The sequence below is a fragment of the Vulpes vulpes genome, chromosome 16 (assembly GCF_048418805.1).
Source record: "Vulpes vulpes isolate BD-2025 chromosome 16, VulVul3, whole genome shotgun sequence".
NCBI lineage: Eukaryota > Metazoa > Chordata > Mammalia > Carnivora > Canidae > Vulpes > Vulpes vulpes.
Window position 1 is genome coordinate 70555932 of NC_132795.1, and position 288358 is coordinate 70844289.

General features: G+C 41.4%; 3 protein-coding genes, 2 long non-coding RNA genes and 1 pseudogene across 26 annotated transcripts; 3 read left to right on the top strand and 3 right to left on the bottom strand.

Moving 5' to 3' along the window:
• Nucleotides 1-3933: 3933 nt before the first annotated feature.
• LOC140596013 (uncharacterized) lies at nucleotides 3934-130477 on the bottom strand. The gene is made up of 6 exons (XR_011998036.1): nucleotides 130357-130477; nucleotides 122885-123027; nucleotides 117081-117246; nucleotides 25635-25780; nucleotides 11517-11672; nucleotides 3934-6343 (listed from the first exon to the last, which is right to left on the bottom strand). It is a non-coding gene; the product is annotated as an uncharacterized lncRNA (long non-coding RNA).
• A 1629-nt stretch (nucleotides 130478-132106) lies between these two features.
• Nucleotides 132107-141781, bottom strand: PDCL3 (phosducin like 3). The gene is made up of 6 exons (XM_025992437.2): nucleotides 141574-141781; nucleotides 139372-139501; nucleotides 137208-137298; nucleotides 136799-136942; nucleotides 135585-135793; nucleotides 132107-132815 (listed from the first exon to the last, which is right to left on the bottom strand). The coding sequence occupies exons 1-6, from the start codon at nucleotides 141577-141579 to the stop codon at nucleotides 132673-132675; spliced, it is 723 nt and encodes a 240-aa protein (XP_025848222.1). The 5' UTR covers nucleotides 141580-141781; the 3' UTR covers nucleotides 132107-132672.
• Nucleotides 141782-178243: 36462 nt separating this feature from the next.
• On the bottom strand, nucleotides 178244-230778 carry NMS (neuromedin S). Of its 9 annotated transcripts, XM_072741522.1 has the most exons (14): nucleotides 229954-230088; nucleotides 229656-229785; nucleotides 210092-210395; nucleotides 198157-198505; nucleotides 191939-192285; nucleotides 189334-189389; nucleotides 188993-189031; nucleotides 185324-185347; nucleotides 185177-185230; nucleotides 183068-183145; nucleotides 181071-181106; nucleotides 180423-180464; nucleotides 179317-179366; nucleotides 178244-178400 (listed from the first exon to the last, which is right to left on the bottom strand). In XM_072741522.1, exons 5-13 carry the CDS (start codon nucleotides 192012-192014, stop codon nucleotides 179328-179330), a joined length of 444 nt encoding a protein of 147 aa, XP_072597623.1. In that variant the 5' UTR covers nucleotides 192015-192285; nucleotides 198157-198505; nucleotides 210092-210395; nucleotides 229656-229785; nucleotides 229954-230088; the 3' UTR covers nucleotides 178244-178400; nucleotides 179317-179327. The 9 variants fall into 9 exon arrangements, 7 of the variants coding, with proteins under 7 accessions (XP_072597623.1, XP_025848223.1, XP_025848228.1 ...); XM_025992438.2 differs by lacking the exons at nucleotides 198157-198505; nucleotides 210092-210395 and having other exon boundaries at nucleotides 229954-230107; XM_025992443.2 differs by lacking the exons at nucleotides 198157-198505; nucleotides 210092-210395; nucleotides 229656-229785 and having other exon boundaries at nucleotides 229954-230107.
• Nucleotides 215582-216168, top strand: LOC112915155 (ADP-ribosylation factor 1 pseudogene; annotated as a pseudogene).
• CHST10 (carbohydrate sulfotransferase 10) lies at nucleotides 230357-260341 on the top strand. Of its 14 annotated transcripts, none has more exons than XM_072741510.1 (9): nucleotides 230357-230495; nucleotides 230792-230830; nucleotides 232484-232569; nucleotides 241152-241250; nucleotides 241798-241925; nucleotides 248717-248808; nucleotides 254282-254501; nucleotides 256934-257039; nucleotides 258517-260341. In XM_072741510.1, the coding sequence occupies exons 4-9, from the start codon at nucleotides 241204-241206 to the stop codon at nucleotides 259052-259054; spliced, it is 1131 nt and encodes a 376-aa protein (XP_072597611.1). In that variant the 5' UTR covers nucleotides 230357-230495; nucleotides 230792-230830; nucleotides 232484-232569; nucleotides 241152-241203; the 3' UTR covers nucleotides 259055-260341. The 14 variants fall into 14 exon arrangements, with proteins under 14 accessions (XP_072597611.1, XP_072597618.1, XP_025848230.1 ...); XM_072741517.1 differs by having other exon boundaries at nucleotides 241152-241246; nucleotides 241794-241929; XM_025992445.2 differs by having other exon boundaries at nucleotides 241152-241246; nucleotides 241794-241925.
• A 78-nt stretch (nucleotides 260342-260419) lies between these two features.
• Nucleotides 260420-266232, top strand: LOC140595880 (uncharacterized). Its single transcript, XR_011997825.1, has 3 exons — nucleotides 260420-260529; nucleotides 263557-263670; nucleotides 266133-266232. It is a non-coding gene; the product is annotated as an uncharacterized lncRNA (long non-coding RNA).
• The last annotated feature ends 22126 nt before the right edge of the window (nucleotides 266233-288358 follow it).

Genomic DNA, 288358 nt, shown 5'->3' on the forward strand with positions numbered 1-288358 from the left:
ATCCTTTTCCATCCTTTTGATCCTCTCTATTTCCACACGTGTGCCCGTGTGTGTGTGCCTGTGTTTTATTTTCGAAGACAGCTCTTGCTTTCCTATTCAGTTTCATAATTTTGCTTTTAATTGTAATATTTAGACCAGCCTTTTCCAATAGATCTTTCTCTGATGGTGCAAATGTTACAAATTATCTGTTTAATATGCTAGCCACTAATTAGGTGGATACTGAGCACTTGAAACATTGCTGGTGTGACTGAAGAGCTAAATAGTTTATTTTAGTAAATTTTAAGCTAATTTGAAGAGCTCCATGTGTCTAGTGGTTAGTGTATTGGACAGTAAGGGTTAGGGCACTTACATTTAAGGTAATTACTGATATCTAAGCTTACCATCTCATTGTTTTCTATATTTTGTTTTTTTTTCATTTCTCCTCTGTTCCTTTTTTTTTCTTTTCCTCCCTATTTTATATTGAATATATTTTATTATTCCTTAGTATCTCCACCATTCACTTATTAGCTATATCTTTTGTTTTAGTGTGTTAGTTTGTTCTGAAATTTATCATATTCATCTCTAATGATCAAAATCTACCTTTAGATGATATCATATTTCCTCACTCATAATAAAAATATAAATATACCTCCATTTTTTTCCTTCCACATTTTGTGCTACTGTTATGTATTTTATTTCGACTCATTTTACAAGTTCTGGTATATATTGTCATTATGTTTGCTTTAAACAATTAACTATCTTTTAAGGAGTTTGTTTTTTAAAATAATAAAAAGTATTTTATAGTTACACAGATATTTGAAAATCTGTTGCTTCTCATTTCTTTGTGTAGATCCAAGTTCCCATCTAGGATCATGCTCCTTCATCATTAAAACTTCTCTCATGGTACAGGTCCGCTTGTGAAGAATTATCTTAGCTTTTATTTATCTGAAAAGACTTCAGCTTTTCTTCCTCTTAATGGTATTTACTGGGTATATAATTCTAGGATGACCCTTTTTATACTTCATCATGTTAGACATTTTGTTCCATGCTTTTTACAATTTCTGACTAGAAATTTATTGCCACTCTTTGTTTCTTTGTACTTAAAGCAACATTTTTAGTCTGGCTCACTCTTTTTATTTAAATTCAATTAACCAACATAAAGTACATATGTAGTTTCAGATGTAGTATGCAATGATTTATGAGTATAACATCCAGGGCTTAAGCCCGTGCACTCTGGCTCTTAAGATGATCTTTTTATGACTTAGGCTCAGGAATTTATTTTTTTAGCTTGTTTTTTTCTTTAATAGCACCTTTATTGAGATCTAATTCACATGCCATAAAATTCACATTCCATAGTTTATAGTATATCCAGAGTTGTGCATCAATCACTATTGGATTCCAGAACAATTTCAATACTCTAAAATGAAATCCCATTCCCATTGGCAGTCATTCCCATTCCCTTATCCCTCTTGACCCTGGAAACCACTCATCAACTGTTTGTTTCTATTGATTTGCACCTATCTGGACATTGCATGTAAATGGCATAATACAATCTGAATTTTATTTTTTATGGACAAATAATATTCCATTGTATAGATATACCACATATTGTTTACCCATTCATCATTTAATGGACACTTGGGTTGCTTTTTTTTTAAATTTTTATTTATTTATGATAGTCACAGAGAGAGAGAGAGAGGCACAGACACAGGCAGAGGGAGAAGCAGGCTCCATGCACCAGGATCCCGACGTGGGATTCGATCCCGGGTCTCCAGGATCGTGCCCCGGTCGAAAGGCAGGCGCCAAACCGCTGCGCCACCCAGGGATCCCCACTTGGGTTGCTTTTACTTGTTGGCTACTATGAATCATGCTACAATGAACATTTGTGTTGAAATTTTCAGTTATCTTAGGTATATACTTTTTTAAAAGATTTATTTATTTATTCATGAGAGACACACACAGAGAGAGGAAGAGACATGGACAGAGGGAGAAGCAGACTCTCCATGGGGAGTCCAATACGGGACTAACTCCTGGATCCTGGGATCACACACTGAGCTGAAGGCAGACGCTCAACTGCTGAGCCACCCAGGAGCCCCTAGGTATGTACTTTGGAATGAAATTGCTGGATCATATGGTAAATCTATTTTATATTTTTGAGAAATTGCTAAACTGTTCATAGCAGCTGAACCATTTCACATTCCTACCAGCAATGTGTAAGGGTTCCAATTTCTCCACATGCTTGTTTATCGTCCATCTTTTCTGTTAAAGCTCAGGAATTTATATATGGTGTGATTTGGTGTGGTTTACTTTGTGCTTATCTTTCTTAGGATTTCTGATTTTCATGGATCTCTGGGTTTATAAATTTTTTATAAAATTTGGAAAAAATTATTCCTATATATGTTTTTTCCCCTCTTCCTCTTCCCCCTTTTCTGGGAGTTCTAATTGCATGTAAGTTAGACTGCCTGATTTGTCCTACAAGTCACTGCTATCTGGTTCACTTTAAAAAAAAAATTTATTTATTTATTCATGATAGAGAGAGAGAGAGACAGAGACAGAGACACAGGCAGAGAGAGAAGCAGGCTCCATGCTGGGAGCCCGACAGAGGACTCGATCCCAGGACTCCAGGATCACGCCCTGGGCCAAAGGCAGGCGCTAAACTGCTGAGCCACCCAGGGATCCCCATCTGGTTCACTTTTTAAAGTCTTTTTAAAGTTCTCTCCTCTCTGTTCTACATTTGGGTAGTTTATTTTGCTATGTCTTCATCTTCCAGTTCATGCATCTTTCTTCTGTAGTGCCTAGTCCATGGCTATTCCTATCTGGTGTAGGGGAGGGGTTGAATAGGCCAGAGATGTAAGGCAGCCAGGGGTGCTTTGGGAACTGCAGGAGTCCAATGTGGTTTTGCCATGCTCACTTCAAGCTCAGCCTATGGAGAAAGGAAGGCCTATGTTTTGGTCCACTGCATGGATCCTTTGCAGGAAACTGAATAAGGATGTAGCTATTTTCCAACTGTGAAATCTCTCCCCAGAGGGTCAAATTCTCCTCCCTTTCATAATGCAAAGGGAGTAGTCATCTTCCCATCTCTCTCGGAGGTGCCTCCTACTCTTGTCTAATTGGAAATATCTCCAGATCCACACAATGCTGCAGCTGGCAGCCCACCAGTTCCCTCTATGCAGCAGAGCTGCTAAACTTGACTGCTGTGAATGATGAAGAAATCTGAGCTATGTGAGAGGAAAATCGGAAATGTCCCTTGCCAAAACTATTGTGCTGAAGTCTTTGGGATTTGAATGAAGTTAACTGAGTTCTGGTAATTTCGATCAATGCACTTTAAATGATAGGATCTAGAATGAGGCAAAAGGCAGTGTTTTTTTTTATTCAATATGCAAATCATCTGAATGTATCTTCAGATGACTCTGTACCTTTAATTAATCATTTGTAATTCTCCTCTAAGAAAATGTGGAATTGATGGAGCTGATGACTTTCCAGAAAAAGTGCCATGCTGCTACCCTGAGACCTTTCAGTACCTATATTAAATGAATGCCTATGTACAGACTTGTGTGGGAAAAATGTGATCCCATGAAGAGTGTTGTTAAAGAGGCAACAGTACCCAAACCCTCATGATTCCTGAATTTTCTGTGCTCACAGCAAACCAACAGGGAAAGAGCAACTCAGCCCAGCCCACATCCACATGGGCTCCCTAAATTAGAACTTAGAGCTAAAGCTAGAAAAGTGTGTTTATTTTATGCAACCAATCTTTTCCAGAAAACAAATTTCAGGGCACCTGGGTGGCTCAGTTGAGCATCTGCCTTTGGCTCAGGGTATGACCCTGGGGTCCTGGGATCGAGTCCCACATCAGGTTCCTTGGAGGGAGCCTGCTTCTCCCTCTGCCTATGTCTTTGTCTCTCTCTATGTTTCTCATGAATAAATAAAATCTTAAAAAATGATAATGAATTTCAATTTTGTTTTTGTAAATAGTATAATTTTCAATTAGGTGTTAGGTGAACAATATATGTTTAAGAAACTCATTCCAATTAGGACTATCAAGAATAAACCATTTTAATACAACAGAAAAGGAAAACAAAATGCAATTTTTATGATCAAGCACTTGGGAAGATTAAACCAATCATGCTGATATCTATAGAAATGAATGAACAGGTGGCAGGACACTGCTGAAGGGAATCTGCCGTATAAAGTGGGACTTGAGAGCACTCTGGAGTAAGGAGACCTGGGCTCCAGACCTATTGGTTACAGGTTCAGGGGTCTTTGCACATCATTCAACATTCTAAATTTGTGGCTTCTGCCTTTGTAATACGGTTATAATAATATCTGTCTCACTAAGTGTTGAAAATATTAATATATGCAATGGTACTTTATAAGTTGTAAAACCCTATCACTACTCATGGGCCAGATTTCAAAAAAAGCAGAGACTCTTATGGGCTGCTGTCACCAGACAGGAGGTTTGTAAGTAGAAAGTCTGAAGGTCGGTTAGACCTTACAGAAGCCATGAAGAATAGAAGAGCAAGTGTTCCAGGCTAGAGGGATAGCATGACCGAGATGAACTCTGCACCACTGGAAAGCAGCTTCCTTCTCCTCTAATAATGTTTCTAGTCCCTCCTCTATCACAGCCATCCAGGGTGATCTAAACTCCAGGGATGGAAGTGACAAATTAGCTCTACAAAGGCACAGCATCTGGACCATTCCTGCCTGGGGGCATGAAGTGGTCTCTGATTTGATTTGAAGATGGAGGTTGTATCTGGAACCAGTGGCTCTGACCACTGGGGGCACTTCTAAATCAGCATGGAACAAGAATGCCTGATCTCCATTATTGAGTTGCACTGAAGCAGACTTTCTGGGAATACAGTGGCTTGGATGGTGCTGTTTTTAAACAAAATCTATAAGTAATTCTGCTGAACAACAAGTTGAGAGCTGCTGTTTAGCTTTTGATCCATGGATAGAGAAATTCTTTCTCAACAGAAACAACCTGCCATCCGTTAGATTGGAAAAATTAACTCTATTTGCTAGTGGCTCCAGGAGAGGGCCAGAAGATCTGAAACCTTACCAGAGACTTCCTGCCCATGTCCTTAGAACTCCAGGCTCATCCTCCTGCCTGACTCTGACAGGTGAAGGCTTCAGCCATTCTCAGCAATGGAGAACACTTCACACAGAGAGCATGGCACCTGCCATGGCCCACAAAATTATGCATTGCATGAGCTCTCCTGTGTAAGTCCTTTAATGTCCTCACTGTCCATACCCACCCTGCACAGCTCTCTGCACAGACCTTGCAGAATTGAGGGAGGAAACTGAAGCCATACATCCTCACACATGCCTGAGCTAATATTAGCCTTATTAACAAAAAGTCACTCTTTCATCAGATCTACTATTATTTTAGAATTTTATTATCTATCTCTTCCACTGAAGGTAAGATACAAGCAAGCAAGGATCTTTTTTGTTACGGCTATTTCCCCAGTGCCTAGAAATGTGCCTGGCATATTATAGGTCCTCAACATGGAGTATATGAATAATCAAATGGCCTCCCATTTCTGAGAACTTATTATGTGCTAGACCCAGTGTTATGCCTTTATGTCTATCATCACATTTAATTCACACAACAATTCCATATGGGAGGTGCTATTATTCATTCCCATTTCAGAGCAGAGGAAACTGAAATTCTGAGAAGTTAAGACACCTGCTCAAAGTTACACACATAAATAAGAAGTGGAACGAGGCCTTGGATCCATGACTTTCCAGTTCCAAAGACCAAGATTCTAAGGATTTTGTACTAATTCCTCATACTCAAGATACTACAGGAACATGTCCTCCACAAGAACTGCTTATGAAACTGGCTTTACTTATGAAACTGGTTTTACTCTGACCCAGAGTAATAGTGTGTTAGTGGAACAATGTCCAGACAATGGTATTTCCTGGGAAGGAGAGTCAGCATTGCAATCTAAGGGGGAGTTCTATCCCTATATCTCACCTCCCAAATCCAGGATTCTTCAAGAAATCTACACAATACCAGATATGCTCATACTCTTTGGAAGATTTCTTTTTTTATTGTTACCCTACCAACATATTGAAAAGGCCAAGGTGAGATCAAAGTGTGTCTCTCTTTGATGATGAGACTGTGGATAACTTTTATTTTGCCCTTTACATTTTTCTACAATGAATATGTGTATTGATTACGGTAAGGATTAAGCTGGTCTAACAAAGAGACTGCAAAATGCATTAGCCTACATAAATTCAAAGTTTCTTTTTCTCTTACCTACCAGTCTGAGATCACCCAGGGTCCCAGCTGGCCCTGCACTGGTCTAAGGTGTCTGCTGCTTCAGTTGTCCTTGTGGTTGAGAGTAGCTCATCAGCACCACCTCTAGGACAAGAGGAAGAAGTAAAAGGAGGTCATAAATGCCTCTATTTCAAGGAGGTACTTCTATCTTGGCAAAATCCAGTTACATGGCTACATCTAGCTGCAAGGGAGGCTAGGAAACCAGTCTTTGGCTGGGCAACCATGTGTCCTCCCAACACTCACACACAGAGAGAATTCCATTATTAAAAGATAGAAAGGAAGAATGGATATTAGGGGGATAATAGTTTCTGCCATAATGTGTATTTATTACTTCTGATTAAAAAATCTGCCCCCCCAAGAAATCTGACTTTTTAAAACTAATATACATCAAGATTGACTTTTTAAAAAATATGGACAGGTCCATGGGTTTAAGCACACCAATGGATTAGGGTAACCTCCACCAGAATCAAGATACAGAACAATTCCGGGGCACCTGGGTGGCTCAGTGGTTGAGCATCTGCCTTTGGCTCAGGTCGTGAGCCCGGGTTCCTGGGATCGAGTCCCACATCAGGCTCCCCAGAGGGAGCCTGCTTCTCCCTCTGTCTTTATCTCTGCCTCTCTCTCTCTAATTAATAAATAACATCTTTAAAAAAATATACAGAACAGCTCCATCACCCAAAAAAGCTCTCTTATACTGCTGTGCCCTAAACACACCCTCTTCCTCACTCTTGACTACTGGTGAACATTTATTTGTTATCTCTCACTATACTTCTTTTTGAGAATCTCATATAAACAGAATCATATAGTATGTAACCTTTCCAGACTGGTTCCTTTCACTCAGCATAAGGCCTTTGAGATTTATCCCATTGTTATGTGTATAATGGTTTCTTGCTAATGTATTGATATCCCACTTTATTTACCCATCTACCCACTGAAAGACATTAGATTGTTTCCAGTTTTTGGTAATTATTCATAGAACAGCTTTAAACATTTGTGGACATGGTTCTGAATGAACATAAATTTTCGTTTTTCCAGAGCAAATACCTAAAAATAGGATTGCTGGATGAGATGACACATGTACATTTATTTTTATAAGAAACTGCCAAACTGCTCTAGAGCGACTGCACCAATTTACATTTCAACTAGCAATGTACATAGGAGTTCCATACTACTGAATCCTCACCAGGTCCTAGCACTGTTAGTATTTTTTTTTAATTTTACCATTCTAATACATATATAGTGATATTTCATTATAGTTTGAATTTACATATCTCTACTGGCTAATGATGTTGGACATCTTTCATGTGCTTATTTGCCATCCATATACTCTCTTCGGTGAAGGGTCTAAGTCTTTTGCCAATTTTTTCACTGGGTTGTTTGTTGAATAAGACAGTTTTTAACATATCTTGGACACAAGCCCTTTGTTAGATATGTGATTTGCAAGTGTTTCCTCCCAGTTTTCAGCTTGTGTTTTGATTCTTCAAGAATATCTTTCACAGAACCAAAGCTTTCAGTTTTGATTAATTCAAAATTATCAATTTTTTTTCTTTTATGAATTGGACTTTTGCTATAATGTCTAAGAACTCTTTGCCTAACCTCAGGTCACAAAGATGCTCTACATTTTCCTTGAAAAGTTTTAGAGTTGCATATTTTCCCTTAGGATCTATGATCCATTTCGAGTTAAGTTTTGTATAAAGTACGAGATTTAGATAGAGGTTCACTTTTTTGTGTGTATGAATGCCAATACCATTTGTTGAAAACACTATCATATCTCCACTGAATTGCCTTTGTATGTTTGGCAAAAATCAACCATTCATATTTGTTTGTGTCTATGTCTGTACTCTCTATTGTGTTCTGCTGATATATGTATCTCTCTCTCTCTCTGCCAATACCATATTGTTTGATTATTTTAAAATAAATCTTAAAATTGAATAGTGGGATTCTTCAAAAGCCAATATTCTTTTGAGTATTCTAGTTTCTTTGCCTTTCATATTGACTTCAGAATCAGCTTGTCAAATATCTATAACAATTCTGCTAGGATTTTGGTTGAAACTGCATTTAATCCATAGGTCAATTCAGAGGAAAACAGCTTTTTTCCTATGTGGAATCTTCCAATCCATGAACATGGTTGGTTCTACATATATTTAGATCTTCTTTGGTTTATTTCATCAGTATTTCAGAGTTTTATCACATAGGCTTTATGTATATTTTGTTAGAATTGTACCTACATATTTCCTTCTAAGGGGAGTTATTTACATGGTACCTTTTAAAAATTATTCAATACTAATATTTAGAAATATGACAGATTTTTGTGTTTTGACTTTGTATCCTAGAATGTGACTAAACTCATTGCTATGGACTGAATTCTCTCCCTTCAAAATTCATATGTTCAAGCCCTAATCCCCCGTGTGAGTGTATTAGGAGACAGGGCCTTTTAGGAGGTAATTAAGGTTAAATGAGATCATAAGAGTGGAGCCCTAAGGCAGTAAGAGTGATGTCCTTATAAGAAGAGGAAGAAAAATGCATACAGGAACCTGCACACAGAGGAAAGGCCATGTGAGGACATAGTGAGAAGGTCGACAATCTGCAAGCCAGAAATCAACCTTGTCAACATCTTGATCTTGGACTTCTAGCCTCCAGAATTTTGAGAAAGTAAATTCTGTTGTATAAGTCACCCAGTCTGTCATATTTTCTTATGAAAGTACTAGTAGACTTATAAATAAGCACTCACTTATTTACAGGAGCTTTTGATAGATTACTTGGGACTTTCTATGTAGATAATCATGTATTCTGCAAATAGGGAAAGCTTTATGTCTTCCTTTCTAATATATGTGTTTTTTACTTTTATTTCTTGTCTTATTGCAGAGCCTAGAACTGCCAGTAGTAGTATTTTGAGTAAGTGTGGTGAAAGAAGACATCATTGGCTTGACCTGTTCCCAGTTTTAGGAGGAAGGCATTCAGTCTTTCCCCATTAACTATGATGTTAGTTGAAAGGTTTTGTTGATGCTCTTTATCAGGTTGAAGTGATTCCCTTCTATTCCTAACCTGTTGAGAGTTTTTATCATGAGTTGGCTTTGGAGTTTGTCAAATGCTTTTCCTATTTCAAATTGCATGATTATATATTTCTTCTTAGCTTATTGATATAGCAGATAAGTTTAAATATTTTTTTGAATGATGAACTAGCTTTTTATACCTAGCTTTTATACCTGTTTGGTCATGGTGTATGATTCCTTTTATATATTCCTAGATCCAATTTGGTGATATTTTGTTGAATATTTCTGCATCTAAATTCATGAGAGATATTCACCTGTAGTTTTAATTTTTTGCACTCTTTGTCTGATTTTGATGTCAGGGTAAAACTGACCTCATAAAACTAGTTGGGACATTTTCCTTCCCTTTCTATGTCCTGGAAGAGTTTGTGCATATTAGTGCATAATATAAACCTATATTTTTATTATAGGTTTGGTAGAATTTGCCAGTGAAACTATCTTGTTTTGGAGATTTCTTTTTTTTTTTAAGATTTTATTTATTTATTCATGAGAGACACACAGAGAGAGAGAGGGAGAGACACAGGCAGAGGGAGAAGCAGGCTCCATGCAGGGAGCCCAACGTGGGACTCGATCCTGGGTCTCCAGGATCAGGCCCTGGATGGAAGGCGGCGCTAAACCGCTGAACCACCTGGGCTGCCCTTGGAGATTTCTTTTGTGGAAAGTTTTTAATTATACATTTAACTGGTTTTATAGTTCCAGGACTATTCAGGTTAACTATTTCATCGTGGGTGAGTTTAGATTCTTTGTGGATTTCAAGGAATTGGCCCATTTCAACTAATTTGTTGGATTTATGTACGTGGAATTTCATAGTATTTCTCTATTATCCTTTCAATGGCTTTGGGGTTTGTGGTTGATTCTTTGTAAAACACATTCCACAAGGAACCATATTCTATCAATTCATATAATTTCTCAATTTGCTAATAATATTCTTTTATGGTCTTTGGATCCTGCACATCTTTAGGGATTATAAAATGGATTTGTAACAGGAATGGCATCTTTAGTTTAGATATAAAATATAAGATGATGATTGGTTTATCTAGTGTGTGGGCTTTTTGCTGCTGTCAGGCCTCCATTCCTCAGCCTTCAACCAGCTAGCTCCTAGGAAAAGATGGATACAAGCTCAATCACCAATTTTTAGTTCTTCCTCCACCCTCTGTTTTAAATCTCCCCCTTCTATGACAGGAAAGAGATGAAAGCACAATACTTCCTTCTTAGAAAATCTTCAACCCTGCCTTAATATTGTTTTCAAGTCCTCATTTAGTAATTTGGAAAGAAGCTTGGAATAAATTAATAACTTGGTCACTATCTGCTATTATTCCCTCTCTGGAGTTGTTTATCAGAACTGTTCTTACAGTGAGGGATTGTCTTCCTGTTACAGATCAAGAAGCTATGTTCCTTTAAAATAAGTATCTTTTATAGAAACTGTACAATATACCAGGATGTTATAGATATTATCTTTATCAGTAATAATATCAGGGTGGGGTTTATTATTTTCATTTCTTAGAAAAGAACAATAAAGCTAAGAGATGTTCAGTTCAAGAATGTTTCATGTTTCTGGTTGGCTGTCTGACCCTGAAAAGATTACTTAATTGGTAATTAAGCCTCAGTTTCTTGATCTATAAAATGGTAATAATAATATTACTTAATTCATAGGATTGGTTGAGAATTAAATGTGTCTGGCACATACTAAGAATTCAGTAAATTTTGTCATTATCCTTGTGTTATTACTATAGAATATACTATTTTCTTTGAAACTTTTACTGAATTTGTACTAAATATTCTTTAAAATTTATAAGCATTAAATTGAAAAAATAAAGTTAATTTGTACTCAGTTAAGGAAATCTTGACTAACCAGACCACACAAATTATTCCTTAAGTTAACTGTTTCTTTTTTTTTTCTGCCCTCAGGTCACGTTCATAAGAAATGAACAGGGTATATTTAAAATAACAGACTCAGTATTCTATGGAAAAACAACCACCTCTGTGCCTTCTTACATTCTTGGTCCTGGAGAGTCCTTGGCTGGTGAGAGCCATCATCATCCCAGATGGCCTTACACAGGTTCATTAGGTTTACCAAGACAGGAAAATGGGCTAATGTTTTGTGCAAAATAGGATTTCTGTTTCCATTTCTCCCCCTCTGACTTCTTTTGCCATGTGACCTTGCATTGCTTCTCAATAGAGTAGATGGAATATACTTCCACACCTACCTGGATTTGGCCATGTGACTTCCTTCAGCCAATAAGTTGTGAGCAAATGTGATGCTAAGCAGAGGCTTTAAATGCCTGTGTAGTTTGGCTTGGATGCTTTGCTTCTGCCATCTGCCATCTGCCATGACAGGAATGTGCCTTGGGGAGCTGCTGGTCCTGCAATGAGAAGGCACGTGGAACAGACGTAAGCTCAAACTGGGGCTTGGGGTCAAGTCCAACTGATTCCTGCAGAGAGCCTGAGGTCAACAAGGAAAAGCAGCATTTGTTGTTACAAGCCACTAAGATCTTGAGTTTGTTATGCAGCAAAAACTGACTAATTACATATGTTTTGGTGAATTTTCAACAATAAGAATTAAAATCTATTGTGTGTGGTGATGATAGGGAGTAGGTATTTCAGACACAGCTTGTTAGGAAATCCATTTAATCAAGTAAAGGCTATAAATTTCCTCCACAGCACTCAGGTGAAAGACACATCAGAGTTCCTTACATTTTGTAAATTCACCAACTCTGCTTTAAGCCATCACCTTTACGGATGGTGGGAAATTACATCTCACTTGTATTTTGAGATCCTCACCCTCTCTTGGGTTGCTTAGAAACATTGGCATTTACAACATTCAGAAAATTGAGGAAAGGCTTATGACTGCTGTTCCTGAATCTCTTGTCCAAGGCCAGTGGGGAGTGTTCTAGTGTTGCAACCCCATTCTCTTCCTTTGTGCTGAGTTTTTCTGGGCATCACGGCTGAGGCTCTCAAGCAGTAGAACCTAGAGAAGTAGTTCTCAAACTCCAGTGTGCATACAGATCATTTGGCAATCCTGCTAAAATATAACTTTAGATCCAGTGGGTCTGTATTTCTGATGAGCTCCCAGGTGATGTTGACATTGCCGGTCATGAACAACACGTTGAGTAGCAGGAACCCAGAGTCCAGCCTTCCAAGAAGCTACCCTTCCTCATGAGCACTCTGAATAACTGTGGTTCTGGTCTTCAGCACATGTAGGCCACCTGCCCTCCCCCCTTATCCCACCTAACTCCCTACCTAATCCCACCCTCCAAGGTTGAACCATTCCCTTTGCCCTCTGTCCTTCATTCACTGGAAATATTTCCTTTTCAGGTAACAAGCTTCACAGCTCTCTGAGACTAAGATTTAGAAATTAAAGTCTGGATCCTTCTCTCCCTTGCCAAGAGCATCAAAGACCTCCAGGACTCAAAGGCCTGGCTGTTCTTCCAAAAAGGGAGTCAAAGGAGAAAATTAACTCAATTGGCACTAACAGTAATAAAACTGAATGAATATCTCAATAAACCATCCAGCTATGTTGGAACAGCCCAATTCCCTGGATTGCCAACTAGAGAATATTGTCCTGGAGACAGGTCTTTGGCTCAACCTGGTAACTACACATGCCTTCTGTCAGCTCAGAATTCTTGGTCACTTCACATTCAGAGGCCTTGGAAATGCTGATTTTTAGAACTGGCAGTCAAGATAATTAGCATGTAAATCACACCAAAGGGTTATAAGCAGGGCTGATAGGAACCCAGCCTTCAGGGCAGCCTTCCCAGTCCTGCAAGTTGATGGCCAGGAAACTGTTCTGATCGGGTTGCTTTATTTGCTAAATGTTTTGAGTTTAACAGGTTACTTGGGGAATAATTTTGCAGGCATGTATTTGCGTGCCTATTCTTATATATCTCATTTTTTTTCCAGTGACCTTACAACACTTCCCAAATTTTGGTTTAAGCATCCAACTCATGCATAAGGTAAAATATCCTTCTATCAAGTCAATCTGTGACTGGTTTGCATGAGAATTCCAAGAAGCCAGCAGCCTTATTTTACCAAAACATTAGGCAGAATTTATCCTGGTGGGATGGTGAGGCTGCTGAGTTCCAGGCCCATGGAGGAGACCCAATGGTGGTCTCTCAAAGAGGGTAGGAGGTGTTATAGAGATGTCAGGTACTACACCAGGCTAACATCAAGACCCTCAAATAGCTAAGGGTGCTTTTGTCTCTTTTCTGGCCATTTCTTTTTCTTTCTTTCTGGCCTTTCCTTTTCTTTCGTCTTCTGTTGGCTCCCCTTGAGAAGCAGTTTTCAAAGACCTGGGGCTGCCTACTGAGGCTCTAGATGGGGGCTGGTGAGCTAAGTGCCACAAATCATCTGAGTAAAAGAAAGCTATTCCAGCAAGATGGACTCTTTAGTCTGGAAAGGGATGGGAAGTGAGGCGTGCAAAGGGGGAGTTGAAGATTATAGGCCCCTGGGGGCATTATGGGAATTCCATGGGCTTTGTGTAACCCCCAGTCTCAATTTGCCTGTGATGAACCCCCAAAAGGTCTTCTTGTGCCTGACAGAATGGGTGACAGGGAAGTGAGGTATTGGGGAAAATGTCTTGCACATATCTAGGCTTGGGGAGAGGCAGAGATCCCAGGGTGTGGTGGAGAAGCTGAGAGAAGGTATGGAGGCCTGGAGCAAGAAGGAGAGGGTCACAGGAAGCTGGCTGGGCCTGACCACGGTTTCTGGGGCTGAGCAGTAGAAAGGCCAGTGTCCCTAACCCACAGTTTCCCAGCCCAGAGTCAGCACTCACAAGAAGTTTTCATGGGCAGAAACTCACCCTCCCTGCTAGCTCTCTGCTAACCCACTTGTTTCATGTTAGTTAAGCCAGGACATGAGTCAGTGTGTTGTGGACACATGGCTGTGGGGCTGGAAGCCATTCTTTAGTACACCTTCAGTTGTGAGGGAAGAAGCCAAAGCCCACTGGTAATTCTCTTCCTTAGCATTCTAGGTACCAGGGTTTTTGAGGTGAATTAGACATGAACTTGGCCACAGAGGGTCCAGTCTAACGGCCTAGTTCATGTGACTTACTCCAAGTCACACAGTAGTTAGTGACAAGGGTTAACCCAGAAGATCTGGTCTCAGTCTCATAACTTTTCCATCCCTTACACTTCTACCTCTAAAGAGTATCTGTTCCATCACTCTAAGTACATTCTCTCTGTTTTAGTAGGGGAAGAAACCCTATGCTTCTCAGAGTTCAGTCTGCATGTGGATTGCATAGAAACTTATAAAAGGGCAAACTCTGATTTGGTAGCTGTGGAGTGAGACTGATGTTCTGCATCACTAAGTGGCTCCAGGGTGATGCCACTGCTGCAGGTCCACCAATCACACTTCGATTATCAATGCCTTAATCAACTGTAATCCATTGGTACAGTTCTTGGCTGAAAAGGATTCAGAACCAGTCCCTTCTCAGCAATGATGGGGGTAGAGAAAAGAGGAGCAAAGGATCTGGGAGGAATTAGTCTGCCTTGCAGAGGTGTGGGAGGGACATGCATGGCAGAGTGCCCTGTGTTTGCCATTCCATAATAAGATGGTCTCTAAGTTCCCTTCCATGTCAAGGATTATAAGAGTGTATCATTCCAGCCAGACCCTAAGGTGGTATGGTGGCTGAATTATTATGCAATTCAAGACTATTAAGTAAAGAGCAGAGCTGACAGCCTATGTAGTATTAACTGAGGAGAACCAAGAATGGTTTCCTTTAATTCCTAATTTTAACCTCCTTTAACTCACCCTCTTATGCCCTACTTGGCTAGTGGTTGACAGTTTCCTTTCTCACTAAAACTTGAGATGCTCCAGGATGGCAGAATTAAGCCACTATCAGTCCCTACACCCAGTGGGAATGGATCAGCTCTTCTCCACATGGAGAAATCTTAGAGACCCTAGGGGTGAGGTCATCTGAGTTCTAATCCTGACCCTGCCACCAACCGGCTGTGCAACCTTATATAGTTTGTATAGTTTCCTTGGGCCTCAGTTTCCTCTCATGTACGATGAAGGGGGTAGGCCAGGTGGGCACTAAGGTCCTCTGGAATTTATTAGCTCAGTATTTTGTCAGAAACAGGAAGAAGGGAATTAATATGGGCCTCTGAGGTAGAGGGAGGTTGGAATCACTAGCTTTCTTTTTTTTTTTTAATTTTAATTAATTTATTTTTTGAATCACTAGCTTTCAAGTGACATCTCCAGACCTGAAAAGTGCGACTCTTAATTCCTAAATGAGACAAGAGCTGTTAAACTGTCAGGAGAGTGCTAGGCAATGGTAAGAGCACAATGACTGTGAGACAGCATCCCCACTTTGCAGGGCCATGGTGAGGATTCAGTGGCTTGCCTGCAGTAGGTCCTCAATGAGTAGGGTATGGGGACACCAAGTGGAAAGGTCAGCTGCAGACAGGGGCTGAGACCAGCTGCCAATTTCTGATGTTGTCCCAGGCCAGCCCTGCTGTCCAGAATTCCCACTCTAGGTTTTTACTCTTTCTTTTCCAATCAAATTTTACCTCAGGTTAGAGCTATTCAAGCAAGTTATTCAGATAACCAAGGCTAAAAATATATGACTTTGGCCAGAAATATCCAGCTAATGATGCCTAGTGCCTCTGTGTTGGCCCCAGTTAAGCAGCCACCTTCACGCTGTCCTGATCACCAGGGCTCTGGATGACGCATCTCCAGCTCATTCTTTCTCCTGTTCTAGAGACCAGAACCGGAATTTACTGCTGCTGTGGGTCAGTAGCTCCCCTCTTCCTCTGTAGTTCTTCTTCCCTCCTCACCCATTCTCTCTCTTCTTCTCCCCAGGCTTGCTGGCAACAAGTCTCCTCCCAAACCCCTGCCTCCTCTACAGTTCCCCACTCGTCTTTGAGTCTTTGTGATGGAAGCCTATTAGAGAGACTTCCTATTTTATGCAGTACTCTAATATTTCCCACAATTTCAAAGTGCTTGACTTGCCTGTTGGACTTGCCTCAGCTCTTCTTCACACTTGGAGGACCAGGGCTCAGGGAGATCAAGTTGGCTGAAGGCACAACTGTCAGAGTATATGGGTACAGATGAATCCAGAACTCTGGTCGCTCTAAGGCCCTTTGTGGTTCTCTTTGGGAGCTGGTGTGTGTGCTCACCCCTGTGTGCTGGTGGTGCTATTGGCAGGATGGGGTGTATGGCACACACAAGTGGGGTCTGGGGCAGGATGTGCTTTATGGAGTAACACTCCTGTCAGCAGAGACACCTCCTCTCATACCTGTAGCAAGAAGCCAGTTTGCTCAAATGCAACTGGAAAGAATCATCTCTTGACCCTGATTCTGACCGGGACCAGAGCAGGGGTACTGTGGCTACACCTCTGTCTTGTTTTTCTCTCATCAGGTGCAGATCAGCAACAAGCCTGTTTGTAAACACGGATCCCCACCCCCATTTCTGGGTACTTCCCTGCCCAGCTGTGATTATTAATTTTATGTGTCAACTTGGCTAGGCCATGGTATTCAGTTTCTGGACAAACATGAAAGTAGATGCTGCTGTGAAGGCATTTTTAGATGAGATTAACACATTCACATCAGTAGACTTTGAGTAAAGCAGATTACCTTTCATAATGGGTGTGGACCTCATCCAGTCCTAGATGTCCTGGAGGTCCTCTAGGGAGAGGGAACTCTGTCAGCTGACTTCCTTCAGATCTAAATGGCAATACCAGCTCTTCCCTGGGTCTCCAGCCAGCCAGCCTGCCCTGCAGAGTTTGGACTTGCCAGCTCCTACAATCATGTGAGCCAATTTCTGAAATCTCTGTCTGTCTCTCTCCTCTACTACCTATCCATCCATCCATCCATCCATCCATCCATCCATCCATCTATCCATCCATCCATTATCTACAGAGAGATAATAATATACACACACCTGTTGGTTCTGTTTGTCTTGAGAACTTGACAGATATGCCATTTGAGGTGACCACAGAGTCCTGAGGAATAACCCAGAGACAACACCAATGGCAAACTGATGAGGATTGATCTCTTTATCTGTCTGAGGTGAGACTGGACACTGGTGGTTAAAATTCTGGACAGGCTGGCACAAGGTGCATCCCCGTTGTCCTAATAACTTTTTGCTGTATCTAAGGGATATAGGGGTGGGACTGTACTTTCATAAATTCGCAGCTGAGTGTATGTCCTAGGTGTCATTTTTTCACATCAAGTTTAAATACTTAATTTATCTTAAAAGTGAGATAATTTCCTACTTTACTCTTTCTTCAGAGGAGACCATCAATATCTGTTCTGGGGTTCTGAAAAATCACACCCAATCAATGCAATTTGGGGATTGCTCTTTGTTAAATGGCAGGAGGAGGCCCAAGAGACAGGATCCAGGTCTAGGAGGTACTTGTAAGTCCTTGTTTCTCTATCTATAAAACGGGCACAGTGATGGCTGCCATCACCATCATCACCATCATCATTGTCACCCACTGGACTACTATGGAGAGAGAGAAATGATCATAGAAATGTCTTCGTTCCTCCTCATTCTTTATCCCTTCTTGCTCTCTTTTCATTGGTTGCTTCTCAAGGGATGAATAACGCTCCCCCAGAACTAAACTGGGAGTTAGCAACCAATACAGTACATCAATCTAAGCTAAAAGGTAAGGCTTTCAGGTCAGTAGGTTTTGATGTTTGTTTCCATTCCCTTCACCTCCAGCTTCTGCAATGCCTGAGCCATTCTAGCCCCTTTACTGGGTATGGAAGGGGCAGAGTGATTTTGCTGATACTGCAGAGGAGACCCAGGATGGCTGACAGGAGGCTCAGGCACTACAGCAAGCCTGAGGTGGGGGTTGTTCTAAGGGGAATGGGGCTCCCTGTACCTCTCAGACCATACCTCATAGGTCAAAGGCCAAGAGACTTGGGTACTAACCCCAGATCTACAATTAATCTTCTGTGTGAACTTGCACAGGCCACTGAACAGAACTAAGGCTTAGAGCCTTAGCTTCCTTTTTGTAAAATAGAGATGATATTACTGCTCTGTGTGCACATACACATACACACACACACATCTTTTGATATCAGCATTAAAAAATCTTTTCCAGTTTTATTGAGAAATAATTGACATATATCACTATATAAACTTAATTAGGGCCTATGGCATGATGGTTTGAGTTAAGTATATTGTCAAATGATTATCATAATAGGTTTAGCTAACACCTATCTTCTCACATAGATTCAATGAAAAGAAAAGAAAGAAGAGAAGAATAAAGGAAAATATTTTTCTATGGTGACGAGAACTCTTAGGATGTATTCTGTTAACAACTTTCCTATATATCGTACAGCAGTGTTCACTATAGCCATCATGTTGTACACTGTATCCCTAGTATTTATTTATCTTATAACTGGAAGCATGTACCTTTTGACCACCTTCTTGCAAGTCCTCCTCCCCCTGATCCTCACCTCTAGTAACCACAAGTCTGATCTCTTTTTCTAGGTGTTTGATTTTTTTGTGTTTGTTGTTTTGTTTTAAAGATTCACATAAAAGTGAGATCATACAGTGTTCGTCTCTGTGTTTGACTTATTTCACTTAGCAAAATGCCCTCTAGGTCCATCCATGTTGTCCCAAATGGTAGGATTTCCTTGTTTGTTATTTTAATGGCTGAATAATATTCCATATTCCATTATATATATATATATATATATATATATATATATATATATATATATATATATAACTTGGGGCACCAGCATTTTTCAAACTGAGATTGTTAGAATCACCTGCACCAAGTCCCCAAGGATCTTGCTAACATGCAGACTCCTGGACCTTATCCTGGTCTTTACTGAATTAGATTTTCTGGGGCCAGGAATCTGCATTTTAACAAGGGCACCAGGTAATTCCCAATGTCATATTTTGTCCCAATTATTCACATTTATGTTATTCCACTGAGAGAATGGAATTCTAATTCTAGTTTTACTAGAGTAATGAACTGTCCACACACAGGCCACGTCTCTTTTTCTTTTTAAATTAAAAAAAAATATGTATCTTTATAACATCCTTGGGGAAAAACATGTTTTAGATAATTTACTCTTTTGAGGAGAACAATGTTGTGGTAGAGGGACTAGGAAAAGTCTCCATTTCTCCACTATTCTTTGTATCCACATCACTTATAATGTGACATTGCCATATCTTCCATCAAAAGGTAGAGTCTATTTCTTTCCCCCATGAATCTGGGCTACTCTGTGTTTTGCTTCAGCTGATAGGATGCAGGGAAAGTGATGCATGTCCTTTCCACTGGAAGTCTGAAAAGGTTCCACCTGCTTCTACTTTCCTGGATTCCTACCACTGCCCTGTGACAAGCTCAGGCTCTCCTGCAGGGAGGTGAGAGACCATGGGAGGGAGAGCCCTGGTGCCTAGACATGGACATCCTAGATGTTTACAGCCCTAAAGCAGATAGCCCCCAAATAAGGCAGCTAAGTGAAGAGCAACAGAGCTGCCTGCTAAACCCACAGATGACCATAGATGCCTGAAATCCAAAAGAGCTGCCTAGCTGACCTGTAGACTGTAGTTTTAAAATATAGGTTTTATTATGGCTCAGGTATGGTAAAACCAAGAGATCAGGAGATGACTGCCATTGAAAAGATAGTTTGTTATTCTTACAGATCCCGAGAGAAGGGTGCACACCATACCACAACACAGAGGGCCTCTTGGGGAAGCACCAGGGTCAATCAGGAGACAAAGGGAGAAGAGAGAAAAGTGAACAGGAGCTTTTATTGTAGTTTCCGTTTGACTGACACAGGGTAAGCATGCTCAGAGAAGGGTTGGTTAAAATTTGGTAATTTCAGCAGGCTCTGGGCTGTCCCTAGGTGTCTGATCCTGGCGCTGGGGTGATTAGGGCTGAAAAGTGAAAAGTGGCTCAAGTGTGAAAGCCAGGGAGGTGAAGAAGGCAGTTAAGGTATGGGCTCTGGAGTAGTCCATGTGAAAGGTGTGACCCTAGCTGAGTCATTTACTCTCTCTAAGAAACAGCTAACCTTGGGATGAGCAGTCTCTCCAAGATATCCAAGTATCAGAAAAGAAAAGGCAAGGTTGGTTCAACTGTGAGTAATAGTAAACAGATATTGTTTTAAGCCATTGGGTTTTGAAGTAGTTAGCGATGCAGCAACAGCTGATTCCTACAAATGCCAATGAGGAACACTGACAATGAAAAGGTGGCTACTAAAATGTTAATATTTGGGCATATTTTCCAAAATTGAAGTTCAGGCAGCAGGAAGCAGTGGGACAGGCTGCAGTGGCCACTGGCCATGGGCAACTTGCTTCTGTTCTAATACAACTAATTTACTAATAATTTTCCAAACTTGATTGTTCCAGTCAATTCAGCCTGGAGCTGTCATGGTTACTTCCCCATGTGGGGTCCTCCTGTCTCCTTACTCTCTTTCTCTCTGCAAAAAGTGGAGTTAGTTTAGACTTAAGTGTTCACAAAACCAATGATAAAAACACTAAGCAGTTTGCTCTCAGGAAGTTATTTTTTAGACCTATGATTGTCTAGAAGGTGGAGTCTACCCACATATTTCACCCCTAATCAGGAACATGTAAGGAGCCACATGCAATACCCCCAAAAAAGCATATTTAACATTACAGAAACATTTAGTGTTATAAAATGAAAAAAAGCTATTAGTGTTTTTACAGTACAGACCACCCAAAACAAAATTCAACAGAAATTTTGTGGGCAAAGGAAATATGTAAAAGATACAGTGATTTTCAGCTGGGAACATTTCCAGATTTGAGGGTGAGGTGGGAACAATGTGAGATTTATGCATTCACAAGAAGGGGCCTGGGTAATAAAACTTGAAACTCTCTTTTAGAAGACTAAATAGTGCACTATAATGGTGCTTTCATAGTAAGGGTTAAGTGGTCTTCTAGTAAGGATATTCAGTGAGATCTTAATAATGGAAATAACCGCTTCATATGTAGCATGTGGTTTCTGTGAACCACAGCTCTTGCCTTATTAATATCCCTGAAATACACTGAAATCCATTAAAAATCCCTTCTGCAGATTCCTAACTAAGAACATTTATTCCAGACAGGATGATTTAAAAAAATTAAAGCAAATACCAAACTTGGTCAAAATTAATCAAGTCCTCTGAACATTACTGGCACATCTCTCTGAAATGAATGCATCATGCAAATGACAAATGCATCTTTAAAGGAAAAACTCAGTTCAGTCTCCTAAGTAGGGAAAAATCCAGTCCTCCACCTCCTTCTGCATTTCTCTTTCCTGTGTGTCCCCTTTACTACTCAAACACTCATAATACTTCTGACACCAGATGTGTGTGGGGTTTCCTGCACATCAAGCGATTCTCTGTGACACAGCTGGGTGTCCTACAATGTAACTGGCACAATTCTAATGCCATTTACATGGAGATAGCATCACATCCCATAGGTTGAGAGCTCAGTCCCACAAGCCTGCTCCCACCCCACTTCAGATGCCAACTGCAAGCAATATGTCCCTAGGTTACCCACAACTTCCATCCTATTTGGCTACAAATTGGGGGTTCCTGTGGCCTCTCCTTAAGGTTCGATAATTAGCCAGAGCAGCCCACTGAGCTCAGGGAAACACTTACTTGTATTTATCAGTTTATCAAAGAATATAGTAAAGTAATATATAAAGAATATAGTAAAGTGTAAATATAGATGTACAGCCAGATGAAGAGATATATAGGTTCGGGTCTGGAAGTGTCCCAAATGCAGGAGCTTCTGTCCCCATGGATATGGGTGTGTCATCCTCCTGGTATGGATGTGTTCATCCACCTGGATGCTTTCTGAACCTCCTACTATTAGGATTTTATAAAGGCTTCTTCATATAGGCATGATCAATATTAACTACATTCTAGCCCCTCACCCCCTATATGAAAGGTTGGGGGTGGGGCTGAAAAGTCCTAGCTTCTAATCATGGCTCGACCTTTCTGGTGACTAGCCCCCATCCAGGAGTCACCCAGAGTCATCTCAGTAAATCAAAAGATACGCCTAACATTCCTATCACTTAGGAATTTACAAAGGTTTTGGGAGCTCTGTGTTGGGAATGAGGGGCAGGACAAATGTATGTTTTCTGTTATCTAGTAGCATCTCACTCGGCTTTGGTGACAGGAGTTAACACTGCTTCCCAAGTTTGTTGCACTGGTGACTGCAGTGGTTTAGCCAGGAAAAAGTTCATCTCTGGTTTTCCAAAACCAGTTGGGAAGCAACTCCCTATACCTGCAGAGTTTCACATGATTTACCAAAGGTTTCAGTTGAAATCCATCCCATGAACCACTTCTGAACAAGCAGCAAGGAGGTGATGAAGATGGTATCAGGGGAGGGGAAAGTAATTGCCTGAGCACAGAAGGAAGTGTAAAGGAGTCAAACTGCTCTCCAGAGGGTGAGAGCTGGGAGGGTAAATATCCCTCCCCTAAAATTCCTGGCAGGTGTTTCCACCAAATGCCAGATGCCTGAGGACGCAGCCATTTTGCTAGATGGGGGAGGGGACGGGGGCAGAGATGGGGCTGCTGAAGGACAGAAGATACACACTTGGCACTTAGGGTTCTTGCATCAATTAGATGATCTTAGGGTAGCAGGGTTCTTGGGGCCTGGCTGTGTTGCTATATTCAGGGGAAAAATCCAATTCCATGGCAATGCCTAGGGACAGAGTAGCTATGTTCCATACCAATGACTCTGGAGCCCCTCTCTTCTTCCTCAGCACTGTGCATGGCAGTGCACAGCACCTCCTTTCCCTGGGCTCCGTCAAACCACACCCTACAGTGCCTACAGTGATGTTCAAGTGGTCTATTTGTAGAAGCTATGCATGAGAATTTGGTCATAAAAAAGCATGTGAAAGTAAAAAACACATGGTGTCATCCGTTCTCAATGTCTTGCCAGGGGTCAGGTGCAGACAACCTCCTTCTTCTAGACAGTTTCCCTATATGATGAACTTACTATAAAAGTGACTTATCTTCCTGAATCCACATTGTTCAGGCTGTTTCAGTATCTGCCTATGTCCCTAGAGTAAACTTGGTATAGTTGTTTTCTAGCAGAGGGAAGAGTTGCGAGTGTTATCTAGTTGCTCCCATTAGCCCTCCCTAAGGTCACTGAGAGCCTTCTGCTGGGTGGCAAAAATGGGGAGAAAAAGTGTATGGAAACTATATGGAAAAAATATGACCTTTTGGGGTCAGCTTTTCAAAGAGTCAATTACAGTTGAAATTAGGAGACGGAAGGAAGTTAAAGACTGGAAGCAATAGCAAGGCATGAGATTCATCCAGCCTCCAGATATATATTGAGCACCAACTTGAGCCAAGCACTATTCTAGGTCTTGAGATTACAGAATCTAAATTGGAATTTGAAACTGGATTCAAATGTACATAAAAACGGGCCAACGTAGATAATTGGTGTAGGGACTGAAGATACTTCTGCAAACTTTGAAGACCCCACCGGCGGTGGCAGAGGAGGTGGAGGTGGGCGTGGCAGTCCTTAATACGGATGTTGCCTTTGTCACCGGGGATGCCCCAAGTGCCCTTGTCCTGAAGTGCCCAGAGAAAGACCTGTGCCATCTATTTTCAGATCACGAGGACATTTGGTGGGCTGCTCTGACGAATTTCCTCTGCTGTAGAAGGAGAGGGGCTGTTTATGGATTTCTGGAGGAGGGACTGTTGCCTGATTCTCTTTGCTTGCCCTACTCAGAAAAATGTTCAGATTTCTTTTTAAGGCGATGCATGCAGGATCATTCTATTGCAAGCTATGCATATGTATCTGTTTAATTTTAACTCAAGCTCTTTACCAAAAAGCAAGTTCATTTACTCAGAGCCTAGACAGAAGGCTTTCCCAGTCCTGACACCTTGCTTATTTGCTACTTAAAGTCTTTTGGAAGAAAAGAACAGATTTTTGCATTTTGTTCCCTTTCTTACTTAAGAAATTAAAAAAAAAACCCACACAACTGTCCTAATTGGAAAGGATTCTTGATCTATTTCATTGCAGTCTGTTTATTTCTGGTAAGTATCCAGAACATTTGGCCCCTACCCCTGCCAAGGCTGCTCTCCAACAACATTTCAACTTTGTTCCAGAGCAGTTGGAGTTTCACAGCAGCCCAGAAATCTCTGTAGAGAGCCCCAGGTGACATGCTGGGGCATAGGTCTCCCCTCTCGGGCCTATCCTCAGCTTCCTTTTAGGCCCACCCAAGCTGCTCAGTCACAATGGCTCTCCTGTCTTCTCCGTTCTGCCCACCTCTCCACATAGAGTTGCCCCACCCAGCTGTTGCCACACTCTGTGTGCAAGCATGGGAACTGGGAGATTGTGGGGATCAAAATCTAATTCTGGAACCAACTAGAGTCCCTGGTGTATTGCAAGAACCCAGGACAATTCCAGCCTGTGCAGAGCTGCATTGGGTTAAGCTGTGGATGGTAAGATTGGAACAGGGCCAACAGTGGAGTTGTAGCATACAGGCTAAAAACAAGGTTTCCTCATAAACACATGACACAGATGAAGTCATCATCAAGAATAGCCTTAGGGATTGGTGGAGGAGTGGAAAGGCCACCAAGATAATAGGCAGTCGTGGTGGGTATCCTTATTATGAGGCATCAAAAAAAGGACCCTAGAGGGCAGCCCTGGTGACACAGCGGTTTAGTGCCACCTGCACTGCAGCCTGGGGTGTGATCCTGGAGACCCAGGATCGAGTCCCATGTCGGGCTCCCAGCATGGAGTCTGCTTCTCCCTCTGTCTGTGTCTCTGCCTCTCTCTCTGTGTGTGTCTCTATGAATAAATAAATAAAATCTTTTTAAAAAAAGGACCTTAGAGATGATCTAGACTGAAGGTGGTGCACTAGGAGCCTGCAGATATATTCTACTTGACCCACGAAGTGTGTGTGTACATGTGCATTTTGCATGTGTGTGTGTGCGCACAAGTACATGTGTGTATGTGTTTTCCCCCAAGTTGACATAGTATGCTTTTAGATAACACATATGCTCTCTACTTTGCTTCACTAATGTATATTACCATATTACCTGCTGGAACAGTCAAGCAGGGGCCAGAGAGGGGGATGCAAATTGATGCAGGAAGAACGTACCTCCATCATGCCTCAAATTGCACTCTGCTGAAAGCCTTTCAAAGGCGAACACAGAAGCTTTGTATTAATTTCTCCAAATGGTCAGACTTGGAAATGAGCATGGTAGTGGTGCTTCCCTCCCCTCATAGAAATCACAGCTTCAAAGAGTTCCATTTGCTATAGACTCTAAAACATGCTTAGGGGCTGTCAGGAGGAGAGACCTTGCAGGAAGAGGTGAAGGAGTGTCTAGGAGCCAGTAGCAGCAGGGCTTAGAAAGTGCAAACAAAATTAAACTTCCTGCAGGTGAGCTGCTTACCTGCCCCCTGTTGCACTGGCTGGTGAAGGACCTAGAGGTTTAAGGGCTGGAAACAGAAGCTCTTGTGGAACCAGTTTGATTCAGAGAAGCCAAGGAGGTAGAGTTCCATAAAGAATCACATAGTATTTTCACGAAGCAGTCTGTCCCTGTGAAAATAGAGAACGAGAGGTCCTTTGGGATCAAGGATTCTAGAAGGCTGCTTTTGCCTCACCCCTACTTACAGCCTCCTGCAGAAAGCTTTATTTAGGAAAGTCCAACTCATATACTCTGTAAGTAATGAAAAAGAAAACAGAATAGCTCCCAAGTAAGCATACTGTAAGACACAAAGAACAGCAAATCATGTCACAGAAGAACATGCACCAGAAAAATGTGACCTGGAAGAAATGAAAATATGATCAAACATCCCTCCACGAATTAGAGACAAAGCACAACCAAAAAAACCTTAGCAAAATAATGTGGTCTCCAGAGGGAAACCGCAAAGCACAAATGCAAGTACTCAAATACAAGATGACAAGGCAATGAGAGGTGATGAGATAGGACTAGAAGACTCAGGAAAGATAGAAAAAATAAAGCCATCATCACACGAGTGAAGACAAAATTGGATGGAGCTAAAAAGCAGTGAAGTCACTGCAGCAAATGCTGTGCAAGAAGCCAAGGGCAGAAATATGAAATGCAAACTACATGAACTAGAGATGGGAGTTTAAAACAATCAAAGGGGACATGACAGTGATAGCAGAAAGTCAAAAGAAAGCCAGCATATGCAAAATTAGGGTCCCTGAAGAAACCAAATAATACAAAGTAACAAATATTTTAAAATATAATACAAAGCATTTCTCAAAATGAAACAAGACTTGAATCTACTTGTTGGATGTTCACACCACTTCCCACAGAAACCTGATCCAGGACAGTCACCATATGAGACATAGTCTAGTCTAATTATTGATGTAAAGAGAGCATCCTTTGGGCAGTAAAGCATAAAAAAATCAAGTCATTTACAAAGAGAAAAAAAAATCAGATTGAACTCAAATTTCACCCGACAGCGTTTAACATTAGAAGAAAATGGAGAGGGGTGCCTGGGGGGCTCAGTCAGTTAAGCATCTGGCTCTTGGTTTTGGCTCAGGTCATGATCTCAGAGTGCTGAGACTGAGCCCCACATCTGGCTCCGTGCTCAGTGAGAAGTCTGCTGGAGATGATCTCCCTCTGCTTCTCCCTTTGCTTGTGAGCTCTCTCTCTCTCTCTAAAATAAATAAATAAAATCTCTATATAAAAAAGAGAGAATGGAGAAACACTTAGACGATATTTAAGGAAAGTGCAAACCAAGAATTTTCTATCATCCAAGCTGTTCGACAATTATAAAGCCTATTGCAAACCATTTAAATATGTAGGAACTCAGAAAGTATTGTTTCCATGAACCTTTCTTGAGGAAACAACCAGAAAATGAACTTCATCCAACTGAGACTCAACTGCAGAAACTTTAGCCAAGAGTGTGACTGTAAGCCTTGATTATATTTAGGTTTGGATCTAAAAGTAAATGTGAAGTGGGGATTGGAGTAACAAAATAGAATATAAGTGTCGTATGCTCTGACAATGTAGAAATAATACAACTGGCAAACACTGGGATGGGAAAGGGTAAAGATGTCAGGAAGCTCAGCAATGGCCTTATCTATAAAATCAGGGACATAGGGGGAAGAATTTAAAGACTCAAATAGCAGAACATATCTTTTTAAGAGTCCAAAGTAAAAACTAATCATATTATTGACTAAAGTAGGAAGTGGACAAGAGATAGAAGAAAGGGAAGAAAATACATATGAATTTTATTATTGCTTAAAACAGTTTAAAAAGCAGATGATTGAGGATTTTTTCTGACAATTATAAAGATAATCATTAAAACAATATTACAATTCCCCTTCAGTATCAGAACTTGTTTCTCTTCTCTTGAAAACTTTTCTCTTCTCTTCCCCTTCCCTCCTTTTCTCTCTCCTCTATTTCTCAGCCTGTACCCCCAACCAAGAAAACAAACAGACCTTATATTGAAAGATTTAAAATACTGTACTCAGAGAACAAAATGCAGATTTTCCAATAAATACTGTTATAATGTCTATATTATCCAAAACAACCCACACATTTAATGCAACCCCTATCAAAATACCAACAGCATTTTTCACAGAGCTAGAACAATCCTAAAATTTGAATGGAACTACAAAAGACACCGAATAGCCAAAGCAATCTTAAAAAAGAAAAACAAAGCTGGAGGCATCACAATATCAGACTTCAAGTTCTATTACAGAATTGTAGTGATCAAAACAGTACAATACTGACACAAAAATAGACACATAAGGGCACGTGGGTGGATCAGTTGGTTAAGCATCTGCCTTCAGCTCAGGTCATGATCCCATAGTCCTGGGGTTGGCCTCCCTGTTCAGTGGGAAGCCTGCTTCTCCCTCTCCCTTTACATGCTGCTCCCTCTGCTTGTGTGCTCACTCTCTCACTCTCTCTTTCTGTCAAATAAAATAAATAAGATCTAAAAAAATTAGACGCATAAATCAATGGGACAGAATTGAAAACCCAAAAATGAACACACAATTATATGGTGAATTAATCTTCAATAAAGCAAAAAAGAATTTTCAATGGCAAAAATAATGTCTCTTCAACAATGGCGTTGGGAAAACTGGACAGCAACATGCAAAAGAATAAAACTGGACCACTTCCTACACTACACATAAAATTAAATAAAAAATAGATTAAAGGATTAAAGACCTAAATGTGAGACCTGAAACTATAAAAATCCTAGAAAAGAACACAGGTAGTAACTTCTTTGACATTGGCAATAGCAACGTCTTTCTTGGTATATCTCTTGAGACATGGGAAACAAAACCAAAAAGTACATAAAATATAAAAAATAAATTAAAAAAACACCTTATTGGAACTACATCAAAATAAAATCTTCTGCACAGTGAAGGGCACAATCAACAAAACTGAAAGGCAATCCACAGAAGATATCTGCAAATGACATATCTGATAAAGGATTAATATCCAAAATATATAAAGAACTTATAAAATACAACAATCCAAAAATGAAAAATCCGATTAAAAAGTGGGCAAAAGACATGAAAAGGCATTTTTCCCAAGAAGACATACAGATGGCCAATGGACACATGAAATGATGTTCAGCATCACTGATTATCAGGGAAATACAAATCAAAATTACAATGGGATATCACCTCATACTTGTCAGAATGGCAAAAATCGACAACAGGTATTGGTCAGGATGTGGAGAAAGAGGAACCCTCTTGCCACTGTTGGTGGGAATGCAAACTGATGCAGCCTTTCTGGAAAATACTATGGAGGTTCTTCAAAAAGTTAAAAATAGAACTACCCTATGATCCAGCAATCTACTACTACATATTTGCCCCCAAAATACAAAACTACTAATTCAAAGGGATATACGCACTCTGTTTATAGCAGCATTATCTATAATAGCCAAATTATGGAAACAGCTCACATGTCCATTGGCTGATAAATGAATAAAGAATAGGTGGGGTGTGTGTGCATGCATGTGTATGTGTGTGTGTGTGTGTGTGTGTGTGTGTGTATATATATATATATATAATATATGATACATATAATGGAATATTACTCAGCCATAAAAAAGAATGAAATCTTGCCATTTGCAACAACATGGACAGAGCTAGAGTATTATGCTAAGTGGAGTAACTCAGTCAGAGAAAGACAAATACTGTATGATTTCACTCATTATGGAATTTAAGAAACAAGACAAACAAGCAAAGGGGGGGGAAGAGAGAGGCAGACCAAGATACAGACTGTTATAGAGAACAAACAGATGGTTACCAGAAGGGAGGTGGGTGGGGGGATGGGTCAAAGAGATGATGGGGATTAAGGAGGGCACTTGTGATGAGCACCTGGTGATGTATGGAAGTGCTGAATCACTACATTGTGTACCTGGAACTAATATTACACTGTATGTTAACTAACTGGAACTTAAATAACTTTAAACAAATACAGATCTTCTTCAACTTACATAGGGCTACATCCCAATAAACCTATCATAAATTGAAAACAATGTAAGTTGAAAATGCATTCAATGCACCCTAACCTCCGGAACATCACAGATTATAGCCCAGCCCACCTTAAACATGCTCAGAACACTTACATTAACCTACAGTTGGGCAAAATCATCTCTCACAAAGCCCATTTTATGAGAAAGTATTGAATATCCCAGTGATTGGAGAATACTATGCTGAAAGTGAAAAGCAAAATGGTTGTATGGGGATAGAGCAGTTATAAATATGTTGGTTATTGATCTTTGTGATCATGTGGCTAAGGCAGGTCTGTGGCTCCGTGCCTCTGCCCAGCACTGAGAGAGGATCAGGCCACAAATCACCAGCCCTGACAAGGTCCAAATTCAAAATCTGAAGCATGGTTTCTACTGAATGTGTATCACTTTTGCAACATCTTAAAGCCAAAAAATCATTAAAGTGTAACCATTGTAGGTCAAAGACCATCTGCAATGTGCCAGATCTAAGATCAAACTCATACTAAGAAACATAAATGGGATTATTAACATAAATGATTTTCACATTGTATCATAAAGCACAGCCAAATCTTATGCTGTTTAAAAGCAACATATCTCAGAAAAAAATTAAAAAATAAAAGCAACATGTCTCAGGTAGTAAATAAATCATTAAGGTTGAAAATGAAAAGGATGGCCAACATGTACCAGACAAGCACAACCGAAAGAAAGCAAGTACTGTCAGTTTACCTTCAAAGAAGAGTAAATTCAGGACAAAAACCATTAAATGAGACAAAGAAGGGGGTATTATAATGTTAGAGAATGCATTGCACAATGAAGACAGAATAATGAATGAATATCTATGGATAAAATCACAGGACAGCAATATTCCCAAGGCAGAAATTACAGAAGATATAAGGAGAAACAGAAACACACTTGTCATAAGGAAACTTTTCCATCCTATTAATTCATGTCAGAATTAATGTCAAATAACAAAAAGAAGTCAAAACTAAGAATGTTGATCTGATTAATATATGTCAAAATCTACATGCTGAAAATGAAGGATCTACCTTCTTTTCAAGGGTCAAGGGAACACCCATGAAAAGTGACCACATGATAGACTACAAGGAACATCTTAATGAATTTCCAAAAGGAGAAACAGTACAGGCAAAATACTCTGATCATAAAATGGTTAGCCTAGACACTAATAACTAAATAGAAACTAACAGAAGAAGATTCTTCTACCTGAAATTTTTAAAAAGATAAACAAATCTCTCCTAAATATCTCTTAGGTCAAAAGAGAAAAATGCATGTCAAATTGCAGAGATTTTAGGAAATGACAATTGAAAAAATGATACAACACAATCTGTGACTTACAGCTGAAGCAGTGCACATCATTAAATGTTTGTGTCAATAAAAATAGAAAGGATAAAACAATTATTTAAACATCTAATTCAAGTTTTAAGACCCTCACTCTTTTTAAACCCAATCATCAACTTTAATGTGTTATATTAAAGTAGACTTACAGAGGCATAATTGATGTACAATCACCTGCACACATATTTAAACCCTATAGTTTGGCAAGTTGTGACATAACATATCCACCTGTGAAACCATCACCACATGAGCATATCCACCCCCCCAAATGTCTGACGTTCTTTTGTAATTCCCACATCATCTCAATCACTGATTTAATTTCTGTAAATATAGATTCATTTGCACCTTCTAGAAGTCAAAAATATAAAATTATAAAGTATTATGTAGCTCCTTTCATTCAGCATAATTATTTTTAGATTTATTGAAATATTTACATGTAATGATATGATGTCTTGGGATATGCCTCAAAACTACCTGGCAGTGGGTAGGGGGAACAGGTAGAGGTGAAATGAACAATAAATGTTATCATTTATCAGCAATAAATGTTAATTACTAAAGCTAAACCAGAAAGTTCATTTTACTATTCTGGCTACTTATATAAATGTTTCAAATTTTCCATAAGAAAAAGTTCTTAAAAATTACTTCTGGGGGATGGGGTAACAAGGTGATGAGCATAAAGGAGGGCACGTGATATAATGAGCACTGGGTGCTATATACAACTGGTGAATGACTGAACTCAACTTCTGAAACTAATAATACACTATATGTTAATTAATTGAATTTAAATAAAATAAAATTAAAAAATATTACTTCTGCTCCACCTTACTATTCTTGTGCTATTTAATGTTACTGCACATCTTAAATTCTTGTCTATTACTGTTATTCAAAATAACTGTCCTTGAATTTACTTTTTGAGGTTTTAAAATCCAAACTTTATATCTTCAGGACTCTAGAACAGTGGACCAATTCTACTTAACAACAGAATGAAACAAATCCTCCACTTGAGTTGAGTTTTTAAAGTGCTGGTTGCTAGACTTCATGAATACTCATGTCCAAGGGAGGGAACATTTGAGCCCACTAGATGTTTTGTGTCTTAAAGACACAGCAGGTGAGATCGGCATCAGATGGCCAAGTTTTCTCTGAGGGAAGACACATTAGCAGAACTGGGGAATTTGCCAACAAACATGGTGGTCTTGTTTCTCAGGGGAAGGAAAGCATGAGTGAAGACTGTGGGCCAGAGATGATGTAATTAGTTATTATCAATCAAATCATATAAACAATGAACCACATAAATGATATAAACAGTCTACCATATGAACAATGTAAATAATGAACCATGATGTGTACACATTATTTGTTCAATTAAAGCATTATCTTTAAAAGTTAGTAAAATGAAAAGGGCAAAAGGAAACAGACTAAAACAGTGCTCCAGCTTCCTCTGGTGTTAATGAGAATTTGCTTGTTAAGGAGAGCTGGCCACTCTTCCTCTTATACTGAATGACTCTACGTCTGCTCCACTTTCCTGTCTGAGAAAAGCAGGCAGCACAACTTGCTTATGGTGTTTAATGTGTGTCAGAGTCAGTTATCTCTAAGTGGGTTGCATTTGTGGAATGACTGGTGTGGTAGACTGTTAAATTTGTAGCTCCCAAGGAGCCCTGCCTTCCAGCACAGTGTCTCTGGGCTTGACCATATGATGGGTTTGGTAAAATGGTCATTAGCAAAAGGGATGCAAGCAGAGGTTTGATCCATGCTTGCAAAGCAGAACTTATCCTCTTGGAATGCTCTCTCTTGGAGGCAGCTGCCATGCTGTCATGAAGCTCAAGCTAGCCACAAGGAAAGATCATGTGGATTGAATGAGTGGGCCCAGCCTTTCAGCCAACTCCAGCCAGGTACCAGTCATATGAGCAAAAAGCCATCCTGGATGTCCGGTCAAACCAATGAATCATGAGAAATAATAAAATGGTTATTTTAGGCCAGCAAATCTGAATGGTTTCTAACACAGCACTAAATAAGTGAAAGAATTAGTATATACATGACTCTCTGTGTTTCTGGAAAGTCAGTGAATATTTGCACAAGTGAGCCACAGGTTAAGAGAATTAGCAATGAAAACAAAATTTCTACAACTACTAAGATAATTACTTGCTTTCAGCACGAAATAAAATTTAGGAAATCCCTCTCACACATACCTTTCCTGGAATATATCTATTGGGTGGTGGTAGCCGACCAAGTAAAAGCATGCCCAGAAATGCCCAGAGAAGGTGATGCTGGAAAGGTCTGTGGATAATGAGCATTACCCCAGGTTAACGTGACTGACCACAGCTCCTTGGCATAATAAAACACCATGGTGGAGTCAGCCTTGCTCTGCTCAGTCCATTTCACAGAGCAACTGTGAGCTGTTTGGGGCAATGCTGCAGAGAAGAAAACCAGGCCCAGATCCAGAAAGGCTGCAGAGGTGGTGGAACCCCTAGTGCTGGAACAAGCCTGCAGCAGCTCTGGAACACACTGGCTTCTAGACACCAGGTTAGGAAATTGAGCCAAGGGCTGATGGGGTGCTTCACATTAGTGGAGGCCACAAACCCCTAACCCATGGACCTGTGCAACAGAAGGAAAAGCCAAAGAGAATGAAATCATTGCATGAGGGCCTTGCCCTTGCCTGCATTGCATTCACTTCCCATATATATTCTGTTACAAAGCGAGTGAAATTGTTCTAGCTCACTGCAGTGGATGAAAACAGACTCCACCCACCATTTCCTGGGTGTGGGTGCTGTGGGCAGATGCCAGGAGGAATTTAAAAGAAGTCATGCTATTTTGGGTATTATAATTTGCCAGAATGCCAAGGCAGTAATACGTCTGCCTGTGTGAAATTCCCACTCTTTAGACACTGAACTTCGTCCCGGCGTTCACATTGTTCTAGCTCACTCCTTTGTGAAGTTACTCTGTGGCCTTTCTCCTTACAATTCTCGTTTCAACACAGGGACTTGTGCTCTGACCTAGGGGCAGCCTCCTGCCTGGCCAGGCTACATTCAAATCTCTAAGTGCTTTTACCTAATGGGCTAATGTGAGGGGTAGACAGGCTAGGGTGGCATCATCAGAGCTGCAGGCAAATCTGAAGTTTGCCAAGAAGGTTCCAGATTGATCAGCTCTATCCCCAGTGGTGACTGGATCGGGAACTAAAAGAGAAAACTCAAGGAGAGTGGCTGAAGGGGTCAGGCCAGGCCAGCACTGCCCTGACCAGTGCAAATCAGGAAAAAGAGGTCATTCAGAAAAGAAGGGAAGGCTATTTTGGGGAAATAAAAGGCAAAATGGATGTCACTAGACGACAGGACAGACCTCCAGTAATAGGTGTGTGTGTGTGTGTGTGTGTGTGTGTGTGTGTATTTCATTTTGGAGAATTTTGAGGAGCTCGGAGGCAGAGCCCTATTTTTAGTGTCTATTGTGTGAGGCTTTGGCAGGGATGTGCATAGCTGCAGTTTTCTTCTGACAATGATTACATTTTAAATAGAGAAAGAAGGTAATGAGGGCAAAAATAATAACTATTTTCAGGCCTCAAAATTCAGGGTATTTGAAACAGGGTTTTCTAAAATGCCAGCCTTGGTAGAAGAACCATTTTTCCTTCTTGCCTTTCATCCAAGGCCTCCTAATAGATGATGCTCCGGGGGGAGGCAAGGCAGCGTTCTTTTCTTCCCTATGTCCCGTTCAGGCCCAGCTGTCTGATTTCCACTATTTAACAAGGGAGGAGGAGAGAGGAAGCAGGGACCCACCCACCATGGAGATTCTTCAACTCTGTGCTCAGAATTGCTGGGGGCTGCCAGAAGTACAGATTCCTGGCCCCAGCTCCAGTAGGGTTTGCTTCCATGGCTCTGGGCGAAGACTAGCAGCAAACAGAATCTGTCCCCCTGAGTGTTTCCAGGGGACTGAGTGTGAACAGTCCTGAACCCCATTTTGAGAAACCTCCCTTTGTATGCATAGGTTCATGAACTTAAAGGAGTCTGAGATGTGCAGAAGAGGGCACTGACTCTAGAATTAGATGGGAATGAGAGATGGTGTGGGCAAGACCATTGTGATATTGTGATTTATAATAAGAAATATGTATTTGGTTTTTGTCCCCATTTCTGAACCAGGCTCCTAAGACACTTGGAATTTCCTGAGAAGAGCCATAAAGATGCCTTTTGTTATATAAGGGGACTTTTAGAAGCATCTCAGAGTTGGGGGCTGGTTGCCAGTGAAACCAAACCTGAGATTAGAGGGTCAGAATTGTCAGTCCCAGCCCTGGACCTCCCAGGAGGAGAGAGGGGTCAGAGATTGAGTTCAATCGTCAATGGCAAATGATGTAATCAATCATGTCTGTGTGATGAAGCCTCTATAAAAAACCAAAAGGACTGTGGACCCCCTCCAGTTATATTGAGTTAGAATCTCTGGGGATGATGGGATCTAGATCTTGTATTGTTTTAAAAGATCTACAGTTGATTCTGGTGCATAATCAGTATTGGCACCCAGTCATGGCATTGTCAGGTGCCCTTACTCACATTCTCCATCTTGAGTAGGAGGAGGTATGCATTTATCCAGGTTAGTGGCAAAAGACAGAAAACCAACTTAAAGTAGCTTATGCCAAAAAGGAGGGACCAGTAGCTGCCATAATTGGAATGCTTCAATGGGTGGTGCTGGTGACTGGATCCCAGGGTTCTAGAGGGGCATTCCAGATATTCTCTATCTTTAACCTCTTGTTTCTCCCTATTATATTTATCCTCAGACCAACTGTTTTTGGGAAGAGGCAGGGATGACTTCTCAATATCATGTTACAGAGGATAATTCCAGAGACATAGACATCACTAAAGAAGGCTCTCATTGGCCTACCTCCCCCATGCCTGTGCTACAGGGTAAGGAATGGGCTGATTGGCTAGGGTGATCAGGTATCAGATCTAGATGGGTAACAGTCATTTACTCAAATGAAAATATCTGCAAAGGAAAAGAAGCAGAGACTGAGAAGTGGTAGTATCTACTGGAGCCCCAAAAGATCATGCTAATAACCAACTTTTTTCTGAGCATCATGCATGTGTATAAGGCACACTGCAATAAGCACTTTACACACTCTGTGCTTTAAAATTTTATCACAAATCTTACAAGAGGTGTCCCTTGTCATTCTCATTTCCTAGAAAAGACAAAGGCCTAGAGAGGTTATGTGCCTACACAGGCTTGCCAAGTTTGTTGGCAGAAACTGAAATTCAACTCAAGACTGTCTGATGCCAGAATCAAGCAGTAACCAGAACGGCTCTCAGCCTCCAGGACCAGCATGAGCACATGGCTTCCCCTCCTCCCCTGGCTCACCTATGGGAACGTGGCTGATCATTACCCCTTTCTTATTCTTTTGGCTTAAATGATGCCCTCTTCCTCATTTTGAAGCATTCTGAAGGGCAATTATTGTGCTACTGACACCTTCTAGCAGTTTATGAATTTGACAAACCAACTTCAGTTCTGCACTGAAGTGTGCTTTGGCTCCTCTCTAGCAGATCCTCATTGTTAGCCAGCTGAGGGCCCTGCACTGGATTGTTCATAGACTTGAAGGTTGTGGAGGGCTGGAGGAACTACCATGTCCACTCACAGATGAAGTATCTCTGGGAAAATTGTTATAGGGGGCTTTTAAAAAATATTTTATTTATTTATTCATGAGAGACACAGAGAGAGAGAGAGAGGCAGAGACACAGGCAGAGGGAAAAGCAGGAGCCCGATGTGGGACTTGATCCCGGGACTCCAGGATCACACTGTGGGCCGAAGGCAGGCATTCAACCACTGAGCCACCCAGGGGCCCCTGTTATAGGGGGCTTAAAACAATTTTTTTTCATTACAAACCCTACTTCACACAAAAAGGAAAGAGGCAGTAGATCAAGTGAGAAATTCAAAGGTCTGCAGATTTAGAGAGAGTTCCTCTATGCCCCAAATCCTTGCTTTTCTCAGTTCTCCCCTCCCTGACCCCTTGCCAGTCCCAGCATCTTTCTTGCCCCCTCTCCTAACCCCTTCTTCTTTCCCTCTGCAGCAGCTCTATTATTTCTAAAGTACATTATGTACTTTTATGATTTGGTCTTCCTGCTGTGACATCAAGAATGAACTTTAATAGGAGTATAAACACCATTTTAAAATTCTTTTGCAGGCTTTCACTTTTTATATTCTACTGCGCGCTTGTCTCTCCATGAATAAACAAATCATGCACCAACAAGTAGGGTGAGAAAATGCATTTCCTTTGTTGTTACAGCAGTTCTTGCTGGAGGCAGTGTGACTTGTAACACAGATATATTTCTACCTTCCTTCCCTCTCTGACATCAACAAGAAAACAAGAGCCAATTCCCAAACATTCCTTTCTTCACAAGGATGCAGAAAAGTAATGTCACCCATACTGAAGGCTCCCCATAATGTGGCTGTGACTGACACTCTGGTTTGTAAACTCCAAATTGAGTAACTGAGTTCTCCTGCGTGTTATCCATCAACAGTATCAGACAGGGAGAGGCCATGTGCCCAAAGGGTTTAGATGGGCAAGTCATTGATGAACATGGAAGAAGAGGGTTGCACAACACAGAGTTGACGTGCAATAGAGACATGTCACCTGATCGGTGCCATCAGTTTTATGATTGGGATGATATTTAGTGGTAATATAACATGTAATTACCTAGAGAAAAGAATGGAATGGTTTGAAAGCCTTTAGCCATGGTAAATTTTTTTCCGTAAAAGTTATGGTCAGGATTCTCATCTCGTTTTGGCTAATCTGCATTGTGGTTCAACTTATCTGTGGTTCTCACTAAATGTACTCATAATCCCAAATTGCTCATTCATTTTGGAGACAGGTTAGGTGGTGTAAGGTTCCTTCTTCTATACCACAATATTTTATTGGAGGGATCTATAAGGACATTTTATTTTCAAACAGGTTGAGTTTAAAGGTGCCTGAAAGATTCCCCGCCCCCAGAGAGACTTGTCCAATGGGTAGTTGGAAATCTGGTGACCAGAGGTAAGCTGCATTTGAGAATGAAGATTCTGATTGTACTTCAAGCCATAATAAAAAGGAAACACTCTCAAGTAGAGGTTGTAGAGAAAGGCGCTAAGTTTTACATGCTATTTGCAGACCAGTCAGAGAAAACAAAAAGCAGTTAAAGAAAGAGAACCAGAATGAGGTGCCTTGGGGGAACAAAGGAGAGCAGAATTGCTAGGAATGGTTGGTCAGATGTTGCCAGTGGCTTGATTATAGTAAGAATCCTGGAGACAACCCTGTATCCAAAATGTTGGAGCTTGCTCTGATTTTGCAGGGTGTTGCAGGGGGTGTGGTGTGGTCTAAGGTCAAATCCAGACTGTTGTGGTTAAAGATGTGGAGTGATGAAGTGCAGAAAATTCTTACAAGAAATGTGCTGGTGAAGAGAAGGAGAAGGATGGTGAATAGTCTGTTGGAAAGAAAATATTGACAGGTGATTGCCCCTGGATGGGAGTGCTTGGACTATGTGTGCAGGAGAGGCAATGTAGTATGGGGTGGAAAAGTCTGGAGGTATAAGAGGAGGTCAATAACTACGGGTGCAGGGCATGTGTGAGGTGTGGTTTATATACATATATGTTGGTATGTGGGTAAATGTGTGTGTGTGTGTGTCTTAAGCATGGGTGAAAGCAAAGTGAGCTGGGTGGAAATGAAGTGACGAAGCCTCTGCAATGCTGGCAGCAGCTGTCTTCCTTTTGGACTCTAGTTTCTGTGGGTGTGTTTGCATCTCTCCAGCTGCTTGGGAGAGCCTTGCCAATACCAAGCCTGCCATTGCCTGCATGAGAATGCAGTGTCAGAGATGACAATAATGTCTCCTGATGCTCCCAGAGTCTCCTGTAACCAGGTGCTAGGAGGACCTGGGGTCTCAGCATAAGGGAATAAGGAGGGAGAATGACCATTTCTCCAAATGCATACCTTACTTTATCTGCTGGCTTGGATCTCTTTGAAAATAATTCTGATACTCGCTGTGAAAAAAATGCACACATTTCTACCTCCTGATAGCAGGAGCCTGTCTGTCACATCCAAATTCCTCCCTGAGAAACTGTGGTCTTCAGAGATGCCTGTTGCTGGCCTCTGAGCCCACCTTTTATCTGCTTACCAGGCTTTACTCTTTTGTTCTTCTCATGAAGGTTTAAATTCTTAGGCCAAAGTCCTAAGGCCAAATTTAAGCTCAAGGCTCTGTGCTCCCTCTTCCTGTAGCAGGGACTATGAAAGTGGAGCCCCCTCCCACCCCAGTGCTGCTTGGGAATGGAAACCCCTGCTGGAAATTATAGTGTCAGAGGGTCTATTCTTTTCCACAGTAATGCCTTTTACCTGATCAGAAGTCTCTGTCCACAGACATACACAGGTTCCCACTCTCACATAAAATGAGACAGCTATGCACTTTCCCTGAGTTAAATAGCAAGGGAGGCTATGTCTTGTGAGAGAGGGGTGTGTCAAGGGTTGAAACAGTAGCTGTGAGGAAGGGGAAAGTAAGACAATTAAGTATGGTATGGGAAATAAAATAAGAAAACCTGTTAAGAGAGCTGAAAGATGGGAGGTCAAGGGATTGGGGTCTGTGGGACACAGAAGAGTAGATTTTGCTTGACTCCACCCTGCAGGTGAGGCCTGCTATGAAGACCAACATGGCTGGGCTAGGCCAAATGGGAAGGCTGGCTAATGAGTGAGATGTGGGGATGAATAAAACCTGAGGGTGCATGAAAAAACCCCACAGAGCAAAGGATCAAGATCAAGACAAAAAAGGAGAATGTATGTGTCTTATTCAAGGTTAAGGGGCAGCCAAGACTAAGGTTGGGGATCAAGTGGACATTAGGATGAACTGGTGGATAAGAAATAATGTCTGGATAGGAAGGTAGGATGCAGATTTGTAAAATGGACCTTAGTGTCTTGAAGCTCCTTCTCCTAAGATGGTTTACCAATATCTAGGAGGACTAAAGGTGGTGAGATAGACAGGTTCAGTGGGACTGGGAGGAAGAATGACAAAGGTATAAGAGAGGAAATGCCAGAAAAGGAGAAGCTCCCAGTGATGAGAGGTCCAGGGTGTGACCATACCTGTGGGAGCTGAAGTCAGCGGAATGAACCTTGGGGTTGAATGTCTCAAGGCACAATCAACTTGGGTGTTGGAGGGACCATGGGTGTGGACATTAACTGTATAAGGAGGAAGCCTTGGAATCAGGGGCCCAAAACCTTAAGGAATATGACAGAGTGACTTAGAGATTGTTCAGTAATGAGAATGAAACTGGGAAGGGACTGGATGCCAAAATTGGGCTGGTTTGAAGAAGAGGCAGTTGAAGAAAAGACAGCAGAGGAGAGACTGCCTGAATGGGGTTACAAGACACCTGGCCATCATTACTTCATTTTATATTTTTTCATTAACCACATAATCACCTTACTGGCATTCTTTAGTGTGTGTGTGTGTGTGTGTGAGAGAGAGAGAGAGAGAGAGAGAGAGAGAGAGAGAGAGAGAGAGAATTTGAATTACTGTATGGCATCACTTGCTTTCAGCCTAAGGAACTTCCTTTAGTATTTATTGTAGCATAGATATGCTAGAAATGAATTTTCTGTTTTTATCTGGGAAATGTCTTTTTTTTAAATGAAGTATTTTTTTTAATTTTTTTTATTTATTTATGATAGTCACAGAGAGGGGGGGGGGGCAGAGACATAGGCAGAGGGAGAAACAGGCTCCATGCACTGGGAGCCCGATGGGGGATTCGATCCTGGGTCTCCAGGATCACGCCCTGGGCCAAAGGCAGGCGCTAAACCGCTGCGCCACCCAGGGATCCCCTCTGGGAAATATCTTAATTTGCCTTCATTGTTGAAAGACAGTTCTGCTGGTTATAAAACTCTTGGTTGACACTTTTCTTTTTCTTTTTTGTATACTACCTTCCAGACCTCAATGGTTTGTGATAAGAAGTCAGATGTTAAGCTTACTGAAGATCCCTTGTATATGATGAGTCATTTCTCTCTTGCTGCTTTGAATATTCTTTATCTTTGGCTTTCAATATATTGACTATCATGTGTCTGGGTGTAAATTTGTGCTTATTCTACTTGGGGTTTGTGGAAGTTTGTGCATATGTAGATTAGCAGTCGTAATTAAATTTGAGATGTTTTTACTATCTGTTGTTCACATTGCATAATTTCTATTAATCTGTTTTGTATTTGCTGAATCTTCTTTCAAGCTCATAATACTACTGGGCGCCCCCACACTGACTTTTTCATTTTAGTTATTATACTTCTCAACTCCAGCATTTCCATAAAAAATAATTTCCATCTCTTTATGATAATCTCTTTTTGGTGAGACATTGTTGCCAAATTCTCCTTTGATATCTTAGACATGATTTCCTTTCTTTCTTAGAACATATTTATGATAGCTAATTAAAAATCTTTGTCTAGTAAGTTGAAATCTGGGTCCCCTCAGTTTTACTGACATAACTTTTTTCAAGCTTCATAATTTTTGTTAAAAACTTGATATTTTATGGGATGCCTGGGTGGCTCAGCGGTTGAGCATCTGCTTTTGGCTCAGGGCATGATTCCAGAATTCTGGGATCAAGTCCCACATTGGGCTCCCTGTAAGGAGCCTGCTTCTCCCTCTGCCTTCTCTCTGTGTCTCTCATGAATAAATAAAATCTTTTTAAAAACTTGATATTGTAGGTAATGTATTGTACTGACTTGGAATACCAACTAGTGTAGCCTCCCCCTTCCTGGGGCTGATGTTGTCACTGTTGTTTGCTTGGTCATTTCTTCATTTGTTTAGGGGCTTGGCTAAATTAATTCTGTGACATCTATTTTCTATGCACTGGGAAGCCTCTAATGTTCCTGCTCTAATTTTTTGCCTTGTTTTTATCTTTTAGTTTACCTATCTACGGGTTGCTCTGGGTCATTACAAAACATTTATTGGTCAAAAGTTGTGCTTAAGTTCTCTTTATCTGTTATATTTTTTAATCCTTTATTATGTTTGTGGCTTGGAAGACTGCTATCACAGTTCAAGGAGTTTGTGATTTTGCCCCTTGTTCAGCCAAAGAGTAGCAGCTTGAATGGTGCCTTCCTAATCATAGCTGAGAGGGCAGAGCATTGGGCATGCATAAAGTCTTCCAGACTGCCAGGGGTGTGTATGGTATTTTGTTATGTCTGGCTTTATAAAAGTTGCCCCTAGATCACAGAAGTTTGCTGTTCAGTCAGTGTTTAGTCAGAGGCTGTGATTAAGTTCCTTGTGATGCTTCTGCACACTGGTTGGTCTCTTGGCCACAGCTAACAGGAATAGAGCTATTGCAAACATGAGACTGGAGGAGATGAGAAATGAGAGTGACCTGCCCTCCTTCCTGCTTAGGGTGAGACTGCAGCCATGGATTGGGGACCTGGGCAGAGAGGGAGCCTCTATATTCTTGGCTGGGCTTGCTTGTATAGAGTATCTAAGAAGTAACTGGAAAGAGGTTGAGGGATGAGCAGGTCATGGCTCAAATGCCATTGGCTCTTAGTTATTCTTGGGATTTAGTAGATTTCTTGAATGAATGTTTTTTTCATTTTCTGTATGTCCTTATGACAGTTTTCAGAGACTTTTAGGTAATTTAATTCCTGCTTTTAAATCTTCTCTTGGGATGCCTGGGTGGCTCAGTGGTTAAGCATCTGCCTTCAGTTCAGGGTGTGATCCTGGAGTCCTAGGATTGAGTCCCTGCATGGAGCCTGCTTCTCTCTCTGCCTATGTCTCGCCTTTCTCTCTCTCTCAACCCCCCCCTCATAAATAAATAAATAAAATCTTTAAAAAAAAAACTTCTCCAATTAAGTGATGGTTTTGTTGGGAAGAGGGCCCACTGAGCTCCTCATTCTGTCATTTTGGAAATTCCCAGCTTATGATTTTTACATTATTTTCTTATTCACACTTTCTTCCCAGTTGGAATATAATCTTGTTCCCATGTAAAGGGTCCTCCCTAGTGTCAGGACTGGGATAAATCAAGTAACTTCTCTGTAAGGGCCATATTAAGTCACATTCTAGAGCTGGCACATATTGTCCTGTCTCCTTACACTTGCTTTGTTAATAAGACAAAAGAAAGATCTGTGTGACTCAGATTTTATAGACAGGTTTCTTATTTATTTTTAAATTCTCAGCATAGTGAGGTGGTTAAGAGCAGCTACTCAAGCCAGTTTGACAGGGTCCAACTCTGGGTTTACCATAGGCTCTATAGGTCTTTATGTCCTTGCTATAAACATGTAAGGAGGGCAGACTTGAATAGGAACTCATGTCTGTTTAATTCTAAAATCCCCCATGTTCAAAAACCTCCCCATAGAAGATTATTTTACAACTTCTTTCCACAATTTCCTTTAATGGCTACAATTCTCTCTTTCTAAGAACCTAGGAGTAATTGTTGGTCAAAGAAAAAAAAATGAAGAGGGTTTTTTTTTTTTTAATCAGAAGCTATGTTTTTTCCTATATTTATGTTTTAACTATACTTCCTAACAACATTTTTCATGATGTAGGGTTTTGAAGAATCAATGGGATTGGAGGCAAAGTAGTTTTACAAGATTTCCTGCCTTGGTCCTAAGCACTTGGATATCTGTAAAGGATCAAATTCTGCTGAAGATCTCCCCTCCCCAACTTAAAGTAATGAGCTCAGGGGACAAATGAAAGAGATGGCTGGTTGATTTTAGTAGGCATGTATAAGCAAAAAGAGACGCTAATGAAATGCTAAGGCTTAAAACAAAGTGCTAGCCCGGTTGGGAAACCGGCTTTTGACAAGACTGAAAGTCTCACAAAGAGTATCCTCAGGGGCTGACACAGGTTACACCCTTCAGTGCTTGGGTAGCCACCTCTGCTCCTCTAAGCTGCTTGCTTCCATAGTGGACTCCATCATGGTAGTGCCTATCAGTAGGCAGCCTCCTGCATTCACACCACCCTCACCACTAACCCACACCCACCCCTTTCCTCAGTAAGCACTCTTACCTAGCACTTCCTTAATTACAGAACGGAGAATAAGGGAGCTGGTAATTCATAACTTCATTGCTGACTTACATTTTAGTGAGATAAGGGGAAAAAATAACATAGCTAGAGGAAGAAAAGGTATTTATAGAACTGCATAGTGATTCAGAGATATTAATAACACCTGGGACTCACCAAGGGCTGTTGCCTCAAAATGCTTTCATAAACAAAACAACTCAGGCTTGCCATGTGCATAGAAAGAGATAGAACAGCATTCTTTAGTTGCCAACCCCCAATTTACAGAATCTAATTGGGGTTGGCTCACATTTATGGAGTATGTCTCCATGCCAGACACAATCCTGAGTTCTGAATATTTGATTATGGTATATCCCTCACAAAGGTGAGTGTTTTTATCCTCTCTATATAGATAAGGAAATGAAGGGATGGATGTGAAGATGCTTGGCATTAGTTTGTACATGGAAGATCTGATTCCAACCCAGGCCTACAAGACCTCAGCCTGCCTGGTACACTTGGCCATCTAGTCTCCGAGAGATCGAAGTACTAGTACAGCACATACCAGGCACAACAGGAGGCTCCCACTGTCTGAACTGCTATGCTCTGATATAAGGTGAAATGTGGTAAGGAGAGATTTGAAAATTAAGGTAGAATCAGGGCTCTGGTCAGAATTATGACACTTGCAGCTTGAGTGACCTTCACTGGGTAGCAACATATGGAGTTTATAAGTCTTTATGCTCCCATCTGTAAAACAGGGACTAGTAGAGGCTTCTAGTTCAGACCATGATGCAATATTGGGAATAAGACTTATTTTCTTCCTCTAAGTCCTATGAAACCTCAAAAAAAATTGAAACAACTGCTTTCAGTCATTGGACAACAGAAACTGCAAGGCTGTGGCTCTTGAGAGAAGAACACATGGAATAAGTTCATATTTATGCCAAAGAACATTCTTTAAGTCATGGTATGGATGTGGAACTGAAATAGAGAGTGGTGCTCTCATTAGATGGAGAAAGAAGATGAGAGTTTGGTATTGATGAGGAAGGTGGAATTTGACAGGCAGGTTACCAAGAAGAGGAAGCTCTGCAGGGAAAACAAAAATCCCAGAAATATGAATAACAGACTTCTTGAACCCATTTGTCCATGAACCCATGGACAAATGCTACATATGCACAGGTCAGACTCCACAAGGTCTGGCACAGGACAACTACTGGAAGCTGGGAACTTAGTGGAAATATCAGAGATGGCGCAATGTTGGTAAATGCTGGAAGTTGCCAAAGGGGAGCAACTGCACTGAATATTCTAGGCATTCAGCTAGGACCCCAGAAAAGCCATGCCCTAAATTAAGAACTACTCTTTCTTATCCTACCAACTCCTAGTTTTTCATACTAAAGCCTAAAACTGAGCCATGTTGTCAATAAATTAACTGCCTGTCAAAAATATGTAACACTCTTTAAAGAAAATATAATTTGGGCCCTTAACATGTTTTATATACTTAGTACACAGCACACAATCAAAACTCACTAGGAAAATAGAGAGAAATATGTCCTAACACTAGGAGAATAACAGTCATTAGAAGCAGACAAAGAGATGACACAGATAATGGAATTAGCAGACAAGAAATATAACTGTTAAATATTTGTTCAAAGTTTTATAAGGAAAATCTGGCTATAATAAGCAAACAGATGGAGCTTTCAACAGAGAAATGACATTTATTTCCAATATGAATAAATATAGACTGAGAAGGAGAGACAAGAGATATTAGTGCCCCCCAAAATGGAAAACATAATATAGAAAACTTTCCAGGTTTGATGAAATATATCAACCCAAAAAGTTCAGATTCAACAAGCTCAACAAATACTGAGTTTTATAAATAAAAAGACTACATCTTGCCATAAGTTAGTAAAACTTCCAAACATCAATGATAGAATATTAAAGCCAAGCAAATGAAAAAAGACTCATTGATATAGAACAGTAAGAATAACTACAGATGGAATGGCACCTTTTTTTTTTCTTTTTTGGAATGGCATCTTTAAAATGCTGAAGAAAAACCACCAACCTAGAATCCCATTTCTAGTAAATATATCCTTTTAAGAAAAGTAAAACTATAATATTTTCAAAGTAAACAGAGACTGAAAGAATTAACACAATGCACTACCATAAATGTTAAATTAAGTTCATCTGACTAAAGGTAAGTGAAAGCAGATGGGAATCCAAAATCTATGCAAAAGAATTAAAAGAAGTGGTAAATATAATTTTTTTGTCTTTTAAATTTCTTTGAAGACAATTGACTTTTTAAGGCAAAAAATATTAAGAATACATTAGGGGGCCTATGACATATTTAAAATTAAAATGTAGTAAAAATAGCACAAGGATGTAATAGAAATAAGGGAATATTATTGTAGGATTTTACATTTTATGTGAAGTCATATAATATTAACAAGATAGACCACAACAAATAAAGAATGCATATTTTAATATCTAGAGTAACCTCCACAAAACCCAAAGTCAATGAAGGAAATATATTGGTACACTAACAATTGTTCAATAATTCAAAAGGAGAGAATAAAGAAAAAATGACCAGGGACTGGATGTGACAAATAGAAATCAAATAGCAAAATTGGTTAAACATTTCAGTTAATAAGTAGAGCTTGTCAAACTAGATACAAAATACAAGATTCAACTATACACTATTTATAGGATGCATACTTTAAAAAGAAAAGACACAGAGAAGCTAAAAGAAAGGGAAAGATATGTAAACAGAAACAATAAGAAAGCTTGAGTTTTTAAGGAATATTACTACAAAGAGGAACATTTCATAATGATTAAAGGGTCAATTCATCAAGAAGATATAACAATGTGTGTGCTTTTAAAGAGCTTCAAAATACATTCAGAGAAAAAGTGACAGAACTAAAGACAGAAATAGATGAATCCATAATTATAATTAGATATGTTAATACTCCCTTTAGCATTGACAGAACAATATCAATCAACTTAATTGACATTTGTAGAACACAATATCCAACACGAATGCACACTCATTTCAGGCACAAATGGAACATTTACCAAGATAGATGATAAAGTACTGAAATCACAGGAGTATCATCTTTGACCACAATGGAATTAAATTAGAAATCAAGAGTAATATTTAGAAATCTCTAAATATTTAGCAATGCACTATATATTTCTAAATATGCTAGAAGCCAAAGAAGAAATCACAAAAGAAATAAATATTTTAAGTGAATGACAATAAAAAATACTACATATTTTAACATTTGTTAAATGGAATCAAAGGAGTGGTTAGAGGGAAATATATAGATTTAACTGATTACATAAGAAAAGAAGAAAGATTTAAAATTAATGATATAAATACCATCCTAAGGAGTTATGAGGGAAAAGAGCAAATTGACAAAGTTGAAAAAAAGAAGGAAAGAAAGATGAAAGAAAATAATGAAAGAGGAAACAAACAATAGAGGAAATCAATGAAATCAAAAGTTATTTTTTAAAAATAATACAATTGATAACTCCATTACCATGCTACTAAAGAAGGGGGGAATTGCAAATCTCAGAAATATAAGTGGAACCATCACCACAACCATCCCTACAAACGTTACAGACAGTAAAAAGATTATAATACAGGAATATCATGAAAATTTTATTTTATTTTATTTTTTTTATAAATTTATTTTTTATTGGTGTTCAATTTGTCAACATATAGAATAACACCCAGTGCTCATCCCATCAAGTGCCCACCTCAGTGCCTGTCACCCAGTCTCCTCCATCCCCTGCCCACCTCCCTTCCACCACTCTTAGTTCGTTTCCCAGATCATGAAAATTTTATACCAATAAATTCAACATCTTGTGTAAGATGAATAAATTCCTTGAAAGACATATATTAAACTGAACCTAGAAGAAATAGAAAATCTAAATTTTCTCTTATTTGCCAAAGAAATTGAACTTAACTAAAAACATTTCCTTAAAGAAAACACTGGTGAACTATATCAAGCATCTGAGAATGCAATAACACCAATCTTACATAATTTTTTTCAGAAAATAAAGAAATAAATACTTCCTGGCTCAAATTATGTAGATACTGAAGCCTGACAAGTATGCTACATGAAAGAAATATCTCAGACAATATTATTTATACACACAGAAACAAAATCCCTAAGAAAATACAGGCAAATAGAATTCAGTGACATGTAAAATAACACATCATGAGTAAGTGGGTTTTAACTTAGAAATTCAAGGTTAATTTAGAATTATCAAGAACATACTTAACCACATTAACATAGTAACACATATATATAGTGCGAGTATGTGTAGCAAATATGATATGTGGAATAACCAGAACATTCATTCATAACTGGTGGGAGTGTAAATGATAAAACCACTCTGGAAAACTTTTTGGCAGTTTCTTATAAAAACTAAACATGTATTTCTCTTATAACCCAGCATATTTCATTCCTAAGTATTATGGCAAGAGAAATAAAAAACATATGTCCACAAAAAATAACTGGACAGAATGTTCATAATAGTTTTATTCATTATAGCTAAACACTAGAAACAATTAGGATATCTATCTAACGGGGAAACAAAGTATAGAATATCCATACAAAGAATATGACTCAGGAATGAAAAGAACAACTTACTAGTTGTTAGCAACAGGCATGAAAGTCAAAAACATTATCCTGAACAAAAGAAGCCAGGCACAAAAGAGTACATCTTGTATGATTCCACTTATATGAAGTTCTACAACTGGCAACATCAATCTGGAATGATAAATGAAGCTCCTTGCTGGTGGGGAAATGCTTGCTGGACTACAAAGAGAAATGCAAGGTTGCTTTCTGGGTGGTATAACGGCTCCCTAACTTAATAGATATATGAGTTATATGCTTCAAGTCATCTGACTGGGCACTTCAGATATGTACATTTCACAGGAGGTGAAATTAAAGTAACACTAATTGAATAAATAAGAGAAAAAAATAGTAATCTTTGTCTACCTCACATGAGAACACACGTGAACATATTTTGTTGTTATTAAGTATGGTATAAATGCATCTCCCTGCAAAGCAATTTTGGTGTCTAGGAAGAGGTTAGTGCTTTCAGAGGATTTTGGAGCTATTTACAGCAATGTAGCATTTAGAGTTATTGGATCTTTCTGAGACTCTTTAACATATCATTCTGGTAGAAGATGAAACAGCAAAAGAGCACTAAGGTCTCAAAGTGATTACATGTGGAGGTGGCCATTTTGATGGCACTTTTAGAAACAACCCTCATCTTACCCTACCAGGTTGGTGACCCTGGCTCCCCACATCACCACCCAACCCCCATTCAATCTGATTTGCCAAGCCTGGGGAGATGGGAAATCATTTTATTGGGACTTTGCAAAGGAAGTGAACTAGAGGGTGCCTGGATTATGTGGCTCTTGCCCTCCAATCAGAAAGCTTATACATCCTGCTCTCCTCAGTGCATGAGGCCCAAATCCTTGGGCATCGCTTAAAGTAAATATTTAATGGTCTCCTCTTTCTAAGACCCTCTCCAATAAATACAGGTATATTGAAGTAATCTCATGTTCCCTTCTATCTTCATATGTTATCACTAGGCAGTAGTGAAACAGAATGAGCAGAAACACAAAAATGGTATGCTTGGGATGAGGATGAGCCTAACAGATGTTAATATTAAAGACTTTAGGACATGCATTCCTAAATGGACCCACTCTTCCTCTCTTCCAAACATTCTATACCCAAACTCCACTTAGACACACTAGCACAGGCAACATATGTGGGGCACTAAATAAAATTCAGTTCTTTTTTGGGAGGGGGTCTAGGTTGACCAAATGTTGTTGATAGCTGGAATAACTTAATCTTCAAGGAGACATCATTCCTGAAAGCCAACCATTTGTTATTTAGTATTTGGAGTAAGCAGGCTCTCTTGTGGAATTCTCTTTTAAGACCCAAATGTTCCTTGTCAACTCTTTGTGACCCAGGGCAAAAATTAACCAATCCCAAGCTCTAGGGCTCAAGAGAGGCTACCCAGGAGAGGCAGTCCACTCCCCTGGACCTAAAGCAAACTATTAAACTCCTTTTGAGTCCCTTTCATAGTTGAGCTCTTGGGGTAAAGCTAAGTCCATTCAGCTGTGCCTCGAGTGACCGATTTCCTGGTTCTAGGGCCAAGGGGCAGCAGCTTGCTGAGCCTCGTTGGCCATTGGCATCTCCATCTACCTTGGGGGAACTAGGAAAATAGCACAGCATAACACCTTCATTACCATGTTAGTCCAAGGCCAAAGTCCTGTTTAGTTCCAATTCAGCTCTTAGATCTGGGTAGCAGCAGGGTGGGATTGGGGGAAAGTGCAAATATGGGACAGTTCTGCATTCATTTCCCATCTTTACCACTTACTATATAGACAAGCTATGTGAGCTCTGAGCTGTATTCCTCTGATTCATAAAATTTGAGGTAATACAACATATTTCAAAGAATTTGTTGTGAAGATGAAAGACAAAAGCTCTGCCTAAGTTTTTTCAAGCTTTTTTGACCACAACCCATATGTTTTTAAACATGTATAGAAAGCATCATAAATACATATATTTGAAGTAAATGTACTATGTGTAGTACACTGGGATTGTTTTCTTTCTCCGCTACATGATTCTATTTTATTTTGTTTGGTTTGGTAAAATGAAGGTTTATATTCATCTTGCAATCCACCAGTGAATTAAGACCCACCATTTGAGAAACCCCAGCCTTGTCAACCCCCAGCTTGTTCAGCAGCCCCACGGGTTCCCAGACCAAGGAGCACAAGAAGAACAGAGTTTTTGCATTCAGATCTGCAATGAAAAAATCTCAGCCACCCTGGCTGATGCTGATCTCTCACTCATCTAAAAGTGCCAATGTATTAATTTCCTAGGGCTGCCATAACAAAGTACCAAAATCTGGTTACTTAAGCCAACAGAAATCTATTCTCTCACAGTTCAGGTGGCCAGAAGTCCACAATAAAGCCAGGGGGAGAATCAGTTCCATGCTTCTCTCCTTGTGTCCAGTGGTTGCAGGCAATCCCTCGTGCTCCTTGGCTTGCATCTTCATTGCTCCAATCCCTACCTCTATAGTCACATGATGTTTTCCCTATAAGCCTTCACATCAGCTTCTCTCTGTGTGTGTATGTGTGTTTATCTCTGTGTCTCTCTCTTCTCCTTATAAGAACACCAGTCATATTGCATTAAAGGACCCTCCAACTCCAGCATGACCTCATCCTAACTAATAACATCAATGATGACATCATCAACAATGAGGTTCTGGAAAGGACAAGAATTCTTGAAGGACATTATTCAATCCAGTATAGCTAATATTTTTGTTTTCCCATTCTGAGTCCATGGCTAATAGGCTAAGCTCCCGGAGAATGCAACCAGTGACAGTGGGCTAATGGAGACTCTGGTCAGGACCAAGGTGTGCTTTTCAAAGTCTCTTCTGAGACTCCCCCTCTCCCCTAGGTGGATTGAGGTTTAAAGTTACAAATGTTGGAAAACTCAGGTCTTGGGAGTTACTTAGAAAAAGGAGTTCTGTGTGCATTCAGGTGGCCATGCACTGAACCTGCTAATCTCAAAGGCGGAGGCAAAGCCCCTTCAGGCTGGAATTTAGCCCAGGAAATGCTGCAAAGTAGGCTTCTGCTGGAGCAGCAAGCACAACAGGTAATCAGTTGCCAGAGGATAAAAGACAGGCTGGAAGGGGCTCACGGGGTACAAGATATAGACTGATGGGGAGGAAGGCACTTGGTATTCTGGGGAAGGAGGGATTCCAGCAAGAAAATCTGACCTGCCAAATAGACCACACGCTCCTCCAGTAATTCTAACAAAATGCACAAGCTCATATCTTCAGGAGAGGCAAATGAGCTGAATGTATCTGCTGGAACAGAGCTCTATAAAATAGGATTTACTCACCTATAACTCACAGAACAGCCAAATGCAAGGGAAGTGGCTAAGAGCTGAGAGCCACTGATGAAGAATTTATTGGAGTGGTTGTAAGATTATCTCAGGATGCATTTATTTTCCAATTTGTAAATCACAAATGTTCTGGGTCAGGTACAAGAGCTAAATCTGATGCTAAGAGCAGCAGTGTGTAAATCATAACAAACTTTGCTGTCAGAAATTTAGAAACAAGTATAAATTCAGTTAATTCCCTATTTCCTCCAACATCAAAGCTCATGTCTTTCATGGCCCTATTACTCTAGGGATAGCCTCTGAGGTGCTACAGACATCCCTGCCAAGACCTGATGGGGTCACTGAGCTCTGAGCTCTAGGTTGTTTCAAAGGTGCACATGTTCTGGCTTCTGTTCTGGGTTTAGAGATACAGGCTACATAGTGTTGTCATTACAGATTCAGAGAAGGCTCAATCTATAGGACTTTTCCTATCCAAGGCTACAAGGCTTGGACCTTCTCAGGTGAAATCCACTGACCACCCCCTGCCCCAGGCTCGGGCTTGAGGGGGTTAATGGCAAGGACAGGGAAAAGTGAAGGTTGGCAGCAGCAACTCCAGCAAAACCATAATAACAAGAAAAACAGTGGCAATAGTAACAATAGCACTTATCAGGTCCTTACTATATACCTGGCCCTCTTCTAAGCACTCCATGTGTGCCAATTCATCTTCAAAGCGACTCTTTGCAAAAGGTATTAATAATGTCTTTTGCTACAGATGAGGAAACCAAAGCACACAGAGGAAAATCCAAAGGAGTCCTCTCATTCATTCTGGGGTCCCTCTCAGAGCCTTGGTCTTTGGGGATTCCTTCTTCATCAGACCCCAGTCCTGAGTCGTTAGGCAACCTCAGAGCCAGGCCAGGAGAGGGAATGGGCCGCATTCAATTGGCTGTCTTGTAAATGCCCGCAGGAGGCACGGCCCTGCCAGATCCCAACACTTCTTTGCTATTCAGCTGCAACAACTATTTGAGAGCCGTTTGCCACTGGTATCTCCTCTGGTGATAGATCCTCCAATAGTTAAAGTAGGTCAGGCCCATGACCAAGCTGGGTGACCCACAACATCTGCTATGGTTTCTCTCTCTCTCTCTCTCTCTCTCTCTCTCTCTCTCTCACACACACACACACACACACACACACACTAGAATACCCTCTGAGAGCCTCCTGAATGGATGCCCAGGCAATAAGCTCTCTGAAGATGCTTTTCAAAGATAAAAATGCAGACAACCTGCCTGCAAGAAATGCACAAATGAGGGAAGTCCTAACCTATAAAGCCCACTCAGGAAAGTGCTAGCTGGGCCTGTTACATCATGTGGAACATCATAAAACCTTTTGCTTTGTGGGAAACACAAAACTCAGACACTTGAGAGTTTTGCCAGGACTGGAATGCAAACCTCACTGGGAGGGACTATTGAGAGAGACTGTCTGTCCAGAGACCCCAGCTGGGCCCAGTCCTCCCTGCCCTCTGCTGAATACATAACCAGTGCCTGGTTCTACCTGCGTGGTGCTGTATGCTTCTCATATCCTGTCCTCCAAGGATCCAGTGCACTCTTCCTTCTGGCCTCCACTCAAACATCCCTACCTCATGGAGGCCTGCCCTGGCCTCCAGCCTCGGAGAGGGTTTCACAGCATCCAACTTTTTCCCTCTCATAACACTCAGCATATTTGTGTCCAGCTTATCTAATGTTAGTGTTCCCCATGTGCCTTTCTAGCTGCTTTCCATGAGAGCAGAGAGCATGTCTGTCCTGACCCTTTCTGAGTCTCCTATGCCTTGATACAGGTCATGATACATAGTAGATGCACCATACATGATTGCTAAATGGACTTCAACTAATCAGATGAGCTTACTCTCATTGGGCACATACTTTATGCCAAACACTACTAAATACTATCCCCATGTCACAGGTGGGGAGTATTGATGCTGAAGGATCTAGGATCCAGAAGGAGTCCCCCAGGACTAGCCAAAGGGGTTCTTGGCTTCATGTAAGATGGAAATCAAATGCGAACCAGCAGGAAGTAAGATAAGCATTTATTGAATATATAGACAGAGCAGATACAGGCAGAGTAGTCTGGGAGACTCGAAAAAGATAGAAGCATGAGTCTGGTCTTTGTTCAGCGTCTGATGTTTTTATTGAGGATGGTGCATGTGTCTCTCAGGCATTCAGGAACCAGTTAGAACACAGACAAGGGTCCAGGTATTATTCCTTGGAGCCAGAGGGCCCTGGCTTTGACATGCCTAGCACCTGCGGTCTGGAATACACATATGATGGCTTCCTCTGGTCATTCTCACCCAGTCTTTCCTTAAATGTTATCTATTTTGGAGAAATAACTAATTCCTTGTCCCTTATAAGGAGGGCATATTCTATTTGCACAGGCACGAGTAAAGTGGGGTGAGGGTGCCAGTCCTAACAAGGATGGAAGCAGGAAAAGGAGCAAAAAGCAGATTCTTCAGTTTCCCTATCTCAGTGTGAGGCACAGAAAGGTCCAACAATTTGTTCAAAATCACAACACTGGAAAGGGTGAAGAGGTGCAAGGAAGATGTGAATTCAGCTGGTCTGACACCAGAATCCAAGTGCTAGACCATGACATTATACACTCTCCTGGACTTCCTTGGCTATTATCCTGCTAACAAGACTCCTAGGCCCTCCCGTTGCCTATAAAAGAAGATCTGTCCTAAGAAGGACCACACATTCCATCAGTCTGTCCTAAGAAAGACCGACCACACATTCCAGCAGTCTGTCCAGATTCAGAGCCCCTTGGGTCTGGGAGACAATTTATTTATTTATTTATTTATTTATTTATTTATTTATTTATTTACTCACTCACTCACTCACTTACTTACCTACTTATTTAAGAGAGAGAACTCGAGCAGGGGTTGAGGCAGAGGGAGAGAATCTTTAAGCAGACTCCCCACGGACCGTGGAGCCGCACACTGGGCTTGATCCCACGACCCATGAGATCATGACCTGAGCCAAAACCAAGAGTCATATGCTTAATTGACTGAGCCGCCCAGGTGCCCCAACAATACTCTTTAATTAATTAATTATTTTTTTAAAAGATTTTATTTATTTATTCAGGAGAAACACAGAACGAGAAAGAGAGAGAGAGAAGCAGAGACATAGGCAGAGGGAGAAGCAGGCTCTTTGCAGGGAGCCCGATGTGGGACTCGATCCCAGAACCCTGGAATCACGCCCTCGGCCGATGACAGATGCTCAACCACTAAGCCACCCATGTGTCCCAACAATGCCTTTTTAAATAAATAATACCACACTTTGCCATCACAGGACCTGACTGCTACCAGCTGTCTCAGGCCAGCTACTTAAACTTCTCGGGCCTCGGGGTCTTCCACACAGGACCAACACCTTCTCAGGGCATCCTTCAGAAGACCCAACCAGAATGATTCTGGCTCCACACAACTGGACTGAAATTCTCCCACACCATATATTAGCTCTGTGACTCTGAGGTAAAATGACATTTTGAGCCTTCATTCAATTAATGACTGAACTTAAAATCTCTAGTGAGGCCCACTTCAAAGTTTCCATGAACTCAAAATGCTGCCTTTAAAATTGCTATTTTTTAAACTAGAGTTGACCAATTTTGTTCTTGATATCTGTGTAAGTTTCCAGAGAGACTGAAAAATAAATACTTTGGAATGAAAGAAACATTTCTGTAATAGGAACAATAGTAACAACAACAAAACAACAGCAACACTAGTAAATAAAGACCCTGCATGAAAAAGACTGACATGAAATCACCCCTGGTCCCTCCACCCCTCAGCCTCAATTCCTCAGGCTGCAGGCCAAGTTCTCTGGTGTCTCTTTTTAAAAGATGGGGTCACTGACAGGTCAATGCATTCTACCTCTGATTTTAAGTTGCTGGCATTTCTTTAAGATAGCTCATATATCTGCTAATTTTCTAACTTAGCAGGGTTTTCTGATTCTTACTGACTGATCTTTTGGGGCCAATGTATATTCTATTTTCTGAGGCAAGGTTCACTCTGTTACACTTTTACATCTTAATTTTTATCAGGTCTTAGATCCAGATTTTAGTTTTATACTTGGAACCAGGGGAAGGGAGCTAATAACTCTTATGGACCTACCCTTTGCCCACACTTCACGTAAGTCATTGGCTGTGTGAGGTTGAAGGTTTTGTTCTCATTGGATGGGTGAGAAAAGTAAGGTCCAGAGAGATTAAATAGCTAACACAAAGCAACAATGGGATGAATATCTGTATTAGAACCTTTTCAGTTCTATGTGTCAGAAACCCAATTCAGACTGGCTTATCAAGGAAGTGGCTTATTGATTCCCACCACTGAGTGACACAGGGTAGATTCAGCTAGGTCCCAAAATGCTGTACTTAGGACTGTCCTGGCTCTGATTCAGGAGCCAACAATCTGGCCCTCACCTTGTGGAATCAAGACGGCTGTCAGCATTTCCTTTCCACCTGATGTTCTCAGCAACCTCAGCAGGAAGAACACTTCTGTTTGTTTGTTTTTTTAACACTTCTGTTTTTAAATTAATCCATCAAAGATCCAGAACTGAATCTCACTGGACTGGCTTGGGTGCCACGCTCACCCCTCGACAAATTCTGTGGCCATGTGTAGGTGAAGTTCTCACTTTCCTGGGCTCAGGAAGGAGGGTGAGAAACACATCTGGCCACATGGCCTGAAGAGGAGAAGTGTATTTTCAAAGTGACGTTTGGGGAGCTATTTTCAATTCAAGGGGAATAGATGCTGGAAAGGCAGCAACACATGTAATGGTGCTCAGCCCAATATCCACAGCTGTCTGCCCCTGGGCCTCCCTGAAGGGGGATGCATGGTCCTGGCTTGGGCAGTCACTCCATTCAGAAGGTGAGAAAGATGGCGCTCTTCAAACAACTTTTCTTTGCCCTAAATCCTTAAGCTTTCTGAGTTATCAGGTAGTAAAAATGGAAAGCAGACTTGTTTTTCCTCCATGCCTAGGGGAGAGCTCCAGAAGTTCTCCCCTTTTTACTCTGAGATGAAGCCCTTGTCCAACTGTTGACCCAGAGGCTCTGAGTTCAGGTCAAGCTCCTCCTCTGAGGAAATGAATTACGTGGTACACAGTCAGATCTCACCAACAGCATTGAGGACCTTTCTTCTAGTCCCTCACATACTCTAGGTCACCACGTTGGCATTGCATATTTCACCTAGGCAAAGTCCTCAGGCTCTGGAGCAGGGTTACCTGAATGAGTGTTGCAAATCCTTCACGTTCTTTGACTGCTCACAGATTACTTAACCTCTCTGTGCCTCAGTTTGCCTTTTCTATAAATGATGTAGGTAAAATGCTTAGCACAGTGCCTAGAGCATACCCAGTGCTAATTAAGCATTATCTCTTATTATAATTATTACCTCATTTGGAGTTGTAAAAAACGAAATGGGTTAACACATAAACAGTGATAGGCACATAGTAAACGCTTAATAGATGTTTGTTGTTACATTACTTAAAGAACAGTAAGACACAGGGACCCTTATTTTGTGGTCAGTCTCACAACCTCAGCTGGCTGTTAAATTTGGAAAGCTTTTAAAATACTCATGTTTGAGATCTGAAAGCCCATTAGGCCTCAGCCTTGCCTGCTCTGAAACCACCTGGAGGAAGGAGCTTTAGTAGCTACAGATGTCTGAGCCCTGCCCCAGAGACTGATGTAAACAGTTTGTAGTCAGTCGCCTTGGCACTGGGACATTTCACAGCTTCCCAGGTGATTTTAATGGGTGGCCAGAGCTGTGAACTTCAAAGGCAGTGGTTCTCAGTTCTAGCCGGGTGATTCTCAGACTGATGGGGTGCAAAAAACTCTGAGAGTCCTGAATATGGTCCCCTCAAGGACCTCTAATGGGTGTCAAGCCAAGAAGCAACTGGTGGTGATCACAAACTCCAATCAAAGGCTCGGCACCCTGAGAGCAGGGCCCTGCTCAGAGGGTTCATGCAAACATTAGTGTTCCAGGGGAAGGAAAAAGGTACTGTTCCAACCAGCTGGCCTGCCTTATTTGGGAATCAAGAAACCCTAGGTCTGACCCTGGCCAAGATCAAAATCTTCAAGTTTACTAGATGTGATTTCCTTTGGTGAGAGCTATGTCCTTCACTCATTGATGTGTGGGCTTCACAGTCTACAGGGGGATGTGGAGATGGAAACAAGAAGGTCCTGTAGAGGTACCTTGTTTACATGGTGTCAATGGTGTTTTCTGAGACAGGGAGCAAAGCCAAATCACAGGTTTGTAGCAGGGTGTGTTTGGGGGTGGGGATGTGAAGTACAGAGTCATTCATCTTTGCATCTAACATAATAGCTGTCATCCTTGGCTACACACGCAAAACCCCTGGGAGCCTTTACAAATATCTGCAGTCCAATCCCTGCCCCAAGACTTGCTGCTTTATGGCTGACCCTTGAACAACAGGGGTTTGAACTGCATGGGGGTCCACTTACATGCAGATTTTTTTCAATACAATCCAGTACTATAAGTGTATTTTCTCTTCTTTATGATTTCCTGAATAACATTTTCTTTTCTCTAGCTCACTTAATCATAAGAATACAGTATATAATACACATAACATGCATCATGTGTTCATTAACTGTTTATGTTATCAGTAAGGCTTCCAGTCAACAATAGGCTGTTAGTAGTTACATTTTAGGGAAGTCAAAGTTAGACATAGATTTTTGACCACCTGTGTGGGGTGGGCGAGTGGGGGAGGATGAGTGTCAATACCCCTAACCCCTAGGTTGTTCAAGGGTCAATTCTATTTGGTCTGAGGGTGAGTCCTCCAGGTGCATCTTGCATGCAGCCAAACTCACAACTGCTCAAATCCTTAGTATAGGACCTGAACAATGGAAGGACTGGGTGTGGCAAGTGACCTAAGAAGGGGTTCTTATTATGGAGAAACCCAGGGGCACAGGGTCAAGCCCCTCTAGCTTCTGGGATGGTTTCTGATGGGCACTGGTCTGTGTTAAGTGCTATGGGGCGGGGGGAGGGGGGAGGAAAGGACACCTAAGGACTGAGTGTGGGGCAGGAGGAAGAGCTCTTATTTTTGTGGCCTTGTCCATTTTGAACATATTTCCTCTGAACTCTTACATAAAACAGGAAAAGAAGGACTAGAATCAGATGATATCCTTCTATTGTGAGCTAGCTCAGCTAGAGTTGCAGATCTAAGGATCCTGCACCAAATGACTCTCCCCTATAAGCTACCCAAGGATCCCCAGAGTGTCCTGACCCTTAGAAATAGGAGGCTGGTGTTGAGAGCCAGGGGAGATCCTGGATGAATAACTACACAAAGGGGCTCAGTCCTGGGGGAAGGCAGGGCTGGGCAGAAGCTACAGGCTGCAGATGTATTATTCCTGAAGCACCTCTCTGAAGACGCAGGCTGTTCCCATGGTAATTTGAGTCAAACCATGGGGGAAGTAGCTCATCACTGCATGGTCAGTTAGGCATAATATGTGATTTTAGATAACTTTCTTTGACTGAATCTGTTATCAAAAATCATTTCCACCTCTGGAGTTTACATTGCTATTTTTTAAAGAGAAAAACTGTGGAAAAGTGCATCCTTATGAAAATATCCCCCACTTTCTATTCTCTCTGTTTCTCCCTCCCTCTCTCCCTCGCTCTCTCTTCTCTCTGCTTTGAAGCCATCAAATTGATTCAGCTCAAGGCTAAATATAGGGATGACTAACAATGATTTCCACAAGAGCCTTAGAAATCGCTTGTAAGCGAGCAAACGGAAAATAGATTATCCAGCAACCACATCAACCAGCGTTTGAGACAACAACCTAAATCCAGCCACTGAAGTGAAATGAAAAGTAATGCTCTTTCCTCAGACGGCCTGTCAGCTGCATCGCCTGAGCAAGAAGAAGGAAATATATGGATGGTGTGTAATGCCCTCAAGACTGGCTCTGGCTGTGGTGGTAATTCCTAGTTGGAGCTGTCACCTGGGAGGGGCTAGGGGGCTAGGGGGCTGGGGTGAGTGTCCATTTCCACGTTGGCATTGCAGTGAGTTTTCTAGAAATTAGGCAGTTTATGAGATGTGGCTATATTTATCAGAAAGAGACTTTCCATACATTTCACATCCCTGCAGAGGCCTGGAATATTGGAAACAGCAGGTCAGAGAGGGCAAAGGGAATAGCTGGGTGATGGTGTGAGTCTGGTCCAGAATTGCGATCAAAATGGCCCTTGTGGACTGTGGAATCTTCCCTGAACCAACCCCCTTATTAACCTGTTCAAAACACTGTGACTGCTTGTGCCTGGCAGCTGTCTGGTACCACCCCGATGCCTGGGCAAGAAGGGCTCCTGCCCTTAGCTCTGTGTCCTTAAGGGCCCTACTCTGTACCCCAGGAGGTAAGAGGCCTGGAGATCAACAGGACATGTAAACCCAAAGGCCCCACCTCATCTTCTATAGAAAACAATGTTCTCTAAAAGACTTAAAACAATGGTTTACAAGCTAAAACTGTGGACCAAGTCACTTGTTTTCATATAACTCATAGGTGAAGGATGGTTTTCATATTTTTAAATGGTTGGAAAAATCAAAAGAAGAATAACATGAAAATCACCTAAGATTCACATTTCAGTGTCCATAGGTAAAGTTTATTGGAATACAGAATGTTCTTTCATCTACACAGTGGTGTGACTGTCCATAACCACAGAGGCAGAGTTAAATAGTTATGATAGAAACCCGCATGATCCACAAAGCCCAAAATGTGTACGATGTGCCCATTTACAGAAAGTTTTCAGACCCTGGGTCTATACCATCCTCAGTTTACCTGGGACTCCACCTTACCTGCCCACAAGGCCCTAAACCCCCTAAACAGGGGCAGGGAGTGGGGTTAGGGCCCTCTCTGGGTTTTCTTCTTGAGGGTGGACCAGGCCTCCTCAGGGTGGCCAAGGGGTGACTTTGCAGGGAGCACAGATAGAGCTTAGCACCATCTGTGCCAGATGCCTTGTTGTGCAAGAAGTGGGCGTGGGAAGATAAAACTGGCAGGTGGAGGGTAGGGACCTCCAACTGGCCCCATCTGGATACAGTATTCCAGGATCCAATATTAAAACTTGTCCTCCTGGGTTTGTCAGGACAGAAAGACTATATTCTGTGTTAGAGTTAGCTTGCTATGCACACTTTAAACAGGGGTCTCCATTTGTGCTAATGCCCTGGGGTTCAATGTCACTTAGGCAACGGTGGGGGTGAGGGTCCCTAGACTACTCCTTTCTGTTCCCACCAGTGGGGGTGCTCTTCACCCAGAGCCACAGGGATTCTTCCCAATTCTACTCTGGCTGGATGTACTTGCTATCACATTTACATAATTTCTTTCAGTACTTACAAATTAATGAAACATGAGTATGAAAATCAAGAGCTTTGTTGTTGGCACAAAAAAGGCAAATTTCTAAAAAAAAAAAACAATGGTATTGAAATAAGTGCAGGCAAGACAAGCGTACATGATTGGGAAAAATTTAAGTATTGAAAGGATTCTGTACTTTGTTTGCTTCTTATATGCATATAAAGCTTTGCTCCATTTTTAGAACCCAAACTGAGAGTGCAGCCATTTATTACACTTGTAATTTATATAAGGGAAAGAATATGAAGGTTCAGTCAAAAGGACAAGACACCAGGCCAGTGCCTTGACCCTACATCAAAACATAGGCAAATCAGCATGCACTGATGTGCTTTACATTAAAGGCTTTAATATCTTTATCACTGCTTGCAATTTCCCACTTAACATTGTTGATTAACACTTCAGTGACCAATTCTACAGAAGATGCCATCTTGTACTATTATATGGGACATGGTACTAAAAGATACTAAAAGCTTTACAGGCTTCATTTCAATTAATTCTCACAAAAGTCGAATACGATAGATGGGAGTATAGCCACAGAAAATGCAATGAAACTCAGGGTGAGGCACTTGCCCAAAGGCATACACAGCTAGTGATGAGAGATTTGAATAAGTCCACCTGACTCGGAGTTCAAGGGCTTAACTTCTATGCCATGCTCCACATGTGTGTGCAGTATGTGCAACACATGAATGAATGATGACCCATAAACCCGAAGCTCCCACTAACTGGATGCTGTGGGGGAGTCAGGGTGCCAGGCAGAAGCACAAAAAAGCCACAGGCAATACCTGGCACAACATCCTAGAGCACTGTTTCTATTTGATGGTAAACAATAGAAAACGTCAAAAAAACACATTAAAGTGAACTTGTAAATATCATGGAATGAGATGCAAAATATTGAACCAAATACAAAACAGACTTCCCAGAACTCTGAAGTTGTAGGCTGCTTTGGCCTATATCCCCACACCCTGCGGGGACCACTGCTCTTACAGGCCCTTAGGTGGAAATGCGGGGAAGCACAGTCCTGTGGAGTATTAGAGAGAATTGCCTCAGGGATGCAGTCTAGAGGGCTTGTGTAAGCCTTGTCTAGTGTGGCCAGGTTTTGTTTTGAAGGGATAGAGGACGCTTCTGGAAGGATGTGCTGAACTGTGCCATGCCAGGCACCAGCATAGGTTCACAGTGAAACCTGGAGGAGTCACGGTGCATAGGAGGCTAGGAGAGCTGGGATGGCCAAAAGCCCACAAGGAGCTAGAGAGAGGAGAAGGATGCCGAGGTATAGACTCTCTGGGGGCTGCTTCATGATTCTGCTGAATGTGAAATGTTATCTGGTGAAGCTAATGCCACCCACTTATAAAAAAGTGAAATTAGGGGAAGGATGACTTGGGAGACATGCGTGCCCAGTGTGAATCTCATTCTGCAAGGGCAGGCCATTAAGTCCAGGGGGCATAGGGCGGACTTCCCCTAAAGCCCTGGTGAGGGGTCAGAGTTCCTGTGCTTCCCTCTAAAGCCCCACATCACCCTGGGCTATGGTGAGGCTCTGAGGCAACTGAAAGTCCTGAAACTGTGCATGGTGATGTGCTGTTCTGGGGAGCCAGGGCATAGGGGCACAAGATTCCCCAACAGGTGAAGAGCCTGAAAGAGGCTTGGGGTGGAAAATCCAGGATTAGGGGTTTTAGGCAAGCCAGAGCAATAGTGAGGGCCCACTGTACCCTGAACGCACTGGGCCTATAGAAGCCTTTCTGGCAAGTTCTTTGATCTTCACATAGCCTCTCCTATTGACAGAAACTGTTGGGTTTATGACTTATGTTAAGTGTCCTGACCTCCATCTCATTTAGTACAGGCCCTGGCAATGCATGTCTAATGAATTGATCAAGGCCCAGGGCACTGAGGAATGAATGCTGAGCTGTTCTTGGAAGTGAGCCAGGAATAGTGATGTCTACTTCTGTGCAGCTGTGGAATGCATTCAATTATTCAGTGAATATGACAACGTTGTGAAGTCTGCAGGAAGAGCCTGGGGCTCTGAGAACTTACCTGTCCTGCTCAAAGTCATAGAACTGATGACCTCAGACTCAAGGCACTTACTGGCTCGGTTAGTAAGCTTGGACAAGTTGGATTGTCTCCAGGACTCAGTTTGCTCATTGACAGAATGGGATTAACAGGGCTGTTAGGAAGATTCTATGACACAGGGTGAAGATTAAATGATACAAGGTGTGTAGAGTGCCTCCAGCATGAACAGGGACACCACTGCCTGATAACTGTTAGCTATTTTAACACAACTTATAGCTGCTCCTGAGAGAGGTGGCTGGGTAAGGAGAAGATACACAGCACTATGAGATACAATCCTACAAGTGGTTTGTAACATGGATCTGACCATACAGAGTGGAGTTACTGACCAAAAGGATAATAATTCTACATAGAGCTGCTTCTGTGCCACCCCTACATGAATTCATGGAATTATTTCTCTTAATATCCCATCCTGTGAAAGAAAGTTGAGACTCAGAGAAATGAAGTAATTTTCTTAAAAACACCTCAGTGTGAAAGAGTGGAAGAATGATCATAACTGCCTCTATAAGCCTCTGGGCTTCACTGTGGAGGCAGAACTGGGCCTGGACAGAAGTGGAGGGCCTGAGGCCACCAAGGACAAGCCAGTGCCTGCCTGCCACCAATAACAACTGGCATTGTGTCAGGTGAGGGCCTCTGGAGAGGGTAAGGATAGAGCTCATGTTGCCAGACTCCATAGTTGAGTCCTCCCACCTCCCTTTTCACCTTAGCTTCCTCTAAAATCACATACCTTGCCAAGATGCAGAACTAGAAAGTTCATAAATCAGAGAATCGCTGAGTGGCAAACAAACTGGTTTCAGAACTGCAAGAAAGGAAGTGACACTTCCTCAAGGGCTGCAAAGATGCTGTTTGTGAGAAAAGTGAGAGGGACCTGGCACCAGGCCCACGAAGAGACAGGTAGGGCTGCAGAAGGGCTTAAGTCCCAGTCCAAGTCTGCAAGCACCTTAATTATCCATGGCTCCAGAAGCCTCTGCTTTGGCTTCCATGTCCACTCCTCACCCGCCGCCTGGCCACATCACATCCTGCTTTTGTCTGCTCACTACCTTCTGTCACACACAGTATGAATTCACATTTTATGACCACTGTCCACTTCTCCTTCCACTTATCCTGCCACTTTTACTAACTGCACTGGCTTCTAACCTGCCTGAGAAACCTCAGGCTTGCTCCTGCCTCAAGACTCTGTACTGGTGTTCCTTCTGTCCATATCCCCATTCCTCTACCTCTTCAAACAGCTGATTCCTCTTGTTGCTCAGGTTTCAATTCAACTATTACCTCTTCAGAGTTTTTCCCTCACCTTCCAATTTAAGTTATACTCTGAGGTTAATCACCATTTTAAGTCTTCTTCATAAAGTCTTAAAAATCACCACCTAGGGGTGCCTGGGTGGCTCAGGTGGTTAAGCGGCTGCCTTCAGCTCACATCCTGGTCTCAGGGTCCTAGGATCCAGCCCTGCATGGGGCTTCCTGTTTAGCGGGGAGCCTGTTTCTCCCTTTCCCTCTGCCCCTTCCCCTGCTCATCATCTCTCTCTCTCTCTCACTTTCTCAAATAAATAAATAAAATCTTTTTTAAAAATCACCACCTAAAATGATTTTGATATTTCTTTCTTTCTCTGAGGCAAAGACCTTGCCCCACCTGTTTACTCTAGGGTTAGAACGGGGCCTGGAGAGTAAGCACTCAATGAATCCTTGCTGAATCTGAAAACAAATCAGCATAGGAATGAAGACTTCTGAAACCAGCAGTGAGCACACCTTGCTGGTAGGTGCTGCCTGGCTCTAGGCAGCCCTCATGGCTGTGGTCCATGCTCAAGGCATCCCCTAGGTTTGCCGCTGGGGGCCATAGGAAGACGGAACAGATGGGTAGGTGAGAGAGGATATCAAAATTCCTTGAACTTTGATTGATTTTTAATTCTGAAAGACTAGCTACCCTCATCTTGAATTAATCTTGTATATCCAGTAGCCCAAATCCTAACCTTAGAATTAGACCAATTAGTCATGTGAGATGAGAAGTGATACAGAATGGAAGGACAGTTGGCTTAAGAGCTAGGAGACCTGGATGTGGGTTCCAGCTCCATTTTTACATGCTGGGTGACTCCAAGTAACCACAGAGCATCTGGATCTCCTCTCTGGAAAATGGCTGAGTGTGTGAATTTGGGAGTCATATAACCTTAGGTCTGAATATGAATTAGGCCAGCTACTAAGTGAGGTATACAGCTTATTTAACCTCTCTTTGTCCCAGTTTCCTTATCTATGACATGGAAATCTTAAAACCATCTCAGAGCGGGGGCATCAAGATTAAGTAAGCTGATGCTTGTCAAATGTACTGTTCTGTGACTGGCACATACTGTCTTCACTGCTGTGACCTCTGGATACCAAGCGGAGGATGTGGCTGTCATCTTCTAAGCTGACAAGTAAACCCTTACCATTTACATAATCCTTTAGCTGGGGTAGTTCTCAAAGGGTAGGCTCTGGAACAGGAGTATCAGTATCACCTGGGAACTTGTTATAAAAGCAAATTCTCAGGCCCCATCCCGACCTAATGAACCAGAAACTCTGGGGGTGGTACCCAGCAATCTAGGTTTTAACAAGCCCTTCCACATGATTCTGATACCCAAGTAAGCTGAAAACCGCAGCTTCAGCCCCAATCTTCTTAACACTAACTTCACATTAGAATCATCTGACGTACTTTAAGATTATGCTACTGCCTGCCCCCAAATGCAGTGATTCCCATTTAGTTGGTCTGTGAAAGGACTCAGGCGTTGGTATTTCTGAAAGCTCCCTCAGTGATTCATAGACAGTTGGGCCTGAACACTCCACCTGTCCCACTGCCTACTGGAGAAATGGATTTGTTTGATCACTCTGTGATCATTTGAAATTCCTTATGATGACAGACATCCAAATCTTAATCAGCAACTGTTTAATTCACATTATGAAAAATTATATGCCCCTCAATTGGACAATACAGAAGACATGGATAAATTCCTGGAAACATAACCTTCCAAAATTGAATCAAGAAGAAATAGAAAATTTGAAGAAACATATTACCAGCAATGAAACTGAATCAGTAATCAAAAAACTCCCAACAAAAAAGGTCTAGAACTGGATAACTTCACAAGTGAAATATACCAATATTTAATAAGAGTTAATATCTATTCTTCTAAAACTATTCCAAAAAATAGAGGAGGAAGGGAAGCTTCCAAATTCATTCTACGAGGCAAGCATTACCCTGATACCAAAGCCAGACAAAGACATCACACAAAAAAATTAGAGGCCACCTATCTCTGATGAACATAGATATAAAAATCCTCATTATTAGAAAACCAAATCCAACAATACATTTAAAAAAATCATTCACCATGATCAAGTAGGATTTTTTCCAGAGATGCAAGCATGGTTCCATATTCACACATCAATCAATGCAATACATCAATAAGAGGAAGGACAAAAGCCACATAATCATTTTAACAGATGCAGAAAAATATGACAACATACAACATCCACAATAAATACTCTCAACAAAGTAGGGTTAGAGGGAATATACTTTAACATGATAAAGGCCATATATGAAAAATCCACAGCTAACATCATATTCAGTGGTGGAAAACTGAGAACGTTTCCTCTAAAATGAAGAACGCAAGGTTGTCTACCCTTGCCACTTTTATTCAACATAGTACTAGAAGTCCTAGCCAAGAGGCATCCAAATGTAAGGAAGAAGTACAACTTTTACTATTTTCAGATGACATGATACTATATAGAGAAAATCCTAAAGACTCTACCAAAAAATTACTAGAACTGATAAATGAATTCAGTAAAGTCACAGGATACAAAATTAATATACAGAAATCTGTTGCACTTATATACACTAATAATGATGTAGCAGAAAGGTTAATAAAACAATCTCATTCACAATTGCATCAAAAACAATAAAATACTTAAGAATAAACTTAACCAAGGAGGTTAAAGACCTGTACTCTGAAAATATAAAATGATGAAAAAAATTGAAGTGACACAAACAAATGCAAAGATACTCCATGCTCGTAGATTAGAAGCATGAACAAATATTATTAAAATGTCCATACTACCCAAGCCAAACTACAGATTTAATGCAATTCTTATCAAAACACCAACAATATTTTTCACAAAACTAGAATAAATAATCCTAAAATTTGTATGGAACTATTTTGGGGGAAAGACTCCAAATAGCCAAAGCAATCTTGAGAATGAAGAACAAAGCTGGAGATATCACAATTCCAGATTTCAAGAAACACTACAAAGCTGTAGTGATCAAAACAGTATGGTCCTGGCACAAAAATAGACATATAGATCAAAAGAAGAGAACAGAAAGCTCAGAAATAAACCCACCATCACAATGTTAATCTGTGACAAAGGAAGAAAGAATATACAATGGGGAAAAGACACTCTCTTCAACAAATGGTAATGGGAAAATTGGACAGCAAAAGAATAAAATTGGACCACTTCCTTATACTATTCACAAAAATAAGTTAAAAATGGATTCAAGACCTAAATGTGAGACCTGAAGCCACAAAACTCCTAGAAGACCACATAAGCAGTAATTTCTTTGACATTGACCATAGAAACATTTTTCTAAATATGTCTTTCCAGTCAAGAGAAACAAAAGCAAAATTAAACTATCAGGATTAGACCAAAGTAAAAAACTTTTGCATAACAAAGGAGACTATCAACAAAACAAAAAGGCAGTCTACTGATCAACAAAATAAAAAGGCAACCTCCTGAATGAGAGAAGATATCTGCAAATGATATATTCAATCAGGGGTTAATCTCCAAAATATAAAAAGAACTTATGCAACTCAACACCAAAAAACCCACAAATAATCCAATTAAAAATAGGTAGAGGATATGAATAGATATTTTTCCAAAGAAGACACACAGCCAACAAACACAGGAGAAGATGCTCAACATCACTAATCATCAGGAAAATGCAAATCAAAACCACAATGATATATCACATTACACCTGTCAGAATGGCTAAAATAAAAAACAAAAAGTAAAAGTGTTGGGGGGAAAGGAACCCTTGTAGACTGTTGGTGGGAATGCAAACTGGTATAGCTACTGTGGAAGACAGTATGGAAGTTTATCAAAAAGTTAAAAATAGAATTAAAATATTATCCAGTAATTCCACTACTGAGTATACACCAAGAAAAACAAAAACACCAATTTGAAAATATACACACACCTCTAAGTTTATTGCCGTGTTACTTATAATAGCCAAGATACAGAAGCAGCCCAAGTGTCCGTCCATAGGTGAATAGATCAAGAAGATGTAGTACACACACACACACACACACACACACACACACACACACACACAATGAAATATTACTCAGCCATAAAAAAGAACGACATCTTGCCATGTGCAACAACATGGATGAACCTAGAGGGCATGGCATTAAGTGAAATAAGTCAGAGAAAAGACATAAACCATTTGATTTCAGTTATATGTAGAATTTAAGAAACAAAACAAATGAATAAAAAAAGAGATAAACAAAAAGCACTCTTAAATACAGAGAACAAACCAATGGTTGCCAGAGGGAAGGTGGGTTGGGGGCAGGGTAAAAAATGGTTAATTCAACTATATTTATGCAGCGCCAGCATTCTCCTGGGTCTTAGAGGCATAGAAGATACTCCCAGTCCTTTTAAGAACTTTGTGATTTAGGTGTTCAATTAAAGAACAAAGAACTAACAGTAAAGAGTGATAATGTTGCCCTTTCTTGTGCCCACAATTAACTGGGTGACTTAAAGCAGGTCACATGAGCTCCCTGGATCTGCACTGGAAACACATTGTACCACTTCTTAGGGAAGGTGAGAGTATAGAATGAGAAAATGTTTGTGAAAAATACAAAGCATGGCATACATATAAGATGATACTATTATTATTTATTGGCTTTGCTTTTCTCTTCATAGTCCTGAACACAGACTGCAGATAGCCAGTTAGAAACTCATGACATTAACTGGGGATTCATCTATATCCCAATCACTTTCTTCTACAGATGAGGAAATGGAAGTTCAGAGGGAGCATTTGCTTTGCCCAAAGAAACATGTGGGTCACAGGGCCAAGCCGTGAAACTCTGGCCAGAAGTCTCCAAGCCTCCAAATATATCACTCCCAAGAGAGACCTATGGGAAGGATATTGATAAACTGAAGACCACCAGGCCCTGAATCCATCTGCCAGCTGGAGAACTGCTGCAGGGGAAGGCTCTGGATACAGAGTTTTCATATTTGAGGAACTGGCCTGAGGAAGAACAGAGATTGTTCTGTAGAATGTCAGAGGGTAGCAGAACAGAGTACATCTTAACATAGAGAAGGCAACAAAAAATAGAACAGCGCTATCTTGGGGGCTAGTGAGTTTCCTGGGACAGGAGGTATTCCTATATGCTAGGCAACAAACTCAGAAAATCTATAACCGGAATCTTTTAAGGCTCATTATAGTGTTGGGGAGAGGTTGGATTCCATTAGTGCTTTTCAATTGTGGCTGTCCATTGAAATCACCTGAGGAGCTTTTCAAACATACAGATGCCCAGGCCCCAATTGTGGTCATTTAAAATCAGAATCTCTGGGGTGGGCAGCAGGCATTGATATTTTTCTCAAGTTCCCCCAGACGATTCTAATGTGCAGCTGGAGTGTGGCACCACTAGACTAGATTGGTCTTTAAAGTAACTTCCAAATTTGAGATTCTATGATTCTAAGAAATTCCCTTTAGGCAGGAAGGGAACAGCAGCCCCCACCCCAACCAACCAATATGTCATTTCCTTCAGTAGCTTTGAGTTAGCTGGTACTAAGAATTCTTTTTTACAGGGGTTGAAAAAGGCCACTTATGTGGACAACCTGAGCTGGAAACGATGGGTTTCACTTCCCAGCATGATGGTGATCATTCTATTCCTAAAGTAGGATATTATGAAAATCCAGGGTCTTTGTTTTTCAGTTTAAACTAAAGTCTGACTTCTCTGGAAATGTTATATGTGAGGGCTTATTGGGATTTCCCAAGGAAACATTTCTGCAGACACGATTTCATCAAACCTAATCCACATCTCCATCCAGATTGCCTGTTAAAGGGTCTTACACTCAACACAGTTAACCAAAAAAAAAAAAAAAAAAAAAAACAAAAAAACACAGTTAACCATAGGCCTTTACTCTCTACATCTAGCCCAGTGACATCAAGACCCACATTCTCACTCACTCCAGGTAACCTCCTCATCATATTCTGTATAATCAGACCAAAACACTCCCCGTTTCCCATGATCTTTGGTCTTTCTGACATTCTCAACTTAGAGAAAGAAGTTTCCAGAGTATTATTTGTCTTGTACTTTTTAGAGTGAGGAAACCCTAAGGGCCATATCAATCTCTTCCTTACTGAAGACAAATGTCTCTGCTTTACAAAAGAAAACTCCCTCATTTCCTAGGGAGAAAATGCCTGCAAAATAAGAGGTCTGTGGATAATGCTGCTGAAGGAGAGAAGGCTTTCTTTCAGGGGAACAAACATGAGGCTGTGCCAGAGGAGGCCTGGGTTTCAAAACAAGAGTACCCACTCTGATCCTGGAACCCTTTCTCATGGTGCTTTGGAGTCTGGGGATGAACAGACTCCAAAGCACTTCTGTGGTTCATAAACTCTTAGGAGATTAAACAGATGTAGGAGATATGTTAAAGTTCTCCAGAGCAACAAAACCAACAGGATATGTGTGTGTATACCATGTATTGCAATATATACATATACATGAATCCCATGACCACATGGGCTTTATTCCAAATTTATTCCACAGCAAGGGTGGGTCAGTATCTGATAATCAATCAATGTAATATATCACATCAACAGTCCAAAGAAGAAAAATATGATTATATCAATTGACACAGGAAAGCATTTGACAAACTTCAACAACCATTCATGAAAAAAACTCTCAGTATATTAGGAATAAAAGGAATTTCTTCAACCTCATAAAAGCATCTACCAAAAACCTAGAGCTTATATCAGACTCAGTGGTGAAAGGCTGAATGCTTTCTCTCTAAGGTTGATAAGAAAGCAAAGATGTCTTCTCTTATCACTCTTACCCATAACAGTACTAGAAGTTCTACCCATTGAAATAAGGCAAGAAAAGGAAATAAAAGACATTGCAAGTAGAAAAAAAGAAAGACAAGTGTCTTTATTTGCAGAAAACATGATTGTCTCCTGAGAAAATCCCAAGGAATCTACAAAAAGAAGATCTTCTAGAACGAATAAGTGAGTTCAGTAAAGATACAAGATATAAGATCAACATAAAACACCGATTGCATTTCTATATACTGATAATGAACACGTGGAAACAAAAATTAAAAAATGCAACACAACTCTTAGTCTGAATAGTTAAAAATCTAATAAAACATGTGTAGGATCACTATACTGAAAATTATAAAGTGATGGTGAAAGAAATCAAGGAAGACCTAAATACCTGGAGAGAAACATTGTGTTCATGGGCTGTAACACTCAACATAGCAAAGATGTCAACTCTCCCTAAATTGATCTCTAGGCTTTATGCAATTGTTACAAAAATCCAAACAAGGTTTTCTAGCAAGGTGGATGAGATATCATGGAAACAATCTTATTCTAAAATTGATATAGTAATGCACAGGGCGTAGAATAGTGAAAAAAAAAAAAAACTTGACAAAGAAGAATAAAGTGGGAAGAGTCGTTCTACCCCTTGTTAAGGCCTGTGTTAACTATAGCAGTCAGGATAGCATGCTAGTGCCAGAGGGCTAGGCATATGGATTAATGGAACAACAGCAAACTCAGAAATAGACCCTAATTAATATGCCAACTAATTTTTGACATGATGCAAAGGCAATTCAATAATATTTTCAACAAATTATATTGAAGCAACTGGACAAATGTAAGTAAAAAAAAAACCATGAGATAAACCTCACACTTTATATAAAATTAATTCAAAACGGATCATGGATGTAAAAATAAAACGCAAAACTGAACTTTTTAAAAAAACTGTAGGAAAAGTCTTCATGAACCAGAACTATGCAAAGAGTTCTTAGACTTGACACCAAAAGAGTGATGCATAGAAAGAAAATTTGACAAGTTGGATTTTATCAAAATTAAAAACCTTTGCTCCATGAAAGCTTGTACAGACTGGGATAAAATATTTGCAAATCAAATTTGACTAAGGATGAGACTCTGGAATATATAACAACTCTCAAAACTCAACAGTCCTGTTATAAAATGGGCAAAAGACATGCACAGACATTTTACTGAAGAGAATATACAGATGGCAAATAAACACATGAAAAAAACATTTAATTTTAAATACATCACCTGGAGAAAGCAATTAAGGTGAAAACCACTAACGAGTGGTGTTCTTGGGAACAGACAAAAGCACACACAGGAAATGGGATAGGTCTCAAGCAGCTCCTTATAAACACAGCTGCCCTTTTTAGCTTTGCAAGGAAACCAGGTCCTAGAGGGCCTCCAAGTAGGAGCACCACGACTCTTCCATCTGACTGTTCTGTTCAAATAAAGAAAGAGGAAACTGAGCAAAGAGAAAGCATGCCATAATAGACTCCACAGCACAGTTAGTCTCAGGTCTTTACTCTCCTGGGTGAATTGGAAGTCTTCCTACAGAGGGGCTGGATGAAGAGGCACAGAACAGTAGCACAATGTCCTTTGGACACTGGCCTCCTCTCCTGCTGCTACTCCTTCCTCATACCCTTCTTGCCACTTTTATAGGGCCTAAAGGGCTCTCTCTAAGCCACACAGCAATCTGAGGATGGTACTAAATTTTGACAAGATGCAAAGGGAATTCAGCAACCTTTTCAACAAACTGGACTTCTAAGCTGCCCTAGAAAGCCAACTAGCATTCCTTTCCCAAACATACCATAGCCTTGCCTGCTTTAAAGGATACTGAGAAGACAAATGAGTTAATAAAGGCAAATAGCTTTGCAACTTGCCTATAGACGACCGTATGTAATCACTAAGTGGCTCATGCTCCCCTTACTGTTATCTATGCTTCATAAGGCCATTTAGGTGATGCCAAGAGTCTAGTATTTCATCTGCAGTTCCTGCTTCATCAGAGCAAAGTCCTAATCACTGTATAGTAATCGGCAGCTGACCAGGCATTACCCAACCCTGTCATTCAAGGGAGAATCATGGTGTCCCTGATCCACTGCCCTCCAGAGCCTGCCTTCCTTGCAGAGGGTGGCTCTGTTTATGCAGAGGACCTACTAGGGACCCATCCCATTTCCTGTGTGTGCTTTTGTCTATTTCCAGAAACACCACTCATTAGTGGTCCTTACTTTAATCACCTTCTCCAGGTGACATATTTAAGACAAATGAGGAATTTGTTCTCATTCAACTAGTTAGTTAGGGTAATAGTCCTATTTTCTCCCATTCAAATGAATCTTGTAGGTAAAATAATGAGAAAACATGTTTCCTCTCCCACCTTGGCCGTACTTTGAATGTTCTTGGCAGATTCAAGCAGAGTTGATATGTAAAAATCAGATCCTCACTGCTAATTAATTAGCCCAAACTAGCCCAGGCAGATGGAGTCTGCTGGTGAAGAGAAGAGATGGGCATGGGGAGGGTGCCTAGGGAGGAGGTAGGTGCTTGTATGTAATGAACATTTGAACAAATAGCTTCCTGTGTTGGATTTCTATGGGTAAGGGGTACCACTGGGTAAGCTGGGCTGTTATTTCCTGAAAATGTGGGCTTTTGAAAAAAAAAAAGAAGTATTTTTCCTCAGTCTCATGGTTTAAAATGATAGGTACTGACTGCTTCTTAGGGTCTGTGTCAGGGGAGATCTCACTCACTGAGGCCGTCAGGAAAGCCTAGGTATGTGTCCCTCACCCACTGCTGGGGCTCCCACAGTGCCCTGCACAGATTGCTCTGGTAGTACCCACACACGGGCTTGCGATGTTTTCTTCATGTGGCTCTGTATCACAAGAGAATATAGGTTCTTTGAAGGCAGAAACTGTATCTTTCTCAGTCTTGTCACATGTGCCTAGTATTATACTTGGCACGTGGCAGATGCTCCATAAAGTTGCTTTGAATGGATCTGATGTGGGTTGGCTATTCAGACATCATGTGATTACATAGACCCTGCTCACACACTAAGCCAGGTGATCCTTGGGACAGGTATCCCCTCTGTGAGAGGGGGGCAGATAAATGAGAGGGCCCTGAACCCTCTTTCTCTGGAGCAGATGTATCCTGACCTGGTTTGGGAGGCCTCTGGACACTTTTGCACTTCTGGTGAACCATGACAGGCTACCTAGTGGGCCTCACTGTCCTCTCTTCTCCCTCCCTCATTCATGCTAACTCCTCCATTCTTTAAGGCTTGGCACTCCATTGGTAGTTAAAGAGTCCATTTTCAAAAAGACTGTCCCAGTCTGGCTGATCTTTCACCTAGTAGGACCTGTGGCTCTTAAGCCACCAGATGGAATACACAGGGGCGAGAGTTACTGTGTCTCACCTTGTCCACCTCACTGATCTGAGAGGTAGATGTACCCAGAGAGGTCAACAAACAAACCTCTGATGGAAGCAAACACTAGCTCCCCACCTTTAAAGGATAGAGAACCACCAATCTAGGCCCAGAGTTGGAGCTGAGCATGAGAGGGAGGAAGGGAATAGTAGTGAGGCTGAAGAAGACCAGTGTGGGAAAGACACAAGCAATGAATCCTTTTAATTCTTGAAATGCATCAGCCACCCCCCTCCACCACCCTATTGCCCTACTTTCAGCACAGGGAAAGCCAATCACATCTTGCTTTTCACAAAAATGAAATAAAGGGCTCTGCTGGTTAAGACAACAGAGAGAAGCCCTCTGAGAAGGGGTGGCCAGATTGAGCAAATAAAATACAGGATACCCAGTTAAGTTTGAATTTCAGATATATGAGGAAATTTTTTAGTATATGTATGTCCTGTGCAGTATTTGGGATACATTTATACTAAAAATCATTGCTCGTTTATCTGAAATTCACATTTAAGTGGGTGTCCTGGCAACTCTGAGAGGTAAAGGCCACTACTGAATGGCCACAGTGTGTTCTGGTGGCATGCAGGTAGTGGCCACTTGGAGGAGGATGTAGAGGTGGTAGGCCGACCCCAGGGGTGACCTGAAAAGGCTACAGAAAGTTAGGAGGGAAAGCCACCTCCATCATAGGAATGATCAAGGAGGGGGATGATCAACCACTACGGAGGAGTGAGAGAGATCAGCAGAACATGACCTAAGCACAGACGTGTTCCTATCCATGATACTGAAAGCTCAGGAACGACATGAATGTTTCACATTAGGAAAATGGTTTTTAAAGGATTATATTTATATGTGGGTATCAGAGAGACACTGGATAACCTGTTTGGAAGCAGATTTTCACAGCTTTGAAGAAAGGCCCATCCTCTCTCATTCTGAAGAGGCCTCAGCTCCCTAGTGCTGGCCTTCCTGACGTGCCTGGGAGCCACATAGCTGAGTGAGGAGGAACCCCTTGGGTCCAAATCTCAGCTTTGCTGCTTCCTATAATAATATAATTGGTGCTTGTAGCAATTGTATTCAAATTTAACAAGTCTCAGATGACACTCATCAGAGATGTCACTGAGAGCCTTTTCTGGCATAGCAACGGTGCGGTCGGGTGGAATACACCAGCACTATCCTGCACAGACTTCTAAAACTCACCCAAAGTTGTACTCCTCATGGTGCCCACCTTCCCTCCACTCCTCACTTCTCCACTCCACCTACCCTCCCCCTACCTTCAAGAATACTGTCTTCTTCCTGAGATTGCTGTGCCCTTTGGTCTGTAGATTCGTGCAACCTGATATTCAGGCCTTCCTGGGTCTCCACTCCACCCTCTCTGTGCAGCACATTAGTGGGGTGAGGTGGGTTGGCAGGATTACACATCATAATAACATTGTTTTCCTGATAAACAACTATGCCATAGGTTGATGTGATGATTAAAGAAACCACAGATGTAAAACCACTAACAATAAGCTAAAGCATGGAGCAAACTCAATAAACGTTAGTTTCCTTCCCCCACCCCCAGACACAAAGATCAAATGGGTTTGAGAGCATTTTCAAAGTAGAGCACACAATAGGAATGTCTTCTGATGAAATCACTGTTCTGATGCTGAGATAAAAGGAGGCAAAGGGTCTAGCCCAGCTGGGTATGGGGAGGTCAAGAAGTCTTTATAAGGGCTGATTCCCATAATGGGATGAGCACCCTCCCCTGGAAGGGGCGGTCCAAAAAAAGGTGGAGATGGTGGGAGTAGCAGGGATGCTTTAAGGCTAAAGGAGTGAAAAATAGGAACTGTGTCTGGGAGGGGGTGGCAGGTAGGGGTTGTGACACTGATCTATGGGTCAAAGAAATCCTTCTAGAAGTGTGGGTTAGCAGAGCATGATCCTTATCTGTGGTTGAAAAACAGCATGGTTGGAGCTCTTGGTTTCTTTGAAGTCTATTAAACACATACATATATGATTCACTCCCTCTTTTTCTAGTGTTTGCCTTAGTGATACAACAGGATGAAGAAGGAATGAAAAAAGGCAGTACTTTCTAGAAGGCCTGGATTCTATCTCCAGGTAGAAAATGAAATCATGGAGCCCCATGGGGTTTCAATCAGTGTTCTTATTATGGGCTGAGTTGTGTCCCCCCAGAATTCACATGGCCATGATGATATCCTGCTCTGCTTGGATGAGACCTGCTGTGCTTGGTGTGCCAGAAGAGAGGCAAAAACTTCATTGGCTTTTCTGATAGTAGAAGCCTGGAAAGCAGTCATTTTCCTTGAACCAGCTGTGACAAGCTGAGGACCACATAAGCCTCACTGCTGTGGACAAGGCAGGAGCCCTGGGTCAGGTAGATACCATGGCACTTCGCAGAGGCTCAGGCCTACAGGACAGGTGTAGGGACATGGGGAGGCTCTATTTCAATGCTTCTCAAGCAAGTAAAATCTGGTTCAGAGGCCCCATCTTGCTGAGCAGGAATAAAATCTGCCTTCAGGGGAACTCCCCACCTCCGTCCCCCCAAGATTACATAAGAACCAGGAACCTGGCAGAGTGCTAGGGAATAGAGGGGAGCCCTCATCCTCTCAGGCCCCAGGACTGCCCCACTGTAAACATTTCCCATGCATGGTCCCTTGGAGGGGGCTCTGCTGCTTAATGGGTAGGATGAGTTAATGCTGGGAGCTGTGGGGTCTGTGGTCAAGCCCCTGCAGGATACCACAGTCTTTCCCCTTAGAAGTCCTGACCTCTTGCGAGAGCATTTCCAGGGAGCAGGACCTGGTCACCACTGATGAGAACCTTGAACTCTTTCCTTCTCACACTTGGGAGTTAGTTCACATACATTCTCCCTCACTCACTCTGTGTTCCCTCCCTCCTGCCTCTCTCTCTCTCTCTCTCTCTCTCTCTGTCTCCCCACCTCCTTCCACCTTCTCTCCCCCTAGGGGAAGCTCAGGATTTCAGAAAAACAAAAGCCAAGAGGATAAGGTAAAGTCAAGCAGGCTGCCTGCTGGAAGGTAGCGTGCAGGTGGGTAGTGGGTAAGAAAGTGGGGACAAAATGCAAATATACACTTAAACAATCATCCCACTGTACCCATTACACACAGCTTTGCTTCCTGGCCCTGGTCTTGAGAGAGCCTCAGGATCCAAGTCAGGCACAGCAGCCTTGCAGCTACACTCAAGGCCACTGAATTGCATCCCCCTCTATGTTGGGACCATGTTTTGCTCATTATGATAGCTGTTGTTTACTCAGGGCATTCCAAGTGCTCAGTGGTTTTTTTTTTTTTTTTTTTTTTATCACTTATCTTGAACCCTAATGGCATTTGCAAGTAGATGTTATATTATCACCTTTTAACAGATGGGGACATTGAGTCACAGGCAGGTGGTATCCCAAAGACTTCATGGCAGAGAGTTGCCAGAATGGATTTGAACCCATGTCTGAGTAGCTCTGCCCCTCTGAGTGCCCAGCCCAAGGCCTGCTTCTGAAAGGTGCTTAGCAGATGCAGCTCCATACATCTCCTCCATGCAGAAAACACTGGGAAGGGCAGGAGTCAGGACCAGCCCCACACAGTGCCTCCCTCGGTCTGCTTAGCTTAACAAACCCTGCTAAGGAAGGAATAAATTGTGTGGGGAGAAGAGAAGCTTATTCACATAATTTTCAAGAATGCCATCTCCTGTTGAATCAACACGTCCTTGCACGTCCTGGTCAAAGGTAGTGGCACATGGTCAAGGCCAGAGCCAGTGGCTACTTTCCCTGCACACAGGCTGGAGGGCACTGTGTGAGCCAAGTGAATACTGTGGAGGCTTCTCTCTTACTCGAAACCTTCTGGGATTCTGCTTTATGGCTCCAAAGATGGGGAAGTATCCTTATTCTCTAGGGATAGATCACATTATGAATGGAATCTGTTTCAGAAGAATATTTCTAGACAATGGCTTATGCTTCACAGCCTGAAGCATTCTCCTTATAGCACCATAAAGCTTGGGTGAGGGTGGTGCGAGGGTCGTGACTGGGTATGTGTGGGAGTGTGTGTGAAATTTGTGTGAGTTCATGCATTTGTATGTCAGCCCCTCTGCCTGGCTCCACCATTAGCCACCTCTGCTATATCCAGACTACTTAACAGGGGCACAGCACAGCTATAGGAATCTGTAGCAGCCAACCTGCCATTCACACGAACACCTTCATTTCTGCCCTGACAACAAAGCTTGTCGAGTTGGAGGGCTCCAGAGCCATTCTCTTTAGGCATTCTTCAACTTTGTTTCCTCTGGTGCTACCTTCTCTGAAGTCGTTATTACTCATTACGTATATTGCACACAGAGAAAAAGTAGGTCAAGGATTAAAAAAAAAAAAAGAAAAAAAATCACCTTCAGGAGAAGCACTCATATTGTGTAAAGCTATTTTGAACTTGCATGAGATTTTTTTAAAGGGGGAAATACTTTGTGTCGGGGTGGCTGCTGTCACAGCTGACTTATGAGTAAGTGCCCATCCAGAGCCTTTTATATGTTAAACACGTGATCTCAGAATTCCAGTTTTAAAAGATAATTCTGCCCAGTGGGATAAGCAACTTCTATGTCTAGGTTCTATACAATACAGGCCACCTTGAGGATCCCCAGCTGAACAGGAACAAGGGAATCCTGAGAACTCCCCATAAATGGACACAAAGAATGAGAAAGAAAAATGTGAGCCTGACCTTCTAGACACATGCCTCCCAGGGTTAGAGCAAGGCCACTGGGCACCCTGTGCTAAGGGGAACCTTAGAAAGTCAGAAGCTTTGGAAGGAAATATCCCATATCATTCTGCTCTAATATACACTCGCTCCATGTTGGAAGCTCTGCTGCTAAAATTAGTATATTTAGGAGGAATAAAAGGTATATTAGGATCAAGGTGACAGGTTGTAAGATGTCTATAATCAAGGCTTCCTGGCTATGATGGTTAATTTTGTTAATTTGATCATTAATTTGGCTGGGCCATGGTGCTTAGTTAGCTATGTAATAAAACATTCTGGTTGGTTCTGTGAGTGTGGTTTTAAATGAGATCAGTGGACTCTGAATAGAGCAGATTGCCCTCCATAATGTAGAGGGGCTTCATCCAATCAATGGAGGGCCTAAATGAAATAGAAACCTAACTTCCCCTGAGGAAAATGGAATTCTACAGACAGATGGCCTTCAGACCTGAACTGCAGCACTGGCTCTTCCCTGGTCCTCCAGCCTGCCAGTCCACCCTGCAGATTTTGGACTTGCCATCCTCTATAACCACATATATAATATAGTAGATATAAATAATCTCTGTGGATAGATAAAAATATATAGATTTCTGGAAAGAGAGAAAGACAGAGGGGGAGAGAGAGAAAGAAACAGACATACAGACATCCTATTGGTTCCATTTTCCTGGAGAATCCTGACTAATACACTGAAGGAAGAGGGCCTTGCCATAGAACTTAGTGGAGGAGGAATGTAGTAGGGAGTGTGGCACAGCTACGGTATCTGGGCTCAAGTATAAGACTTGGTCCTAGGCTGCCCTGGGTAAGGGGGATGTGTGTGCTTCACATGCCCAGACTGCTGTGGCTGCTTGCTGCTCCTGCTTTCCAGGGCATAACCAAGTTGGGCTGCTTTTCCATGGTGGGTTATTATGATGGCGTCCAGGGGTCTATAGGCATTATCTCATGCAATCTTATTTTTCTCTCTTTCATAAAGGAAGTAGGGAGGGAGAGAGGAAGGGAAGGAAGAAGCAAGAGGCTAGACTAGCGTTTAGCTCTGCTAAATAGTTCTTGTTTAGTTATGCTTCCCTGGGAAGAAGCCCACAGTGTCCTGCACATCCTTCATTCTATAACTGGGTGATTTAACTGGGAACACATCACTGTAGTAGGCCATCACTGAACTGGTTGGCTAAGAAAGCAGCATTCCTGCTTTTCTAGAAACTTCCATACAATATAATTCTCTATGGCATTTAACAATTGTGGGTTGTGACTCTGATCAAGAAATAAGCATCTGATAAAACAACAGCATGATGTTAAAGGCAAAAACACCCCCAAATCTTTAATTATTTTAAATAGTGAAAGTGTGTGAGAAGCCTTATAATATTAGAGCTAAAATGTACCATTAGGGAGGATTTAATCTATTTTTTCAAGTGAAGAACAAGATCCAGATAATTATGTGAAATATTTATAGTACTTACAACCCATCTCATTGAGCAGATCTGAGAATAGAACCTACATTTCCAAATAAACACATTCCATTTACCACACTTTAAGAAGATCCTTGAAAAGTGGTAATGGTACACTGTCTCCAAGTTTGTGGTAATGGCTATAACATTTTCTGACTACATAAAATAAAAGTCTACCTTATTCATGTTTTCCCTAAAGTTAATACACTCACTGTAAAATCTGCTAACTAATGGTAAGAACAAAGACTGCTGTTCTTTCTTAGAGTTTACTTGGGCTTTGGGGAAACAATTTGGATAGCCAACATCTCTTAAAATTGCTACCTAGGGGACACCTAATTGGTGATTTTTTTTCCTCTCAAAAAGTTCCTGTAATAGGCAGTGACCTTTAAAGTCATTCTAGAGAGAATTCCTTTCTAAGAGTAGCTATTACATTCTTTTAAACCCTGCATTAACTGATTGGCAAAACGGAAACTTGACAGTTCAGCAAGGGAAGGCAAGCCAGGGCATGAAGTAATATATGATAAAATGGTAAATCCATAGGCAGAGGATTTAAGGGCTGAGGGAATGCTACAAATATGAAGGAGGGGTCGACTCAGAACTGGAGGGTGGAGTCAGGACAGGGCCTCAAAGATGACTATAGAGGACACTGGGGACTGGAGAGCACAAGGATGTTGATTTTAATGCAAATCACTGCAGTCTCTTATCACTCCTCTTTTGTCTGCTACAGTTTCATCACCTCTTCTTTCTATCTTCATGCAAAGAGATACCTTTGATGTCTAGGCATCATTCTCTTCTCACTTTCCATGCTGGAAGCCTTGCATTGCTACTGTGGCAGCCTTAACTAGATAGAATATCAAAATCTTCAAACTGCTTCATTCCAGCCTCCACTTCACCAATCCATCAAAATTGCCCTAGCCAATGATCACCATATAACTATACAGACCAATCCAATGAAAACTTTTCAGTGTTCATTCCATATGACTTTTCAACAGCCTTTGGCATAGCTGGGCCACTCTCTCCTTGAAACACTTTTCTCTCTTGTTTCTGGGATATTGTACTCCTGGCATTTCTATTATTCTGTCCCTCCTTCTGCATTGCCAAAAATTCTCCCACTACACAATGTTACATGTTGGGGTTCCTCAGGGCTTGGTCCTGGGTTATCTTCCCTTTTCCCACTCTCTTACTCTCTAAGAGAATTGCCTCCCCTGGCTAGAAATACCATGGATCTAGGAAGTAGTGGTAGGTAGAACCCTCCCCACTAAAAGAAACCCAACATCCAGACCTGGCAAAAGACTTCCTGCTCCTTCAGGCAGCAACCATAGCTGCAGCAGGGACCTGCTGGAGCCCGACAGCACCAGATAAGACAGGCAGACTGAAGACTAAAAAATTAAACTGTTATTGGAACTAGAGCCTACAAAAGTAAGGCAAGACACACGTACTAAACCCAAACAGGGTATCCAATTACTAATATGAAAGATTATAGGACTTAAGTCTCCTAACATAATAGACAAAGTTTCCAAGGTAGAATTTTTAAAAATCACCTGTCAGACCAAAAACAAAACAAAACAAAATCACATACTGAATGAGGAAAGACAAAAGAACTAGTATTCACACTGAGATGAATCAGGTATCGGAATTTTTGATAAGATTTTTAAAGTAGCCATTATAAAAATGTTTCAATAGTCAATAATAAATTCTCTTGAAATAAATAAAAATCTGAGTAAAGAAATGGAAGTTATAAAAAAAAAGAACCAAATGAAAATTACAGACCTGAAAATACAATGACAGAAATTAGAAAAACCTTACTGGATGGGCTCAATAGTTGCATGGAGATGAATGAGGATAGAATCAGTGGACTTGCAGATAGTCATCCCATTTGAAAAAGAGAGAAAATAGACTGAAAAAAAAATGATCAGAGATTCAGAGAACTGGGAAATGATAAGAAAAGACCCAACATATATATCCTTAGAGTCCCAGAAGGAGGGAAGAAAGAAGGCATTGAAAGAGTATTGGAAGAAACAATGATTGAAAAAATGAAAGAGTATTGGAAGAAACAATGATTCAATGTCTTGAATTTGGCAAAAGACACAAACCTACAGATCCAAGAAACTAAACGAACTCCAAACAGTATAAACCCAAAGCAATCCACATCAAACACACCATAATTAAACTAAAACTAAAGTCATAGAAAAGTCTTGAAATCAGTCGAACACAAGCAATACCTTGTCAATAGGGGGAAAACAATTTGAATTTGATTCTTCATATGAAATCATGGGAGCCAGAAAAAAGTGGCACACTTTTCAAGTGCTGAGAGAGAAGAACTGCCAACTGCACATTCTGTATCTGGCAAAATTCTCCTTCAGGAATGAAGAGGAAATAAAAAAGATCCTCAAACAAAGGAAAACTAAGAGTTTATTGCTACCAGACCTTTAGCAGATTGGCTAAAAGAAGTTCTGTAAACAAAAAGGGAATGATAAAAGAAGGAAAAGAGAATAAGGAAAAGAGCATAAATAAGGATAATATAGGCTATAGTTTTCCTTATAAGCTTTAGAAATCATATTTGATTATTGAAATCAAAGTTATAGCACCATCTGATGTTCAAGAAAATATTTAAAAGTGAGGGAGGTAAAAGGATCAAATGGAACTGAGATTTCCATACCTCAATTGAAGGTAAAATATTGATATCAGTAGACTGTAAGTCACATGTATATACTGTGATACCCAGAGTAACCACTACAAAAAGTATACAAAGAGATATTCTCAAAAATACTATAAATAGAAGTGCCTGGGTGGTGCAGTGTGTCCAACTCTTTGTTTCGGCATAGGTGGTGATCATTCAGGGTCATGAGATGGAGTCCCGTGTCAGGCTCCACTCTCAGCAGGAAATCTGCTTGGGTTACTCTCTCCTTCTCCCTCTGCCTCTCTCTCAAATAAATAAATACATCTTTCTAAAAAACCACTATAAATAATCACTATGGAATCTTAAAATTACTCAAGTAACCTGCAAGAAGTCAAGAAATGTGAAACAGAGGAATGAGAAGCAAAAGAAACAAATAGGAACCAAATAATAAAATGGCAGACTTAAGCAACTAAGATATAAATAATTACCTTAAATATAAATGGTCTAAATACTCCAAATGGAAGACTGGATTTTAAAAAGTAATCCAAATGTTTACACAAAAACTCATCTCAAAATCAGTGACACAGGTAGGTTAAAAGCAAAGTTTGGGAAAAATAGCCATTAAAACAATTTTAAAAATCAGGACTGTTTTTTATTTTAATATTAAATAGAGCAAAGAAAATCACTAGAAATAAAGAGGAACATTACATAAAGATAAAGGCATCAATTCATGAAGATGATGTAACACTCCTAAATGTGAATGCACCAAACAACTTAGTCTCAAAATACATGAAGTAAAAACTGATAGAGCTAACAGGAAAAATAGAAAAATCCACAATTAGTGCTAAAGACTTCAAGACTCTTCTCTCAGCAACTGAAAGAGCTGCTGGTTGGAAAATCAACAATGATACAGAAGATCTAAATAACACAAATAATAAAAACTACTTGGTATATACAGTATACTCTACCAAATAGCAGTAAACTAAGCATTTTCTTTCCAGTGTCCATGGAACATTCACCAAGACTCTATTATGGGCCATAAAACAAACCTCAACAAATGTTAAAGAATTAAAATCATAGTATGGTCTCTGGCCACAATGGAATCAAATAAGAAATCAACAACAGAAAAATAATTAAGCAAGTGGAAATTGAACAACACAATTATAAACAATTCATGACACAAAGGAATCTAAAGGGAAATTAAAAAAAATACATAGAACTGAATGAAAACAATTTTATACAGCAAATCAAAATTCATGGGATGCAGCTAAAGGAATAATATGAAGAAATTTATGGCCCTAAATGCTCACATTAGAGAAGAGGAAGCTCTAAAATCCATAATCTAAGTTCCTACCTTAAAAAACTAAAGAAGAAGAGCAAATAAACCCAAACCAAGCAAAAGAAAGTAGAGATGAATGAAATTTAACATGGGAAAAGAATAGAGAAAACTGATAAGAAAATAAAAGCCAGTTTTTCAAAAATAATCAATAAAATTGATAAATCTCTAATAAGACTGGCAAAAATAAAATGAAAGACAAATCATCAATATTATAAGTGAAATGGGGTATATCACTACAAATCTTGCATCCTTTAAAAAGATAATAAGGGAATATTATGAATAACCTTAAACCCATGTATTTGAAACTTCAAAGAAATGGACTAATTCTTTAAAAAACACAAACTACCACATCAATCACGATGAAGTAGATAACCAGAATGACTCTTAAACTATTAAATAAAATCAGATTAATAACTGAAAAATTTCCACAAAAGAAATCGCTGGCCACCAGAATTCTTCCAAACATTTAAAGAATTATCACCAATCTTATACCATCTCCTCCAGTAAGCAGAACAAAAAGGAACATGTCCCAACTCACTACTTTTATGAAGCCAATATTACCCTAATGCTAAAACCAGGAAAAAAAAAAAAAAAACAGTATAAAGAAAACAACAGGTCAAAAACTCTTGTGAAATTAGATGTTAAAACCCTTGACAAGGGGGAGCCTGGGTAGTGCCACCTTCAGCCCAGAGCCTGATCCTGGGTACCCGGGATCAAGTCCCACATCGGGCTCCCTGCATGGAGCCTGCTTCTCCCTCTGCCTGTGTCTCTGCCTCTGTGTGTGTGTGTGTGTCTCCCATGAATAAATAAATAAAATCTTAAAAAAAAAACCTAGACAAAATATTCACAAACTTCACCCAATAATGTATAAAAAATTATACACCATAAACAAATGGATTTCTTTCAGTCATGCAAGTTTGATTCAACATTCAAAAAATCATTCAATAGTAGGCTTTATATCAATAAGCTAATGTAGAAATATCATATAATCATATCAATTGGCATAAAAAGTATTTGATAAAATCCAACACAATTCATAACAAAAATCTCAGCAAATTGAAGGGAATCACCTCAACTTGACATAACTTCTACAAAAAAATTACAATTAATATTGCACTTACTGAGGAAAGACTGCTTTCCCCAGGAATCTATGAAAAACCTTCTAGAACTATTAAGTGAGCTCAGTAAGCTCACAAGAAACAAAATCAACAAAGAAAATGAACAGCATTTCTATATACAAGCAATGAACATGTGGAAACCAAAATTTAAAAATATAATACCATTTATAATCACTCCAAAGAAAATGAAATAGTTAGGCGTACATTTAACAAAACATGTACAGGATCTCTATGCTGAAAATTATAAAATGTGATGAAAGAAATAAAAAAAGAACTAAATATATGACAAGCCATACTGTGTTCATGGATTGGAATACTCAACATAGTAAAGATGTCAACTGTTCCTGAATTGATCTACAGGTTTAATGCAATTGCTAACAAAATCCGAGCAAAGTTTTCTGTAGACATAGACAATCTTATTCTAAAATTTATATGGTAAAGCACAAGGTAAGAACAGCTACAATAACCCTGACAAAAAAGAATAAAGCAAGAGGAATCATTCTACCCACTATTAAGGCCTGTCAATAACTATAGTAGTCAAAATAGCATGGTAGTAGTGACAGAAGGCTAAACACTTACATCAACGAGAAAATAGCAAACTCTATAAAGAACTTATTAAACTCAACAGCAGGGATCCCTGGGTGGCACAGCCTCTTAGCACCTGCCTTTGGCCCAGGGCGCGATCCTGGAGACCCGGGATCAAATCCCACGTCGGGCTCCCGGTGCATGGAGCCTGCTTCTCCCTCTGCCTGGGTCTCTGCCTCTCTCTCTCTCTATGTCTATCATGAATAAATAAATAAAATCTTTAAAAAAAATAAACTCAACAGCAAAGAAACAAACAATCCAATAATGAAATGGGCAAAAGATATGAACAGAAATTTCAGAGAGGAAGACATAGACATGGCCAACAAGCACATGAGAAAATGCTCCGCATCATTGGCCATCAAGGAAATACAAATCAAAACCACAATGAGATACCACTCCCACCAGTGAGAATGGTGAAAATTAACAAGACAGGAAACAACAAATGTTGGAGAGGATGTGGAGAAAGGAAACCCTCTTGCACTGTTGGTGGGAATGTCAACTGGTGCAGCCACTCTGGAAAACTGTGTGGAGGTTCCTCAAACTGTTAAACATAGATCTGCCCTACGACCCAGCAATTGCACTGCTGGGGATTTACCCCAAAGATACAGATGCAGTGAAACGCCGGGACACCTGCACCCCAATGTTCACGGCAGCAATGTCCACAATAGCCAAACTGTGGAAGAAGCCTCGGTGTCCATTGAAAGATAAATGGATAAAGAAGCTGTGGTCTATATATACAATGGAATATTAGCGATTAGAAACGATGAATGCCCACCATTTGCTTCAACGTGGATGGAACTGGAGGGTATTATGCTGAGTGAAGTAAGTCAATCGGAGAAGGACAAACATTATATGTTCTCATTCATTTGGGGAATATAAAAAATAGTGAAAGGGAATAAAGGGGAAAGGAGAGAAAATGAGTAGGAAATATCAGTGAGGGTGACAGAACAAGAAAGACTCCTAACTCTGGGAAATGAGTGGAAGGGGAGGTGGGTGGGGGGGTTGGGGTGACTGGTGACAGGCACTGAGGGGGGCACTTGACGGGATGAGCACTGGGTGTTATACTATACGTTGGCAAATTGAACTCCAATAAAAAATAAAATTAAAAAAAATAAAAAAGAGAAAATAGCAAACTCAGAAATAGACAAATATGATCAATAATTTTTGACAAGATGCAAAGGCAACTCAGTAGAGGAAGGATAACCTTTTCAATAAATGTTGTTGGAGTGACTGGACATTTGTAGGCCCAAAAAATGAACCATGAGATAAACCTCACACCTTATACAGAATTAATTCAAAATGGATTATGGATTTAGAAGGTAAAATGCAAAACTATAAACTTTTAGAAAAAAAAAACTGTAGGAAAATGTCTTCAGGAACCAGACCTTTGCAAAGAGTTCTTAGACTTGACACCAAAAGCATGATGCATAAAAGGAAAAATTGGCAAGTGGATTCTCATCAAAATTAAATACCTTTACTCTGTGAGAGCTCATATTCAAAGGATTAAAAACCAAATTATAGACTGGAAGAAAATATTTACCGACCACATATCTGACAAAGGACTAGTATCTAGACTATATAAAGAAGGCACAAAACTCAAAAGCAAATACCAAAAAACTCAATTACAAAATGGCAAAAGACATACAGACATTTCACCAAAAAAGATTTACAGATAGTAAACAGGCACGTGGAAAGATGTGCAACATCCCTGGCCATTGGAAAATGCCAATTAAAAACATGATAAGACACCATTACATATGTATCATAATGACTGAAATAAAAAATTGTAAAAAAGGGAGCCTGGGTGCTTCAGTTGGTTAAACATCCGACTCTGGATTTCAGCTCAGGTCATGATCTTGGGGTCATAAGATGGAGCTCTGTGTTGGGCTCCCCACTCAGTGTGAAGTCTGTTGAGATTCTTTCCCTCTGTCCCTCCTGGCCTCCCTATGTGTGCTTTCTCTTTTGCTCTCTCTCTCATTAAAGTAAATTTTTAAAATCTTTAAAAAAAAATAGTGACAATACCAAAAACAGGAAAGGATGAGGAAAAACTGGATCTCTCATTCATTGCTTGTGGTAATATTAAATGGCACAGCAATTCTGGAAAAGTTTTACAAGTTTCTTATAAAATTAAACATGCAGCTTCCATATGACTCAACAATTACTCTCTCATCTTTTATCCCTGAGAAATGAAAACTTATACTTGCACAAAAACCTATGTATAACTGTTCACAGCAACTTTGTTATAGCCCAAACTGAAATTCACCCCCATATCCTTTCATTGGTGAGTGGTTAAACAGACTGGTACGTCCATACCACAGAATACTTACTACTCATTAATATATAGAAATGAAATATTAGTACACTCAATAACTTTTGGTGAATCTCCAGTGAATTATTATGAGTAAAAAGAAGCTAATCTCAAAAGGTGATGTGCTGTGTGGTTTCACTTATATAACATTTTTGAAATGACTAGTGCCTGCCAAAGATTAAGATGGAATCGTGGGTAGATAGAGATGGGTATGATTACAAAAGAACAACAAGAGGGATCCTTAGATGTTGAATAGTTTCAACTATTGACTGTGTTGTGGATACATGAACTCACTCAGGTGATAAAACTGTATAGGTCCTAACACACACACACACACACACACACACACACACACACACACACAAATACAAGGAAAATTTGGGAAATCTGAATATGCCAGTGGATTGGAGCAGTGTCCATATCCCAGTTGTGTTATTATATTATAGTTTTACAAAACGTTACTATTGGGGAAACTGGGAAAAGTATATAAAGGATCTTTTTCCTGGATAGGAGTTCTCAACAGGACTAAAATTTTCTCAGTGTCAAGGATATGTGCTCTGGCTTTTTATTTCTCACACAATACTCACCACCGAGCCTACCACACAGTAGCTTTTCAATGAAGCCTAAGAATTCCCTTATAATTGATTATATCATCTGATGAAATTGGCATCAGGATATTTAACAACAGATCCTTGGAAAAGTTTCAGTTGTGGGTATTTACATTTTCTAAGGACAATCTCTCACGTGAAGGCCACTGGCATATACCTTTAGTACATTCCTCTGCATTTGTTACACATACACATGACATGCACAACTGCAAAAACTACGGTTGGATAGGACTTCCGAGCAGTGGTTCTCATAGCAACCAGCAAAGAGCCACTTCACATGTGTACTTATAAAATCACTGGACATGACTCAGACTTGCAATCCAGCTTCTGCTGGGAGTATGTTTCTTTCTCGGGTTCATGTTTTATTATGCTTATTATGAAGCACATTATTGTTACAAATTTAATACTCAATGTTGTTTTATCTCAAAGGGCTCCATATTGGGTCCCATCTATAACCTTAGATGAGAAGTGAGTACATTCAATTAAGTTAAACAATTGAACATTTTCTATATACAAGGCACTAACCTGAGATCTCTAGGGGCAACACAAATGAATAAACAATAGTTCCTGTTTGTAGGCAGCTGACAGGTTACATGGAGGGTCTCTACCAATGCTGTCAGAGAAGACTGGGTTTGGTATAAGCTGTCAATCAGCACTGATAGGAGGCCCTGGGACCTGGGAAGTGATGACTTCCTGGCCAGTGATGGGTGCCCTGGAGAGAGGCACAGGTTTACTGAAAGAACTGTGGGCTATAATGGTTAGGAGCCTGCTTGCCAAATCAGCCTAATCTGAATCCTCATTTCAACACTTAACAGCGGGTATTATGAGGCCCATTCCCCATCTTTAGAATCAGGAAAATATTAGCAACCACCCAGAGTTGGTGTGAGAAAGAAAAGATAATACATGTGATCTACTTAGCACAGAGCCTGGCATACAGTAGGTGCTTCCTAAATGCTGGCTATTATTATTTAGCTGGGTGGGAGGGGCGAGAAGAAGATGAACAAGACAGAAGTCCTCCTGAGTAGCCTTCTGTCAAATGGTGAGCTAGACATGGATGCAGAGAGATTACAGAGCAATGGGATCCATATCATTACAGACCAGAAGAGATGGATGTGGACCTGACTCAGAAGGCCAGCAGATGCCTCATGATCATCACAGTGCCATTCACAGCTGCCTAAAGCAGGTTTTATTTACACTGCCTCCAGCTTTTGTGCTCACCATTTAGTAAGGACAGACAATGTGGACTGAGCACACTGACTGCCTGCTTACCGTGTTCATCTCCTTGTTGTGGCTCACCATTGCACTTGGCTGTTTGCAAAGCTACACAAGGGGAAGTGTTTTATGTGAGCTGTCCCAACAGATACTGTCTCCTGGATTCCCCAGTACAGATGTGGCCTCAGAGAGAGACCTGCTGAGGACCCATCATTACCACACCCCCTCCAAGCACAGGCACATCCAGCTTGCTTATAGCTCACCACTTTTGGTGTAAGAACAAGACTGATGCAGTTACTGTTTCTTATCTCGAGGAAGGGTCTCCATTTCCTGAGGGGGGTGGTAGGTCAGGGTGGCAGAGAGATTGCATCTTGCAGCTCAAAGCATCTTTTTCCTTCTTGCTCTGAGTCAGCTTTGTGGGGTACTGTGATGCAGAAAGTGCCTTCTATGGACTCACTGTCCTGTGGTCCAAACCAAGATACAAATTCTCTCTCTGCCCAGTAGCCCCATCTTGGACCCTGGAGCTTGGCAGAGCTTGGTGTGTTCACTTTTAGTGCCCACCAGACACTGAGTTGTCATCCTCTGCACAGAGAGCTATATAATCAGTCATAGTTTGCAATCTGAGGTGGGAACTCTTAGAACTGTTAGTTTGAAGTTCTAGTTAATTTTGTCTAAACACAGTGATAAAGAGTTATATTTTAGAATGAATAATAACAGAGTGGAAAGGTGTACCATTTGTTTGCCTTCTTGACTAATATCAGCATATAGGGAGCATGGCAGGATCTGGGGCCTCCACACAGCCCACCTTCCCCCCAGGGGAATGGGCAGTAGCTGCAGGTGAAATAGTTGTAGGGAACTTGCAGCTTAAGACTGGCGAGCTCAATCTAGGAAAAGAGCTGAAAGCAGGCATAAGGAAGAGGATCTTTATTAAAGGAATCTGTGAGATAACCTGCCAAATAAACATTCAGATCAGAATCTGAGTAACCACCGTGGGAGCTGAAGCCCAGAGTATATGGTCCTGTGAGCAAGTCGGGGCACCCCTGCATCCTCACAGCATGTGATGGTGGGGTCAAGCGGATGTAGAGCAGGAACTGTGGGGTTCTCTTCTCTGAGCACGCAGGAGGTGAGCCCATCCCATCCTGCCCCATCTCTCCCCATGGAGAGTATCTTCTCCTGAGGTCTCAGGATTCAAGACCCAGATATTTTCTCCAGGTGTGAAGGCCGACTCCTGGTTTAGAGAGAACAACTTCCTTTGTCCCTTTAGCCAAAGTCCCTAGAGACTCTGGTGCTGATCAAAAAGTGGCCCTGAGATGCATCAAAGCAGAGGTCAAGGCTACAACCTACACAGACGTAAGGTCCCTCTGCCCCTGAACAGCCTCTGAGGTCCAGGGAAGTTCCAGCCCTTCTGTGTCCCTCCACTGGTGTTGGCTCCTGGGAGACCATCCTCCTCTTCTGAACCACAACTCTCTAGCTCCTGGGACTCTGCCAGACTTCCTCAACCTGTCTTGAAGAATCACCAAAACTTCTTACATTGTTTTGATCCAAACCCCATTCTGGAGCTTTAAATGTTCCCAGTTTGTTTTGTAAAATAAAATCCATGCTCCTAGGGTTGGAGAAGTAATAATTAGATAAGGACAATGCTTCTAGGTTCTCTGGATGCATACAAGTCACATGTGGGGAACTGAAAAGAGGCACAGCCAGACCAGAAGGTTACCAGGATGATGATGGTGCCAGAAGCCATGTATAGGAGAAGCCACCAGTGTGGTTGAGCAATGAGAAGACCAAAGAGCATGTGGCAGACAGACTCAGGGTTTGTCAGGTGGGAGAGGAAGGACACTAGTTCTTGTAGCTCTGAGGGCAGAAGCAGGACCAACAGGTGGCCATTTGGAGAGTAGGGGACAGATTCTTCGTCCCTAAGTGGGCCTTGAGCCCTATTGCTGGTTTCCATAGGGGATGTCTGTATGGGAAGGTCAAACACAGAATGTGAGAAAGGAAGGGGACATTCTTCAGTTCAGCCTGAAGCCCCAGCCATTCTACAGGTGGGCAAACCCTGCAGGCTCCACCCCACTTCATCTTCAGCATGATAGACAGCAGTGGAACCCACATACCCCTGAGCACCCATTATTCCTTGGGTTTGGTGGAGCTGGGTGTTCAGGCCTTCTGCTGGGGGTTCTGGGGAATGAATTCCTGCTCTGGGTGGCAGGGTTGAGCTAAATAACCCCCTGATCACCCTTATAGCTCTGCAAGGCTGCATTAAACCATGATTTATCTACTTGTTTTTCAGTAAGCTCCAAGTAATCTAGATCTAGTAGTCTAGATCTGTACAGGAGCAAGCCCTCCAAATTTGGGCACCCTACCCTTCTGGGCACCAAACATATATGGCACTATTTTCCTTTCTGTGCCATGGATGTCTGGCTTCTGTCAGTCCTGTCTTGTGCTCTTTCTGCATCTCTACCTAAACACTAGCTTTACTCTGGTTTTGCCAAGGGTCTCCTTGCTCCCCAGGATGCAGCTGTCTTTACATCCAAACCCCTTGATCCAGGGTTTCCACCAGTTGCTGCCTGGGCTCTGGGAGCACTGGCCTTACAGGGGTCAGGCAAACTTTCCTTCTGTTCAGTTGCACAGGTGACCCACTGACCTACTTTTCTGTCCTGCTTGGCATAACTCAGCATCCTTGCAGTCAAAGTGCCCCTCCTCCACGGATTTGTGATGTTTAGATTCTATGACAGGAAACATGAGGGTAACGGCCCTACAGATAAAAATGTAATGCACTGAGGTGTTCACAGCCGCCAGGCTGTCTCTGTTTAATTGCACAAACATCATTTATCATGAGACATGTGACAAATTCATCTGCATTTTTTTCTAGCTTACAACTCTGCATTCTCTCATGCATGGCCATTAGGTTTGCTTCTCCTACTTACATATTTAAATGAAAACAAATTGGCTCATTTACTCTGAGATGCTCAGCTTGACAGAGATTGAAAGTGTGTGTGTGTGCGTGTGTGCATGTGTGTGTGTGTGTGTTGTATTTGTTTTGCCTCAAAGGGTTGGATGGAATAGATCATTCTAAAAGAAAGAAATTTCCAGAATGTCTTCAATCATCTGCACAAAACAGAGTCTGAAATTGCTCAGGAAAAAGCTCATTGATAAAACCACCACCACAGACAAAACCAAATCAATGTGGCAGTCTGTTGCAAATGTCACAGCATCACATATTATTTATACCTTCACAAAGAACTGCAACCAATTGTGGAATTACTTTTTCCTGCCTGTCTGAACTAGTTTGGAAGAAGACAGCTGCCAGGGGAGTAAGGCCCAATGCAATGCAGAATGGGGATGTGCTGAAAGTACTGGAACAGGGAGTCAGCCCCAGGTCCGAGAGGAGGAGAGGTGGCTGCCTGATGGTGCAGGGCAAGGTTGCCCACAGTGAGATGAAAAGGTGGCGCTGGGCACTGTGAGCCCTCCTTATAAAGGAGATGTAGAAGGCAGGAGGTCCAAGCAGGGAGAGACCCACTCCATGGGAGATATTCCCCCCTTTTAAACTTATTGTTCTTTTTGAATGATGTGAGTGATCAACAGACACCTGATACAAGGGCGTGAAGAGGGCATTCTCTTTACCTCCTCCAATCCCAATCGTTAACCCTTAATGTGTATTTCACTGGAACTCTCCATGAATCTACATGTCTATATATGGATATGGATATATGGCATAATATGGATATGGTTATATGGATATAATCTTATGTAAGTGGCATCAGCAGAATTCTTTACTGTTGGTCACTCCCTCCCTCTTGAGACTCTTTCTGCCCTTGGTTTCCAGGGCTTGACCTCTTTGGGCTCTCCTCCTATCTTGCTGCTTACTATCTGGTCCTTCTCCACCTCTCATTCTGGGTCCTCCTTACATGAGTGACCTCAGAATGAGGGACAGTCCTTGGCTCTGTCTGGGACCATTTCTCTACCTCTTTGGTCTTTCCCAGTCCTATGGCACTGCTTAGCACTTAGGAGATCATGGCTCTCAATATGTTCCTCTGGACTAAAGCCCCTGCCCACCTGACATCTCAGTCAGGAACTCTGACAGGCCCTGTAAACTGGTCCAAGGCAGAACTCTTGATTTTGCCCCTCCTGAACCTGTTCCTGTCCCAGTCTACCCACCAGTTACTGGCCTCAGAACTGAACCAAATGATCCTGTGTGGCTGACCCACCACATCTCTTGGCCCCATTTCCAACCACGGCTCCAGTGGCACAGACTCCAAGGAGAAGGACTTCTGTTTTATTCCTCACTACAGCCCCAGCACATAACAGATTCTCAATATATGTATTTTAGTTAAATGAACTAATTTTTCATTTTCCTTTTCAAACATTATTGTCTTGGGGATTTTTTCATATTGTTATATATAATAACAACCTCTTATTCTGAATTATGACATAATATTCCATCCCATGGATTTGCCCTTACTTAACTATTCTCTTACTGATAAAAATTTGAGTTGATCTATTTTCATAATTATAATTAACAAATAAACTAGGTGGAGAGATTTAGGAGAGGAGTCCCAGTCCTTACATAGGGAACCCATGGATGGGGTTTCAACATGTCTAGGAACTTCCAACGTGCCTAGGTGTGTGAATATGTAAGTCCTTGACTCAGTGGGAATACTGGTTTCTTAACCTCCTAAAACTTATAAATCACTGGATTAGTATGTTTGCTTAAACTAATCCAGGCCATCTACTATGCTGGCCCTGACAACTCTTAGCAGGAAAAACTAACCAATTTAGAAGAACACTGTCATTAGTCCAGAGACCTTGAGGTAGTGTGTTTTGGGTGAAGGGACCAAAATTGGGAAGGGTAAATCTGCTGCTGCTCCCTGATGATCTATGACTGCCTCTTTAAACCTCCTCTGGCCTCCTCTCCTTCTGACCATGGGCCTAATGGAATCTTCCTACTCCAGGTAGCATGTAGGAAATACCTTTATATCTATAAATTGCTATTTTGCTTTTCTGACTTCCAAGCTTCTCCATCTCTTAGTCCTATACAGATGATGGCATACAAAGGTTAAAAAGAGATATATCAAACAAGACCATCATGAGATGAAGTTGATGAGAGCACCATGAGCTCTTTAAGATACAAAGAATCTCTGAAAATTCTGCCGAGGAGAAGAGATGCTCCCAGACCCCTGCCTTGTTCAAGGATGTATTAACTGTGCAGCTTTGGGCTGCTGTCTGTTCTGTGCCCCTCAGCAGTTCCTGCTGTGGCAATCGAGTCACTTACAGCTTCAGGAAGGAGTGCTGCTGGCCAGAGTTGAGGGAGAAGGAGGTGATGTTCTGTACCAAGCCTTGAGCAGCAGGTCCCCTCCCAGCCCTTGAGGAGCAAGCTTTGCCCACTGGCCAGTCTCTCAGGAGACCCTTATCTGTCCACTCCCTACAAGCTCCTTGGGCCTCTGAATGCTGAGTCCTGGCTGTCACTCCAGATTAAAGAGTATGGATGATATGTAGTTCTCTGATCCAATGTCAAATATCTCAATGTACTTTACTGACAAATGAGTGGCTCTGATGCTTTAGGGTAGAAGAATATAGTGAGTGGTCAGATTTGAAAATCTGTATTTTTTGAAAGAATATTTTATTATGAATCTAATACTGTATAATGATTAAAACCATGGACTAAAAGCCAGACAACCTGAGTATAAATTGCAGCTCCACACTGATCATCTATGCTCTCAGAGGAGTTTCTTCATTGTTCTATCCTTCAGTTTCCTCTTCTGTAAAATGTCAACAAGATAGCTCTCCGTGGCAGAAGTCCCCGGCTGCTCTCCCTTCTCTGTGACAGGATTTGTGGAGTGGCAGGTGCTGGTGGGCTCTACCACATTTCCCAGCCTCCCCTGCAGCATGGCCATGTGACTTCATCTCCCACTGAATAAGTGGAAATGACTCGTGTTGTTTCTAGGTTCGGCCTTGGAAGAGCAGGTGTCTGCCTCTACACTCTTATCCTCTGCCTATGATGGCTCGAGTAGCCATGATCAGAGCAACTTTAGAAGGCACATGAAGACAGGAGTAGAGGAGCCATCAGCCTGACCATCTTGCCTTCCAACTTGGAACACAAACGGTCATAAGAGAGAGAAATAATCTTCAATCCGGTTAGAGCTGCTTCGTTTTTGTTTCTCTTTCTTAAAGCGGCTATTGTTATCCTCACTAAAGCCCTACTTCACAAAGGTGTTGGAAGTATTCAATATGTTAATAAATACAAAGGAATTAGGACAGTGCCTGGCACAGAGTCAGTGCTATGTATATGTTGGCTATAGTGCTGATGATGAAAACCATAGTAACACATCATCATGTAGTTAGGAAAGAGGAACATATGTAAAACTCATGTGGTATATTTCAATGCTCTGTATCAATGAGGCATGCCTGATGCAGAGTTTTCTACTGTCCAGCTCGTAGCTCAGCACCATTGCCCAGACTACCCACAACTGGCTGGTAATACAAAATACTAAAAAGCACATGACATTTTGGATTGTGTCTTTGATTACAAAAGTTCTTTATGATAACTAAAATAGTATACCCTTATTAGAAAGTTACAAAGAGTGATTAGAAACTTGTGCCAGGAAGACAGGAACGGAGTGATAATTATCATGATGACTTTCAGCTACTTAGAAATATAAATGGGAAGAAAACTGATACACCACCCTTTTTCTAAATGTGACTGCGGTAGGTACTTCTTTGTGTCTTCTTTCCTGCTTGCCTGCTCTTACATTGACACTTTAGGTGAGTGCATTCAAGAAAATGCAGTGTTCATGACCACTGCAGAGCTCACAGCCCCAACGCATGCTCCCTTGGTTGCTTGGTTACTGGAGGAGAAGAGAGCTGCATAAGAGAGGCGCTGGAGAAGCTTGTCCAGAGGAATAGCAGGTAGACTACAGAACCGTGGGGTTGCCAGGAGCCTTTTGTTCTGGTAAGTGCATGGAGCTGCTGCAGCTTCATTGTGTGATGGCCCAGGCAGAGAGAGCCGCCCCTGCTGTCAGTCCAGGTTAACACACACACAGCACCCACAGGGGGCCAGAGTGTCAACTGTGTTGGTCCCTATTTTGGACAAGAATGAGAAATGCCTGAACTATTTCCAGCTCCCCTGGATGACAGTGTTGACAAGGACCTCCCCAGCCCTAGCCCTGGAACTAACTGGAGATGGACAGCTCCCAGACTGAACCCAAGGCAGTGTGAAAGCTGCCATGCCACTAGCACATTCTACAGCCTAAGACCAGAGTCCTCCTTGCATCACACTAGCATTCTGAATTCGCTCTGGAGGTCCAGGTAGAGCTAGCTAAACAAAGAAAAGGTTCTCAGACTAAGAGCCCAGCCTGTCAAGGGATCCCAGAATTCTCCACTACCTGTGAAGCCCCTATACCTAGCTAAGTGCTTGTGTAATGTAGCTACTCCACACGTGTTTGATATGTCTGAGTGAAAGACTAAGTGAGCACAAGGCAGGTCAGCATGTGGTCACAGGCCCAGGCTCTGGGCACAGACATCTTGGTTATGCCACTCACAGGTGATACAAGCTTGGCCTAAGTCCTTTCCCCTCTCAAGCCTCAGTATTTTGATCCAAACAATGGGAATAGATAGAATTACCTAACAGAGCATTGAATAAATTCAACATAAGGCAGGCAAAGTGCTTAGCATAGAGTCTTTCAAATAGTATTTGCTCAATAAACGAGGTGACAGCCTCAGTTGGATGCATCTGTTGTCCTGGAGTAATTATCAACATCACCCACTTTCACATTTTATTTTTTTAAAGATTTATTTATTTATTTATTCATGAGAGAGAGAGAGAGAAAGAGGCAGAGACACAGGAGGAGGGAGAAGCAGGCTCCACGTCGGGAGCCCGACGCGGGACTCGATCCCAGGACCCCAGGACCACGCCCTGGGCCAAAGGCAGGTGCCAAACTGCTGAGCCACCCAGGGATCCCCCACTTTCACATTTTAAAATGTCCCAGACTGAGTGGTAAATGAAAGGTCCTATCAACAGATGATGATGATGACAACTACTAATTGGGACAGGAGGCTAGTCAGAGACCAGATGGGGTCCTAGCCTACAAGCTTGAGATACATGGCTTTGAGCCAACAACCAAAGCCCCTTTGCTCCTGGCACCATTCAGTCATACCATGCATAAACGAAGGGATGCAGGTCATCACATGTAGTGCAGATCAAATCAGAGACTATGTATGGGATGTTCTGTTTGAAAGGAATCCTGTCCTCAAGGAGCTTCCAGCCCTATTGCATAAGGACTGTGAGAAATAAGTGAGGCAGCCAAGAGCATATGTGAGCAGGACTGTGAGCAGGACAGTGAGCGGAATAGTGCGGCGAGTCCCTGGGAGGGAAGGGAGTGTGCTACGGACAGACATGAGGAAAAGACCCTTAAGAGCTAAGGGTGGGACTGGGCTATGGAAAACCTTCTGAAGAGAATTCCACAACTTTCTTCCTGATATTGGTTTCTCTCACAGACTTCCCTTCGTTTTCTCCTCAGCAAGGAGCTTTGCAGAGACGTCACAGGTGATGACAATGACAAGCATGTGTAGGGCAAAGCTATTTAATAATCCACAAGCAGCAGCTTCAGTTGCAGAGCTGGAATTAAGCACTGTACACATCACCAGTAATTCCTTTACCTCAACCATCAGTAAGGCTAGTGCTATTAGCACCATTTAAAGACAGGGAGGTGGAACTTGGTGAATGAAGCCATTCCTCCAAGGTCTTCCCACTGGAAGGGGTGGGACTGGGATTTGAACTGGGTCTCTCTAGCTCTTGGGCTTCACCGGCTCCTGGGACATCTAGAGTTATGTGCCATGGCACAGTCAGAATGAGAAGGCTTCCTGCAGCCCAGGCTGCTGCCCCCGACAGTCCCCACTACCATGGAATAAGCCAGACAGTCAGATATGAAAAGACCAGGAATGCCCCACGGAGGGAAGTCCTGCTTTCAAAGAACCACCCACAGAGAGACACATAACATGTGGAGCTTTGTGGGAGTGTCAATCTGAGTCTCACCCAAGTCCCCTCTGGGCAGTGGGTATCTACCTTAAGGATAGTAGCAATACTCAACATTACCTGAGCACATATTACATGCCAAGCTCTAGGTTTGATGCCCCACTTGAGTTATTTATTTTAATGTCACAGGAACCCTATGAGGTGGGTATATCTGAAAATGTGTACAAACCTCACCCCCACCCCCAGTCCTGGCTAGTTCCATCTAAGAGGCAGAAACTCAGTGCCCAGAAGCGTCTGGAAATTAGAGCCCAGAAATTCTAACTCAGGGCAACAATTTTAACTCCCTCTGAGTATGAAGTGGAATGAACTCCCACCTGAAGGCCAATGGGCCATAGGTGGTGGCAGGTGTGTCCTGAGCAAGCGTGAACCTTTCTGGTCAGTTGTTTTCTGGCACCATTTCAAATTGTATGTGTGTGTATGTGTGATAAACACTCAATTCTATCAAAGAAAATTACAAAATGTGAAAATTAATTTTTCTCTCTAGCAGGGAAACATCAGGGATTACAAAGTACGTTAATGGTATAATATGCAGAAAGAGGGTCACATTGCTGGCTTTGGCCTTGGAACATAGGAAGGAGCTGTAAGAATAAAGATATGCCCCAATAGGCATACAATAGACTGTGTCAGAACCTCAATGTATTCCTGGGGTGAAAGACAAATGCAGGCCTCAAATGCAGAAGTACAGGAGTGAGCCTCCAATTTCTGGGGCCTGGGGCAGGAGGCATAGGCAACGGCAGGTCCAGGAAAGTCTGGGGCAACAGAGATTGTCCAGGTAGCAGTTCAAGTAAAGGCCCAGTTACCCACTCGGCTGCAAGGTAGGAACTTAGCAGGAGAAAGGCAGGAGCAGCCCAGTTGCTAGGACTGAGCTCCAAGAGAAGAGCAAGGTGAATCAGACACAGAATCCCCTGTTTCTATATGAGGAGCTTCTCCAGTGTCCCCAGACTCAGGCTGGAAGAGCTCAGCAGTGCTGTAGGGACAGGTCATGGAGAGGCATGGGATCAGGGCTGGGAGAAGGGAGACCTGGCAGGTCCCACATGAGATCTCCAAGATTGGTCTGGATACCATGCAGGCAAAACCCAGCAAAGAGTAGGACTGGACATGACTGCTCATGCATTAGTTTTCAGAGGGGCCCCCAAAGTGCCCAGCTTCCAGTATGCTTCTGGCAGCACACTGTGTGAAATCTTTGGAAGCAGTTCCCTGTTTGTACTTCCAACAAGAATTGGTTTCCCCAAAAGTAGGTCAAGAGCTCCTGGGAAACTTATGGATTCTGACTTTGATTTTTCCATCTTGAAGTTCAAAGAGCATGAATAAGTTCACTAGTAGAAAAAAACATTGACTTTTTTGAAATCCAAAACATGTTTGGCATGAAGGGAACTAAAAACTGAAGGAGTTGGGGAAAACCCTAGTTGTGGCCTAGCAAATACTCACCCAGTGTTTGACCTTACTCTGTGGTCATGGCTGTGCCCCACTAGGGACAGGTAGGACAGGTGAAGCTCTGGGTATAGACTATGACTGGATGATCCAGCATGTTCTTGTGCTGCCACCATCTGCCCCTTCCCACTTACAATGATCAGAGTGCACGCGGTCACTAAAACTGCCTTTCTGCATGAGTCACAAGAACAACTTATTATCTCAGTGAACATCTGAAGCCTCCTGTATAATGGACAGGTTTCTTTATCCCTCTTTACTTGAAAGAGGAAATGAGGGGATTCCAGCAAGGGGGAAGGTATCATTTCACCCTTGGCTCATGGCTCATGATACTACTATGAGTATGAGCCATGCAAAGAACCCAGATCTTTAAAAACCAGGACCACATTTGGTTTATTTTGCATCTATAGCAGAATTTAGCTCAGGACCTTGTCCAGAGTCAGTTGTTAATGAATAAATGAGCAAGGAACAAAGCTTGTGTCCTCAGAGTCTAGATAACAGTTTCTGCCTATTGAAGGATGGGGTTAGGAGCAAGGCCGAGGCAACAAGTCCCACTCTGCTTCTTGCCAACTTCAGTGGACTTCTATTGTTTTGGCCTGACCAGCAACCTCTCTACCTTCTTCAGGAAACAGCATCCTGGTTTTCTAGTGATATACCATCTCTTCTTCATTCTTGATTTAACTAATCTGATTTGGGTGAACATGACTACCCTAGGTTCCAGTGGCCATGTGACCTAACCCAGAAAATCACAGAATCAAGTGAGTGACTTATAAATGATTTCAATTATTTGAGGCAAAAACCTCCTACATTAGAAAATGATTTTATCCAAGTAAATCCAGATGGCAATATTCACAATAAACTGCTTTCAATGGCCCTGGTCTCTCGCCTTGAAAATATGAGATGATTATAGCAGTGATACAGGTTACCTTGTCCTCAGGCATCAGAGAACATTTATACAAATGAGTAAGTGGGAACAAATTAGGTTCCATCTCATGTCGATAAAACTTCAAGAGGAACAAGCACCCCCTTGATCTGATTGTTGGAGCCAGCTCGGCTACATGGAGATGTGTTTCAGTTTGTACAGGAATCAGGGTGGAATTTATAATGCATTTTGAAGATCTTATTCTTCAAACACATATATTAATGCAAAACAAAGAAAAGCAGCCTTATCTACATCTTGGGCAACTTGTTGACTTTGGAATTAGGGTCTCCGAAAGTCTGTGATTTCATCACCTGTGATCTTTTCATTTCTGGCCAGGTCCTAAGCTTTTGGTTGGGGTGCTATCAATAGTTCAATTCAGTTCCCTCCCAACTGGATATGGTCTCTGTTGGCTCCATGGCCAGGAAGGGCCTAATCAATGACCACGAGGTGGTGACATCATCTGCAATTGTCTATGGGACTTGCCAACGTTGGCCACTCCTGGGCAGTGAGCCAGACACCAAACCTCAGTTAGGTCTATTAAATGTCACTTTTGTTCCAGGGCAAGTGGCATTTGAGTAGCTCCTTCACTAGGCTGAGTGAGGGGGCAATGGGATCATCTTCTAAAACAACACTTGGTTTCAACAACGGCTTATGTGATTCATTAGGCCAACCCAAAGATCACGTGGGCTCTTCACATAACTACTGTTTTGAGAAGGGCAGCAGCCTGACTCTGGGCCAAGATCCAATATCTCAGCTGTGCAGTCTCAGGCTATGGGCACCTCAGGAGGGACAGGGTCCCTAAAGTGTCTGCCAATGTGGAGCCTCTACAGAGAAGATTCCATACAAAGGGGCTTCTGATAGCAGAAGACATAAACAAAGTCATCCCCATTCCTTGGAAATGTTTAAAAAATGAATATGGAAGCAGAATTAGTTTCTATCCTTCTCATCGGAGAACCAGTCCTTTGGATTCGCCAAACTTCATTTCCAGGTAAAAGGTTGCAAACTTGGGATTCATTACTATTTATCGAAATCAAAAGATAACATAATTGGAGATTTGTCCCAGCATATTTTTTCTTCTTTTATCACTCCTGCATTTGTTTTATTTTATTTTATTTTTTATTTTTTTGCATTTGTTTTAATACTAATGTTAGTCATCTCTAAATTGAAAATGGGGGATAAGGGTGCCAAAGTCACTTTGCTTAATTATCAACAAAGCAAAGAAGCAGAGCTCACAGGAATTTTGACTTCTGAGCCATCCCCACCTCCTGAACACACTACATGTACTCAGCAGAGATTTGAGCACATAGATGATGACAGGACTATCCCCTTTCCAGAGAGAAAAGTATGAATGCTGCATGACTATGGCTGTGGCTCCAGAATTACATCATCCCTCCATTCATCCAAAACATCCTTTCCAAAAGGAATTCCTTCTCTATGAAGCCTTTTTAAGAAGTCCAATGCTCTGCTCAGGAGACCCTACCAGAATTTACTAGCTTGAAACTACAATTTTAGTCGAGGGAATCATAAGAACTAATCAATTCCAGTGTGTGTGTACCCTTCGTTATACTCGTTTCCCCCCTGCTTTATTTTCAGAAAGTATTGATTTTTAAAAATGTCTTTTAAAAGATTTTACTTATTTATTTAAGAAAAAGAGAGAGAGAGAGAAAGAGAACATGCACAGGGAATGGGAGAGACAGAAATGGAGGGACATGGAGATGGAAAGGGAATCTCTAGCAGACTCTGTGTTAAGTGTGGAGCCCGAAGTGGGGCTTGATCTAATGACCCTGAGCTGAATCATGACCTGAGCTGAATCCAAGAGTCAGACACTTAACTGACTGAGCCACCCAGGTACCCCTCCAAAGGTATTTAAAGGAGCTTCCACCATTAGTTCCTTTCTGTCTCACACTCGAATCTATATGGTTTGAGCTCTGCAGTGATCCGTGGCTTGGCACAAACTGCATGTGAGAGCAGGAGCAGGAGAGCAGGCACAGTGTTTGCAGTCTAGGTGTGGATGACCTGACTGGGAACAGTAGAGAGAGACCTGGGTGACCACTCTCCCAGCAGAGGTCAGGAGTGTGTACACATGGTGAGCAAGTCACTAGCTGGTCTCATGGCATCTGCTTGTTTCCATGCTTCTGGATAGGTGCGCACATCCCACCTTGCTTTCTCTGACTCTATGTTCAGAACTGTATGAGGGCTCCTGCCTGCCCCTCCACTTCCCGGGGAGGGAGAACCCCTCAGTGAAGAGGCATGTTACTCTGAAGGTGCTCAGACACTACCCCATACCAAATCCAACAGGGCAGTGACACATCCACCAGCACAGGAAATTTGGTGCCTAGGGCCTACAGTCCTGTGAGGAGCTCACAGAAATATTTTAATTTTAATTTATTTTAAAGTCAGAAAAAAAGTGAGTACAATGATAATGAATATAAGATAATTAATCCAGCCTGGATTATATTTACCTTCATATAATGCAGTCATAAAATATAATTTTTAATATTTCTTCTATATAGGAGAGAGCCCACAAAGGCAAAAGTACTCAGGGCACCTGAAAGCCTGTGGCCTAAACACCTGACATCTTCCGACTACAAGAAGGCTAGGAAACTAGAAAGCCAGAGCACAGAAATGCCTTTTTCCTTCCTTCTTTCAATCATTCAATCCTTTTTTTCTCTCTTCTTTTTTTCTTCTCTCCTTCCTTCCTTCCATGCACCCGAGAGGAAAAAAAAAATGTGTGCCTGAAACAGTGGCCAGGGAGCCTGCTGCATCTGTCAGGGAAGATGTTCAAAGGGAGTCACACTACCCATATCAAGTGAGAAAGAAGCCCATGGGACCCAGTGGAAGATGCCTGGCTTCACACACTGCCCCAGCCCCGAAGAACAGGCCTTCCTCCAGGTCCTCATCCTGGCTCCATCACTCCTCTGGTTGATACTGTTGAGCATCTACTACAAGTCAGACACAAAGATCACAAGGACCTGCCTCTGCCTTCTAGGCCCTCCCTGATGGGAAGGGACATGGAACAAACAGGCAATGACAAAGCAGTGTGACACACATAATGAGTGATGCCATGGTCAGGTGGGTCCAGCTGCAGAGGCAGGACTGTTTTCCAGAGAAGCGCCCCTGGAGCCCAGAGAGGAAAGGTGTGGGGAGGCCAGAGAGTAAGAGCAACATAATGGGGATTGTGTCTCAAAACACTCACCCTCTGGCTATGGAGATCGATTGCAAGAGACAAAACTGGAAGCAGGAGGCATTTAAGGAAATGGAAGTAATCCAAGACAGAAGGATGTGAATCTGAATGAATGTGGAAGCATTGGGATAGAGAGGAACCGAGCAAATGTGAGACAATGAAGTGAGATCTCTAAACTCAGAAATGAGTGAGGTGGCTCAAACCCCCTGGGTCACCAGGAAGATGTGGATCTCCTGGGAATGGCACAGAGAGGAGGTTGGGTGGCTGGGTCTGGAGTGTGTTGATTTTGAGAAGCACCTAGATAGGCTTTGGTGGGCATGTGGAAACCTGGCAGTCTAAACCAGAGATAAGCAGTTTCCTCAAGTGAAGGAAGGCTGTGGTTTAGATAAGCCTACCTGTTCCTGTTATTGCCAGAGGCAACCAGAATGGATACTCCAATGGATGCTCTAGGAGTTGCTCGCTTTTTACCATGTTGAGAAGACTTTGTCCAAAATGCCTTCCTGGAGCCCTTTGACAAAGTCTGTGATTCTGAGGACCACTGGGAAACAGCAGCAGGCTACTGCCCACAGGACAGCAGTCCCTCCCTCTACCTGGCTGTACCTGGCCCCAGCACCTCAGGCCTCAGCTCCCACACCTACTGCCTGCTCTCTGCAGCTATCTGTTCCCAGGCTAAAGTACTGGGCTCTGAGCTCAGTACCCTCAGAAGCAATGGAACATGAGGAGGGTGGGTGAGAAAGGGGAAAGGGGGCAGGGTGGGGGGAGGTGGGAGGCAAGAAAGGGAGCAGATGGGAAGGCAAGGAGATGTGATTACTGGCTAGCCTTGTGTGACCTTGGGCAAGTCCCTTTCTGAAATTCTGTCCTCAACTGTTAGAAGTTAGACTGTTCTACTGATTTCCTCAGTGGCCATATACTACAGTTAGTATATGGCAAGTCTAGGAACTCATGGATCCAGAGAGCCTAGGCCATGGGCACTCACTGGCTCTCACACCTATATCTGAGTCCTCCCATTCATGGCATGGTGTGCTCAGAGCTTCCTGGCTGGGGTGAAAAATTCCTCCCCTAACCACCCTTGCACTTTTTTTAACTAGCTAGTCCAACAGAGAGAGCAGTCTCAACTGCTCTCAGCTTCAGCCAGACCCTCCCTTTGCCTGGTGGGGTGGCCCTGGCTCCCCCCACCCCTAGCACTCTTTCCTGTAGTCCTTGCTGGCCCAGAGAGGGACTCCTAAATGCCTAGATAGTGGGCAAAGCCCTCCCCTTTGCCACCTTTCCTAACCCATTGAGTGTTTCCGTCTTCCAGGAGCTTGTATGAAGCTGACAGGAGCATCCCCTAGACCCTTTGTCCAGACTCATGAGCCTGTATTCCTGTCCAAGCAAGACCCCAAGACTTGGTGAGCCTCAGCTTGGGTTCTCTTCCTTGGGGTGCAGGTGTCACACACAGGGGTGGGCTGTCCACCTCATTCCACATGCAGAGTAACCAGTCCATGATGGTAGGCAGGAGTTACAAAGCCCCCCATGCCAGCGATGGGCAGAGAGGTTGCCATGGAAAGGGGCGTCAGCAAACCAGCTGGTGCTGGAAAAAACTTCAGCATTTAGACAGATGTGATAGTAAGGTTGGTAGAGCGCATAGGACAAAGCTTTGTTCTGCTTCAACAGCATAAGGGAAGAAAGGCTCTTGGATGCTTGAATAGGTTTTACTGTGGCCTTGGCTCCAAGTTCAGTTCTAAGGACTCAGAGAGTTTATTGCTTATTTGTGAACTTAGGAGAGAGAATAAGAAACAAACAAAACCTAGTGCTTGACAACCATACTCTACCATGTGAAATCACTTTCCCAAGCTCCAAGGAAGCAGAGAGGGAAAAGCCAGAGCCCCTCACATCCAGGCATTTGTTACCTGCTTGAGAGACAATGACAAAGAGATTTCAACATCAAGTGGCAGATGAAGACCTAGCAGTTCAGAGAGGGATGAAGAGTCCCAGGCCCTCTTGGTGTGCACACCTGTGGTTTAATTCTCTGTGCAGGGACAGGTTTGAGCTGATATTGCCTTCCCAAACCTCCCAGCAGGTTCTGATTGATAGGGGCCAGACAGCACACCAGCTGACCACCCTACTCTGTTGAACATAACCCATCCCCAGGTCAGCTTATCACTCCCCTTTTCCATCAAGGGAGATGGAAGCTTGGAGAAATCAGGCAACCTCCACAGTTAAGGGGCAGAACCCACATTCACAAGCTGGTTCATCAGATTCCTAAACCCATGAGAGATGGGAGAGAAGAGACTGGCCTAAAAGAGTTGGGCTCTGAGCAGAACTTAGCAGACAACTGGGAGAGGAATATTCCAAGCAAAGGAAACAGAGCAAAGAAAAGATTTAAAGGATTAAATTCAACATGAGAAACATTTTGCCATTTGTTTGAGTCAAGTAATTTATGCTCTAGACTTGCTTCTGCTCAACTCCGTGGAATGCTTAATCTTTCTGAAATTTAATTCCTCTCTTGCAAGATAGGGTATATTGCAGAGTCGTATGGATGCTGTGAATGTAGTGTCAGCCATAAAGGTGCTTTCAGATGGTCAAGGCACCATATAAGTATAGGACACTGTTGTTAAATAAAGTTTACAGGTGACTACCAAGTTAAGCACAAGCAACCTGTGTGAAAAAAGACACAGTATATCAAGATTTGTTAGGAAAGGAGGCAAGTAGAAGCCTCTTGTGATGCTGCTCCCTGCTCTTGCCATTTCCCAAGCTTCTCTGAAGCTCTCCACTGCCCCCGTCTTCTACAGGGCAAGTGGCTATAAGAGGAAACATGGCCACAGAGGGGGCCGGCACAGTTCCCTGGTAGATCACACCCTCACCGGCCACTTCCCTGTGTGACAGCACCACGTGGGATCTGGGCTTTAAGTGCAGAAAATGCACTTGAGAATTGGTCCAAGTTATTTATATTCCCCAAATGAATGAGAACATACACTGTTTGTTCTTCTCCAATTGACTTACTTCACTCAGGGAATATAAGGGAAGGGAGAAGAAAAAGACTCCTAACTCGGGGAAACGAACTAGGGATGGTGGAAGGGGAGGAGGGCAGGCGGTGGGGGTGAATGGGTGATGGGCACTGAGGGGGGCACTTGATGGGATGAGCACTGGGTATTATTCTGTATGTTGGTAAATTGAACACCAATAAAAAATTAATTTATTAAAAAAAAGAGAGAGAATTGGTCCAGGGAAACACGTGGTGGGGTGATCCTGATGTCCTCAAAGCCACTGCTTAATGTCCCTGCTCCTCATGGCCACCTCCAAATCACCTACCCAAGAATCCCCTGTCCACGGACTCCAAGGTCTCTCAAACTCTGCTAGTCCAGCTGCCTTGGCCTCCACAAGAAAAGGCTTTTTTCTTTTTTACTTCTACTTCTATGTATTTACTAAATTTCACTTTATTTCTGTAAAACTATTCAAAAAATAGGAAAAAAAATAGAAAAGTGCAATTACCCCACAGCCCACCACCTAAAAAAACTTAAAAATTGTGTGTGTGTCAAAAGTCCAGGGCCAGATGGTTTCCCAGGGTAATTCTATCAAATGTTTAAAGAAGAAAAACAATACCTATTCTACTAAAGCTGTTCCAAAAGATAGAAAGGGATGGAATACTTCCAAACTCATTTTATGAGGCCAGCATCACCTTAATTCCAAAACCAGACAAGGACCCCACCAAAAAGGAGAATTATAGATCAATATCCCTGATGATCACAGATGCAAAAATTCTCCACAAGATACTAGTCAACAGGATCCAACAGTACACTAAGAAGATTATTCACCATGACCAAGTGGGATTTATCCCCGGGATGCAAGGTTGGTTCAACACTTGTAAAGCAATCAATGTGATTGATCATATCAGCAAGAGAAAAAACAAGAACCATATGATCCTCTCAATAGATGCAGAGAAAGCATTTGACAAAATACAGCATCCATTCCTGATCAAAACTCTTCAGAGTGTAGGGATAGAGGGAACATTCCTCAACATCTTAAAAGCCATCTACGAAAAGCCCACAGAAAATATCATTCTCAATGGGGAAACCCTGGGAGCCTTTCCCCTAAGACCAGGAACATGACAGGAATGTCCACTCTCACCACTGCTATTCAGCATAGTCCTAGAAGTCCTATCCTCAGCAATCAGACAATAAAAGAAATAAAAGGCATTCAAATTGGCAAAGAAGTCAAACTCTCCCTCTTTGCAAATGACATGATGCTGTACATAGAAAACCCAAAAGACTCCACCCCAAGATTGCTAGAACTCATAGAGCAATTTGGCAGTGTGGCAGGATACAAAATCAATGCCCAGAAATCAGTGGCATTTCTATACACTAACAATGAAACTGAAGAAAGAGAAATTAAGGAGTCAATTCCATTTACAATTGCACCCAAAAGCATAAGATACCTAGGAATAAACCTAACCAAAGAGGTAAAGGATCTATACCCTAAAAACTACAGAACACTTCTGAAAGAAATTGAGGAAGACACAAAGAGATGGAAAACTATTCCATGCTCATGGATTGGAAGAATTAATATTGTGAAAATGTCAATGTTACCCAGGGCAATTTCCACGTTTAATGCAGTTCCTATCAAAATACCATGGACTTTCTTCAGAGAGTTAGAACAAATTATTTTAAGATTTGTGTGGAATCAGAAAAGACCCCGAATAGCCAGGGGAATTTTAAAAAAGAAAACCATATCTGGGGGCATCACAATGCCAGATTTCAGGTTGTACTACAAAGCTGTGGTCATCAAGACAGTGTGGTACTGGCACAAAAACAGACACATAGATCAATGGAACAGAATACAGAACCCAGAAATGGGCCCTCAACTCTATGTTCAACTAATATTTGACAAAGCAGGAAAGACTATCCACTGGAAAAAGGACAGTCTCTTCAGTAAATGGTGCTGGGAAAATTGGACAGCCACGTGCAGAAGAATGAAACTAGACCATTCTCTTATACCACACACAAAGGTACACTCAAAATGGATGAAAGATCTAAATGTGAGACAAGAATCTATCAAAATCCTAGAGGACAACACGGGTGACACCCTTTTTGAACTTGGCTACAGCAACTTCTTGCAAGATACATCTATGAAGGGAAACAAAAGCAAAAATGAATTATTGGGACTTAATCAAGATAAAAAGCTTCTGCACAGCAAAAGAAACAGTCAACAAAACTAAAAGACAACCTACAGAATGGGAGAAGATATTAGCAAATGACATATCCGATAAAGGGCTAGTATCCAAGATCTGTAAAGAACTTATTACAGCAATGTCCACAATAGCCAAACTGTGGAAGGAGCCTCGGTGTCCATCGAAAGATGAATGGATAAAGAAGATGTGGTTTATGTATACAATGGAATATTACTCAGCCATTAGAAATGACAAATACCCACATTTGCTTCGATGTGGATGGAACTGGAGGGTATTATGCTGAGTGAAATAAGTCAATCGGAGAAGGACAAACATTATATGGTCTCATTCATAAATAATAGTGAAAGGGAATAGAAGGGAAGGGAGAAGAAATGGGTGGGAAATATCAGAAAGAGAGACAGAACATGAAGACTCCTAACTCTGGGAAACGAACTAGGGATGGTGGAAGGGGAGGAGGGCGGGGGGTGGGGGGTGAATGGGTGATGAGCACTGAGGGGGGCACTTGACGGGATGAGCACTGAGTGTTATACTGTATGTTGGCAAATTGAACACCAATAAAAAATAAATTTATTATTTTAAAAAATTAATTAATTAATTTAAAAAAAGAATGCCAAAATAAGAGGACATGTTTTCCACCCTAAAAAATAAAAATAAAAATATAAATATAAAAAAAGAACTTATTAAACTCAACAGCAAAGAAACAAACAATCCAATCATGAAATGGGCAAAAGACATGAACAGAAATTTCACCAAAGAAGACATAGACGTGGCTAACAAGCACATGAGAAAATGCTTTGCATCACTGGCCATCAGGGAAATACAAATCAAAACCACAGTGAGATACCACTCACACCAGTGGGAATGGGGAAAATTAACAAGACAGGAAACAACAAATATTGGAGAGGATGTGGAGAAAGCAGAACCCTCTTGCACTGTTGGTGAGAATGTGAACTGGTGCAGCCACTCTGGAAAACTGTGTGGAGGTTCCTCAAAGAGTTAAACATAGAGCTACCCTATGACCCAGCAATTGCACTGCTGGGGATTTACCCCCAAAGATAGAGATGCAGTGAAACACTGGGACACCTGCACCCCAATGTTTGTAGCAGCAATATCCGCAATAGCCAAACTATGGAAGGAGCCTCAGTGTCCATCGAAAGATGAATGGATAAAGAAGATGTGGTTTATGTATACAACGGAATATTACTGAGCCATTAGAAATGACAAATACCCACCATTTGCTTCGACGTAGATGGAACTGGAAGGTATTATGCTGAGTGAAGTAAGTCAATCGGAGAAGGACAAACATTATATGGACTCATTCATTTGGGGAATATAAAAAATAGTGAAAGGGAATAAATGAGAAAGGAGAGAAAATGAGTGAAAATATCAGTGAGGATGACAGAACAAGAGAGACTCCTAACTCTGGGAAATGAACAAGGGGTGGTAGAAGGGGAGGTGGGTGGGGGTGGGGGTGGGGGGTTGGGGTGACTGAGTGACAGGCACTGAGGGGGGCACTTGACGGGATGAGCACTGTGTGTTATACTATATGTTGACAATCAAACTCCAATAAAAAAAATATACAAAAAAAAAGTGTGTGTGTGCGTGTGTGTGTGTGTGTGTGTGTGTGTGTGTGAATGTTATACCAGAGGTTACCCAAATCTACATGCAGAAGAACAGATTTCTGGAAATAATCATGTAAAATGGCATTTTAATACATAGCTTTTTAAAAAGCAAAAGCATTAAATTCAGTTTCACTGAATTTATCATGAAAAAATGAAAATGACTAACAAATTCAGTTTCATTGAATTTATCATGAAAGATGAAAATGACTAACAAATTTTCAAAAGAATCTTTCTTTTGTTGTGGCAGATAACTTTGTATTATATTATTGCAAAATCTTACAAACATATGGAAAAGCAGAATGAACAATAAAATGCCCTTACTGTCCACTTTGAACAAATCTAGGCATGTGCCTAGGTTGAAAAGTTTTTCTTTCTTTTTTTCAATGAAAATGTTAATGAAAAAAGAATTCATTGACAGAACTATACCTGGTGCCTTTCCTGGCCACTGCAGAGCACCTGCTTCTGCCTGGCCTTCACCTCGAGTTGCACTTCCCAACCTGGGCTTCCTGTCCTGTGTCCCTTGGTGGGTGCCCTCCAGGAACCAGGGGAAGTAAGTCAATCCAGCCAACAGTACTTGACTGGGACTCTTTCAAGAGTTAGCAGCGAGGTCACTGTGAGTCCCACCCATGACCTGCCAACAGTGTTGATCCAACTGGAGCTTGCTCCTTTCTGTGGCCCCCACCACCCAGGACTTGTCACCACCTTTCCCAGACTCCTCCCCTAGCAAGGCCTCCCTAGGCCTGTCACCTCCCTGCCTTGTCTCCTGGGCCATAGCGACTTTTTTTTCAGTGTCTTTTGCTAAACATGCCCTTTTTGTATAAATAAAAGATAATTTGGAAAAAAAAAAAAGCCTGTTTTCCCAACTAGTCAAATTCCGTTCCTGGATGCTGGACACTGGGCACTCAACACCTACCCACCCACCCCACACCTCCATAGTCAAACCAGACACAATGCCCCACAAGCATTTTACATTCATTGTCTTGTATCCTCACCCTTATCTAGAAAGTTGGCCCTGTTATTATCTCTGCTCTAGGGAAATGAGGACTCAGAAAGCAAAGCAACCAGTTCAGGTAGAAAGGGCAAAGCTAAGATACAAATTCAGATCTGTCAGACATCAGAGCCTGGGTGCTGGAGCTAATTTCTAAAAGGATTTTGGGCTATATGTAAGCTGTCTGGGTACTTATGCTGACAAGGAACAAAAATTTGGATGAAAAAAGGCTTCAAGAGCAGCTGGTGACATCAGAGCTCCTAACCCCAAGCAAAGTGAGAGGAGATTTCTGTCCAAGAGATCATTTCCCTGGGTTTCCTACAAGAAAAGACTATTTGGAAATCCTCTCTCCTCTCTTGACTGTGGCAGGCAGTGAGACTGAGTAGAGCATTGTTCAAATGATGATGAAAACTGAGCATGGCTGGGCCACCCTGGCTAATGCTTCCAGAATTCCACCGACTGACCACAACAATTCAGTGAGTTGTGAATCTCATATATTAGCAACAGATGAGGGTATTTTTAAAAGTTGGAAATTGAAAACAATCATTTTTGGAGGATGATTTTATAGTAGCGACTGAGGTTTAAAACCAACAAACAATAAGCCTGTATTTCTTGAGGCTGAAGCTCAAAGCCAGCCTGATGGTACCAGCTACCAGCTCCAAGGGCACAGAGGCAGTGAGATGAGCCAGTCTGACACCATGTACACTGGGACCCCACATCCACCATCACCAGCTACGGTCTCCCTCCCTTAGTCCTCAGGCACCAAAGAATCCATGTGCGAATTCTATCACTCAGGGTACAAACAGGAGACAGAAAGCACATCAGTAATTTGAACAGGAAAAGTGCAACATAGAAGTGTATTAACTAGTAACAAGAGATTTACTACTGAGAAGGGATAAAAAAGCTCTAAAGAATACTGTAGGGCTAAGCGAGAACTCCAAGCAAGGAGCCAACTTGGCTGGGTCTCAGACCTCAGGGAGATGGTGTTCATGGGGTTTTCTGAGCCACTTCTAGTACACAGCCTGGGCCAAGGCTGGAAAGCAGGATGCCTCCCAGGGTGTGAGGATATCTTGGTGGAAGGTAAGAGCCCCAGGGTGTCACACACGCCACTGGCAACTATGCCATAGGGGCTAGAAAGGAGAAAGCACCTGCAACAAGAGTAGGAGCCTCTTCCTTCTCCAATGTATTTCCAGAACCATCTACTGACAAATGTAACAACAACAAGAAAATGTTTACAGGGTCCAGCTCCAGCATCTCAAAGCAAGGCAGAGATGCGTGGATTTGGAGTTGCGAAGAAATAGATAGGTACCTAGCTGCAGCACTGTTTGCAACAGCTGCAAACTGGAAATAACCTACATGCTCATTGATAAAATAGGATAAGTAAGCAAAATGTGGTAGAAACATACAAATGAATAGGACACTGCAATAAAAATGAGTGAATTCTAACCACACACAATTACACGGCTGAACCTCAGAAACACAAACTTCAGTGGGAAAAGAAGTTGCAATAGACAACATATTTACAAAGCTTAAAAACCAGTAAAACAGTATGATATGTTGTTAAATGATACATATAGACATAGAGCAGCTACTTTTAAATGAGCAAAATAATGAAAAAAAAATACTCAGGCAACTTCTGAGAGTGAAATGGATATAGGACAGGGAAGAAGCACACAGTAGTTTCAAATGTATTGGTAATATTATAGTTCTCGTATTGATGGCAATTTCACGAGCATTCATTTGATTACCATGCCTCAAAGTTTACACAAATGTAACACTTGTTACCTATGTACCTCTGTGCATGTCAGAATTGCTTCATAAAGTACAAGGAATCAAATTTTATGAAGTGGGTTTGGGAGTTACCTGGTCTAACAACTGCTCCTATTCAAAAGGCCTGGATATCTTAATTGATACAGATCCATATGAGCCAGCAGGTGCCAGGCTATTGGCAAAACAAATGCAAACGTTGCAAAAACATAAGCAAAACGCCCAGGACAAAGGAAGCTATAGTCCTCCATCACTCTGTGAGGATCAGATTACATCGAGCTATCTGTCCCCAGTCCTGAGGGACCTTCCAGGAACACAGACCATCTGGAGCACTTTCCAGTAACACACGAATGGCGTTCTTACAGCATGAAGAGCAGATTTAGCCTAGGTAGCTCACAACCTGGAGCAATGGTAGGAGAAGGTGGAGGGTACTGGATCTGGGCTCAGTTAAAAGAACGATTTGCACAACTGAAAATAACAAGTGTTGTGAGGATGTGAAGAAAATGTAATCCTTACTTCTTGCTTTGGGGGGGAATGTGAAATGGTACAGCCGCTGTGGAAAATGGGATGGCATTTACTCCTAAAATTAAATATATAATTATGATATAACCCAGCAGTTCCACTTTTGGGTATATATTCAAAAGAACTGAAAATAGGGATGCCTGGGTGGCTCAGTGGTTGAGCACCTGCCATAGGCTTAGAACATGGTCTTGGAGTCCCTGGATCAAGTCCTGTGTCGGGCTCCCCACAACGGGCCTGCTTCTCCCTCTGCCTGTGTCTCTGCCTCTCTGTGTCTCTCATGAATAAATGAATAAAATCTTTAAAAAAAAAAAAAGAACTGAAAACAGAGACTCAAACAGATATATGTACACCAATATTCATAACAGCATTATTCCCAGTAGCCAAAAGTGAAAGCAACCCAAGTATCTACTGACAAAGGAATGGATAAAGAAAATGTGGTCTATATATACCATGGAATATTATTCAGTCTTAGAAAGCAAGAAATTCTGACCCGTGCTACAATATGGATGAAACTTATGCTAGGTGAAATAAGCCAGGCACAAAAGAACATGTATGATTCTACTCACCTGAGATACTAGAATAGTCACGCCATAAAGACACAAAGCAGAATGGTGGTTGCCAGGGGCTAGGTGGAGGGGGTATGGGGAGGCAGTGTTTAATGAACATAGAATTCCAATTTGGGAAGACAAAAGTTCTGGAGATGGACTGTGGTGATGATTACACAACAATGTGAATGTACTTAATCCACAGATCTGTATACTTAAAAAATAGTAAATGTTATGTTATGTGTATCTTACCACAACTTAAAAAAAGAACATGTGTACTGAATAGAATGGGCTGTCTTGGCAAGTTCCCTGTTACCAAAAAGGTTCACACACAGCCTGGGCAACCATCTTGTTGGGAACAATCTAGATTGGGAGCTCTCATGGCTCTGGCCAAAAGCTCTGCTTGCAGGAACCCAGTGTGGGGTTCAGGTGCTGGGAATGGAATATAAGCAGGCTCCCTCCATCACAAAGGAGTCAGCCTGTATCTAGGAAAGGTAGATGGGTCTCACCAGCAGACTGAGCTATATCCTGTCACAGACACTCAGGCTTGAGATACACCTGGAGGAAGGTGGGATGGTCTGGAGACTTCTCTCTCTCACTGACACAGGGTCCCCAGGAATGAACTTAACTGCTTTGGGGTTTAGGCCTAAGCCCCAGGCCTCAGTGTTACCAAGCACCTTCTGTTTTCATCCAACACAGTGTCAATCTTTGGCAGGACCAAGGCCCTAGATAAGTCCCACTGCAGGTTACCGGGTCCCTGACCGGGATCCTGGCCTAGCCCAGTACTAACACCAGGCCCCAGCCTGAGCCGGCTGACCACACAACTCTCTCCAAACCAGCCAACTTTCACTGTTTCCTGATAATGATTAGGGCCCAATGAGGAGAACTTTCATGTAGTCTTATTGATAGTGTGAAAACTTAGAAATCTTAACTTTGAGCTGCAACATACATCTAGACAGTAAAAAGGAACTAAAAGCATACCTCTGCCAAAAATTTCTGATAAGCTCAAAAGCTCAGTCCTCAACAAGAATAAAACCTGGACCAGCTTTGAGGTCACCCTTCTGCCCTGAATTCCCCAAAAGAAAGTATTTTTGAAATAATGAATTGAACTTCTTACCTGTCCTTATCCTTCAAAACTCATTTTCAAAGCCATCTCTCTCAGAAGCCACTCACCTTACTCAAGCAAAATCAGGCTGTGTGTCTTCACAGGGTTTGGTTTCTACCCCTGTCTCAGCACCTACTGTGGTTTTCTTGCCAACCAGGTCCAGGAGCTCAGTGATGGCATGATTTCCAATACCGCAAAGTGCATGGCATGCAGTAAACACTCAACACATGGTTGCTGAAAAAGTAAATGCATGCATGCATAAGAATGAATACAGGAAAAGCGTAATTTTTAGCTTTGAGCCCAAATTTTTGCTTGACTCATTATGACACCTAGTGGTGACTAGTCTCCATTGCAGACCCAACAGAATCTGCATAATTACCCTAAATACATTTCCTTTTGTTCCAGCAAAGGCCTTCTGAGTGCCAGCTATGTGCCAGGGACCATGTGAGTGCAGGGGACATTTAGAAGCTGGTGAGTACCTACTCTTGAGGGGTTTTAGGCCTGAGGCATCAAGTGCTGCTCACCACCACAGAGAGTCAGTATTGTCATTAATGTTATACCATCCTAGGGAGAAATGAAGGACACTGAAGCTCCAATGGCCATGGACCCAGTGTGGAGAAGAGCAGCTTCTGAGAGAAATGCAAACCCTATTACCTGAGCTACGTTGTAACATCATCCTGTTTATCATTCTCTTTAAAGCTAACTTGGGTTCCAAGTTTCAGGGTATTGTCCCAATATTATTTTTGGCTTCAGCCAACATTCCTGGAAAGTTACTACCTCAAACCACTCTGGCTCCCATTATGCCTCCTCCTACTGGAGGAAGGATGCTAGGGAAGGAGACTGAGAAAGAGAACCCAGTCCTGATTTTTAGTCTCTGTTTCCTTCAGCCATTTTTTTCCTTCTACTTCTCCAATCAAGCTTATATAATATATATATATTATATAATATTATAATAATTATATATATTATATATAATATTTTATATATATATAAACTTGATACCATTTGTCTTTCAATTATGTGAGGGAATAATTTTTAGCTATGGACCAAATTAACACTTGGCTCATTATGACACCTAGTGTCATCACTAAATACATCAGCTATGGTATACTGACCCTATAGAACACCAGTTAGCCACCAGACATCAAGATGTAATGCTATCTTATCACTAAAATATGTCCCGAATAAGCTTTAACAACAGCAACAAAAATGTCAGAACCAGCTCTAAATCCAAACACTGTGACTAGAAAGGATGTTCATTAAAACTTACCTACGTGTTTATAATAGTTTACTTTTTTGTATATTTTTAATATTTATACATGGCAAGAATACATTGTTTTAAAATCAGAAAAACAGGAACTATCTTCATAAGCAAACAAACAATTAAACCCTATATTTCAAATATGTCCAATCCAGCTACTACACTTGACTGCTGAGGCAGGAGATAGACGTACAGAAACACATAGGCATACAGATTGATAGATATATAAAATATAGATACATAGAAACATCACCTTGTGAGAACAATGGGAAACCCACATTCTGAGATTCAAGGTGAACTATATGGTTCTTACTTTCCTTTGAAGTGACGTAGTTCTTTCTAATACCCCTAACAAGGCTAACGGACAGTAAGATCAATCTGTAACTATACACACTATAAAAATTCAAAACATAAAAGCAGTTATCAGCAGAGGCCTTGGGTTTTCCACGTTCCAGGATCTGGTACAGCTTCTCTGCCTAGAATAGACTCTTCCCAAGGCTCACATTTACAGTAAATGTAATTACACTTTAATGGCATTCATCTCATTCTGTCACTTTTTCCATAGCTCCTATTTTTAACCAGCACAATGGGAACATTTGTCCTCTGATTCACTGACGTGTTTTCAGGCCAGGAGTCTGGCTTTTAAAATGACAGTACCCTTAATCCTATTGCTGATTTTTTAAATGAAATAACAGCCTGTAATTAAAACAACGGAGCAGAGGCAACCTCAGTGAAATAAGAATCGCAACTCAGCACTAAATCCAGGTGATGGGATATGCCAGCCACTGTGCTAGAAGGTAGGAAATGGAGAACAAGTTTCTGATCCTGTCTTTGTGGCCTTGAAAGTCACTTGAAAGTCCTGCACCACAATCCCTACCGAAAGGGGCACTGATTCTTAGATTCCGTTCGGTGAGGCCCACCCAGGGGGAGTGATGAAAGTCAACCCGGGGCTTTCGCTCTTCTGGAAGAATCCCAGGTGACAGTTCTGCCCACTTGAGCAATGCACTTGGGTCTACCAAAGCTAATGGGGCTGTTGGGGCTCTCCATCCATGGTCCCATTATGTACCATGAAAAGGTAGAGTCTATATCACCTGCCCCTAATTCTTAGCTGGCTAGTTTCAACCAGTACAATGTAATGAGAGTGAATCCCTGTGATGTCTGGGGTTAGGTTACAAAAAGCTACCTCCCTTCCTTCTAGCTGTCTTCACATGCTGGAACCCACAGAACCAGAACCCAGCTATTAGGATGTACAAAGCTGGGCTATGACCAAGACATGTGTAGGTGCTCCAGCTGAACCCAAACTTCAAGCTATCCCTGTCTGGCCCCAGACATGTGAGCGAAGAAGCTCCAGCCACCTGAGTCCCTCCCAGCATCTTGAGTCTTCCTCATTGACCAACATCATGGAGCAAAGGCAAGCTGTGACCACCACCATGGTATTGATTCACAGAATTTGTGAGCATAATAAAAGGGTGGTTGTTTATGTCACTAGATTTGTGGTAGGTTGGTGGGAAGCAGCAGCAATTGGAACTCCATTATCTGAGGTATGAATTCATATAATAAACACTTACCTAGTACCTACTCTATGTGAGGCCCTGTCCTAAGCAAGATACAAATATTAATTTGTATTATCATATTAACCTTTATAGCAGCCCTGGGAGGCCTATGCTATTATTGTCTGTATTTTACAGTTAAGGAAACTAAAGCTCAGAAAAGTTAAGTAACCCTTCCCAAAGTTGCACAGCTACCACGTACCATTCAAACTGAGGTGATTTAGCTCAGAATGTGTATTTTTAAACCACCTAGTAGGTGCTTAGGTTCTGCATAAATCTTTGGAGACTTGATGCATCAACTCTACCTACACTATAGGCCCCAGCATCCACTGAGTATCCTTTCTTCCCTTATGCCTTACCTTGCTAAGATACCATCAGATGCTCCAGGGAAACCCACTTATTTTGCTCCAGAGAAACCCATCTATTTTGTACACCTCAAGAAAGCACTAATAGATGCTTTGTCTTGAGGAAAGGAGAAGTTCATTATGCATCTTTCAGACCGACCTCACGGTGACTCCTGGTCCTGACCTGATTTTTCTCAGGCCCCAGGCAGGGGCTAATTTACATTGCTGCAGCCACACATGCAGCCAGAGATCACTTCTCCGGCTGCAAGCCTTTGCTCAGCAGTCATTTTATTTGGGTACACATTGAGTTCCTTGAATTCTTGTGCGCTTACTCAGCAGGCCTGCTGTCTCAAAAAGAGGACACTGCATGACAATGGCCTTCAAGAGCCCTTTGGAGCTTTTAGGCAGTGGATTTCTTTGCTTCTGTAAACATTTATACCCACCCGCTAGCAAATTCTGATCAATAAAGGATAATGCTTTGTGGTATTTTAACAGAAACTCTCTTTCCTAAACTCTACTTCTGCCATTTAAGAGTTTTTCCTAAAACCATGGGGTCAAACTGATTGTGGTGCCATTAGCTCATGCAAAAATTCTGTGCAGATGTCTCCTCTGCTCTAGGTATCAATCAAAAATGAACAAAACATTCCCTTTGGTTGAACCTTTTCAAACAAATAAAAGCCCTGGATAAAAGAGGCATAGCTTCCCTTACCCACCTACTGTCCTATTTGCAAACTTAAAAGTAATTGCCAACCAACTTCTCAGGCTCTTCCCTCCTCTCCCCTCCCTGCTATCCCACCCCTCTCCTTTTCCATCTTTCCTTCCCTCCCTCAATCTCTCCCTCTTTACCCTCACTCTTCCTTTTTTCTTTCCTTAAACTATATGCCTACTGGGTTTAAGGTAAGAACTATGGGAGATCACAGATATAAGTGGACACTGGGAAAAGGTGGGAATAGCACCTATGTGACATAAGCCACATATTACAAACTCATTAGAGGCAGATCCTATACAATTTACAATTCATTTTGAAGAGACCCCACCCCTCCCCCTCCACTATTCACTGACAAGCATACAAACATGTCCACTAACACTGTAAGTTCATTCTCCCAAGACCTCTTGCTGCCAGGAATATTAGCATCAAGATCTGCCATGGCAAGCCTGGAGAGATTAAACAAGAAGCCTGGGAGGGAGTTCTCAAGTTCACAGAGCTTTCATTCTGCTTCATGTCCTGCTCCTGTTTGATTCTATTTTCTCTCTCATACTCATTCTAACACAATGAAAAACAGAAAATGTGCCTTGAACCCCAGCAGCAATTGTCCTACTGTCTCTGAAGGTGATCACGTGCTGCTACAAGCTATACATTATTCTAAAAGAATTTTAGAATCCTAAGAGAGAAGAGGAATGGCCCAAATGCTACATAGCCCAATACATGGCCTGATGTGGTTTAAACTCCCTCTTTCCATTTTAATGCCATTCATGTAATTTAGAGGGTATATCCATTAAGAAGGCTGAGAAATTGTCTGAGATAGCCCCATTGACCAATATGTAGTAGAGACTTAAGAGAGACAAAAGTCAATGCAAAGACACAGCATTTAATCCACATGGAGGAGACTGTCTTGGAAAGTGATAAATACCACAATGTAAGTAAGAATATAAAATTCTCCAATGCTTTATACTAAAACTTACTTGCTAGGACTCCAAAAACATAAAGGATAATAGAGAGAGAGAGAGAGAGAGAGAGAGAGAGAGAGAGATGGGTATTTCCTAACATAAGAAAATGTAAAAGAGCACAGGAGAAAAGGAAAAAAGAAGTAGATTATAGAAGGAGAATTATTCAATGGTGGAAATATAAAAGGAAAGAAAATTCTCCAAAATTCCCCAAATAAGAAAGTTAAAAGATATAATTTCAGATTCTTCCCAAACTGTACTGACGAGCTTTACCTTAAGAGTTTCTAGGTCGTTTAAATAATTGCAAGTTATTAGGACCCAGCAACCAATCTCAAGTGAGCAAACTTGTCAGGATGCCAAACCCTCAAAGCTTAACAAAACCCAACAGGATGTTGGTGAGGATGACCATAATGATGTCAATCATGACTACTGTTATTGTTACATCGACAACAAGAAAACATCAGCAAACTGTTCTAGGTACTTTACAAATCTTGGCTTAATGGTAAGATGATAACCATATTACTTGGATCCTTTTTACACACGAGAAAACCCAAAGCACCATGACAAGCCACCAGCTCTGCTGCAGGTGATAGTAAAGAAAAAGATATCTGCTCCATGAAGATCAGATCTTCTGGGGTAATTTGGAGTCACCCCAGGTTTCAGGGTATGGTACTCATCTGATCTGAAGATCAGATCTTCTGGGGTAATTTGGAGTCACCCCAGGTTTCAGGGTATGGTACTCATCGTGATACAGTCAAGAATATCCTTTGTTGAGTTGACCCAAAGGTAATCAAGTGTCAAGGATGGAGCTGAATCAACCAACATGATTTCAGACTTAATTACAAACCAGAGTACCAATTTATTAATTGAGATTCCTAAATTTCCATTGGTTCATGGTTCAGTCATTTTTTCACTGCACCCCTAATAAAGGAAATATCTAATCATTTCTTTTATTCAGTATTTAAGGCCAAACAACTTAATAAGAATTTATGTTCTAAACACTTTAGCTGTTTAGAAAAATATGAGCATTGAATGAAAAATAATATACTTACTTTCTTATTAATGTGATGTGAGTGACTGTTGGGCTCTGCACTTTCTCCAACCTTGAAATTTGATCAGATGCTGTCACCCTCATCCCCTGCTCCATGTTGGTTTTTGAGCTGTACCTGCTTTTATCACAGCAACTGCTAAAACCCTGCTTTGGAAAGATATGACATCATCAAAAGAAATGCAGTACAAGCTAATGCTTCATGTGTACTACCTGGAGCTAGTATTTCCTGCGATGTTCAATAAATTGCAGCACTGCTGTGCTTCCCTTGAAAACAGAATATCCCATTCCTGTGAACTTGCTGTGGGAAACCAGGCGCCTCAGTGCAGTTGGGGAACTGCATTAATTTACACTATGAAAAATAACTGCCAAGCGTACTGTACTTCTCACATTTTTTCCCCAGTAGCATTGGGAAACCAACACAGAATCAGAAAACCTTTGGGACCGAGAGTCAATATGGAGGATGACCTGGGGTTGACCAATCTTTGATTTGGTTACTGCAGTTACAGTATAGTCCAGAACAGTATAGCTTGTGTTAGTGTGTGTGTGTGTGTGTGTGTGTGTGTGCACGCGCACACATACTATACTATTTCACCTGGATACTCAAATCCCAGGATCAAACAAAAACTTGCAAGTTATTTTTTCTTTCATATAACATCTTCTAAAAGGCAAAGGATTGATTTGTTAACTAACTACAACTTTTTATGACATACATATGTATTTTTTAAGATTTTATTTGAGAGAGAGAGAGAGAGAGAAAGCATGAGCAGGGGGAGGCGCAAAGGCAGGGGGACTGACTGTGCTGTGCACAGGGGCTCGATCTCATGACTGGGATCATGACCTGAGTCAAAATCAAGAGTTGGACATTTAACTGACTGAGCCACCCAGAAGCCTTATGAAATATATATGTATTTTTAAATGCTTCTTTAAAATTTTTTCATCTAAGGGAATTCTTAGAGAAAGAATTCTCTAAGAGAAAGATACTCTCAAAAACAGTACTAGTTTTTAATTAAGAAAAATTGTATTTGCTTTAATCAGTGTGTAAGGAATAGTAGCAGCATTTTTCCTATTAGGAAGTTCATATTTTCAGTATTTTAAAAGTCAGAGGCACCTGGGTGACCTGAGCTTAAGCAACTGCTTTCAGCTCAGGTCATGGTCCCTGGGTCCTGTGACCGAGCCCCGTGTTGGGCTCCCTGCTCAGTGGGGAACCTGCTCTTACCTCTCCTTCTGTCCCCTGGCTCATGCTCACTCTCTTCCTCTCAAACAAATAAATAAAATTTTTAAAAAGAGAAAAATGATAAATGTCAATAAAGAGAGTGAGTTAATAATCTGCTCTCAAACCTAAAAGCTAGAAAGGTCAAGTTAAAATAATCTACTGTGAGATATAACGACCTCATCTCACCAATGCCAAGCACATGTTCCCCCTCATTTTTAACATCCCTGGGGGCAGGGTGCATCTTGCAGGTGCTCTTGGCCAGGCAAGTGGCCTCAGTGATCACGCTATTATTGCTCGCCACCTTCTGGCTGGATCAAGAAATGCCAACTCAGACCTGGCGGAATGTCAGAGCTGGACTCAGGCCATTTTAGGAATGCCTTCACCTAAATGCGTTTTGCTTCTATTTCCCTATTCATCTATGTACAAGACTATTATGTGACAAGACTCTATGTCTGAATGTTGAAGGAAGCTCTTTCAAATATATGAAAAAGGACCAACTTCCATGCAAGATCTGATTCATCTTGGACCACCAACATCCCTCCTAAAAGGCACACCACTGTGTTTGTCTGCCCCAGCTTGCCTCCCAGGCACAGACACTTGCTCAGTCCTTGTGCGTGCACACTCAAGAAGTGCAGGGGAGTTAACTCCTCTGGAAGCAGCGTTCAAGGGCAAGCAGGATTGGGAAATAAACAACTCAGGCTCCTGTCAGTGGGTGGACAACTGGATGCTTCTTTGAGGTCCTAAAGGGATTGAGTTTCTACTGCCTACCTGCAGCACTGAACTGATACTCAGTCTTTTACTGGTCTTTCCCCTTCCCTGCCCCTCTCTCTCTCTCTCTCTCAGGTCCCTGCCTCCTGAACCCTGGGATCTCCTCTCAAATTCTGTACTCAAGTCCTTGGCTCAGGTTCTGCATTTGGGTGGATCCAAACTAAGAAACTTGTGCTTTTTATTACAGACATATGACAGTCAAGAACTGAACACGACCTTCCTTCCAGTAGTTTCAATTTCCATTTTGCTGTAATTCATTTGCCACCATATTTTTAAAATAAACTTTATTTTTTGGGTATAGTTTTTAGATTTACAGAGAAATTAAGAATACAGTACAGATTTCCCAAATAACCCATACCCAGTTTCCCCATCACATATTATGTGTGTATGGTACATCTGTTACAATTACCAAATCAATACTGATAATCATTTACAATCATTCATAAAGTCTGTATTTTATTCAGAATTCTTTTGTTTTTAGCTACTATTCTATTTCTGTTCTACAATCCAATCCGGGACACCACATTACATCTAGGAGTCCTGTCTTCTCAGGCACCTCTTGGCTGTCAGTTTTTCAGATTTTTGTCTGTAATGACCTTAATAGTTTTGAAGAATTCTGGTCAGCTATTTTGTAGAATGTTCCTCAGTTGGGATTTGCCAGATTATTTGTAAAGAAGACCAAAGAAGTAAAGTATTATTTTCATGGTATCCTATCCAGAGTCCATAACAATAAATGACTTATCACTGTTGACTTTGACCATGATCACCTACCCGAGATAGTGTTTGTCTCTATAAGGTTGCTCTTCCCACTTGCCTTTCCATATTATAAACTTTGGAAGGAAATCGCTATGTGCAATCCATGCTTAAAGGTAGAATATCTTAAGTCCAGAGTATCTATGTAAATTACTTAGTATTCTGTATGAGAAATGGTCTCTTCTTCCCCATTTATGTATTCAATCATTTATCAGCACGGACTCATGGATTACTTTACACTTTGGGTTATAATCCAATGTTTATTTTGTTGTTCAAAGGGTTCCAGCTTTAGCCATCAGATCTTTTAATTGGCTCCTTCATTCTTTTGACATATTCCTCTGATTGCAGTGCTTGGGTTTTTTTTTTTTTTTTAAGATTTTTTAAGCACTGGGTGATATTCTATATGTTGGCAAATTGAACACCAAAAAAAAATAAATAAATTTACCAAAAAATTTTTTTATTTATTCATTTGAGAAAGGATAGCATAAGAGCACAAACAGGGGGGAAGGTCAGAGGGAGAGGGAGAAGCAGACTTCCCACTGAGTAGGGAACCCAACTCAGGGCTCTATCCCAGGACCCTCTGGGATCATGATCCAAACCCAACTACTTAACTGACTGAGCCACCCAGATGCCCCTTTTTAACACTTACACTTTACTTTCTTTGGTGCTACAAGATGCTCCAGGCTAATCTTACATATTTTCTGTTACAGTTTTAGAATCAGCCATTCTCTGAAGAGCCCTAGTTCTCTTTTGGAGAAAGGTATTAGAAACCAGTAATCTGAGGGTCATATGTGGTCTTTGCTACTGGGATGTCATTGCTTTTATGCCTCTTCAACTGATGAACAATGTAAAAAGTGTATTTACTAGCCTGGGTATGTTCACTACCTAAATATATAATCATCTGTATCTATATTAAGCTAAACAGGAGTTTATACTGATGTCTCCAACTCTAATCCTTTACTCCATGGATCATTTTAACGTCCTCTTCTTGCTATTTATAACCTCACAGGCTAACAGTGAAACCTCGTTCTCACCATCTGCAATCCATGTATTTAATTGTTCAATTTTACATATTCTAGCAGTGTCAGAATTGTTAACCCATACTGCAATGCAAATAACTATCAACTGGAACATGGTGCTTATACACAGATACTTTTGCCTTTCATCTTACAGACTCATTTCCAAGGTTAGGTCAGAATCCTTCCCCAAAACCCATTCCATTAGGTGGTTTCACACATTTGTAATACAGTTAGATTGTTTTGTCACATCCTGCATTCCATCCAGGAATCTCCTCTCTAAATGAATTAATTTTTATGCATACATTAAGACTCACTCTTTGTGCTATAACGGTTTATGGGCTTTGGTAAATGCATGTCATATCGCCACGATTATCATATCATTCAGAATAGCTTCCCTGTCCTAAAAATTCCATGTTCAACCCTCCCACCCTCCCCCAATCCTCTGGCAATCTCTGTTCTTTTTAGTCCTTCCATAATTTCACTTTCTCCAGAATGCCATATAATGGGAATAGTAGAGTATACAGCTTTTTCAGACTGGCTTATTTCACCTAGCATCCATGTTTTTTGCGGCTTGGTAGCTCATTTCTTCTTATTGTTGTACAACATTCCATTCTGTTGATGTATCACAATTTGTTTATCCATTCATCTATTCACAGACATTTTGGTTGTTTTGGTGATTATAAATAAAGCTGCTGCAACATTTGTGTGCAGATGTTTGTGTGGGTATATGTTTCCCATCAGTGGGTTAAACAGCTACATGCATGACTTGTGGATCAGATGGTAAGACTAGTAAGAGTATTATCCACTTAAATGTACTGTGACTACTGTGTTAAGATTTATTTCCAGCATTTTGGACTTCCTATGGCTCTGCCCTTTCCTTTTTATTCTTTATTTTGGTCTTTTAAATTAACTGAGGCCCCTCTCCACCCCAAGCCCCCACTACTTTAAAATTTACATCCTCATTTTCTTTTACTATTACCCTGAAATATTTTTGTGTGCATATCTTTACCAACCTCCCCAATACTTTTTAAGGGCCTAAGAACATTTAAACTACAATTGAGCTTTCTACTTGCACCCTATTTTGTCCTGTTTTTTAGTTCCATCTTGCTCTTAACATCACAAATAAGGCATTATTTGTATTAAGTGTTTGTTCAGATTTACCTACATTTTGGTCACCATCCTTTCTTGGTGAAACCTCTCTGAACTTTCATCAGATCATTATCCTTCACTGGACATCTTCTAAACTTCCTTTAGTGATGGGTCTATTGGTGACAAACTCATTCTGTAGGAAATTTCATATTCATTCCTAAAATACAGTGTTGCTGGGTATTAATTCTTGGTTAATAGTTTGTGCTGTTTTTTCTTTCTGGCTGTCCTTGCTGCTAAGTCAGTTAAGTCCTACTACTACTCTGTTGTGGGTAACAGGACTGTTCTCAATGACTGCTTGTACAAATCTGACATTCTACAGTTTTATACACACACACACACACACACACACAGAGGTGTAGATATATGTAACTCATTTGGGATTTGTATAGCTTTCTGAAGGTTGGTATCTTTCATTCGTCTAGAAAATCTGTCTTTATCTTTTCAAATATTGTCAGTTTCCAATTCCCTCCATCCCAAACTCTAAGACATATGTTAGATCTTCTGTCTCTCCTCCACATCTTTCCTAAGTTTTACATTTCTACCAATTTTCTCTGTGTGTTACCTACTGGGTAATTATTTGGCTCTACTTTCCAGTTCATTTTCTCTTCCACTGGTTATTTGACAAGGGATTAATTTTTATTTAAGCAACTCCTATTTAAGATTTGAGAATGTTGTGTGTGTGTGTGTGTTTTAGAAGAGGGGCAAAGGGAAAGAGAGGAGGGAAGGAGACTCCCCACTAGCAGAGCCCAATTTAAGGGGGCTCATTGCACAACCCTGAGATTGTGACCTGAGTTAAACGAAGAGTCAGAGGCTTAACTGAGCCATCCCAGCACTCCAGAAACTCTTATTCTTTACTTATTACATATTAAATGTATTCATCTTATATTGTATATCTGAAAATTTCACTATCCTAAGTCTTTGCAGGTCTGACTGTATTATCTGTGTTCTGCTGGCTTTCATTCAGGATACCTTATTTGTGGATTTGTGATTTAGGACTACGAACTCACGTTCCTTTGAAGGTTTATCTGTAGTGTGTTTAAGACTAAGTTAAAGTTGTGTTCTTCCAGCAAGAACTTCCATGCAGTTGCTTTAGCAATGAGCTCAGAGGCATTACCATTTTAGGACCACTTTAAGAACTTGGAGAGGTTTTGAAGCCACACGTACCATAATTTAAACTGCTTTTGACCTCTGAGAATGCCTTCCTTTCTTGTCAGCAACAATTTAGAACACTAAAAAATACTTTTATCCAATATCTTGAGTTATTATCACATGAGTTGTTCAGAATATCTAGTCCTTCACACACTGGAAATGCAAAGCTCTAAAGTCTAATTCCTGACATTACTGAAAGACAATGCTGATGAAGTAGAGGTAGGTACTCTAGACTGCTCTTCAGTTTTCTCAAGCCATGTGGAAGTGGTGAGCAGAAAGCTAGAATGGCTGAGGTTCCCTTTGGTGATGGGTAGGTGAGTGACTCTATCAGGAAATGTGTCAGTGGCTACTAAGAGAGACCAGGATGGAAGTCACTTCTTTCCCAGTCACAGAAATCTGGAGAAGGCAGTCCAGAACTGGCTTACAGTGGCTCCACGGTGTCATCAGGAATATTATCCTTACAGCTTTGCCTCTATAAAGATAGCCCTTGGCCCAAGAAGGCTGCATCCTCAACTACACTTCTGTCAGACAGCAGAAGGGGGTTAAGTCCAGAAAGGGCACATGCCATTTGTCTGTCCCTCTGAAGAAGCATCTGTTGTAGCCAACTTCTGCCCACCTCCGTCCATCTGGCAATCCATAGCTCCAGGAAGGCTGGAAGTTTAATCTTTTAGCTGATCCTATTGCTCTTGGGGTAGAATTGGAGAATCCTGGATATATGATAGGCAAGTAGTAGTCTCTGCCACAGAACCTAAATATTCTCACTTGTCTGAGGTTCCCCATCAAGGGAGAGACTAAAATCAAGAGGATAATTTGCTGGAACAAAGTCCTGAAGAATGTGGGAGAGAATAAGGTCAAAAGCACAGAAGGAGAGTTTCAACTTGGGAGAATAGACACATTCTCATTTGAGACCAAATGGAACAGAAGGAGAAGACAGGCCACTCTGTCAGTATGGGATGGTAAGACTGGAAGCCAAGGGGCTTCCTCATAGGGTGCACATGACAAGGTCTGCTATGGAGGTCACAGAGTTGTGGTGGGAGGGGGTCAGCGTGCAGCAGACAGACCATCTGCTGTGTGAATGTAAACAGTACCAAAAATGCATGTTGAAAGCCACCTGTCAAAAAGGTTATACTTATGAGTAAAAACTGGTTTCCATAAACAGGAGAAAATCATTTCATAGAAACATGATTCTAAAGTAGGCAACACCGTCACAACACATTTGGCCTGTCACACTTGAAAAGCACTTTGTCAAAATCTGGTCTCATTACATAAGAAAACTGAATCTAAAGTTGGAGGTAACAAATGGCAAAAAAAAAAAATTTAGGCATCGGTGATAAAGAACACCCTTAACATTCTTTTCATAACTCTCCTAAAGTGCCTTTCATATGCAGTACATCTCTTCTGAAGTATTTCTGAGCCACCCACCTTGGAAGCTCTGTGGTAGATATCTGCTGATGCCATGGTCAGCAACCTTGGAGAGTGAGGATATAAATTCAAGTTTGCAATAAGATAGGAGTATACAACTCATCTACAGCCTTTCCTTCCTCTACAAATAAAGAAAATAAGAAAGAATCAATTTTATTTGATTAGTCTTGTTCTATTTCACTTCTCCCAATTATTATCCCAATTTTCCTGAACCATTTCTTACCAATCACTTAAGAAAGGACTACCTGGGGAACCCTGGGTGGCTCAGCAGTTTAGCACCTGCCTTCATCAGCCCAGGGCGTGATCCTGGAGTCCAGGGATCAAGTCCCACATTGGGCTCCCTGCATGGAGCCTGCTTCTCCCTCTGCCTGTGTCTCTGCCCCTCTCTCTCTCTCTCTCTCTCTCTCTCTCTCTCTCACGAATAAGTAAATACAGTCTTTTTTTTTTTTTTTTTTTTTTAAAAAAAAAGGGCTACCTAGTACTTCCTATAATCCTTTCCTCCGAACACTGGAAGACAGACTCTAGGTATCTTTTTTGTTTGCCTTCCCTGATCACTGTGTGTTTCTGCTGTGGAATTAGATAAGCTCAATGCTTAAGCATCAAATTGTATCACCTGTCACATCACAAATGCTCCACATGAAATAGAAAGTTAGTGGTAAATAACAAAGTCTCCCAAAATTAACTTACAGAAATTTGCCGGTCAGGTTCTAAATCACAATACTGATTTTAGAAGAGAGATGTTTCTATTTAAATCAAGTTCAGCCAGCATGACTAAATAGCTGCCTGGGGCCTGGGTGCCATGTGGCCAGAAAGGGCTCACCAGCCACATCCAGAGGCCCCAGAGCTGGTGTTGAGCTCACACTATAAGCCTTAGCCCAGCAGAGAGGCAGGATGATGAGGCAGTTCTCAAACTTACAGAGATCAAATTGGCACAGTGAACATTTAGAAGTACATCCTGCATGAGCTTCACAGTGGAATAAAGCCTGCTGTTTTCCATCACGGTGGACACTGCCCCCCACCACGCTCAAGCAGTGTTCTCTCAAGAGCTGTATGCATTGCAGCTCTCAGTCAAAAGCAGCACTCTAGATTTTCACCTTTATTCTTCCCACAACATTTCACTTTAATGTCAGCTAACAATAGAAAATCAGAGGAGGCAGCTCTCCCACAAAACCCATGGAACTACCATGCAAGTGAAAGAACTGACCACACTTGTATCAACCTGCAATTAAAATTTCATGAAAGATCCTTCAAAGTAAATGTTAGATGAGTACATTTTTAAAAGCAGCACTGGCTCTCATATGTAGAAAAACAAATATTCACTAATACAAACACTTCTGACAGATAAAAATGGGTCACAGCTGTTTGTTACTCTGAATTATAGCAAAAATAAATTTTGTAATGTAATCTGAAGGAACTCTAGGCCTTCCATACTTCTTAGTTTTAAGATTCAAACCCAGATTAAATACTACATCATTCAACATAAACATTAGAGAACACTTCCCCTAATTTTTCTGTTAATGTTAATTTGGCAAGAAGTGTTAAAGGCTAAGAGGATTCTACTTTAGAAAATACTTTGATGCTTTTTACTGATGAGATATAACTTATCATTTTATGTGCTATTATCACAAAAAAAATTTAAGGTGGTCTTTTACAGTAATTGGGATTAACTGACATCTCACGCTGAGACAAAAATTATTTTAACTAGAAAAAAACATTTAACCAAAAATGGCAAGAAACTGGAATCTTTCAGTTACTCTTTCGAAAAGACAATGTTTTATTTTTTATTTTTTTAAGACAATGTTTTATAAAAATTATTGCCTATTTCTTCTAAATAAGACAAACACTAATAAGATTTTTCCTATCAATTTTTTCTTAGTTAATTTTGTTGCTATCCTTATAAAGCAAAAATAAATGATAATGTAACTATAAAGCTTAGTTTGCAATTTTTCCACTGTATAATTTAGTCACATTATTAAAAAACACTTCACATTCACTCTTATGTAGCTCTATGTGGATAAATGGTGAACAGACAGTTTCATAGCTTAAAATATAAGTAAGGAAAACCTAGACATCTGCCATACCAATAGCTGGGGTTTTGTTTGTTTATTTATTTATGGAAAGGTTATTCATTTAAAAAGAGAGTTCTAAGAAATGTAACACAATTCTCAGCAATAATGATTTTTGAGATCTATGAGATTTGAAACATAATTGTAAAAAAAATTAAAAGCTGAAAAGAATTTCTATTTTTTCCTTTTTAAAAAAATCCAGATGATTTGTCACATCAAGGAAGTCTGGCACATTACCAAGGCCACAGTCTTAGTCATCCTCAGAATCGCTGTCCCTTCTTGTGGGAATGGAGCACCGCACTGAGGATAGCAAAGTGTCTTCAATTGGTTTCTTAGGGTTTTCCTCCAAGTCTGTCTTGATGGCTCCAGACTCTGACAGTTTCCACTCCAACTCTACATGATAAAGAAAAACCAAATTACCTAAGACAGTCAGCACAGGACCCTCACCCTCAAGCCCATCAAGCCAGTTTTTATCTAAGCAGAACTATGCAGCAACATACAACAATTTTAGTGCTGTAATTATAAGGCACCTAGAAAGGAAAAAAATCAGACCTTTAAGAAGGAAAAAAAAATAGTTGTACTTTTTTTAGAAAAGGAGATCAAATGAGATACTATATATATTTGAATCTACGGTAATTAAAATAAAAAAGACTAAACCTGTCTTCTAATGACTAGTTTCTCAACTCACACAATTTTCCAGGAAAGAAGTCAGCAAGAAGCATTTAAAGGAAATACTTTTCACAGTCCTGCTGGCAATCTAATCATTAAATCTAATTTTAGTTAACAAAAGGAAATTCTTAGGCCTCATTCCAGTATCTCAATCTATTAGAGTCAAAGGATAAATGTATGATGACACCCTAGAACTTATATATTTGCTCCAAGTAATAAAAACAATACCAAGAAAATAAAGAACCAGCAACCAAAGCCTCAATTCCTGTATTTCACTCTCTTAGGATCCAATGAAACTCCATATGGGTGTGAGACCTTGTGAAGTGAAATCAAGTGATATATTTTCCACTGCAGAAAAGATCCCAGAGGGATCCCTGGGTGGCGCAGCAGTTTGGCGCCTGCCTTTGGCCAGGGCGCGATCCTGGAGACCTGGGATCAAATCCCACATCGCATTCCTGGTGCATGGAGCCTGCTTCTCCCTCTGCCTGTGTCTCTGCCTCTCTCTCTCTCTCTCCCTGTGTGACTATCATAAATAAATAAAAAATTAAAAAAAAAAAAAAAAAAAAGAACCCAGAGAGAAGTAAGGAACTACATGAGACACTCTACAGCAAACCGCCTGGTTTCAGTGATGCTCTGCTAATTAGACACCTCCATTAAAATGTGACAATCAATTTTATTTAAGTTCTATTAATTAAAATGCTCCATGGAGATCAATAATACCAGTATTTAAAGTCCTCAGTACCTGAGTTGAATGTTATGAAAATTCAGCAAATTTCTTTAGAACAAAAAAAAAAAAAAAGAAAAACCTTGATTCCAATTCTTGACTCAAGAATATATTTAGATACACCTAAACATACATATATATCAGTGTATGTATTAATGTTACTGTTCATTTACACACAGTAATCAGTGTAAGTTCACTAATCTTCAGGTAAGGCTTTTTCTAGAAATATAGACTGACCTACTATCATATTCCCATCTCTTTTCCCCTCATGGTATATCAAAAGACCAGACTAAGATGCAAACATATACTTAATTTGAAATGCAGTATGCCTTTGAACATTAGAATAATGCATAATTGTTGTAACACGCATTGTATATAGATGTGCACAGATGTTAAAACTTATCCCAGTTGAGCACCTTATATGTTTATAAAAAATGGTATATAAAGTCATACCGTAACATGTTTTTAAAGCACAGGTGGACATGTTATTTCAATAATGAGTGACTTAGGAGAAAACCCTCAGGCCTTAAGTTTTATCTTTCATGTTATGAGTATATACATTTTTTTTTTTTTTTGGTTAAAGATTTTATTTATATATTCATGAGAGACAGAGAGGGAGGCAGAGACATAGGCAGAGGGAAAAGCAGGCTCCCTAAGGAAAGCCTGCAGGACCTGATCCCAGGACCCCAGGATCACACTCTGAGCCGAAGGAAGCCACTCAACCACTGAGCCACCCAGACAACCTGAATATATACATATTTTGACACCTCGTATAACAGGTAGAAAGGAATAAAAAAGATACATCCTTCAGGAATAAAAGGATACATCCTTCAGGAGTTAAGAAGTAGAACTCGGGGATCCCTGGGTGGCGCAGCGGTTTGGCCCCTGCCTTTGGCCCAGGGCGCGATCCTGGAGACCCGGGATTGAATCCCACATCGGGCTCCCGGTGCATGGAGCCTGCTTCTCCCTCTGCCTGTGTCTCTGCCTCTCTCTCTCTCTCTCTATCATAAATAAATAAAAATTAAAAAAAAAATTAAAAAAAAAAAGAAGTAGAACTCAATAAAATTTTAACTTAATAATCACTAAGATATTCAACTGAGAAAATATGAATGGGGTGTGTGTGTGTATATGTGTGTGTATTCACACATACATATAACCTATGCACGTACATAACCAATATATGTATACAACTTATGTATATACATATTTAAGCATCTCTCAATAATATATTCATGTGAATTAAACAAAAAATGAATGTTGAGATCTTGATCTATAACTTAAAACATATGCAACTATAGGGACAAACAAAAGATATTAGACATTAATATTAAAACCCAGTGTGCTCTTTTAACAGAATTCTTAGAGAGCTGTTATAACTGCCCCCAATGACTCATCTTCTTTTTTTCCCCCCAAAGATTTTATTTATTTATTTATGAGAGACACAGAGAGAGAGGCAGAGACACAGGCAAAGGAGAAGCAGGCTCCTCACAGGGAGCCTGATGCGGGACTTGATCCCCGGACCAGAGGATCACGCCCTGAGCCAAAGGCAGATGCTCAACCGCTAAGCCACCCAGGCATCCCCCCAATGACTTATCTAATGAGAGAGTAAATCTGCTTCCTCCTTTTTATCACTCACTCACAGGGGGCAAAGGTAACTTTGACAAATCATCACAACACATGTCTTTTCAACAGAAACATCCTCTCATCATTTATAACATGCACTGGTCATCCCTCATATGCCCTGGACCATCTCACAAAGAGGCTCTTACCATCTATTGTCAGATTCATGCCACCAAACACCAGAGGTCCAATAAATTGAGCCTTGATATCACCTTCAAGGTAAACAAATATTGTAGGCAGATTCCTATCAGGATAATTGGGTATGCAGGTTGTTGAAATGGCTTTGATAAATTTGACATCAGGAAACTTCCTGGCAAGTCCACTGAAGTGTTGATTTATGAGGGCACAGAGGGGAATCCTGTAAAAGAGAAATGGGAAACAATGATGAGAGAGGAACTCTATAAAACAGAAATAGAAGCAATTGTAATTCTGCATTTCTATAGGGCAAAGCTCAACTACCCTTCTACCTATGTAAACTCTCATCATAGCTTCATAAGTGATTCTGCTACTCCAGCCTCGATGAATTAACATCTTTTAAAAAAACTTTCTAGTATGTTCGGGGAAAACGAAGGACTCAAAATCCAAAATCCAATTTAATTTGACTCAATAATAAGTGAGAAAAACAGCTTCAATGTTAAAGATAATTGTTTTGCCCATCTGTATGAGAGAACATTCAAGATTTAGAAGGTGTGAAAAAGGTCAGAAAGTATTTCCTGCTTTAAAAAAAAAAAAAACTTTCACACAAGTGCACAGTAGGAGAATACGGCTGGAGGTGAGAAATAGTGGAGGGCCACCACAATACTTGGCCTGGAACAATTATTATAAAGGTCACCTCTGACATCTATGAGAATGACTCACTACATTGGATTCTGAAATGCCAGAGTTTCTCCAGAAGAGTAAATAGGAATTCTTTTTCAATAAAAGCAATCTTCATTGCTACAATGTAACAAAAGCATTCTTTTTAGTCACAAATATTAATTTTAAAGTCTGAAGACGGGACACCTGGGTGGCTCAGAGGTTGAGTGTCTGCTTTCCACCCAGGGTGTGATCCTGGAGACCTGGGATCAAGTCCCACATTGGGCTCTCTGCATGGAGCCTGCTTCTCCCTCTGCCTGTGTCCCTGCCTCTCTCTCTCTCTCTCTCTCTCTGTGTGTCTCTCATGAATAAATAAATAAAATCTTTAAAAAATAAATAAATAAAGTCTGAAGACTTAGACATTAGGTGTGGGCAAATCAGCAACAAAACACACTAGTAAAAAAAAATGACAAAACAAAAACAACAAACCTCCAATGTGGATTAAGCCTGAGATGTCCAAGACATAAATTCAAATTAACATTAAGGACAGTGTGTAAGATCAGCTCACCCTTGTTTGTAAAGGTGCAAGATTACCCACAAGCCCTCACCGGCTTTGGTAACTTCTTGAACATAATCCTTTCCTGAGATCTCCAAAACTTCTCCAAATTTATTCTTCAGTTGTGTTGCTTTCCACTCAGCCAGCCTTTGCTGCCTGCACAGCACAAGGAGAAAGAGCGACATCTTACACATATACACACACCTTTCAGACAGTAACCTTTATAAAGATCCAGATCCTTTTTAAAGATCCTTTATTTGCCATGTGGCAAAAGTCTAAGACCAGTTCACTGAGATCCACAATATTACTACTTAAGTATAGTCCTTCCCAAAAGCTATCTCAGGCAGAAATCTAACTTTTCAAAAGACACACATTTTAGTGCCACACAAAAAACCAAACAGTCCCTCTGGGTGGCACTAACCTGTACATTTCAATAGCACGTTCATCTTCCTCATTAAATTCGTCTTCATTATCCTCCAGCTCTTCCAAAGTCATATCTTCATACGTTTTCACTGAATGTAGTTAAGTTAGCAAAAACCAAAAAATGTAAAAGATGAACAAACCTGCATTTTGTTTTTCCTCCTTTATTTTTCTCCTAAAGATGTGCATGCAACATCAAGCGAAAATAAAACTCATTCACCAAAGCTAAAATAAAAAATACTGAAGGTATTACACTAGTAAATCAGAACCTGAGGGTGTTTTAAAAAGATATAACCATGTTGACAAATGCAGCAGGACTAACTCTCCTACCTCCACACAACAGTAAGTATATGAATGAGAAGTTTCCCAAGTTCATAAAACAAGAGAGTTGTATTTGCCTGAACTCCCCTGGTCTGCTCTTCAAGTACATACACCCATGGACCAGTGTATTAACAATTCTATCTCTGAGGACACGGGACGATACAGTGGGTGTCCCCCGCACACCCTTCCTAGAGTTAAAGGGGTCATCACAGGATGTCTTGGTCTTCAGAGTGATAGGCAGCTCTCTTTTCTTTTAACCAACTGCTATAAAATCTTTATTTCATTTTTACTGCCATAAGCATTCTTGCTTCTTGACATTAAATCAGATTTTTGTTCCCCCACTCCAACTCTATCACTACACACTGTTCTTACCAGGGTCAACAATGACCTCACCTTCCTGACTGATGGGTAGTAGCACTGATCCAACCCACCGCCGCTTCCTCTTTGAAGCTGGTCCTCCTCTGGCTTCCAGGATGCTTTCTCTCCTTCTATGACTGCCCATCCTTTGGACCTTGGCTGATTTGACTCCTTTTACATCCATACCCACTCCCTTGGTGATTGCATCTCATGGCTTTATGCCTCCAGCCCATATGTCTCTGATTTGGAGAAAAACAGCCAACTGCCTACTTGCCATCTCTATTTGACTAATAAAAATCTCAATGTTTCTATGTTCCAAACAGAGCGCCTGATCCTAGCTCCAAACTGCTATTCACCAAGCCTTCCTCATCTCGGTCGGAGGATATGCCATCCTTCAAGCTGCTCAAGCCCAAAGCCTTACAGGCATCCTTCACTTCATTTTTCTCACAGCCCTCACAGGATCCACCAGCAAATCCTACTGGCCCCACCTTCAAACTATTTCCAGATCTGACCACATCTCACCACTTCCACCAACACCAAGTGGACTGGTCTAAGCCAATGGTGCCTCTTGCCTGAATTACTGTAGTTTCCAGACTCATCTCTCTACTTCCTGACTTGCTCCCCATCTTCCATACTTGGAAGGGCAGCAACAGGAGGGTGCTGTCAACATGTCAATCCTCTGTTCACACCTCCATTAACTTCCACCCCACTAGATATAAAAGCCAAAGTCTTGGTTAAAAGATACAAGGTCCTCAGTGGTTTGACCCGACTTGCCTCTCTGAACTTACAACCCTTTCCTAGTCATACTGGCTTCCTGGCTGGTTCTCCAACATGCTCTTCACTCACTTAAGTAGCTCAGTTCAACTCCCTCCCATCTACTTAAATGTCACTCTCAGTAAGGCTCTCTCTGACCCTACCTAGAATTATACTCACCCTTCTTCCAACCCTTTCCAGGCCTTTTCCCTGCCTTATTTTCCCATATTTACTTATGTCTTGTTTATTGTCTCTCTCACTAGAATGTAAGCCCCATAAGGACAGGGATGTTTTGTCTGGTCTGTATACAGCAAAAGCCCCAGTGCTTAGAATAACACCTGGTAGACAGTCATTATTCAATAAACATTCACTGGATAAATGCTTTCTAGTGAATTCATCTCTAAATTAGCTCTAACATGGAAGAAGACAAAAGTATTGGCCCCTGTGATCAATGGGGCATTAAGTCAAGACTCAGAAATATTTTCTTCAGGATTATCAGGTGCTCATCTGATACAGACAAGAAGCTGTGGAAATGTGGAAATTCTACAGCTCAGGAAGCTGAAGGTTAGAGGACAGCCTGTGACACACTTGAGGTCCTAGAAATAGTGTCTATCCCAGCACTCCAATCCCTGGTTCCCAATTCCTGCTCAGAGCATCCTTCTACCAAAGCAGTTAGAGGCTTAGAAAGTTGTTTCTTAATCCACAGAACAAATAAAGAATATAAGCAATCTCACCAACTGACTGCTGAAGGACTCGCTGTTCTTCTTCTTCTGCCTCCTTTTCCAAATCTTTCAAACTTTCCTTTGAGGGCAAGATGCCCTTTTTGCGTAAGATGTCATTCCACTCAGTGTCTGCATTAGGGTCCTGGGGGAAGTGGACCAAAAATACTATGAGTGCAAAGTCCACTACAAAGGGTGCCATGTTGGGGAAAGGGCTGAATGGGAAAGGTGGCGGAAAGAAGAATTCAAACCAAATTGTTCTGTGGCCTATTTCTGAGAAAGTGTCAAAAGATCCAACAGCCCTGTTCTTCTCCTGTCCACTCAACTTCACCCTCACCATGCAAGACACACACCCAGTAAATAGCCTTTGGTAAAAATCAGGATATGATGTGCAAATCAGTATCAATTCTCCCACCAGGGCTCTAACCTGGCTTCTATTTGATATTTTTATTAATGCTTCAGAGTGATTCATTCAATAGATACTAAATGCTTGTGGCAAGTGCAATGATCAACAAGCTGTCGATCTAGAGAGTTATAAGAGGTCTGCATTCCACAGAATGGGTAGGGATATTGTCTCTGAAGTAGATATTTAGCCATCACTGAAAAGTGAGAAGGAAGCAGACGTGAGGAATGAGAACTTAAGAAATTACTTTCCAGGCAGAGGAACCAGGACGTGCAAAGGGCCCAAGAATGGAGATAGGAGTATCGTAAAGTTCTAAGTGGCTCCAGTAGAGTCAGGAGGAGGAGAGCCTGATCCTAGGCTGACAAATTCTCAAATAGCTCAACCTGAGAGGAAGAACGGAGACCCCTTGGAATAGCTCACAATGGCTAACGCCTACTGAGTACCAGGTGCTGGGCATTCTCTGAAGCCCTTTACCTGGACCTACTTAGTAAATCCTCACAAGCCTAGGAAAAGACATGACATTTAGGAAGACACTGTCATACTGGAACAAGTCAAATTTACCAGGATCAAATGTCAGAAGGATACATGTCAAAGTGGGCTCTAGCTCCCAAAACTAGCGAGTCAAACACTGGTTTTGCCTGGCTTGGCTAGAACGCTGCTAATGGTCCTGGTCTGGCATAGGAACTCAAAGAGCACTGTGGAGAGTGCACTGAAACAGCCAGGCTGCAGCCCCAACTCCACGTCACTGTCTTGCTGAGATCTATCAAAAGAAAATGAACAGAATCCTTTCAACCACGTGGTCAGGGAAGGCTTCAAGAAATGACATTTCAACGCAGGGTTCTAAAGGATAGAGAACGCCAAGGAGGCCAGGGCAGCCCTGGAGCTCTCTCTTCCCCACTTACGAGTGTCTGGCTTCTGGCAGACACACTCTATTTGTGGACGCTTATCCTGCCCAGCTCCCAAGCAAACCCACACTAACTCCATTTCCCATGTGCCACTTAGCCCGCGAGGATTTCATCAGGATTCCTAACTACAGGGAGGTCTAGGAAGCAGCAGGATGACCTTTGGCAAAGGGTCCTTCGACAAGGGGCAGAATTTAGTCCGAAACTTTTGCTCATTTCCATGATGTCTTCATTTTCTTTCGCTTTAAGTTTGTCCAATTCCATTAGAAAATTTCTGATACAAAAAAAAAAAAAAAAAAAAAAAAGAGGACAAAACTAGGGGGTTTGGTTTTATCTACTTTCAGACAGACAGTAACTGAGAAGGACCCTAGGGCTGAGCGGGACCCAGGGAATCGGAGAGGGAGCGCACCTCAACCTGAACACCAGCGCGAGGGAGGGAGAGGATGAACAGATCCCTCACCCGGCCCCGGCTGGAGTCGGGGACACAGGCTGCGACACCGATTACGTCATGGGACCTCCAGGCGGGACCCTTCCCTCTTCCGCCTCAGCTTCCACATCCACACAACGGGCCCCTCACACTTGCTCAGGGGCTAAGAGAATTAACAAACAGGAAGTAACCCCGTCAGGTGGGATGCGGCGAGCTGTTCACACACGCCACGTGACGGCCCCAAAAGACTGAGATTTAGGGGCGAGGCTCACGGGGGTGCGGGTGGCGAGCCCGCGGCGCCCGGCGGGACCACGCCCGCCCTCCCGCACTGCGCCTGCGCTCCGCCTAGGCTCGCGTGACCTTTTTTGCGCCGGTGGCGCCCGGCGCTCCCCACGGTCCCAGCCCAGACGGTCTGCCGCTGCCACGGACCCAGCGGGGCAAACGAGCTGCGGCCCCCCCAGGCCTCGGCCCCCCAGGTTCTTTACCTGCATGGTGCCCAAAGTTGGTCACGCCAGGCGGAAGCCGCGTCCCCGCCCCTCAGCTCTCCGCGCATGCGCTCAGCCGCCACCGCCCCCCGCTCTTCCAGCCCGGCCTTGGCCCCGCCCCCTAGCAGAGAGCAGGGCGGAGCCAGGAGTCAGCGAGACGTCTGAGTCTGCGCCCGCTGCTCTAGAAACCGGCGCGGAAGCTGTGCGCATGCGCATGGGGGTCCTGTCAGTGCGGGGGGGGGGGGGTCCGCTGGCGTCACGTGACCCGGCGCCACTTCTCTTTGCTACCTTATTAGGGCAGGCCTCGGTCCTTGGAAAGGTGGGGCCAGGTGGAGGAGGTGCTCGTTGCGAGGTGTCATCTCCCGGCTCAGACCCTACTGTTGTAAAGAGGGCTTGGCTCCAGAAGTCAGAAGTAGAAAGGTGTTTCGGTGCGCCAGTGTTAACAACTGAAAATGATGCGGCGGCGTCCGGAATTCACTCGCTTATCGTTTCAGCGTCAGATAAGGCAGTTAATCCAGACACATACTTACCAAGAGCCTATGGGTACCAGGCACTAGTCTAGGCTCTGCGGATACGGCGGTGATCACAACAGACAAAAAGGTGAAAGTCATTTCGCCTGGCTAAGCCTCAGGCGGCCCATATTTGCAAGTATTCGGCCCTGCCCAGGCACACAGGAGGCACCGAGTAAACCAGCAGAATCTAAATTGTAAAATGCAGGTGCTGGGCTCCAGGCTTCTGGCTACACAGCGCTCCGAATTTGAGTTAAAGTAATATATCACTCCTGGGACAGCTGGGCTGACCTGCGGCCTCAGGAATGAAGCAAACACAGAAAATACACATCCGCACATCTGGGAGTGGGCTCACGACTCCCAACTTCGACCACCTGGGAGCTTTCAAACACTGCAGTTATGCTGGGGCACCATCCCCAGGCAAAAGAGTTGACTGGAACTGGTATTTTCTTGAAGATCCTCAGGTCTTTGCTGCTAACATGCAAAACCAGGGATACAGAGTGAAAATAAAATGATTCCTTGAAGGCAAGGAGCTTTGGTTTTTATAATTTATAAAGATTCTTAATATTTACCTAACTCCTTACCGCAGAATTACAGGTCTCCTGAAACATCTGTTTATTCATTTATCTGCAGCAAACTGTGAATGAATTGTCCCTTGTCTTACTACCAAAATCAAGAACCAGACTAGTTTGGGGTGAGTTTGGCCCTATGCTAAGCTTTGCAACCTTCCACAGCAATAAAGTGGGTGCTCTTATAGCCTTTCTTCATTCCCAGCCCTATTTCCTCAGACCAGGACTCATCCCCACCTGGTGATTCCTCTCTCCAGAGATTGACAAGCCAAAGGCTCAAACTGCACAGCCTCCTCTGTGGAAATGTGTGTCTCCCACTTTTGTCGAAGACTCCTACCTTGCTCTAAGTCACAGTCTCTCCCACCTCCCTAAAGACCCCTGTCCATCATTCCATTCAGCACTCTTGGGTCTGGAAAAAATAATTAGGGCTCAGGAGAAAAAAAAAATTCAGAGCCAAAGGAATTGTAAAAGAAAATAATTGGAAAATAAATTTGTTTGTAGGTCATATGACATAGTAGCATACTTGGAAAACCCAAAGAATCAAGTCTTAAATCCATGCAATATGTGAATTCTATATAGGAGCAAGATATAAAATTAACATACAAAAAAAAAGCCTTTGAATTTACAATGACAAACTAGAAGATACAGATGTTAATTGCAATAACAAAAGAAAAAAGCACTTAGGAATAAACTCAAAAAGTGTACAAAAACCTACATGAGGAAAATTATAAGACATTTCTGAAGATATAAAAGTAGATTTGAACAAATACAAAGAAATCCTTCGTTTTTGGATAGGATGACTCGATATCACAGAGATGTCAGTTTTCTCCAAGTTTACGTGTAAAATTTAACACAATTTTAAAAACCAAGTATTTCCTGAGGCTAGGCAGGTTGATTCTCAAGTTTTTATGATGAAATAAACAGTAAGAATTGCAGACTACGGGGGCAGCCAGCCTCTACCAAATATTAAAACAATGTGGCAATGGTAGACGAACAGACAAATAGATCAATGGAGCAGCATGTTCAGAATTAATCTACATATAGAGCCAAGTACATACAAACGTCACTGTATGCTTAGGAAAACATCTCAATATGCTGGGGGACAGGGTGAAGTTTTTAATAAGTGGTGTTTGGGCAATTGGACAGCCATTTGAAAACAGATGAAAGTGGATATATACCTCATGGTGTATATCAGGTTAAAAAATTGAAAACTAAAAGTACTAGAAGAAAATAATTTCTTTAAAACCCCAAAATAGAAAAAAGTCTTTGATGACTATTACTAAAATCGAGAAAATCAGATGAAAATAATGATAGATTTGATAACTTAAAAAAAATGTCTGCATAAGAAAATGAACACATGCCACCTTCGGTGTAAAATAAAAGGTTAAGTAAAAATACATATGGGGGCGCCTTAGTGGTTTAGTCTGTTAAGCATCTGACTCTTGATTTTGCCTCAAGTCATCGTCTCAGAGTTGTAAGATAGAGCCCCATGTTGGGCTGCACACCGACTATGGAGTCTGCTTGATTCTCTCTCCCTCTGTCCTTGCCCCTTGCTCGTGCTCTCTCTTGAAAAAAAAAAAGAATACATATGTGTATATATTCATATTTGCCTTATTTTACAAAAAGAATCACAGAAAGAGGAAATCAGAAATTAATGAAATGGTTAACTGTGGCAGTGAGGCAGGGTGGGAGTGGAGATGAGGTAGTAGCAACAGAAAAGTAGGAATGAGAATCCTCTGGTAAACTTGATTTTAGGGGAAAGCAAGTTTTGTGGGGCCTGAAACACAGTCTTGGAGGATCTCTTTAAGAATCTGTCACTTATAAATGGAATCTAAAAAAACAAAAACTAAAATTCATAGCAAAAGAGATTATGATCTTTCTTACAAGGAAAAAAGTGTTTTCTTCTTTTTTCTTTTTGTTGTATGAGAAGATGGGTGTTAGCTGAATCTATTGTGGTACGTGTTGTATGCCTTAAACTTATACAGAAAAGTATGTAAATTATTTTTCAATAAAACTACAAAAATATTACAGGGGGAAGAAAAGAGTGTAAAGGGGCCCTGAGATCCTATTTGAGAGATTTTGAAAATTTTTGTTTAGTGATTAAATGAGATATCTCCTAGAATGCCTACACAGAATAGGCATTCAACAAATGTTTTTAAAAATGACATTGACTATGATATGGCAAGAACAGTAAGTTTATTATTTTTTTCTAAGGATTTTATTTATTCATTTGACAGAGAGGAAAAGAGAGAGAGCACAAGCAGGGGAAGTAGTCAGAGGGAGAGGGAGAAGCAGACTTCCTGCTGAGCAGGGGACCCCCCCCCCCCCATGTAGGTAGGGCTCCATCCCAGGAACCTGGGATCATGACCTGAGCTGAAGGCAGATGCTTAACTGACTGAGCCACCCAGGCATCCCAAGAACAGTAAGTTTTTTATGCTATCTTTCCTGTCCTTATAATTTAAATGATACAATATAAACATACAAAAAAATAAGTATACTCTGTGTTGAGTAGAGATTGGCCTATATAAATATTATGATGACATTTGACCAAATAAAAATAGAAAGTTTAAAAAGTACAAAATTATGCATATAAAAGTGGGCATGAAAGTAGAAATTTATTTAGAATGGAGAAATAGTAACAAATTACCAATTATAAAAGCTGATGAATACCATAAACATCACAAAATCCAGAGAAATAACATAATATTTCTATTAATTTATTCTCTAACCCATATAAATGATACATAGATTAACTTCTGACTTGTGCATATTGTTAGAGAGGGAGAAATTTCCTCTGTACCCCATTTCCCAGTGTTATTCTCCCTGGTTTAAGAATTAAATTGACATGAGACAGATCAACAGGAAAAAAGACCAAAGTTGTATTAAGTGTACTTGGAGGCCCAATATTGAAATTGAGACCTAAAGAGATGACCCAAACAGGCAGTTTTTATATATTTTAGACCAACAAAAAATAAATTTGCAAGAAATTGACAGGATAAAGAAAATACAGCGTAAGGAATTCTAAACAGAATTTGGGCTGAGATAGGTGAAATGAAAAGTAGCAAGGTTGGGGTGTCGGGGTGGCTCAGTCAGTTAAGTGTCTGACTCTTAATTTCAGCTCAGGTCATGATCTCAGGGTCATAAGATTGAGCCCCTCATGGAGTCCAGCAACAGGCTCTGCTCTCAGCACAGAGTCTGCTTGAGATTCTCTCCTCTGCCTGTCTACCTGCTTGAGTGAGCTCTCTTTCTCAAATAAATAAATGAATAAACAATCTTATTTAAAAAAGCAACAAGATTTATTTCCACAGTTTTCTCAGCTTTAAAGTCCCCATATCTGATGATAAGGATGTCATTTTACTTCTTAGCGTAGGGAGGGGATTTTTCATATGGGAATTTTATTTCCTGCTTTCAGGGGGACAGAGGAGGGTCCTTGTACTGGCTGTCTCCTAAGTAACTTTTACTTAAAATACTCAATATACCAAGGGGGCACATTTTGGGGTAGCCTGCCCATGGCTCCTGGAATAAAAGACCCTGTTTCTTCTAAAACTACCTAAATACCTCATTCAAAGATAGACTCCATGGATTACTTTTTTTTTAATATTTTTTTTAATTTCTATTTATTTATGATAGTCACAGAGAGAGAGAGAGAGAGAGGCAGAGACACAGGCAGAGGGAGAAGCAGGCTCCATGCACCGGGAGCCTGACGTGGGATTCGATCCCGGGTCTCCAGGATCACGCCCCGGGCCAAAGGCAAATCCCTCCATGGATTACTTTTATATCACATTATTTTCACTGGCCGTGCAACTTCATGTCACCTTACTGGTTGAGAAGCCAGTAGTCTTCCAAGTTATTTGTCCCCTGGATGGACAGCTGTAACTATGGGTGGAAATAACTGCAGGTACATAAATGTATATCAGTAACTATATCCCCTGTTCAACTTTTCCTTAGCCAGATTCCAAAAATATGTGTGACTGCTCTAAACTGTCTGACAAAGAGATGTCACTGTGAATACAACTGGTGCATATATACACTGATACCGTATGTTGCCTTGGTGACTGAAATACTACAGGCAGAGTGAGGATTTTCTAAAATAGTGAACAACTTGGTAAAATTCCAATGAAAACAAAGTACAATCTTCCCTCATTTTAAAAATGATTTGCTGTCCTAGTAAATTTGGTGTATTCCTAGAAAAATTCAGCTAAAACTGGACAAAAATATATGCTTAAATTTAAGTAGGTTTCACAGCTACGTGAAAGTCCCATGCCTCGTAGAACATCTAGCTTTCCTGAACCCTAGACATGTCAGCAGCATTCTTCTCCCTATTCAGTCATTGAGGTGGCCAAAAAATTCTCAGTAATTTCTGAGATGTCCCTTAGGGGCTGTCCCTGCCCTCCTTGAAAATCATTGCCAGACCCAAACTTGTCAGGCTGACATATTTCAAATCAAGTTCACTAATCCTAAGGTCAACAAAGAGTAACCAAATGTAAATGTCATTTTACTTCTTAGTATAGGGAAGGTATTTTTCATATGGGAATTTTATTTCCTGCTTTCAGGGGGACAGAGGAGGGTCTGAATGTCCTTGTACTGGCTTAAATTTCGTAAAATGTAACCAAATGCTAAGAAGGATATGGTATTTTCCAGAGCTCAGGATCTTTATTTCATTGGTATAATTTTCCCCAAAATGAACAGCCTACCCCTTCCATAAGTCCCTTTCTACTATACACAAGGAAATCGTTTTGTGTAGTCTCAACACTATGAAACTACATCCAGGAAGCAATGATCATGGCCTGTATGTAAGAATTCACAAATGGAAAAAGCCAGTTAATCTCTTTTATCAGTTTTCTCAGCTGCAAAATAAAGACAACAACCTTATGGGGTTGTTGTAACGATTCAATGATTTAGTACATGTAAATACTGAGAACAGGATGTTGTTTGGAAAGGATGTGCAAAATGACCTCCAAAGGCCAAAAAAGCCATAAAACTGAAGGAAAAAGACATGCCCAGTTTGATGAGAAAGGTTTCTTAAGGGGACCAATGAAAAGAAGTATGTCTTGGGCAGCTGTAAGACTAGTAGATCTCTATAACATCACCACCTGTAACACCTGCTTTTATAGCCCTAGAAGCTGGGAAATAGTCATGAAAGACTACCGGGAAGAAATGTTCAAAAATCATAGACATGGGGTGCCTGGGTGGTCATTTGAGTGTTTGCCTTTGGCTCAGGGGGTGATCCTGGTGTTCCGAGATCAAGTCCCACATCGCGCTCCCTGCATGGAGCCTGCTTCTCCCTCTGCCTGTGTCTCTGCCTCTCTCTCTGTGTCTCATGAATAAATAAATAAAATCAAGAAAAAAAAGAAAGAAAGAAAGAAAGAAAGAAAGAAAGAAAGAAAGGAAGGAAGGAAGAAAGAAAAAAGAAAAGAGAAAAGAAAAAAGAAAGAAAAGCAAAGAAAGAAAAGAAAAGAAAAGAAAAGAAAAGAAAAAAGAAAAGAAAAGAAAAGAAAAGAAAAAAGAAAAGAAAAGAAAAGAAAAGAAAAGAAAAGAAAAGAAAAGAAAAGAAAAGAAAAGAAAAAATCATAGACGTATCTCCAGAGCAGATCAGGGACAGTATCTTCCCAGGGTGTACTTGAGCGTATGATTAAACAAAAAGAAAGAATGATGGGAGGGATGTATGTTCAAGAACACTTCAGTTCACAGAGTGGTCACCATGGCATCTGTCCAAGATGGCATTAGACAGGTTCACACAAATGCCCAGCATGTGGTAGGTGCTCAGTGTTAACTGATTATAATAAAACAGTTGTAGCCTTGCTACAAGACTTAAAATAAAATAGATTGAATCTTCTTAAACATGAAGTGGAATATCTCGTGGAATGCTCTTGGCTTTATATTGCCTGACAGGATTGAAGGACACATTTAGAGCTTCACCTGCTCCTTGTAAGATGGCCCCCTTCACCCATACCTCACCCCAATCTCAGGCAGGACCTAAGCTGGCCTACAGAGCTCTATCCCTTGAATATCAATACTTATCTTTCCCCTTTGTTAAATAATAAAATTCAACCAAGTAAATTTGACAATCTAATTGGCTTTAATAAACAATTCATGTGGGGCACCTGGATGACTCAGTTGGTTAAGTGTCTGATCTCAGATCATGATCTCAGAGTCCTGGGATTGAGCCCGCATCATCGGGGCTCCCTGCTCAGCAAGGAGTCGCTTCTCCCTCTCCCTTGGCCCGTCCTTACCTCCGCTCATCCTCGCTGTCTCTCTCTCTCAAATAAATAAAAAAAATCTAAACAAAAAACAAAACAATAACAACAACAAAAACCAATTTGTGTATTAATAACATCCCATCTAGCAAGTAGAGGGGAGCTCTGAGGAGGCATACAAAATGGAAGGTCTTTCAAGAAGAAGGATGGAGCAAGAAAGTTATTAGCAGAAGAATTATTCCTGGCAAAGTCACTTTTCTTAAGGGAAAGAATAGAAGATCTTATCAGGCTGATTAGCTTATCTTTCTTTGGAGGATGTAGAGGGCCTGTCAAAAGATTCCTGATCGGGCTGTTAACACTACATTTGTGGGGAGGTTGAAACTGCAATTAGATTATGTACTAAGCCCCAGTTTGGGGACTCAGCCTAAGTGACACTATTTTGGGACTGTGGTTTTCTTTTTAATACTGTGATATCTATACTCCAGCCATTTGGGTCCATTAACTTGTCACCTTTTTGCTGTTTCTCAGGTCTTTTTGCTGTAGGGAGGGAAGTGAAGATTCATGTTTTATCACCCTTCATTCTGATCACTCTAGACTCCCTTGCTCTTTTATCAAACTTGCATATCATCTCTTAGCACTAGTTACATCCCACCTCTTGTCCACTTGGGGCCCAAACATAGCTGTAGAAACACACACAACTAATCCAATTTGCTTTGCTTTATTTTTTTTAAAGATTTTATTTATTTATTCATGATAGACACAGAGAGAAAGAGAGAGAGAGAGAGAGGGAGGCAGAGACACAGGCAGAGGGAGAAGCAGGCTCCATGCAGGGAGCCTGACATGGGACTCAATCCCGGGGCCTCCAGGATCGTGCCCTGGGCCAAAGGCAGGCACTAAACTGCTGAGCCACCCAGGGATCCCCTGCTTTGCTTTATATTTATAACCACACAGCAGTCCCCACCTCCCAAAAATGTAACCTTTAGCCAGTTAGGATGGAATTTCCTGATCAATACTAGGAAATTTACTGATGGACCCCTTCTGCTCTCCTTTGGAGAACAACCTTGACAAAATAATGCATTCCTTGCTAAGAAATTCCTTTCTTCCTTTTTTTGTGCCCTCTGTCTGCCTTCAAAAATCTTTCTTTTATTGGACTCAGAGGAACTCCCCTCCACTTGCTAGTTGGGATGCCGCCCAATTTATAAATCATTTAATAAAGTCAATTAGATCTTCAAGTTTACTTGGTTGAATTTGTTTTTGTTTGTTTTTTTTCTGTTTTGTTTTTCAAAGATTGTATTTATTTATTCATGAGAGACACAGAGAGAGGCAGAGACACAGGCAGAGGAAGAAGCAGGCTCCACACAGGGAGCCCGACATATGGGACTCTCTCCCGGGACTCCAGGATCAGGCCCCAGACTGAAGGTGGCGCTAAACCGCCGAGCCACTGGGGCTGCCCTGAATTTTGTTTTTTAAAGGCCCTGTCCAAAAAAAAATAAAAAATAAAAAATAAAATAAAGGCCCTGTCCTAGAGAACTATTTTATACCTTCCCTTTTTTCAAAATCCCCATTGCCTTGTTCCTTTCCTGAGTCTCAAAAGATGATCTTGAATCTATTACACCTAGATCAAAAAAGAAATCTCCCATGCAGCTCTACCATCTACAAATACTTGAATTCATGGACTCTACTATCCTTCCTTGTGATTGTCTTGTCTGTGCTACTGAAAAGGGGAAGCCCCCCACACCTACCCCTTTGGGCAGTGGAGCCCCTGCCATCTTTTGTCCACAGCTAGACTTTGTTCCAGCAAGTATTCCCCCTCCCACTCCTGTGCCTACAGTGGATTTTATCCTCTCTAGTGGCTCATTACATGAACACATGAGCATGCTGAAATATTTCTAATGTTAAAAACAAAAAACCCTTCCTCGACCCCACATTCCCCTCCAGCTACAGAGCCTCCCAGCAAAGCTCCTTAAAGACTACGTTCATTGTGTCCATCTCCTCCCTCCAATTCTATTCAGCTCACTTCTGTCAGGCTTTTGTTCAGCCATTAAATAGGCTTTTGTTGAGGTCACCCTTGACCTCCGTGTTGGAAAATCCAATAGCTCATTCTCTGTGCACTTCTTCCTCAGGTCCAGTAGATTTGACTCTGTTGCTCACTCTCTCCTTCATGAATCCTATTCTTTGCTTGGCTACTCCAACTCTCTGCTCTCTTGAGTGTCCTACCTCACTGACTATTCGGCTTGCTGGGTCCTCTTTTCTTCCTAAACTCTAAGCTGGGATTTTTACAAGGACTCTGTCCTCAGCTCTCTTCTCTATCTAAAGAGATGGGGGATCTCAACTGGTTAATGGTTATGAATATAAATGCCATCTATATGCTGAAGGCTTCCGAAATGAACTCCCCCCTTGGTCTCTCCCCTGAACCCCAGGTTCATAGACCCATGGCCTACCTGGATGTCTGTTGGGTGTCTCAAATTTAACAAGTCAACCCCAGAATTTGGGATACCCAACCCCCAACTTTCTCCCTCCACTGTTCACATCCTGGTAGCATTAGGCTCAGCCCCAGTGCTTCAATTTCTCTCATAGCCCACGTGTAATCCAGCCTTAAGTTCTGCCATCACACCTCTCACTCTTACCAAGACATTTTCATGCTCTACTGGACACTGCAATGTCCCAATGGATCTCCCTCCTCCTCTCTTCACTCTACTTCCTAGTCCATGGCCAGTTGTCCCCGGAGAAAAAAAGGACCTGTCCTCTTATCAGGTCAGATCATATCACTTTTGTCAACCTTCTCTATATCATAATTAGAATAAAGTCCAGAGCCTCAATATGCTCAGGCCTCTGGCCCTCCCTGACTTCCCTGCCACTCCTCCCATCTTTACGCTCCAGCCACATTGGCCTCTTACTGGTCTGTGTACATGCCAAGCATGATTCTGTCTGGACTTTTGTATTTGCCGTTTCTTCTTCCTGAAAACCTGGCTCCAGATCTCTGTGTGGGTCACTTCCTCATTTCTTTTGGTTCTCTGCTTAGATATCAACGTAGAGAAGACTTCTCTAGGAGTCTTTCTACAATTGCAGCCTCCTCTCTCCCCATCATGCCTGACTCTCTTTTACTCAACTTCATAGAACTTACTGGCCACTATGATTTAGAGTAATTGATCTAATGATTATCTGTGTCACATGTCTGTCTTGTTATGTCTCTGCAGCCTAAAACAATACTTGGCACATCACACTCTGTTGGTAGATGGGGATTCAAAGTGACAGTGGCTTTCAAGCTTGGTTTTTTTGGTTTTGTTTTTTATCAAGCTTGGTTTTAACAATGAAATCCTTTCTTTCCTTTCACATCAAGGCTGTGGATCTGGTTGACTTTTTTTTTTTTTTTTTTTTTTTGTGGTGGCTGGGGGATGGAGTGAGGGTTCCAGTGAACAGGCTAGGGCTTATGTAGTTTGAGCTGCCTGCTGGTACCTAAGACGAGAACACTCAGGTTTTCTCATCAACTTGCAAAGGTGAGAGGCAGAAGTGGAAGAAGAATGGATGTGGCTTAAGTCTCTTAGCAGTCAAACATAAAGAAATGGAGTCATATTCTTTATTATAGGGGATAAGAAATGTTCAAGAGGTAAGACTGGCAATTTTTCCAAATTAAAGATAAGAATCCTTGGATTTCGGAAACACAGGGAGTCCTGAGCAGGAAAAATGAAGATAAATCCACACACAGAGATACTGTAGTAAAATTACACAACACAGATATGCTAAATATTATGTATTCATACTCAGATTGTCCATCTATCCTTTTATGATCTTACCTATACCACTGGGACATTTCACAATTCCCAAACTCCCTTGCTAGCTAGGTTCTAAGGAGATACTCCCAATCTAAAATGGGAGGCATAAAAAATAAAAAAAAATAAATAAAATAAAAAAAATAAAATGGGAGGCATAGAGAAGCTCTTCTGCTTCTGGTAGTGCCTCTCTGTCAGTGTTGGAGGCACTGTTTCCCACTCAGTGATGGCAGCAGTACCTCCAGCAGCATCAGTGAAGGTTGTGTCAGTTGTCTCAGACAAGGCTTTTAAATCAATGGAAATTCATACTTATTGCAAAAATTTACAATAAGCCATGTTCACTGCTTTGCTTTGCAATTCCATTTTACTGAGGAAATTACTTAAATGTTTCCTATTCATTTGTTGTAGCGTTTGTGCAAACTCAATAAGGAAGTGTATTTAGTTGCCTTTGTGAAGGAATAAAACTGCTTGAGCTAATCACATCAAAATTTGAAGCATTTCTCAATATTCTTTTTTTTTTTTTAATTTTTATTTATTTATGATAGTCACAGAGAGAGAGAGAGAGAGAGGCAGAGACATAGGCAGAGGGAGAAGCAGGCTCCATGCACCGGGAGCCTGATGTGGGATTCGATCCCGGGTCTCCAGGATCGCGCCCTGGGCCAAAGGCAAGCGCCAAACCACTGCGCCACCCAGGGATCCCCATTTCTCAATATTCTTAAAGCAAATTTCCATACTACTCAAAATAAAGTTAATCCAACAAAATAAATTTTGTTCATTTTAAAAACAGGAGTTTGTCACTTCTGACTTCTCTTTATTTGAGTGAAATCAGGGGAGTCAGAACCAAGATGTTCATTTTCCTATCTGACTACTGGATTGAGCAGCAGAAGGCCTAATAGAGGCAGGGCAGGGCCTTGAACGGGTATTGAAAATTGTTGCATCAAATCTACCCTGTGGCACAATGGACTGCAGCAGTGCTCTATGGGATGGTGGAGTCTGAGCCAAGGTCAATGAACTTGCGAACTGAAGGAAGCTGATACTAGGGAAAGATCCAGAGATCTGGAAGAAATGGAGGAATGTTCTTCCTGAGTCAAATGCACCAATGACTGCTGCAGATTTTTCTGTGATGTCCCTGGCCAATGACAAGGAACAAGGGTGGCCGAACAGAATAGATAGATATAACCAAATTCACTGGGGGCCATTCTCTTTCAAATTCTGAGTTCTTTTGTAGAAATCAAAACCTGGAAATTTAGGAGAAAGAAAGTGAGCAGTAAGTGCTGTCTTTCATCTTTGTATAATAAATCCCCTCATCAATAGCTAATTGATTAGAATATTTATATGTTCCTTCATTTAGGAACATAATGAATACTTTACTGAACTCAACATTTATCAAGCTTCTACCTACCATGTGCTACAACCAGTAGCAGATGCTAAAAATCCAAAATGAATAAAACACAACCCCTACTTTCAAGGTACTCACTATTGAATTGGCAGTCATGTACATGAATAAGTTTAATCAGGTGTTGTATAGGTTACATCAAAATACCACTACTTGTAAATATGTAATACTATTAGTTCAGGGTTTTTTGTTTTTTGTTTTTTGTTTTTAGTTCAGGTTTTAAAAAACCAAAATCTGATTCATTTAAATCTTGAGACCTGCTCAGAGTTTGGGATCACATTGACATTTAGAATAAAAATATGAGCCACAATGTCCTTCGACAGATGAATGGATAAAGAAGGTGTGGTCTATATAAACAATGGAATATTACTCAGCCATCAGAAAGGACAAATACCCACCATTTGCTTCGATGTGGATGGAACTGGAGGGTATTATGCTGAGTGAAGTAAGTCAATCCGAGAAGAGCAATCATCATACGGTTTCACTCATATGTGGAATATAAGAAATAGTGAAAGGGATTATAAGGGAAAGGAAGGGAATTGAGTAGGAAAAATTAGAGAGGAAGACAAACCATGAGAGTCTGCTAACTCTGGGAAACAAACCACCTAATTGGAGGTGGTTGGGGAGTTGGGGTAACAGGGTGATGGGCACTGAGGAGGGCACTTGATGGGATGAGCACTGGGTGTTATACTATATGTCAGCAAATCTAACTTAAAAATAAATGTAAAAAATAAAATAAAACAAAAATAAAAATAAATAAAACTAAAATTATGGCCTCAGCTTTTCACCTGTTTAATACCTTTCTGTGGTTTCTTGGTACTGAATCAGATCATCCATTACATCCTTCAGACCCACCTCTGACTCAGGAAGGGACTGTTTGGGAATGAAGGGTATGTAGGAGGGGTCTGGGAGACTAGATGGGAGGAACAGGGAAGTAAGGGTCTCATGCCTCATGGTGCACATGCCTCTAAATCCAAGCACCTCCAAGTATCTCATCAGTTAAACTGCCCTTCTTCCTCACCCTCTGTCTTCTAAGGCCAAGTTCTATTCTCTTTAGCAGGGCTTCTCAAGCTTTAAAGTGCATGTAAACCACTGGGGATCATGTTCAGAGACAGATTTTGATTAACAGGTCAGGGGTGGAGCTTAAAACTGCATTTCCAACCAGCTCTCAGATGAGATATGCTTCTGGCCTCCAGATCACACTTTGAGTGGCAAGGTCAGTACTTCTCAACATTGGCTGCCTGTGAGAATCACCTGGAAAGACTGAACATATGCAATGGCTGGCATCTACCCCAAAGGATTCTTCTAATTGGCTTAGACAAGGACAGGGAGGGGGTAGTGACAGAGACTGGCATTATTTTTAAAACTTTGGTGGCAGGAGGGATTAATATGCAGCCAGGTAGGGAGCCACTGTCTCAGAGCCCATCATCCTCCTATAGCATAACAGGATTCTCTTCCGCAATCATGCTGCTTGAAAAGACTCATGCCAAAAGGCACAGGAACCTATTTCTGGAATGCTGGCCTTCTTTCAGGTAGATCAGCAATGGAGTAGCAAAGCATAAAGGAAAATATATTACTATTATGTGAAATAAAAACAAGGAAGATGTCATTTTGGTGTGTTATTGTAGTCACTGTGATGAACCGAACAATTGCTTGTGCATACCTGGATGTGTGGTGTGATGGAAAACAGGCAGAACTGGAAGACAAGAGATCTTTCCCACTTTCTGGATTCAAGCTGCTTCATGGTAAAAATTATACGATAATTTAAGGACTTTGTAAGCCTCAGAAGGCCAAGTATCCCTGGGTCATTGACAATTGTCTGATACAGGATGTATGACCATTTTTCGGTTTTGTATGTATGGAATTTGACTTTTAAAGCTTTTTCAATAAATTGTAAATATGAAAAAATTGTAAATATGATCTGAAATATCATCATAGAACCATGTAAAATAGTAGGTATTGTCATTTTATTGGGTTACTGGTCAATGTCTCTCAGCTGAGGACAAAAGATAGGGAGAGGGGAGAGACACATAATATCAAGGTCTTCCAAAACTAAATCCAGGGCTCTTCTCACCATGTGATTCTGTCACTAAAGTTCCCTGTGAAATTTGTTATTGGCTCAAATTTATACGAGAACAGTGGCAGGGCTTGTCTGTTTTGTTTGTTTGTTTGTTTGTTTTTGAGAATCTAGAATCCATTTTATAATAATGAACACAAGCTCCTTTGTTGTGTCAAATGATTCTCAAAGCCTCACAAGTGCTTAGTATTCCATTACTGAACCCTGGGAATTGAGTGTAAAGGCTTTGTTGTAACTTAAAATATCAAGATGAGTCATGGCAGGATAGACAGAAGGAAGGCAGAGAATCAGAGATTATTACTGTAAGTCAGTCTTAAAATATAGTTCAGCTCTTATCATATTGAACTCATCCCCAGCACTGATCCCTTGTTAACCACTTCTCTAGACTCCCCAGAAGACTTCCTCAGAGCAAGGATAAGCCATGCTAGATTCTGACTTTTCCCCTGGAAGTGATGGTTTCAGTGCAAGGAGAAGTGGAGTGGGACTTTTCCTGATATCTAGAGATTGCTGCTTGAAGTCCAGACAAAGGCCAGAGGGAAATAAATTCCTCTTGGTTTAAAGAGCTGATAAGTTGGATCCAGATACCTCCCTTGGACTTTCTAAGGTGTTGGTTACCTGCCTTTGCATTTTATTAACTAGCTAGATGTCTCCTGACACTGTGGACAAGCATGTTTGCCCCTGTGCCATTCTGAGCAGGGAATTAGAGAAGCCCTTGTTGCTAAGGAAACAGAAGTTTCTGGGAGTATGGAAATAGCTGTACTTAAATCCCTGTGCTTGATGCAAAGACGGCTGCGTGTATGGTGAGGAATCTCTGGAACTTAAGAGGTGCTGAGGCTTCTGCTGGGGTCAAGAGTCCAGTAGGGATAGAATTTGAACCAGCTCTCAGCCAGTTGTTCAGAAAGGCTGCTCACCATAGACCTCTAAGGAGCTCTTGTGGGTGCCAGAGAAATCGGCAGGAAAAGCAGCAGAGGACACCAACTGCTGGTTGTTAGGTAAAAAGATGTTTACCCTTCCCCCATTATCATTCCCAAACCCCAATGCCAGAAGTAGTTAGGTGCTAGTAATGAGGAAGATGTAGTGTCCCAGATTCAGATCACCTTCTCCCCTTTCTCAAGGCACCTCCTCATACCTGCACTTGGAAAAGAAAGAAAGGTTTTGTAGACTGCTCTGTGCCCTTGAGAGAGGGCTCAGATGTCTACCCTGGACTAGTTCAAGTGTCATAGGTGTGAGGAGAGAGGACCAGCAGAACAATGTCTAGAGTCCTTGGATGGTTCCCTGCTTTTTCTCTTGTCTGCTTTGAGGGCTGACCCTGGCCACGAAAGCGCCTGAGTCTTCGGGCAAGGGGTCTGCAGGTAGGTGAGGAAGCAGCTGTCACCTATCCCCATCATCAGCTCACACAACTGCATCACACAGAGAAAGGGCTCTGAGCCCTAAAATAAACTACCCATGTTACTGTGTGAGCACCAATCCCCCAAATAGGTTACACCTTGACTACTATCTTGTAAGGTACTGACTTTATCCTTGACTTTCTTGGTGCTGATGACGACAGATATATGATGCCCTTTGTAGAGATGATCATTTTGTGGGAAAACCACAAGAGGTTTTTTAATTTTATTTTTTAATTGAAGTATAGTTGACACACAGTATTACATTAGTTTCAGGAGTACAACATAGTGATTTGACAAATCTATTCACTGTGCTAGAGAAAACCACAGCTTTTTGCAACATAATCAGACCTGTATGTACGTGTGTGTGTGTGTGTGTGTGTGTGTGTGTGTGTGTGTAAACTGCATACTGTTCTCTGAGCCTCTGAGATCTGTCATTAATTTTTTGGAAAATCCTGTTTCATTTTGGATAGTTTCCCTCCCTGTGTCTTTAGATATCTAATCTTTTATTCTGCAATGCTGATCTATTAACCTCATTCACTGCATTTTTCTTCTTAGATATCGTAGTTTTCATCTCCAGAAATTTGACTTCAGTCTTTTTATCCCTTCTAGGTCACTCTATTTCTCTACAGATGATGCTCAATCTTTCCTCTTTCCTTGTAGTTTATTCCCATTTATTAGTCCCTTACCAGCACAGTACTTAGTGGAAGTGGCACTAAGCACACATGTTCACATTGCCATGTTTACCAAAAGTCCAGACTTTCTGAATTTGAACTAGGAGGCAACTTATTGATTAGCTGGTTTCTCAGCCAACAGTAGAACAAAGAGAGGAGGTGGCTGCCACTGCTGCAAAAGTGACTGAGTGGAGAGAGAAGATTCTTTCCTCCTTCATGTAACTAAGAGTGACACTGTCAAGACTAGCTTTCTGTCCCGCATCCCACTACTTCAATAGTAAAATCATTTGGTCTTAGTCACATGATTTCATTGCAATTTTTATAAAGTCATCACCCAAATGGTCCAGTGTTGGAGGAGTGTCAAAATCCAAGAAACAGAGTCCATATACCGAAAAGAAGATCCAAAATGACTTTGCCCTTTCTTGTATTTCTCACATACTAGACAGGAACTTGTTGACCACAGGAAGACTTATAACAACCCCATTTTCTACTCCATGAACTGCTATACTTTTGTAGCTGCCCATACAAGACTCTTTTTCAAAGTAGCATGGGAAACACCCCCACCCAACCTCACTTTTAAGCTTTTTATCATTTTCATTCTGATTTCATTCTAATTCTGTATCTCAAAAACCAAGAGAATAAGTTGAGCAAGGCAGGACCCTCTTTAAGCTGGTTAACTCGGAATCTTCTTTACGGTAATGACTGGCTGGAAGACCAGGGAATCAGACATAATTATGTTTTCCCCAGCCACGTAATTATTTGCAGTGGAATGAGTTTACTTCCTCTAATTCTGGTACTTTGGAATGTCCTTTCAGTCCCTTCATGATGACCTTTCTCCCAGGGCCTTCATGTTTTCATATTTGCACGCCTGCCCCAAATAAAATCCCTCTTACTAAGTTATATGTGGAGGATAAGGCTAATTATCTTCCAAAGGCATTTACATTTTTAGGGGCAAAGCTTTAATCCAAGATCCCCTCTGCCCCCAGCAAGCCTAGGAATGGGATTGAGATATCATCCATCTCTAGAAGAAATTAGACCATAGAAATATCCATCCACCAAGAGGCACATGGAGAACTCTGCCTGAGGTGCCCCAGGGATACATAAACTGGAGTTAGAAAATCATGTTAAAGGAGCAACGGTTGAGCTCCTTCTGCTCCTTCTCCAGAGAAATAAAACTCATGAACTCAAAAGAGCATGACATAACTTGGAAAGGGCTGCTCAGCATTATGCTTGGAAAGACAGCTTCTGCAAGTTGCTCAATGACTGGTCAAATTCACATGTCCCTTATTTTCATCTTCCTCCCATCCTACAGACTTATTGAGCCATTTTATTCTCTAAAATGAATGAGGGATGAAGATTCATTTTGTCTTAATGTACAGAGAACCTGGGTATAAACCTTCTAGGAATTAATATAAAGCAACTTATTTATTGTTGAAGACACCATAGAGAATTAGATGCAGCTACGGGTAAAATAAAAATTCAGAGCTCATATCTTAAAAACACAGGAGTGAGCAGGAGGCAGAGCTATTTCACAAGGAATTAAATATGTTACATACTTCGGGATGCAATCCTAATTTAGGAATGAGCTGCTCCTTAAAATTTAAGAATGAATATCTGCAAGTATCATTCTATACATTTTACAAATATCTTTAAACCATCAAAGTTATTGTACAAAAACAGATGATCTTATCCTTCCTTTGCCTATGAAGAAACTGAGACCCAGAGAGGTAAAAAAAAAAAAAACACCCTAGGTCACACCATGGCTGAGCATATCTGTGAACAGTCAATGTTTTTTGTGGCTAAAACAGGGGTTCATTTCTCCCATTTCATTAATCCCACTTAATGAAATCACTATCTGAAAGAGATATCTATCCCCTCATATTCTTTGCAGCATTATTCACAATTGCCAAGACGTGGAAACAACCTACGTGCTCATCAACAAATGAATGGCTAGAGGAAATGTGATACATATAATGGAGTATTATTCAGAATCCTGCCATTGGCAACAATATGGATGGACTTTGAGGGCATTATGCTAAGTGTAATAAGTCTGACAAGGAAAGACAAATACTATATGATGTCACTTATATGTGGAATCTAAAAGCATACTGATAGAAGCAGAGTAGAATGGTGGTTGCCGGGGGCTGTGGGGTGGGAAGAAAAGGGAGATGCTGGTCAAAGGGTATAAACTTTTAGCTTTAAGATGAGTATGTTCCAGGAACTTAATGTACTGCATGGTGACTATAGCTAACAATATGGTGTTGTATGTCTTAAAGTTGCTTTTAAAGTTGTTTTAATGTTCTCACTATAATAAAAACAAAATAACAATCCTATCAGGTGAAGGATGTTACTACCTAACCTTATTGTGGTAAACATTTCACAATATATACGTGTATGAAATTATCACATCGAACACCTTAAACTTACACAGTGTTGTATGTCAATTATATCTCAATAAAGCTGGGAATATAAAACAAAAAATATGGGCCCTTGACATCCTACCATCTTACCTTTACTTCAGTACCTAAACATTCTAGGAGCCCAGAAATATGTTAATTTAATTCATATTTGTCATAAAGGACTTCTCATCACCTCTAATACATTTAAAATGATAGATTACAGGATCTGGGGCCATGATTGTCTATGTTTTATTTCTGTTTTTGCAGCACATATACTCAGATCTACATTGTGTCTAGCAACTTCTCAGATTGTGGTAAGAACTGTAATTCTATTAACATCACACAGAAAGAATATGATTTTTCAAGAAGCGACTTGGCCTTTCTGTGGAAGAGTTTCTCCTTCTTAAGAAGACTGGTAAAAACACAGGGCCAGTGATTACCATTTAACATCAGAAAAGATGAAATAAATGTATTAACTCTGCCTTGACTACCCCAGCAGGCATATTTCATTGCTCAGCATTTCCTGAAGTTGTAGAAGCACTTTTTATCCTGCTAGGACTTACTTTATTAATGGAGGCACCTTGATTCAACTCAAGTACATGGCCCTGAAAAATGATACTCTTGTTCCTAACCGCTGAAATGAGACCTTCTCCCCAGCGTTAACCACAGAAGTGGTCTGAACTCAGCTCTGAGGCTGCATTAATCTGTGAGTGGAGGAGGGGAAAAATCTATCATGGGACCCAAGAAAACTGCAAAATCACCGGGGACCCTGTGATTATTTCTTGATAGTTACGACCCAGAAAAAAGATAGGGGCAATAAAAGATAATGCAATGCTGGGGCACTATCTCTCGACTTCCAGCCTTTCCTTAAAAATGTGTATGTGTGTGGGAGCTGTAAATGATTTATCAGAACTGAATGATTCTGTATGCACTCTGTTCTATTCTTCATCTCCACACTGGGCTCAGTTTGACCCTTCTATCAGGAATCCCTTCCTCAGCTCCCATACCCCCTGCTACTCACCTTCCCCACCTTTGATTGGCCAATTCCTATCCAACTGGTCCATTCTTCCAGAAGCTTCTACTGAAATTGATACTGTGGTTCTCTTTGAGTGCACATCATTTCTGCATCATTGTAATATAGTATGTATCTATCTCCCACACTGAAATGTGAATTAATTTGGGACAAGACTGGGCTTCTGTTTATTCTTCAAACACAAAACATAGAGCTTGGCATGGAATAGGTGTTCAGTAAATATTTTGAATAATTGACTAAATAGATGAGTAAGTCTATTCCAAAGCTAATCATCAAAGCTAATTCAAAAATGTCAATCAGGAAGGAAGCAACACAGGCAGATTGACCTGTTGTCTTCTGCTGCTCTGCAGCAGACATTGTGTCCCCTTGCACATCCTGGCCCCCAGCTCCCTTAAATACATAGAACTCAGGAAACAAATAAGTATAGGGCACCAGGGATGACTGGGAGTAATAGCTGGAGATTCATGTTGCTCAATGACCTTGATCCCAACTGTGCAATTTTTCCCAACAGGCCAATAATTGACACTATGTCTATCATCCAGAATGATATTAAAAATCAGAGATAACTGTCATCCTACCTCGATCCGAAACTTTAATAATAGAAATTCTTAATGGCGTGCTGATATTCCCCTTCAGAGAAACATCATAGAAATGAAGTGAATGCAGAAGCAGGAAACAAGCTGACAATATAAGCATATTGTCAAGCCACATTTTCAAAGCATATTCCAGAATGCACTGGTCGCTTGAGGTGCTGTATTAAAAAAAATCCCAAGTCAAATACATTTAGAACCCTATAGACCAATTCCTTTTCTGACTATTCAAAATGTATTTCAGTCCTTTAAAGGGGCCAAGCCCTTCTTTAATAAAAGAAACCACTCTTGTTCTGTGCAGTGCATACCAAATGATTTAGCCATGGAAACTTGATTTCACATAAAAATCTATTAGGACCTCAAAAGCTACGCTTGGAGAAAGGATGCATCACAGAGACTCATCTCTTCACACTGTGATAATGACTACAACTACACCTCACAGTTAAAATCATGGACCCTGAGGCAAGTACATCTGGGTTCAGGTCAGATTCAGCTGCTTAATAGCAGTGTGTCCTCAGGAGTCAATAAATGTAGAGTGCCTGGCATGATTCTAGTGCATAGTTAATACAAATAAATGACAGCAGCTTTCACTAAAACTGCATGATGTTAAGACAGATATTTATACATCAGAAATCAAAGGAATAGAGAGAAGCTAGGTGTGCTCATCAAATCCACATCACATCCTAATCCTGAGCTCCCAGAGACAAGTTTTTGGATAATCAACCAGCAAGTTAGGGAGCACTCTCCACAATGGGCTTGTGCAATGGGGGATACAGAAGTTTCAGAAGGTGTGTCCCTACTCTGGGAGATTTTACTGAAGGAAAAATCAAACAGTGAGTGATAAATAATGGCGCAAAGGGACTGATATGGTTCTCAGAGTGAAAACTTGCTATGTGGGTTTAAAGTAGAAGGAAATCAATGAACTGGAGCTGAGTTTTCAGAGACAGGGAAGGTGTGAGAAGAGGCTTTTGAGAGAAGAGGCTGTCCAAGGGAAGAGAAGTGTAAGTGGAATGGGTTTAAAGTGAGGATGAGCTTAGTGAGTGAGAATGCAGAGCAGAGGGGCTTGGAGGGGGGCAGGAGTCAGATGCGGGATTAAGACAGATGATGGAGAGATTTGCAGGGGCAGGCAAAACTGAGATGTGAAGAACTGAAAACAGGGAGCCACTGAAGGTGTTTGAGAAGGGAGAGCAGTATTATTGAAACAAGATTTAAGGCAAATGAGGCTAACAGCAGGGTGCAGAGTGGATAGGAAGAGGAGAGATCACGGGCTCTAGACTACAGGCTAAAATAGAGTAAAACCATCAATAATGAACTAGTGAGCATGATAATCCTGAGAGATGGCTGAGGCACAAAATAACTTCTGAAGGGTTTGGTTATAAAGTTGAAATTTCAGATCCACAGTAGGTTGTTTCAGAAATCGGTCCCTTGGATTCACACCATCAGTATCCCCCCTCTGAACACAGAATTGCAAATGCTAAGATGATTATTTTTACCTCCATCTTCTTAACTTCTGTGTCTTTCTCTCTTTTGGTTCAGACTTTATGAGGGAAATGGAGAAATACATGTTGATCCATGCTCCCTCAACAGGAAGCATCATGCTCTTGACCATTCTGTAGGCCTAGGTCTGGCCTCCAGCAATAAAAGCCCACTGTGGTCCCCAATCTTAGGAACCTTCCTATGACGATGCCCCAAGGGCAGAGAGGAGGGGTGTCACATTGAAAGACTCTACAGACCTTCCATTTCATGGCTTCAGGCTGGTAAGGGCGGCTACATCACTGCCTCAGCAACTTCTATAATGTACTATATGGCTTTGCTGAGTATTGGGATCATGGAGGAAGGAAAAAAATTTGGTGGTTGAAAGTAACTAGCATTCATCTCATTCTGCTACATAGAGGAAAGAGGATTATGAAATAGGATTTCCAGATAAAAATATAGAATGCTGACTTAAATTTGATTTTCAGCTAACTAATAAATATTTTTTGGAGTATGTCTCAAATATTGCATGTAACATATACTAAAAATTATTCTTTAAAATTAAATTTTAATTAGGTGTCCTGTATTTTATCTGGTTTGGAATAAAAAATCCTGGTTCTCAGAATAAACTTACCACGGACTTAGATGTATGGACTTGAATAACCAGGTAACTTCTTTAAGCCTGTTATTGCAAGGACCATATATACATAAAGGCATCTTGTAGGTTTAAAGTTCTGCAAATGTACTTGTTGTTGTGCTTTATTTGGCCCTTCTACTCTGCAAGATTTTTAAAAATTTATTTATTCATGAGATAGAGGCAAAGACACAGGTAGAGGGAGAAGCAGGCTCCCTGCAGAGAGCCCAACACAGGACTCGATCCCAGGTCTCTAGGACCAGGCCCTGGACTGAAGGCAGTGCTATAAACCTCTGAGCCACCCGGGCTGCCCTACTCTGCAAGATTTGAGAGAAAGACCACATATTATTTAGCTCTGACTCCTCAAAGCACCCCAGGAGGGCCTTGACCTGTGGAAGGAGGTATCACGTGTTTATTGAGACAATAACAGCATTATTCTCACCTGAAGTCTATCATCTGGTCAAGTCTCAGCCCAAAAGCCATAAAGATGCAGACAGTCTCTCTGGCAAAGCGGGATGGGGGCTGTCGTCCTCAGGTAGCAAGACTTTGGAAGTCATGCTTATGTGAACCCGGGGAAGAGCTGGAGACAAGACTGTGGAAAGAGTTGGAGATGCAGCTGTAGGTTTCAGACAGGAAGATCACGCAGAAGTGTTTTATGTTAGCACTTCTCACAGTTAAATGGTCATGAGACTCACCTGGGGATCGTACTAAAATGTGGGTCCTGATTATAGAGCCAATCTCCACTCCTTCAGGAGTGGAGGATCTAACACAAAGTGACCATGGCAACCAGTGTGGGCTATTCACTGCAATGTATCACCAAATGAATGATGACATTAATCACAGGGGAGTCAAAACCAGTGATTCTCAGAATGGCTGCACCTTGAAGGCACCCCAGAGCATTGAAAATCCATCTTTGCTCAGGCTCATCCCCAACCAATTTACTCAGCCTCCGGGAGTGGGACCTGGGCATCCTTTTTTTGTTCCTGTTTTTAAATCTCCTCCTCTTCTAAGCTGTTTTTTCTCAGGCATTGATTTGGACACAGGTAAGATTCCATTCTGGTCCATGAGATACAAAGAGCTGGGTGATTCAGAGTAGGATTTTGGTGTTGACAACAACTCAACACTGTTCTATCTGCTTTTGATGCTGTCTTATAAAAGGTAAGTCTCATACTGAGGATGGAAGAACCCAAAGATCCTGGGTCCTTGTCTCCTTTAGGACTCCTCCTCTGTGAGACAACAAATGTCCTTGTTTTGGGTTTTCTGCTATTTGACAGCTAAAAATGTTGATCTGTCAAGCACCAGACTGTATACATTGTACACATAATTTAAGCCTCACAATAGTCCTTCAAGATAAGTATGATTATCTCCATTTTACAGCAAGGAAATGGAGGCCCACAGAGAAATGAGTTATAAGCATATCTCAGATCTAACTGGTGTCATGGTCATGAAGAAGGCTTGGTATTTTAGTTAGGATGGAGCTGTTGGATATACAGAGTTTTTTCTGTACCCCCTCTCCTCTCTCATCAGCCTGAGGAGTCAACAGAAGCTGAACTAAACTCCTTTACTGTGGTTTTTCAACCCCAGGTGCACATTGACTCCCCTGGGAAATTTTGAAAAATTCAAATTCCCAGGTAGAATTTTTTTCAATAACTCTAGAAGTTCATCAAAGGCAATGATTTTTTTTAAAAAAGAGCCAGCTTTTTGTTTCATTAATTTTCTCTATTTTCCTATCTTAGTTCCATGATACCTATCATTTATTATTTTCTTCTTTCTGCTTAACTTGGGCTTATTTTTCTCTTTTTTCACTATTTTTCTTGTTTCTTGAAGTAGAAACCTAAATTATTGATTTGAGGCTTTTTTTCTCTTCTAAGCCAAGTACTTAGTGCTATGAATTTTCTGTTAGCTTTGCTTAAATGCATCTTAAGAAATTCTGATATGTTGTTTTTATTGTCATTCAGTTCTATTCACTTTTTTGTTTCTTTTGAGACTTCCTCTTTGACCCATTGATGATTTTTTTTTAAGTAGGCTCCATGCCCAACATGCGACCTGAATTCATGACACTGAAATCAATAGTTGCATGCTGCACCAACCGAGCCAACCAAAAACCCCACCCATTGATGATTAAGAAGTGTTGAATTGGGACCCTTGGTTTCTGGAACTGTTTTGAAAGCATATGCAAAACTATGGTTGTATTAGTTGCATTATTAACTTAGCTCCATATTCTGCTTTGTTCCCTACTTACTTATTTTCTGTGCACTTTTTAACCTCATGCTTGATCAATTATTACTCCTATTCATTTACCCAGTGGTTGCAGAAACCTAATAGGAACAGGATGGTATCATTTGTTTTGACATATCTGATCATACCAGGTCCTAAATAGTATCTCATTTTCCAAAAGAATGCTTACCTCCAGACTATTTTAAACTGTCCACCCTTACCCCCCATTTCAAGGAATCTCTTACCTTTCTCTCATGTATATAAGCTGTCCAGAGGCTCAACAGGGCAAGGCAGCTTTGGGAATGATTCCCTGCCTTTTCATTGGGCTGCTTTTCTTTTCTTTTTTTTTTGGGGGGGGGGCTTCTTTTCTGATAATAAATCTTTCTTTGCTTCAAAATCAGTACCTCAGACATTGCCTTACTATGCATCAGGTGCACAGACAAGTTTGAGTTTGGTAAATATGTGCTGTTAATTTTCCAAGTGTTTGGAGATTTTCAAGTGCCTTTTTTTAAAAGATTATATTTATTCATGAAATACAGAAAGAGAGAGAGAGAGAGAGAGAGAGAGAGAATGAGAGAGAGAGAGAGGCAGAGACATAGGCAAAGGGAGAAGCAGGCTCCATGCAGGGAGCCTGACATGGGACTCAATCCCAGGACTCCAGGATTACGCCCTGGGCCAACACTGAACTGCTGAGCCACCCAGGGATTCCCTCAAGTGGGGAATATATAATATAGCCTCAAGTGGCTTTTTATTATATATCTTTAGCTTGATTCCACTATGGATGGAATGGACTCTGTATAATTTCAAATTTTTGAAATTTGTTAAGGTTCATTTTAAGATCCAGAATATGGCCAGTCTTGGTGCATGTTCTCTGGGCACTTAAAAAAGGTGTTTCCAGTCTTGCAATTGGGGAACTCTCTCTTGACTGCCTGCTCCACCCGGATCCTCCTTATGGAGCAGGAGCTGTGTGTACTGACAGTGGGGAGTGGAAAGTGGTCCCATACTAGGCTGCTGCCACTCCTGAGTTTATCCCCACTATGGATCATCTGCAACACAGGTCCAAAGAGGATAAGATCTTAAATTTACTGGTTGCCAAATCTACCCAGAATACATTTTCAGCGCTGGGGAGCTAAAGAAGAAGGGAGCTGTCATTTATCTTCTGAGCCCAGGAAAGTATCTCTTCTGAGACATAGAGCTGTGTTGAAAAGGTGGGTTTTACTCTTCAATAGCTTCCCTTCCAGGATCTTCTTTACATAGTGGAGGTTGTGAGTAAGGAAATAAATGCCATCTAACTGCCACCACTCACTTGCTATAGGCCTTCTACAGCACAGAAATATAGAAAATGAAACCTATTCATGTTGACTGTCTGCTAAAAGCATCGGGAATAGCTATTCCAGCCCATAGAGCTGGGAGAGACATGAACTGCCACGTGGTTGTTGAGCTCATTGGAACAGTTCTTCCATAAGGCAGAGCTGTGGGAAGATAGGCTTGACTACCATGGATCTCTACTCTTTCTGCTAAGTTTCCACAGATTTTGTTCAATTAATGTTTCTCCATTTATTGCAAACCCTTCAATCTCCAGAGATTTTGAACAATTGTCTGTATTAATTTTGACCAGCTTCCTAAGGGTCTTTGTTGGGGAAGGTTGCCTGAACACCTCACATTCCCATTCCAAGAGGTCCTCCTTGGAGTCTTTGGTCCTGCAGTAATAAATAACTAACAACAATGAACAAGAAGGAGGTATAACAAACCAAGACAGCAATCAGTTGGTGGAAAGCAGGGAAGGCATTTCAAGCAGGAAGAACAGAAAGTGCAGGAAGTACAGAAAGTACTAAGGAAGCTCCAGGCAAGAGGAGTGGTTCTCAACTGTGGTCTCTGCACCAGCACCATCAGCATCATCTGGGAACCTGTTAACTATGTGAATTCTTGGGCCCTACTGAATCAGCATATCCACAATCTTGGTTTCAGCAAGCCCACAGGTGTTTCTGAATCACATTAAAGTCTGAGGACCACTGAGTGTGAGTTGTTTTTTTATCAGCCACAATAGCTGGGCTCCTCATGTGTCCAGATTCTAAGTGGTTTTCCTTTATTCTTTTTTTTTAAGAAGTGAGAGATAATAAGCTAATAAGCACTTTTTCTTATTGAATGCTTTAGGGCCTTATTAGAGATAACAGTTCCCTGACACCAGTCGTAGGAAGTTGGTCATGCAACAGCAAGCAGATAGCTCACTCCATTTTTGCTGGGAATAAGTCACCTCTGATTTGAGCCTGAGTTTTATTTGACTCCAATTGTTTTTAATGAACCATCCTGCAGTTACCCTGCACATGGCCACATCCGGCTTGGCAGGGCCTTTGATCCTGAGTGTGCTTGGTGGTCATCACGGCAGAAGGAAATGTGGGTATCTGGCTTTAGCATGATTTTTTAAAGGAATATTTAAATTGGCAAAAGCCAATTAACTGAAAGAGTTAAAACTTATCCAGGCCTAAAAGAATGAAAATGAGCTCAGACTGAAAAAAAGTAAAAACAGCCCTGCTGTTTACCAAGCTGGCAGAACAGATCCAGATAAAGCCAAATGCAAAGTTCACATAAAACCACATTTCTTCTGGCTGTGGTTGTAAAATGCCGTAACAACCCCTGCTTTGAATAGCCACTGCTTTCTTACCAGCAATTCCCCTAGATCTGCTTTACTACACCCATCTTTTACTAGGGATATCCAGATGCTGAGCCATCCTTACCATGGTATCCAACCCCTGGTTAATTCTACTTTCTCCTAATTCTGCCTCAGAAGCTGCAACCATCACAGATATGCTCCCCACTACCTTTAGACTCTCCTAAGAACCTTCAGTAGGAGCCTTGACCTTACAAAGCTCATCCCTCCTATTGAGCAGATTTCACAGCTCCTTTGAAGTGCCTTCTTCACTGCCTCATGTCGATAAATCCAATTTTGTTGGTTTGTCCCTGGAGGTCTTCATGATGGAGCTTTAATAGAAGGAAAATGGTCCCTTGGTCCTGTATTTGGGGGAGGGGGTGGTGGTGATGTTTGTTGTTGTTGGTTGGTTTTATTTGACTTTATTACCAATTTTAGATCCCAGGTTACAGAAAGGAAGCCAGGGGACTGAAATTGTCAATGATGACTTGTCATCACATTTTAGATGAGACCTTACATCTGTCTCCCTTTATCATTAGGTATTTTTCTTGTAATAGCCTCACACAAAGATCTAATATTATCAGCTCTGTGGATAAGGGTATCAAGAAATCCAAGTCTGGAGTGTCAGACAGATGTTTGCAGGGCTTTGAGGCCAATCAGGATGACACAGGACAAGAGGTGGGGAAGGAGACCATGAACAAATTCCAGTATTCCTTGAGGGAAGAGAGAAACGCAGCCAAGATGTCTGTAGATGACAAAATTGAGGAGGGGAGGGCTGACTGAGCTGAGAAGAAATGAGCTGCCAAGAAGTCCTGAGTTTTAGAGGAAGATGGAGGACAACTGGTCTGGAATTCTTTTTTATTTTTTTAATCTTATTTATTTATTTATTTATTTATTTATTTATTATTATTTTTGGTCTGGAATTCTTAAGGTAGTGAAGAGCACCTCCCCTGGAGGCATCCTGGAAAACCTGGTGCTGGACACTGAGCAGTCTCTCCCATCCCACCCCCCGCCCAGGAAGCCTCAGGGAAGAGAAACGAAGTGGAGGTACAGAATTCCGGGAAGAGATTGGATAAAGAGGGCTTTTTATCCTGGTGTAAGGGTCCAAGATCCCAGAGGGAGCAGTGGCCCTGGGAACAGAGCGGCAATGTGAGGATGGCTGGGAGAAAATTCTAGGGCAGTGTGATGCTTGTCTCCTCTTCTGTGAAGTTGTAGCTGCTGGCAGCATGTGCAGTGACCATGTGTGTGGGTAATGAATGGGTCCATTGGGTTGGGCTGTTTTGAGGGACCCTGATGACTGATGCAGTCATGAGCAGCTAACGGTGACTGGCCTGGGCAGGTGCTCAAGGCCTCCGTAGATCAGATACCCTGTCCAAGGTCCTGAGGTTGATGCAGGCAGATGCCAGAGGTGGCTCTGAATCCCTGGGAGTGATCTCAACTGCATTAAACTGCAGTCCCTCCATTTGTATTGTTACAAGCCTTTCCCCTGTTTGGTAACACACCATAAGGTCTCGAAGAAATTCAATTCTTGAGCACTTACTGTGTGTTGAGCTTTTATTAGGAACTCTAGGTATAGATACATTGAGTCAGGATTATGAGTAATGAGTGGTTCAAGGGTGAAGCACAACTTACTAGAGGAGAATGTCAAGGAAAATCTGCCTTGTGTGGGCCAACAGAGTCCCTGTCGAGAACCTTCTCACTAAGCTGGAGAAGCATAGCCCTGCAAATGTTCCTCCCACCCCTAACACAGTAGAAGAGAGTAGATTGGTCCATCCCTAAACAAGCTACTCAGGATCCAGAAGGATTTCTCTTTGTTAGGATTTTATTTATTTATTCATGAGAGACACATAGAGAGAGGCAGAGACATAGGCAGAGGGAGAAGCAGGCTCCCTGCAGGGAGCCCAATGTAAGACTCAACCCTAGGACCCTGGGATCATGACCTGAGCCAAAGGCAGAGGCTCAACTGCTGAGCTACTCAGGCATCCCAGGATCAAGAAGGATTTCAAACAGTTTTTCACTTCAGGTTCCAGTCATGCCTTCTCATCCTTTGAGAGAATATTCACAGGAATGTTGGGGAATAGTCTCCTTACCATCCAGCTTACTTTCTCTCATCAGGTATCTCTTCATCAAACACAGCCTTCACTTTGCTTCTGGGGCAGCTACATACATCCAGCCCTTCTTGTAGCCACTGGGTCACTGACCCTTCCCCTTTACATCCTCTCTCTTTCCTCTATTGGGTGGTCTGGTCTGCAGAATCCCATGTATTCTCCTTGACCTCCAATTTTGGTAGACAATTGTCAAGTTCATCAAATTCCACTCAGATGAGGTGGAGAAGAGAGCACATTGGATCCTGCTGGTAGATGTTCTACCAGCCCATGACAGGCTTTTGTACTATTGACATCCTCCTCCCCATCACATATCACAGCATTAGTACTTTGCTGAAAGAATTGCTTCTTCTTCCTCAACATTGAGTCCTGTGTTAGTCTGTAGTGACCCACCAGGCACCTTTCTTCTCTTCTTCTAAGGCAGCAGGGCTGTAGTGGAACATGGCCACCCAGGTACAGATTACATCCCCCAAGTGTGGCCCTGTTGTTGATTTATCTCCAAGGGAGGGAAGTGGCCTTAACACCTCACCAAGCTGGAGCACAGACTGGTGGCAACTCAGCTCTGACAATGCACAGTATAGTGGGGCAGTGATTTTCGGGCCCTGTATCTCTGAATGGCTCATGGCACAGAGCTGCTCCACAGATCTGGGTCATCCACATTGGGACTGTTAGCTGGGAAGAAACCTTACTTGTTCTTTAAATCACAATATTGTTGGGTCTTTCACTCTAAGTAATATAAGTCTCAATACCCAAAGATCTCTTTGTTTTCTAGTTCAGTGGGAGTGGTCCTTATCCCCTGATTTTAAAAAAAAAAAAGTAAATTTTACAGGGCTATCCATTGCTTAAGCACCAATCAAGCATCAAATCTACTCTCCTGGGACTTTTCTTCCCACAAATGTTCCTCACACTTCTTCCACTGCTTGATGTCAATGGTGAGTTTTCCCTGGGAACTGGTAACAAGTGGTAATGCTTCCCTTTGACCACCTCTCTTTCTGGGTCTGCAGCCATATAGTCTGCTGCCGACTGCCCAGTGCTCCAGCATCCCTGTAGCTGCGTTGCATGGAAAGCCTCTTCTTCTGGGCTCTGCTTTATTACAGCAATTTCATAAGTTCCATTTTGCCAATGTCTGGAAGACAAAGACTAAGAACATAAATAATGTAAGTCCTATTACCTTCTCCTTCAAGGTTTCTATTGATTGTGACTTAATCTCTTGAGGCAAATTGATGGCTTTAATATTAAACTGAAATGCCAAGAGTCAGCAAAGAGATCAGAGAATTGAACAAAAAATAAAATTGTCCAGAAGTGGAATTTTTCCAACTCTCTGAAGGGATTTGTTTGGACCAGGCACATCTGTTTCTTACAGGGACTGAGATACACAAGAAAAATACTTTAAAAAGCCAGAGTGTCTAAACATCTTGAATTAGGAAAGAACTTGAGAGCCCAAGCAGAGGTAGGGAGGTCCCTGCTCAACCTCACCCAGTTCATCCAGATCCCTCCCTCAGCCCCTAATCAGACATGGCCCTGGAATTACTTGGCTGCAGTGAACTCTTGCTTCACTCCATTCTTGCACTAGGCACATCATCTCTACCTAGCAAGTCAAGGGCTGAGGTAGCAGTGATTATAGCTTGTAACTTCATGTACAACTCAACACTCTAACCTAAAGCCATCCACTCCTGCACCCAGCCAAGGGCTAATGCTGGGGGACAGAGAGGCAATGGTGAGTCAGCCAGCAACGGTGAGTCATGAGCTATAGATATTGAAGCCAGTTACACCTGGGTTTGAATTCTGATTCTGCCATTTAATGAAAGATCTTGGGCAAGTATTTAATATCTGAGTATCAGTTTTCTCATGCCTTAAAGATAATGCTTTTACTATAGCAGAAACTAACCAGCTGTTTGCCAAATCTGCCACTCCTTCTTCTAGGCCACTAAGCTAGGTTACATTTCCAGTCTCCTTTCCAGTCAGGCATGATCATATGACAGAGTTCTACTAAAAGGAGTGGTCTGGTCCATAAAAATCCTCCCTCCTGAGAGCCTCTTATCTTTCCCCATCCACCCACTGAATAGGCCTGGAGACCCTTCCGCTCATTCTAGACAGCACCTATCATGGGAGAGAAACCTGAAGAGTCCAATAATAAGGAACATTTGCAGTGCACTATCTAAGAGTTGTAAATGAAATTCTACTGGATTAAGCCAGCAAGAATATAAGATTTTTCTGAGGCAGTAACTAGCATTTCACTAATACACTACTTTTTAGGACTGTGAAGATTAATGTAAAATATCCACCATAAAGCCCAAAAGAGTACAGATTCAGGAAATGTAACTAACTCAGGTCTCCATAAATGGAAACTCATTGCACAGTACCTATGATATAACATTGGTATGTAGATATGTGTTTGTAAATTGTGTGTGCACCACACTTACTGAGACCTTACATTCATTCTTATGCTTAATCATAACACTATTATATAGTAGATTCTATTATTTGTCCCACTTTACAGATGAATAAACTAAGGCTTTGAGAAGTTAAATAAATTATCCAAGATTGTAAGAAGACATTACACAGGGAATAGCCAATGACAGAGCTGAGCCCTTAACTGAGTTCAGTTATAATATATATTTTTTTAATTCAGAAAGGAGAAATCTATAGGATACGCAAAGGCTAATCACTAATTTAATGTAGGAGAGAGAGAGAGGTTTTAGAGCCCAGTCAGGGTGACTTCCCTGGCATCAGGCCTCAGACAATCTCCTTTACTCATGCTGTAATAACAATGAAAATAACAAATACCAATAGAATTCCTATAAGATATCAAGCACTGTTCTAAATTCTTTACAAGTATTAACTCATTTAATACTCAGAACAACAACAACAACAACAACAACAAAAAACTCAGAACAACCATACAGGATAGGTTCTATTATTGTGATCACATTAATGTAAGGAAACAGGCACAGAATGGTGAGATAATGGGCCAAGATTACACAAAAAGTGAGAGGCAAAAGTGGAATTTGAACCCAGGCAGTCTGGCTGTCAGGCCATACACACCACCCATATAACTCAACTATGGCTTGTCATAGTACCTCAACATGAGCCATAGCCTGATCTCCCAGTTGCTTGAAATCTCACTTCACCCTAGTTTCAGCAAGTGATATCTAGCTTAACAGGAAGGTCATACATGTGTGTGGGGGCTGGGATGCCAAAGCAGGAAGATACCATCCTGCTACTTGTGGTCCCTTGAACATGTCCTGAATCTTCTCACTTTCCCATCTTTATTTGTTATTCTTTCTATCAGGGATGCTCTTTTCCATTGCCATCTATAAAAATCCTACAGATGCTTCAAGAACCAATTCAAGAACCACCTCTCTCTTTGATTTTCCTGGACCCAAACAATCCCTTCCTTCTCTGTGCTTCCACATAAATTCATTTACTGATTATTACCTTTTACAATATTAATACCTAACATAAAGATTACCAATGCAATAGAAGCCCACTGTGGCCCTCCTGGTTTGTGCCAGTCTTCCTACCCTCAGGAATCACTGGTCTTCTAAATTTGGTATTTGTTCTCACCATAGTATTCAACTTACATAAATGTTGTCTTGTTATAAAAAGCATCTTGCTTATTTCACTCATCATCATGATTTTAAGACTCTTCTAACTTTATGCAAGTGATTCATTCATTTTTGTTGCTATCTAAATGTCATCTATATGAATATTATAATTTTTATTTTTTCTCCTGTTAATGGACATCTGGGTTCTTTCCAACTCTTTTGCTTTAAGAAACCACATGAACACTCATATCTGTGTCCTCTCGGACTTTGAAGACTTTCTCTGGTAAGTGGGTATCAGGGAAGATAATGTGGCAGTTAAGAATTAAAAGGTCAAGATCTGATTAAGGTGTAAACGCAGAAAGATCAAATAAGCCTTGGGGGCTAGTGTATTTCTTATATGAGTTGCTGAAGGTTTCAGAAGGGCAGCTTTGAAACTGAAAAACTGGGCAGCAGTCTTTGTCATCCTTTAAGGACCAGGGGACAAAAACTGGAGTCTTGAGTGTACAATGGGGGAGCTCATGAAAAACTCTCAGCTATTTCATTAGGGCCCCAAAGAACTAAGAGGTAGGGTGAATAATAAGCAAAAATTGAGATAAATAACAAACAGTGAAATAGACATCAAGGGAATCTAAGTAATTTACTCATCAGAAAGACCCTAAAAATATCTATACTTACTATGTTAAAGGAGAAAAATGGTAAGATTGAGAATTTCATTAGAAAGCTAGAAAATAATGAAATTAGCAAATAGAAATTCTGGAGGTGAAAAACATAATAACCAAAATTAGGAACTCAGCTGGTCATTTTAATAACATAAGAGACACAGCTGAATAGAGATTTAGCAAACTGGAAGGTGGTAGTCAGAAGAAAACATCCATAATGCATACCAGACAGACAAAATAATATGGGAGATATATAGATTGCAGTGGAAAGAAGTAATGTAAATGTGATTGGAGAAAAAAGAGTAAGGAAGTGTGTGTCAATATCAGTGTTTAAAGAGTATCTTTGAAAGAGAATAGAAAGGCACTAGACAAAGAGGAGAGGCCACATGAGGACAGAGGTAGAGAATTGAGTGATGCTGTACAACCAGGAGAAATATCTGGAGCCAACCAGAGGAGAGAAGAGGTGGGGAAGGATTCTCCACTAAGGTCTTCAGAGGGAGCATGGCCCTAATGATACCATTATTCTGGACTTTGGCCTCCAGAACTATAAGAGAATACATTTATTTTAAATATTTTATTTATTTATTTATTTATTTATTTATTTATTTATTTATTTATTTATTATTTATGAGAGAGAGAGAGCACCAGTAGGAGGGATGGGCAGAGGGGAGATGAAGAAGCAGGCTCCCCAATGAGCAGGGAGACTGATGTAGGGCTTGATCCCAGGACCCAAGATCATGACCTGAGCTGAAGGCAGATGCTTAACCTACTGAGCCACCCAAGCACCCCAAGAATACATTTCTGTTGCTTGAAGTCAATAAGCTTGAGAAAATTTGTTACGGCGATCCTAGAAAACTGATACGAGATAATAAAGTTAGGGTGAAAAAAGCAATTAGGCTTTAATTGAAAGATGTGAGTTCTGTTCTGGACATGCTTGCCAGTAGCCTTGTGGCCATGAGAAAGTCACTTGGCTTCTGTGGGCTGCTTTCCTCTGAAGCCCACAAGAAGGTGGGGGTGAATGATCAGCAAGGCCTCTGCCCCCTTTAAGGTTCTGAGAGTTTCTTTCAAGTTCTGTTCTGCTAGCCTCAGACCTCTGACCTTCCTGAGGCCCCCAGCGGCCTGGGCAATGGCCTGAGGCATGGCCTCTTCCTATAAAGTGACCACGAGGGTTATGAAGGCAGGCAGCCTCCCTCTAGAGACCAACATTGGGCCTAGGACTCGGACTTATTTGATGTGACACCTGGTTAGAGTGATAATGTAAGGCTCCTTCTCATAGGACACCAGGCTAAAAATAGCCCAGCACTGTACGTAGGGAGAACCAGGTGTCACAGTGTGGAAGCTGAAGCTGTAAATCATAGTCTGCTTTCCTCTCTGAATTTATTGGCACTGGTGGCGCATCACTGGTCATTGCTGTATGGGAAAGGAGTGAGGTGATGTCTGAGATTTCAGAGTCTGTCTCTACCTCCCCATCATCAGAGACTGGCTTGGCAAAGGAAGAGCTTTTAGCTCAAATAGTGTTCCTTAGAAGCAGTGGCCCTCTTTGCCCACCCCTCACTCTCATAACCATTGTCCTGCAGACTGGCCTGCTGCAGGTCCACGCCAAGTGTATGATCCTCCATTAGAGTGGAAATGATAATCACTGGTTTAACGAAGAGGATTCCAGGACTTTGGGGTGGAAACAGTCATCCTTGGTCACTTCAAAATGTTGAGACTGTTCCTACAGACTTGTACTGGAACATTGTTCATGAACACTGTGCTCTGCCCACCCTGTCACAGAGCTGTGAGGTCAAGTCCACACTCCCTGTGCTCCCAGGACCTGGGATATACACCAGGAGGCCAAACCTGCCCTGTTTCCTACCTACTGCAGGGTCTCAGACCAGTGCCTTGATCCCTCTGCAGCCTGTGCTCAGCAAAATGTCATGTGGAGTCAGGTTTGCTTGACTTATCTCTGTGTGGTAAGATCTACTGAGGGGTCTTAAAATATCTTATTTGAGAGAATAGGCTTGAGACTTATTACAAGAGCTTATAAATGCTAAAAATAAAAACTAATCCTAAAATGTGACATCTACATTATATTTTAAAAGGAGGACTTTTAAATTTCATGAGAAGCTTAAAAGGAGAGTGTTTCAATGCAGCTTAGATTCGCTGCATGTATCACTAGGGTCCCTCCTTGTGTCACTGCCCATCTTCTGCATCATCTACTCCTTTGAATGATCTTGGGAGGTCTGGAAGTCAAATACTGTTTACAGAGGAGGAGCCTGAGAAAGTAAAATGCCTAAGCCTCATGGTTTCCTGAGAAGTCTGGAATTGTTATATGTTAACTTAGTGCTGTAACCTCAAGTCCCTGGTCAGCAAGATAGAAGAAGCTGTCTAGGGCAAGTCGTTCTGGTACTATTTGTGTCATGAGAATCATCTTTGAGGTGTAATTAGAGCCAACACCTATTGCATGCTCTCTAGGTACCACCATGCTAAGCCTTTACGTAGGTGGTCTCTGCAGTCCTCACAAAAATTGTGTGAAGGTACTATTATTACCAATCCCATTTTACTGTGGAGGAGAATAAGGCACAGGGATGGGAAGTGACCAGCCCACAGTGCCCCAGCTAAAAGATGAGCCAGAACAGGAAGACAGTCTATCCCTAGCCCCAAGCTCTCAATTCTTGATAATAACAAGATATTTGGGGTATGCTTAAACAATCCCAAACACAGAACATTAAAAAAAAATAGAGAGTATTATTTTTAAAATACATCTAATCCCTCCGCTAAAGCTTCCCAATAAGAAATGAAAATATTGTGTCCATGCTCCTTTATTTTTTATACAATTGCATATTCTAGTGAGTATAGAGCAAGAGAATTATCTTTTATTGTTCACAGAAAGAAAGTTGACATTTGTTCAAGATAATTGCTCGATTTCTTTATCTGATCCAGTTTCTCTTTGCCACAGAACTCTGAAAAAGAGAAGAAAAATGCACTGCTTGGATCAAATCATTACCAGAATCAAGACGAGGCCTATGGGCATGTTATTGTACAGCATATTTTTAAATTACTCCTCAATTTGATAAGTCACAAATGCCCCCAAATCGGTACTTATTCATTTTTGCAGCATCTAATTAGACCATTCGGTCTGTGTCAGTGCTGTGGCCTCAGGGAACCTCTTCCTCTCCTTTCACCTGGGGAGTCCTGTTTCACAGCATCTGGACAGCTTTCTCAGGCACCCTTGGCCTGCCCAGGCCCTGGCAGGTCAGATCAGGCTCCAGGAGGGAGGCTGGGACACCTCCAAAGGACAGCCACCTCAATGACCCCAGGACCACACCATCATGAGAGACAGAGGAGGCCCAGAGCTGCCCTCGTACGTGGACTTCACTTCCATGGGCCCGAAGACCAAGGAATCTCCTGAGATTTAAACTCTGGGTCTCAGCTCACTGTTGAATGGAGGGAGTAGCCTTGCCTGGCTACGTCTGCTGTACTCAGAGATGTTCCCACTATAAGGTACCCCCCTTCCCCTGCCAAGCCTGCTAGGGCGGCTTCACCTTCCTTCGAAGGGTCAGGTGAGAAGTCCCGAGGATCAGCTGGGCCACATGTGGCCCTCACTGCCTCGCAGGTCCTGCTAGAGACAACATACCTGCAAAGGGCCAGCACGGAGGCGAAGGCTGCCTTGTGTGCTTGGGACAGCCTGTTTCTACCAGGCTGCAGTGGGGTCTCTGTGGTGTGGAGAGTAGGGAAGGGAGGGAGGGGGTGGAGGACCCTCAGAGGTTCTACGTGGCTCCCCTCTTTTTTGAACTGCCACCCCTCTGGCTGCCTCTCACCACCCCCCAAGTCAGACACAACATTTACTTGGAGGAGAACAGTAGCAATGGGGCTGACCTTGGACTTCCCTACAGGGTGTTATCTTCAGTGTTTCTTCCATTCCTTGGCTGGGGGAGAAAAAAAAAAAAGGAGCAGCTTACAGATACTGAGACAAAACTGCCTAGAACCTGTTTCCAGGCCTTGGATCCTTCCTCAACTGACCCTAAGACTTCGTTTTCCTAACTGAAATGTCAGCAGCCTCCCTGGGAGTTCACCTGGTCAGCCCTAGCCCAGGGCTACCAGGCCAGTGCTCCAGGACCCTTGCTGCTCCTACAGCCCTGACACTGTCCTCTACCCCACTGCTCCCCCACTCCAGGCTCTATTTATGTAGCAGAATGGTCTTCAAACCATTTATCACAGGACTTCTCACCCTAAAGACATTGTGGAGACCCATTGTTCCTCAAAGTACCTTCTAGAGAATGACCACCAATAGGTCATACAGGGCCTCTATGGTCAAACAAGTTGGGAACTATATAAGAAAGCTGAGAAAAACAGGTTGTTTCCTGCAGGGCATGCTGATATGTGCTGTAAACTTTTGAGAGTGTTGGGTGCAGTGTTTTCCCATCTTGTCTGATCTTTGCAGAGTAACCTCTTGGCACCAGTGACCCACAGAGTACAGTTTGAGGGGCATGAATCTGTCTGATTCAGAGTCCGATTTTTTTGATGCAAACACTTGAGGATCTAGGGGAAGAAGCAGAGCTAGTGAGTGGCAGACCACAAACTAAGACAGTTTCTGACTCTGTGACCTTCGCAAGGGGCTCTGGGACCCCAGGGAAGGAGAGAACAGTGCCTATGCTATTTGGGAGCACGGAACCCGGACACAGGGACACAGACCCCAATTCTGGTTGGCTCCCATGTCTGTCCATCAGCAGCACTCCCACCTCCTACCCATGCTCCCGGAGCCCTGGTTCTCTCAGCCTATGTCTTTCTGTACCTTTTCTTTTCTAAACATCAAGTTTATAGGAGGAGACTTTGAAGGTCTCTCCTAAGGAAAGGGTGAGAGAGTCCCCATAATTATTCACTAGCTTGCCATAGGGTGCTGGGCTGTGCTCATTCTGCAGGAATCCATAATTGGGTGGCAGGAGGGAGTCCGAGTTAAAAACAGAGAAAAAGAAATGCTATACCCTGAAAAGGAAAAATGGTCGTCCCCAGGTGGCAGTGTGATCCTGCAACATAAAAACACAAACCATTACGCAACCACTTTGTGCCTAAGGTCTTCTGAAAATGTCTATGACAACAGTTTTCAAAGTGTGGTCCCCAGACCAAAAGCATCAATGACACCTGAAACTTTGTTAGAAATGGAAATCCTCAGGTCTCTACCAGCTATCTGGAGCTGGGGCCCAGCCATCTGAATTTTAACCAAGTCCCCAGGTATCTATGATTCATGGTCAACATGGAGAAGAACTGGTATATGGATGGGGTTGTGCCACTTGCAGTTTACCTCTCCCCAAGTTTGTACAACTGGCATGCAGGCCCCTGAGCCACATAAAGCAAATCCTCAGGAACAGATGGTTCCAGGTGACTCATCTACAAGACTGGAGATGAAATATAGTCAGCCAGCAGCATTGCCCCATGATTCCTTTCTGCCTCGGAACAAGCTCAGAAAAACCTGAAATTAAACTCTCGGCCTCCGATTTTCAGGGGCAATATTGTGGGACCAGTTCTTTCCAGAAGTGATCTAGAGGGGCTACAAGATTGCCCAGCTCCAAGCACTTCCTAGGCTTCTCCTACAGATCTTCAGGAGGTGTGGGTTCTCGAAAGGGCTTATACACCTTCTTGGTGAAATCCACTGCAGCAGTCCTCGAATCCTGTGAGAGAATGAGGTGCAGGTTATTTAACAGGAACCACACCCCCCAGGGTTGCAGTCATTAGGCTGTGACCCTGTACCTCCTTGGCTCTGTTGTGCCCAAGATTGAGAATCCGAGAAACCACAAAGGAGTCGACACCGATGCAAGTACATGAGGGGTTATTTACAAGCTTGAGCTTGGGTCCAAGTATACTCCACACAGAAGAGCAGGGGCTTGGACCCCCAAGTGGGTTACAGCTCGGTTTTTTATGGGCTGGTCTAGGGGATTTTCAGAAGAGGTAGAGGAATTTTTTTTCTCATTCCAATATGGGGGAAAGGGTGGGGGGCTTTCTTAAGATCTGATATGGGATTCCCTGTCAAGGACATTCTGCAGTTTTTCCTATAAAGTTCAGCTCTTATTCACAGGGGCCTAAGATGGCTGTACTTGTGCTAATGCTAAACTTGAGGTGGAATGGCCTTACTTTTTTCAGCCTCCACAGCTCCATCCTCAGGTAGCCAGAAATCGGGAGCAAAAAAGTAGTTCAGGGGAAGGGCTAACCACGTAGCCGATTATAATCTCCTGTTCAGGAAGGCAGCCGTGTTTTCTTGATTGAGGTACCATTTATGTCCAAGACAAGGTTAAATCGGCTTGTTCTTCCCAACAGTATCACCTTGAAATTGACCCCCATCCAAGGATAAGCCATGGCAGCTTCTCCAGCTTGTCTTTGCTTATGAGTCTAGCATAACAACAGATCGGACTCAATCCGGAAGGCTGTGCAGTGAATCAGACAAGACAAACTGCTGTCTACACTTACGACGACCCACCTGCTTTCTAGGAACTGAGCAGCTTCCTGAGGGGTCTTGGGATTTTTCAGAGCTAAAACCAGGAAAGTCCGGGGCAAACTGGGATGAGTTTCAGTATTCAAAAGGAATATTCTTTTTATTTTATTTTTTTATTTTGGCTACCATGTAATTGTGGAGGCTGAGAGAATTTAAGGCCATTCCACCCTCAAGTTTAGCATTAGCACAAGTACAGCCATCTTAGGGCCCTGGGAATAAGAGCTGAACTTTACAGGAAAAACTGCAGAATGAAAAAAAAAAAAAAAAGAAAGAAAAAAAAAAAAAAGAAAAACTGCAGAATGTCCTCGGCAGGGAATCCCATATCAGAAAGACAACAAGAGCCCATGCCCATGGTAGAAAGTCCCATATTAGAATGAGAACAGAGCTCAATGCCCTTGAAAGCCCCATATCAGAATAGTAAACAGAACTTGAGAAATTCCTCCACCTCTTCTGAAAATCCCCTAGACCAGCCCATTAAAAAACCCAGCTGTAACCCACTTCAGGGTCCAAGTCCCTGCTCCTCTGTGTCAGGTATACTTGGACCCAAACTCCAGCTTGCAAATAAACCCTCGTGCGCTTGCACCGGTGTCGGCTCCTTGGTGGTTTCTCGGATTCGCAATCTTGGGCACAACATTATTCTTTTATTTTGGCTACCATGTAATAAAACTTCAATTAGGATTTTGAACAACTATACCTATTACTGAAGCTGGTAATTTCAAAGCTTCAAACCAAACCAAACCAACCAACCAACCAACCAAACAAACAAAAAAAGCTATTTTTAAAGAAATAAAGTTCTGAGATAGGACAAAAGGCCAGGCGGAGCCACAAGGGGAAGCCCAGGGGGTCACCAAGGCCAATGTCCATCGGAAGAGGAAGGGTCAGGGAAAGTGGCAGGAAACTGGGAAGATGAGAGTGGAAGAGAAGAGGCCATCTCTGCCCTAAGGGGGCTCCCCGGGCCCTGCAGCCATTCTGTGGGGTTCAGGGTAGGGGACTGTGGCATAAGGTAAGGCCTGCTCTCCTTCCCAAGGTGGAGGCTGAGATTCAAAGAGAGCCTGCAAGTCAGCCCTCCCTTTCCCGCTCCCCTGCTCCCTGCCCCCCAGAGACCACCCGCAGTCACCGCAGTTAAGGGAGGAGAACACTTACCAGCGGTTGCAGAAATCTTCTCATCCTGCGGTTGGCGAGCTGCGCGGCCAGGCGCATCAAGGGGTGCACAGGAGGGAACTGCAACAGATGGGGGGGGGGGGTTGGAGGCTGGCCTCGCCAGGACGCAGCCCAGGCTACCTGTCCTCTCCCGCCCTCCCTTACAGATGGGTTTAGTACCCCGGATAAAATTCACATCCACACCTAGGCTTGAAATTTTGTGTTTTCAATAAAGAACTGCTTGCCCTTACAGCAGGTTAAAATTTCCTACACAACACTTACAAATATTCCCTTAGGGTAAATCAGACTTTTATGTGCACTGTCCCAAAGAAGCAAGGAGTGCACTGTCCCAAAGAAGCAAGCCCACGCAGATCCTTTTGCGCCCCAAGTGTGCTCTCCTAGTCTTGGGGGGGGGGTGGAAGGACAGCACCTTAATCCCCCCTTCCTAGTGTATTTGATATTCCTGCAAGTGCTAACACCTGAAAATTTGATATTCCCCCAAGTGCTAACACCTGAAAATCAGCACAACCGGCCCCTCCCCCAGAAGACCAGCTAGACGGACCAGTTCCAGGGGAAGTCAAGGGACTTAAAGTATACAGAAACAGAAGATACTCCCCGTGTTTTTTTTTTTTTTTTTTTGCTTTTTGATTTCTGTTTGCTTTCCCCACCCCCCCTTTTTCCCTTTCTTTCTTTTTCTTTCTCTTTTTCTTCTTTTTTTTCTTTTTTTCTTCCTTTTTTCTTTTTTCTTTTTCTCTTTTCTTCTTTCTCTTCTCTCTTTTTCTCATTTTCCCAATACAACTTGTTTTTGGCCACTCTGCACTGAGCAAAAGGACTAGAAGGAAAACCTCACCTCAAAAGAAAGAATCAGAAACAGTCCTCTCTCCCACAGAGTTACAAAATCTGGATTACAATTCAATGTCAGAAAGCCAATTCAGAAGCACTATTATACAGCTACTGGTGGCTCTAGAAAAAAGCATAAAGGACTCAAGAGACTTCATGACTGCAGAATTTGGATCTAATCAGGCAGAAATCAAAAATCAATTGAATGAGATGCAATCCAAACTAGAAGTCCTAACGATGAGGGTTAATAAGGTGGAAGAACAAGTGAGTGACATAGAAGACAAGTTGATGCCAAAAAGGGAAACTGAGGAAAAAAGAGACAAACAATTAAAAGCCCCTTGCCTTCCTGATACTATCAATCCCTATCCTCACCTGATCCTCATTCCTAAATCTATGCTACTGATGAGTCTTTACCTCTTAGGGAAAAAAACACTTCACTATTTTTTCTTTAAAAGGATGTTCTTGAAGACTTGAAAAGCCTTGATTATATAAATGACTTACTAATGGTAGAATTTCAGTTACTGTAACAGAGCCACTGAATTAAAAATTTTATACTCTGACCTTCCTAATATTCCTCCAATCATACCCTGCAGAAATTCACTTATACAACCTGCTTCTGAGGGTATTTCAAGTTTAAAATAACAAAGTTAGGGGTGATGCATGTTATCTCCTTAGCACATATACATAGTGATGGTTATAGAAGGTGCTCCTCTATGGATCACTACTAAGGACACAGCACTTTATGTTTCACAAAACCCTTCTTAAAATAAAAAAGGAGGGATGCCTGGGTGGCTCAGTGGTTAAACATCTGCCTTCAGCTCAGAGTGTGATCCTGGGTCTAGGGAGGAGCCTGCTTCTCCCTCTGCCTGTGTCTCTGACTCTCTCTCTGTGTTTCTCATGAATAAATAAAATCTTTTAAAAATTAAATTTAATTTAAAAAGATAGTATAATAAATGTAAATTGAGCTCAGTTTTATCAGGTCTTTTTCAAACATCGGTTAAAGGGCATAATAAAAAACTCTCCTCACTTATTTTTTCCTTTTCTATAATATACTATCTAACCTTTTCGATCTCTCAGCCTCCCACCAGCCATAGCCCAGACAGGGAAAGAAGAATCTCTGAAGCTCCAGGAAAAAGCCCTTAGAAAGCTAATACACAGACAACGTCTGCAAGCCCCGTGCTTTTCTACTTATCTACACATACTAATTTGGATAAGATAAAAGGCAAGCAGAGAGTCACTTTTACAGAAAGATGAGAATGGTAAAGTACTGACCCCACTTTTAACTGGATGTGTCGGCTCCTGAGTTCTGGAGTAGTGAAATAAAAACTGAATAATAAAAAAAGTTTATTTTAGTACAAGTGTCACTTGCTATAAACATGAAAGTTGCATGCCTGTGTTACCACGCTAGGCAGTACTCACCCTTTTGTATATGTCTTGATTATCCTAGAAAGAGAATTGTGAGGGTAAGATACATGGAATTTAATTGGAGCAGGCAACTATAGTTGATGAAGGGTCTTACAAAAAAAAAAAAAACAAGTTCCCAGTAATACATAATTATTTTAAGGTTGACTCTCGTTTCACCTTTCCAATCTTAGGGAGAAAAACATATTCTGTAGTACATAGAAGCAATACCCTAATCCATTCCGAGATAACCATCTAAGACTTGGAATAAAATTAATGATTGCAATTTTTAATTTGTTGCTGAATATACTCTAGAATTCAGTTTTTTAGAGTTGATTCAAATTGACCAAACTCGTTTTCCCCCAAAAGCTTTCTACATAAATCTCCACTCTTTTTGCAGAAAGTCCAACTTTTCATTTCTAAATCCTTGCATGAATGACAGGCTTAGTTGTATACTAAGCATATTCTACTCCGATATCTTGCTGTGAAGAAGATGTCTTACAAAACAATAAATCAGGTTTCTATGTGTGCATTTTGTATTGCTTAAGATGATTACTGTGAATATTTTAAATATGCTGATCTGGCTAAGATTGATCATTCTCATCTCAATCACCTTGAAACCTCTTTGAATCGGCTCACACTTCAATCGAGACAGAAATGAAAGTTGTTAATAACACTTATAATTTGTTGCTGTTGACACAATTACATCATCCTACCAACTGTGAAGGGTTTCTGCATGGGAAGCCACCCATACTTATGTATTCTACATACACACACATGTACACATACCCCACTCGTTATGTATGTGTGATTATGATTATGTATGTGTGTTTTCTGGACACTAATTAGTCAAATAATTGTTTTTGTGTACCACAAAAACAATTATCAGCTTAATGCTGTTAGGTTTCAAGCCAAAAAACAACAAGAAATATGAAGATGCTTTTCCTGGTGCTCAAACACCACTCTCAACATTTCATCTGCACCTTCCTTGCTTCAATTTTTTCTTTTTACAGAAAAAAAAATGTATTTCCAAATGCACTTAACTGTCTAATTTATTATTTATGTCCCCAACTAGAACTTTTTACAGAAAAAAAATGTATTTCAAAATGTTCTTGACTATCTAATTTATTATTTATGTCCCCAACTAGAACTTCAGTTTCATGAGAGCAAGTAGTTTTCTCTGTTTTGATCACCATTGCACATTTAGCACCTAACACGTGGTGTGCTCTCAGTAGATATATTTGTTTGAAGGGATGAATAGTAGAACTGTGTTCCCAAGAATTCATTGTCCCCTTTCCTGTCTGAACTTCTGATCCCACCAGAAGCACAAAACAAGAAGACTTTCTGCAGGAGTCATTATTTGTAGGATGTAACTCTGCTTTCTGAAATGCTTAAAGACGAAGGTCCCGCAGAGACCCAGATCTGGCTTTTCTGGAGACCAGAACTGGAAGAGGACTTAGAACCCAGGTAGATCATCTGGACATGAGATAGTTGAGGGAACCAGAGCCCCAGGAGAGGGAGTGACATGCCAAAGGTCTTTTATTAATGCAGCAGCAAGACCAGGAAGAGCTACAGTGTCTCTATTAATAGATTTAAGATATTGAGAGTTTTGTTCACTGAATAATCTCTTGCTGTTCTACGACTGGAAATGATGAAAGGATCAGCTTTGGGAAAATGGAGGAAGTGGATGGAAATTCATTCCAGGTGGGCCCTTGCACTTGGGGAAGCCCACAACCCAATTTAAGGCTATAGGTAGCACATGTGACAGCCACACTTCCACTTCTGCCTATGTAGGGGACATCCCTACAGCCTTTATGTGAGGGATAGAGAAGCCCATTCTGTGTGAAGTGAAGAAACAGTGGCAAGGAAATGGAAAACTTTGGATTTTCACCCTGAATTTTTGCTCTGGATAGCAAGGCTGTAAAGATTAGTTCTAAAGATAAGAAATGGCAATTGTCTTCAAACATGTGCATAAGGATAAACTGAAAATAAGGAGAAATAGGCATGATATATTTATGAAGTTTAAGAGAGAAAGCAGTGGCACCTGTACGGCTCAGTCTGTTAAGGGTCTACCTTTGACTCAGGTCATGATCCCAGGGTCCTGAGATTGAACCCCATATTGGGCTTCCCACTCAGCAGGCAGGCAGTGTGCTTCTCCCTTTTCCTCTGCCACTCCCCTGCTTGTGCTCTCTTGCTCTCTCTCAAATAAATTTTAAAAAATAAAAGAGAGAAAGTAATGTTTGAGTTTTCAATAATGGCCATTAGTTGCATCAGGGACAATGCTAGCAGGTGGCACTTAGGTGCTGTCATTTACTGTGTTCTAGACACTGTTGAAAACCCTTCAAAGATTCAAGCACTCAATCTTCACAACAACATTATGAGGCTAGTATAACTATTATTCCCATATTACAGATGAGGAAACAGACATAGAGAGATTAATAATTTTGCCAAAGTTAAGTAGATTAGGTTTTGAACCCAGGTTTTAGAATCTGAGCTGCAAAGGCATTTTTGGCTGAGGAAAAACCTGTGCAGATATAAGAGTCTAGGGTATTAGGGGAATAATAAGAAGTTCACCAAGATGAGGTATGCTGTGGCTTGGGGGAGGGGAAGGAGGAAGAAAAGATATGGTTCAAGGTGAAAACATTCAGTTTATGCTTTAGAATCATGGGCTCCACCCTAACACCACCATCCTGCACTTTTGATTGAATCAATATTTACTTTGTATCCACTGAAACCTATCCGTTGTGGTTACTATCACTGTTAGGTTCTTCACCTGAGATCTATTGTTTTGAAGAATTATCATATCATACTATATCAATGTGTAACATATGTCATGATATCTCATAACATACATAATTAATGTAATTATAATTACATATATATAATACATATATATTATTATAATTGTAAGAATATACATGAATGACCAATATTCCATGGTATTTTATTTTGAGAGATTCACTTGTTATTTCCTACCACTACCTTCTTACCATGTGCTTAACCATATACACAGATTTCTCCTGCAGGTGGCAAAAAAGTGTGCTTGTTACAGATATCAATTATGGTATAAGCATGTGCATTGTTACAATTAAAAGAATTCTTATATGGGGGTGCCTGGGTGGCTCAGTCAGTTAAGTGCCCCACTCTTTTTTTCCCCTTTTTTAAATTTAAATTCAGGGATCCCTGGGTGGCGCAGCGGTTTGGCCCCTGCCTTTGGCCCAGGGCGCGATCCTGGAGACCCGGGATCGAATCCCACGTTGGGCTCCCAGTGCATGGAGCCTGCTTCTCCCTCTGCCTGTGTCTCTGCCTCTCTCTCTCTCTCTCTGTGACTATCATAAATAAATAAAAATTAAAAAAAAATTAAATTTAAATTCAATTTGCTAACATATAACACTCAGTGCTCATCCCCATCAAGTGCCCTCCTTAGTGCCTGTCACCCAGTCACCCCATGTCCCCACACTCCTTCCCTTCTGCAACCAAGTGCCCCACTCTTGATTTCAGTTCAAGTCATGATCCTAGAATCATGATATTGAGCTGCATGTCAGACTCAGCCAGGAGTCTACTTGAGATTTCTCCCTCTGCCCCTCCCCCTGCTGTGCTTACTCCTCTCTCTCTCTCAAATAAATAAATAAATCTTTAAAAAAATAAAAATAAATGAATTATTATATGTATATATTTTTTTTTTACCTTAGGTTGCTTAGAAAGAGTGGCCCAATATGCCAGTCGCTAAAGAAAAATATGAACAATGAATCAAAGATCGGTACAAATCAGTCAATAGCAATCTATTAAAACATATGTAAAATACTAAAGTTGTCCCATTTATGAACCTTCCATTATCTTCTCACACAGTGGCAGTGAATTTCAACACAACTCTCGTGATGCTTTAAATGAGGCCATGAAAATGGCAACATGAGTTCCTGCTGCAGCCAAGAATCTGATCTTAAAATAGTTTCAAGTGAACACTATCCACATGATATTTTCAAGGCCAAGACTAAATAAAAATCTCACATTACTGAACAGCAGCGTACCTCAAGCTGCGTGATATCCAAGCCATCTGGGGGATCAGCTAGAGGTCGAGGAGATCCTATTGTGAGAAATCATAAAAATATTAATTAGAGGGGAAATAGAGGTCATAGCATTGACTTTTAAATCTTTACCATGAAAAACATACAAAGATTCTAGAAATACAGTTTCTTTAAAAAGGATTTACAAAGAAAACACACTTCTGCCTACTAACAGTAAATGTGAGATTTGTACCAAAATTAATTAAAAACAGAGTGTTTCTTTATTCTGGAGTGACCATTATAAGAGTAACTAAGAAAGAGGGAAAAGATATCTAGGTGATGACATAATGTGTATTTTGATGGAACTTATGAAAATAGAATATCAGGAAATGTTGTCAAGAAAGTATGTACATCAGAATCACTCTTGGAACTTTTGAGCAATACAGATGCTCGTCTCTATAGGAGTAGGTTCTGGGCAAGGTTGTCGCCAGCACGCAGATGCACCCTATGCCAATCAACCTTTATCTGGTCTAAATGAAATCTGCATCTCATTTGTGTGTGATACAACACTTGGGAGGATAGCTAATATGGCAATTGAAGGAATCAATTGGATAGATGAAGTTAAATGGGATTAATGTAAAACCCTGAACTTAGATTTTTTATTTTATTTTATTTTTAAGATTTTATTTATGTATTCATGAGAGACACAGAGACAGAGACATAGGCAGAGGGAGAAGCAAGCTCCTCCCAGGGAGCCCGATGTGGGACTCAATCCCCAGACCCCAGGATCACGCCCTAGCCAAAGGCAGACAGTCAACTGCTGAGCCACCCAGGCATCCCTGAACTTAGATTTTTAAAATGTGGGACAGGGAATATCTGGCTCAAAAGTAATATATATATATATTTAAAACATTGAGTGATATTTTGCTTCCTGTAGCCTCTGTATGAACCGAGAAAAGCTAGGGCAATCTTGTGCTTTATAGAAATAATAGTGTCCAAGCCCTGAGTAGTAATCCTACTAGAATGATAGAATATGTGGTAGAGTTAGAGAAACAGAATAGTTTTCTTTGGCAAAAAGGAAAATTAAGAAGTGTATGCTAACTGCCTTCAATTATTTTGGGAACTATCATAAGAGATATTAATCTTATTCTGTATTCCCAAAGGATAGGACTAGGGCTAATGGTTAGAAGGCACATGTGATCAGATTTTAATTTAGTGTAAAGAAATTTTTGCTGATTGGAGACACTCAAAGATGCAAAGTAATTTAAACTAATCCTATAAGGATTTCTCTAGAGATTCTGTGTTAACAATACAATGATAGGGCAGCCCGGGGACTCAGCGGTTTAGCGCTGCCTTCAGCCCAGGGCGTGATCCTGGGGACCCAAGATCCGGTCCCACCCCGGGCTCCCTGCATGGAGCCCGCTTCTCCCTCTGCCTGTGTCTCTGCCTCTGTGTGTGTGTGTGTGTGTGTGTGTGTGTGATGAATAAATAAATAAAATCTTTAAAAAACAAAACAATACAATAAAGAGCATAGGGACCCACCCTCAGGAAACATAAAATCAAATAGGAAATAGGGAGGTGTATATAAATATACAGACGGATAAGAAATAATAATAAATTCCCCAAAACGTAATACAAACAGATTCTATTGGAGCCCAGAAGAGGAAGCTACTGGCTCCCTTAGGCTGATAGTGAGTTGGGTGTCACTGAAAGTAATTAGAGAAATCATAGATTCCCTACTCTCCATAAAAGATTAAACTAGATGACTTCCAAGGTTCCCTGCAATGCCTAGGTTTTGTGATTACACTATGGAACATAGCGAAACAAACATACTGTTTGAAATATATTTTCTGTTTGAATATACTTTCAAATATTTTCTATACTCCCTAAATCAAAATTCTAATGGAAAAATCTGAAATTTTGAAATAGTCCCTGTTTTCAATCAGAGTTTCCACCACATGCTTCCTTGCATAATTTGGTGAATTACCTTGAAATGGGTAATGCATTCTGACTACTGATCCCATACCCCACCCCTGGTTCCCTGCAAAGACACTGGTTCTCAGAAGTTAGGAAAGCAACAACCCCATCCAGTCAGCACCTCGGACAGCACCCAAGCCCAAAAGATTGGGGCATCCACAGGTTTGTCTGGGATCCTGCCTCCTGGGAGACTACAGAAAAGCTATGAAAATATTCCTTTTTTTCCTTTGTGTGCTCCCTCTCCAACTGCCCCTCAATCCTCAGTCTTTGGGTCTGTAAAACCCAGTTTTACCACCTCTGTTCTCCTCTCTGCAGAATTCCTGGAGTACAGATTACTAAGACATTGGGGTCCCCAACTCATCCCTCACAGTTTTAGAAGCACATCTTTAGGACAGCCCTGAGTCAGCAGCTGTTTAAAGAGAGTTCCACATGGGAAAGTTGCCTCCTTTGGTGAAAGGCTATGGCATCTGGTTCTGTCCACCCTCTCAAGGTTAGAGACAAATGGGAAGCCATTTCAAAAGGGTAAATGGGGTAGGTGAGGGGATATAGCTTGACTCCCTCCAGAAACCAGAACCACCGTGAAGGATCAAGGTCTGTCTCAGTCTTCCTTAGAGCTCAGGCTAGTTGGGATCTGATGAAGGGGTCCCCTTACCTGAAGAGGGAATCTGTAGCATGCAGAAGCAATAGATGGCCAAGATGGAAGGGAATTGAGGAAGAAGGTGTTTCATCTTCAAAGCTGGTTTCACTTAGCTGGCCACAGATGTATTTTGCTAGGACAGGAGTTGAGCATTTCCTAAAGTTCCACAGGCAGAAGCAACACACTATCCTGCATCTGAACGGGCCCGGTGGAGAAGGTGGTTTTATTTGCAATGCCCTGGAGCCCATTGGCTGAGCACCAATCAGTTTTGCACAGAAGGACCCTGGCTTTCTCATAAATGTCACGCTGGGCCCTTATTTGTAGAATAATATCCTCCTGGTGCAGGCATTGTAGACAGTCATCTTTTTCAATCCAGCAATAAAAATGAAAAGTAGAGAGTCATAATGGTTATTCTATAGTGGTTTGAGAAACGTTTCTAACTCTAGAAAGGTTTTTCTCTTTTTTTTAATCAAAGAACTGGACATAAATCTATATACTCTTGCATGACGAAGTTTTATTTCCTAAGAAGCTGTTTATTTTCCACCATTAACAAAAGATGTTTTATAGCCTTTGGTGCATCTAAGAACAAAATTTGGAGTCCTGAATATAATATTACAAGAAACTCAAAAGTTCAAGTAGATTTTTTAAAAATCATGGTTGGAAATTAGACTCCTTAAGTTTTCTCCAGACTCATTTCTATGAACAAGTATTTCAAATTAAATCAGAATGCAAGAAAATATGACAATGTTTAATAATAATAATTATGATAATAATGTTTCATCTACTGAGATCCTACTTAGAATTTCACATAGATTATTTCATGTAGTTCTCATAGAAAACCCATAAGGAATGTATTATTATCCCAATTTAATGAACGGGAAAATCAAGGATGAGAGAGAATAAGGAACTTGCCAAGGTCACCAAGCCATAAAGAATACAGAGCAGGGATTTAGACTCAAGGGTATCTGAGCCCATTCATGTCTGTAAAAGTGTGGAATTTTAGTCAATGTGTTCATTTTTTTTTTATAAAAATATCCTCCTTTTTTGGTATTTTTTTTATTGGAGTTCCATTTGCCAACATATAGTATAACACCAGTGCTCATCCCACCAATAAAAAGATCCTCCTTGATAGGAAAGTCAGTCAATCTGTAGACCACTTTGCATAGTATTGATATTTTAACAATAAGGTATCATGCTAAGTGAAATAAGTCAGACAAAGACAAATAACATATGATTTCACTTATTCGTGAAATCTATAAAACAAAAAAGCAAACAAACAACAACAGCCACAACAAAACCCAGAAACAGACAGATTCATAAATACAGAGAACAAACTGGTGGTTGCCACAAGGGAGGAGGGTGAAGGAATGGTAGAAACAGGTAAAGAGAATTAATCTTACAATACAAACTTCCAATTATAACATAAATAAGTCACAGGATGAAAAGTATAGCATAAGGAATATAGTGAATAATATTGTAATGTCATATGATGACAGATGGTACCATGGTGAACATGGTGTAAGGTATAAAGTTGTCAAATCACTATGTTATACACCTGACACTAATATAATAGTATGTCAACTATACTGCAATAATAAAAAAATTTTAAAGAGCCTACTTGAGATTGGATATGGGATAGAAGGAAGGAGAAAGAATGAAGTTTGCTGTCTTGCAGAAAGTGTAACCTATATAAAGCATATAGCAAATAAGTATCTTTTTTCATTATGCATATCTTTAATTTTTGCTCTTAAGGGTTAGCAGGTAACTAACAATTTTTGAATGTTTATAATGTGCTTAAAACAGGTTAATCCTTTATCTAAGTCATCTTATATCATTGTTTTCAATGAATGAAAGTTTTAAGAATAATTTTGGGTGGGTGTGGGTCAGAATGGACTATTTATGACTTAAAATGTGGTATTTTGCTAAAAAATTCTAAGTCATAAGACGGTGGGAATTATAAGCTACTGTATAGCCATAATATTTTGTCTACTTCTGTGAGATAGCAAGAAATAGAGATTTCTATTTGTTACAGTATTTACCACTTTAGTACAAGAAGAATAATCTAAGGTCTTCAGGCAGCAGGAAGAGATGATGCCTTTTTATTGAAATGCACCCATTGTCCAGCTCCAAGTCTTTATGGAACGACTAGGAAAAAATGAATGATTGCTTTTTGAACATAAATCATCTATCTATATGGTATTAAACATCCTTATTTATGGACATTTTAAACACAACGCACATATAATAGCAAAGGTTTGTGGCAGTTCTACTGTCAATCAATAGGTATTTTTTAAAGAGTTGGTTTCTCTCTACCATGAACTAGGTACTCTAAGTACAAACATATTTTTCAAGTAAACCTATGTGATAACTCTGATTTCTACCAAATTGATTTTGCTTCTTCTGTACATTGTACACTCATTATTTCTCAGATATTCAGAACAGAAAATAAAACATTTTTGAAACCATTATTTTTTTCAACAATTTTATTTCTAAGTGACCTTTACATCCAACGTGGGGCTTAACTCACAACCCCAAGATCAAGTTACATGCCTTACTAACTTAGCCAGCCAGTTGCCCCTAAAATAATAGTTTTTAATGCTAATGCAGAAATGCGATTATGTTGATATCCCAGAAATGAAATATGTTGAAGCCCTGATCCCCTGTGTAACTATATTTGGAGATTTGGCCTTTAAGGAGATAATTAAGGTTAAATGAAGCATAAAGATAGAGGCCTAATCTTTGAGGGCCGGTAGCTTTAGAAGAAAAGGAAGTGACACCAGAACTCTCTCTCTTAGTGCACACAAAGAAAGGGCCAGGAGAGGACACAGTGAGAAGTCACTGCCTGCAAGTTGACGAATGAGGTCCCATTGGAAATGATCTTTTTGGCACCTTCATCTTGGACTTCCAGACTCCAAACTGTGAGAAAATACATTTTTGTTGTTTAAGCCACCCAGACTGTAGTCTTCAGTTATGATAGCCTGAGCTGACGAATACGAACACACAGGGGGTTTTAGCCAATTCAGTACCAGGAAAAAAAAAAAAAAGAAGAAGAAGAAGTAAAATAATGAAATTAAAGGTAAAATAAAAGTTAGAAAGTCTCATGGTTTTTTTTTTTTGTTTTTAAGATTTTATTTATTTATTCTTGAGAGACACAGAGAGAGAGAGGCAGAGACATAGACAGAAGGAGAAATATGTTCCCCCCTGAGTACGGAACCTGATGTGGTACTCAACCCTGGTACCTCTAGGATTACCACCTGAGCCAAAGGCAGGTGCTCAACCACTGAGCCACCAAGGAGCCCCAAAACTCTCATGGTTTTAAATGATATGATTATCTACCCAGAAAATCCAAAGGAATCAAATGACAAATTATTATAATTCAGCTTACCAAAATGCTAAAATTTAAAGAAAATTTTCAGGAATAATTTTCTCAAACATGAGCAAAAATAAAATTTAAAATGTATTTTAAAATGTAAATGGCTTTAAAAAATGTCATTCTGAGGACTAAACCAAATAATAAGTATGCAATATATTAAAAAAGAAAACTATAAAACATTACTGAAGGACATAAGAAATATATGAATAAGGGAAAAGGCATATCATGGGGTGCCTGGGTGGCTCAGTCAGTTAAGTGTCTGCCTTCAGCTCAGGTCATGATCTCAAAGTCCTGAGACTGAGCCCCGTGTTGGGCTCCCTGCTCAGCAGGGAGTCTGCTTCACCTTCTCCCTCTGCCTCTCCTCCTTCTTGTGCTCCCTCTCAGTCTGTCTCTCTCAAATAAATAAATTAAATCTTTAAAAAAAACAGGAAAGGCATATCATGATCACTGACAACAGGAGTCAGCGTTTGTTAAAAGTTCAATGGATGGCAGATTATAAAGTTAATGTCAGCCTTATTAAAATTCTGAAATGACTTTTTTCATGGAATTTTAAAGCTGATTCTGAAATTATTTTGAGAGAATATTGAAGAATATTCAAGACATTTTTGAAAAAAAGAAAGATATTTTGCCAATGTCAAAACTACTAGAAGGCAGCAGTAATTGTTACATTGTAGTAGTAATTTTGCTACTGATCTGGCAACAGGCAAATAAATAGATTAATGGAATAGAGTCTTGAAGCAGATTATTTACATACAACGTAAAGGTGGTATTTCAAATCAATGCAAAATGATGAACTACTCTAAATGGCGTTTAGAACAATTGGCTATCCAGTTGACAAAAAAATCCCCTATTTCACACTATAAATTCAAATGAATTTCAGAAGATTCATGAATTAAGCCTAACACACCCACATATACACATAGACACTCACATAAAATTCTGTATTAGAAAGAAATAGAGTATATATTTGATTGGAAAATTGCTCTTGAGCAAAATTTAGAGTAGGGAGGCCATTAAGAAAAAGACTGATACATTTTATTATATTTTTAAAAATGTCTATGAAAAAGATAACCAATATTAGCAGAGAAAAGGCAGAGTAAGGTAAGTATAAAACAACTATAGAGATGCTTAAAATATAGAAAAAAATGGGGGGACAGATAGAAGGAAGGAGGTAGGCAGGCACAACCTAAATGTCTGACTGAGAAAATATTAAACTGTAGATTATCCATAATATAGAAATGTATACAACTCTTAAAAAGAAGAAGATGGATCTTTATGTATTGACAAGTCAAATTCTTTGTAACGTAAAGAAAAAAAGTTATAGAATTACGTACTATATGGTCTAGTATCAGTTTGCTTCTGCTCATAATAAAACCCATCCTCACACTTAATTGTTTAAAAACAACCATTTATTTAACTTAAAATGCAGGTCAGTAATTCAGGCTGGACTCAACTGGGTGATTCTTATGGTTTGGGCTGGGCTCAACTAATCACTTACACATTTACATTCATCTGGTAAATAGACTGGGGTGCCTGGGACCTCTTTCCATGTGGTCTCAGTCTCCAGATGGCTAGTCCAGAATTGTTCCCATGCTGGTTTCAAAGTTCCAGGGCAGTGAGAGTAAAAGCGATGAGGCCTCTAGGTTTGGGACTGGCACAACATCCCTTCTGCATTAGAACAGTCAAAGCAAGTCACAAGGCAAGCTGGAATCAAGGGGTGGGAAAATAAACTCCCTCTTTCAATAAAAGTAGCTGAAAAGTATACAGCCAATTTTGCAATCTACAGATTTCCACTTCAGGATAATTTTTTTCAAAATAGCAGACGCAATTCTATGAGTGCATATGTAGGTAATGCAAAGAAAAAGGGTTGGGATATGACACAAACACACAAATAGCAGTGGTTCTAGAGAAACAAGATTGTGAGGGGGTCATAAAAACCTTTTACGTTATCTATACTTTTTAATGATCCCATTGGCTGATTGTAAATTACCTGTATAAGTAAAATTAAATCTTAAAAATGTAATAAACTCCAAACACTATCGTGAGTATATGGGTTCATATTTAAACATCTGAACTTACATATATGAAAAAGCAACTTCTTTCTTTATTTCATTACATTTATTTTTCCAAAGTGTTTCCTTTGTTAGACATTATTGAGGAGGTTGTGACCAGTGGATTTGTCAGTGCCAAGCCAATTTAATGAGATATCTTTTTAAAAAATATATGAACTCACCATGTGGAGCTCCCACACCATCTGAAGCAGAAGCGAATGCTGAGAATTACACTAAAAATTCCTCCCCCTTTCCACATCAACTTAGCTCCCACTTTGTAAATGGTTATTATGAAAAAACTCAGCAGGCTTTTAAGGAACTGGACTTTAATCTATAGGATATAAAAAATGTAATTCCAAAATTGATTATATGTTCCTGTGTTCAAAGCATAACTTTCTGAGTTCTTCAGTGGCATCCAGAGGGTCCTTCAAGAGCCCTCTGAGTCTACAGCAAATTGAGATGCAGGTACAAGGATTAATGTTTGAGGGCTTCTATTCCTAGCAGGATTTCACAGAAAGTAGTGACAGGTTTATTTGAGAGGCTGGCTATTAAACCCCCAAAAAGCTGTTTGGTGACAGAAAAGGCCATCCTCCCACATCTACTAACACTGTCTCCACTCACCTGAATACACCCTCTCTTTTCTTCCCACCTTCTGTGCTTGTAGCCTGTACTTTTCTCTTGGCCTTTACATCTGCACTTATGGTGAGCTACTTAGTGGAGGCAGGGGATGGGAGAGCGTGTAACCTCAGGGGAACCAGCATATGCTAATAGACAAAATCCATGGCAGTAAGAACTGTGGCTTTACTTACTATGTATTTTCCTTTGCCAAGAGTGATATATTAGACAGTTGGGCTAGTTACTTGTCCATTGGCCTTCAGCTCCATAAATGCCTTTCCTTATTCCCCTCTGATCATGAAGAGCTAGAAAGCTACAAAGTCAACACTCTTCTCAGCCAGCTTCCTATTAGCTTCTGTCAATAGGAGAGGAGGATGGGAAGAGTTTGGAAGATGGAAAGGAGAGCCATTTTTTCTTTTCTGCTTTTGGTGATGCCTCCAGCAGAGGCAGCTCTCCTGGGCTCCACGGGCACTCCACAAGCAGCAGCACTTACACATGACTTCACACTCCCCAGGTGTAATGAGAATGTGTGCTCCTGGCTTCCTGGAGAGAAGTAGAGGTGGTAGTTGAAAGAGCAGTTTTAGTAGAGACCCCATTAGTCTTAGTGGCCAAGGAACATGGGCTCTGGGAATACCATTTTTCCTTATGTTCCTCCAATCCTAGAGGTAGACAGGGGCTTTATGCAGTTGCTAATCTCTGGGTAATGTCACCACTTTCCAATTCCAGACTCCTTTTGAGATTATTTGTTTACAGCTTTGTTGAGATATATCAAATGTATTTAAACTACATAATCTGATAAACTTTAATATAAGTATATGCTGTGATACCATCATCACAGTAAAAATAACTTGTTATTTCCCATGCTCCAAAAGTTTCTCATACTCTTTTGTAATCTCTCCCTCTTCTTCCCCCACCACAGATCTGCTTTCTGTCATCATAGCTTGCATTTTCTAGTATTTTATATAAATAGAATCATACAGTATGTATTTCCTTTTCCTTAATTTAAATTCTTTTAATTAGCATAATTAAACTGACCCATGTTGCATATTTTAATCATTCATTCCTTTTTTGTTGCTGAAGAATATTCTATTGTATATATGTATCACAGTTTGTGTTTTCATTCACCAATTTTTTTTTTTTTTACCAATTTTTTTTTTAAACAGAGAACGAGTACATATGTGCAGAAAGGGGGTCAGAGGGAGAGAGAAAATCTTAATCAGGCTCCATGCTCAGCACAGAGCCCACCTGGACCTTGATCTCATGACCCTGGGATCATGACCTGAGACGAAATCAAGAGTTGGACACTCAACAGACTGAGCCACCAAGGCGCCCCTTCATTCACCTTTTGATGGACATTTGTTTCCAGTTTTGAGCTGTTACAAATAAAGCTGCTAGGTCACTTGTGTGCAAGTCTGTGTATGAAATCTGCTTTCATTTCTCTTGGGGAAATACCTAATCTGGGAATGACTGGATTATAGGGTAGTTTTACATTCTCACCAGCAGTACATGAGAATTCCAGTTGCTCCACATTCTTGTCAACACTTGAGATGGTTTGTTTTTAACTTTAGCCATTCTACTCCTTCCAGTACTTTTGTAACCAAGTCACTAAATTAAATTTCTGTTTAAGATAACTAGAGTGATTTCCTTTTTTTTCTCTCTCTAGTTGGGTGCTAATTCCATACAAAAATTATGTGACTCAACACTCAATATGTATTGGATGAATAAATGGAGAGGAAAGCTCTCACGGCTTGAAAGGATGAAAGATCAAGAATCACGTCTAGGCAGGCAGAAACTAGGATGAAATGAGAATATAATAGCTCTATTTGAAGTGTAGGCACAGGAGCGAAGCAAGAAAGGATCTCTAGCACACACATAGGTGAAGGTTCAGAGGTATGAGATGGGAAACATTTAACAGAGAAGAGTAAATTGCCAGTGTTTGGAAATAGAGACTAATGGAAGAGTATAGATGAAAATCATATTTTGAGCAAAGTAAATTGAGCAAGCAATAAAGAGCAAAGTAAATTGAGCAAGCAATAAAGAGTAGATAGGAATGGCAATCAATAGAAAAGACAATGGCTTATGTCCAGTGGAGTTCTATATAAGGACAAATTTCAAAAAGAAGGAGGAGTTTCATGGCAGCCAATTAAAATAAATGAACACAAGAAAATATAAACAAACAGCTCACCCACCCCAGGACAGCCTCAGGAGATCAGACCAGATCTGATACTGACTAGGTACTGACTCTAGTGCCTTCGGGACAGGTGACTGGGGTGGGTGGGTGCGATGAGTCAGTTTGCCGTGGGCAGGCACACAAGTCCTTCTAGCCTGATGATTCAGGAGCTGAAGGAGAGGGGAGGATGACCAGAGCAGGAAAGAAAGGATGACTCTTGCTTGGAACATGGAGCAACTGGAAACAGTGTCTCCTCCTCCCAACCTCACCATTTATTAGTTAATTCCACTGCCCTGTCTGCCCATGGCACCTGGAACAATGGTAGTCATTCACTCGTTCACTCATTCATTTCTTTATACATTTGGGGAACTCCAACTAGATGCCAGGCACCAAGGATAGGAAGATGAGTAAGAAACTCAAGGAGGTCCCAGTGTAGCAGGAAAGGCAAACGCATCAATAATTCTCTATGAGAGCATGAAAGAAGGGCATCCATTGCAGGGGAAGCAGGGAAGACTCTACAGTGGAGCTGGCTTCAACAGGGGTTTTGAAGACCAAGTGAGTTTGGCAGGCAGTGGAGGTGGATTAGCCATATGAAAGATACATTGGTGGGAAAACATCTGGCAAATGTGAGGTTTGGTGTTTCCAGAGGCTTTGACAAAAGCGTGGCTAATAGTTGGAATGGGAGGAAAGATAGTTGTGGCATCTTTTGGAAGGTTCCTTTGACAATGACAAAGATGTTAAGGGAAACAGAAAGATGAGTGAAATGGAAACAGGTTGTCAGCCTGCAGACTTGGAGAGAGTGTAGGAAATGAATGGTGTCGTTTTTATAAGCTCACTCTCCCCATCTGCAAAGGGAGTGCCTGCCACCAGCTGGGTACCTCTGATGTTAGAACTTGGCCTCACTTCTGATAGGGAAGGGAAGCGAGAGGGAGAGGATCACACTGGTTAGAGACATGGAAATGCTGTACTGGAGAGCCCGATATGCCATTTCAGGTGTGGGATGTATTGTGTTTCAGGAAGTCATGAAAGATTAAAAGCAGGGGGTGTTGGGATCTCCCCCAGCTGTGGCTATAGAGAGAAGCTTAGGCGAGAGGTGAGACCTAAAATGGAAATCTATCAGGAAGCATCTGCAAGTGAAAAATAGTGAGGACCAGTCCCAAGGTAGTGTCAGCAGGAACGGAAAGGAGGGGGTGGACTCAGACATTTTAACTGGAGAATCCACAAGAATTGGGGATGATTATCTGGAGGCTAAAGGAAAGGAAGGAGCAGGAGAGGCCTCCAAGGGGTTAGGCCTATGACGCCAGAACAGAGAGTGGCCGTCTTCACGGAGACTGGGAATGGAGAGAAAACAGTGGGTTGATGTGTGGGACATATGCCTGTGGAGGACGCAAATGGAGGTGTCCAGGACGTAGCTGGAGATGAGTGGCTCATGCTTAAGAAGGAAACTGAAGTCATGTGTGTAGATTTAATCATCAGGAGCACGTGTGTGGTGGCTGATGTCACCAGATAAAACGCGATCGCTCTGGGAATATGAAGGGAGTGAAGGAACATGAGACCCTGGCAAACATCAGGGCTTGAGCAGAAGCCAAGAAGCCATCATCAGGGAAAGCGCCCTGCAGGAGGGGAGCAGTTAGGGTGTCACTGGTGAGCAGTGTCAATAGGGGCTGGGCTGAGGGTGTGCAGAGGAAGCAGATACAGACCAGCCTTTCAGGAGGGACAGGAGGTGGAGGGCTTGAGAACCAGGGAGGTTTTATAATAAATGAAGGGTGAGGGAGACGTGAGCATGCAGACAGGCAGAGGAGAGGAAGTAGGGGAGACCGGGAAGCGAAAGGAAACTGAGGAGTCAAAGTCATGGAATAATCGAGAGGGAAATAATCATAACCCAAGAGGAGAGATGAGTCTTCTACCCCTGAAACAGGGGGGAGGAAGGCAAAGACACAGAGAGATCTGGAGGTGGTAGGAAGGAATTTGACCAGGTCACATGATGGGGAACCTCTGCTTTCTGTGTAAAGACGAGGCCATGTTACCTAGGTGGAGCCTGGTGGGAAGAAGCAGTGAGCTAGAAAGGGTAAGCTAGCTGCTAGACCTCACACTCCACTTGTCAAATTCTCTTTTTGCTTTTTCCTGCTCTATCGTTTTTTAAATATAACAACAAAGCAGGTTTGCATTATTTTTCATAGTGCTAAGTAAAGAAAATCAAAGTCTTGAAATAACAGATCCTTCTAACTGCAGGTGAGAGAAATCTCAGCTAGTCAAGAAGAAAATAGATCTTCTACATGAAACAAAACAAAAACACAAAGAAATATTCTTTGACGTCTTTACCTATGCTCGTTAATGTTATTTCTAACTCAGGAGTAATAAAACATCTGAATTTTGGAGATTGTTGCTACGGCTTGTGGATGTAACCATAGCTTCCACAAAGGTGGTAATGCTCATTGGTCTTGTTTAAAAACATGTGGCAGGAATCCCTGGGTGGCTTAGTGGTTTGGTGCCCACCTTCAGCCCAGGGCATGATCCTGGAGACCCAGGATGGAGTCCCACATCGGGCTTCCTGCATGGAGCCTGCTTCTTCCTCTGCCTGTGTCTCTGCCTCTCTCTCTCTCTCAATCTGTGTCTCTCATGAATAAATAAATAAAATCTTTAAAAAATAAAAACATGTGGCTCGAGTCATGTTCCATTTGAGACATGGTTTCCTGAAAGGCATACATATTGGTGAGACTCCTAAGTCAGGAGAGGGTTATGGACACTTCTCTCATCTCTCATTCATGCAAAAGTAAGAACATAATAATAATAAAATTAAACTCTATGAATCTTTTATCTTGTTTAAATAGACTTTGAAAGAATAATTCATGCAAATTAATAGTAATAAATGCTTGAGAAGTCATGTGGTAAATGGAAAAAAATATCCAAGGGCAGAGTTAAGGTTAGCATGGTCAATATGGATGCCCTGTGTTACTGTTACTGTTCTTCAGCCCACCGTGAGAGGAAGGTTCTGGAAGCTCAAGGAGCTGTGGAGGGGGCTCTGGAACAGAGCCAGAGGACTAGAAAGACCTTCTAATCAGACCTTTGACTCTAAGGGTCCTTTCTCAGGCCTTGACTGAGGAAAACCAGCACCTGGGGGAACTCCATGCTCCTCAGGCTATCTTTGGGAGCCATTAGCAAGACTGTTTGGTGCACAGAATTGCACTGCTATCTTTGTTTGCAGAGACAAGCTGCTTATCCATCTCAGTAGGATGTCTCTCTGAGCACTTTCCCAATAGTGACAACAGAGTCACAGAGACCCGGCCATTCTCTCTGACCAGAACTCTGTTAGGCCAAGTATGTTCATAATTCTGAGATGCTAGATGGGTCTGGGTGAGTTATCTGAGGTTGGAGGTGGAGAGAAGTTAAATACCTTCTGTAGAAATAGAGATCTGATCATTAGCTTCGTGGAAACTGTATGCTGTCACGGTTTGTAACTTCTGAGGGGACATGGATCCTTCTGAATATGTGAGGAAAGGTATGGATTTTCATCTTTGAAAAATGCCCAGGCACATATGAATGCTCATATGAATGTTTTGGGGGTTCAGGAGCATGACTCTTTTCCATAGTCCTTTTTCATGAATCCCCACCACAAACAATTACCCACCAGCAGTAAAGGGTTTCCTCTGAATATAGTCCCCAGACCACACATTTCAGAAATACCTGGGGTGCACAGGTTTGTGGGTCCCATTCCAGACTCTGAATCTGAATCACTGGTTGTGGGGCATAGGAATCTGCATTGCAAACAAACTGGATTTTAAACAAATCCGGAGGATTCTGCACCAGTCTGAGTTTGAGAACAATTGCCTATGGGTTCAGACTCTAGGTTGAGAATCTCAGTTCAGCAGAACTAGGCATTTTCTCTTTTTTGCTCAAGTGCTCATTCTCAGCCCATTTTGGGCTCTTTCTGCCTTCTATCTCTAGCCGGCATGATCCTGGACTCTCCATTCTCCAACACCATAGAAATGCTCAGGACATGCAAAGTTATATGTATATTGGTTCTTGAAAAACTCTTACAAAAATAAATCTTATGCCCAAAATAAGTAATAGAGAATTCCCCAGAAGCCATGTGGAATGTCTTGGGTGATCCGTGCCACAGCCCGGTCCCATCACAGCTGCTGGCGCCCATATGATCTGTGCACGGCCATCTGTACATGTAAAAATATCATTTGTGCACTTGCCTAAGCAGCCCTGGTGAATGGAAAGTTTTGAGAAGCCTTTGATGACTGCAATTTGTCATTTAGGGAAGCAGTATGCAAACACCCGAGTATTGCTGGCTGCTCTGCTCAGTGGGCATCCTGGCCTTTTCATTTTATGACCCACTATGAATGATTCTCACTATGCTCCATCTCCCTATTAGTCAGATGTCACAAGCTTATTTTTTTCATACCAGAGCCATATTTTAATACCATGTAGCAATATTCTTCCTCAGGATTCTGTGTTTTTAATATCCATCATGACACCATAGCAGCATGCTTCCCAGAAGGCATTGAGGCACATATACTGACTGCTACCAAGGAAGCAATCAGTTCACAGGAAATTAAACTGGACTATACCCACACATTTATTCCTGCACTTCTCATGCTAATAATTTTCTTTGTGGAGAGTTTGCTGACCAATTCATGGGCTGACTTAGTCCCCTACTGTGGATTATTGCAATTATAATTACCCAGCTATATCTGATACCACTGTATTTATCAGAAGGCACAACTCCAAGTCCCAAGCCCATGCCATACCATTAGGCATCTGTATAAAAGGCTCTGGATTGTGTTATGAATCTTTAAAAACTGGAACGTGTCATCCAAAGGAAAATGAGGATTTCGTTTTCTTTCACTTCAGCTCTGAAGCATTTAGACTTTGGACATTTAGAATCCACAAACCAAAATCAAGATGCTAACATTTGAAGTTGTCTGTTTTACATAAATGATTATATTAGCTATTGTATTCACAGAGAAACACTGGCTTTTAGGGGTATTTGATGTGGGAGATGTTACCAATCATGGGGAAGGAGTGGTCAGTAAATGGAGTTGTGTGTTGTCTCATGGCACTGAAATCTCAAGGAGGCCCAATTAGAATAGAAGATATGAGTTGTACCAATATCTTCATGAGATCACAGGGTCGTCCTTAAGTGTTGATGTGACATTCCCTCCCAACAAAGCCCTTTCAACCTCCGAGATGATATAAAAGGCAGGCCACCTTGATTCTGCAGCCTCTGGGACTTTTCTCACCCCACAGGCTACTGAGACCCTCCAATATTCAGACACTAGACAAAGGAGATTTTGGAGAGCTGTTTCTTCAAAAGCATGCCCTTAACCTCCTATGATCCTTTGTCCCGGTCATTGACTGGCTCAGTAGCAAATAAGAGAGAAAGTAACCCAAGCTAAGTGAGGTCACCATTCTCACCAGTCCTCTTATTTATACCAGCACTTGTGATCTGGTCTCAGTCAGCTTTCTACATGGAAATAAATTAGATGTATACTTCCTGACACCATATAAACATAAACACCAGAAAGATTAAATATCTAAATGTGAAATTAAAAATTTTAAAACAACTAGAAGAAAGTATGTTATAATATTTTATTATTTAAGAGAAAGATGATTTCTTTATAAAAATAGCAGATGAAGTGTCTGGGTGGCTCATTCAGTTGACCATCTGACTTTTGGTTTTGACTCAGGTCAGGATTTCCTGGTCAGGAGATAGAGCCCCACTTTGGGCTCTCTGCTCAGTGGAAAGCCTGCTTTCCCTCTCTCTCTGCCCCTCCTGCCATGCACACTCTCTCTCTTTCTCTCTCTAAAATGAATGAATAAATCTTTATAAGAAAGCATAAATCATTAGAGAAAGTATTTATGTTATGAAAATGTTAAACTCCTATATGATAATATATATTATAAATTAAGTTTAAAGACAAGCCAGATTAGAGAGAACATATTTATAACAGAACAGATGAGAATTAATATCTAAATACAAATTAACATATATATTATGAATTAATAATAGTTAACATGTATGAGTGCACTTTATCCTAATACCCTACATTTATAAAGTAATCTTATTATACATTTTTCTTTCTACAGATAAGGAAATTCGGATGCAAAGAATTTAAATAATTTGTTCCATATTACCTACCTGGTAATGACCTGAGCCAGGACTTGACAAAGGATATGAACATGCAATTCAAAGAAGAAAGCTAATGATCAGTAGACCAGTATTAGAAAAGTACAAGTTAAAACAATTAAATACTATTTCACACACGTCAGATTGGCAAAAACCAAAAAGTATAACAATACTAAGTGTGGCAAAGAAATGGCAAATGAGTAAATTAGTACTGCTTTGCAAGCAATTTGTGACTATTTAGTAAAGCTGAAATGTACACACCTATGTCTCAGTAATACTACATGTAGGTATACACTCCAGAGAAACTCACGTGTGCACAAGAAGACCTGTTTAAGGATATTCAATGAAGCTCTGTTACAGCAAAATGTTGGAAACAACATAAATGTCCATCATTGGGGGAATAGGTAAATAAACTGAAATTTAGTTGTATAGTGGAATACTATACAGGAATTAATTAGGTAAATGAATTCATTCTCAGTGTGTTATTATAAGTAAATCTAAAAAGCACAATGTCAGGGTACCTGGGTGGCTCTTGATTTTGGCTCAGGTCATGATCTCATGATTTTGAGATTGAGCCCCATGAGGGTCTCTGTGCTGGGCGGGAACCCTGCTTAAGATTCTCTTTCTCCCTCTCCCTCTGCATCTCCTTCCTCATGATCTCTCTCTAATAGATAGATAAATAAATAACATAATGTTGAGTGGAAAAAAAGGGAAGTTACACCTTCTTATTTGAGAGAGATGAAGCAGAGTTACTTTTTCCTATTCTTCCCACTAGTACAACTAAAAACAATGAACATTATATGCAAAATATATAAGATTTTAAAAGCTGGAGAGAAAAAGACAGACTGAGGGAGGACCTCAGGACCCAAGGGACAACATGGCAATGAGTTGTCTGGGTTTTCTTTTTGCCTCAAATATTCTGGACTGGGTGCTGGAGAAGCCAGCAACCCAGAAATGCCAATAAGTGCAGACCAAAAATGCTCCAACAAAAACCTGCTCTCTATATCCAAGAAATGAGAGGGCATCAGCCTAGCAAGACTAAACTTTTGGAAAATATCCACCCTGTTGCAGCAGAATACCACAGGAAAATACTATTGCCCCATCCTCACCCTTGCAAGCAAAGTCTATATGGGGAGTCTAGAGTTTCACCCTTGCCAGGCTGTAACAAGATGTCCAACACTACTGCCATAGTGATGTCAGAAAAGACTGAGTAGAGAGCTATAGCACTCATCTCCATTGGGTGGTAACAACAGTGTCAGTAGTGTCAGTGGAGACTGTGGTGTCAGTGGAGACTGTGGTGTCAGTGGAGACTATGTGAGGAGCTTGGACTTCCACTCCACCTGGCAGGAATGAGCTTTCTTCCCATTCCCCACTAGACTGATGTCAGAGGAGGCTTAGAAGAGAGTCAGCACTGCCCCATCTTGTGGTGTCAGTGAAGCAACATGTGGAGAAGTAACAAAATATTCCTAATTCACCCAGCCAGGGAAGCATCAGTGAAGGACCAGTAGAGGACCGTAACTCCCACACCTGTCCAGCAGAAATGAGGAGCCACCCCCACTGGTACATCAATGAAGTCCAGGGAAGAAAACTGGACTTCTCCTCCCATCTGGTAGCAACAGGTGGTGCTCCTGCTTTTCCTACTAAAGCAATGTAGGAAAAAAAAAAAAACAGGTCAAATGAAAAGTTTAAAAGATTCAGAGATTTGTAACGTACTATACAAAATATCTGGGTTTCAATTGAAAACCGTATCATTCTAAGAACCAGGAAGACCTCACTGAATGAAAAGAAAAGGCAACAGATCCTAATACCAAGATGACAAAGGTGTTAAGATGATCATACAAAGATTTTAAAGCAGCTATCATAAAAATGCTTCAACAAGCAGTTACAAACACATCTGAAATAAATAAATAAAACCAAAACAGAGTCTCAAGGAAGAAACAGAAAGCCTCAAAAAAAGAAATAAAGGATATATATAAAAGGCAAATAGAAATTTCAGAACTGAAAAACGTGATAACCAAAATTGAAAACTCACTGGATGCAGGGGAAAAAGGAATCAGTGAACTGAAAAAATACAATGATAGAAATTACCCAATCAGAACAACAGAAAGAAAATAGACTTAAAAAAAAAAAGAAAAAAAAAGAGCAGAGCCTCAGGGATCTATGAGACTCTAACAAAATATCTAACATATATATAGAACACTCAAAACTCAACAATAAAAAATATCCTGTTAGAAAATGGACAAAAGATTTGAAGAGTCATTTCAATGAAGAGAGTATACAGATCCAGTTAAGCATATGAAAGGCTTGGGGTTTTTAGAAAAAGATTTTATTTATGTGACAGAGAGAGGGCACAGCAGAAGTAGGCAGAGCGACAGGCAGAGGGAGATGCAGGCTCCCTGCTGAACAGGGAGCCTGATGTGGGGCTCCATCCCAGGATCATGATCTGAGCTGATGGCAGACACTTAACCAACTGAGCCACCCAGGTGTCCCACAGGTGAAAGGAGTTTAACATCATCAGCCAGGAAGGAAGGAAAGAAGTTTATTTATTGAGGGCTGATGTCGCAGATATTGTATGAGGCATTTGTGGGGATGCTTAGATCTTAAGACAAGGATCCTTCTTTCAGGGTATATACAGTCTAACAGGGCAGGGAAAGTCTCAGATAAATATTATGTGGAGATGGAAAGTGTAAGTGTCCCACTAGAGAGAAAATAAACACTTTAGGGTTTGGAGTTTCTTTTCCTTTATTATTATTTTTTTATTCATGAGAGACAGAGAGGCAGAGACACAGGCAGAGGGAAAAAGCAGCTCCCTGCAGGGAGCCCAATGCAGGACTCAATCCAGACCCCCAGGATCACAACCTGACCCAGGTGCCTCAGGTTTAGAGTTTCTAGCTAACATGTACCAAGAAAGATGTGTGTCATGGCTGACATTGGGCATGAAGAATGAGTAGGTTTTGGGCAAGAGGAAACATAAGAGAGAAGACATTTCAGGTGGAAAGAGAATCAGAAGCAAGCCTTGGAATTAGTACAAAGTAGAGGGTTCCCCTGGTGCAGCCAGGATGAAAAGGAAATGCTAAACTAAGGAAGTGAGGCTAGAAAGGGGAGATGGAGGCAGAGCCTGGAGGATTGTACAGATACTAGTTAGAAATGTGCTCTTTGTATTAAAGTTGGTTATATGTGAAAATAACTTCATTTGGTGACTATCCCACAGTAGCAAACTAAATGGACCTTCTACTCTTAGGCTACTCTTAAACTTTGAGAAGAGAAGTGCCAATCTCTGATCCTATTGCTCTAATGGCACTAAAATGTGGAGCCTGGAGCTAAAAGAGGAAAGCTAAGGACACAAAGAATATGTTTCCATCTTCTCAAAAAATATATGCTGCAGCAAATTATCAACTGTTATAGATTCATTTGATTCCCAAGCTCCTCTTTTAAAATGCAAACACCCTCAGGAGTTTGGGATTGGAGGGGTGGTGGGTTAAATAATTTCTTGAGTTGTGCTTTATCTTCTTTGATGAATTCTTTTTCTATAGTGGTCTGTTCCATTTGCAAGTTCTTAGATAATCCATCATATTAACAGATAAGAAGAAGAACACAGACACCTCCCTAAAAGGAAATTCAATCACCATGTTGCTTATGTCCGTGGAACCTTCAATCATGTAACCTCAACATAAATTTGTGGGATAGGGATGCTACTCTGAGCACACAGGGGAAATAGAAGCTGTTCTGAAAGCTTAGGTTAATCACTGAAAATCAACCAGGCCACTTTCCTATCAAGCCTAGCAAATAATGAGTTTCAACACTGAATATAAAATTATCTGACCTCCCAACACCATTTTGTGGAGAATAGTACTGTATGCATAACAGTGCTTCTCAAACTTTAACACGAAGGCAGATTACTTGCTGATCTTGTTAAACTAGATTTTGATCCAGTAGATCTGGGTAGGACCCAAGATTCCAATAGCTTGCAGATGCTGGTGCTGCCGGTGTGTGGACCACACTTGAGTCCTGAAGATAAAGGCAAAGTTTGGGCATCATACAGAACTGTCCAAATTCCAGCTACACAACTTTGGAGTTTTGTAGCCTTGGGGAAATTACCTAACTTCTTTGAGGCTTCATCATCTCATCTGTAAAATAGAAATATGAATATTTATCTTGCAGAGTTAGAGAGAAACCTAAATACTATGTATTAAAGGTATTTGGCCAGGGCATGATACACAGTAGTGACTCAACACATAACAATGTAGTTTTTAGGCTTAGTGGGTAGCATTACTATAAAAGGCAAACTTAACTACTAATAGCCAGGATGCCTGGGTGCTTCAGTGGTTGAGTGATCCCATGGTCCTGGGATTGAGTCCCACATCAGGCTCCCTGCATGGAGCCTGCTTCTCCCTCTGCCTGTGTCTCTGCCTTTCTTTCTGTCTTTCATAAATAAATAAATAAAATCTTTTTTAAAAAACTACTAATAACCTGCTGTTGACCAGAAGCTCAGTGGAAGAGAGAGTTGTAAATTATTGTTTTAGTACGCAGATAAGAGACATACTATCATTGTTTTCCTATCAATGAGGATAAAACCTCAAGGTGTTCCATTGAGGATAAAACCTCAAGGTGTTCATTTGCTTGTTAGGAATATCAACATACTCTTATGAGTTATTCTTGGCTTATACACATTAGCTTCTTTCTATCAAATCTAAATATTTTATATATTTTATATATTTTAACAGTTGCCTTAACAGTAAGCGGTACATCTATAGGAAGGTCTATGTTAGAAAGCAATGAACATAAAACTTAAAATGATGATACCAAATTAATCCTAACATTCACACAATAATTTTAGGTCTAGTCTTTCTAATCTTTACCCCTATAGATACAAAGCAAAAAGGAGGCTAGTGCTGTTTCTTTTATTATATTAGAGAGGTTTGGAGAGCCATATAGGATGGTGGAACAACTCATGCTGTTCAAGGGTCAACTGTGTATCTCTACCTGGTTTGTAAGAGTCTGGTGTGGTTGCAGACCATGACTGACACTGCAGATTCCCCCTGACTGGTGTGAGGCAGCAGCCAGACCCACAGCTCTTCCAACCGTAGCTGCATTCCTCCCTAGGCTTCTGGGCTTTCTATCGCCTGCCAGGGGCACACTAGCTTTGTGACAATGGGCACAAGATTCTTCTTCAGGTCGTCAGTGAAGTCAGAAGAATGAAGGCAAAAAAAAAAAGAAGAAGAAGAAGAAGAAGAAGAAGAAGAAGAAGAAGAAGAAGAAGAAGAAGAAGAAGAAGAAGAAGAAGAACGAAGGCAGTAAGGGACTGATATGGATTTTAGTTCATCCTTGCAGGTTCCAGCTTGTCCTTGCTCTCATCTCATGCACTTTCTTTCCTGACTGCCTTCCCTAGTGACATCAGGCCCAGCTCCAGATACAGAGGCAACCTCTGTGTGTAAGCTGTTTAATTAGCTCCCACAATTGTGTAAGGCCAAATCCCTGTAGTAAAACCCATATTCTCTATCACTCCTACTGGTGTGCTTCTCTGATTGAACTCTGATGGGAATATCCAGATTTTTCCACCTTCCATAACCATAGTCTTGGTTAACATTCCATCAAACACCTTCCCATCTATGCCTACGGACAAGGTAATTCAAAAAGAATTAAACACTTGGGGTGCCTAAGTGGCTTAGTCACTTAAGTGCCTGACTCGTGATTTCGGCTCAGGTCATGATCTCAGGTCATTAGACTGAGCTCTGTATCAGGCTCCATGCTCAGTGCAGAGTCTGCTTGTCCTCTGTCTGCTCCTCACCCTTGCTTGTGTGCTTTCTCTCTCTCTCTCTCTCTCTCAAAGAAAAAAAGAAAAAAAGAAACACTTTTTAAAATGTCACTCAATGTCAGGTATCTGGAAATTCTCACAGCAAGAGTCCATATTCATTCATTTCTCAATTGCTCTAAAGCAATAGCTTCTATTTTTCTATATTACAAACATGAAGCATGGACTTTTCTTTAGAAGCTATTTTAAACTGCAGAGAAGCCAAAAGAAAATATAATCACCTATAATCCCCACTCCAAGAGGTAACCACTGTCAACATCACATATCTCTTCTGGTATTTTATCAATGCATACAGTATATAATATACCATGTGCCCTTTTAAAAAAAAATGAATTACATCATATATAATATTTTTCTTTTTAAAATATACTATACTATGAATGTTTTCTATATCATGATATATTTATCAGAAGCATCATTTTTAGCTTTATCATATTCCAATATAGTAAACTTCTATTACCTAATTGAGAATATCTAGGCTTATTTGCAGTTTTTATAGAATTCTAAGCAACATTATGATGGACATCCTTATAGTTAAATCTTCACACATATAAATAGTTATTTCCTTAGACCAAATTCCTAGATATGGAATTGCTGAATCAAGGGACTGCAAAATGTTGTCTTCTGAAGCCAATTTTCTGACTTCCAACAACCAAGACCAAGTCCTGTTCCTTCCTAAAAACTTTGTACTGCAATTAACTGGACCAGTTTTTATCCCATTGGTGCCATGAGTCAAGTACGTCTATGTTTCAGGATTTCCATTAGTGCCCATGGCTCTTGGTCATACTGTTCGAAGAATGAAGAGGTAGACCAGACAGTGGCCAGTAATGCAAAGTTTATTGAGTGATAGCAGAAAGTTCCATAGGTTCCCATATGTCTTCGCTCTCTCCCACAACTACAGCCCCCCACCACTGCTTTCTGGCTGACAGTCTCGGCTATCCTGTCCACTGTTCCCTTGCAGTGGATTCAATAAAATTTTATCTCCTTTGTTCTGCCTTGGGTGAATCCTTTCACTACCTGTGTTAGTGGCCTCCACCCGATTGGGTTACTCCACTCTCCTGATCAAAGCCATTTCATAAGATTAAATACCAAAAGATGTTTTGTTAGATATATTTTAAGTAAAAAATGATTTGGGAAATTGTGTGAATATTGTTCTGATGGTCACAGAATTATGCTGACACACTCCCCAAGATGAAAGAAATTAAACAGAACAAATCGAACTGAACAAGCATTGGGTTATTGACGCCAGCAGGCCAGGTCCAGGGACCCAGATGGGGTCCTGCAGGACCAGCCAAGAGGGTCCTTGGCTTCACAAAGGGTGGAAATCAAACTTGAGCCAAACAGGAAGTGAGAGTAGAGTTTTTTTGAACATATATAGAGAAGGCAGATATAGATGGAGTATCCAGAAGACTCAGAAAGGAAAAGAGCATGAGTCTGATCTTTGTTTGGGATCTGGGGCTTTTTATTGGGGATTGTAGTCTGGTGTACATGTCCTCTCAGGAATCCAGGAACTTGTTAGAACAAATACAGAGGCCCAAGTGTTACTTCTTGGAGACAGGAGGCCTTGGTGTTGAGATGTCTAGAACCTGGTGATCTAGAATCCACATATGATGGCCTTGTCCACTCATTCTCACCTGATCCTTCCTTAAATGTTATCTTTTCCATAGAAATCATTAACTCTTTGTCCCTTAAAAGAAGACATACACTATTTGCAAGATGAGGTATGTGCAAAGTGCGGATACAGGTCCTAGCAAGAATAGACGCAGTAAAAAGTAGGTTTTTATGGAGTTCTTCAATCTCCCTGTCTCATTATGACCTGGAATATTTACATGTCAAACCTTATAGAATGTAATCAAAGCCATACTTACAGAGATATTAACAGCTTTAAATGTAAATATTTTTTTTTTAAAAGAGAAAGGTTGAAAATAAATAATCTAAGCTTCTATCTTAAAAGGAACAGCAAACAGGGATCCCTGGGTGGCTCAGTGGTTTAGCTCCTGCCTTCAGCCTGGGGTGTGATTCTGGAGTCCCGGGATCAAGTCCCACATCAGGCTCCCTGCATGGAGCCTGTTTCTCCCTCTGCCTCTTTCTCTCTCTCTCTCTCTCTCTCTGTGTGTGTGTGTGTGTGTGTCTCTCATGAATAAATAAATAAAATCTTTAAAAAAAAAAAAGGAACAGCAAACAAATAAAAAGATAAGAAAAAAGATAAAAGCAGAAATCAATAAAATAGAAAGTAGACTGCAACAGAGGAAATCAATAAGATCAAATAAATTAGTTTCAATATATTTTTAGAAATTAGTAATAAATTGTAAACATTAGTAAGACTGGGCAAGAAAAGAGAAAAATACAAATGATCAGTATCAGGAATGAAAAGGGAGACATTAATGTAGATTCCACAGATATCAAAACAAGATAAGATACTATGAATAACTTCATGCAAATAAATTTGAAAACTTAGATGAAATGGAAAATTTCTGCCCAAAACACAACTAACCAAAAGACAACTAACCAACTTACATAAAAGAAAATCAAAATTCTGAATAGCCTTATATCTGTTTAAAAAATCGAATCCAGGGATCCCTGGGTGGTGCAGCTGTTTGGCACCTGCCTTTGGCCCAGGGCGCGATCCTGGAGACCCGGGATCGAATCCCACATCGGGCTCCCAGTGCATGGAGCCTGCTTCTCCCTCTGCCTGTGTCTCTGCCTCTCTCTCTCTCTGTGTCTATCATAAATAAAAAATAAAAATAAAAAAAAATCGAATCCATAATTAATGCATATTAATGCTCCTGGGAATAATGTTCTAGATCAGTGGCTTTAAAACTGTTTTGAGCAAAACAATAGGAAATACATTTTATATTGTGCATAGATGTATGGATGCATATGTATATGAAATAAAAGTTTTATGAAGCAATTCTTACTGTTGTTGGGGAGGAAGAATTTCCTCTGCCCTTCAAGACCCTTCTACCTGGACTAAGAATCAAGTTGACTTGACACAGATTAACGGGAAAAAATCAAATTTGATAGTGTACACATGAGGAAATCAAATAGCGACATGGAAATTCCAAAGACAATGAGGCAACAGGAAACATACATCAGCTGAATAAAGGAGTAGGGGTCCCAGGACACAAAGGGAGAACACCATTAGCAGGAAGAGTAAGGAGACGTTTGGAAAACACAGGCGCCCTATTATGCAGATAGGTTTCTTAGGTAAAGAAGAATCTCTGTTAAAAGCTCTTTTCCTTGTACTAGCAGGCAGCAGATGGGGAGATAAAGAGCTTTTCCTGAATCTGCTGAGTTTTGATTGCTTTTAACTCAAAATAATGTTCATGCCAAAATGGCCCATCTTGGGACAGCTGGCCCTAAGCCCTACAATCTTAATATGAGGGAACTACTCCATTATTTCAATTCTCCTCTGTTCTTTTAAATGATGGTTGTGAGGTGGGAGCAAAACCAACGCCTGGCTCAGAGCAGTAGCCTCGCGGGCCGCCAAGGATTTCTCTGGCTAGTGTTGCTCCCACCAGTCTACAGCATGGGAAATATCTTCGCAAACCTCTTTAAGGGCCTTTTTGGCAAAAAAGAAATGCGCATTCTCATGGTGGGTCTGGATGCTGCAGGGAAGACCACCATCCTGTACAAACTAAAGCTGGGTGAGATCGTGACCACCATTCCCACCATAGGCTTCCACATGGAGACCGTGGAGTACAAGAACACCAGCTTCACCGTGTGGGATGTGGGTGGCCAGGACAAGATCCGGCCTCTGTGGCGCCACTACCTCCAGAATACACGAGGTCTCATCTTTGTGGTTGACAGCAATGACCTGGAGCGTGTGAACAAGGCCCGTGAGGAGCTCATGAGGATGCTGGCGGAGGATGAGCTCAGGGATGCCGTCCTGCTGGTGTTTGCCAAAAGCAGGACCTCCTGAACACCATGAATGCTGCTGAGATCAGGGACAAGCTGGGGCTGCACTCCCTGCGCTACAGGAACTGGTGCATTCAGGCCACCTGTGCCACCAGCGGGGATGGGCTCTATGAGGGACTGGCCTGGCTGTCCAATCAGCTCCGGAACCAGAAGTGAGCCGCCGCCCCCCCCCCGCCGCCCCCCCCCCCGCCGCCCCCCCCCCCCCAGCCCTCACTCCCTCCTTCCACCCTGCTTTGCTCTCCTGTGGTGTGAGTGCCAGAAGCTGTCTCCACGGCCGGTCACAGTGTGCTTCACCACGCTGGAAATGTGCAGACGCAGCCTGCAGCCGGGTTTTTATTTAATGTAAATAGTTTTGTGTTCCCAACAAGGCAGTTTCTGGTACTCCTATGCAATATTACTCAGCTTTTTTTATTGTACAAAGAGAATCAACCAACCCACCGTTCAATACTGAGAAGGAATTTAGGCACACGGGGCCTCCGGGAGTCGCTGTGTGGGACCAGCCTGGCACGCCTCCTCGGGGCATTAGGTCTATATTGAGATCCATTTTGGTGGTTGGTTTTTAACCCAAACTCAGTGCATTTTTAAAATCGTTACAAATAACAAGAAAAGGAGAACACTTGAACACACAGAAGGGAGATATGTGCCTAGTGTAGGTTTTGCAGGGGCAGCCAGAGTCCAGTCCACCAGTGGGCCACTTCCCGTCGGGAACGTGAGACTGGGGCAGAACCAGCCACGATCCATTCTGCATGGTCACAATAGGGTCCCTGTGATCACTCTTGTCTCGGGTCATCCTGTATCCCCTAGTGTTTGTGCTCATACTTGTGCTTACACGGCCGTCCAGGAGATGGGCTGGGGGGCTGCATTACTGCTCATAGACCCCTCAGAGGGACCCCGGCCTCCCTGGGGGCAGTGTGGGCACTCTGGCTTCCTCTGGGCCACCTGGGGTCTCACCAGCAGGAGTGCGGGCGGGCAGGCCAGTCATATCAGCGCCTCAGCCCCAAGCCCCAGGAGCCCCTGTCTACATGTGCTTTCACTCCCTCAGCCTGCAAGGGTCAGATTTGCCATCAAAAGGACAACCTCTATTGTTTTCTTTTGTATAAAGTATATTGATAAACACTGAAGAAGCTGGAGCTGTTCAACTTTATCTTGGGGAAGTTCTCAGAACTGGTTTATTTGGTGTCGTGGAACCTCTTACTACTTTCAATACACGATTAGTAATCAACTGTTTTGTATACTTGTTTTCAGTTTTCATTTCGACAAACAAGCACTGTAATTATAGCTACTAGAATAAAATCTCTTAACTATTAAAAAAAATAAATGATGGTTGTGAAACACTAAATTGATTTTGTGACCCACTAATAGGTTGTTATGTGCAGTTTGAAGAACAGTGCTTCCATAGGGTAGTCACTATATAAATGTTTGCTATTATTACTATTATTATTCATCTAAGGATCTCCAACACTTGTGCAATATCTGGCACACAGTAAGCATCTGAAAAATGTCTGTAAATGAATTATTTGTGGCCTTTAAGAGAGTGGTCTCAGTAGAGAGTTGGGAGTAGTATCCCCCTCTTGAGACATTCTTCTCCTTAACTTTTACTAGGAACTAGGGTATCACCTACACCCATGTCTACCTCTTATAACTAATAACAAAAGAAATTTGCCAGTCACCAGAATAAAAAAGAGGTGGTCATGTAGTTGTCATTAGCTGTACATGTATAAACTGTCTCACACAGGCAAGGCATCTCTTCACTGCATTTTTTTTTTTTAAAGATTTATTTTTATTTATTTATGATAGTCACAGAGAGAGAGAGGCAGAGACACAGGCAGAGGAAGAAGCAGGCCCCATGCACTGGGAGCCGGACGTGGGACTCGATCCCGGGTCTCCAGGATCGTGCCCTGGGCCAAAGGCAGGCGCCAAACCGCTGCGCCACCCAGGGATCCCCTCTTCACTGCATTTTCATCTCAATTACTTTGGTGGCCCCAAATGTGGCTGAATTTTTTTTTTTTTAATTTATGATAGTCACACAGAGAGAGAGAGAGAGAGAGAGAGAGGCAGAGACACAGGCAGAGGGAGAAGCAGGCTCCATGCACCGGGAGCCCGATGTGGGATTCGATCCCGGGTCTCCAGGATCGCGCCCTGGGCCAAAGGCAGGCGCTAAACCTCTGCGCCACCCAGGGATCCCATGTGGCTGAATTTTAACTTGAATTTGGGTTACTAATTTTCATTAACAAAGAAAAGGCTTACCACCATGATGCAGTATTGAAACTGGGTCTTTGGATATACAAAACAAGTCAATTCAAGGCAGAGGAAAATATTAAACCTTTCAAATCACAGAATTTCCAAAGCTACATAAGGTCATTATAACCAACACATACACTGGAATAGTCTATTCCAATGCATTGAACTACTCAAAAGCCTCTGACCAACTTTGAAGAAGAACTTTTGAACATCCAGTCATGCGTGATTCAATTAAGGGGAGAGGAAACAAAAAAGATTTTGACCAAATGTAAAATACAAGTCAAACACTAGTATTCTTCAATGTGTTTCGAAGCACTCAATCCTAAGAGTTTTCAATCCTAAGAGTTTTCAAGCAATTAAGAATATGAGCATAGGTTAATAATGGCAGCTTGTTTCCACACTGCTGTGCATCACTGTCAGGGAATCAATGGCCTCTGAAAACTGGAAACAGGATGTAGGCTAAAACTTTGAATGTGGTGCTGTAAAAGGAAAGGTATGTAATTGTATGGATGCATGATTACTATTTTCACTTTGTAAAGAGTTTTAGTACAATTAATGTAGTGTTTCTGTTCTGTCCCCAAATTAAATAGAAATTAACATAGTGCAGCTGGGGCATAAGGGCACAGTAGCACCTGACTCCCAAACAGACCAAGTTGGGCCCACTCACCACTGACAAAATCCAAAGGCAGAGAGATGACTGGCAGCGAAACAAGGAAGGAATATATCGCCAACACTGGGAAGACATTGGACTAACATCTCAGACTGTTTCCAAAGTGCTGAAAATACTTGTACGTTCACATAAGGAAAATGTGGGACAAAGCGGTGGGCAAAATGTGGTACATGCAGGTGCGCAATAAAAGTCAGGTCGATCGCTGTCTTGGAGTCAAATACAGGGGGTCTTGCTAGCAAGAGGCAGTTCCTATTGCTAGAGGGGGAGTTTTCGTTTCCATCACAGGATTCTTTGCCTTCAGGGTCCTCACAACACAGGATGCTTTGCCTGTAGGGTCTTTTGCCTGAATTAAGAGATAAGCTGGAAAGAAGAACTTAATCAATTGGTAAATACCGACTGAGGTCAAAATGGAGATAGCTGAAGTCCTCTTTCAAGAGTGTTTTATAGTCAGTGGCATCTTAGTACTAAGGACTAAGTTGACTGCTCACAACTTTGGGAATACTTGTCTAATCAAGGCTCTGAAGAGCTTTTAAAAATTAGGGTCTCCAGGCTTTACCTGGACCTATTGAGTATGAATCTCTAGGAACAGAGCCACTGATCTGCATTATCTTTACAGATTTCCCTGATGATCAGCCAGGTCTGAGAATCAATAGTAGATGGGAACCAAGTAGTACTCTCATGGTCTGAAGAATCAATGCACCTGCACAATTATTTGGGTGGTGACAAAAATAAAGCATATGTGTGGTGAATTTCCAACATTCCACCTGATGTAGAGCTTTTCTGATAACGATCCTAAAAAGAATCTTTAGTAATAAGACCTCAGGAGTTTGTTACTTCTTAGTCTACTCATGCTTTATTATTAACACATCTTATCTGGGAAGGATACTTTTTCCCATGCTTTATGAACACAATGTCAGAAGTGAGGGCCAATTTTTCAAAGTGCCACCCTAGCACTATGTAACTTACTTACCATGCTGCATTCTGGATAACATTTTTTTTTAAAGATTTTATTTATTTATTTCATGAGACAGAGAGTGAGAGGGGCAGAGACACAAGCAGAGGGAAAGCAGGCTCCACGCAGGGAGCCTGACTTGGGACTCGATCCTGGGTCTGCAGGATCAGGCCCTGGGCTGAAGGCAGCACTAAACCGCTGAGCCACCCAGGCTGCCCAACCATGCTGCATTCTGAACAGCACTGCTTGTATGAAAAAATATAATAGTAACTTTATTTTAATTGGCAGTTTCCTTATCATAAGTAAGAGATGTAAAAGTAAGTCCCATCTTGCCATGATTGGAAAGAAAGTAGTAATTATATTTTCAACCAACTGGATAAGTAGTTAATTATGTAACCGTATGTCACACACACACAAAATTCACTTACTTTTTTTCTTTCTCTCTCCTTATTTCTCCGTATTATTTTCTTCTTAGATGAACGTTTCTGACATTTTTCCTTCCACACTTCGCTATTTTCGTTACAGGACTTAAACCCAGATATAAATGTACATCCCCCACAACAACTCTGCACAGATTCAGATCTAGTTCCCATAGAATAATTGGCTATTAGTGCTGGAGAGGAACACAGTAGTCATTCAAAATATCATATTTGACTTCATATTAGAAAATTGGGACTCAGAAGTTAAGTGATTTACCAGATTCTACACAAAAGCCAGATTGGGAATCACATCTCCTATTAGCAGAGCATTTTTCCACCTTCCCTTCCATTCAACAGATACATATAATGAAGTGAACCACAATATATATGAAGGTATTTTTCTAAAATCACTACATCTGCCCATTTTTAATCAAAATTTTTTATAGAGATATAATTCACATACCCTAAAACTCATCCTTTTAAAGTTCAAGGTCTTTTAGTATGTTCAGAGTTGTGCAGCAGCAATTACCACAATTTGATTTCAGAATATTTTCCATCACCTATATCTACGAATAGTCACTCCCAATTCCTAATCTTGTCTCCAGTCCCAGGCAATCACTATTTTACTTTCTGTCACTACAGATTTGCTTATTTTGAACATTTCATATAAATGGAATCATAGGGTATGTGGCTCTTTGTATCTGGCTTCTTTCAATTAGCATAATGTTTTCAAAGTTCATTGATGTCATTCCTTTTTTTTCCCAAGTCATATTCTACTGTATGGATATGCCACATTTTGTTTATTCATTCATCACTACAAATAGTGATGTGAACATTTACATACAAGTTTTTGGATACACTTATGTCTTCATTTCTCTCAGGTACACACCTCAGAGTGAAATTAATAGGTTATATGGTAACACTATGTTTAATGTTTAAGGAACTACCAAGGAGTCTTCTAAAGCAACAGCACCATTTTACATTCTTACCAGCAATGTATGAGTGTTGCATTTCTCCACAACTCCTTGTTTTTGTCTTTTTTGATCCTAGCCATTCTAGTTGGTATAAAGTGGTATCTCCTTGTGACTTTGATTTTTATTTCCCTAATGATTAATGATGTGGAGCATCTTTTCATGTGCTTACTGGCTATTTGCATATCTCTTTCGGAGAAATATCTATTCAGATCCGTTGCCCATTTTTATTGAGTTTTTTTTTTTGTCTTTTTGTTTTAGAATTGTAGAAGTTCTATATATATTCTAGATACCAGTCCCTTATCAGAAACATGATTTGCAAAAGTTTTCTCCCATTCTATGGATTGTCTTTTCATTTTTATAATAGTGTCCTTTGAAGCACAAAATTTTTTAATTTTGATGAAATGCAACTTATATATTTTTTGAATTTGTGCAGTGGTGTCATACATATCTAAGAAACCATTGTCTCGAGGTTGCAAAAATTTATGCCTATTTTTCTGCTTGTTTTTTAGTTTTAGCTCTTGCAATTAGGTCTATGGTCCATTTTGAGTTAATTTTTTAATATGATATGACAGAGGTGTTTTTGTTTTTTTTTTTTTTGGACAGAGGTGTTTAAATCCATTATTTTGCATGTGGATATCCAGTCATCCTGACACCATTTGTGTAGAAAAGACAATTCTGATTTCATTAATGGTCTTAGCAATCTTGTCACAAACCTATTGTCCATAATATGAAGGTTTATTTCTGGACACTCAATTCTACTCCATTGATCTTTCTATCTCTTCTTATGCCAGTTCGACACTCTCTCGATTACTGTAGCTTTGTAGTAAGTTTTAAGTTTGAGAAGTATGATTCCTCTGACTTTGATATTATTTTTCAAGATTGTTTTGGCTACTCTGAGTTTCTTGAATTTCCATCAAATTTTAGGGTCATGTTGGCAATTTCTCCAAAGAAGCCAGCTGGAATTTTGATGAGGATTGCAATGAATCCGTAGGTCAATTTAAAGAGTATTGCCATCTTAACAGTATTAAATCTGATACAGAAACATGAGATGTCTCTACACTTGTTTAGGTGTTCTTTAATTCCTTTCAGAAATGTTCATAGCTTTCAGAGTATAAGTTTTATACCCTTTTTGTTAAATTTATCCCTAAGAATTATATTACTTTAAATGCTATTATAAACAGTATTGTTTTCTTCATTTCATTTTTGGATTGTTCATTGCTAGTCTATAAAAATACAATTGATTTTCATAGGTTGGTCTTGTACACTGTTACTTTGTTCACCTCATTTATTGGTTCTAATAGTTTAATAGAATCCTTAGGATTTTCTGTATGCAAGACCATGTCACCTAAAATAGAAATAGCTTTGTTTATTGCTTTCCCATATGGATACTTCTGTCTTGTTCTTGCCTAACTGTTCTACCTAAAACCTTCAGTAAAATGTTGAGTAGAAACAATAAAAGTGGACATCTTGTCTTGTTCCTGATCTCAGGGGAAAGCTTTTAGTCTTTCACCATTAAGTATGATACTATCTGTGGGGTTTTGTAGATGCCACTTATCAGGTAAAGGAAATTCCTTCCTATTCCTAATTTATTTCATGCATTTCTAATAAATGGGACTTGAATTTTGTCAAATGCTTTCTTCTGCTTCTAGTTAGTCATGTGATTTGTCTTTACTGACATGTGTATTACATTAGTTGACTTTCAGATGTTAAGGTGATCTTGCATTGTGAGATATATCCCACTTGTTCATGGTGTATAATCCTTTGTATATGTTGCTGAATTCAGTTTGCTTGTATTTTGTGGAGGATTTGTGTGTCTGTAGTTATAAGACATATTGGTCTATAGTTTTCTTGTGATGTCTATGTCTAGTTTTGGTATCAGGGTAATACTAGCCTAACAAAATAAGTTGAGATGTATTCCATCCTCTTCAATTTTTTGGAAGAAGTTATGAAGGATTGATATTAATTCTTCTTTAAATGTAGAATTCAACAGTAAAATTACTGGGGCTTGGATTTTTCCCTGTAGGAAGTTTTAAAACTAATAATTCAATCTCTTGCTTGTCATAGGTCCACTCAGATTTTCTTCTTGAGTCAATTTTAGGTAGTTTGTGTCTCTCTACGAATCTGTCCATTATGTTAAGTTATCCAATTTGTTGATATAAAATTGTTCAAGTATTCACGTATAAGACTTTTTATTTCTTCAAGTTTGGTAATAATGTTCCCCCTCTCATTCCTGATTTTAGTAACTTTATTTATTCTCTCTTTTTTTCTTGGTCAGCCTAGAAAAATGTGTATCAATTTTGTTGATCTTTTCAAAGAACAATTTTTTTTGTTTTGTTTTTCTCCCCATTGTTTTACTATTTTCTTTTTCATTTCTTTCCATTTTAATATTCATTATTTCCTTCCTTTTTTCTTGCTTTCAGTTTAGTTTGCTGGTCTTTTGCTAGTTTCATAAGGTGAAAGGTTAGGTTAAATTTGAGATCTTTCTTCATTTTAATGTTCCCATTTATAGCTATAATACTGCTTTCAGTGTACTCCATAAGTTTGGGTATGCTGTGCTTTTATTTTCATTAATTTGAAAGTATTTTCTGATTTCTTCTTTGACCCATTGGACTGTTTAACCTAATTTATGTATTTTATGCATTTCTCAAATTTTCCCCCATTATTGACTTCTAATTTAATTCCATTGTGTTTAGAGAATTTTTCTTTGTATAAATTCAACCCTTTTACATTTATTGAGGCTTGTTTTATAGCTTAGCACACACATCCTGGAGAATGCTCTGTGTATCATTTTTTTAAAAAAGATTTTTATTTCATTTACTTCATGAGAGATACAGAGTGCACGCGCGCACGCGCGCAAGAGAGAGAGAGAGAGGCAGAGACACAGGCAGAGGGAGGAGCAGGCTCCATGCAGGGAACCCAACGTGGGACTCGATCTTGGGTCTCCAGGATCAGGCCCTGGGCTGCAGGCGGCGCTAAACTGCTGCGCTACCAGGGCTGCCCTACTCTGTGTATCCTTAAGAAAAATGTGTGTTCTGCTGTTATTGGGTGGAATGTTTCATAGATATCTATGAGGGCTGATGTTTATAGATGAGAAAAATGAGATACAGAAGGCATTAGTGGACTATCCAATGTTGCATGCCTAGCTGGTCACAGAGGTGGAATTATTAAGGTGAATCATGTGAAACTGCCATTCTTGAACATCAAAAATTAATGATTATCAACAATTTCTTATAGTTCAATCCCACACAACCTAAATCTCCTAACTTTCAGTCCAGCATTCTCATCACTAAACCAGAATATTATGTTAGGATAGTCTGTGCTACATAAGGCATACACCCTGAGCTATTCTTGGCTTACGACAATGAATACTGATTTTGTGCTCATCTTATTCTATTCAGATACTGCAACTTTCCTCCGAATGGTGACAGAGGGATCACAGCTGCTTCTATTTTGTGTGCCTGCCTTCCAGGGCATATGTCAGGGGAAGAGAACTTCAGAATCACATGGCATGTTCTTAATGGTGAGCCCTATGGGTGGCTTAGATCACTTCTGTGTACAGCTCATTGGCCTAGTCACATAGCCCAAACCTACTCTGTGTGGCTGCCTTACTTCCAATAGAATTTTCTATCCTTTGGCCAACTACATTGAGAATGTAGTCTAACCTGACAGTAAAGTGTGCCTTCTCATCTCAAGAGTTCAGCATTTGACTCTTCAATCTCTTTGGCTTTCCTCACTTTAATACTTAAAATGTATTTTAAACAAATCAAAATGTAGGGCTGAAATATGCCTCAGAATTCAAAGACGAAATAAATCCTATTGGTGGATTTTTCCTAATGTGAAGCCCTATCATATTTTAGCCAATTTAGGAGAAATTATTAACAAGACAAAACAAAGCCCCATAAAGACCATAATAAACTCATTGGAGGTTTTCTGAGGGTCAGAGCATGGGATCAGCCTATTTCACTTCACTGCCTCCTGGTAAACAAATAAATGAATGAAAACCCTTTGAATTACAGGGCCATCTACAAACTGGAAAGGGACATCAACTTGTGTGGGTCTGGATAATCTCTACTTCTACAACTACTGAGAAGAACCGTCTAAGTAACTGAACATTTCACAGTTCTAGAACTACATAGAGATGCTTGGTTGTGGCCATTACAGCTTTCTCAAAGGCTCAACCTGGGAAAAGTCTCATTTCAACTCTGTTTTAAAAAATCTCATTTTGACTCTCCTTGTATACCCATCAAGGGAGCCAAATGCAATTTTTCAGTGGGCTCCGAAAAAGGACCTTGGATGTGCGCTCTCTGTATGCAATTTTCCATTGCCTTTACAGTCGAGGGTGGCTGAGAAATAATTTCCAAGCACATGCTGTTTAAACAAAACCCAAGGAAGCCTGTGAGTGGCTGGTGTCAACTGTCAAGACTGAGATGAGAGCTCAAGAGGGGGACAACCAGTATTGTGGGAACTGTCTCTTGCCTGGGCTGACATGGAGAATGCATGTGGCATATTGAGGAGATGGGGAAGTGGTAACAAGGAAGACAATGTCAATTTCTTGTATCTGACACCAAGGGACCCCAAGTCCATTTGTGCTTAAGCCAAAATGAAGTACTATAGAGAAACTTGTAAAATCCTACTACCAAAAGATGATCAGAGGAATGAGCAAATTCTTACTCTCACAGAAAGATGGCTCTTCATATAACCCATATCCCCATAAGGACATCTGGGTTTCTCTAGATGTATTTATTTGCTTATTCCACTGGTTTGGTTCAAATAGACAGCAATAATTTGGGTCAGTGGTTAACTTCCATTATTTCATAGTATCATCTCCAGTCTTGACTTTAAAGATATACAGTTGGCAGTTGTGGAAGGTGAAAGAATCTGGTATATTTTTCTCTTACCATTAAGAATTTGGGTTTCTCTTAGCAGCAGTTCTCAAACCTTTTGGCCTAAGGATTCATTTACTCTCTTAAAAATTATCAAGGGGGATCCCTGGGTGGCTCAGCAGTTTGGTGCCTGCCTTCGGCCCAGGGTGTGATCCCGGAGTCCCAGAATCAAGTCCTACATCGGGCTCTCTGCCTGGAGCCTGCTTCTCCCTCTGCCTTTGTCTCTGCCTCTCTCTCTCTCTCTGTATCTCTCATGAATAAATAAATAAAATCTTAAAAAAAAATTATCAAGGAATGCAAAGAGCTTTTGTTAATCTGGATAGATATCCAGATATCTAAACTTAGGGAGTCAGTAATTAAAACTGAGAAATTTAAAACCTGTATTTATTTATTCACTTGAAAATAATAACGTTCCCATTATATGGTACCATAAGTAACCTATTTTAAGGAAAAATAACTATATTTTCTGCAACAAAACTTTAGCACTGTTTATCTTTTTCCAAATCCTTTTAATGTCTTGTTTAATAGAAGATAATTGGATTCATATACTTGTTTCTGCATCCAATCTGTTGCCATGTTATTTTGGTCAAAGAATATGAAGAAAATCCTTCTCATGCAGATAAGTAGAAAAGGAAGAAGTATTTTAATAATCTTTTCAGATAATTTTGGGTGTTTAACACTAAGCTTAAACTCGGCAAGTGGTAGTTTCTTGAAGTTTAGTACAACGTGGAATCTAAAACCCTGTCATGAACTTTTCAAACTATGTGACATTAAAATTCATCAGCCTGGGTGTTTTCCAACACCAAAAACCAATTCTCTGATTCTCCAGACACTAACTGAATGTCTCACAATTCAATTTTATTCTGACACTCCCTGAAGTTAACGTCAAACTCCACAGGATTAAGGGCTCAGTCCCACAAGGATGTTCCCACTTCAGACACCACTCAAAAATATTGGGTCCCCAAGATACCCATACTTCTGTCTGAGTCTGGCTTGGCTACAAATCATAGGTTCCATGAGCCCTCCCCCCGCCCCGCCCCACTCTCCTCAGTTTTGATTATGTTAGAACAGCTCACAAAACTAAGAGAAACAGTCTATTTATTACTACAGGTTTATTATAAAGGACACAACTCAGGAACAGCCAAATGGAAGATATTCCTAGGGCAAGTTATGGGGGGGCTGTGTGCATAGAGCTTCCATGCCCTTTCTACATGGCCACCCTTCCAGCACCTTAATGAGCTTACCAATGTAGAAGCTCTCCAACCCCCGTCATTTAAGTGTTTTCATCACATCAGCAGAATTGGTTATTAATTCACTCTTAAGCCCCTCTGCTCTCCTCAGAGGCTGGGGGAGGTGGGGCTTAAAGTCCTAGGCTTCTAATCAAGGTTTGGTCTTTGTGGTGACCAGTCCCCATCTGAAGCTAGCTAGAGTTGCCTCATTAAAACAAATGATGCTCCTATCACCCAGGAAATTCTAAGGGATTTAGGAGCTTTGTGTCAGGAACCAGAAACAAAGGCTAAATTAGAACAAAAGATGCTCCTTTCACCCTTATCATTCAGGAAATTACAAAGGTTTTTGGAGTGGTGTGTCAGGAACCATGGAAAAGGCCAAATATATAATATATGTGTCTTATTGGGCCACAATCTATCAGTATACAATATACCAAGAAAGAAAAAAAAAAAAAAAGGAAGAATGAAAGGAAAGGTTGTTAATATCACCACTGACTGAATCAGAAAAATCTTTAAATATTGGGATACTGTCAAACTCCTAGTGGCAGATACAGGTTTTCCAAAAGCTTGAATTTTCACTTAAAAGCCTGCGTTTTATCACTGGCAACAGATACCATCAGTTGTTTCCCTGAAGTGACAGGCTCATTTCATTCATTTTGGAGAAAATGTCTGCCAAATACCCAAGTTTGTGTAACCACAGTGTGTCTGTCAGTTCTCCTTTGAAATAAAATGGTGTTCCATGAAAAGAAATATCACAAACCATCACCCAAGAGCTTGGCCTCCAGACAACCACCATACTTGGCTATGCAGCAAGAGGTCTTGTGTGCACTTCCCATCCCATCCCAAAGGGTATGCCTACTTCATGAAGGACATTCCTCAGTGACATTTTTTGTTTTTATTGCAAATGCTTGATGGTGACAAATGCAATGCCCACCAATCCCATTTTATTCCACTGCCTAGATTCATGCTAAGTGTCATCAATTTTACCCATCACTACTTTTGTGCCATCAGAACAAATGTCTAAATAGTGAAGACAACCAATGTCCTAGCATTGCTGGGAAAAAAAAGTCTCGACATTACAGATCCAGGGGTACAAGGATCACACTTTGAGAACCACTACGTTAGAAACTATCCTCCTGTTATAAAGACTAAATATTAATACTTTCCTGAAGTTCATTCATAGAAACAAAAAGAAGAACTAGAATAATTCGGGAAATACCCCAAGAAAAATACTCAGTTACTTTAGTCACCAATGTGTATGCCCTAGAAAGAAATATATTTTTAAATATTTGAACAGCACCTTGAGAATGCAGTAAGTAAATGGTAATGATGAAAGTCGTTTATGTTTACTGTAATATTTACTACTGGAAGAGAATTGTGCTATGCATTTTATTTATTTATTTATTTTAAAGATTTTATTTATTTATTCATGATAGACACAGAGAGAGAGAGAGAGAGGCAGAGACACAGGCAGAGGGAGAAGCAGGCTCCATGCGGGGAGCCTGACGCAGGACTTGATCCCAGGTCCCAGGATCAGGCCCTGGGCTGAAGGCGGTGCTAAACTGCTGAGCCACCCGGGCTGCCCTGTGCTATTTTAAATGCATTATCTCCATTATCTCCAATATTCTATAGAGCCATATCCTTATTTTAAAGATGAGGAAAACGGGACACAGAACAATAACATAATTTGACAGTGTCACAAGCTATATGTGGTGCTGTAAAGATTTGAACCCACAACGCTTAATTCCCAGAGCTTGGACCCTTAAACCCTGCATTATATTCTACTTCTCATTTGAGCTCCAAATTTACTTATTGTGTGTCTCCCACATCTGTGTGTCCATTCAGATCCTCATGGAGAAAGCCAACAGTCTGTGTCAACCGTAGCACCCAAAGAAAGGGTTTAATAAATATCAGGATGAGTGACCAAAAGACCAAGTAAACCACCTTGCTATCTTTAAGCCACAATGGTTAGTAACCATGTTAAAGGTGAAATTCTGAAACGGCAAGCCCCATCCATACTACGTTTAACTCCTTAAGAAGGGAACCAACAGGGTAGGCCAATAAAACCGTGATTCTTTGAAAGCTTGACAAGTTTTACCAATGCAGGTGAATGCGGGTGTGCACAGTATCTACCACCTCGTCTGCTGAACAGATACAGCTAAATAGATACAGATACAGCGTCTGTAGGTTAGATCAAAACAAAGCTAGTTTACCTTTTCCAGGGCAATAACCCCCCCAACAGCTTTGGGATTGGCTTCTCTACCAGGCTCTACAGCCTCAGCGTCTTACCCACTTCTGCAGGTTAAGAAGTCACAGCTCTATAGGGCAGTTAACTGTCCGGGCCTCCAGCAGTTGTGTATTAATCACCTGCACCTCGACAACAAAGTTGCATCCCCCGGACTGTCAGCAGAGGGGCGGTCTGCAAAGAACAGAAGGCCCAGCTTTTACTGGGACGGCTCAGCTCAGCAGAAAATGCTGGGAAGGTAAAAACCGGTTGGGCCTTTTTCCAAGCTTGGATTTGTTTCTTCTTCATTTTTCCAAGTTTGGACTTTTTTTTTTTTTTTTTTTTGGTCCTCAAACATCATACCTGTTTTTTCCGGATGGAGATCTGGCGGCATCAGGTTCGGCCGCACGTCTCTGTGCAATTTCCTGGGACGGAGTTTGTTCGGGAGGCGAAAGGACCTACGAGGTGCAGGGGCCCCTCCGCCGCGCCTCCCCGCGCGGCCCCGGCAGGCGCGCGCACCGTGGGGACGGCGGCGGGGGCGCGCGCGCGCGGGCGGGGGCAGGCGGGGGCGCGCACGGGCGGGCGGCGGGGCGGGCGGGGGCGCGCGCAGCCGGGCGGGGGCCGCGGCGGGCGGCGGCGGCGGGCTCGCCCCCGGGAGAGGGCCTCGCGCGCCCGGCTTCCTCCTTCCGGCGCGCCGCCGCCACATCCCGGGCCGGGCGGGCCGCGGCGCGGAGGCCGCCGGTGGCGGCGCCGAGGCCTCCGGGCGGGGCGGGCCTCCCGCGCTCCCGGGACGCGGGGCCCCCGCGCGCTCCGCCCCCGGCCAGGCCCGCGAGGCCCGGGCTGAGCTTCGCCGCCGGCGGCGCGGAGGGGCCCGGGGACCCCGGCGGGCTCCGGCTCCACGGAGGGTGAGCTGGGGGCGGGCGGGCTGTGGGTCCCGTAGCGCCGCGGCCCCGACCCGCACCGGGCGGGCTGGCGTTTCTTTGTGAGCACCGTCGCGGTGTGTCTGGGTGACTTGAGCACCTCGCTGGCTGGTGCGATTAGCGCGGAGATCGCTCATCGCGCTAATTATGCAATAAGGCGGCGGCGTCCTTGCTGCGGGATGGTGTGACCGGCGGGATGATTGATACTTGGTGATCTCTAATTTACTTCTTTCATCTTTGGCTGCTGATCTGCATTTGCGGTTGGTGCACGGCGAAAGAAGACGTTCCGCTTGGGCGCAAGGAGCCTGCGGAGAGGGCAGGTGAGAAGGCACGTGTGCACCCTCCCGAAGCGCCCGGTGAGGTGTGCCCGGTGAGGTGTGCCGGGTGGGGGAGAGCGGAGAGGGTGGCTGGAAATGAGGCCTCCTGCCGGAGGGGCTGCAGAGTGCCCCCCGCCCTCATGTGGACGGTCGAGGGGCCGGGCAGAAGTTGGAGGACGAAGTAGGAATTTCTGCACTTCTGGCTGGGAAGATTGAACCAGGTTTTCCAAAAGCTGTCGTTTTTGTTTTTCCAAGTCTCTGAAGGCAGGAAAGGGCCGGGCAATGAATAGAAAGCGGTGCAGCCAGGCTCTGCCTGGTTAGCTAAGCCCGAGGACTGTCATAAAGGGCTTTTTTTTTTTTTGGTCTGAAACACCCAGAGCCTGAGGCTTTGGGCCATAAAGAGTTGGGTAATGGTCAGTTTTGACTGCCAGGGTGAGAAATGCCTCAGACATTCTGAAAATTAGGTAGCTCAGTTCAGGCTGGGCAGCTCAGGTTCGGTCCTGCAGCTCAGGCTTGCTGGTCTCCAGGACCTTACTTATTCACTCGGAAATTTTCAGTGACTGGGTGAAAAGAAAAAGACACAAAGAAAATAGTCTTCTCCCTTTTCTACCATTATAATTATGAGCCCATCTTGGCCCAAAATTGGAATTTCAAGATGGAAAGAAAAATCTTTCTTTTTTTTTCTGCACTTCTTTTTTTGCTCTTGACCCTGAAGAATAGAATCTCAAAGTAATACCTGAGAGAAAAATTCTTTCCTTCGCTGGAATGAAAACTGGAGTGCTTGCAAAACTAAACAAAACAAGGAAAGACTCAGGAAGTATCCCAGGCAGTTTGCAGGTATATTCAGATCTTTGTTCAAATGCTTGAGGTTAGATGATAAAAAGGTGGGAGAGAGCTGGAAATGGAAACGGGAGAGAGGTGAATTCAGGACCTTTCAGATTGCAGAAACGAAGAGTCTGTTTTCTTCTGATACAGGTCTGGAAGAATCTGGATGTGAGTACATAAAGCTTAATCTTTCCATCTGCATAATGTGAAATTGCTTTTAGTTTTAACATTGAGCTCTTCAGAGTAAAAGGAAACACGGCTAGACTGTGCTACATGAATCCCAAGCAGTTTGGGCTACATTATGTGTTAAATGAGTTGTATGTTTATTTTGCCAGCCAACTCTATTAAATCTGTAATCTCTCTAATTCCACAAGTTCGGCTTGTTTCCAGTTATTCATTCATGATGTGTCATTTGGCTAGAATTTTGCCGGGGTGTTAAAGCCTAAAGAAATGCAAAACCCAGAGAACATCTTGCTTTGGAAGATTTCATCATCCTCTACAGGAATCCTTTACCCAATGTCAAACATATAAAATAGATAAAACAGAATTTGATTTTTTTTTTTTTTGCTACAAAACTTATTTTATTTTTCATATGAAGTTACAGGGAACAGTCTTTTAAACAGCTACCCGTTTTGGCACAGTTAGAACATTTATTCATTTGCCAGGAATGCCAAATATAGCCCACCTCTGTAAGAGACCTGTTGTGCAAACTGTACTGGAATAATCAAAGTGGTTAACTATTTCCCAAATATAAACCAAGTTGTATTAAATAAGTTGATCTTATCATTTCTAATGGTGCTTATTGTTTTTGTTTTTAATTATCTTATACAGTGACAGGAGGAACCAAGAATCTCAGGCAAAGCAAATACTGCAAGGAAACGTGGATGCCAGGCCTCAGAAGTTAGATTAAGGAGAATGTGAGCTCACTATTTGAGATTCATGTCATTTACCGTTCTTCTCACTGCCTCTTTTCTTGCTTGTATGGAGATTTTAGGAGATTTAAAACTCTTAAATAGGAGTATGTACACTTATACTTAGAAATGTTTTCTTAAATATAATAATAGAAGCACCTTCCCAGGCTGGGAATTAGGTGAGTTTGGTCCTTACTGACAGCAGTGCCTGACGTGTAGATAACCCCAGGCAGGTGTTTGCTGTGTGTTATCATTACTCATGAAAATCTGTCTTTACCTCAGATACATTCTTCAGCTGGACAGAGTAAGGAGTGTGTTTGCATTTCTGGTAACTAAGGATGATTAATCATTCTAAGACAGTAAATTGTAATGATCATGGCCAAGTAGACAGAGGAAATTTCTGAACTTAGATTGAGAGAAACCCTATAAATTTAAAAATCCCCATGACTGTCATTGTCATGGCACTTTATATATAATATGCATATATATAATATATAAAAGATATATAAAGATATACATAATACATTTATATGCAGTATTTTATTGCATAGTAATTTATTAATTTTATTGATTAGATGATAACATTTTCGTTCAAAATCTAAAGATACAGAAGCGTTGATTGTAGAATGCCTCCGGTTGCGCCAGCCTCTAGCTACGCAGTTTCCCTTCTTCCTGTGAATCCCCCCCAGTGCTACCAGTTGCTTGTGCATTACCAGGCTTTTTTTGGTGAAGTTTCCTTTAGTGCCTGGCTGTGTTTTGAATGAATGTTTTAAAAACTGAACATTGGATGCATGGTCCTTTCCCTGGAGTATGTATGTGATCAAGGTGGGGATCTAGGACTTTCCAGCTCAGTAAAGGACTGTGGACAGGATTCTTTATCTGGGCCACTCCCTAGACCTCTAGCTCACTCAGCACGAGGGATGCTGTCTCCTTGCTGCTTTTGAGACACTGGGACACTAACCAAGCTGTTGGCTCGGGTGCTGCAGGATTTCCCTACTCTGTTCCGTCTCTTTTCAGGATTCCCCTTACCCTTCTTTGTTATTAACCGTGGCCCTACACACTTGGTGTGATCACTATTTGTTTATTGGCTTGTCCACCTCTCTAGAAGCACTGGGAAAGCAGGGAGTGTTGCCATATCCCCAGGGCCTAGGACAACTCCTGCCTCAGAGTGGGCACTTGATCAATATTGCTGAATGAATGACAGTTGGAAAAGAATCTATTTAAACAGAGTTAAATGGACTTATTTACCATAGGACTTTTCAGAACCTTTAATAAGTCAGTATGTATAGCAAAAGTAGAACAGGGCAGGTGGAGTCAAGCTCTTCAGCAGAAACCCAGAAAGGTTTTGTGCTTTTGGATGATAGCTCAAACACAGGGAAAAGCCACTGGCAGCTGACCAAAATGGATTTACAAGCATCTTTTTGAAAATGCAGGGGAGGGAAAATCTGCACTAGAGGATGGTAATAATACCAAACCCATTGTTAGTCATTACAAACATATAAAATGTGTGCTGTGTTTCTTTTAGATTAGAAGGGGGAAAAAAAGACTGAGACTTTTGGTAGGTTCAGCTCTGTTCTTGCTTCCCTAACCCTGCTTTCCCCATAAGAGGAGAAACCACCTTAACCACCAGTCTGACTTGTGGGTTTTCTGAGTCCAGCCCTCTGGCTTGGCTTCAGAACCTGACATCTCTGAGTGAAAGTCTCATTTAATGAGTGGAAATAGGAAAGCTCTAAAGATGGGTATGCTGACTCCGGGGGACCCAGGGGCTCAGTTCAGGGCACACTGTTACCACAGGGGGCCTGAGGAACACTCAGGTTTGCCACCATTAGCTGCAAGAGGCAACTTGAGAGTTGTCTTGGCTCCTTGAACAAAGGAGAGTTAATTACAGAAAATGTCAGGCTTTTTAAAGGCCATTTGTCACCGAGCTACTGGGAGAGCAGTGGCCCTTGGCAGAGGTATGGAGGAAGGACTGTTTGTTTCAGGCTCTAGTCTCTGTGCACACAGAAAATGAGCCTTGAGGGTGTCATCGTCGTACAGGAGGCAAACCTCATGGAGAATTGGTATATTCAGGGAAACAATCCAGATTGTGGGATGGGCTTAAAGGAGCTGGCCCTAAGGGAATTTGGAATGCCTTTCGTTTTATTTAAACAAATGGGGAAAATTATTGTAATTTTTCCAAAGTCAGACCAAATCCTAATTCAACAGAATCTGGTTACCTATAGGTAGGAGGGCTGGAAAGAAGAATAAATTGGAACAGTGATGGAGTTCTTTGATTCTTATTAAACCTCTTTAAGCTGTTTTTACAGAGCATCAATGGATGCTAGTTGACAGATATTCTTTTGCTGCTAGTTTTTGTTCTTATAATAGAAGGAGGTGGTAGGAAAGTGGCTATTATGTCAAAATGCCTAGAATCTGCATTTTAACAGGAGGCACCCTGGGATTTATGTGGGCATTAACAGGAAGGGCTGGGGACTTGGACAAGCAGTTCTCAGCCCTGGCTGCTCATTAGAATCCTGTGCAGAGCTTTTAAAACAAGCCCTGTATCCATTGCCAGAAATATGTGTTCTCTTGGCTTCAACATTCTTGGGGCCCAGGGCCTTGCTATATTTTTTTTAAAGTTACACAGGGCTGGAACCACTGCCCTAAACATAAAGTCAGACATCATTAGGTAGATACCTAGATTCAGAATGTATGAGCTCTCAAAGCAGAAGCATGCTATGGCTAACTGGAACCCCTAGTCTTTAGGATCCGTGAAAACCCAACCTGTTAGATATTGTGGATCTTTACTAGTTTATGTGCTAGGTTTTAGCAACCTTGATGGCGATGATGATGATGGCAGTGGTGGTGGTGGTCCTCGTTGTCATTGTGGTCATCTAGGAGGGTAGGTCTAGGTGGTGATGCAGAACACTTAGCTGTGTTAGAACACTTCTGCGCCACTTATGTAAATGATGTTGAGCCTGGAGAATGACCAAGTGGATAGTGCTTTACATTTTTGACTGTGCTGCTGGAGAAATAGTTTCAAAATTTAAATCAGGTCATGACACTGCTGCCCCTCTTCTTATGGAAAACTCTTCTTCTGTGGCTTTTCATTGCTCACAAGGTGAAACTAAATTCCACAAACTGCTCTTTAAGATGCCGTATTCTCTGACCATAGCTGCATTTGCTCATCTCTGACATTGATCTGGAAACTCCGGCCACTGGGGTTTCCTTTGGTTCTTCAAAGGCCCCTGGCTTGCTCCTGCCTACCCTCAGGCCTCCATTCCCTGCTGGTCCCCTGGGGACGTCCTTACATAAGTGCTGTCCCTGACCTCTCCACCCAAGTTCTATCCTTTTGTATTTTCCTCCCATAGAGCCATGTCTTCACCTCACACCACTTGTGGGATAGACTTCGTTGCATGTGTGTCTCTCTGTTAGACTGCAGACTCTATAAGGACATAAACTGTGCAGATGTGTTTGGTTTGGGACTCAGTGTCATATCCCTGGCTTCTGGTTTGTTGGATGGATGAATATCCCTTTTCATAATGAATTTGGCAAATAATTATCTTTAGGTTATTGTGTCCTTAAAAGTATATGCAGATGAACATCTACTCATGTTTGTGTGTCATATGTAATGAGCTGTAGAGATAATGGGCCTAGGGGAGGGGTATTTGAGAGGGACCAGGCTTTAGTCTTACGGTTCTGGTTGGCGCATGTAGTGCATGACTTGGAGAACAAGTGCTGGTTTATCTAAATTTTCACCTTGACAGCTTTTTTTTCTTAAGTCTATGTGTAATTTGTGAATTTCTTCACAATAGACCATGAAAAAAAAAAGGTAAGCACTTAAAATAGTGCATCTCTCCACCCCAGGGTTTCTCAGCCCAGCAGGAGCCTCCCTAGAAAGCATCATCATGTAATGCAGTGTTTTCCTGTCAGCCTTGGGTGAACACACTTTCCCACCTTCGGCAGCCAACCCCGCCTTTCTCTGTGCAGGGAAGACTACCTTCCTAACCCCCTTCTGTCAGAGGAGTTGAATCTGACAGGTGTAACCCCCTGATGGAGCAATAGCTCTCGGGTGCAGGGTGATTAGAGCCAGGCGGGGGCATACAGGGGCTTCTTTCCTTTAAAAACACTTAAGTGAGTACAGCAAAACTATTAGAGCCAAGAACCTGTTTTTGTTCTATTAGTCTCTGTACTTTATGTTTTAAATATTAAATCATTTTTAAAATAAAATAAAAACCAATGAAGACAGAGATATATTTACTGAATATCCAGATACATGTTGATGTTGTCACTTAACCACATTTTCTCCCAGCTGTAAAAGTATTTACCATCCTTTCCTTCGCTTTACTAAGCAGGAACTCTAGTGAGATCTCTTAACCCCCACCCCAGTCAGTATATTTAAGTTGTATATCTATTCAAATGCATGTCAAGTACTGTAACTTATAATTTTATTTTCAAGTAATACTGAAGTCATAGTAGTTTTTAATTGTTTCCTACTCTTAGGTAATAGGTATTAGATATATATAAGCACTCTCACTGGATATTGGAGAAATACTTTGGGGTTGAAATTGGAGGCTTCATGCTTTAAAGAATTCGGAAACTCTCAGGTAGAAGGTTGGGTGAGGGGCCTTCAGAAGTGCCTTTCAGCTCTCCGGAATTTTCCCTGTAAGTTTCTAGGTGGATGTAGGCATTCAGCAAATAATGATTGTTGTCTAACTGAGTGCCGGGTACTATTCTAGTCCTTGTTCTACTCAGAGGCACTTATATTCTAGTAGGGGGCCAGATGGTGAACGAGTAGTAGGTATGGTGCAGGAAATGAAACAAGGCAGAGTGTTGGAGAGGGGCTTTGGGGGGTTCCAACAGAGTGGGTGTCAAGGTGAGCTGACTTTTCCTCTGCTGTGCACAGGAGAGCAGGCCCTGCTTACTGCCCATTTACAGAAGTCTGCTGGCCAGCAGCGAGCACTCCCTCTGAGCCACCTTTCACAGTGACCGCTCTCAGGCTCTATGGCCTGCGAGGGCAACTGCACTGGGGCACAGGGTCATTGTCAGGCCTCAGTCTCGTCTGGGCAGCTCTACCCAAGACACTGGTGAGGGCCTGCAACTTTATCTTTTTTTTTTTTTTTTTTTTTTTAAGATTTTATTCATTTATTCATGAAAGACACAGAGAAAGAGGGAGAGACACAGGCAGAGGGAGAGGCAGGCTCCATGCAGGGAACCCGACATGGGACTTGATCTTAGGTCTCTGGGATCACGCCTTGGCCTGAAGGCAGGTGCCAAACCGCTGAGCCACCCAGGCTGCCTAGGGCCTGCGACTTTATACTCCTCTTCTCAAGAGAACATTTTTTGGCAGGGCCTAGGGTTTATGCATCACACAAAACTTCCCACGTCTGCAGCCCTCATCAGGGTCCCCAGGTGTCTTTGGTTGTCCCTGCCCAGTCCAGGTGGGCTATGATAGGGACGAGAGGGATGTGGAGGCCTTGCAGATCTCCCTTCTGACTCAGGGTAGCAGCCAGGCTCACAGCAGGAGAGGGCACTCTAGATGTCCTAGTTCAGTAGGGGGTTTAATTGAAGTCCCTTTTGAAGTTGAACGTGTTTCAAGTAAAATTGCCTATCGGGAAGAAGACATTGGCTGATGTATTGTAAGTTGTAGAGAAGGTGCTTCAGTGGGTTCTGTCTCACGGGGGGCCTCACAACACACTGGTAGGTGTGCAGTGGTGGTTTTATCTTACAGATGAGAAAATTGGGGAGATTTTCCAGAAGAGAATAGACTAACCTCCCCCCGCCCATCCCTGGCCCCAGGCCTGGGTGAAAGAATAAAGTATTCCTGGCTTGAAATTAAAATCCAGGACTTAGGAAGGCAGGCGTGGCTTCAGGATAATGCAGGTCTCACTTTTCTCCTAGCCCAGATGTAGAGATCCTATCCCTGAGCTCCTTGGCTTCCTGAAAAGCAGATGATATGACCCTTCATTTTCATGTAAGGCTGATTATTCATTATCTTCCTACTTTTATGTAGAGGTGAACTCAGTCCACAGACTCAAATTAGATCCCTTCAGAAAACTGGCTCCCATTAGAAAGATGAGATTCTTAAGCCATAAAATCTAAAACCCTCCCAAGTGCCGGCTTGATACCCAGGAGGGTGCCCAGGGGCCAGAAGCTTCAGCCTCCATCTGATCATGGCAGGACACTGTGAGTGAGCAGTGCAGGGAGGTTCTTTTGCTCTACAGTGAAAGACCATGTGAGGGAAGCAGCTCAAGGTGCCTCCCCTCTGTATTCACTTGTCTTTTTTTTTTTTTTTTTAATTTTTTTATTATTTATTTATGATAGTCATATATATATAGAGAGAGGCAGAGACAAGGCAGAGATAAAGGCAGAGGGAGAAGCAGGCTCCATGCACCAGGAGCCCGACATGGGACTCGATCCCGGGTCTCCAGGATCGTGCCCTGGGCCAAAGGCAGGCGCCAAACCGCTGCGCCACCCAGGGATCCCTGTATTTACTTGTCTTTAGCACTTCTCTTAGCAAAGTGGGGTTGCAAGCCCCAGGCCACTCAGCAACCAGAGTGTTCTGGGCCTCTCAGGCTTCCTGAAAGCTGGTATAAGGGAACAAAGTTTCTCTGTTCTGGTCACTTATCTCCTACCTCCTTTCCTTTTACCCCCTCCGTAGCCCTCACTGGTTCTTCTGCCCCTCTGCCCTTCTGTTAGAAAAGGCCTGCAGTTGCGATTTCCCAGTGGAGTGCTCCCACTGGAACCCATGGGGATGGACACCTCTAAGTATCACTGTCTTGTGAGGGACAAGGCCAGTGGACTCAGGACTGCAGTAACCTATGCCTCTGGGCACAGCCTATACCTTGGTTGTCTCTGGAAGAGAAGAATTAGGAACTTGAGTCCCCTGGGATAAGTCTAGCTTTCTTTCCCCCCTCTTGGGAAGACTAGCAGCTGTCTCACTCATTTCTGGCTATTTAGAAGGCTGTGTGCAGATCAAATTGGAAAATCAGAGAGGATCACTTTATGTTTACAGGGGGACAGCTACAGGCCTTTTAATCCTCATGACCACCCTGGAAGGAGGAGAGCCTTGTCTCACGAGTGGAAAACCAAGGCTTAGGGAGGTTAAGTGACTTGCTGAGTCACAGAGCTGTGAGTGGTGGAGTCATCTAGGCTTTCTCCCTCAGTCGAGCAGAACTGAAGGAGAAATGGAGACTCAACTCAGGCAGGCCAGCTGGCTTCAGGCAGCTGGAGAGGGGTGGGCATGCCCCATGTTAGGCAGTGCGGCCGGGTAAAATACAGGACTCCTAGTGAAATTTGAAACTCAGGAGACAAAAAATAGCTCTTTATAGTGTAAGTATGTCCCATGTAATATTTGGGACATACTTCTACTAAAACGTTCTTCACGGTAGTCCCCTCTTTGGTGATTTCAGTTACCTGTGGTCAACCGTGGTCTAGAAGCAGATGATCCTCCTTCTGACAAATGGTCAGAAGGTTAGTAGTTGCCTAACACTGTGTCTCTGTGACTATGTCATTCCCCTCACTGTATCTCATCTCATAGGCAGCTTACCATCTCATATCATCACAGGGAGGGTAAGTACAGCACAGTAAGATCTTTTGAGAGGGAGAGGGTACATTCACGTAACTTTTGTTATGGCATATTGTTATAATTTTTCTCTTTTATTATTAGTTATCATTGTTAATCTCTTACTGTGCCTAATTTGTAAATTAAACTTTCTTGTAGGGATGTATGTATACCAAAAACCCCCAAAATATATAGGGTTCAGTACTCTCTGCAGTTTGGGGCATCCACTGGAGGTCTTAGAAAGTATCCCTGGTGGATTAGGGGACACTACTGTATTGTTTATCTGAAATTCAGTTACAACTGAGTGTCCTACATTTTTTTAAAATTTTTTAAAAATTTTTATTTATTTATGATAGTCAAAGAGAGAGAGAGGGAGAGGCAGAGACACAGGCAGAGGGAGAAGCAGGCTCCATGCACCGGGAGCCCGATGTGGGATTCGATCCCGGGTCTCCAGGATCATGCCCTGGGCCAAAGGCAGGCGCCAAACCACTGCACCACCCAGGGATCCCATGTCCTACATTTTTATTTTATTTAACCTGGCAACCTTGTTTGAAGACCCCAGGAAACACACTGGGTCTGATGTGTGAGAAAGGCAGAGTTTGGCTCTCAAGCCGCCCAGTAAAGTAAGGTGGTAAGCTCCCCTTTGCAGGATGTATTCAGGTATAGGCTGGATAATTACTTGGTGGAGGGAATTCAGGTTTCAGATGTCTGGTTCCACTGAGATTCTAGGAAGTAAATGTTGTTGAGACAAAGTGGAGATTACCTGGGTCCCCACTGAGCTCTGTCCCATCCAGTGTTCAGAAGCTGTCTGAAATCATAAGTCATCAGCACCTTGTTGAGAGGACCATTTCTCCCTGCTGCCCAGGAGTGATGGATGGCCTCAGTCAGCTAGTGGAAACCAACCCAGCCCAGCAGGGTCTCTTTAAGTGGTTTGGTTTGGCTTGAAGAAGCACTGTGTTAAAGGTGAAATGAAACACACTTTTTGTTTTCTCTCTCTTGCCAAGAATTGACTGTGACTTCCCCGCTTTTTATGTGTCCCTTGCAGCATGACCTGTTGAGGATTGACATGCCCTGTGTTACTCTCGGGCAGTGACAGCATGAAAAACACCCACCCCCAAGGTTCTGCACAGACTCTCACAGGCAAGTGAATGGAGACAGAAAAGCTCCAGTGTTCATTTTTACCATTTTAGAGATTCTGTAGGTGTGGCTACATCTATCTTGTCAGCATGTCAAGATTTTACCCAAGGCCTGCTTGTAATTGGCTCAGTATGGCTTCTGCCCTCTGCAAATTACCACAGCAAAGGTCTGACCCTTGGTAGACTTCCTTCTGCCCACCTGCTTCCAGATGCAGGCTATTGCTGGGTACCAGCAACTGGTTTTGATGTTAGGTTAGGCCAGAAGGGAGTTACAAAGCAAATCTGCAAAAGCCAAATCTTACCATGTATTCCAAAAACAAACAGAAATGGCTACTTTCCTTTAGAGTGTTTTAAATTTGTTTGAATTATCAGATTGATAACTTCATATTATTAATAAAATTTAAATACTAAGTCAAAATTCTGTGTCAATAGAAAAATTTTTTCAAATATTTGCATTGATGCTGTTAACTAAAATCACCTGTTCTTTTTATTACCTTTTGTTTAATTGACTTATTTATGAGCATCAGGGGCATTTCACTTTTGTTTTCCAGGAAGAATTACTGAATGGCTGACATTTGACAACATGCACCACCAGTGGCTTCTGTTGGCCGCATGCTTTTGGGTGATTTTCATGTTCATGGTGGCTAGCAAATTTATCACATTGACCTTTAAAGACCCCGATGGTAGGTATGCTTCCTCATGGGATGGATTTCAGTTAATCCAGATAATGCTGTGGTATTGTTCCTGGGTACATACATAGATGACCTTTGTAACAAAATCAGAGGAACATTAATGCCAGAAGTGACCTTGGAGGTCATGGCGTCCAGTTCCTTCATGTTACAGAGGTGCACAAGAGGAGGTGGAAAGGGACAAAGGTGTCTTCTCTGAATCTCTCCTGGGGGCAAGTGGAGCACGCTTTCTATGTGGGCTCCTTTGGTGGCCTCTTCCCAGCAATACCATTGCCAGGTTATCTCCTGGGCCCCAGGCTTGGTAGGTCTCCTACTCTGTGTCATCCAGAGATGCTGCCGTGATTGACCAGCATCCCTGTGTTCTAGCTGGCACTGTGTGCTGGTAGCCATGCGTTTGAAAGTCACCTTCAGTTCACTGGAGGGGAGGTGATTTAAATACTCTGTCCAGTAGTCTTTGAGGACTTTTTAGCTCTTCTTGACTTGATGTAGGTGTTCAGATGAAGACATATAAAGAACACCAAACCCAGATTCAGAAGAACTTATTTTAAGTTATGCCCTTGACCTTTGCTTACTGAGGCATTAGTGGTTTTTTTCTACAAAATGGACATGTCTGACAGCTCCAAGATTGACCTGAGTACAGTGAAGCTCTCTGATCTGTGAAGATGCTGGGTACGTAAGGAGGTGCACTGATGGTCTGGAACCCCAAGGCGACTCCTTCCATGGCAAAGTGAGACAAGGCAAACAGGAGATACTGAAAAGGCTCATGAGCAGCTTCAGATTGGCCTATGTCTGCCTAATAAAGAGGGTGCTTGTGAACATGGGTGTGCACAGCATCTTCACTGTGTACAAGCCTTCACACATGCCCCTGCAGGTTGGTGGCCCTTAGGAAGGGGGAGATCAGGAGAGTATCCATTCATTCCAGCAGTTTCCCCCACTTACTGCAGCTGCAGGAAATGTGCCTTCTAAGTGGCCAGCAGACTACCATTCCGCTCCAGCCCAGAGAGCCCCCTGCTGGGCTGAGGGCTGCTCAAGGGCAACCCTCCTGCTCCCACTCATCCTCTCTCTTCCCTCTCCCCTCCGTCTCTCAGCCTGTCTATAGAGGAACAGTGAGGCTGGAAGGCAGATGTGTAGACCAAAGAGGGAGTCCCTGAAATTGGCCCCAAGAGGTGATTCTCAGCTCTGTGCTTTCCACTCAGTAACTCAGCTAGCTCCTTTGTGCTCAGGCCTGATAGATTGTCATTTCAGGTACCACCCCCACCTTCCAGGAGCCCTTGTGAGAACCTGGGAGGTTTTCACAGCCTTGGGAAGGCTGTGTTAACTGCAGGTATATGGGGTGGCCAGGAGCATCACAGAGCACGATGGATAATCACAGATACTCAGGGCTCACACCATGGACCAGGGCCTCCGTCAGAACAGCAGGCATTGAAACTTTAGGGAGTCTTTGGAATCTGAGACAGTCATCTCAGCTTGACCATTTAGATGTTTCTCTAGCTGCTCCAGAACAGTTACACTTACCTGTGATGGAGATCCCTCATTAAGAGAGCACTGGGTCTCATCCCCATGGTACTTTAGAACTATCTGCAGGACTTTGTAAACCTTTCCCTGTTAGCCCAACCAGAGACCAAATGAGTTAGAATCTCTAGGAGTGCAACTCTGGAGACCTGCAAATGTAGAAAGAGCTGCAGCTACTGAGAATATGAATTTGTTGGTACAGCAAGTCCACACATTTTAATGGTTCCCTTAAATGTCACCTCCTGGTAAGGAAGGCACTTCAATGGCAAGTCATGAGGTTAAATTGTTTATTATTTATTTTGTTTCAAAAACTAGGAGTATAGGGAATATATTTTATGAGACTTCCACCAAAAATAATTAAGTGAGGTGTGTGCCTTTGAGTTATAATATTCTTTGGCAGAATAGCCTCTAAAGAACTTTTCATTCCTCAGTAGTATCTGATAAGCTAGGATGTGGTGAGTTTTTTCAGGAAAATGTAGAAGCTCTAGAGGGCTTTGTAAAGTGTGGAGCAAACAGTTAAAGGGATAGAAGGAGAAACCCGTAAGGAAGGATGAGAAGCTTTAGGATTTTAAATCTGGAGGAAAGATCTATGGTAGCTTTAGGTGCTACTCACCAAATGTTTCTCACACTGGTGGATGTTCGGTGTGATTGCTGTGGTTAGTGAATGGGAGTGCAGTGGTGTGGACTACTTCTGGTTGGAACCTTAGATCCGGTGCACGCTTGGCCCCACTGCCCTTCTCCCACCTCTGGGAAGCAGGGTGGGTCACCGGTAAGCCCCACAGCATGCAGGTAACTTGGGGTGAGAACCCTTTGTTGTCAAGGCCAAAACACAACCTAGCCTTTTTGAGCACACAGAAACTTCTCTAATTGTCCCTAAGTACCTGGTTGGGATCACGAAGATGGGCTGAGTTCTAAAGGAAGGAAGTGAGCTCGCCTGCAGGGTGTCTTGCTAGCCTGGGTGATTGAGTAGGGATGGACACCCATGAGAAGGTAAACATGCAGCTTCTGAGGAGGCCATCAGAGAGGGTATCTCCTGCCCCCTTTACAGCTGTGGTTTGGTGGGCTTAGTCACTTAGCCTTAGGGGGCTCCCTTTGTCTCGGGGAGGCACTTAAGCCCCCCTGGTGAGTCTTAGCGCTCTGTACAGGGAACTGAAAGAGGTTTGTTAACATGTGACTGGAAGAGATTTTTCTCATGCTGGAGTTTGTTTCACTCATGTTCACAGTGTTTGGTTTTAAACCAAAAGCCCAATGTGTAGTATCATCACAAAGAAATAATTGACAACACAGTGGTCTCCTGTATGATGAGGTTCCACTTCCTGTAAAGCAGATGGGAGATCTGTGGTCTCATCATTCAAGGGGCCTGATGTAACTTCAATGTCTGTGTGGCTGCTCCTTCTGGCTGTGACCTCTGGGACACAGAGCTCTGTTCCAATCTGTCACTGGGCATGTGTGTTTTCTTCTCACCTACCTGTTCTTAATGATTTCCCTGCCACTTAAGCTGATAGGAAGAGCAGATTTACCTTGAAGTACTGTTTAAAAAGTTGTGTTATGGTCTGTCTTCAGCTCAGCAGTGAAGCCATAAAGATATTTGTAGCAATGATTCATCCTTAGTTAACAAACTTCAGTGTCATATGGAACTAGGCTCAGATGTTATAAGTAGACTCTGTCACAGGGACATAAAGCCCATTCAGTGTTGGGAAATTTGATGGCATGGTATGGTGACACTTGAAATCAAAAAAGACATCCTTGTGAATCTGGTGTGTATGTGTAGACACTGATTTTTCTTCTCAGTTCACTTTGACTTCCTCTTCCAATCTTTCACCTCTACTCAGCCTCTCAGCTTGGCTGTCAGCTGCTTAAGGATGGAGCCCATGCTTTGAGTATCTTTGCCTTTCTACTGCCTAGCATGTGATGGGGCAGGTGACAGACACTGAGGGGCTGGTGCACAGGATGATGAGGGAGATTCATGGATGTGATCACTTGTAGAAGAACAAGGTGGTACATTGCTTGGCAAATGTAGACATCTTATAAAGCATTGCAAATATAGTGATGCCTGTAACAAAAGTTATCTGATACACTGGGGGCACCTGGCCATACCTAGAGGCTCAAAATGCTTGATCCTGGATCTGGAAGCTTGCTCCTGAGGGTCAGGATGGGGAACGAGACCATCTGAGCCAAATATAATGACTGGCTGAGAGATGAGATATTCCATAGCTGCCAAAGCCTGTTCTCTCTGCTTCTGAGTATGGGAAACAGGTTGCTTCAGAAATTCATTGACAGGTCAGCTGTTTAGAATTCAGGATGCATTGTCCCATCTAAAATGTTATTAAGGAAACTTAGGATTCTGCAAAACCCACTCAACCTGTGACAGAGCTAAGCATTGCAACGCTAGTCTTTGAAGATGCCATCAGAACACAAAGTGACCAGACAGGCATCGAGTGTGAATTGTCTTGTTAGCATGAGTGCTCAATGATGACAAGGTTGCAGCGGAGGAGGATGAATAGAGGGTGGTCTTTTGGGGTCCTCAGAGTGCATTCAGGAACTCTGGGGGCTAATGGCGCTGATACTCTGTCCATTTCATACCATAGAAAGAGCTCTTGACCTTTTTTTCTTAAAGATTTTATTTTATTCATTCATGAGAGACACAGAGAGAGGCAGAGACACAGGCAGAGGGAGAAACAGGCTCCATGCAGGGAGCCCGATGTGGGACTCGATCCTGGGTCTCCAGGATCATGCCCTGGGCCGAAGGCAGGCGCCAAACCACCGAGCTACCCAGGGATGCCCGGGCTCTTTGACCTTGTTGCAAGTACAGGAGAGCTTCTGTGTTCAGCTTTGGTTAGGATGGCATTTTAAATCCCACGTAGGCTAGGAAAAAGACTTTAGTGGCATTCCTAAAGGTGTGTGACAAATAGGTTTATTTTGGAGGCGGAGAACTCAAAGATGTGTAACAGATGGGGAGATGGGATTATTATTATTGTCAGGTACCTGTAAGATGTTTTACCCTCCCTGAGTAGGGTGGATAGCAGGCCATGGTGCATACTAACAGCAGGGCTGGCTAGGGCCGGGGGGAGGTGTAACAGCCAGCCTTGGGGCAGGTAGGGGGCTCCAGTCCGGTGTGTGTGGTGTGGCTATTAATGACCCAAGATGAGGTTTTGATTGTTTTTTAAATGAAAAAAATGTGCCTTTGTTTATGCTTTGTTACGCTGATTTTATGCTTTTTTTGTTACCTTTTTTCTAATTATGTTTTTAGGCTTTGGAGAATTTTGAAAGTAAATGTTTCTTTGATTGTAGCAATTTGAAAATTATCTTCAAATTCTACCCAAAGGATTTTCCCAAAGCAGTTTTTTTTTTTTTTTTTTTGAAATTATTACTCTGGTCTAGCATTTTGTAAGATTTGTCTCATCTCATCTCACTATCCGTGAATTTTTAAACTAATGTATAAATACTAACTTGACTGCTAACTTGGATTTTTGTTTTTTAGATTTTATTATTTCAGAGAAAGAGAAGAGTGGGGGAGGAGCAGGAGAGGAGACTCTCAAGCAGACTCCACGCTGAGTGCAGAGCCTGATATGGCTCTGAGATCTCACGAGTCTGAGATCATAACCTGAGCTGAAACCAAGAGTCAGGTGCTTAACTGACTAAGCCACCCAGGCACCCTAACTTGGGTTTTTTTAAATTACACCATTAATTTTGAGATCACTGTAGAGTCATATGTAGTAATAAGAATGCAGAGTTCTATGTACCATTTACTCAGTTTACCCCAATAGTAACATGTTCTAGAACTACAGTGGAGAGTTGCAATCACAATATTGACATTGATAGTCAAGATGCAGAACATCTCCATCACCACAGGGAACCCCGGGTTGCCCTTTTATAGCCATACCTAACTGCCTCTCCCTATCTCCCTCCCCTGGCCTCTACCCCCTCCTTGGAAACCACTAATCTATTTCTCTCTCCGTAATTTTTTTTTAAAAATGTTATAGACAGTGTATGACCTCTTGGCCTTGGCTTTGTTTATTCAACATAATTTCCTGGATGATCATCCAACTATTATTTTGTGTATCAATACTTTGTTCCTTTTTATTGCTGGGTAGTATTCCATAGTATGGATGTATCACTGTTGTTTATCCATTCACTTGTTGAAGGACATCTAGGTTTTCTTCCAGTTTGGGGCTACTACAATATAGCAATGAAGTTGCTATAAACATTTGTGTGTTTAGGTTTTTGTATGGATATAAATTTTCATTTCTCTGGGATAAATTCTCAGGAATGCAATTAATAGGTCATATAGTAGTTAAATGCCTAGTTTTTAAAGAAACTTCCAAGCTGTTTTTCATTCCCACAGCCGTGTAGGTTCTTCAGTTTTTCTGTACCCTCATTAGCATTTGGGAGTTTTCATCTTACTTCCTTTTAGCCATTTTGATAGATGTGTAGTGGTATCTCATTGTGGTTTTCATTTGTATTTGCTTGATTGCTAATGATGTTGAGTATCTTTTCTTGTGTTTATTTGCCATCTGTAGATCCTCTTTGGTAAAATGTCAGTTTGTGTCTTACCCGTTTTCTAATTGGATTGATTTTTTCTTTTCTGTAGAGTTTTGAAATTTCTTTACATATTCTAGATATGTATTCTTTGCCAGATATTGATTTGCAGATAATTTCCTCCAGCAAGTGGCTCATCTTTCCATCCTCTTTATAGGGACTTTTGCAGAGTAAAAGCTTTAAATTTTGATGAGAGTCAGCTTATCAATTTTTCCAAAGATTTTCTCCAATGTTTTTTAAAAGTTTTTTTTTTAAGATTATATTTACTTATTCATGAGACACACACACACACACACAGAAGCAGAGACATAGGCAGAGGGAGAAGCAGGCTCCCTGCAAGGAGCCCTATGTGGGACTCGATCCCAGGACCCCAGGATCATGCCCTGAGCCAAAGGCAGATGCTCAACCGCTGAGCCACCCAGTGGTGGCTCAGTTTTATTACATTTAAGTGCTGATCCATTTTGAGTTTGTTCTTGAATAAAGTATGAGATTCAGGTAAAGGTTCTCTTTCTTTCTTTCTTTTTTCCTTTTTTTTTTTTTTTTGGTCTGTAGAGGTCTAGTTGTCAGACCACCATTTTTGAAAGGACTTCCACTGAACTGATTTTGCACCTTTATCAAATGTCAGTTGGGCATATTTTTGTGGGCCTATTTCTGGGGCCTCTGTTCTGTCCTGCTGATCTGTGTATCTGTTCTGTTCTTCCATGAGAAGACACCTTAACCTCTTTGTCTCCTAGCATATGGCGCCAAACAGGAGTTCCTGTTGCTGACAGCCGTGCCAGATGCAGGGAAGCCGCCTGGAGAGAAACACTTTCCTGAGGAACTGAAGGTAAGCACAGCAAGGTGGAGGGTACTGTCTCCTCTGAGGCCGTCAGCAGAGGGGCAGGGCTGCCTCCTCCTCATTTAGCTGTGGTGTCTTGTTCTCACCCTCTCTGGCCTCCGTGGGGATCCCCATCACATGGGACTAGCCTCCCCTCTATCTGTACTTACATCAGCTGGCTTCCTCTCACTGTCTCATCACATTCTGCTCTAGAGTTGTGGCTTTTGTTACTTCTGCACATTTCCACTTATCTTTTAGTTTCTCTTTGGAGGTGGCACAGTCACATCTGTTTTTAGGTTCTTCACAGTGCTTTGTACATCATGGATCCTCTGTAAATGTTGATTGTGTTGTGTTCCTGACCAGCTTAGAAGGAGCCTTGCCAGGGGAATGGAGGATGTTGAGCTAGATCAGGAGAAAACCAAGGGAGTGGGGGAAGTCTCTGACCTAGAATCATGGAATTTTTAAGTTTAGAAGGGTTCTTGGATAGAAGAGCAGCTAATCTCACCTTTGAATGGTATGGATGAGAGAACAATTTAGAGAAAAGGCTAATCATCCCAAATCATATGGGAGTTGGTGGCACAGCCCAAGGCTGCTGATTTACCTGGTGCTCACCTTCCTGCGTATTCTGACTCCAAGTGTTTCTCCTCAGGCTCCTTTTATACAAAAATTCCTAATTAATCCCCAGCCAAGATGAGGAGGGGGCACACTCTTGAGATTCCCCTCTCACTGGCTAACCTCTATTCTGGGTCTGGAAAGTTTGGGTTGCAGGTATGTCTAAAGGAATGAAATTGTTAGACCAAACTCTAAGACATTTATCAGCCCAGCATTAAGCTGCAGAGAAGGAGACATTCTTGTCCTTGATTTGCACTGCACAAATTAGAGCGCAACAAAGTCTAGAAAGTGTGCACCTGGTCAGAGGGAAGTGCTGTTGGATCAAGTTTACAAGATGCAGAACACTGATTGGTGAAGTCTGCAGAACTCCCCGAAGCATGCCTGGAATGTTGCTTTTGGGTCGAGGCATTCCAGGACAAGGGAAGAGAGTGGATGGACCACAGAGCCAGGAAACCAGAAAAATCTGTAGGAAATAGGAGAGTGGGAAGCGGAAGGGAAATAAACGTTTAGGTGTTGAGATCAGTAATGACACAGAGTTGGGGTAAGAGTTTCACAAGAGGAACACAGTGCTCTGAGACAAGGGTGCAGCTACAACGCAGTAGCTCGTGAAGAACAAAAGTGACCATCCCAGGAGGTGCTCTTGAGGGAAGGAGGAGCACCCTTCCCACAGACTGTAGGCCCTGTGGGGGAGTAATCGTGGTTGGAAATACAGCAGCAGAACATGCCTTGTAGTCCACAGAAGACTTACTGGGTTTTAGTCTTACAAAAACAGCCCTCTGAGCTCTAAGTATTTTTATTCTTATTTTGCATTTGGAAAGTGTGAGGCTTCAGTAACGGAGCCTGTGTGTCAGAGGCAGCAAGTAGTGGGCTGGGACTTCCAACTACATGTCCTGTTTCCCCTTCTTGCTACCCTGTCCCCTTGACGCTCATGAAACTCAAATGCAAGGTAAAGGGAGTGGGAATCAGCTGGTCAGACACGATTCTCTGAGACCCGGAGTCATTAGATGTTAAACTCAGCGTCTGTCCTCCCAAAAGAAAGGTGATTTATAAAAGTGATCAGGTTGTGTAGCTTATCTTTAAAAGTTGATCTTGTGTAGCTGTTGAATCAATATGTCATACACCTGAAACTAATATAATGTATTTCATTTACACTTCAATTTTTAAAAACTGCAAAAGAAAGTTTATTTTGTACATAATATAGCTGAATATTTGAATGGAAAACAATGTTAATTATTGAAATTGGTTTATTATATTTGCAAAGGAAGAAAACAGAAAACCATGCCAGTCCATAAGCACAATTGAATGAGAAATTGTTTTTCTTTACATATAATGCTTAAGCTTGAGGAAAAGCAAATTTAAAAATGAAGGAGATTTTTCTGCAGTTTCTCAAGAAAACTTGTTTGGGGGTCGGTTCTGCCCTGTGATGCACTGCTCTGGAGTGTCATCCGTGATCCAGGTTGGAATAGAGTGAGAGAAAAGAGAGAAAGACCATATCAATAAGTGAGCAAGAGTTGGGGTGAGTGAGGGAATGAGATTAAATTAGACTCCATTTATGGAAGCAAGAAGGCAAGAGCCAGAGTGGCAGACTCATGCTTGTCCTTTCTGGGGAGGAAGGGATATCTCTGCAAAGGATCAGACCTGGGTAAGGCTGCAAGTGCCCACTCTCATTTCCAGAATGTCTTGACCTGAGAAAGTAGCTGTTAGGAATTCCCAAGACACTTCCCTTCACCAGGGAAACCCAGGAAATTCAGTCAAACACTTGAGAAGGTATGTCAGGGAGTTTGGTTATGGCAGATTCATGAGGTAAGAGCAGGGAGCTGGAGTGGTGGGGTGGAAACGTTTATCATCCCAATATTTCCAGTGTCCTTATTCTCTTGTGTTCTGGAAGGCTATGTCCTTCTCCCCCATTTTGTAACTGATACAGTCCCTAGGGGAGGACTGGTTTTACAACTGCCCATTAAATGGATTGCCTGAAAATCTTGGTGCATTTTAACAGATAAAAGGGCATTTTGGTCCATTCAGTAAAGTTGATTTAGGGGACCATCTGGTTTGAACTTTTGGAAAGAAGTTCTGGGTAACTTAAAGGGAATGAATAGACAATAAACAGCAACAGAAACATTTCAAAATGCTGAGGGAAAGGGCCACAAGTAGGGGTAGCCAAAGGAGTGGGGTTAGAGGAACAGACTCTTTATTCAGACCTGCCTTATGGGATGCTTCTTGGAAAGCCAGGAGGTCTCTGTGGGCAGACATTCCACCATGATGTGAACAGGGAGGGATTAATAAGTCACTGAGGACAGGGTGTCACTGAACTGCCACACACGTTGTTACTCAGCTGAGGTTTTCCCAGTGTGTCCACAGAACACCTGTAACCGCATCCAAGCACAGAGTAAAGACTTGATAAATATTTGTCAAATGTTTCACTCTGCCGAGTAACAGAGCAGTAGATTTTGAATCAAGTGTTAACAAAAGCCCTTTTCTGTTATAGATATTCTGTTAGGTTCTAAAGCTGTCCCAAAGAGTATGTGTCATAATTTGGAATTTGAGCTTTTTCATCTCTTTGTTTTTTAAGTCAACTTTCTCTTGAGAAGAAAAGCCAAATGAACCCATTTTGTGTCCACTTTCCTTGCCAACCATACTGACTCATCTCTGATTTATTGGGCAGTGGAAGGGCCCTGAGGCCACTTCAGGAAGTGGCTGGAAATATTGGCTGTTGCTGTAGAAAAAGGGAGGAAGGAAAGCTGAGAAGGGGCCCGTGGCTGGTAAGAAAGGGACAGGTGAGCCCTGGAAGGAAATTCAGAGGGGGCTCTGCAGAGTTGTGGCTTTTAGTTAGTGATGATTGTGCTGAAGGAAGAGAGACAAAAATGTGCTGTTTTTACAGAGCCACCTTTTAATATAGAAAGTACCCAGATGCCATTCACAGACAACTTGGAACAGTTTTCTAGAACTTTCTAGAAGTGTTTATAGGTGCTCTCCCCCACCAGCCAATATTTCTAAATCAAGTTTTTTATGAAGGAGATAAACTCTTTGTATATTTTTTTAAAATATCCAGCCTTAGAAGGAAAAAGACCTCAGCTATAGCCATCACAATCCATAATTTTCTTTAACCACTGTCAACACTTTTGTATGTTTCTTTTTTAAAAGACATTCATTGAGATGTAACAAATATATGGTATAAGACTCCATCCCTTGAGTGATAAGCACAGAGTTATGCCTCTTAAACTACCTGTAAGCAGAGGGGATAGGTTCTGTTTGGTAGGGGTGTCAGTCTTACGGCAATGGTAGCCATTGTGAAGAAATGCTGGAGCACAGTGGCACTGGTTTCTGTTCTAAGGAGTCCCTCCCACCTGGTGGGAAAATCCATGTGAGCTGTGGGGCAAAGACTCTGATCCAGAAACCCTGCCCACCTCCTCACATAGGCCTCCTAACCTAAGATAACTTTCACCCACTGTCGCACATGAGCTCCACCCCTGCCTAAGTGTCCTGAGGAAAAAAGACATTTTCTGAACCGAGAATGCAGGTAGAAAGGGCTCCCTGCCTTTGAGGCAAATCAGAGGAGAAACCCACACTGATCTATCCTGATGAATTTTTTTCATGTGGTGGAACATTACAAAAAAAATCCTACAAGCACCTGGGTATTAAAAATGGGTTGCTTACAAAGAGTGGCAGTTGAGGCAGGGGTGGGAAGGGTGGGCCACAGACTTCTCTCCGGTGTTCAGTGCCAGCTTGAGACTTTGTAGGGAGAATGATGACTCAGTATTCACACTCAAGTAGTATTCCATATGTGAAGTCTACAGAGGAACTGTCCTGTGTCCTAGATACACACAGACTGGAAATTGTACTGCTTTTGAGAGGAGAAACTATTGAGAGATCTATTCCAGATAACTCAGAGGTGATCAAAAACGCTTGAGACATTACAGAATAAAAGCAGCAACAATGCCCTTGTGCAGCTTGCACCCCAACCTCAGAAACCCAGCCGGAGGCCATGCCGGTGGTTCCCGTGATCCTGGGTCATCCAGGGCAGCCCACATGCCCACTTCTGCTTGCTTCCAGACCCACTTTCCTGGCAGGTGGGGGTTTCTGGATCAGAGCCTTTGCCCCACATTCACATGTTTTCTCACTTGTTGGGAGGACTCAGCAGAAACCAGTGCCCCCAGCACTTGCCCACAGTGGCCACGCTTCCAGAAAGACTGACACCACTGCTATACAGACCCCATTCCCCTCTCCTTAAACTGCCTTACAGAGAAGCTTGGCCCCATGCTTGTCATGGAGGAGATGGAGTAATGGCTCTTGCATTTTTAAAACCCCTACTGAATGACCTAAAGTAGGTTTTTTTTAATTAGTAAAGCATTACACCAATAATACCAGTAATACCAGAGCATCTGTGAAACAATCCACACGTGTGTAGATGACTGGCCCTTCTCTACCATATCCATCTACGTACACAGAATTAGGTGGAGGGAAATGCTAGGGAGAAGGAAGGAGGCACTAAAATGCTCAAATGCAGAGTATCCTGCTATGTCCGAGATGTTGTGGGCCATAGTGCCCACCATCAGCAGAGTGACAGGCAGACAGCCCACTCGCCACCTCCTCCCAGGTCTGTTCAAGCTGAGGGTGAAGAAACACCCTCAGGTCTCTGACCGAGCTTTGGTCCAGCACATCCATGCAGCGTGAATTCCAGGCCTCTGGAGGTGAATCATGCCTGCAGAGTCCTGCTCTTGCTAAGGTGGCTCTGGTTGTTGCCCTCTACCTGCTAATGTGCTGCATGAGGTCAGGGGTTAGGCACCTTGGGTGGGCCCCGTGGTGGGGGTGTGCTCCCCTGTTTTCTGTTCAAGAAGCTCTTATGCCCCTTTTGCCTCCTTGTGACTTGCAGCCGACTGGGAAAGGGCTGGTTCAGCCTCTGGTCTATATGGAACGCCTGGAACTCATCAGAAACGTCTGCAGGGATGAAGCCCTGAAGAACCTCTCGCACACCGCCATCTCCAAGTTTGTCCTGGACCGGATATTTGTGTGTGACAAGCACAGGATTCTTTTCTGCCAGACTCCTAAAGTGGGCAACACCCAGTGGAAGAAAGTGTTGATCGTGTTAAATGGTGCGTGCAGTGCCCGGTGGCCACCTGCGGTCTATGGTCGGGCGCAGGGTTAGCCTGGGGGGGCCCTGTGGCCTGAGCAGGGGAAGCTGAGGGGGACAGCACAAAGGAGCCACAGGCAGGGACTGTCGACTCGGAAGGGCTGGTAACCTTATAGACGGTTCTCCGTTGTGTTTCCCCTGTGGGTATTATACTTTATTATTATTATTATTATTTAATATTTTATTTAAATTCAGTTAGTCAACATACAGTATATCACCCAGTGCTCATCCCATCAAGTGCCCTCCTTAGTGCCTGTCATCCAGTCACCCTGGGTGTTGCACTTTAAAAGCTGGTGGTTTAAAGTTTTAAATATTGAGGTTTTCAAGCCACCGCCCCCAGTGGTCAGGATCTCTCCTCACTTTCCAGAGCGGAATCCCTGTCTCAGACAGCCTGTCCCCCACCACCCTGGGCTGATCTCTTTTCTTCTTTTCAGAGGCATTGCTTTGCCTCTTAGCAGTTGCTAGCTCTATGGTGATAAGTCAAGGCTCACACTCAGTGCCCTCCCAGCTGCTCCTCTGCAGTAGAAGGGCCTGTACCCAGGCCTGGGAGGGGAGTCCTGTCAGGTGGGTGGGTGTGGGCGCCCCTTCACCCACAGATGAAGTATTTTGTGCCACTTGGCTAAGAAAGAAGGTGTCCCATTTTGTACAGAGCCTCCATGTTCAGAGAATTGAATCCACTTGCTTCAGGAAATCATGTTTATTTAGGAACAAATTAGGTCATTGGAAAGTGACCTCATACACTACAGGTTTTGATTACTCACTGCTCTTTTCAGATACCATGTTTGTTTGTTTAAACTCCAATTACCCTGAATTGGTCCAAGATAATTATGGGCTCTGTCTGTTAAATCCAGCTTCAAAAGGAGCGTAATTCCAGTTGACAGCACTGTGACTCCAGGACCAGGAATCAGCCCTTAGAGCACTGTGAGAGGTGGCCCTGTGGCCTCTCCTCCAGCCTACCACTCTTGCTGCTGTTCTTAGAGTTGGTGGTCAATCGGCCTTCTCGTGGTTGCTTCATTTGACCTTTTTGTGGTTGTTTGGGGGAGAAAAGTGAGACACTTGCCTCATATAATTAATGTGTTTCTTGAGACCTCTGACAGTATGTTGGATTTTTGACATCAAAGAATGAGGTTACAAATCAAATTTAAAACAATAAATACACAAAAGTTTTATAAGTCTGCCGCCACAATATAAAGCATCACACTTTAAATAAGTAAACACCGATTTGCAAGCACAGAATAAAAATGGGGGCAGGTTTGCCAGGCCATAAATAGAGGATGGTCCTTGTGGCTGTCTCCAGTCGTCCCTAGAGACACCTGCACCAGGACAGGTACTTGAGCAGGTCCAGGTATAAATCTTCAGAGCTGGTTCTTTCATTATCCTCTTCAGAGCAGTTGCTCATCTTGCTCATTTCATGGCCATCCATAGCACTTAGCGCAGAGTTCTGGACTGGTGCTTACATACTTGGGAAAGGGATAAATCAAACAAGGCAAAAAAAAAACAAAAAACAAAAAACAAGGCAGTGGCCCTTGTATAAGGTGGCCCAACAGAGATCCTCCTTTGCCAGACTCCAACAAGACAGGATTAATATAACAGATGGATGGGAAGGTTTGCAGAGGCCTGGTTAGAACCTTTGTGGGTAATGATGCTTTGTTTCTATTTGTCTTAAGTTGAGAAGAGAAAGAAAAACCTGCCCAGTCCACCAACCTGAGGGTGGGGTGTACTCAAGGCTCCATTCAGCAACCCCAACCTGGGCACTGTGGCTTTGCTCCTGCCCTGCCTTCTTAGACACATTTTGTCCTCCTTGTCCCCTGCTTCAGATATATCAGCCTGCTCCCACAGCATTGGCCAGGTTTTCCCAGCACCAATCAGCTTTGCCACTCGCCAGTCTGGGATGTGGTGAGGTTACCTAGGAACCACCGCAGGCTTAGGGATATGGAGCTGGGAGGGACAAGCCTGTTGGGAGTGATGGGCCCCTGATGGGGCATCAGCCAGCAGTATGTTTCATAGTCCTGCTCCCCTGGCATTTCCTCCCAATTTCAGAGTAGAAGGAGCATGGCTCGTTTTAGGAATTCTTTCTGCATGCAGGGAGCTTTTTTAAATGTCAGATTTCACCTAATTTAGGTGCATTGCCAGGGGTAGGGATTGGCAGTGTTTCTTCCCCTGTTCCCCCACCCACCCTGACTTGTCTGTTTCCTCTAGTTGGCTTATGGATTACCAGAAGCTTTTCTTCATTCTCTCATCCTGCTGGCAGAAGCAGCTGGAATTCAAATACCTAAACTGGGATTTCGGTGGATGGGCTTGTGGGGAACTTGGGGCCCAGGTTAAGAGACCAGGCATCTTCCTTGAAGGGTAGCACTGAGGCAGCCAACCTGCCCTTCCTTGTTTCCTCCCCAGGGGCTTTTCCTTCCATTGAAGAGATCCCCGAAAATGTGGTTCATGACCATGAGAAGAATGGCCTCCCTCGTCTCTCTTCCTTCAGCGATGCGGAAATTCAGAAGCGGTAGGAGTAGGTTCCTAAGGGGAGGGGGATTTTGGTAAAACCCGAGGCTTAGTTCTGCCCTTGCCATGCACTTCAGATTGTTCCAAGGACTACTGGCGGCTTTTGGTTTACATCGGTGAGAGGCAGCCAAGCATACACCCAGGGTTCAGTGCATTTAAATTCCTTCATGAAAAAAAAAATTCCTTCATGAGAATTCCAAAACATCTCCTCCACCCTTACCTTTATGCAGTCCATTAAAACAAAGGTTACACAATTTTCTTAATAGAAACGAGTAATTTTTTTTTGTTCTCCTTTAGTTCTGCTAAGCTTTATGGACTCCTTACTGAATATGACCTTTAGATCACAGGAAAGGGATTTGGATTACAGAGGAACCCCACCTAGTTTTTTACCTTCTTCCAGAGGCCTTACCCCAACTTTCATGGTAGCTGCCCAGAGGACTGAACCTAACACAGGCCAAGAGAATCAGACCTCACTGATCACAGCAAGGGCAGAGACTCGGCATTTAAAAAATTACTTAGCTAGTAAATTGAAAACTTCTTTTTAGTAACTATGAAATGACCCTGCAGAACAAGGCTTAAAAGAAATCAGAATGTTGTTAAGGGCACCAAATGAACTTTGACTCCCTTGCTTTTTAGCCATTTGATTCTAATTTTTTCTGGTGCTGGTTATTTAGTCTTCCCGGTTTGTGCAAAACCTGTAGAATGCAGGTGTTAGATGCAGGATCAGAGAGCCTCCTGGGTCAGGGCCGTCCTGCTGCCCGCCTGAGCACTGACCTCATAGGGGCTTCTGTGATAGAAGAGAAATCCAGGTGCGCAGGGCCCTGATCTGGTCTCTGGCGGGGAGTGGGCACTGTGATGACGGCAGTGGTGATGTCACTGTTCTGTCAGCACCATCCCAGGCCGTCACACTGCTGCCACTGCGCCAGCCCCGCCACTACTGGCAGCTACCCCCGGCCACCTTCCTGCCACCTGGAGCTAGCAGCCTCGCTCCCCACTTTCTCTTACCTACTCCGTGCTCTAGGTGGCCTTCCCCTGGCAATTGTAAATTGAACTTATATAGAGGTTTCCTAAAGTAACTCCTCTGGCCTCCACTGTTCTGCCTCACTCCTGCCCTTAAATCAGTTCTCTGCCCAAGAACAAGACTTTTAAACCCCTTTGAAGTTTGGAAATACTTGAGTATCTGTTGAGATAAGTAGATGTCTTCACAGTGGCCCTCTGGGATGAAGAGTCCCGTGGCCTGGGACAGTTACGGTTCTGAGTCTTTATTTCCTCACTGTAAAATGGGTCAGTAACAGTCTGCTTCCGAAGGTGGGGGGTGGACTCAGAAATGTGCGAAGCTCGCTCCTCATGGGAGGGCGAGTTCTAGCCACAGTGGCCCAGCTGCTCTAGCAGACGCTCTTCCGTCGTCCCACCTCTCCCTGGTTATCACCAATGAGCATCAGCCTGACTGCTTGTTTATCTTCATTTTTTTTCCTTAGCTTGAAAACATACTTCAAGTTTTTTATTGTAAGAGATCCCTTCGAAAGACTGATTTCTGCGTTTAAGGATAAGTTTGTTCACAATCCCCGCTTTGAGCCTTGGTACAGGCACGAGATTGCCCCTGGCATCATTAGGAAATACAGGAGGAACCGTACAGAGACCAGGGGCATCCAATTTGAAGATTTTGTACGGTACCTGGGTGATCCAAACCACAGGTGGCTGGACCTTCAGTTTGGGGACCACATCATTCACTGGGTGACGTATGTTGAACTGTGCGCACCCTGTGAAATAAAGTACAGTGTAATTGGTCACCATGAGACCTTGGAGGACGATGCCCCATATATCTTAAAAGAAGCCGGCATAGACCACCTGGTGTCTTACCCCACCATCCCTCCGGGCATTACCGTCTATAATAAAACCAAGGTGGAGCGCTACTTTCTGGGCATCAGCAAACGAGACATCCGGCGCCTGTATGCACGTTTTGAAGGGGACTTTAAGCTCTTTGGGTATCAGAAGCCAGATTTTTTGCTAAACTAATGTGTAGAACTAATGTGAATTCAAATACCTTTTAGACCAGAGGCTAACCAGATGGGAGACGTGAGCACAGAAATGACATGTCCTTCATTCCACTCCTTCTGGAGACTCCGCAGCCTCCCATGGACCTGTGCATGCCTCGGCCAATGAAGCTGGACCCTGACCGTTACAACTTAGTTTGGACATCAGGTGCACTGAGGGCCCTGGCAGGTCCCCCCTCGGTCTCCTCCCAAGTTGATGCTATTAGAATTCTACTCTCTTCAGAACGTGAAAGGGACTGGACATCTGCAGTCTGACAGGCTGGGAGGAGAAATTATATGGTGTAGGAGTCATTTCCCTTGGTTGTCAAAGAGGCAGACACACTGGCAGCTCCCCTAGAGGGTGGGTGGTCCTGCCCGTCACTAACGGATTGCAAGAATGGCACCTGGCACTTTGAGGAGAGATAGAGAAGCTAATGGTCTGCAAAAATCGCATGGGGCTAATACAGGATCAAATCTGGCTTTCATCTTAGCGCTGCTATCATCACAGAGGCAAACCATTCTTTCTTTCTAAGACTCTTTTGTTCCTGTGAAACTCAGAGGTGACCTGAGGGTACTTTTTGGCAGTCCATCTTTCCAGGATACATGCCTTGGTACTTCTAGTCTGTATTTCTGAACTGCGTGCTGAACAGTTGTCTCACTCAGCCCAAGAGATGCAACTTAGGAAAGAGGGGAGTGTACATTCTTTCCACCTGAGGAAATGAACATCGTGGGGGAAGGGAGAGCTGGTTGGGTTCTGGCACTCCCACTGCGGTGGGTTTGAGCATGTCCATGCTGATTATTGTTCACCTCTTTGTCCTATCTGGAGGGACAACACCCATCTCTGGGACCGTCCCCTGCGGCAGAGGCAACCATGGGCCACATGCCGGCACTGCAGAATCAATGCAGTGTTCACATGGCAGTTTCCATTCATCTCTGCCACATGCTCGCCACTGGACCCGATTCTGAGAACACCATCATCCTGGACTATATGTTGGATAATCAAGTTCACCAGCAATAAAATCCTGGGCCGAGGCATCTTCCAGGCACGAAGGAGCAGGCCACAGCTGCTCTTTCAGATGTCGCCTGACAGCGAGGGCTCTTGAGATATAGGCCAGGTGTCCCTGTGAGAAGTCCTAAGTGCCCGACTCTGTGCAGTACCCACGAGCCCAGCTTTTCTTCCAGGCAGCCTCAACCTCCCCTTTCTCCAAATGGCTTCCTGAATTTGTAAATGTGAAAGTAAAAGAAAATAAAAAATATGTGCCAAACCTGACATGTGCTGCATGCAGTTCTAGGGAAGGTGCTCTGTGGCCACACCTGGTCCTTAAGGCCTGGCAACAGTGATGGGTGGCTCGGGCCTGCTTAGATGGCTGCTGGTGACAGGACTGTGGAGGAGAAGCAAGACTCAAGTATGACTGTTGGCATTGAGGAAAGGCAGTCGATGTCGCCTTTCATCCTCAGGTGACACACAGAAGATGTGATATGAGTTATTTTTCTGTGAAGTTTTAGCAAAGTCTTGTCAAAATCATTACATACCTAATGAGCTGATTACCTCCTTTCTATTTGAAACATAATAGCGTGAATAACATGTGAATTTAAGGCCCTAGAGTTAGTCCTAAATAATAGCGTGAATAACATGTGAATTTAAGGCCCTAGAGTTAGTCCTAATTTATTTTTTTTAAGATTTTATTTATTCATGAGAAACACAGGGGAGAGAGAGAGAGGCAGAGACACAGGCAGAGGGAGAAGAAGGCTCCATGCAGGGAGCCCTACGTGGGACTTGATCCCCGATCTCCAGGATCACGCCCTGGGCTGAAGGTGGCGCTAAACCGCTGAGCCACCCGGGCTGCCCAATTTAGTCCTAATTTAAAAAGGTATTTTCTTTTGGAAACAAAACACTGGGCCCTGGGGTGCCAGCCCCTACCCTCCTTACACACCACCGCTCCCCCACCACACTTCTGGCATTTAGATTTAGGTCATTTTTGTCTAGCATTTGGTTCATTTTCCTAGCATTTTGCCAAACAAACGGAGGCTGCCATCACATCTCCTGAGCACTCCACCGTGTGTCCAAAACCTGCATTCCCACAACCATCCCTACCGACCAGGGTCCTAACCCTGCATGGCCAGTCCCCTGGAACTGTGCAGCGCCCCCCCCCCCCCTCACTGAGGTCATCTGACTTCCTTCCACCTCCAGAACCCACTGCCTCCCTTCTGGGCCTGGGCAGGTGTCCACAGCAGAGCCTTACAGAAGCAATCTGGAGCAAACCTGGCCGCTTCTTTTCTGGTGTCCTTCCTGGCAGCACCGAGGACCCAGGACCTCCCTCCCTGAACAGTCCCAATCGGCCAGAGCCTGCTCCACTGCCCCCCTTCACACCTCTCACCCCACTGCTTCTGTGGGGATGGGTGGGCTGGGGTCAGGCCAGAGTGGTGCCACCACCCACCTAGGAGCACAGCCTTTGCCTCCGGGTAAGAAGAGATGGGTAACCCCCATGAAATGTCTAGGTGGAAACTCAGAAGTAGCATTAAGCCTGGATTAAAAGGAACAAGTAGTCACTCTGCCTCCCAGAAGTGGTCTTAAGATAGGGAGGCCAATTCCTAAATTTAAAAGTTTAATGATTGTAGGTTGGCTTAATAGGCTTGTATCTTAAATTGCTTTCTCTTATTGGATTTCTCTCCTCACATGTTTTAGTTTTATTGGTCTAAGCCCTGAAAACCATCACAGTGAAGTGTTTAGAGCCAAGATGAAATTTGATTTTCATAGTGGCTGAGCGTACACAGAGATGCTGCAGATCCACAAGCAGGCTCTCCAGCTCCAGCTCAGGTTCATGGGAGGAAAAGCCTCCAACCAGGGAGGGGTCCCAGCAGGTTCTCAGGGATGTTGGTCTCCCAGCCCCCACACTCGACCCCTCACCCTATCCTGACGCCAATCCCTGCCTCCCCCCTTCTAAGCCCCAGCATGGCCTGTTCAGCTGGAATCTCCAGAAGCAGGAAACAGCAGAAACCTGGATTAGGAGAAAGCAGTAATAAGGATGGTGGCTGTTTGAGAGGAAGCAAGCCTTGCCACCTTTGGGATGAAATTTAAGTTGTTCAAGGTACATTTTCCAAGCTTTGCACCAGGGCTGTGGGGTTCCAGGCCTGAACCAGGAACAGCAGGCTCACAAGAGAGGAGAGACGTGGCAAGTGCTGAACAAGGCCGCAAATTTACTCCCCTGGTGAAAGTGGCAGGTAAAGAGAAAGATCAGGGAAGGTGTAGGGAGCAGGAATTATGTCTTAGCTTCCTTGCCCCCAAGTCAATCTTTCTGTCAATTACTAGTTATCAGAAAGCCATTTTAAACAAGACTTGGATGAGAATATCATGTCCATAATCATTTTCCTCAAGGCTGAGTCACTGGTTACCTAACAAATCATAATGGGCCTTTGCTTCAGCTCTTTTTCAGTCTTATTTCCTATTGTCTGGAATCCTTAAACGCTCGATTTTTGTAACAAAACAGTCTCTGTTTTCTCTTTGTCATCCTCATCACAGGTAGCAGTTTCACTCAATATTGCATTACAGTAGGACCTGAGTCTCAATCCTTCTATCTACAGTATTTTTTTTTTTGCCACTCAGCACCTCACTAGTAGTTCATGTATGTAAGTAGCCTCAATATCAAGGTATCAGGTTTTCTTTTTTTATTAGATAGGAAAACACTAGCTGTTGCAACAAACACCAGGATTTCAGTGGCTTAACACAGTAAAATGATTTTCTTGCACACCCAATAGTCTGTTCCTTGTAGGCAGGGATTTTTCCATCATATGGTTCCATCATTTCAGTGCCTTATCCCTCTGCTTCTAAGAGAAGGGTAAAGAGCCTGGATCAGCTCTGGGGACATTATTTTGGGCCAGTTGTGGAATTGGGACACAACTTCATTCCTTTGGCACAGAACAATTTCAAGGGAGCTAGGAAATGTTATCCCTGGCTATTATTATTTTTTTTTTAATTTTTATTTATTTATGATAGAGAGAGAGAGAGGCAGAGACACAGGCAGAGGGAGAAGCAGGCTCCATGCACCGGGAGCCCGACGTGGGATTTGATCCCGGGTCTCCAGGATTGCGCCCTGGGCCAAAGGCAGGCGCTAAACCGCTGTGCCACCCAGGGATCCCGTCCCTGGCTATTATTAATAGATATTTCCTGGTGACAACTCCACAAATTTGTGGGGGATGTTGACTAATTGGTAATAGCCTCTGTGTAACTAAAGTGCTTTACCATTTATAAAGCATTTTAATGTAAATAATGACATGAAGTAAGCCTAAAAGGTTTATTATCTCCATGTCATAAAGGGAGAAATGGATTCAGAGATGTTAACCTGTGCAAGATTATACCACTCAACCTCTGGTTTCAGATCCAATGTGTAAAGAGCTTAGAAGTTATCACTCCTCTTACAACAACAAAACAAAAGTGAAAGAAAAAGAAAAACCCTGAAAATCAATGCCTTTTCTTGTACTCACCAGAGAGTTGAGGTTGCAAGACAAACTGCTGTCCTGAAATCTGTAGAGAAGGGTGAAGACAGAGATTCACAGCTGAGATCTGCTTACCTAGAGTGAAAACTTCTGGAGCCATCAACTGTAGGAATCACTCAGATGGTAATTTTGACAAATCACTGGGTGCTGAGTGTGGGCTAGCTTGAGAGTGAAAAACTCCTGGAGGCCACAGTCATAGGAAATTTTACAGATTTTCCAAGGTTTTACCTCCAAGAGAACCCCACCAGTTTATTATGATGAAGAGTCAAGAAATACCTCCTGCTGGCTCTGGCAGGTGGAAGAGAAAGATAACCATTTTGAGATATGCCCAAAACATTCTGCATTAGAAAGACTTACTTTCTAAGGGAAAAGACTACCAGAGCATTATCCTGCATAAGAAGGGCATTTACCCAATTCCAGCCCCCTCAATCCTTCCTATTTTACCCCAGCGGTAAAAAAAAAATAATGCCAAGAATCCCCTGTGAACATCGCAGCCCGGGGACAGGCCCAAAAGACAGATTTTATCATTAAAATTACAGAATGCTTCCCCTCCTCTACACCTTGCCACCACAGCAACAGGAATCAAATATAATTGAGTTCCAGTTAAAGGAACGGAAAGAGCAAGGAGCAGACTCTGAAGAGGAGTTCTTAGGGAAGCCAAAACAGCAGAGGACACAGAAGCAGAAACCCTAGAGGAAGCCAAAACCTCTGGCGCCTACAGTAACAATAAACATTAAACACAGCCCAAATCCTTGGCAGATTAACATAAATCCTCACACTAAAGGCCTTTTACCTCAGTTTCTGTTACCTGATACATTATGGCTGGAGTCTAACAAAAAATTGCAAAGCTTGCTAAAAGACAAGGAAAAAAATCTGAAGAGTATCAGAACCAGAATCAGATATTGACACAAATGTTGGAATTATCAAACAAGGAATTTAAAATAACTGATTAATATGTTGAGGGCTCTAAGGAAAAAAGTAGACACCACGAGTGAACAGATGGGTAATGTAAGTCAAGAGATGGAAACTCTAAGAAAAATCCAAAGAAAATGCTAGAAATCCACAACAATGTGACAAATTAAAAATCCCTTTGAAGGGCTCATCTGTAGACTGGACACTACATCTGCAGCAGTATATGGTGCTGTTTCAAGGTGGACTTAGATTATTTATTTATGTAAATGCAAACTCAAGGGCAACTACTAAACGGTATAAAAAGAAAATAATTGATATTCTATTTTTTAAAACCTTTATTTTTTTAAGATTTTATTTATTTATTCATGAGAGACACAGAGAGGCAGAGACATAGGCAGAGGGAGGAGAAAGAGGCTCCATTCAGGGCACCCAACATGGGACCTGATACCGGAACCTGAGGATCATGCCTGAGCTGAAGATAGATGCTCAACTGCTGAGCCACCCAGGCATCCCTGTGATTGATATTCTAATAGAAGAGATAAAATGGAGAGAATAACACTAAGGAATTAGCCATAAGCATATTGCTCTGAGTAATTATCTGGAAACTAGGATAATAAAAATAGTAGTGATGTATCTAGTCTCCAGTGGGTGAGTAAATATAAGACAATTGTGACCAAAAGCTGGACTTCCAGGCCAAGGACCACCCCATAGAAGGCATGGTCACCCCATCTAAGTCAGGAAGTCAGGGAAACCCCAGGACCTCCAATCCACAACAGCAGAAAGAAGGGACAAACTGTTTCCTCCTCCTCCAATGTGTGTGTGTATAAAACCTCATGATTAATGAATTTCCTGATGTCTCGCAGTTTTGGCTTTCCCATTGATGGTATCTCTTACTGATCTTAAAAATAGCCAAATATGGGAACACATAAAATGTTGCATAAATCGAAAGTGGTTCTTTAGGAGGAAAATGTCAAGGGCCTCTGACCTGCATGGTATTGTATACACTACCAAATATAAGAAGATGAACAGGAAGACTGATGTGAGAATACCTGTTTCACAGTTGGAGACATCAAAGAACAGGAGCTGCAATGGTACGGAGGCTTTAGGGGCCACACCATTGTTCACCGGCAGTTTCTCTGCCCACTTAGTTTCACCATCTTCCTCCAGGGGGTGCTGTTTCCTATTCTAGCCCCTGCTAACCCTAGGTTCCCTTTAGGCAAGCAGGGAAGTCGGCTAAGATATTTTCAGTAACTACAGGGATGACAGTACAAAACACTACTGTACAGAAATTAGGCCCAGGGGGTACATGGACAGATTTTTCTCTGTTAAAGAGCAGGTAGAGAATAGGAGATCAAGTCTACAGAGGGATCCCTCAAAATCTCTGAGCCACGGAAATAGAAATCTTTTCTATTTCTTTAATTGGTAAGCTGTAGAAAAAACAGTGGATAGCTTCCTCATCAGGAGGTAATTCTTAGTAAAAGCTTCTAAAGCTTGCAGTTTTTGTTGTTGTTGGGGGTGGGGGGTGTTGGTAGTGGTTAGTTTTAAATCTGGAACCCCTTGCTTTGGTCTTCGTACAATTCCACCCTGATTTTACTCATGCTTGCCCCAGTGATAGCTGGAGCCAATCAGGCTAACTCTCTGTCTTGTTCTGAAAGGAATGGGGACCTACTGTGGACGCAGAGCAGCTGATCTGCTTGTGGAGGGTGGTCTTCACCTGCAGTGGAGAACTTGACAGTCCACCAAAGAGGGCTTAACCTGCCTCTGCCTGAACAGACACTCCTCAAGGCTTTGGTGTGAGTTTCAAAAAAAAGAAAACTTTTTCCATGCCTGCCAAGAATTGCACACTCATTAACATCTACAAAACCCAGCTAACTAAAACCAAACAATGGTTAGGCATGTAGCATTTGTGAGCAGTTTTTCTATTTAACAGCTGCTCAAACTTGCAGATTAATTATTATTCTACAGAAATGCTGCTTTCCTGCTTAACAAGAGCCCAGCAACCAATAAAATTAAGATATGCAGTAAAAAGCTTTCTGTGTGTGTGTTTGTATATATATATGCATGTGCCTATCTGTGCACATACACATATCCGCATATCTTTTTTGTTTTTGTTGTTGATACAGAATATTTTATTTATGTATGTGATATCTGTAGATGTCTGTCCTCATCTTTATATTTGTCTCTGCATTCGTACTGAACTGCAAAATTCCTAAAGGATGAAACATGTATCTGTTCAACTTTATTTGTACATTCTAAGCATAGTACAAGCAACAAATGGACATCTGACATATTTCAATAGTGATAAAGCACAAGAGAAAATAAAATATAAGTAAATAAGAGACATAAGAAAAGAGCATATGGAAACATACAGAAATTCTTATTTTAGAATTATGCCATACATAATTTCTAAAAATCTACTTCTTTAAGCTCATACATGAGATTATATTGGTTTTCTTATTTAAAGAAAAAGGAAACTTCAATGAGTTACAGAAATAAAATGCAAAATTAAGGTAACAAATATTTTTGTCTCCTGCACTAAAAAAAATAATGATCAGTGGGAAAAAACGAGAAGCGAAGAATAAACTAGACTAATACTGATATACTCTTCATGATTAAAAAAATTGCCTTTTAGTCTTATAGCTATGTGTAGTTTCAGTAAGCCTACAGCTTCTAGGCGTGGCAAACAGGTATGAAATGTATGCTTTACTTCCATGTGCTCACTGGGGTTTTCCTTTTTTTAAAGCTGTGTGTTCCATACATTGACTGGTGTGTTGCTTCCCCTGTTATCATGTACAGCAGGTTCATTGACGACCTTCAACCTATATCACCTAAGGTAATTACCTCCCAGGCAAGGAAGCCACAGCATCCTGTTGATTTTGCCTTCCCAGTATTAACAGAAGGTGGCTTTAAAAATGTAGGTGGGAACCCATGTGTGAATGCAGTCCCCTGGGGAGGCCTGGTAGATACAATCCTTTAATGCCATAAGTAAAGATCAGAGAGGTATGTAGTGAGTGAGTCTGAGAAGTGGGTACATGGCCCTTTTAGAAAGAGCTATGAATGAAGACAATGCAGAATAGGTATGATTGTTTTATGTCTTTAATTTCTTCTTAGCCTACTTGCTTGCTTTTTTACCAGATGACTCTGGAGAACGGAAACCAATTGCTAGGTGGTATATGAAACTGAGTTATATATTTAAGGACTACTTTGTGAAGAAGATTTGCCAGGACATTGTGGAAAGGATTTGTGGAGAGAAATGTCTGTTGTAATGCTCTGCATGCTCAGGCTCAGGGAGTTTCCAAAGAAGAAAAAGGCCACAGAGCTTTTGTCCAATCAATAGCCTCATTACTGCTCAGCCAATAACTCCATTAACACTAAGAGCTGGTTTCCACTTTTGGCAACAAGTTCCAAACTAAAGAATGATGGATGGTCACTTCGTACAGAAATCCACGCCCTCTCTTGCTCACTGTGCATCTGTGTCACAGATGGTTGCAATGTTTCCCATAGTTTATTTTTATACTCTATGAAGCCTATAAGGTCTATGCCTGATTTAAAAAAAAAAATCCATCTGCCAAGGGCCAGTATATAAATGCAGTGATGGGTGATGTTAACCGTGTTGACCAGCTTTCACATCACTATGCTATAGGAATTCCTCATCCATCATTCAGCTCTTATGTGTAGAGAGTTCTACTCATGTGGGCATTAGCATGTTTTTTCAATGAAGTCAGCAAACAGAATATGACAATAACAAGAAGTATCCCTGCTGTATATGTGTGTATCTATCTATCTATCTATCTATCTATCTATCTATCTATCTATCTATCTATCTAATTTTTTTTTAAGAGAGAGAGCATGCACATGGGGAGGGGAGGTGGAAGGAGAGAGGGAAAGAGAGAATCTTAAGCAGGCTCCACACCCAGCACGGAGGCCAACATGCAGCTTGACCTCACTACCCTAAGATCATGACCTGAGCCAAACTCAAGAATCGGGCACGTAAGAGACTGAGCCACCCAGGTGCCCTAAGATTTTTAAACCAATGATTGAAACCAAGAGAGATAATTTTCTTGCCTTTCTTTGTTTCATCTGAGCATAGAGTGATGTTGGGTTCATAAGTGAGTTGACCAGCTCCATTTTCCCCATTATTATCTGTTCTCTGGAACAGTTTGTATAAGATATTTGCTCCCCAGAGATTTCAGAAACTACACCTAAACTGTACCTTAAATGTACCTTAAACCCTTGGTATGGAGAATAGCATTTTGAATTTTAATTCATTTTTTCCTATGGTTATCAGCCTATACAAATTTTCCACTTTCAGCCAACTTGGATAATTTCTATAATCATGTCTATTTCATCCAATTTTTAAATTTAATGAAGTAATATCAATTTCAATTTAAAAATCTTTTCTATATCTGTATTCAGGCCTCCTTTAATTCCTTTTGTTTTTCATTACTATCTTTATTTTTCTTGGTTATAGTTGTAAATATTTGTCAAATATATTGGTCTTCTCAAATAATCTTTTGACTGTGTTCAACTCCACTCATTTATTTTTTTGTCTGTTATATCAATATTTTGCTTTCCTTTTATGATTACTTCAGTTTACTTTCTTTAACTTATCCTCTTGGGTTTTTCCTTATCTGTTTTGAGTGAAATTTATTAATTGTTCAATCTTCCTTTAAGGTTCCATTTTTTTTTTTTCTCAGCACAGTTTTTGAGTTGTAGGTCTTTTATTATTATAAATACAGTTTTAATTTATCCTTTAATATAACCACATGTAATTACTAGAATTTCATATTTTGTTTGCTTGTTGAGTACTTTCAATGACTCCCAATGTCATCACAGTATGTCCATATACGCACACACAGTCCAGCATCTGGACTGTAGGACAACACCTTTGAAATTTTTGTTGAGGTTTCCTCTGTAGACAGAAAATTGCCAAATTTTTGTGAATATTCATCGTATGTTTGAAAAGCATGTGTTTGCTTTTGTGAAAAGAACTGTTTTTTATAGTAGCTTTATTAAGATGTATTTCATATACCATAACATTAACCCATTTAAAGTTTCCAATTTTTGGTGGTATTTAGTATATTCAATGTATTTAGTACATTCATTTAGTAGATATCTACATCCATAGTCATACAAGATAGTTATCTACTATTTTCTTGTGATGTCTTTGTCTGGCTTTAGTATCAGGACAATAATAATAGGAGTAGGATGAGTTGGGTACCTATCTTCAAGTTTGCTGATTCTTTTCTTCTGTCTACTCAAGTACACTGTTGGGACAGCTTAGTAAATTTTTCATGTAAGTTATTATACTTTCCTATGCCAGAATTTCTGTTTTTAGTTTTGTTTTTGTTTGTTTACTTTCTAGCTCTTGATATCCTCTATTTGGTGAAGCATTGTTCTCATGCTTTCCTTTGGTTCTTTAGACATGGTTTCCTTGAGTTTTCTGAAACAGCTAACCTTTGTCTAGTAATCCAACATCCGGGATTCCTCAAGGATATTTACTATTGATTCCTTTATTTCCCCCCGGGTGTGGCCTTTACTTTCTTATTTCTATGCATGTCTTACAATTTCTTGTTGGCAATTGGACATTTTAGAGAACATAATGTGGCAGTTCTAGAAACCAGATTCGCCTCTCTCCCCAGGATTTTTGTTGTTATTGTCGTTTGTTTTTTCAGTAACTTTTCTGAAATAATTCTCTAAAGACTACTTTCTGTTACGTGTGGCTGCTGAAGTCTCTGCTCAGTTAGCTTAGTGATTAACTAGACAGAAATTTCAGTGAGAACCAGTGAGTCTTCCAGTCTTCTCTGAGATGCTCTTTGTGTGTTGGGGCACACTTTCAGTACTTAGATAGGCACCTGACAACTCTGCCTTAGCTTGCCCTTCCTGTTTTCACAGAATCACCAAGTTCAGTTAACATGAACACTTAGGGCCTTCTCAGGTCTTTTCTGAGTGGTACAGTCCAAATGTTTGTATACGCTCCCAATCCAAACTCATGTGTTGAGATTCTAATATCCAATGTGATGGTATCAGTAGGTGGGGTCTTTAGGAGTTACTTGAGTCATGAAGGTAAAACCATCAAGGATGGAAGTAGTGCTTTTCAGGTTCCAGACAGATCCCTTGCCCTTCCCCTGTATAAGGATGTGGCTAGAAGATGCCACTTATACACCAGGGAGAGGGCTCTCACCAGAAGGTAACCACATTGGCCCCTTGATCTTAGACTTTTCTAGCCCCCAGAAATGGAACCAATAAATTTCTGTCATTTTATGCTACCCCGTCAGTGGGTTTTATTATAGCAGCCTGAACAGAACAAAATAGAGTATGTGCACAGCACATGCACAGCCTTATGCGTGTGTGTAGCCTTTTCAATTCCCAGGAATATATATGGGCTTTTAAAAAGCCTTATGGATGGATATCTCATTCACCAGCTTTTACCTTTAGGCTTTATAGTTAGTCTGTGGTTTTCTCTAAATATCACCCACCTCCTCAGGCAGGTGTAAAGTTGAACAATTGCTTCTAAATGTTTTCTACAACTGCCTTAGTCTTTCCTGCTTTGTCAAATATTAGTTGACCATAAAGCTGAGGGCCCATTTCTGGCTCTATTCTGTTCCATTGATCTATGTGTCTGTTTTTGTGCCAATACCACACTGTCTTGATGATCACAGCTTTGTAGTATAACTTGAAATCCTACATTGTGATGCCCTGGCTCTGATTTTCTTTTTCAATATTCCCCTGGGTATTCGGGGTCTTTTCTGATTCCACACAAATCTTAAGATAATTTGTTCCAACTCTGAAGAAAGTCCATGGTATTTTGATAGGGATTGCATTGAACATGTAAATTGCCCTGGGTAACATAGACATTTTCACAATATTAATTCTTCCAATCCATGAGCATGGAATAGTTTTCCATCTCTTTGTGTCTTCCTCAATTTTTTTCAGAAGTGTTCTATAGTTTTTATGGTATAGATCCTTTACCTCTTTGGCTAGGTTTATTCCTAGGTATCTTATGCTTTGGGTGCAATTGTAGATGGAATTGACTCCTTAATTTCTCTTTCTTCAGTCTCATTGTTAGTGTATAGAAATGCCACTGATTTGGGGGCATTGATTTTGTATCCTGCCACACTGCCAAATTGCTCTATGAGCTCTAGCAATCTTGAGGTGGAGTCATTTGGGTTTTCTATGTACAGTATCATGTCATCTGCAAAGAGGGAGAATTTGACTTCTTCTTTGCCAATCTGAAAGTCTTTTATTTCTTTTTGTTGTCTGATTGCTGAGGCTAGGGCTTCTAGTACTATGTTGAATAGCAGTGGTGAGAGTGGACATCCCTGTTGTGTTCCTGATCTTAGGGGAAAGGCTCCCAGTGTTTCCCCATTGAGAGTGATATTTGCTGTGGGCTTTTCATAGATGGCTTTTAAGATTCTGAGGAATGTTTCCGCTATCCCTACATTCTGAAGAGTTTTGATCAGGAATGGATGCTGTATTTTGTCAAATGCTTTCTCTGCATCTATTGAGAGGATCATATGGTTCTTGTTTTTTCTCTTGTTGATGTGATCTATCACATTGAATGTTTTACAAGTGTTGAACCAACCTTGCATCCTGGGGATAAACCCCACTTGGTCATGGTGAATAATCTTCTTAATGTACTGTTGGATCCTATTGGTTAGTATCTTGTTGAGAATTTTTTATGTGTTCACCAGGGATATTGGTCTATAATTCTCCTTTTGGTGTGGTCTTTGGTTTTGGAATTAAGGTGATGCTGGCCTCATAAAACGAGTTTGAAAGTATTCCATCCCTTTCTGTCCTTCGCAACAGCTTTAGTAGAATAGGTATTGTTTCTTCTTTAAATGTTTGATAGAATTCCCCTGGAAGCCATCTGGCCCTGGACTTTTATGTCTTGAGAGGTTTTTGATGACTGCTGCAATTTCCTCCCTGGTTATTGGCCTGTTAAGGTTTTCTATTTCTTCCTGTTCTAGTTTTGGTAGTTTGTGGTTTTCCAGAAATGCATCCATTTCTTTTAGATTGCCTAATTTACTGGCATATAGCTGCTCATAATATGTTTTTAAAATCCTCTGTATTTCCTTGGTATTGGTTATGACCTCTCCTCTTTCATTCATGATTTTATTAATTTGAGTCTTTTCTCTTTTCTTTGTAATAAAGCTGGCTAATCGTTTATCTATCTCATTAATTCTTTCAAAGAACCAATTCCTGGTTTTGTTGATCTGTTCTACAGTTTTTATGGTCTTTATTTCATAGAGTTCTGCTCGAATCTTTATTATCTCTCTTCTTCTGTTTTGTGTAGGTTTTATTTGCTGTTCTTTCTCCAGTTCCTTTAGGTACGAGGTTAGTTTGTGTATTTATGTTTTTTTTCCAATTTTTTGAGGGATGCTTGTATTCCCTCTTAGGACCGCTTTTGCTGTATCCCAAAGATTTTGAACAGTTGTATCTTCATTTTCATTAGTTTCCATGAATCTTTTTAATTCTTCTCTAATTTCCTGGCTGACCCATGTATCTTTTAGTAGGATGCTCTTTAACCTCCATGTGTTTGAATTCCTTCCAAATTTCTTCTTGTAATTGAGTTCTAGTTTCAAAGCATTGTGGTCTGAAAATATATAGGGGACAATCCCAATCTTTTGGTATAGGTTGAGACCTAATTTGTGACCCAGTATGTGGTCTATTCTGGAGAAAGTTCCATACGTACTTGAAAAGAATGTGTATGCAATTGCATTCAAATGGAAAGTTCTGTATATATCTGTGAAATCCATCTGGCCCAGTGTATCATTTAAAGCCCTTGATTCTTTGATGATGTGCTTATAATATCTGTCATTTGCAGAAAGTGCCATGTTGAAGTTTCCTACTATTAGTGTATTATCTAAGTATGTCTTTACTTTGGTTACTAATTGATTGATATACTTGGCAGCTCCCACATTCGGGGCATAAATATTCATGATTTTTGGGTCTTCTTGTTGGATAGACCCTTTAAGTATGCTATAATGTCCCTCTTCATCTCTACTACAGCCTTTGAGATAAACTTTATCTGATATGAGGATTGCTACCCCAGCTTTCTTTTGAGGACCATTTGAATGGTAAATGGTTCTCCAACCTTTCATTTTCAGGATGGAGGTGCCCATAAGTCTAAAATGAGTCTCTTGTAGACAGCAAATAGATGGGTCTTGCTTTCTTACCCAGTCTGAAATCTTACGTCTTTTGATGGGAGCATTTAGCTCATTCACGTTCAGAGTAACTATTGAAAGATATGAATTTAGTGTCATCATAATACCTATTAAGTCCCTGTTTTGTGGATTATTTCTTTGGGCTCCCTCTTTCTTTTACAGGGTCCTCCTTGATATTTCTTGCAGAGCTGGTTTGGTGGTCACAAATTCTTTCAGTTTCTGCCTATCCTGGAAGCTCTTTATCTCTTCTTCTATTCTGAATGAGAGCCTTGCTGGATAAAGTATTCTTGGCTGCATGTTCTTCTCATTTAGGACCCCAAATATATTCCTTACAGCCCTTTCTGGCCTGCCAGGTCTCTGTGGAGAGGTCTGCTGTTAATTTAATATTTCTCCCCATATAAGTTAGGAATATCTTGTCTCTCACTGCTTTAAGGATTTTCTTTTTACCTTTGGAATTTGCAAGTTTCACTATTAAATGTCGAGGTGTTGAAAGGTTTGTATTGATTTGGGGGGGACCTCTCTATCTCCTGGATCTGAATATCTGTTTCCCTCCCCAAAGTAGGGAAGTTCTCAGCTATGATTTGTTTAAATATGCTTTCTGGCCCTCTGAACCTCTGGCCCTCTTGGTGCTCTCTGGAACCCAAATTATATGTTATATTCTTCCTTCTGAGGCTATCATTTATTTCCCTTAACCTTTCCTTATGGTCTTTTATTTTTCTCTTTCTTCCTCAGCTTCCTTCCTTGCCATCAACTTGTCTTCTTTGTTGCTCACTTTTTCTTCCACCTCATTAACCCTCATCATTAGGACCTCCAGTTTGGATTGCATCTCATTTAATTGATTTTTAATTTTGGCCTGATTAGATCTAAATTCTGCAGTCATAAAAATCTCTTGAATCCTTTGTGCTTTTTTCCAGAGCCACCAGTAGCTTTATAATTGTGCTTCTGAATTAGCTTTCTGACATCGAATTGTAATCCAAATTCTGTAACTCTGTTGCAGACAGTACTGTTTCTGATTCTTTCTTTCATGGTGAGTTCTTCCTTCTAGTCATTTTGTTCAGTGCAGAGGCTGTATGAGTGGGCTGAGTCAAGAATGTCAACCATGACCTAAGTAAATTTCACCCTAGATGATTCTGATGATTCTGATGGTCTGATGACCAGAAAATTAAGACAAAGATCAGAACAAAATAAAACAAAAGCACCACTAAAGTGAAAAACTTTAAAACAAAGTAGTAAAAAATAAAAGGCCAAGAACTGCAAAGAAGAATGGAAAAAAAGAAAAGAGAAAAAAAGAAGAGGAAAAAGCAAAAGTAAGGAGGGAAAAAAAGAAAAAAGGAGGGGACTGGGAAATGGTGGTGGTGACGAAGTTGTAGTAGAGAGAGTGTAGTCTACCTGAGAGGTCCTAGAGGGTGATCCTCTTGGTTCTGAATATATTAAGTTCTGTATATTAGAAGATGCTCAGTCCCAAATTTATATAAACCAGAAATACTTGTAGAGAGCCCCAACACTGACCTTCAAAACATAAACAAGATAAAAGAGGGGGGAAGAATGGGAATGAAGAGATAATATAAACTCACAGAATGGACCAGCATGGTATACCACTTGGTTCTGGGTGCATGCTGGTCATGTTTTAGAAGGTATTCTGCCATTGTAGAACAAAATAAGGCAGAGAAAACAAAAAAACACAAAACAAAACAAAAAAAGCATATCTCATATATCTCCCAAAATTAAGTTGAATATATTGAAGGGCATCTGAAAGTGGAAAATATGTCTTGCTAGAAGCGAAAACCCTTATCTCTATGGCATTCTGGCTGTTCTTTCTTTAAATCTTAGGTCGAATTCATAGGTGTTCAGGATGATTTGAAAGTTATCTAGGTAAGTTGGTGGGGCCAGGTGAGTTGAGGACCCCTACTCCTCTGCCATCTTGCCCTGCAGCCTTACCAAAGTTCTAAAGAAAAAAAAAATTTGATTCTATTAATTTTTGCCAGTTTTTTCTTTGCTTTTATGGAGAATATAATTTTTGAAGGTCTTTATTGTAATATTTCCCTTCGTGTAACCCTCTTATTAGCTGTTTAATGGCTGTAGGATCTGTAGGGATAATCCCTATTTAATTTCTGATGTGTCTTCCTTTTTATTGTTGTTGGTCTTGCTAGAGATTTATTAATGTTAATGTCTTTTTTCAAAGAAACATTTTTGTCTCATTGATTTTGCTCCTGTTTTTCTATTTTCAATTTCATCACTTTCCATTCTGATCTTTATTTTTGCCTTATAATTTTCTTGAAGTTATTTTTCTTTCCTTTCTTTTTTTGTCTTTTTGTTTTCTTTTTTTGAGATAAGAACTCAAATAACTGATTTGAGACCTTTACTCTTTTCTAGGGTATCCATTTAGTACTATGAAATGTTTTTTCAGAACTGTTTTCAATGCATCCCACATATTTTGATATGCATTTTAAATTTTCTTTGAGACTTTCTATTTGGCCTATGGATTAACTAGAAGTGTATTATTTAATTTCCTCATATTTACAACTTTTTCCATTCTTTCAGTTACTAATTTGTACCTTGAATCTCTTGTGGTCAGAAAATATATTTATGATTCAATTTACTTTAAGTTTTTTGAAATTTATTTTATGACCAGGCTCTGGGGCTTTACTGGGGGTAAAATGTATATTCTGCTGTTATTGGGTAGAGTACATAATATATATGAATTAGATTCATTGGTTGATTGTGTTGTTCAGATTTTCTTTATCTCAGCTAAGTTTTGAGTCTGGTAGTTCTTTCAGTCGCTGAAGGAGGATGTTGAAGTTCCCAACTATAACTGTGGATTTGTCAGTTTTTTTCTTTTTATTTTTTTAGCTCAATAAGGCTCTGTTGTTCGGTTAATACACACTTAGGATAATTATATCTTTTGGTGAATTGATTCTTTTATGATTATGTAATGCCTCTCTTTGTATCTAGAAATTTTCTTTGCTCCAAGTCTACTTTATCACATATTAATAAAATCTATTGTCTAAAAATTTAAATTCTAAATTTAAAATAAGTAAATATTAATCATTTCAACAAAACATCAAGAATTAAATAGTAGATATCACTATAAATATTTTAATCTTAATTATTACATTTTTATTTTTTAATTGATGTTTTCATAGTATATATTTTTATATCCTTTTAGTGCCTTATGTCATTGAATTTGAAGTGATTTTTTTTTTCATACATTCTGCCATTTTCTGTTCTTGGATAGTAGATCTGCTAGTCACAAATTCCTTTAGTTGTCCTTTGTCTGAGGTCTTTATTTCCCCTTTATTTCTCAGGAATAGTCTCACTGGATATTGAATTTGCAACTGACTTTTTTCTTTCATCACTTGAAAAATATGTACCACTTTCTGCTGGCTCCATGGTGGCACATGAGACCCACTATCATTTTAATTGGTGTTCCTTCATAGGATATGCTTCATTTGTCACTGCTTTCAAGATTTTTTTCTTTGCTTTTGTTTTCAGAAGCTTAATTATGATGCATGCAGTAGGCAGAATAATAGTCCCAAAGACATCCAGGCTCTAAGGCCTATTACCCATGAATATATTACCCTACATGGTAAAAGGGACTTTGTACATGTATTAGGTTAAGGTCTCTGAAATGGGAAGATTATCCTGGTTTATCTGGGTGAGTAAAACCAAATTTTCCCAGCTATAATCAGAGAGCAATGTGACAACTGAAGAAGGCACAGAGAAATGTGATATTGCTGGTTTTGAAGATGGAGCCAAGAAACATGGGAAGAATCTGGAAAAGGCATGGAAACATATTATCCCCCAGAGCCTCCAGCAAGGAATGTAGTATTGCTGGCAACTTGACATTAGTCTGATGAAATTTATAATGGATCTCTGACTTACAGAACTATATGGTAATAAACTTGTTATGTTTTTAATTTGTGGTAATTTGTTATGACAGCTATAGAAAACTAATACAAAATGTCTTGATTTAATTATCTTTGAGTTTATTTTGTTTGAGGTTCATTATGGTTCTTAAATCTGCAAGTTTGCATTTTTCACAAAATGTGCACTGATTATTTCTTTGAGTATTCTTTTAGTTCCACTTTCTTTCTTATCTCTTTTTGGGACTCCAATGATAACAATGCTAGACCTTCTATTATTTATAATAATTCTGTAGGGCTCTGTCCATTCTTCTGAGTCACTTTTCTCTCTGTTGTTTTGTTTGTTCTCTCTGTTCTCTTTGTTGTTTTGAGAGAGTTCTATTAATCTGTCCTCACATTCATCAATTCTATCTTCGGTCATCTACACTGTTAGAGTATACACTATACAAGAAGTTTGAGAATTTTCCATTGTATTTTTCAGATCTATAATATCCAAAATGTTCTTTTCAAAGACTTCTATTCCAGGGCTGAGATTTTCCATTTTTTTTCATTTGTTTCAAGAGAACTTGTCATTGATTGTTAAAAAACTTTTATGAAGGTTGCTTTAAAATCCTTGTCATATAATTCCTCCTTATAAATCATGTCAGAGTTGGTGTCAGTTGATTGAGAGTCAAGCCAAGATTTTCTTTGTTCTTTCTATTATGGGGGGCTTTTATTGTATCCACAGCATTTTCTCTGTTATGTTAGGAGATCCTGGGCCCTATTAAATCTATTATTTCTGAGGGAGTCACCCTGTTTAATTAGAATACAGGTTCTGGTCTACTTTTGTGGGCTGTGGTTTCAATGCCAATTTAATTTTCAGAAAACTCTTGAATTTTCAGAAACTTGGTAATTTTTACCTGAGTATCTGGTGCTGCAGCTGTCTAAGAAGGTAGAAGGGGTCTTTCAGCCTGCCTTCCTGCTATCTCTCAGGTCAGAGAAGGGAGTCTCAAGCCCAGCAGAGAAGTAGAACATTTCCCATGGTTGTTTATTGTTGGCTGGGCTCCAAATCCATCCCTTTGCTGGTAGTGTTTGGCTCACTTGATGTTGTTAGATAGACTCCCATTAGATGTGGGGAAAGAATAGCCCATCTGGACTGCCTGATACTGCTGGGTCAGGAGTCAAAAAATGCCAGGTCCAGGTCACCTTATTCTATTGGTTACAGAGATGTAAGGCACTCTGCCACAGTGCTGTTCCTCTAGTCCTGTGGGTCTTCTTACCACATTTGAGATATCTCTTTTGATTATCTCTTGTGTTACTTTCAGGGTTTACAGTTGCCTAATGGGTAGAAGCAGAGTGAGAACAGTCTACACCACCTAATTTGGACTGCAAGGAGATTGTCTATATTCAGTTACAACTTTTATCCTTCCCCTTAAAAGGCAATAGTGTTATACTACTTTAGTTTTATTTACTACCCTCTCTCCTTTTTTATTACTATTGCCAAATATTTCAGTTAAACATATATTTTAAACTACACAACATGTTTTTTATTTCAGTTCTTTCATATTATTTTAGGCTCTGTTTTTATTCATGTCTTGATACAAAATTAAATCACAATTCCTTTTTGTTATTGATAGTGTTTAAATAAGGAGGTTTTCCTGCACTTTTAGGGACAGATTCTAGTGTACGGGTGGGGATGGACCAGAGTAGTTTTTTAGATTCCTGGGTCAAAGTCTTCTTCCTTTGTTGAAAGTAACAACAAATGGCCTGAGATCTGGCTCCCCTGATTCTCATTTTTCAGTATGGGAACCCTAGTTCTTACTATGCTCATCTGATCTACTACTAGCAGTTGTTTCATTTTGTTTCTGGAGGGGAGAGTTTGTTAAAGATGCGGACCACTCTCTCATCTTCCCACTGCCACTCAGCAGATCCCTGTGGCCCCTCTGCCCTTGCACCCAAATGGGAGTAGAGACTCGATCCCAGGACCCTGAGATCATGACCTGAGCCAAAGGCAGATGCTCAACCACTAAGCCACCCAGGCATCCCTGTATACCTGTTATTAACCATGGCAACTTACCTTTCATCTAAGTACACCACAATGTTGCCTTATTTTTGTGTGTGTGAGGTTCGCCATGATCTCTAGATCTTTTTCTTTTGTTATCTCAAATAGAAGGAAATTCCTAATTGTATTTTTCACAGTTCCTCTTCCTCCCCTTCCTCCTCCTTCTTTTGTGGACCTTTCTTTTTTTTCTGAGCATTTTTCCCCCAGCCCTTTTTTAAACAACAAAGTGAAAGATTTAGACGAGGAAAAGTAATTTCAAACCCTAAATGTGTACAAAATTGCCCACCAACATCTGTGAATAGATCAGCATATTTTTCCCCAAGGCATTTCATAAAATCTTTTAACAATATCTTCAGCATGATTTACATGGATTTGAGCATTTTTTCCACCCACGTGTTTAGCCATACTATTTATTAAATTGCACGTCTTTATGCTTCAGCACATCTTGTACTGACTATCCAGTGAGAAGAGGCTTTTAATGTTTTATTAATGCCTCATTCATTTATGGCCTGTACCTTCCTTGCTCTCACTACTGTTGCATTATGTGCTGCATGAATGAATATTTATTTGGCTCAGCCTTAGGTTTATAAAATCTGCTACTTAAGTCTTCTTTTGTAATTAGAACTTCTCTCTGTGATTTTATTCCTCTTTTTTTCCAGTTTTTTCTTTTTCCTCTCTACTTCACTCAAGACTAAAAATAATACATAAAAATTTTCTATCTGCCTCATATGCTAGATTTTTTCTTTTCTTTTCTGATTTTCTGCTGAGACTTGCTATGATCAGGATACCCTGAGTCCCTTTTATATTATCAGATTAGCTGTAAAATAGAATTGAGAGGAATGTACCTAGCTCTCTTTGGGCTATGAAAAAAACAAAGTCTCCATATTAAGCAAAATTGCAGAAAATATATTAGTACCTGAAGAAGACTAAGGGAGTTTCATGTTTTTCAAAATTGGCTAGGAGAGATGATTCTCAATTTTGTCTTGGATCTTTCTGGCCAGTACAAGGGCTGGGATGGGTTCCTACGCTTGATAGCATTGACCAGGACTCCACCCAAAATCTGAAAATGGATCCTTTCTACAAGAGAATGTTTGATTTTATAAGAGAGGAGTTTGTCCTGCAGCCTCCTCATGCCCAGGAGTACAACCAACCCCGTGCCCTGCAAAGAGCAACATCATTTTGTGTTAAGGAATGAGAGAATCAATAACATACTGTGCACTGACACAGGTGTCAGGTGAGGTTGGTGTTTTCCAGCCATCCTGGCTGATTGGCACAACACTCCCCACCCCCTGAGACTCATTATTATTATTTTATCAAAGATTGTTGGCAAAGTTAAAGGTTTATAACTATTAAATATTAAGGTGGAACTAAAATTCAAATCCAGGTTTTTCTAATTCCTTATCTCAGCCTCTTCCCACCATTCCTCTATGATGGCATCTTCTTATCTGTTAACCCTGATACCAAGAGGACAAACACGTAACAATAGAGTATATAACTGCCACTTAACTCTAATGTATTCTTGTCCCCAGATTTTGGCTTTTTTTCTTTTCTTTTCTTTCTTTTTTTTTTTTTTTTTTTGGCTTTTTTGTATAAATCCTTGCTTCATTCTTTACAGTCTTGTTCAATTTTGATCTTATTTAAGTATGTTAGATGAAGGTTGCTGTTTTGAAATTGGAATTATTCAGAAATCAGGGTTTATTCATATGAATATGTCTTAGGGCTTACCTGGGTAGGTGGGCTGCCCCACTCAAATTGCCACTAACCCACTGCTGATGAAGGGAACGTTCCCTGCAGGTAGTCAGAATCCTCTGGTTCTGGCATCAGGAGTGATCCAATGCCTTCCCCTCCATGTGGGTGATAGCTATCTCTCCCTTAATTCCTCCAATGTGATAATTGTCCATTTGGTCTCCTTTTCCTGCTGTGGGAGTTGCTGTCCTTGTATGCTTGCTGGTTCCTCTGGCAACTCCCCACTGTTCTCTGAGGGGTATGCCTTGGTCTAGAAAAGAGCTCAAACTCAAAGCACTTACAGCTCTGGTAAAACTATACATTCTGATTCAATATATCTGAAGCAAGACCTGAGATCTTTCATTATGAAATAGCTCCAGGTGATGCCAGTGCTGCTGGTTGGCAGACCCCCTTCTGAGCAGCAAAGTTTGAGAAGCTGCACCCTGCCCTACCCTATAGCATAGGCTATTCCCAATTATCCAGATTACCCAGTGGAAGCCAATTTACAGATAAACATAATGGTAAAAACAAGGCCATAGTCAGCCCTTGATTATCCAGGAAAAAATTAACTGTGACAGCTACAGCAGAAACCTGGATCAAAGGGGCCAATCTCCCTAGCAGGTGTCCTTAATCAGGTTGATAATTAGGCAGCAGTTAATTAGAATTTCTGTCACAGTCCCAAAGAATGCCAACTGGGTGGGTGGGCAGCCCAGGAATGGAACAAAACAACAGTTGAGAGAACCTGAAGCCCAGATAGCCCAGGATGTTACAGGAGAGAACTGGGACTGACCATGAGCACTAACTGGGAAGGATAGAGCTTGCAACAATAGTGAATCCACAAAAGGAGACCCTAAAACAGCACAGAGGTGATAACATTCGATAGAATGATATCTGAAAGTTGGCTTCTGAGGGGTCCCATCGTGACAAAATAGGGGATCCTGCAATCTGGCCTTGGGGTACTCACCCACTACCCTTCTCAGACTCTATATGTATCTAAGATCCTGGGAGTCAAGTCTACTGACCACTGCCATGTTCATGATGTGTAATCTGACTTGCTTCTCCCAATTGGGAACATCACTATAGATGCCATAAATTACTCTGAAATGATATAATCTTGATCATTCTAATTTTGAGAATCCTTCTATCTTGACCCTTTATGCTTTATAAGCATTTCCATGATACTAGCTTATTTGATCCTGAAAACAACTTGGGATTTAACAGAGCACTGGTCATCACCTCATTTATAGTTAAGGGAATTGAAGCCCCAAATCACAGAGTAACAGTTTATAATTGAAACTAGAATCCATGTTTCTTTATTCCCAGGCTAGTCATCTTTTCATCATGTTGCCTGCATTGTCATTTCTCTTACCATTCATAGAGTACACCAGAATAGTTTTAAATTAATCTTAGTGAAGATCCTGAAGAAAACTTTAAAATATAAGTTTCTTTTTTTTTGGCTTTTTCTGGGATGCCGGGGGGAAGAAAAGCTGTTTGTTTAAGTAGTTTCCTTCCATGAACTTACTTCATTTATTTATCAGATTAAGTTTAAGCTGAGATAAATTTAGATCCTTAAAGAGCAGAGGGATCATTTCTGTTTCAGTAGTAAATATTGTGGATATGGGACGGTTTATTCTCTATTATTCTATGCATGCAAAAATTATATATATTTATCCCCATGATACTCTAACAATCTACTCCAACTCTTTATTTGGAGGCACAGTTTGAATCATGGAGCAGGGAAGGGAATCCCAAACAGAACAGAATGCTCATGGACTTTAGGAGACAGATAGGAGTACAGGCCACTGGAAGTTGTGGGGCAGAGTACAAGAGAGAAAGGGGAACAAAATAAAAGATACAAAGAGCCACAGAAATTCGCATGAGTGTCTCCTTGTATCTTTCCTGAATTATAAGATAGTGTGTACAGGATGAAACTACATGAGATAGGGCAAAGGTCAGAGAGTAATGAGCTGAATGGTTCCCAGAATTCACACAATCCTAGAAATTATACAAGTTCACCATTAGCCGAGGAGTCCTCCTTTGTTATTCAAGGAATTCATTAGAAACTTCAAATAGAGCCACACCTTAGAAGTGGGCTGCCCTATCCCTAAAATAAAGGCAACTCCAGATGAATCATAACAAAGCTTAAAAGAAACATCAAAAGAAGCTGAAAATAACCTACCAGAAAAATGCCCTACACATTTGAGAACAAACAAAAATCCAGGGTTGCCTGGGTGGCTCAGTGGTTGAGCATCTGCCTTTGGCTCAGGTCGTGATCCCAGGTTCTGGGATTGAGTCCCGCATCAGGCTCCCCTCAGCAAGCCTGCTTCTCCCCCTGCCTGTGTCTCTGTCTGCCTCTCTCTGTGTGTCTCTCATGAATAAATAAATCTTAAAAAAAATTTTTTTTAAGTTCAGATACTTACCAAAAAAAAATTATAATTTCCAGCATCTAATTAAGAATTACCTACCAGAGAAGCCAGGAAACAGAAAAATGTGACCCATAACTAGGAGAAAAATTAGACAATAGAAACAGATCCAGAAATGATAGAAATGATGGAATTGACAGAGAAGTACATTAAAATGGCTACTATAATTCTGTTTATGTTGTTTAAAAGAAAATATTAATATAGTAAAGATAGAAATGAAAAACATATAAAGAACTAAATGGACTTTCTTTTTTTTTCTGTTATTGTCACAAATTCACTTATTTGTTTATTTAGTATATTTTTTATTTTTTAATTTTTTTTATTTTTATTTTTTTATTTATGATAGGCACACAGTGAGAGAGAGAGAGAGAGAGAGAGAGAGAGAGGCAGAGACATAGGCAGAGGGAGAAGCAGGCTCCATGCACCGGGAGCCCGACGTGGGATTGGATCTGGGGTCTCCAGGATCGCGCCCTGGGCCAAAGGCAGGCGCTAAACCGCTGCACTACCCAGGGATCCCTATTTAGTATATTTTTTAACTAAGCTATGTATTAAAATGCCATTTTACATAATTATTTCCAGAAATCTGTTCTTCTGCATGTAGGTTTGGGTAACCTCTGGTATAACATTCACACACACACACACACACACACACACACTTTTTTTTGTATATTTTTTTATTGGAGTTTGATTGCCAACATATAGTATAACACCCAGTGCTCATCCCATCAAGTGCCCCCCTCAGTGCCCATCACCCAGTCACCCCCACCCCCCGTCCATCTCCCCTTCCATCTCCCCTTCCACTACCCCTGTTCGTTTCCCAGAGTTAGGAGTCTCTCATGTTCCATCACCCTCTCTGATATTTCCCACTCATTTTCTCTCCCTTCCCCTTTATTCCCTTTCACTATTTTTTATATTCCCCGAATGAATGAGACCATATAATGTTTGTCCTTCTCCGATTGACTTAGTTCACTCAGCATGATACCCTCCAGTTCCTGGTGGGTTTTGTCATTTCTAATGGCTGAGTAATATTCCATTGTATACATAGACCACAGCTTCTTTATCCCAAATGGACTTTATTGAGATTAAAAACAATCTCTGAGACTATTGGGTGGGGGAGGGGGAGAGGCTGGAAAGATGGTAGAATGGGAGGACCCTAAACTCACCTTGTCCCACAGGTACAACTAGATAACATTCACATCAGCAAAAATAACCTCCCAAATTATCTGAAGGCTGGCAGACCAAGAACAAAGATAGAGAAGGCCACATAAAAGAAAGGTAGGAAGGGTGAAGACATAGTTTGGGAATGAAATGGAACATGGCTCTCCATGGTGGGACGGGGGCAGGTGGCATGGAGAAGGGCAAAAAACAGACTATCACACTAGGGATTCATTTTCTGTACTGGGAAAATGAATCCCTATAACATTTGGTTTTGAAAACTGAGTGAGGCCAGTCTCATGAGTTCTTAGAACCAGCAGGATTTAAAGCCTGGAATTTTAAAAATTGGAGGGCTTAGCTCTGGGAGAGCCTGAAGGACATTAAGAAGCTGAGACCCCACCCTTCAGGAGACAGCATGGTAAACAACAGAGATATAGCAGGGAAGAAGCAGTTTGAAAAACTGTCATGGGCAGAAGAGAGGGAGAGTGTTTACTCATCTCAGAGCATGGCCCAGAGAGGCAAGAATCCTGAGGAGAACCCCAGGAAAAAAAGAACTGGCAGGTACCATCTCCTTCCTCTGACCAGCATAAACACAGTACCACCTGTGGGAACCAGTGTGGCACCAGCACTCCCTACCTAACTTGCTTACACCAAAGCTCCCCACAATGTTTCAGCAGATCCCCCCTCCCTAGTCATGCTTGCCTCAGTCCTGGTGCCGCGGGGCCCCTACCCCAAGAAGAACAGCAAAAACTTGCCAGCACTCTGTTTTCCCACATGCAACTTTTTACATGGCCGAGTTTCCAGTGGCAGTGGTGGCAGATCTCATTTTGCAAGCAGACCAGCACAGACCTTGTTAAAATGTACTCCACTTGGCCAGAGAAAAGCACTGCTTGCTCACCACAGGCAAAGACAGCCTCTGCAGACAACTGGACTCAAAGGAAAAAGTGGCCAGGACTAAATAGCAGGGCATAGGCAACACACATAGGAGTCACTCTGTGAAGCACCAGGTCCTAGGGAACAGGGGACACCACACTGCAGGGCATTACAGGACCTTTTCTTCCCAAGGTCATTACTTTCAAGAGCAAAATATGTAGCTGACTTTTCTAATATACACAGACACAGAGTTAGACAAAATTGGGAGACTGAGGAGTATCTCCCCAGTGAAAGACTGGAACCAAACCACAGCAATAGACCAAAGTAAAAAGGATATAAGTAATATGACTAATAGATTTTATTTTTTAAAAAGATTTTATTTATTTGTTTATTTGCAGAGAGAGAGAGCACACAAGGAGGGAGAGTGGCAGGCAGAGAGAGATGTAGAAGCAGACTCCCCACTGAGCAGGGAGCCTGATGCAGGGCTCAATCCCAAGACCTGGGATCATGACCTGGGCTGAAGGCAGATGCTTAATCAATTGAGCCACCCAGGTGCTCCACCTGATAGAGATTTTAAAGTAAGTAATGATCATAAAGATACTCACTGGACTTGAGAAAAGAGTGGAGGACATCAGTGAGACCCTTTACAAAGAGATAACAAAGAACTCATCAAATATAAAGAACATAATAAATGAAATTAAAAATACACTTGATGGAAGGCTAGATGAAGCAGAGAATTAATGACCTGGAAGACAGAGTAATGGAGAGTAAAAGTGCTGAGCAAATCAGAGGGAAAAAATATGCAAATTGAGAATAGTCTTAGGGAAATCATGACTCCATCAAACATAATAACATTCATATTATAGGAGTCCCAGGAGAAGAAGAGAAAAGTGGGTTGAAAATTTATTTTAAGAAATAATAGCTGAAAAATTCCCTAATCTGGGGAAAGAAACAGATATCCAGGTCCAGGAGGCACAGAGATTTCCCCTAAAAAAGATCAACCCAAGGAGGTCCACAAGACACACTGTAATTAAAGTAGTGATAAAGAAAAAAATTTGAAGGCAGCAAGAGAAAAGAAAACAATTACACACAAGGGAAACCCCAAAGGCTGTCAGCAGATTTTTCAGCAGAAACTTTGCAGGCCAGAAGAAAGTAGCATGATAGATTCAGAGTGCTAAAAGGGAAAACTCTGTAGCCAAGAATACTCTATCCAGCAAGGCTATCATTCAGAAGAGAAGGAGAGATAAAAAGTTCCTAGATAAACAGAAGCTAACCATCCCTACATCAAATATTAAAGGGGACTTTTAAATGGAAAGGAAAGACCATAAGTGAGAGTATGAAAAGTTAAAAACACAAAGGCAGTAAAAACAAGTATTTCTGTAAAAATCAGTCAAGGGATTCATAAAATAAAAGGGTGTTAACTATGGCACCATATACCAAACTCATATACCTAGAACAAGGGTGGGAGAGAAGAGTAAAAACTGGGTTCAAACTTGAGCAACTATCAACATAATATAGACAGTAATATGGAGAATATGTTATATACAAACCTATGGTCACCAAAAATTAAAGACCAGTAATAGATATGCAAAGAATAAAGAGAAAGGAATCCAAGGATAACACTAAAGAAAGCCAATAAACCAAGAAAGAGATCAAGAGAAGAAAGGATCAGAGAAAAACTACAAAAGCAACCACAAAACAAGTAAAACAATGGCAATTAATACCATTGAGGTATATATTATATGTAAATTTATATAATAAATTATTGAGGATAATAAGTATTACTTATTGAGTAATAGTCACTCAATAAGTAATTGAGTAATTACTCAATAATTACTTTGAATGTAAATGAACTAAATGCTCCAATCAAGAGACATAGGATAACAGAGTAGATTTTAAAAAAATAAGACTTATCTATATTCTGCCTATAAGAAACTCATTTCAGACCTAAGGCACCTGCAGATTGAAAGTGAGGGGATGGAGAAACTATTATCATGCAAATGATGTCAAATGAAAACTGGGGTAGCAATACTTATATCAGACAAAATATACTATAAAACACAGACTGTAACAAGAGAAAAAGAAGGATACTCTATAATAATAAATAGGAAAACCCAACAAGAGGATGTAACAATTATAAATATTTATGTACCCAACACAGAAGCACCCAAATACATAAAAGTTAAGAAACAAATATAAAGGAACTAATAGAGAGTAATAAAACAATAGTAATGGACTTTAATAATCCACTTAACCTGGATGAACAGATCACCCAAACAGAAAATCAACAAGGAAACAGTAGCTTTGGATGACACACCAGATGGATATCAGATGGATTTAACAGATATATTCAGAATAGTCCATCCTCAACCAATAGAATACACATTCTTTTCAAGTGCACATGGAAAATTCTCCAGAATAGATCACAATTAGGCCACAATACAAGTCTCAAAAAATTCAAAAAGATCAAAGTCATACCATGCATCTTTTCTGACCACAACACTATGAAACCAAGTGTTTCCAACAAGAAAAAAATCTGGAGAGAACATAAATACATGGAAGTCAAATAGCATGCCACCAAGCAATGAATGGGTCAACTAAGAAATCAAAGAAGAAATAAAAAATTATGTGAAA

Excerpts from the sequence above, each read along its gene's own strand:
- PDCL3 (XM_025992437.2), bottom strand. Across the intron at positions 137,299-139,371 it reads AGTCCTTCAGCAGTCAGTTG|TGAAAACGTATGAAGATATG; the intron begins GTGAGATTGCTT and ends AACTACATTCAG. Across the intron at positions 132,816-135,584 it reads CATGAATCTGACAATAGATG|AGTTGGAGTGGAAACTGTCA; the intron begins GTAAGAGCCTCT and ends TTTATCATGTAG.
- NMS (XM_072741519.1), bottom strand. The coding sequence starts at position 230,647 with ATGAGCGATCTCCGCGCTAATCGCACCAGCCAGCGAGGTGCTCAAGTC. Across the intron at positions 180,465-181,070 it reads CAGTGGATTTCACCAAGAAG|GATCACACTGCCACCTGGGG; the intron begins GTGTATAAGCCC and ends TTTATGTTGCAG. Across the intron at positions 179,367-180,422 it reads GACCATTTTTCCTTTTCAGG|CCAAGGAATGGAAGAAACAC; the intron begins GTATAGCATTTC and ends TTTCTCCCCCAG.
- CHST10 (XM_072741510.1), top strand. The coding sequence starts at position 241,204 with ATGAAAAACACCCACCCCCAAGGTTCTGCACAGACTCTCACAGGCAA. Across the intron at positions 241,251-241,797 it reads GCACAGACTCTCACAGGCAA|AATTACTGAATGGCTGACAT; the intron begins GTGAATGGAGAC and ends TTTTCCAGGAAG. Across the intron at positions 241,926-248,716 it reads GACCTTTAAAGACCCCGATG|CATATGGCGCCAAACAGGAG; the intron begins GTAGGTATGCTT and ends TTTGTCTCCTAG.